This window comes from Dromiciops gliroides, chromosome 3 (assembly GCF_019393635.1).
Source record: "Dromiciops gliroides isolate mDroGli1 chromosome 3, mDroGli1.pri, whole genome shotgun sequence".
Classification (NCBI taxonomy): Eukaryota; Metazoa; Chordata; class Mammalia; order Microbiotheria; family Microbiotheriidae; genus Dromiciops; species Dromiciops gliroides.
The window spans coordinates 642,840,649-643,059,094 of record NC_057863.1 but is presented as its reverse complement, the minus strand read 5'-3'; the positions used below and the strand labels follow the sequence as shown (position 1 = coordinate 643,059,094).

Sequence of the window (218,446 nt, the reverse complement as noted above, 5' to 3'; positions counted from 1 at the left end):
AATCTGGCCTCAGACACTAGCTGTGTGACCCTGGGCAAGTCATTTCATTGTTTGCCTCAGTTTCATCATCTGTAAAACGAGCTAGAGAAGGAAATGGCAAAACCACTCCAGCATCTTTGTCAAGAAAACCCCTGCTGGAGTCATGAAGAGTTGGACACGACTGAAATGGCCGAATGACAAAAAGGGGCTAAATCCCAGGAGCAGAGACAGCCGGCCACCCTGGCCCAGGCTGCTACTGTTCTTCACCCATCTCTCACATCTGAACCTTTGTCCTGGCTCTGGCCCCTGCCTGGACTACTTGCCCTCCTAGTCTCCACCTCTGAGAATCGCTACCTCCCAACTGCTCTGCACCGATCTTACATTGTCTCCCCATTAGAATTCAGGCTCCTTGAGGGCAGAGCCCTTTGGGCTTGTTTGCTCTTTGAATCCTCAGTGGTGTTCATCATAAACCCTTATGAAATGTTTTTCCATGCATGGATTGGAAGAGAGTGCAAGCGCTCCTTTGTCTGACTTTCTCCTCCTTTTATGGACCAGGCTCTAGAGGGTTAGAAGTCTTGCCTTCTGCCCCCTTGGCTTCCTTTTCCAACCCCTTCTCTGGGCCTCCCTGCAGGCTGGAGGAGCCCTGTAAATGCTTCCAGTTAAAGGGAGTCCATCCACCACCATCCCCCACATCCTCACTCCAAGAATCCCAGAATTCCAGCCTCTTGGAGCTGGGAGAGAGAGACCTACAAGACTATGGAATTCAGATCCTCTTCCAGTACAACCAATGCCCTCTAAGACCTCGCGAACCAGAAAGTCATCCAGCCTTTGCTTGGCCATGCCTCATGATGGGGAGCTCACTACCTATTTCTTTGAACTTCACAAAAAAAGTTTTTTCTTTTAAATTTTGAGTCCCAGTCATGGAATAAAAGGGGCCAACAAACTGCCATTTCCCCCATTCCACCGGGGGATGGCCCATTCTCACGAGAATGTAAATAAAGTTTTTTGTGGGTTTGTTGTTTTTTTTTTTTTACTTCTCAAAAAAAAAAAAATTGAGTGCCAAATTCTCTCCTTCCAGCTGTTCACTACCTCTTTTTTTCCTCCCCCCCCCCCGCGGGGCAATGGGGGTTAAGTGACTTGCCCAGGGTCACACAGCTAGTATCAAGTGTCTGAGGCCGCATTTGAACTCAGGTCCTCCTGAATCCAGGGCCAGTGCTTTATCCACTGCGCCACCTAGCTGCCCCCCTGTTCACTACCTCTTGAAGGAAGCTCACTTCAAGGCTGCCAAATTCTAATTGTTCCTTATGTTGAGCTGAACTTGACTGTAATTTCCACAGTTCTTTTTTTTTATATGTAGAATAAAAATATTTTATTATTTCCTAGTTACATGTAGAGATAGTTTTCAACATTTGGTTGGTTTGTTTTTTGTTTGTTTGTTTGTTTTTAGTGAGGCAATTGGGGTTAAGTGATTTGCCAAAGGTCACACAGCTAGTGTCAAGTGTCTAAGGCCAGATTTGTTTTGTTTTGTTTTTTTGTTTTTTGGTGAGGCAATTGGGGTTAAGTGACTTGCCCAGGGTCACACAGCTAGTAAGTGTTAAGTGTCTGAGGCCGGATTTGAACTCAGGTCCTCCTGAATCCAGGGCCAGTGCTTTATCCACTGCACCACCTAGCTGCCCCTCAACATTTGTTTTTATAAGATTTCTAATTGAAATTTTTTCTCCCTTCCCCCGTCCCCAAGACATCAAGCAATCTACTTACTATAGGTGATATATGTACAATCGCATTAAACATATTTCTGCATTAGTCATGTTGTGAAAGAAGAATAAGAGCAAAAGGGAAAAATCTCAAAAAAGAAAAAAGTAGAAATAGTATGGTTCAATCTGCATCCAGATTCCACAGTTCTTTTTTCTGGATGTAACTTCCACAGTTCTTGCCCCAGGGCTGACCAGAACATGTCTACCCACTTCTTCCCCAGGTCACCCCTTTGGATATTCAGAATGGTGGTTAGGTCAATGAACAGCCCAGGCCACGGAGGCTTCTCTCTCATTCTAAACGATTGGGGGAATCTGAGGGAATAAGTGATCTTCCTGGCCAGATATAGAGCTTATTACCGCCCCAGGGCTAGCCATGGCCATTGGTGGGGCCAGCATTTAGAGGATGCCAACAATACAAGGTTAAGGCCGGAGGAGCCCAGCTGGGTAGATCCAGGGCAGACTTGGATCAAGCTCCCCTTCCTCTTTTTCTGCTCCAACCTCAAAACAAAAACAGCCATCCAGCCCTATTCTCCAAGGACCCCAAACCAGCCTTTGGCCTCCTTAGAACATCCTGGTTAAAGGTGAGTACTGATTAGGGATGGGGAAGATAAAGTCCAAGGTGCAGTGTCTGAATCTGTATCAGATCAGCAGTCTGGCAAGGGGCAAAGTTTCTGTTCCTATCTGTTCCTGAAGTGTCTTTGATACTGCCCTCCACATTCTCTCTCAAAATTGTCACTGACCCTTCCATGTCTCTATCTCAGAGCTTTTTCTGTCTCTGACCCTAGAATATCTCTGTCTCTGAGATCTCTCTGTCTAATGTCCCTGCCTGTCTCATTAGTCTTTGCTTGGTATTCCTTGGGTGGAGCTCTGGTATACTCTTGGGGCCCAGGGACCAAACAAACTGCAGGAAAGAGTCAGAGTTAGACTAACTTCCTGACAATTAGAACAATTAGACAAAAAGCAGAGTGGGCTGCCTCAGGAGGTAGTGAGCTCCCTGTCCCTGGAGGTCTCCAAGCAGAGGCCCCATGCCCATTGCCGTAGGCATTGTGAATGTGATCTTTGTTTGAGTAGGTCTAAATTGGACTTGAGGAGCCCCGAGATACCTTTTGCTTCAAGATTCTGGGTTTCTGATCCTGTCACCAAATCAGCTTATGAGAGCTTGGACTGGGGCAGCCTCAGACACTGGCAGCTGTGACCAGCAAGTCATGTAATCTAAGTTTGCCTCAATTTCCTCATCTGTAAAATGAAGAAGATGCTGCCTTGTCCAACCTCTTCATCAGAAGATGAGGAATCAGGAGCAGAGATTTGGAATAAAAGAATATTGGGGGCGGCTAGGTGGCTCAGTGGGTAGAGCACCAGCCTTGGAGTCAGGAGGACCTGAGTTCAAATCCGGCCTCAGACACTTAACACTTACTAGCTGTGTGACCCTAAGCAAGTCACAACCTCAATTTCCTCACAAAAAAAACAAAAAAAGAATTTCAGAATGATTCTACTAACCCAAAAAGGAAGAAACTGAGGAAGAAAGGAAAAGGAGGGAGGGAAAGGGGAGAAGAAGAGAAAAGAGACAGAGAGAGAGAGACAAAAGAGAAGAGAAATAGTAAGAGAGACAAAGACAGAGCAAGACAGAGAGGTAGGCAAGAAAGAGAAAGATGGAGATAGACTTACTCAGAAAGCAAGAACAATAATAGTAATAATAATGATAGCTAATGTTTATATAGTACCCACTATGTGCTAAGCACTTAAAATTATTGTCTCATTTGATCCTCAAAACAACCCTGGGAGATAGGTGCTATTATTATTTTCATTTTACAAATGAGGAAACTGAGGCCAACTGGCCAAGTGACTTGCCCAGGGTCACAGCTGCCAGTGTCTGAGGCTGTATTTGAACTCAAATCATTCTGACTGTAGATCCAGCACTCTAGCCACTGAGCTACCTAGCTTCTTCCAAGTGAGGAGAAGGGGGGAAACTGAGGCCCTGGAACATTATGGCTTGCCCAGAGTCACACAGATGACTGCTGTGGGGGAAGAGCTGACCTAGAATGCAGGTATCAGGCCTTGTCCCTTTTTCAGAGAAGCAAGAGACATTTGGACCAAGATGGAGAGTAAGCAGGCTGTAGGGTCAAGGAGACCTGGGTTTGAATCCCACCTCTGACACTTTCTAGAAAAGTCACTGTACTTGAAACTGAGCCTCAGTTTCTTCATTTGTAAAATGGAAATAATAATAGTGTTCTCTGTCTCACAAACATGTTGTGAAACTCCAAAGAGATAATAGATGTAAAAATGACTCTGCAAACTTTAAAGTGCCTCACTGATGTCAGTGTGTTAGTAAACCACGCTGCTTCTCATTCTATGGAAATCTCTCTCCCTTGACTTTTTTTTTTTTTTTGGCTTGGCAGGTGCTCAAAACCCTAGGGGGAGAGGAGCAACATTCCTTTCCATCTGTCTCTGCCCCCATGCCTCCCACCAGCTAGCAACACTTACATCAAAGCAGCTCCTCTTCTGTAATTCTTATGATTTGCAGAGCCCTTTATCCACATCCATCCTGTTAGGTTAGGTAAGCAAGTCTGATTATCCCCATATTACAGATAGGGAAACTAAAGCTAGGTGAGGTAAGGAGACTTGCCTGGAGTCTCAAGGCAAGATGGGTTCTAGAACTAACCCAGGTCTCCTCCAAGTCCTGCTCAGTTGCCTTGGCATTTCTTGTGGCTCCCTTATGTGTAGTCTTCGAAACCTTGGGAGAAAGAGTATTAGAGATGGACGGGATGAGTCTGCGACCCTGTGAGCTTTGAGAGGTCTGAAGAAGGGCAGCTAGGTGGCACTGCAGGGATAGAGCACCAGCCCTCAGGTCAGGAGGACCTGAGTTCAAATACAGCCTTAGAAACTAGTTGTGTGACCCTGGGTAAGTCACTTAACCTGTATGCCAAAGGAAGGAAGGAAGGAAGATAGATAGATAGATAGAAAGATAGATAGATAGAAAGAAAGAAAGAAAGATAGATAGATAGATAGATAGATAGATAGATAGATAGATAGATAGATAGATCTGTAGAGTGAGCCCCTGCAGTCCAGTGATGGGAGTCCACTCCAGTGCGCCGGCAGCTGAATCAGCCTTCAAGCTCCAATACACCCTTTGACCCAGCAATACCACTATTAGGTCTTTATCCCAAAGAGATAATAAAACAGGGAAAAAGACCCACATGTACAAAAATATTTATAGCTGCTCTTTTTGTGGTGACAAAGAATTGGAAATCTAGAGGATGCCCATCAATTGGGGAATGGCTGAACAAGTTGTGGTATATGAATGTGATGGAATACTATTGTGCTGTAAGAAATGATGAGCAGGCAGATTTCAGAGAAAGCTGGAAAGACTTAAATGAAATGATGCTGAGTGAAATGAGCAGAACCAGGAGAACACTGTACATAGTAACAGCAACACTGTACAGTGATCAACTATGATGGACTTAGCTCTTCTCAGAAACACAATGATCCAAGACAATGCCAAAAGACTCATGATGGAAAATGCTCTCCACATCCAGAAAAAGGACTATGGATCTGAATGCAGATTGAAGCATACTATTTTCACTTTTGTTGTTTTTGTTGTCGTTATTTCTTTTTTCTTGTGTTTTTTTCTTTTGTTTTGATTCTTCTCTTACAACATGACTAATGTGGAAATATGTTTAACATGATTGCAATGTATAAACTATATCAAACTGCTTGCTGTCTTGGGGAAGGGGGAAGGAAGGGAGGAAGAAAAATTGGAAATCAAAATCTTACAAAAATCAATGTTGAAAACTAACTTTACATGTAATTAGGGAAAAAAATAAAATGTTATTTTAAAAAAAGATCCAGCATAGCTATAGATTAAAGGTAGACACTAGGGTGTGACTCTTCTTCCATTGGCAATTATGAATTGGGAAGTGAACTTGGTGGTGGTGAATGTTTTGTAGCAACTACTTTAGGTTAGAGCTTATTTTCTTCAGGTATTGATTGAGGTGATATAGGGGAAGGTGTGTCCCCCCAAATATTGGTGGGGGGAGAGAATGTTAATATTTTTGTTACTGCTATATCTTGTTTGTTTGTTTGTTTGCAGGGCAATGAGGGTTAAATGACTTGCCCAGGGTCACACAGCTAGTAAGTGTCAAGTGTCTGAGGCTGGATTTGAATTCAGGTCCTCCTAAATCCAGGCACTTTATCCTCCTCCTCCTCTTCTTCTTCTTCTTCCTCTTCTTCTTCTTCTTCTTCCTCTTCCTCTTCCTCTTCTTCTTCTTCTTCTTCTCCATGGGGCAATGAGGGTTAAGTGACTCAGGTCCTCCTGAATCCAGGGCCGGTGCTTTATCCACTGTGCCACCTAGCTGCCTCTGCACTGCGCTCGCTCTCTCTCTCTCTCTCTCTCTCTCTCTCTCTCTCTCTCTCTCTGTATATATATATGTATTTTTTTAACTGCTATATCTTCTTAAACAATATCCTTCTCAGTGGATACATATATACACATGTATATGTATATGTATGTATGTATTTGGTGGTAGTGCAGTGGACAGAGTGCCAGACCCTGAGTCTGGAAGACTCCTCTTCCCGAGTTCAATTCCAGCCTCAGAGACTTACTAGTTGTGTGACCCTGGGCAAGTCATTTGAACCCTGTTTGCCTCAGTTTCCTCATCTGTAAAATGAGTGGAGAAGGACAAAGCAAACTACTCCAGTATCTTTGCCAAGAAAACCCCAAATGGGGTCACAAAGAGTCAGAAAGAACTGAAAAATGACTGAACAACAATTTGCAGCAACCTCCTGAAAATGGAGAGATTCTCTAACTGGAACTTTCATTTTGAATGCTCTAGTCTGGGGTTCCTCTAGAGCAAAAGTGACCATTTTGACCCTCTGTGTTGTTTTAGGCTATTGTGTTTACTTTATAAGTCAGACAAATTCCTTTTGGAGATGACTTCTACCTAGCTGAATGTTTAAGCATTGACACTTGCTGTATGAATAAATCCTTTCAAAATATCGATTGAGACTAAATATGACAAGTATGAATTTTGCCTCCCTGAAATGACAAATTCTTAGTTGATAAATGCTCATATTTTCCTTCTGCTTTTAAAGAGACCTAGCCTGCATTCAGGAAGCTAAGCGGTACAGTGGATAGAGTGCCAGGTCTGGAGCTCAAAGGACCTGAGTTCTAATCCGGCCTCAGACACTTACTATCTGTGTGACCCTGGGCAAGTCACTTCACTGTTTCCTCATAAAATGAACTGGAGAAGGAAATGGAAAACCACTCCAGTATCCTTGCCAAGAAAACCCCAAATAGGGTCACCAAGAGTCAGACATGACTGAAATGACTGAACAAAGACAATAAATAGGCTGTACTCAGGTAAGGAGGCAAGGACTGCCTTCAGGTAGAGACAGAAGCTCCTTTGGCCACTTGAATGAGCATCCAGTTCTGGACTTTAAAATCCATTTCTTCTCTATGTGGTTAGTAGACTGGAAATAGCAATGGACTATCTACATATGCCCTGAGAGGGTGAGCAGGACCCCTCCATTCCATATTATCAGGTTCTTCCTGGGGCAGGTTCACCAAGCTTCCCCACAAAGTTTTGTGGCCAGCAGAAGTCATTACAAATTCCCTAATGGTGGGGCTCTTATTAGCATGTCCCCTACTGCATATAGAAAGATGGAAGCAAGGTCATGTAAGATCATGGCACAGTTTTATAAAGACAGTATTTACCCTTTGACCCAGTGGTACCACTGCTAGGTCTGTATCCCAAAGAGATCATAGAAGAGGAAAAAGGACCCATATGTACAAAAATATTTATAGCAGCTGTCTTTGCGGTGGCAAAGAATTGGAAATTGAGGGAATGCCCATCATTTGGGGAATGGCTAAATAAGTTGTGGTATATGAATGTAATGGAAAACTAATGTGCTGTAAGAAACGATAAGCAGGAGGACTTCAGAGAAACCTGGAAGGACTTACATGAACTGATGCTGATTGAGAGAAGCAGAACCAGGAGAACATTGTACACAGTAACAGCAGCATTGCATGATGAACAATGGTGACAGACTTGGCTCTTCTCAGCAGTGCAGTGATCCAAAACAATTTCAAAGAATTCATGATAGAAAATGTTCTCAACATCCAGAAAAAAGAACTATGGATTATGAATGCAGATTGAACCATGCTGTTTCTACTTTGGGGCTGGTTTTTTCCCTTCTTTTTTGAGGTTTGTCCCTTGTGCTCTGATACTTCTTTCACAATATGACTAATGCAGAAATATGTTTAATGTGATTGTGCATATATAACCTATACCAGATTGCTTTTCATCTTGGGGAAGAGAGAGGGAAGGAAGGGTGGGAAAAAAATTTGGTAAAAATCCTATGAAAACAAATGTTGAAAACTATCCTTACATGTAACTGGAAAATAATAAAATACTTTTATGTTTAAAAATTAAAAAAAAAACCAAAGACAGTATTTGTAATGTTAAAGCTCAGAATAAGCTGAGACTGATGACGAAAGCTAAGGACACCAAAAGCTGTTGAGAGGGTTTGGGGGGGGGGGTAGATCTGAGGGGAGACCCAAAGAAAGGATAGAACCACTACCAGGGATATCTGAAAACAAAGACAGAAGGCAGAGCTGCTCAATTCTAATTCTCCTTCCATCTTCTCTGTCCAAGAGAATGACCTTTGTTCCAGAAATGACAAAATAGAAATTACTCATGGGAGTTGCCCAATATAAATAAGGAGATAGCAAGAGTGCATCTAGCTGCCCTTTGCAAGGGTGGGGGTTGATTGAATTAATCAATGAAGTCAACCTGTCCTAGTTAAAGTGCCCACAAGATGGTACTCCTTGATACCCAGATGTGATGAGAACATCTCCAATGAGTCAATCAGTAAGAGACATGAACTGGGTGTGGATAAAACATAGTCTTCGTTGAATCAATCCGTAAATCAGACTAAGATGCAAAAAGTCCTCGGTCAATTTAGAAGTCTTTGAAAGTATTAGTCAAGACAACAAACATTTAAGTGCTTACTTTGTGCTAAATATTCTGCTAAGCAATGGTGGAAATAATCATACTGGTGGGGGCTCATGCAGTATTATAAGAACTATCCTCCAACCTTTCTAGGTTACCACTGGAATCCAGAGGGGAAACACAGTATCTTCCTCCTAGGGACCCAACCTTTCAGGGCAAGTAGGGGGATTTGGAGAGTAGCTACATACAAGAGTATGTGCTACACTTTGATGAATCCAAATCCCCTGGCACAAATGAATCCCATTCTCAGCTTTTGAAAGAACTGGCAGATGTGATTGCTCAGACTCTGCCAGTGATATTTGAAAGAATGTAGCAAGTAGGTGAGGAGGATTGGTGGACTCAATTTTTTCAAGAAAGCAAAGAGAGCAGAGTCTACCAACTATAGTTCAGTTAGCTTGACTTCATTTCCTGGGAGAATTCTAGAAGGGATTGTTAAATATGTGGTTGGCAAATATCTAGAAAAGAAAGCAATGATTACAAAGAGGCTGCCTGGCTTTATCAAGCACAGGTTATGCCAGAACAACCTCATTTCCTTTTTAGACAGGGTTAGCAAACCAGTACAAACTAGTTTTCCTGATAACTCATAGGAAGAGTGTGCCTAGATTTCAACAAAGCTTTTGATAACATCTACTATCACTGGGGAGAACACTGAGAGATTTGGATTAGATAATTTTTACAATTAGATAGATTCCAAACGGGTTAGATGGTCAGACTCAGAGTAGTCGTTTGTAGCTCAATGTCTGCTTGGAAGGAAGTCTCTAGTGGAGTGCTCCAGGGATCTGTGCTTGGCCCTGTGCTTTACATTTTGATCAGTTACTAAAAAGCATAGACAGATAGTATGCAGATGACACAAAGTCATCACTAACACATTACATGACAAGGTTCAGAACCTAAAAGATCTTGATGGGATAGAGCACTGGATGAAATATAGTAAGATGAAATTATTCAATAGGAATGTATTATAAAATCTTACACTTGGTTTCAAAAAAATCAATTTTACAAACACCAGATAAGGGAAGGCATAATTGGAGCTGTTTGTCTGAAAAAGATCTGGGGCCCCAAGTGGACTGACTGCAAGCTCAGAATGAGTGAGAAGCCAGACAGAAAAGCTAATGAGATTTTGAGCTGCATTCAGAGATGCAGGGAGCATTGAGAGGAAGTTACAAAGAGACTGTTTTAGGACCAACTTCCTGACGCTGAGGGTTACCCCGAAGTACAGTGGACTACCTGGGAAAGTAGTGAGCTCCCCATATTTGGAGGCCTTCAAAAAGAGGCTGGATGACTACTTGTTAGGGAGATTGTATTGGAGATTCCTTTCAGGTCTGGTTGGGGCTATATGGTCTCTAAGATTTCTTCCAGCTTTACAAGTCTGCTATTCTGTGTGATTCATGTCCTCCTATAAGTAGAAAGAAAGTCATTTGGAGGTGTGGAGAGTGCTAATGACTGCAAGAAGAGAGTGCATGCCAGACATGGGACACTGCTTGTGCAAATATAAGTAGATGGGAAATGGAATCTCCCATACAGAGAAAAGTTAGAAAACCAGTTTGACTGGAATAAAAAATATATTAAAGAGAATAATGGAAATAAAACTGGAAAGGTTGGTGAGTCAGATAGTAGAGGGCCCACTGGTTCTCTCCCCAAACAGGGGAAGGGACTAGTCTAAAGTCACACAGCGAGTTAGTCTAAACACCTTCCCCACCCCATGAAAAAGCCCTAAAAGCATTACTCTAATTGGAATTTCTAGAGAAGAGACACACCTACCCCTCCCCTCTCTCAGGCTTGGAGACCTTGCCACCCCCTGGAATTCCCAGCTGGCATCTGTCCAACACCCTCTCCATGGTTGTATCTATAAGGACCTTAGTGAGAGAAGAGGAATTGAGTGGTGAGGTCAGAAGAATCCCCATGTGGTGCTGGGATTCCTTGAGTTAGCCTTAAAGACGCCATTGGAGATGAGGTTTAGTCTACACACGTCCCTGCTCTGACATTCATACTGGGGGAATAAATGACTAATAGCAGAGCCCTTCACTGGAGAGGAGGGCTCAGGAAGGAGAAGCTCATAGCACATTTCCGCTGACTCAGAGCCAGACGTCAGGCCACAAACAGACTTCAGAATTCAGAGGAAAAGAATCCTTTTGCATACCGTAGCCCAAGGGGCCCTCTTCTGGAAGGGGCTCTGGCTGGGGCTCCCATGGTCCCAAAGAAGAGAACCAGGTTCTACCCCTTCTGGCTTGTTTCCCCCACCCTGGAATAACTCCCAAGAAATCTCTTAAACATGTCAGTGTGGCTCATGTCTGGGGTATCTCCACAAAGTGGTAAAGGGCTCCCTTCTAGAGAAGGTACCCAGTCAGGTCAGTGATTTATTTCCAGAAAGAAGGTTCCAAGGACAAATAGAGGAAACACAAAAATTCAATTAGCCAACTATACTCATTCGGCTCCCAGGAAAGTACACAATAATCCCTGTCCTCAAAGAATGTCCATGCTACTGGGAAAATCATAGAAGTTCTCAGAAAGAAATGCAGGGGTCTGTGTGACCCTGGGCAAGTCACTTAACCCCAATTGCCTCACTAAAAAAAAAGAAAGAAAGAAAGAAAGAAAGAAAGAAAGAAAGAAATGCAGGGGTTCAGGGGGCAGCTGGGTGGCACAGTGGATAAAGCACTGGTCTTGGATTCAGGAGGACCTGAGTGACCCTGGGCAAGTCACTTAACCCTCAATTGCCCTGAAAAGGGGGGGGGTGGAGAAGAAATGTAGGAGTTCTAAGAGGCTGGAGATAAAGAAGGGCAGCAATGCAGGCTAGCTTTCATATGGGCTTTAAGGTTTTGTAAAGGGTTTATAAATATCTTCTTCAGATATTTTGGGGTGGCAAAATATTAGAAATGGATGGGATGCCCATCAACTGGGGAATGGCTGAACAAGCTGTGGTATATGAATATAATTGGTAGTTTTCAACATTTGTTTTTATAAGATTTTGAGTTGCAAATTTTTCTCCCTCTCTTTCCCTCCCCCTTCCTTTCCCCCTCCCCAAGACAGAAAGCGATATGATATAGGTTATACATGTATAATCCCATTAAACATATTTCTGCATTAGTCATGTTGTGAAAGAATCAGAACAAAAGGGAAAAACCTCAAAAAAGGGGGGAAAAAAAGAAAAGTAGAAACGGTACGGTTCAATTTGCATTCAGATTCCACAGGGAAATAATGAGCTAATAATGAAGGGGGCACAGCATCACCAGACATTAAATTCTGTTATGAAAGAGTAGTCATCAAAATGAGTTGTTCTGACTACAGAACAGAAAAGGAAACCAGCAAAACAGAGTAGATAAGGAAGAAATAGTAGTGAATGCATACATTAGTCCAGTGTTCAATAAGCCCATGGAAGGCCATTCCTAGAAGGGTTTCCTTTTGGACAAAGATTATAAAGCAGTATGCCTTAAATGAACTTTTGACCAGAGGTCACCCATTGATGGCCCATGGGCCAAATCCAGTCCACGATCTCTTCTTGTGAAGTTACAGCTAAGGATGACTTTTACTTTTCTTTCTTTCTTTTTTTTTTTTGTCGGGGCAATGAAGGTTAAGTGACTTGCCCAGGGTCACACAAGTGTCAAGTGTCAGAGGCCAGATTTGAACTCAAGTCCTCCTGAATCCAGGGCTGACACTTTATCCACTACACCACCTAGCTGCCCTGGTTTTTACATTTTTTTTTGTTTTTTTGTGGGGCAATTGGGGTTAAGTGACTTGCCCAGGGTCACACAGCTAGTAAGTGTCAAATGTCTGAGGCAGGATTTGAACTCAGGTCCTCCTGAATCCAGGGCCAGTGCTCTATCCACTGCACCACCTAGCTGCCCCGGGCTTTTACATTTTTAAAGAAAGTTTTATTGTATTTTAAAATATAAAAACTCAGGACAGCTAGGTGGTGTAGTGGATAAAGCACTGGCCCTGGATTCAGGAGGACCTGAGTTCAAATCCAGCCTCAGACACTTGACACGTACTAGCTGTGTGACCCTGGGCAAGTCACTTAACCCCCATTGCCCTGCAAAAATAAATAAATAAATAGATGAAATAAGATATAAAAACTCTTTCTAACTCTCCTTATTATCGTTCAGTTCTTTCTGACCCCATCTGGGGGTTTCTTGACAAAGATACTGGAGTGCTTTGCCATTTTCTTCTTCAGCTCATTTTACAGATGAGGAAACTGAGGAAGACAAGGTTAAGAGACTTGCCCAGGGTCACACAGCTAGTAAGTGTCTGCAACCAGATTTGAGCTCAGGTCCTCCTGAACACAGGGCCGGTGTTTTATTCACTGCGCCACCTAGCTGCCCCCTGAGATAAGATTTATAAAGCACCTTGCCTTAAGCCTTCAAGATTTGTTATGCTAACTGTTATTGTTATTACTATTTTACTCCAGAATTCAGGCTGGCATAGGGGAAAATACACTTTCTTTTTGTTTGTTTGTTTGTTTTTTGTTTTTTGCGGGGCAATTGGGGTTAAGTGACTTGCCCAGGGTCACACAGCTAGTAAGTGTTAAGTGTCTGAGGCCGGATTTGAACTCAGGTACTCCTGAATCCAGGGCCGGTACTTTAACCACTGTGCCATCTAGCTGCCCCCGAAAATACACTTTCAAGGCATTCAGAGAAATGTTTTATACTTTGTTCTTGCTGTATCTTTGAAGCAAATATCCCATTTTCAAAGGTAATCAGTGTAAAGTGCTTCAAATTAATTGAGAGCCTAGTCGCTGTTGCCCTAAACTGAAGGCAAAAGGAAAAAAAAAGATACCCACAAACCCCTTGGGATGACCTAGAACCCTTAAGGGCAGATGCAGCCTGCCTGACCCTGGGAGAGTGGGCACAGCTTATTCTCTACACAAATAATTAGAGAAATGTAAATAATAGCTACTCTGAGGTTCCTATCTATAAGACTGGCAAATCAGAAAATAACAAATATTGGAGATGCCAAGGGAAAACAGGCACCCTGATACATTGTTGGTAACTGTAAATTGGTCCAGCCATGCTGGAAAACCTTTTGAAACTGTTTCCTAAAAGCTACTAAACTATGCCTGCCCTATGACCTGCTCGTAGGCCTATGCTTCCAAAGAGATCAAAGAAAAGTGAAAATGTACAAAAATATTTATAGCAGCTCTTTCCATAGGAGCTAAAAACTAGAAACAAAGGCAGTGCTCACCTACTGGAGAATGGCTATGCAATAGATAAATTATGAATGGAATAGAATATTATTGTACTATTTTTAAAATGGTGAAAAGGAACATTTCAGAGAAACCTAGGAAGACTTATATGAACTGATACAGAGTGAAGGAACAGAACCAGGAGAATAATTTGCACAATACAATGGCATTGTTAAAAAACAAACAGTAATAAAAGACTTTGGAACTTTGATCAGTGCTTTGGAACTTTGATCAGTGCCCAGAGGATACTCTATCTCTCTCCTGCCAGACAGGTAGTGAGCTTACACTACAGAATAAGACATGCATTTTTAGACATAGACAAGATGAGAATTTGTTTTGCTGGATTATGCATATTGGTTTTGAGGGTTTAAAAAAATTCTTCAATGGATAAAGAGGGCAGTAAGAGAAAGAGGGGGAGAGAGGTTGAGAGAGAGAAAGAGAGAGAGAGAGAGAGAGAGAGAGAGAGAGAGAGAGAGAGAGAGTAAATGTTTTTGGTTGTTTTTGTTTTGTTTTGTTTTTAGTGAGGCAATTGGGGTTAAGTGACTTGTTCAGGGTCACACAGCTAGTAAGTGTTAAGTGTCTGAGGCTGGATTTGAACTCAGGCCCTCCTGACTCCAGGGCTGGTGCTCTATCCTAAATGTTTTTTAAAAAATCAGAGCCCCACAGAACAAATGCATCTCCCTCCTTCTAGCAGAGAAAGGTTACCAGGAGGAAATATTTTATACATCCTCTGATGTGGTCACTGCATGGGATATTTGTGTTTAATTGTTTTTCTTTGTCATCAGGAAAGATTCAATCTGTAGCAGGAGGAAGGTTGAAATGATTGTGATAGAAAGGCCAAACCTATCAATAAAATATACTCTTTAAAATGACAATGTGGGGCAACTAGGTGGCACAGTGGATAAAACACCGGCCCTGGATTCAGGAGGACCTGAGTTCAAATCCAGCCTCAGACACTTGACACTTACTAGCTGTGTGACCCTGGGCAAGTCACTCTAGCCTCAGATACTTGACACTAGCTGTGTGACCCTGGGCAAGTCATTTAACCTTCATTACCCCGCCAAAAAAATAAAAATGAAAATGGAGAAGGAGCATCCGCAAACCTTTGGGCAGAAGAGAGTGAATGACACAGTCAAAATTTCGCTTTAAGAAGATCAGTCTGTTACATGAACTGATGTTGACTGAAGTGAGCAGAACCAAGAGAACATTGGACACAGTAACAACAACACTGCGTGATGATTGACTATGAAAGACTTAGCTCTTCTCAGCAATGCACTGATCCAAGATAATTCCAAAAGACTCATGATGGAAAATGCTCTCCACCTCCAGGAAAAGAAACTGTGAAGTCTGAATGTAGATCAAAGAAGAAGAGTTTCACTTTTGTTGTTGGTTTTTTGTTTCTTCTTCTTTCTTTTTTTTGGGGGGGAGGGGGAAGGGCTTATCAGAACAATTTTTAATGCATAAAGCAAAACACAAGATTACAGAGGAAACCATTGATATTAAAATACAGTTATTTTTTTAAAAAATACAGTTATTGAAATATTTTTAAGTACCCCAAGTTAGGAACCTCTAATAAGGGCATCTGTATCACATCACCATGTTTTTTCTTTTTCTTTTTCTTTTTTTGTGGGGCAGTGGGGGTTAAGTGACTTGCCCAGGGTCACACAGCTAGTAAGTGTCAAGTGTCTAAGGCCAGATTTGAACTCAGGTCCTCCTGAATCCAGGGCCAGTGCTTTATCCACTAAGCCACCTAGCTGCCCCCTCTCTCTTTTTCTGATAGATATTTATGAAAAAAATGCCAAGTTTGACTGAGACTTTACCAGTGTGCAAACAGGAATTCATGTAAATGTTTGCCCAGTTGTCCACAGTTTGTTGTTCATTTGCTCAGTGATGTATGACTTTATGTGATGCCATGGATTTTTATCCATGGAGGTTTTTTCCCAGTCTTAAACATATTTTATTATTTTCCAGTTACATGTAAAGATAGTTTTCAACATTTATTTTTATATAAGATTTTGGGTTCCAAATTTTTTCTCCCTTCCTCCCTTGCCTCCCCCATCTCCAAGACAGAAAGCAGTCTGATATAGGTTATACATGTACAATCACATTGAACATATTTCTGCATTAGTCAGGATGTAAAAGAAGAATCAGAACAAAAGGAACAAACCTCAAAAAACCAAAAAAAATAGAAACAGTATTGTTTCTTCTTACTTGTGGTTTTTTCCTTTTGTTCTGATCTTCTCTCACAACATGACTAATGTGGAAATATGTTTAACAAGATTGTAATGTATAACCTATAACAGATTGCTTGCTGACTTTGAGGGGAGGGGAATTTGGAACTCAAAATCTTACAAAAATGAATGTTGAGGGGCAGCTAGGTGGCACAGTGGATAAAGCACCAGCCCTGGAGTCAAGAGGACCTGAGTTCAAATCCAGCCTCAGACACTTGACACTTAACTAGCTGTGTGACCTTGGGCATGTCACTTAAACCCTCATTGGCCCACAAAAACAACACAAAACGAAAATGAATGTTCAAAACTATCTTCACATGTAATTGGAAAAATAAAATAAAATACTATTTAAAAAAGAAAAAAAATCAGTCTAGCATCTGGGAAGCAGAATAGCAATGGGAAGAGAGCAGAGATGTGATTGGCTCTTGCTCTTACTCTTGATGACTTCTTATCTTGTGGAAGGGACCCAGGATTTCTTTTCCCCCTTCCCTTTAAAATTTTTATTGATTTAAAAAAAAATAGGGGCAGTTAGGTGACACAGTAGATGGAACAACAGACCTGGAGTCAGGAAGTTCAAATCCAGCCTCAGACAGCAAGTTATGTCACCCTGGGCAAATCACCCTGTTTGCTTCGATTTCCTCATCTGTAAAATGAGCTAGAGAAGGAAATGGCAAACCAGTATCTGACAAGAAAACCCCAAATGGGGTCATGGAGGGTTGGACAGGACTGAAAAAATGATTGAACAAAATTTTTAGATCTCCTGCATTTCCTAATATATGCTTTCCCACTCCTCCTCTCAAAGGGCCATATCTTCTTATAACAAAGAATTAAAGGGGGGGGGGGGAAGACCTAGTTCAATGAAACTAACTAAACCATCAAAAGAATCTTCGATGTAAACAGAGCTCCACACCCACAGTCCCCCACCCCTGAAAAGAAAGGTGGAAGATGCTGGCCATGATGTGACTCTTTGGGGCCAAGCTTGGCTGTTGGCATTCCATAGCGTTTGTTTTTAATTGTTTTGTTGTTGTTCTTTCCATTTATGTTGTCCTAGTCATTGCGTCTATTGTTTTCAGGATCCAAATAAGTTCATACAAGTCTCCCCAGACTTCTCAAAGTTCATTATATACATTATTTCTTACAGCACAATAATATTCCATTACAGTACCATACCACAGTATGGCTATGGGCTAGAGTCAGGAAGACTCACCTTCCTGAATTCAAATCTGGCCTTAGACACTTTCTAGATGTATGACCCTGGACAAGTCACTTCACCCTGTTGGCCTCAGTTTCTTCACCTGTAAAATGAGCCCTTCCTAACCTAGTCCTCTCCTACCTTTCCATTCTTCTTTGTTTGTTGATTTGTTTGTTTGTTTTTGGGTGGGGCAATGAGGGTTAAGGATCACACAGCTAGTAAGTAAGTGTCAAGTGTCTGGGGTCGGATTTGAACTCAGGTCGTCCTGAATCCCCACCTTTCCATTCTTCTTACACTTTACTTCCCACATACTCTTTGATCCAATGGCTGTTTGAGGAACAAAATGCTATCTCTGGACTCCAGGCATCTTGTCTGGCTACGAGGGCTCTAGTTCCTCATCTCCTCCTGGCATCCCCGCCTCCTTAAGGTCCGGTTAAACTCCCACCTCCTCCAGGAAGCTTTTCCCAATCCCCTTTTACACTGGTGCCTTCCCTCTTTGAATGATCTCTAATTTGTCCTATCCAGAACTCATTTGGCCCTATCTATTTGCTGGCTGTCTCCCCTTTTAAAGAGTAAGCTCCTTGAGGGGAAGAACTGTCTTTAACTTTCTTGGTATCCCAAGCACTTAGCACAGTGCCTACATACAGTAGGCACTTGATAAATGCTTGTTGACTTGACAGGTTGACAATTAATTTATCAGTACTTCAGTTGATGAGGAATACTTTTTTCCCCCACTCCTTTATTACCACTAAGTGGGCTGATGTGCCTATACTGGCGTGCCCCCGGATTCTTGAAGGTTGTGCCAACAGGGTAGGTCCTAGCAAGCTGGAAAGACAGGGCTAGTGAGAGACAGGCTGTGTGTCTGATGTCCTGGGACCAGCTCAGCTAAACTCTGAAAGGTGTCCAAGCTTGGGAGGCTACAGGGCTATGGATTTTTCAGCCTGGTGACTCTCTAAGACAACCCAGGACAGGGACACCTGAGGAGTGCCCCAGAGACCCCCCAGGATTGGGGTCCCTGGGTTCCCAGAAGTACTAAGGAAGAGTTCATTGAGGGATTTCAGTGAATTTGTGAACTTGGGGAGGAAAAATAAACCACATCTTAATTTTCACTAACGTTTGGCTGAAATTTATTATTGTCTTCAGTTATGAACCTGGGTAACAAAGCAAAGCAGTATCAGCAACACCTGGGACTTTGTCACCAATAGTGATCCCAGATATTTTCATATCACATGACAAGTTGTTTCAGATATTTCAAAATGTTCCCTCTACTTATCATTGTTTTGAAATCCTTCTAGGCCAGAGGCCCTTTAACTTGGCTATATCTTAAATGTCTACCTTCACCCAACTCTCACCTGTGACTCCAAAAAGCTGTAGCATATGCAGCAGGCACACCCCACTAAAACCAGCTGGACAGATGGGCTAAACCAGGTTGAGGGTAACTGACAGGTCTCAAACCTATCGGAAAGTTAGAGGAATGTCTGCCCCAAGCTGGTGAAGACTTCCCGTGGCACAATGGGAGGGTGAGAACAATTTGTTCCAATGGCCACAAAGGCCCCTGAAGCAGATGCTGTGTGGGTGTTTAGAGCTTGGTCAGAAATGGAAAGTGCCAAGGTCTATCACCAGTCCTCTTGACTTTTGTCTTGCTGCTGGACTTTGATGATTCTGGAGGAGAGAGTGGGACTGACAACTCTGCAGCTCTGTCTCACTTAATTCCAATTCACATCAGTCAAGACATCACTCAGTGATGTCACTAGTCCTCTTCAAAAATAAAGGGTGGGGGAAGCTAGGTGGCACAATGGTTAAAGCACTGGCCCTGGATTCAGGAGGACCTGAGTTCAAATCCAGCCTCAGACACTTGACACTAGCTGTGTGACCCTGGGCAAGTCACTTAACCCTCATTGCCCTGCAAAACAAACAAACAAATAAGTAAATGAATGAATGAATAGATAAATAAATAAATGAATTAATAAATAGATAGATAGATAAATGAATAAAGAGATAAATGAATGAATGAATGAATAAGCAAATGAATAAATAGATAGATAAATAAATTAATGAATGGATAGATAAATAAATAAATGAACAAAATAAATGAATGAATGAATGGATAGACAGATAGATACACTACAAATGAATGAATAAATAAATAGATAGATAAATGAATGAATGAATAAGCAAATGAATGAATAGATAGATAAATAAATGAACAAAATAAATGAATGAATGAACGGATAGACAGATAAATAGATACACTAAAAATAAATGAATGAGGGGCAGCTAGGTGGCATAGTGGATAAAGCACTGGCCTTGGATTCAGGAGGACCTGAGTTCAAATCCAGCCTCAGACACTTGACACTAGCTGTGTGACCCTGGGCAAGTCACTTAACCTTCATTGGCCTGCCAAAAAAAAAAAGACAAAAAAACAATAAATGAATGAATGAATAAATAAAATAAATAGATAAATGAATAAATAAACAAATGAATGAATAGATAGATAAAATAATTAATGAATGGATAGATAAATAAATGAACAAAATAAATGAATGAATGAATGACTAAATAAGTAAGTAAACAAATAAATAAATGAAGGGCAAGCAACATTTTAAATGTCATTGTTTAATGCCTTAATAAATAAATGCACATGTGTCCTACAGATTTTTACATACTTAGATAATTGGTTTCCTTTGTAATTCTATGCATTTAAGCACATGATTATAAGGAGGGGTCTGTCCAAAGCTTTCCCTAGACTGTCTGACTGCCAACGGGGTCCAGAGCATTGAGAGCATTAAAAAGGGCAAGAGTTCCCAGGCCCTTTGCAGGGCTGTAATCGCCTGTAGGAGGGAGCGGCTCCTAACATGAGCTCAGGTCTTCAAGGTGTGTGGTCCAATCCAGGAGCCATGAGAAGGAAAGACGGGGGTGGGGGGTGGGGGGTGGGGAGTGAGCTTTCTGGAGGCTTGTGTGTGACCTGCCTTGAAGGGACAGCTCTGAAGGAAGTCCTCTCTCTAAACAAATGCATGTGGCCTGGAGAAGGAAGAGATCCAAAAGATGGAGCTTTCTAGAACAGGGAGACTCAGGTCCCTCCCATGAGGAAGAGGCAGGTTCTAGAATACCAAAGCGAGCCTGGAGAAGGCTCTGAGGAACCAGGGCAGACCCTGCTCACAGATATGTCCTGGCCCACAGTGCAGAAATGTCTTAAATGTGAGGGAATGTCACTGAGAACTGTGGACATGTGTCTCAGAGCGTCCTCAGCTCCCAGGAGGAGCCCAAAGCTTAACAAACTAGTGAGTTCTAGAACAGCCTCTTGTTCATTCTAGATACAGAATCCTGTCAGAGATGCAAAGGGGTGGCTGGGGATGGAGGAAGAAACAAGTCTGACAACTTCTTTAGCTCAGCTGGGTCAGGGATGCAGTCCTGGGGGAAGGTCTGCTTTGGGTTCTTGGCCCTAGGTGGGGTCAATCTATAGAGGCCCCCCTCCCCCACTGCTGCCTAAGGGTCCTTTCAGTCTGTGGGAGTCTTCTCTATCTGATAGATGGATCTGGAGACCTGGAACATCCAGTTTAGCAGAGCCAGGGGCTCAGAGCCAAGATTCCTGTGCCAGGGGGAGGGGGTGGAGTAAAGGTAAGCTCCCTCTCTGTGATTGGTCCTCCTTGACCAAGCTTTATAGGTCTCTTGGCTCACATAAATTTAATTTGCAGGGCAATGAGGGTTAAGTGACTTGCCCAGGGTCACACAGCTAGTAAGTGTCAAGTGTCTGAGGCTGGATTTGAACTCAGATCCTCCTGAATCTAGGGCCAGTGCTCTATCCACTGCGCCATCTAGCTGCTCCCAAGCTTACATTTTAACAAAGGGAAGATAACCTATACAGGGCTGTAGTGGTGGCTAGGAAAGAATACTGGGGAAGTGGTTGGGGAAGTCACAGCGATGGTGAGTGGAACCACAGGGGAGTTAGTTGACAAATCTTTCCCAGGAATAGTAGTTATAAAGCAGGAAGGTGGGGCAAGGGGGATTGAGGGGGCATGGGTAGGGATACAGCAGCAGGGTGGTTGGCAATAAGATAGGGTGGTACGTGGTTGAGGGAGACTCTGCCCATGTGCTGGACTCACTCATCAGGACAGGAGGATCCAGGGGGGCAGGAGTTTCAAGAGGGCTAACCACCCCCCCCCCAGGAGGGTGTGGTGCCAGGCAGGGCAGATGGAAAGAAGGAGCTGACTTGGGAGGCCCAGAGTTGGGAGATGGGGAGTTGGTCCAGGTAGGGAGGGGTTGGAGATCCCAGGTTCAAGTCAGAGCAGGGCCTGGCTGGACTTACCCGGGCCTGAGCCCAAGTTGGAAATTGGCCTGCTTCAAGACAGAGTTAGGAATTTTGAACCTGTAAGAGCACGCATAAGATGTGGGTGTGCGCATGGAGGCAAAGGGGTCTTTATTAAATTAAAACCTACGATAAATGTTCTTTTCTTTCCTTTTTTTTTAAAGCACTCATTCTTGGCATTTATTTATTTTGAAAATTGGCAGAACTCTCTTTTGTTCCCCCTCTTGGGCCAGGTAGGGTGGCCAGGGGCTGCGTAATAAAAGGAGCTGATGTTTCTATAGACCTGAAGGTTTGAAAAATATTTACAATACATTGTCTCATTTGAGCCCCACGAAATCTTTTGTGAGGTGGACACTATTACTACCTCCATTTTGCAGACTGGGAAATTGAGGCTGGGAAATGTTAAATGACTGGCCAAGGGTCACACAGTAAGTGACTGAGGTAGGACTATTACTGTGCCATAAGAAATGACAAATAAGAATCCAGAGAAACATGGAAAGACTGCTATGGACAGATGTAGAGTGAAGGAAGCTCTCGGTCCTGGCTTCTTGCCATATCGCCCTACTAATGCTGGTCAGCTGGGATCAAGGAAGGGCTAGGGTCCCTGAATAGCCCAGAGAGATCTGCTACTCTTTCCCTAGTAGCTTTGAATGGCAGTTACTTGATAGTCTAACCTTCCCCCCCTCCTCCCCCCCCCAAGACTCTGAGTTTTGTTGTTCAAAATAATGTAATTACGATGTAAATAGAAAGAAAAAATGGACACTGTGTAATTATAACAACCAAGCTGGACCCTAGGAGAGAAGAGAGAAGAAAAAAATCATTTCCATTCCCTCTTTGCAAAAGTGGGGGACTATGGGTATGGAATATTGCATATCCCACCAGCCACAGTTACAGACTGCTGCTCTGCTTCCCTGTCTCCCCCCGTTTTTTGTTTTTGTTTTGGGGGGTTGGGAGACAGGGCCATGAGGGTTAAGTGACTTGCCCAGGGTCACACAACAGTGTCTGAGGCCAGATTTGAACTCGGGTACTCCTGAATCCAGGGCTGGTGCTTTATCCACTGTGCCACCTAGCTGCCCACCCCCCCCTTTTTTAAATCTATTTTGGTACCTCCAGGGAGGAAGAGCTCACTACCTGAGGAGGCAGGTTGTATCACAGTGGCATCACTTTGGTTTTTTAGAAAGCTCTCCATTATATGCAAACAAAATCTGCCTCTCAGCAACTTTCATGCCCCATGTGAATTCTGACCTCAGCTGGGCTGTGCAGGGCAGGGACTTCACATCCTTTATCTCTGTGCCTCCCCCAGAGCCTTGAACATTGTCCGTGCTGATTAAAAGCTCCTGGAAGAGAAACATAGGAGGATGCCAACAACAAAGCAGCTGAGACTACATAATGTGAAATTAAAGAGACTGGTTATTATGGGCTCCGAGAAGTAGAAGACACCTCCCCCACTCCTGCCCCTTGGCGCTACGAAGGCAGAACCCTACCTGATTCTTTCAGTTTATTGGTTAATTTGGTTAAAGTATTAGAAAGGAAGACTCTGGGAATTCAAGGAGAGGGAGATGGGAGGAAGAAAAACACATTGTATAATTATAGGCGACATGTCAATAAAAATCTTTTTTTGTTGTTGTTAAAAAAAAAAAGTGGGGGCAGCTAGGTGGCTCAGTAGATAAAGCACTGGCCCTGGATTCAGGAGGACCTGAGTTCAAATCCAGCCTCAGACACTTGACACTTACTAGCTGTGTGACCCTGGGCAAGTCACTTAACCCTCATTGCCCCGCAACAAGAACAACAAAAAAGTGTGGGCAGAACGAGGTGGATTCAAGAAGACAATTTAATTAATTATTTTATGAAATTATGAAATGGGGGCAGGCACAATCAGTTCTTTGGGACCAGGACTGGCAATAGGGAGGAGGGCAACAATGACATTTTAATTAAGCACCAAGGGTGTGGCCACAAAACGCAGGTAAAGGCAGAGACAAGCAGCAAAAGGGGTAGAGGCAGATGTCTTGGGGACAGGGAACTGTACGGTGAAGGAAGGCTGAAAGTGTGGGGGAGACACTGAGGAGGGGGAGAGGCAGAGCAACGCCCTGTGGTGATCGTGGGATGGATGATCCAAGCAGCCTGGACCCTGATGGGGAGCTGGGGAGGGGCAGAAGTTTGAGATCTCATTTTATAAGGGTTTGGGGAAAAACAGACTAACTCTTTTTTTTATAATAAACATTTTTATTTATAGTTTGGGGTTCCAATTTTTATCCCTCCTTCCTGCCCTCCCATCGCCCCTCCCTGAGGTAGCAAACAATGAGATATGAGTTATGCATGTATGATTATGCAAAACTTTACCATATTAGTCATTTTGTACAAGAAAACTTGAATAAAAGAACAAAATGAAAGAAATAAAGCAAAAAATAGCCTGCTTCAGTCTGTGTTCAATCAACATCAGTTCTTTCTTTGGAGGTGGATAGTATGTTTCATCAGTAGTCCTTTGGGATTGTGTTGCTGAGAATAGCTAAGTCATTCACAGTTCTTCATCAAACAATATTGCCGTCTCTGTGCACAACATTCTCTTGGTTCTGCTCATTTCACTATACATGAGTTCATACTAGTGTTTCCAGGACTTTCTGAAATCATCCTGCTTGTCATTTCTTATAGCACAATAATATTCCATCACCATCCTATACCACACAGCTTGTTTAGCCATTCCCCAATTGGTGGGCATTCCTTTGATTTCCAATTCTCAGCCACCACAAAAAAAGCAGCTATAAATATTTTTGTACAAATAGGTCTTTTTCTCTTTTAGGGGATGAAGCCAACTAACTCTTACCTGTGCCTACTTGTGGGTATTTCATTAACATTTCCAAGTCATCTCAAAGTTATCATGTGCCCGGCACCTCAAAGCACCTTGGGATGTTCTGCTTGTTTTGGAGATCTGGAATTTGTCTTTGATTTACAATTAGCAGGACCAAAAACCCTGACAGCAAAAGCTGATTTGTACCTATTATCAGTATGGGAACTGCAGTTAATATTTGATACAATTTGTAAATTCCCCCCCTTTTGATCTTTGGGATGGTTTGAGATTTCTAGCTTCCCCTTTGCAGTCTTATTTTCTGCTATTGTTCCTTTATACTAGCTACTTATAAACTTATTTATTATACTGACTGGTAGTGGCAGGGAGGAGTGGGCAGGGGCACCAGAAAAAGAAAACATGTTTTATACAACAAAGCACACAAAGACTAAAAAATGTAAATGGAAGGAGCCAGAACTTTGAAACTGGGCAACTGTGTGTTTATAATGATCTGGCCTGGCCCTGAAGCAGAGGAGAAAATGCATGCCCCTCTCTTCTTCACAGAGATGGGAAGCTGTAGGTGTGGAATATTGCATACACACACTCAGACTCAGTGGATATGTTAGTCTCACTAAAGCTGCGCTTTGTTGTTGTCTTTATTTTTTTGTTGTTGTTGCAAAGGATGGCTCTCAGGGTGGGGGAGGAGGAATTTATTTTTTATTTTGGGGGTTAAGTGACTTGCCCAGGGTCACACAGCTAGTAAGTGTCAAGTGTCTGAGGCCAAATTTGAACTCAAGTACTCCTGAATCCAGGGCCAGTGCTTTATCCACTGCGCCACCTAGCCACCCCCGAGGAATTTATTTAGAAATTAAAAAAAAATATTTAGTAATAAAGTGTTTAGGGGCAGCTAGGTGGCACAGTGGATTCAGGAGGACCTGAGTTCAAATCCAGCCTCATACACTTGACACTTACTAGCTGTGTGACCCTGGGCAAGTCACTTAACCCCAATTGCCTCACCAAAAAAGAAAGGAAAAAAAAAAGAAATAAAGGTGATGGGGGCCAGCTAGGTGGTGCAGTGGATAAAGCAAATGGCCCTGGAGTCAGGAGGGCCTGAGTTCAAATCCAGCCTCGTATACTTGACTCTTACTAGCTGTGTGACCCTGGGCAAGTCTCAACAAAAAAATAACACACATATCCATGGGGTCCCCATTGCCTTTTCTCCCTCTGAAAGGACTGACTAGAATCCTAGGGAAAGATGGGGAAAAGCACCCACAGATGCTCCTGAATCCCAGGGTTTATCAACTGCTTACACTGGGAGGCACTGAGAAGGGAGGCAGAGCCACATAGGAAACTCAGAGGACATCTTCAAACAATCCCTTAATTCTACAGATGGGGAAACTGAGGCTGAGAGAGCAAAGCCTCTTGGCCAAGGTGGCCTGTCTAGTGAGGAGAGAGCCTGGATTGGAGGCTGAGTGCCCCAACCCCCAATCTAGGGTTCTTTCCGATGCCCTGGTAGGGTTATGTCTTGGCATTGCTGTTCTCTACTGGTGCCCAGCCATGCTTTGCCCTCAGGAAACCCACCTGGGCAACTCAGAGCTAAGGATGGGGAGAACCTTAATGAAGTTGGAGGGAGGCCACAGAGACCCGGGGAGTTGGATGAGAGATCTTTCCCAGCTTGCTGCTGGGCTGAGGGCAGGGAGATAGCAGGGAAGGCTTCCTGGGGGGAGGGCCACTCAGGCTGGGCCTTGAAGTCCATGTAAAGTGAGTGGTCTAAGACTGGAGGAAACGGGGCATGATGAGCTAGCGTGTGAAGAAAAGAAATGAGGCCAAATGCGGGAGCTTAGCAGGGCAGGGACCCCACAAAGAGTGTCTTGTTACAAAGAATGTATCTTAGCTACGCACGATGCATCTGATCCCACACAATACATCTTGTTTCACACAATGTATCTTATGATGTACAAACTTTGTCGATTATTATATATGCACAATGTCTCGTAGGTCCGAGTCTTCCTGGTCAGACAATGGTTAAAGGAGGAGAAGAGGAAGGGAGGGATTGGGGTTGGGGCAGGGGTCTGAAGACCTGGGCACGTTAAGGTGAGGGAGGAGATCCTCCCCTCAAGATGAATGAGCTTGTAACCCTGACCCCATCCCTGACCTGTGTCCTCTCTAACTCTTCCTTCCTACCATCTCAGGGTCCCTCCTTAGATTTTGTGGGATCATAGATTTGGAGCTAAAAGGAATCCCGAAGGTCAGCTAGCCCAACCCCCCTCATTGGTTTTTTGTTTTTGCTTTTTGGTGAGGCAATTGGGGTTAAGTGACTTGCCCAGGGTCACATAGCCAGTAAGTGTTAAGTGTCTGAGGCGGGATTTGAACTTAGGTCCTCCTGACTCCAGGGTTGGTGCTCTATCCACTGCGCCACCTAGCTGCCCAGCAACCCCCTTCATTTTGCAGAAAGGAAACCATCCAAGTGCCCACAGGCAATGAGGAAAAGAGGTGAGATTTTTGAACCCTAACCACTATGGCACACTGCCTTTCTGAAAAGCCAGCAGATCCTTACACACAAAATGCTCCCAAATGGGAGATAGAAACTTGAGGATGATCTTTATTGAAGGTAGCACTGAAGGTAGCCGGTCGGTGGCAGGAAAACGGTCCTGGACTAGGTTTGAAGCTCAGTTTATTAGTTGTATGACCATGGGTCACTTTTCTTCTCTGAGATAGTTTCTCCACTTGTAACATTTAGGGCTGGGAAGAGAGGGAAGGTAATGAACCTTTAAATCATGTGCCAGGATCATGCTAAGTGATTTTTACAAATGTTATCTCATTCAATCCTCACAACAGCTCTGCAAGGTAGATACCCCCATTTTACATTTGAGGAAACTGAGGCAAACAGGTTAAATGATTCATCCAGGATTGCACAGCTAGTAAGTGCCTGAGATTGGATTTGAACTCAGATCTTCCTGGCTCCGGACTCATATGTCTTAAATATGTCTCTAGTCTTAGTCCTTCCTTTCTGAGGTAGGACAGAACAAAGCTAACCACTCTTCCGTATGATAGCCTATTGAAATATTTGCAGATAGCTTGCATGTCTCCTCCCTCAATCTTCTCTTCCCCAGGCTAAAGAAGCCCAATTTCTTTAACAAAACATTATATGATATGCTCTGGTCCCCCTCACCATCCTGGTTCCCCCTCTTCTGAATGCTCCTCAGGTTATCAAAGCCCTTCCTAAAATGTATCATGAAGAACTGAATACTGTATTTCGTGTATAATCTGACCAAAGCATTGAAACACACTGTTGATTTGTATTGAACTTCCAGTCCCCTAAGACCCTGAGATCTTTTTCAAATACACAGCTGTCTATCCATATCTAGCCATATTGTAATTATAGAGATTATTTTTCCAGCCTAAGACTAAGACTTTTTTCCTGATTAAATTCCATCTTATCCATTTCTGGCTGGTGTTCTAACCTGCCAAGATCTTTTTGAATCTAGCCCCTGTCATCCTGTGTGTATCAACTGTCCCTCCAAGCTTTGTACCATCTGGAAATGTGATAAGCATGTCATCTATATCCACGTCACTGCTAAAAAATGTTTAATTGAACAGGACCAAGCAGAAATCCCTAGGGCACTCCACTGGACACCTCTTCCTAAATTGACATCAAGACGCCAAATCATTGATTAGTGCCCTTTGGGTCCAGCTATTCAACCAAGTTTGAATTCACCTGATTGTACTGTGGTCCAACCCATACCTTTCATCTTTTCTAAATAAATAGTGTGTGATCTCTTTTATTTTCACTATCCCTTTGAACATTTTTCCCCTGGGAGGGTGGAACAATTCAGAAGCAAACTAGCAAAACAAACCCCAAGATTCTAGTGCAGGAAAGGCCCCACCTCTGATCCTTTTTGCAGTAACAGAACAGAATAAAAGGCTTCCGTTCACCTGTGCATTGATTTCACTCTTTTTCTCTTCACCTGCTCTATCCTCTCTCTTCTTCGAATGTGGGCTTCTGGAGGGGAGAGAGCAATGCCAGGAGCAGCATGAGCCCGAGTGTGGCCAAGGCTGCAGGAAGCATCAGAGCAGACTCTATGCCATGACTCAATGGAACCAGTTAATCTGAATCAAGGGATTAATCATCCAGGAGGATTTCCATCAGCCCCACTTAATTTCTCTCTCTCTCTTTCTCTTTTTTGCAGGGCAATGAGGGTTAAGTGACTTGCCCAGGGTCACACAGCTAGTAAATGTCAAGCGTCTGAGGTCAGATTTGAATTCAGGTCCTCCTGAATCCAAAGCTGCCCCAGACCCACTTAATTTGAACCCATGAGCTTGGTACATAGCCCTGTCCAATTTGCACTGTGTATGTTCAGGAAATCTTCCCATCCTTCCTGAAGCCCTAGGAGCCAATGGGTATGATGGGGAAAAGAGTTAATATGTACTGTTGAATTTTATTTCATACACAATGAAGCTATGTGATCGGAATTCACTAAATGTCAGAAGATCTGGGTACTAAGGGAAGGGACCTGAGCCTGAGGAAGTGAACTACCCCTAAAGGGTGGGGGCATTTGCCAAAAATATGGTGCTTGTTAAATACAGTTTTTATTTAATATTTGATCAGTTTACTCTAGGCTGTATGGGGGAGTGGGGGGAGGGTTTCCTGGTAATGAAAAGAAAACAGATGCTCTTGTCTTCTCAATACCATCTATACTACTTGGGTGGTCAATGAGCCCCCAGAGAAAATGGTCTTCTCTTGAGAAATCTCCAAGTGTGATCCAGGGAATGTAGCTCTGACCTTGCAGTCTGAACTGAATCTAAGTTAGAATCTCACCTCTGACACTTACTTAGACCAGCTACTTCTTTCTCAATTTTCATAACCTAACCTGTAAAATGGGGATAATAATGACACCTATGTCCCAGGGTTGTTGTTAGATGAGGACCAAATGAGATAATATATGTAAAGGATATTGTCAATGGTTTTTTTTTTTTTGTCGTTGTTTTGGTTTGTGGTGGGGTTTTTTGTTTGTTTGTTTTTGTTTTTGCAGGGCAATGAGGGTTAAGTGACTTGCCCAGGGTCGCACAGCTAGTGTTAAGTGTCTGAGTCTGGATTTGAACTCAGGTCCTCCTGAATCCAGGGCTCCACCTAGCTGCCACCCAGATATTGTCAATGTTAAATCACTGGCAAATATGATAACAGTTGGCATCAACACTAGCCCCCTGTGTGTGTGTGTGTGTGTAGGGCACTAAGATATAAGCCACTCCTAGGTGTGGCGAAGCTTGTAAGACAGAAACCCAGGGAGCTGAGGAGAGTGAGGAACCCAGAGTGGGGAAGAGAAGATTGTGGGCTACATAAGGACTGCACCTGGGGTTTTGTTGGTATTCTGAACTCCCAGGTTGGATAGAGAGATAGACAGATAAATGGACATACAGACAGACAGACAGACAGACAGACAGACAGACAGACAGACAGACATAGACTAGATACATGGCTAGCTGACTGGCTAGATAGAGCACTGATTATACTCTTAGACTGTACCAAGCACTGAGCTAAGAGCTCGAGCTGCAAAGACAAATAAACAAGACAGTCCTGCCCCTCAGGTAGCTTACCTTCTTTTCTTTTTTCTTTTTCTTTTTCTTTTTTTTTAGGTAGCTTACCTTCTAATGGGGGGGAAGATGACATGTAAAAGAAAACTGGGGGGGGGCAGCGATGACTTAGAGATGGATGAGCAGTATGGGGAAGGCCCGAACCCTGACAAGATAAGGCTGAAGCTCACCAAGCAGAGGCACAGGGAGGTCTGTGTAGAAAGCAAAACTCAGTTGAGGGGCTGCACATTTCCTACAACTTATCCATCAGTGAATCAATAAGGATTCACTAAGCACTTTAGCTCTGTGTTCAATGAAAAGGAAAAACAGGGCCTGTCTTCAAGGAGCTTACATTCTAATGAGAAAACAAACATGAAAATTAAGACAAACTCCAAAGAGAAGGCTCCTGCAGCTGGGGTGGGGGTGGGCAGAGAGAACTTGGGGAGGGGGGATTGAATCCAATCAATCAACAATTATGTGAAAAAATGTTTTCAATCACTAATAACTAGAAAAACACAAACTGAAACAACTCTGACATTCTGCCTTATACTTATCAGACTGGCAAAGATGACAAAAAAGGAAAATGACCAATGTTGGAGGGACTATGGGAAAAGAAGAGCTTTACTATTGGTGGAACTGTGGATTGGTACAGCCATTCTGGAAAGTAGCTGAAACTGTGTCCCCAGAGTTACCAAATTGTGCATGCCCTTGTGTGTGTATGTATGCATGGATGGATGGATGGATGGATGGATGAAGTATGTATATATAATATGTGTATATATTCTATATAACATGTTTTATATTATCGAATATAATATCTAATACATATTATTTTTGTATATATACACTATAGAACATCTACTGTATATAGTGTTTATATGTACATATAGGATATATATGTGTATGCACATTTTTTGTGTGTATGTATATATGTATGTGTGTATTGTATATTTTATTTACACACACACACACACATATATATATATATACATATGTATATATATATATACCATTCCCCAAAGAAATCAAAGAGAGAAAGGATTTATCTGTACCAAAATATTTATAGCAGCTCCCTTTGTGGTAGTCAAAAACTGGAAACAAATTGTGGTATATTAATGTAATGGAAAATTACTGTGTCATAAGAAATGATGAAATGGCTGACTTCTGAGGAAGCTGGGAAGTCTGGAATGCCCTCCTGCAAAGGGAGCAGAAGCAGCAAGGTGACGTAAATGTAAATAATATTTCAGAAGAAACAGAGCTGAGAGCTCCCAACAATTCAGTGATAATCCTCAAGTTCAAAAAATGGAGAATGAGACCTGCCCCCACCCCAACCCCAGCCAAACACACATTCCCAGCCAGAAAGACCTTGAATGTAAAAATGCAAAAAGATACTTGTTTTCTAACAAGGCCAATGTGGGACTTTTTTTTTTAATTTTGGTGAGGCAATTGGGGTTAAGTGACTTGCCCAGGGTCACACAGCTAGTAAATGTCAAGTGTCTGAGGCCAGATTTGAACTCAGGTCCTCCTGAATCCAGGGCCGGTGCTCTATCCACTGTGCCACCTAGCTGCCCCCTCCTTTTTTTTTAAACTAATCTATGCATCTATATGTTCAAGACTTTATATTGTGTTTGTTTTAATTTGCTCAACAGGGAGGACATTGTAGGAGAGACAGATTAAAAAAAATTTAAGTGGAATTTGAGTTGTCTTGAAAGGAGTTAAGAAAGGTAAGGACAGAGAGAGACAAAGACAGTGAGATGGACAGAGACAACAAGATACAGAGACAGAGACAGAGACAGACACAGACACACCGCATCTCAAGCATAGGTTTAGCCAGTCCAGAGGTGGGAGAACTGAGAGAATAAATTATTTGTGCAGGGAATGTAACAAGTTTGTGTCTGGGCTCCATGTAAGTCTCCCTAGCCAGTCTCTAGATGCTAGGCCCCTCTGGCTCTCTGGGAGATGTACTAGATATACCGAATTGTTTAGGGAGAGGCAGAAGTGGCCTGGAGGTCCGTGAGTGACAGCACTAAGAATGAGAATAGGACAGAGCAAGCTTTGAAGAGAGGGCAGCTAAGTCAGTGCTATCAAAGGGAGGTAGCAGCAAACCAAACATGTGCCAACTCGTGTTGGCCCTGGGTATGGGAGGCAGTGAGAGCAGCAGCTCTCCTGGGAAGGAAGCCAACGGGTGTGGTATGTTGAGGAGAAAGCTGGATTGCAGTGAACATCAGGACATGGGAGGAATGTTTAGAAAGAAATCTAGAAGGACTGTTAACATATGAGGATCTCCCCTTCTTTACAGAGGTGGGGGGCCATGGGTGTGGAATAGTGAATATAATACTTTCATATATGCTGATTAGTTTTATAGGACTTTTGTTTTCTTTCCATCCTCTTTAAAAAAAAAAGATAAAAGCTGGCTTTCTAGGAGGATATTGGAGAAATGTAAGTAACCTAGAAAGACGAGATAGCACTAAAATGTATTTAATGACAGCAAAATCCCCCTAGAACAGGGTCCCAGTGGACACAGTAGAGAGAGAACATGGAAACTACTGATTAGGGGGAGCTGGGTTGAGTGTGGCTAGGGTGGGGAGATCTCTGGTCTCCAGTTCGGGCTGTGCTGGTACGCCCAGAGGTAAGGAATCTATTCCCAGGAGAAGGACCTGTGAGGCACCCCCCGAAGTTAAGAGGTAATCGAGTGTGCTCGACAGTATGGTGAAGGGCGCTGCCTTGGAATGGGGGGCAGCACCCATCCTCCCACCACGCAGGATCCTGGGCGGGGGTAGGGGGGCACTCGCCCTAGTCTCCTTCCCCCTGGCTCCGCAGGATCCACAGATTCACAGGAGGGTGCCTGCAGTGGGTGAGGGAGGCCGCGATGGCCCTCAATTACCCATAAAACCCCAAGACTGGGTAGGACAGAGGTGCGGCGGCAGAGTGGGGGCTGGGCATCCATTTCACGCAGCGGGCTGGGGGGGGGGGCGGGCTGGGGAGCTCAAGGACCCGCCCACCCGAGCTCCGGGGATCCGCGCTGGCGGCCCCGCCAGAGCGGAGCTGGGGAAGGGGGCGACATTCCAGAGGCTCCCCCGGCCTTCCCAGTCCCACTCCACAATGTCCCGAAGGCTTGGTCACGCCGTGTTCCCCGCCAGAACGTGAGCCACTTCGAAGTCCTGAGACCGTGCTTCCCCACTGTTTCCCACGGGAAACCGGGACAGTCTGCAGCATCGGAACTGGGAAAACCCTAGTTCCACAGTACACCCCCTCCTCCGCGCCCTGGTGGGGCATCTGGGCAGGGCCTGGCCACTCTGAGCACCTGCCCACCTCTACCTCCTGGTGCCAGGGCCCGTGGGGGTGGGGTGGGCGACTGTCCCATCCAGCTGTGCTCAAGTCACGTGACCTTTGCAGAAAGCCGGGCAGGAGGGATGGAAACTAGCTGACTCTGTGGGAGGAAACCCGAATGCCCTCACGGTCCTCTCTCCCAAACCCCGAATGTGGAGGGGCAGAAACTCCAGCAACCTGGGCAGTATGACCTAGCCTCCCTCCCCACTGCCCCCTGGGATCTTCCGAGGGGACCTCAGGCTTCCCAGGGATGGGGGCTTGGAGAGGGGGTATGCTCTCCTAGACTCACAAATTGCCCTCCCCCACAGCCCTCTTCCTTGCTTTCCCATTCCGGAATCATTAGAGGAAACTGGGTAGTCTTTTAGGCCTAACAGAGTTTGGCCCTGCCCTTCCCCCTCTCCCCCCAGCAGGGTTCTGGGAGTATCCAAGGCTCAGGATGTCTGAAAAGGAGGCAAGGAGAGCGGGGAGGGGGAGGAATTTCACTTAGATATGCAAGACTATATAATTGTTTGCCTATAAAACATCCCTTCTGCTCCCTTCCCGGTTAGCACAAGGTGGGCTGGCGCCTCCCTCTGCCTCCCTCTTCTCCTGGTCCTTCCCCATATACTCACATAACCTGAATCCCAAGCATGGGAAGACTTAGATGAACTGATGCACAGTGGAGTAAGCAAGAACCAGGGAATCAATCTACAGAAGGACTTTGGCCATGTAAATGGAAAGAATAAAAACAATGCAAACTGAAAACAGAAGGAACTGCTCAGGTGGTATAGCCGACAGAGCTCTAGCTGGAGTCAGGCCCTGAGTTCAGATTTCATCAATGTCTTTCAAATTAAGCTTCAGACACTTCCTAGCTGTGTGACCCTGGGCAAGTCACAGAACCCTCTTTGCATCAGTTTCCTCAGCTGTAAAATGTGCTGGAGAGGAAATATCAAACCACTCCAGTATCTTTGCCAAGAAAACCCCCAAGGGGTCCCAGAGAGTCAGACATGACTGAAAGGACTGAACAACAACAAGCTTTTTCTATTCTTGTGACCTTGGGCAAGTTAGTTATTTGACCTGCTGGGACCTGTTTCTTTATCTGTAAAACAAAGAAGTTGGACTAGAGTCCCTCTTGAGGTCCCTTACAGCTCAAATGTGAATCCTCAGCCCTTTGTTGAGAAAGAGGGACATGGAAGTGAAGGAAGAAGGGCAGCTAGGTGGTGCAGTGGATAGAGCACTAGCCCTGGAGTCAGGAGGACCTGAGTTCAAATCTGGCCTCAGACACTTGACACTTACTAGCTGTGTGACCCTGGGCAAGTCACTTAACCCCAATTGCCTCACTAAAAAAAAGGAAATAAGGGGAGGGCTTGAGGGGGTGGGGAGAACAGTCACGCAGGACTTAGACCTCGGTTTGACTCTCCCTCCAACACCTGCTAGTTGTATAACTGGGAAAGTCACTCATCCTCAGTTTCCTTGTTGGTAAAATGTGGCTAGGGGGAAGCTAGGTGGTGCAGTGGATAAGGCACTGGCCCTGGATTCGGGAGGACCTGAGTTCAAATCTGACCTCAGACACTTGACACTTACTAGCTGTGTGACCCTGGGCAAGTCATTTAACCCTCATTGCCCTGCCAAAAAAGAAAAAAGAAAATAAAATGTGGCTAATAAGAGTGTCTACCTCAACAGATCGTTGTGAGGAGTCTATGAGATTGTATCTAAGGGCTTGGGGACTTCACAGAGCCAGAGAAAGGCCTCCTTTTTATTCTGGAATCCCCAGCTGTTCACAGTCTGTGTTTCCTCCCTCTCTTGCCCAGTTTTTATTAGCATCTTTCTCCAGGGGGCGGAAAGGGAGTGTCTGGGCAGGAGTGAAGTGGGGGAAGAGACCCACCCAGGCTGCTCTGGGAAGAGAGAGAGAGGCCTGGAAAAAGGGGCACATGGATCCCCCCATCCCTCAGTGGAAAGACACAAGACACATGAACAGAGGTGGGAGGGGGCAAAGACTTTATTAGGTTGCGAGACCTCCCCCTCCCAACCTGGCCCCCACATGACAAGTAAAAACCCCAGTCCCTGTCCAGCCCCTGGCCCTGCCCCATGGGCCCCAACATCCCCATGTTCAAAGGATGGACACGCTCTCTAGCTGCACATCGCCCCCAACCTCCAGGACCCGGACCAGCTGCAGAGGCATACGGTGCACAAAGCGGTGGAACACGGTGTCTCCCGACACGGCCTGAAGAGTGGAGACAGAGGCAGAGACTGGACTTCAGCTGGGCCCCGGAGCCAGGAAGCCCTGCCCGACCCTCCCTGGCACCTTCTGTCCTGAGACCCCAGCCCCTGAGACCTAGTCTGGTCCAAGCTGAGACCCATCAGGGGAAAGTGGCATCTGCTACCGACATCAGACCCTTCCTGGCTCCCTCCTCCCTTCTCCTACCCAGCATCCAGAAGTCCTTTGGTCACAACACACACACACACACACACACACACACACACACACACACACAGACATATAGACACATACACAGACACACACACACAGACACACACACAGAGACATACACAGGCACATACACATACAAAGACACACACACACAGAGAACCTTTTCATGCCTCCCGCCTACCTCAGAGGGGCACCCTCCCCTCACCACTTCCAGGCTCTGCCCCTAGGACCTAGGAGGCTCCCTCTGATTTCTGCCAGTCTCTAATGCCAGGCCTGAACCCCCAGAGGGAAGAAGCCCCACGCCCAGCCCTGCTCTGCCTCAGCCTGTACCTTGTAGGAGTTGTCTGTAACGATGATGAGCAGGTCGAAAGGCTGGCCGGCCTGGAAGGGAACGATGGAGCTTCGCTCCTCCTTACCCCAGGCTCCTTTCTGGAAGGTGTTGAACACCATCTCCCTCGAGTCCAGGCGTGGGTTGCAGTGGAGAGCTGTTTCTGCCTCAGAACCCTCTGAGCACAGAAGGTTCACGTGGAAGCTGGAACCAGGGAGCAGAGTCAGTGCCAGCAGCAGGGCGGGGTAGGCCATGTGGGTCATGGGCTTTAGGAGATCAGGGATGCATATGGCAGGGGGGAGGCCAGGACCCCCAGACACTAGGCTAGGGACAGCAGACTCACCGACTTGCTTTGGCTGGCACAGTCCCCCTAACTCGGATCACGGAGCCAGGCTGGAGCTCCTCTTTGAGTACGGCCCTGTGAGGCACAGTCTGCGGGACACAGATAGTGAGAGGTGAGCCAGAGACTGGGCTTCAAGCTAGAAACAGCAAGAGATCCCTGGCAAGGACATATGGAAACCCACGGAAACACAGAGATAGAAAGAGACACTGAGAAGCACTGGGGAAAGATGTCTGGGCGGGAGACAAAGCCGCCAAGGAGAATGGGTAACTAGAGTAGAGTCCAGGTTGAGGGGGACAGGGCAAACATACAGATGGACAGAGCTGAGAGCAGTGGCTTCCCCCCTTCCATCCATCTTTTCCCAGGACAGACACTCACGTAGCTCGCCATGGTCTAGTCTGCACAGATGTTATATGGTGATGGGAGGTGGATGCCAGCTGGGACAAGTCTTATAAACTATGGGGGGAGGGGATGGGGAGGGCCCTGACTCACCCACCCCCGCCCGCCCCAGGGGGCTCAATGACTCACAGCCCAGGGAAGGAGGGGGGAATAGACAGGGAGCGATCCCCCAGATAACAGCTCCCCAACCCCACCCTGCCTGGAAGATGCTCAAGCATAGCTAGGTCTACAGAATAGGAGGGTGCAGCCAGTCCCCAGAATCCTATTTCCCATTGGGTATCATAGCTTCCCCTAACAAGTACACATTTCAGTAGGAGATTGGGGTAGGGAACCACAAACATCCTAGACCCCAAAGGAAGGAGCTAGAAGGTGCTTTGAGACTCCCCAGAAATAGATAGACAGGGAAAGGTTGGGGAGGCGAAGGCAATTCACACGCACTCACATCCATCCATCCACACATGTCTACCAGCTGACGCGGAGCCCCAGGGTGCTGGGAGAGGAAAGACAGAGACAAGTGCCTGGTCTGGCTCCTGGTACCCTGTCCCTGCTCACTCATCCCAGTCTCTGAACCCTCAGAGACCCTTTAGTCACTGGAAGTTAGGATACCAAAGGAAAGCAGGGATGCGTTCATTGAAGACAGTTTGAGATTGCGTAGGGATCTTGACCTCTGTTCTTTCTAGAATTCATCCCAGTTCCATCTGGTGTCTTAAGTGCTTAGAGATCTTCCGACTTAATTGGAGAAGGATGGGGGTAGAAGGAGAGTAACTAAAGGCAGAAACTCAGATCTGGAAAGGACCTCAGGGGGTATCTCCTCTCTGATAACCAGCCTCCTATTAAAGACCTCCAAGGAAGGGGAAACCTAGAACCCACCATTCCCCAGCCACACCCGAGGGGCCTCTCCATAGAGCTGGTGTCCTCCTCTTTCCAGTTAACCCCTTTAGCTCCTGGTTCTGTGCTCAGGAGCCAAGCAGGAAGAGAATTTCTTTTGCACTAATCCTTCCATTCAAAAGTCCATTGTGGGGGCAGCTAGGTGGTGCAGTGGATAAAGCACTGGCCCTGGATTCAGGAGGACCTGAGTTCAAATTTGGCCTCAGACACTTAACACTTACTAGCTGTGTGACCCTGGGCAAGTCACTTAACCCCCATTGCCTCTCAAAAAAAAAAAAGTCCATTGGATTTAATTCACTTGATTAGTAAACTGGGCATATTCCAAGACACACCAATAGCTCTGTGATCTCATCCCTGAAATGGTGCAGATTAAGACACATCCATCCTCTGCCCATCCTGTGTCACTCTTGTCCATGCCCTCCCATAAGTTGATTTTCCTGGGACCTTCTCAGCCTCTTTGGGCACTCACAGACAGCATTTGCGTTTGGGCCAAATATCAGTTATCCATATAACTAGTCTTATCTTTTCAATTATACGTTTCCTTTTTTAAATCATTCTTCAAATCTTATTTTTAAACCAATAGTAATTGATCTTCTCTCCTTCCTCTCCCTCAACCATTGAAAAAGAAGAGGGGAAAAACAGCCTTGTAATAAAAATGCATAGTCAAGCAAAGCAAAGCAAATTCCCACACAAGCCATTTCTCAAAATGTATGTCTCATCTTTTATCCTGTGTTCTCTACCTCTCTGTCAGAACGTGGGAAACATGCTTCATTAGGGGTCCTCTGGACCATTGGATTATTCATACTTCTTAAGTCTTCAAAGTTTGGGTTCTTTTTAACAGTGTTATTTTTGTTTTAGGAATTGTTCTGCTTCTGTTCACTCTGCATCAGTTCATACAAATTTTCCAAGGTTTCTCTGAAATCATCTCCTTCATTATTTCTTATGACGCAAGCATGTCCCATCTTCCTGGTTCTCTTCTAATTATAGGTGAATTGGTTTTGCTTGTGCACAAACTTTCTAAATTTATGCAATCAAAGTTGGCCATTTTATCTCCTGTGAACCTCTCTATCTCTTCTTGTTTGGGCATGAATTCTTCCTCTATCTGTAGATCTGACAGGTGTTTTCTTCCATGTTCCTCTAACTTTTTAATAATAGCACCCTTTATTTCTAAATTATGTATATTGGAGTTTCTCTTGGTATATTGTGTGAGATGTTGGTCTAAGCCTAGTTTCCTCCAGACTTCTTTTGAGTTTTCTGAAGTTTTTGTTACATAACAAATTCTTGTCCCAAATGTTGAGATCTTTGGGTTGATAAAACACTGTTGCACCTCTCTATCTCTTACCCAGTACAAAATTGTTTTAATGATTACAGTATAGTTTGAGATCTGATACTGCTACTTCCCCTTCCTTCTCATTTGTTTTTCCTTGATGCCCTTGAGATTCTTGACTTTTTCTTTCTCCAGATGAATTTAGTTATTTTTTTTCTCACTCTATAAAAATTATTTGGCAGTTTGATTGCTATGGCATTGAAGAAGTAAATTAATTTAAATATTATTTTCATTTCATTATATTGTCTATTCCTACCTATGAACAATTAAAATCTAACAAATTTAGATCTTTATTTGTGTAAAGAGTATTTTGTAATTATGTTCATATAGCTCCTGTGTATGTCTTGGCAGGTAAACTCTTAAGATTGCTCTGCATTTTCTGTTTGGTTTTTTAAATCCTTCATAACCTGCTCCCATCCTATCTTTCCAGTGTTCTTACATCTTATTTCCCTTCACACACTCTGTAAACCAGTGACACTGGCTTCCTTATTGTTCTTCACACACAACACTACATCTCCCAGCTCCAGTGTGTTTTCACTGGCTAGCCCCCATTCTTGGAACTCTTTCCCTTCTCATCTCTGACTCCTGACTTCCCTGACTTGCTTCAAATTCCATCTAGAATCCCAGCTTCTGCAAAAATCATTTCCTGCTCTCCCTAGGGTCCTTCTCTTAGAAATGGACCTCCAATTTATCCAGTGTATATCTTGGTGCTTACTAAATGCTTATTGATTGATCGATTGTTTGACATTACTGGAGGCACAATTGGTGACTGGCTTTACTGAACAACTGTTTTCCTCTCTCTTTTAAGATCTTTGTTATTCTGAATGACTCCCTAGGTATGGAAGAGGGATTAATATATTCATAAATGAAAGTGAATTTTTTTTTGGTGAGGCAATTGGGGTTAAGTGACTTGCCCAGGGTCACACAGCTAGTAAGTGTCAAGTGTCTGAGACTGGATTTGAACTCAGGTCTTCCTGAATCCTGGGCCAGTGCTCTATCCACTGTGCCACCTAGCTGCCCCTATGAAAGTGATTTAAAGACAAAAAATAGCAATACAAACAAGATTAGAAAAGAGTACATGAGACAACATTGTGAAAATTGGTCAAGAACCTGAGAAAGACTTGGTCCTCACAAGTGTCACTAATCTATAGAAACGTTTTCTATTTTCTAACTTTAAGAACCAACATATGATCAATATATTTAATTTGTAGTATGTGTGTTGGAATAATCTGAGCAATTTCCCTGCTCAGTTTCGATTAAACCTGTTCTCTTCCAGTTCAATTTGATGCCCAATTTCTTTGTACATTTGATGTTTCCAAACTGTAGTTGTCCATCCACCTGCTATTTATCTGTGTGGTCTTTACCTCTCTAAACATTGTTTTCTTATCTCTAAAATGAAGGGATTGAGCTGGAAGACCTCCAAAGTCCCTTCTTATTCTAATTCTACAATCTGAATATCATAATCTGAACAACAGGCACTCTTCATCCACTTAGTTTGTCCTGTGTGGATAGTTAGACAAAACTCTTTTGAGTGATTATGGATCTCATTTGAGAGGTTATGCAGTGTTCTAGGGCTTGGTGCAATCAACCCCAAATCAACTACATACAGGAGTATCTGGAAGACTACCCCATTGGTAGTTAATCCCTCTTTGACTCTGATTCTATACTAGATGTCTTCCATGACAGTGGTGAACTCCTTTGGTGTGTGTAGAGCTCCCTTTTTTATGCCTCACTTGATAATAATGATCAAATGGGGGCAGCTAGGTGGCACTCTAGTGCACAGATTACCGGTCCTAGAGTCAGGAAGACCTGAGTTCAAATCCAGCCTTCCTATGGACACATTTTTTCCCCCTTCAATACAGTATAAACTCCTTGAGGTCAGGGACTGTTTCATTTTTGTTCTTGTCTACCCTGAGACAGAATCTATGAGACCCAGGGAATCTGCCAGACTGCCTTGAACATGTTCTAGGGCAAAAAAGCTCAAGACAGAATGAAGAGGCATGCATTTTGTATTCTGCAGGTGAAGATTGGCTGATTTTTTGGTGACTCAGTAGCAGGTCTCAGACACTTACCAACTGTGTGACCCTGGACAAGTCACTTAGTCTCAGTTTTCTCTTCTATAAAAGGGGATAAAAATAACACCTACACTTACTATGTTACTCTGCACAAGTCACTTAACCTCTATAAATTTCATCTGTAAAAATGCTTCTTCCTTCCCAGGGTTGATATGAGGATAAAATGAGAGCATATTTGTAAAGCGTATTATAAATTTTAAAACATTATATAAATGCTAGCTTAGCATTATTATACTTGTTGTTCTTGTTGTTGTTGTTTCCCTCTTATTGATTTTGATTTTGATGCTTCTTGACTGCTATGTGGAAGGTAGGGGGAATGGCACTGATCACTGGTTGCCACTGGGGCTGGACTTGCTGATTGTGTATAAATCATCCACAGCTGGCTTTGAGATTGAGGTTGTCCAGCTTCTGTGAGTGATGGGGCAGCTGTTGCTGCTGCCACTGCTGTAGCCATAGACTCCAATTGAGATTGCTAGAGACTTGTGCTACAGAACGGGTCCAGATTAATCCCAAGTATTGGGATCAATTGATTGATTGTCATCAATCAATTGCCATTGATCCCAGTTGGCAATTGTGATGACTCTTGCCAAGCTGATGACCCGGAGAGGAAGACTTTCTTTTATCTCTCCTCCTTTGGTATTATCTGTGATCTGGAGGTGGGATCCTGGACACACACTTTTCCCCTATTCCCTTTTCACACAAGCTTATGGATGCTCATTGGTAGGGAATTCCTTGACCACCCCCTGGGCAGAACTGAGAAGAGAAGGGGAAGGCTTGGGGAGATGTCAAGCCTCATTTAACTAATCTCTGAGATGAAGGAGCTAGGCTAGATGACCTTTTATGTCCCTTAACAGCCCTAGATTTTGATCCTCTAGTGGGATGGATCCATTTCAAAGCATATACTTTTTTCTCCCATTTTTTGCTATGTTTGATAAACATACTTTGGTATAGTGGATATCTGAGTCTAGTGAATATGTGTGTGTGTGTGTGTGTGTGTGTGTGTGTGTGCACGTGTTGTGAGTGTATGTGTGAGTATGTGTGAGAGTGTGAGTGTGAGTATTGGGGGCCGGAGAAGTATGACGATAGAGTGGAAAGCCTAGTGAGCGGTGTGGACTTGGCAATAGGCACAGTGCATAGAGCTCTATTCCTGTGGTCAGGAAGATCAAACCTGAGATCAAACCTGACTTCAAACATTTACTAACTGTGTGAACCTTGGGCAAATCACTTAATCACCATCTACTGCCATTTTCCCATCTGTAAAATGGGATAAAAATAGCACCTACCCAGGTCATTGGGAAGATAAAATGAGATATTTGTAAAATGCTTTGTAGACCGTAAAACTCTACAGAAATGTTAGTTGTTATTATTATACTTCACCCCCTTAGATTAAATTCTGAAGCTAGCCAACACATCTGCAGAGGCTTGGAGATTGGGGTAAGGGGTGGGTTGGGGAGTAGTCTAGGAGTCTACAGGTATAATACTCTCTCATGGCTAAGAGACTGTTTGGGAGCAATCTATGCACCAGAGAGAAAGTGAGATGGTTCCTGGGCTAATGGCTCAAGAAGAACACCACCTGGTGGCCAACTCAGATGTTGTACTCCCTTGCTGGACAATTAATACAGTGGCATACTGCCTTTCTGTATGCTTAAGGAAGGCAGAGCATGAGTTAATTTGCACTATTAGCACTAAAAGATGCTGGAAGTATTCCAAATGCCGCTATTGTTAGGTACTCATGGGGTAGACAAGTGTCACACTAAAATGTTGTAACCAGAATCTCAGAGTATAGCAGGGCTATCACCTCACTCCTTCTAGACATCATGTTTCTATTCACACAATCTGAACTGGTGAGGGGATTTCCCACAAGTTAAGGAAATCACAATGGGAATATGAATGAAATATGCAGGAGGAAGGGGCAATTTCTAGGCTTCCTATAAGAGGTAATTAAGTGATAACTAGAGAGACAGTTACTCTGGAGTCACAAAGACCATCCTCAGACATTTATTCACTTATTGGTGATGTGACTGTGGGTAAGCCATTTAACCTCTATTTGCCTCACTTTCCTCAATTATAATAGCAGTTACCTCCCGTGGTTGTCAGGAGGATCAAATAGATAATATTCATAAAGTACCTTGCATATAATAGACATTCCTATAAATCAACATTTATTAAGTGCCTACTGTGTACCAGGCACCGTGCTCTTTTCTGAATACTTGGTCATGAGTGTTCTTCCTTAGGCCCTAAATTACTTTGAATTTACTTATCTGTGTACAAATGAGGGCATTTGTGTCTTTGTATTCCTCAGACTTAGGAAGGCGCCCGGTTCACAGCAGGTACTTAATACATATTTGTGATCCTAAATGGATATCTAGGAGCCAGTGAACAAGAGACCAAATGAATACACAAAGAAGCAAATGAAAAGGAAAGTGACCAATGCTCTCCCAGACACAAAGACATGCATACACTGAGAGCCAAGCTTGTCTGGGCCAGGCCATCTCCTTGCTGTGGGTTCAGATCTGAACGTAGGACAGGGACAAGTCTCCCTGGATCTCCACTGTGTCCACCTTGTGGAAGGCAGAAAGTCGGTGGGGGAAATCGAAGAGGTGCTGGCCATTGGCAAAGACTTTGAAGCGGTCCTGACCACAGCGGATGGACAGCTGGAGGGAGGTAGGAAAGAAACAGTGTAAGAATTAAGGTGGGGGAAGGGCAGCTAGGTGGCACAGTGGATAGAGCACCAGCCCTGGATTCAGGAGGACCTGAGTTCAAATCCGATCTCAGACACTTAATATTTACAAGCTATGTGACCCTGGGCAAGTCACTTAACCCCAATTGCCTCACCAAAAAAAAAAAAAAAAATTAAGGTGGGGGAGAAACAAGGGAGACAGAAGCAAGGGAGTGTCCCCCGAGTCCCCAGACTTACATCAAAGTACTCGCCCCGAGTGAATGGGTTGAAGGGCAAGTTCTTCTCCTCGGCCCCCCACGTGTTACCCATAAAGCTGTTGCGGACCACTTCACCTTTAGATATCCGGGGGTTAATGTGCAGGGCCAGGTCCCCTGAATCACCCACCTTAAAGTTGATGGTGATACTGGGGGAAAGAAAGGTGGAGGAGAGTCAGACCCCAGAAGTGTAGGAATGTGTGTGTACAGAGAAAGAGTAACTGCTGTAGGTAGAAAGCTGAATATCTGAACTCCTGGGGGAGAGGAAAATTAGTGGGGGGGGGGGGTTGATATCTGCTCTCTTAATGGCTGATGAGAGTTGGGTAGATGTTGTAGCCATGGCTCCTCAGGAAGAATTTTAGGGCTGGGACCCACTTTTAGGTCCCTGGGGTAGGGATGGTCCCTGAATAGGAACTTGGACTAGGGCTTTCAAGGGGGCAAAGGCTGGTGGAGGGGGGGACCATCAGATATCTTACACCCTGGGAAAGGGAGGGGCTTAGAGCTTCTGGGTCCCCAGGATTTATTTCATTGAGGGGCCCCAGAAAGGGTGGGAGTTGATGGGCTACACAGCTAGGTCCCTTACCTGTTGGCCTGTTGGGATACCAGTCCCTTTATCACGATGGTTTTTCGGTGTGTGAGGCCACCCTGGATCCGCCCGCAGAATGGCACGGGCTGTTGATCAAAGGGGCATAGAATGGAGATCTGGGCAGGACTTTGGAGGGCATTTAGCTCAACGCTCTCCTTTTATATATAGAATGACTGTGTGCCAGTCCCCCATCACATGTAGACAAGGAAACCAAATCCCAGAGAGGATGACTCACACCATGTCACATGGGTAGGAAGTAGGGGGCCTAGGATTTGAACCCAGGTCCTCTGGCTCCATTACATCAGGCAGGGATGGCAGGGGGGAATCACCTGGATTTCCACAGAAATAGATCTGCCCCTCTTTCCCCGCCAACCCCAATGAACTTCTCCCAGATTCTAGTTTCCAAGCCCCTGTTCTCCAAAGTCCTGATGGCCTCCCCCTTCCTTTCTAATTCTACCTCTCTGGGACCCCACTCCATCTTTCCCCATGAGCCCAGTTCTCCCACCATATGAGCACTGTACCGGATTGAAGACTGGTGGCCCTTCCATGTTCTGCAAAGGGAGAAAGGGAACAGGAGATTAGGGGACCCATGGAATTACAGGATTGAGCATCTGAAGGACAGTTGGTTCCCAGAGAGTCAAAGTGATTTGTTCATGGTCAAATATGGTGTCAGTGGTCAGTGTCAGAAGCAGGATTCAAATCTGGATCTTCTGCAGGGTTCAGACACTCTACTGATTGATTCTACTCCAATACCTTTAGATCCAGCCCTTCCTCCAGCCACACCCTACTCACCGGCAATTCACAGGGTGGCTTTGCATGATGAATGTGTCCTGGGCCCTGATGGATTAGGGAATGGAGAAAGGTAAGGAAAGAGACCTCTTGCTTTCCCGCCATCTTGTACTTCCCTCCCTGATTCACTTCCCAGTTCCATGCCCTGACCTCCCTCCCTTAGTGGGTACTTACTGGGTATGCTGGGATTGGCATAGGAATCTGTAAGGACAGAAAGGCATAAAGTGTCTGGCTGGGGTGGAGCAAAGGGGACCCCAAAGCTCTAAGTAAAAAGGGATGGAGGGGGGCAGCTAGGTGGCGCAGTGGATAAAGCACTGGCCCTGGATTCAGGAGTACCTGAGTTCAAATCCGGCCTCAGACACTTGACACTTACTAGCTGTGTGACCCTGGGCAAGTCACTTAACCCCTATTGCCCCACAAAAAAAAAAAAAAGGGATGGAGGGTTGGCATCCTTCATCCTTTGAACAACCATGAGTCAAGAGGATGGAGTCCTACAATGGGAAAAGTTCCTTATGGAAGTCCTGGGTTACCCAGTACATTCATGGATGAGAGAAAGGAAGCCCCACCCCATCTCTGTTAGGAGGGGTGGCCTCGGTCTCATTTCTAAGACCAACCTTGTCCCCAAATTCCCTGTCCCTGTTTCTGCAGAAACAGACTCAAAATCAGAAAAATTCTGGGATGACAGAGCAGAAAGGAGGTTTCTAAATCATTTCACCCATCCTCCTTATTCATAGAAGGGTAAACCGAGGCAGACCCAGCGACTCGCCTGAGGTCCCACAGGGAGTCTGGGGCAGATCTGGGATTAGAACCTGGTCCCTTGGCTCCCGATTCAGCCATTTTCAGTAAACAGCATCAGCAAACGTTGTTCATCTTCTTGCCCAAAGGTGGGCAAGAAACCACATGATAATTTAGTGAACTGGATTTCTAGATTGAAGGGCCTGCCTGGGCTTGAATTGTGCCTTATGAATTATGAATTCTTTTCTATGAATTATATATGAGTTTATAAATTCTCTTTCTCTTGCTTGCTCTTTAGCCATGTGACCTTGGGGACGCTAGTTCCCCCTCCTCTGTAAAACTGGAGAAGAGGGAAGTCTGTGGTGGGAGGTGGAGAGAGGAGCTGATGGTCAAAGATTTCTTCTAGCTCCATTGTCTTAGATTACAGTCAGGAAGGGAGCTTTTGGGAGCCTCCTCCTCCCATGCTCGTCTTCCCCAGTGTGGCCCCAGAACTTACATAGCACACCAGGAGGGCAGGATGAGACATGGCGTCCCCACCCCTGCCCCACCCAGTCTATCCCTGGCTCACTTGGCCCATTCATTCCCCTCCAGAGATGCTCTACCTGGCCTGGGGGAGGGCCACCTCCAAGGAAGTTGATGGACCGAAGCTCCAAATCTCCATCCACTTGCAGATGGGTGACCATCTGTAGCGGGATCCGATGTCCATATTCATAGAAGGGGCTACCATTTACCACCACCTGAGGAGGGGGAGAGGGGAAGTGCAGAATGTCCATAGCATGACCTAACTCAAAGCCACAGTATTCAACAAGCATCCCCCGGGGGAGTCCCCTCTGTGGGAATGACCATTTCCCTTCCTGGGACTTCCCATAACACCCAAGTGTATCTCTTGAGGGCACTTCTTATTCAGAATGTGTCAGAGGCAGCATGGTGTAGTACCCAGGAAGACCTGGGTTCAAATCTGGCCTCAGACACTTATTAGCTGTGTGACCCTGGGCAAGTCACTTAACCCCAATTGCCTCACAAAAAAAAAAAGCAAACAAATCTTGACCCCCTACTAGCTGCCACTTCAATTAAAAAGTGTCTGCCAGGAGACTCCCCAAGACTCCAGGTTGCAGAGAGGGTGCTGACCTGCAGCAATAAACCTCATCGGGGAGTTCTCTACCCTGTTAAATTCTCAGGTCTGGGTAATTATGTGTGTATAGGAATTTTATATCATATTAATTCATTCAGAAACAGGACATCTTCCCCGATCCCTCTTAATGTGAGTACTGTCGCTCTGTTGATCACCCCCAATTTATCCCGTCTATGTCTATATATCGTTTGTCCACAGTGGTTTATACGTCATTGCCCCCTTTTTATCTGTGAGCTCCTTGAGGGCAGAGACTATCTTTTGCCTTTTTTGGGGGGGTGAGGCAATTGGGGTTAAGTGACTTGCCCAGGGTCACACAGCTAGTAAGTGTCAAGTATTTGAGGCTGGATTTGAACTCAGGTCCTCCTGACTCCAGGGCCGGTGCTACTGTGCCACCTAGCTGCCCCGCCTTTCTTTTGAATCCCCAGGACTTAGCATAGTTTCTCACACATAGTGGGCACTTAATAAATATTTATTGACTGACTAAAGAAGAGTTTATTACGGGTCCACTGTATGTGGAGCTCTTTGCTCTAGGTAGGTTGTTGTTCAGCCGTGTCAGACTTTTCCTGACTCCATTGGGGATTTTAACAGCAGAGATACTGGAGTGGTTTATTATTTCCTTCTCCAGTTTATTTTTACAGATGAGGAAACTGAGGCAAACGGGGGAGGGGGGGAGGCGATCACACACCTAGTATCTGAAACAGATTCGAACTCAGGTTCATCTTACTCCAGGGCCAGCTCTCTAGCACCACCTGGCTGCTCCTGCTCTTAGGTAGGGCGAGATATCAAATTTAGGCACGCCCTAGTTTTCCAATTTCATGGAGTCTAATGGCTAGTAGCAATATATTATGTAAATGCAAGTGACTATAAAACGAGACAGGAGGTATGAACAGAGTGTGTAGTGTTAGGGGAGATAGGGGGTTCGGATCTGAGGTTGACAGCTAAAGAAACTGAGACTAGGAAAGGTGAATGGGCGCATAGGTAAGAAGCCACATTCGAACTCACGTCTTTCCATTCCAAAGCCAGGGTTCCTGGCAATAGCAAATAAATGCTTTTTCATTAACTCGGTCATTGATTCATTCAATCAATCATTCAGTCATTCCATGATGTGTCCTAGGGACATTCCCAACCCTAAGAGAAGAGATTGAGTCCAGCTTTAAGGACCGGCAGGAACTCGATAGATAAAAAGGAAGAATTATTTGGGTGTGTCACAGGGTCGCTCAACCTCGGCCAAGAAAAGGGTCTCAAAGCCCTCTAGTTCAGTTCTTCCCTCTAAGTCAACCCAGCCAAGACAACATTTTGAAGACCTGAAGTGCCGGGGAACTCACTACTCTACTGAGACAGCCTGTTGCTTTCTGAAACCCTTGGCTCCCTTAGGCGCTTAATAAATGCTTGTGGACTGACTGACTGGCTTCTAAGGCTGAGATTGGGCTGCGGAGCCCACCAGAGGGATGGCTGCGGCCCTGCCTTTGGCTGATGCTATCGGTACTTTCTCCTAAGCAGAGGGGAAGGGACGAGGTTGCTGCGGAAGAACACGGCCCTCCCACGCCCACGCCAGTCGACCTCGCGGACCTTATAGTGCTCATTCATGACCATGAAGACCAGCTCAAAGGCGGCCCCCTTCCGGAAGGGCATGCTTCTCTTCTTCTCCTCATGCCCCCAGCTCCCATTCTGCATCGAGTTGAAAACCACCTTGTCCCACCCGTCGAAGCGTGGGTTGAAGTGGAAGGCGATGTCGCCCCCGGACCGAGACCCCACCGCAAAGTTGACACAGAACCTGGCAGGGAGAGGCAACGGGAAAGACAGAGGCTCAGACCGGCCGGCCCCGCCTCACACACACATCCGCCCACTCCGCTCCGGCAGCTGCTGAGCCTCCCTCCCCGCTGACCCCCTCCTCCAGGAAAGTCTAGGCCCTTCCCGCAGCCTCCCAATGTGAGCCGCGGGGGCTCTGTCCTAGTCCTCGCTTTTCTCCCTCCCCCGGGTCTGAGCCATCGGATCAGAGACTGCTGCGACCTTAGGGACCATCTAAGATAGACGTGGCCGACAGTGGCAGGCAGACAGTAGGCACTTAATAAATGCTCGTTCCGGGGCAGCTAGAGTGCAGTGGATAAAGCGCCGGTCCTGGATTCAGGAGGACCTGAGTTCAAATGCAGCCTCAGACACTTGACGTTTACTTAGCTGTGTGAGCCTGGGCAAGTCACTTAACCCTCATTGTCCCGCAAAAAAAGCAAACAAACAAAACAAAACAAAACAAAACAAAAACAATAAATGCTCGGTCCATCTAGCCCGACTTTCTCTTTGCACAGATTATGAAACTGAGTCTTCGGAGTAGACTTCAAGGTCACACCGGTAATTTAAGTGATAGGCTAAAGATGAGAACCTCTGTCGAGAGACCCGAGCCCTCTCCCATCCCCTCCATCCCTTTTCCCATCAGCCCTCACCTTTTCATGTGTTCATTGGCCACTCCTTGGATGTAGACCGACATTCCTGTCCGCAGCCCCCCTGGGATCTCTCTATTGTAGGGGAGAGTCTGAGTGGGGAGAGGGTGGAAGGGGTTAGTGAAGGAGGAGGGAGGGAGGGCCGGGCTGTCCTGGGCCTGCTCTCCTCACCACCTGAGGTCATCATGGGGATGAGCGATCAGATGTGGGAGAGATCAGCCCTGGGCATGTGAGCCCATGAGCCGGGGCTGGCTGGCTGGTCACTCACCGGGTTAAAGTGGGGCAGATAGCCAGGAACAGGCATGAAGGCCATGTTGGTATAACTCGAGAAAGGGCGCCGGGCAGCAAAGGAGCGAGAGTGGGTGTCAGGAGTGGGGTGGGGAGCGTACCAGCACGGCTGCCTTTTATAGCCCAGGAAGGCAGGAAAGGGGTAGTCCTGGGTGTGGTGGCAGGAGCTTGTGGAGGATGGCCCCCCCTTCCTTACCCTCCCATCCCACCTGCTCCCTCAGTGGGACAGACCCCCCCCCAATGTCCATCAGGAGGGCTTCGGGCCCACCCCCCCCAACTCATTCCAGGCTGGGTCTGGGGGTTCCCTACACTTCCCCTCCCCCAGAGAAAAGGAAGTCACACCCCACAACCTTTGCCCATGCTCTAGTCTTATCTGAATTGTAATCTCCAGAGGCTGGAGCCTCTATTGGAGAAGTGGGCAGCTCCCAGGCCAGAGCAAACAGGTGTGTGGGGCAGGAGGAGTTATGGGGCTGAGAGAACAGACTGTCGGGGAGCCCAGGCTCCAAAGGGAAAAGTGAATTGACCCGGACCATCTGGCCTCCATCCCAGCCCCTCCCTCAGCACACACCCAGGCCCAGCCAAGAGCACTTGCAGTCACTGGGTTCACAGAATGACTTTATTACTGAGATAGGTCGTCGCCCACCCTGACGCAGGCTCACACCCCTTCTGAAGGGCAGCGGGAGTCATGGGCTGTGGAGGGCCAAAGAGAGGCAGGGGAGCGGCTGCAGTTTTGGCTTCCTCCTCAAACTCACTGCCTTGTGTGACCTGGGCAAGCGGCCCCCTCCATGAGAGACTAGTGGCCCCCATGGTCAGACTCCTTTGCAGTGGGAGCGTCGGACGGTCTCAAGGATCAGCAGCGGGGAGGGGGCGCAGCCCGGCCATGGGCATTCAGAGCTTGGAGAAGGTGATGCTTTTCAGATCCGTCTTCTCAAAGAAGGCCTGGGCCGACTTGGCTATGTCTTGGGTCTGCAGCATACTCATGTTCCAAGCAGCCTGCAGAGAGGGGGCAAAGGCGACAAACCAATCAGAAATCTGGGGAGGCAGTTCAGTCGTGTCCCACTCTCTGTGACCCATTTGGGGCTTTCCAGGCAGAGATACCAGAGAAGTTTGCCCTTCCTTCCCCAGCTCATTTTACAGATGAGGAAACTGAGGCAAACAGGGTACAGTGACTTGCCCAGGGTCACCCAGCTAGGTGTCTGAGGCTAGGTTTGCATCCTCCTGGCTGGGGCCCGGTGCTCTGTGCACTATGGCGCCCCCTAACTGTGCCTCCTGCAGAGGCAGGTAGATCCGATGTGAATGGGTGGGACCCAGGTGAGGAGAGAGCCAAGGCTGGCGTGGTGGCAAACAGGAACCAAGCAATAAAATGCATTAAGGGAGTGTAGGGAAAGGAATGGGGAGTGGGTGTCGGGATGGAATCAGGAAGAGAGGAAACAAAGGGTCTTTGCTTCATATGGGGGGGGGGGACAGGCTTCCAAGGCTCCCTCCCGGGTCCCCTTATGGTCCAGCCTTAATCTCCCTTGGATTCAATTATGTCTATGCAGGACTCTCAGGTCTGTGAACCCAGCCCTAACCTCTCTGAGTGTTAGGGGGCACCATAGTGCACAGAGCAAGGAGCCCCAGCCAGGAGGACTCATCTCCCTGAGTTCAAATCCAGCCTCAGACCCTTCCTAGTTGGGTGACCCTGGGCAAGTCACTGCGCCCTGTTTGCCTCAGTTTCCTTGTCTGTAAAGTGAGCTGAAGAAGGAAAGGGCAAACCAGTACAGTATGCAAGAAAACTCCAAATGGGCTCACAGAGAGTTGGACATGACTGAACAACCAAACCTCTCTGCCAGTCCCGAGTCTTGCTGCTCCAGCTGCTTCTCAGGCATCTCAAACATAACCAAAGGGAGCTCATCCTCTCCCCCCAAGCTCTCCACCCTCCCCCGGCCCCTCTCACTGCACAGGGCAGCCCCCCCTAAGTCTCTGCTCTATTGGCTGTCAAAGCCAGAGCTCCCCACGCCACCTCCTGTCAGTAACTCCAGGGGCTCCCTCTCAGCGGAACAGGAAATCCCTGGGCCTCTGGCCCCTTGGGACAAGCCCAGCTGCTTCCCGCCTTCCCGCGGTCCTCACACATTCTCTCTCTCGGCTGGCCCCCAGACCTGGCCCCAGGCCTGGCCTGCTCTCGCGCTGGCCCCCTCCATCCCAGCTCCGATCCCACCATCTGCAGAAAGCCCCTCAATCCTGGGCCCCTCCCTGCCTCATTCCCCACTCATCTAGTCTGTAGCGTGTTTGTATGTGGCTGCTGGCGCCCGGTCCCCCATCAGACTGGAAGTCCCCTGAGGGGCTGGGCTTCTCCTCCCAGAACAGGTGGCCACAGGCCACAGGCCACAGGCCACAGGCCAGGCCACAGGCCACAGGCCACAGGCCAGGCCCCAGGCCACAGGCCACAGGCCACAGGCCAGGCCACCTGTTCTGGGGCTTCGGGGCCGGGGACTCACCATGAAGTTGAGCCCTTCAGCCACGCTGTGGTCCCGGGAGTAGAGCAGGTTAACCTTGCTGCCCTGCACAGCCACGGGGCTCTTACTGGAGATCTCACCCGCCAGGGCGAAGGCGGCCGCCAGGAGGGACTCCTGGTCCTGGAACACCCGGCTGAGGGCAGGTGGAGACGACCGGTCAGCTAATCCTCAGTGCCTGCTGCAGGCCACTGGACAGGGGGGAGGGCCAGGACCCCGAGGCCTGGGCTGGAAGGCCGGGCACAGGGTCAAGGCCGGGGGGGGGGGAGATGCAGGGACTGTTGGGAGGGTCACAGGACCCTGGGTCCCCCAGGAAGGGTAGAGGCCAGGACCCCGAGGCCTGGGCCGGAAGGCCGGGCACAGAGCCAAGGGTCAGGGAGGTGGGGGCCCATGAGGACCTGCTGGGAGGCACCCTGGCTCCCGCAGTAAGGGGAGCGGGCCCAGACACACTGAGGTCACAGCCGGGAGCCCAGCACCCCCAGGTCCTCTCCCCACATGTGGAATGCAGACATTCCCTCATGAGCAGGCTCACCTGACCAGGCCGCTGCTCAGAGCTTCATCAGCCATCATCTTTCGGGCAGTGAAGACCAACTCATTCACCAGGCTGGGGGAGACAAGGGGGGGCTTAGGGGGGCTCTGATGCCCCTCCCAGCCCTCCCCTGTCCCTCCTCCCCGAAGCCCAGCCGCCTTCCATACCTTTGGCTCCCTATGATCCGGGGCAGACGCTGAAGTGTCCCCACATCTGCGGCCAGGCCAATGTCCACCTCCTGTGGGCGAGATTCGGGAGAGGGGCTGTCCCTTCCACACCGCCCTTACCCAGGGGGCTCCCCTGGCCTGTATGGGGCTGGCCCGAGCCCCCACTCACCTTCACCTGGAACCAGGCATCCTGGGCACAGTACCTGATATCACAGGCAGAGATGAGGTCTACTCCTGGAAGACACAGCAAAGTGGTTCAGGAAATCACAAGGCCACAGAGAAAATGACTCTTTGGGGACAGCCTGGGGGGGCGGTGTGAAAAGGGCCCTGGATCTGGAGGAGAAAGACCCAGTCCCTGGGGCCTTGCAGTTCCTTCGGTGGCCTTGGCCACGTCCCACCCCTTCTGTCAAGTGATAGGAGCCAGTGGGGCTCAGGGTTGCTGGCCTGGGGCCGAGCTGGTCCCCCCAGACTCACCTCCCCCAATGCAGCCACCATGGATAGCAGCAATGACCGGCTTCGGGCACTGAAAGGGAATTAAGGGGGTCAGGGCTGACCTAAAGAAGTTGCCCACCCGAGGCCGAGGCCTTCCCCTTCCTTGAGGTCCAGAGGGCAATCTCACCTTCTCAAGGACAGTGAAGGTCTCCTGGTACTTGGTGATCATCTGGCGCAGATTCCAGCTGACCCGGGCCACATCCTCCCCCTGTGGCTGGAGAAGGTCCCCAGCCATATCCACAAGGTCAATGCCTGGTAAAATGAGGGGGGAATACAGGGACAGGCCAAGTGGGTCCCCATCTCTGCCAGAGTGGGGGTCAGGAGTCAGGGCTGGGAGGCAGGGCCAGGGGCCACTCCCAGCATCCCCAGGCTGGGAGAGGGGCTCACCCTGAGAAGCTGAGGGAGTAGGGGGAGCTCTTCAGAGCTTTGGAAGAGATGAGCAGCAGATGGGGTGGGGGGCAAGGGGGTGCAGGAGATACCTGATGTGAATGTCTTTCCAGCCCCCGACAGCACCACAGCCCTGCAGTGGGGGTCCTGGGCAATCTTGTTGAAACATTCCACCATCTCCCTATGAAAAGAGGTCAAGGCTGGAGTCACCGCAGGCAACTGGCCCTGGGGTTTGTGCCTCATTCCCTTCCTATCAGTGTCCATTCTTTTCTCCTTCACTCTTCATATGCAGTCATGGAGCCCCTGTGGGCGCCCAGCACATAGTAGGTGCTTGTAAAAGGCCCGATCAGGCGTTTCCCTACCATCACCATCAGGGAAGGTCCTACCTCTTCCTGAACAAGGTGACCTCTGGACCTCACTCTGCCTCACAGACTCTCAGGGTTCTCCTGGCCCTAGTGCAGTTCAGTTGTATACCTCCTGCTCTTCTGGGTCTTATTTCCCCTGCTAGGGCCATCGTACCTTCCTCTGCTAGGGCCATCCCACCCTCCTCTGCTAGGGCCATCCCACCCTCCTCTGCTTGGGGCATCCCACCCTCCTCTGCTAGGGCCATCCCACTCTCCTCTGCTAGGGCCATCCCACCTTCCTCTGCTTGGGGCATCCCACCCTCCTCTGCTAGGGCCATCCCACCTTCCTCTGCTTGGGCCATCCCACTCTCCTCTGCTTGGGCCATCCCACTCTCCTCTGCTAGGGCCATCCCACCTTCCTCTGCTTGGGCTATCCCACCTTCCTCTGCTTGGGCCATCCCACCCTCCTCTGCTAGGGCCATCCCACCTTCCTCTGCTTGGGTCATCCCACCCTCCTCTGCTAGGGCCATCCCACTCTACTCTGCTTGGGGCATCCCACCCTCTTCTGCTAGGGCCATCCCACCTTCCTCTGCTTGGGCCATCCCACTCTCCTCTGCTTGGGCCATCCCACTCTCCTCTGCTAGGGCCATCCCACCTTCCTCTGCTTGGGCTATCCCACCTTCCTCTGCTTGGGGCATCCCACCCTCCTCTGCTAGGGCCATCCCACCTTCCTCTGCTTGGGCCATCCCACTCTCCTCTGCTTGGGCCATCCCACTCTCCTCTGCTTGGGCCATCCCACTCTCCTCTGCTAGGGCCATCCCACCTTCCTCTGCTTGGGCTATCCCACCCTCCTCTGCTTGGGCCATCCCACCCTCCTCTGCTAGGGCCATCCCACCTTCCTCTGCTTGGGTCATCCCACCCTCCTCTGCTAGGGCCATTCCACTCTACTCTGCTTGGGGCATCCCACCCTCCTCTGCTAGGGCCATCCCACCTTCCTCTGCTTGGGCCATCCCACTCTCCTCTGCTTGGGCCATCCCACTCTCCTCTGCTAGGGCCATCCCACCTTCCTCTGCTTGGGCTATCCCACCTTCCTCTGCTTGGGGCATCCCACCCTCCTCTGCTTGGGCCATTCCACCCTCCTCTGCTTGGGCCATCCCACCCTCCTCTGCTTGGGCCATCCCACTCTCCTCTGCTTGGGCCATCCCACCCTTCCATACTCATTGCCCTGTGATCTCCTCTCCTGCTGGTGGCTGGCCCGAATCTTACCCATCCTTTAAAGCCTCCTTTCTGCGACCCTCCCCCCAGCACATGCTGCCCAAGGGCAGACACCACCTGGTCTTCCATAACAGAACCAGCATGGCCTAAGGCATAGGGAGCTGGCCTTGGAGCCAGAACACCTTGGGCTCCAGCCCCATGGGCCCTGCCTCTGACACATCCTGGCTATATGACAAGCCACTTACACTCTCAGGTATCACTCTAAGTGGCAGAGAGCTGACCCACACCCCACACCAGGAGGGGTTTCCTTTGCTAACTTGCCTCCCCCTACCCCTGGCCCAGCACACTGGTGGGTACAATGTTGTTGAGTGAATGAATGATGTCACTGGAGGGCCTTAGACACTAGCAACCCACGAGAAAGGTCACTGGCCTCCCTCTGCCAGGAAGGCCGGGGAGCATCCCCCCAGCCCACACCTCCAGAATGCCCGGTTCATCGCGTTCCTCTTTTCTGGCCTGTTTATCTGCACGTGCAGGATGTGGTCCCCAGCCTTGGTCACTTTGAGGGACTCGTAGTCATGATCCTCTGCCTGGGATGCTGCATGCTCCTTAGAGGAGCTCATGGGACGAGAAATGAGATGTGGGACGTGGGGGGCCGCCAGTCCTGGGTTTGGGGGTGGGGAAGCAAAGAGACCCCAGTCTGTTACCCTGAATTTCAGGAAAACAAGTGGGGTAGGGCGTGGGGAATGGGAGGGGGCTACCCTAGGGAAAGGGGTGAGTGGAGGGAAAATGGAGGGGGGAGAAGTCCTGATTGGGAGGGTGGGAGTCTAGAGAGTTGGGGAAGGACTACAATGTGGGTGAGAGGTCACGCCTGGGGAAGGGAGGAGAAAGGTCGGGAGCACAAAGTGGGGGAGAGGTCAGGGCTAGGCTGGTGGGGGAGGGGTGGGCTTGCAGCTACAGCTGGGGGAAAGGGGAGTGTCTGGGGGCCCAGGGAGGAGTGGGCTACCTTGTGGGTCAAAGGTCAGACCTAGGGGGCCTACAGAGCAAAGGGCTTCTAAGGAATTTGGGGGCACGGGGAGGCCTGAGACTATGGCACTGGAGGGATGTTGTCAGAGTGGGAGGGACAGAAACAGAGAGGAGGAGTCATATGGGGGAGGCTGGGGTTCAACATGGGAGAAGTCATCTTCGGGAGCCTGGCGGGAAGAATGAGCCCAGCATTGGGGGAGGGGGTCAGAATTTGGGGGGGCTGGGTACAGTGGGGGGGGGTCAGATCTCAGAGCAGAGCGAGGGCTCGGGCCTGGGCCCCTCCCCCGCCCTCTTGCTGCCCGAAGGTCATGACCTCCACCCGAGCCCCAGACAGACGATGAGACTCACGCCGCAGCAGGAGGCTCCGGAGCCCACGGGAGACTGAGGCTGTAGCCGCCATCATGACCAGAGTCTGCAGACTGGGGCGGGGCGATACTATTTAGAAGTAGGGGAGGCAGGGCCCCGCGGCCATTTTGGAGGCTCCCGCCATCTTGAGTGAGGGCAGCGCCCGGGGTGAGGGCGGGACTAGGCGGCCATGTTGAAAAAGGGCAGAGCCCCAGCTTGTTTCCCCGGCCACCAGCACGTCCTGAAGACGTTCTGTCGCCATGGCGAGTGAGGGCAGGCGGAAATGAGGGAGATCTCCCGGGGGCGGGGCTTCTGTCTGGCCCTGCCCCCTGCAGGACCTGGGGTGGGAGAGCGGTACGGGGAAGGGGGGAGGGGAGGACACGCTTCGTCCCGCCTCCAAGCCTCAGTTTCCCCATCTGTAAAATGGGGAATGTAAGAGCGGAAAAAGGAAATACGTATGAGGGATCCAATGGCCAGTGGGCGGGGCCTGGGGAAGGGAGCCCCCACCCCCACCAAGTGAAAGAATCCACCGAGAGGTGAAGGGAGGCCTATGCCTAAGTCCATCCCCCGCCCAATGTCCATCTTCCTGGCCTTGCGACTCGTGCTGCACTGGGCCTGTCCAAGTTTCCGCTTCCTCTGCCACTGAGGAGCACGCTCCCACCTGGTCAGCTGGACCAACGCTCCTTAGACTGGGGGCCGCGGGATGGGGTCTTGCTTGGGATGTGGGGGTCGCAAAAAAACTGGCGACAGTAAAAGATTACTGTCTATGTACCTTAATACCCTCTCGGGCGAAAAAGGGTCGCGAGTGAAAAAAGTTTAAGAAGCCAAGGGGGACCAGTGATGTCATGACACAGTGAGGGAGGACTGAGCAAGGTCACCAACCTCACTCTCTCCTCCAGAGCCATTTGGGGCCAGTGGCAAGGTATACATCAGGACTACTGGAGATGGTCCTGGATGTTTGAGGCAGTGGGGGTTAAGTGACTTGTCCAGGGTCACACAGCTAGTGTCTGAGGTCAGATTTGAACTCAGGTACTCTGGACTTCAGGGCCAGTGTTTTAACCACTGATCCACCTAGCTGCCCCTCACTTATCTTCTATCTCTCCCTCCTACTGGCCCGAATTCCCTCCTGCCCACAAATATGCCCGATTCTCCTCCATCCTCAAAAACTCCTCACTCGAGCTTCCCATGGCTGCTAACTCTCCTCTATCTCTTCTGCCCTTTGTGGCCAAGGTCCCTGAGAAGGCGTCCACAACAGGGGCCCCCACTCTCTCCTCTCATCTTCCTGGGCCAACAACCCAGCTTCTGACCTTATCATTCTGCTGGCCCTAGTCTCTCCAAAGGTACCACTGAGGTACCAAAACCAGTGGCCTTTTCTCCATCCTCATTCCCCTTGACCTCTCTGCAGCCTTTCACCCTGTGGATCACCCTCTCCTCGGTACTGCCAGCTCAGCGTCTCCTTTGCTGGATCCCCCCCCCTCCCCGCCCCCAATCCTCAGTGTCCCTCAGGGGTGTCCTGGGCCTTCTCTTCCTCCATGCCACTTCATGGATTTATTACCATTTCTATACTAATGGCTATACTAACAAATCTTCCCAAGCGGCAGCTAGGTGGCGCAGTGGCTAGAGCACCGGCCCTGGAATCATGAGGACCTGAGTTCAAATCCAGCCTCAGACACTTAACACTTACTAGCTGTGTGACCCTAGGCAAGTTACTTAACCCCAATTGCCTCACCAAAAAAAAAAAAGGGAAAAAAAACAAATCTTCCCTGCCCCCATCTCTCTGCTGACCCCCAATCTCACATCTCCAGCTTCCTTTCAGAAATCTCAAAACTTGGAATGTCCAGGAAGGCATTTTAAGTTTATGTCCAAAACAAAACTTACCTTTCCTAAATCCTCCTAGTTTGCCTATTACTATAGAGGGTGAGGCTATAGTGACACTCAGCCCCTCGGGCTCCCCCAATCCACCAAGGGTCATTCTGGACTCCTACCTCTCACCTCCCATATTCACACTGTTGTCAAGGCCTATCATTATGGTATCCATCTCTCCTCCCACTGTCACCACCATGTCTCACCTCACTCCTGGATCCCTGAAATAGCTGCTGGGGAGAAGGGTCTGCCTGCCTCAAGTCTCTCCCCACTTCTATCCATCCTTATCCATTCAGCCAATGAATATCCCAGGAGCACGTGCGTGTGCGAGCGCACGTGCGCGCGCGCGCACGCACACACACACACACACACACACACACACACTCTCTCTCTCTCTCTCCCCAAAGGTGTGACCCCTCCCACCCTACTCTCCAACACATCTCATCCTGCCACTAGCCTCCTGGGTTCTTTTAGGTCCCAACTAAAATCCCCCCTTTGCCAGGCAGCCCATGTCTCCCCTTTCATCCCTTGGGTGGGACGTCATCTCTGGGGGTAGGGACTGTCCTTTGCCTCTTTTTCTAATGCCAAGGCTCTCAGCACAGTGCCTGGTGCTTAACAACCGTTTGCTGACCTACTTGCTGGGCACCAGAGACACAACTCGAAAAGCCGAGCCAGTGCCAGCCTTGACCAAACCCTGCAGTTCGGCGTCTGGGTTGGGTAGGAAGGATGAAAAAACACTTTGGTCATATACCACAACGTTTATTTTCCAAACAATTTTATTGAAATGTGCTGGGAGCACAGGGGCAGGCAGCACAAATGTATGAACAGGAAAAAAAAAATCACATGTACAATAATTTCCAAAAGTGAAGGTTAATCTTGGAGATGGAGACGCCCCCTCTCCAGACTTGCAGGGTTTCCATTATGGTTAAGCCTCTACTAAAACTAGCATTAGAAAAGGAATACAAGAACTTTTGCAAAAAAAACGGCAGAAAGGAAAGAAGGGTGGGCTTCCTGCGTGGGCCTCGGCTTCCTGCGTGGGCCTCATCCTGGGCTGCAATTAGGAAGCATGTTGAGCGGTGGAGAAACACAGCTTCAGGGTGTAAGGGTACGGACCGTCTAGGGGAGCAAAGACAGGACACACATCAGTCAGGGTGGGAAGCCCAGAGCCACGAAGCGCCCAGCGAGTGTCAGCAAAGGCAGGACCCACCCCCTCTTCTACACCTTCCAGGAAACAAGTCCCAGCCTGTAAAGGGCTCCCAGGAGTTTATGGGCGGCTTGGGAAGCCAAGCCAAGGTCCCAGCTCCCACAAGGACTTGCCAAGCCCCAACAAGTCCAAGGGAGGAGGAGGCCCAGGATAGGACCCAGCCCCTCCCCTTGGGTAAACAATGGTGGGTTCTCAGACAGGAAAGCCCGGGGCTCCCCTAAGCCCTCCCGGGTGTAGCCTTCCTCCTGCCCTTGGCAGGCATTCATTGGCTCCAGGCACAGCCAGGTCCCTCTGGGGAGGCCCAGGCTCTCTCCCTTCCCCTTCCACAGACCCTGAGGCCACTCACTCGGATTCTTCATCTGGTAATGGTTCAGGAAGCCCAAGGTCTCCAGGGCATCACTCTTAGACTCCCACTCCAACAGGCCTGAAGAGCTTCTTTCACCTGCAACCAAAGCACCCAATGGGTCAGAGGGAAAGGGGTCTGGCCTCGGCTCAGAGGCAAGAGCTCTGGACCCATCACCCACCCACCCAACTGGGTCTCCGGCCACTCACTTTTTCCTGAAAACACTTTCACTGAAGCAGGCCGCTTCACTCCAAGCTCATCACAGATCTGGGAAGCAAAGAAAGGAAACCGGGTCTTAGAGATATAGGTACATCTGTCTGCCCCAAGGTTTGGGGTCCTCTCTAGATGCTTTTCAGTACCACAGGCCCACGCCACAAGGCTCTAACCACTGAGGCTCCAGCCCAATAGCAGCTCCCTTAGTGTGACCCTCTAGCCAGAGTGCAGGCCCCTCCTGAGGTCTTCAGGCTGCTCTAGCTCACAGGGCTCGTGGGGTACCAGAGCTGCTTGGGGGTTCCCATTCCCAAGGCATCTGGCTAGTGTTTCCAGCGCCCAAGAACAGAGAGGCTAAGACTCCCCACTACACCGAGGGCAAGCTGGGGCAGAGTACAAAGGTCTTCCTTCCTCACCTCAAAGAAGTTGTCTTCAGTAACCTCCAAGGGTGCATTGAAGAAGTGCAGCACGTTGCTAGGGTGCTGGATCCTGTTCTTAGCTGCCTGCTCTGGGGTCGAGAACCGATTATTACGGGAGCCACTGAAGTCTTTGTAGCTGCATGACCCATCTTCAAGTCCATAAGACTGGCCAGGCATGATGGCCTGCTGCTTGGAAACACTATGGGGGAATGGGGGAAGAGGAGAGAGAGGAAAGACAAAAAGCCATGTTTCCATTATCTCTCTGACACACATCTCCCCCTCCTTCAACCCTGGGGGGGCCAACACCCTCATTCCCTGGGTATCCTGGGCTCAGAATTGACTCAGTGGCTCCGTCCAGTCAGGCTAGGTTAGTCCCGGCATCCCCTACCACAGTGCTTTCCAAAGCACTGTTTGGAGGCCAAGGCTATAAGAAGGTGACTGGTAACCCACTTCTCTCCATCACATCCAACCCGAGGTGAGGAAAGTCTGCCTGTATTTTACCCTTACTGCCTCTCTCCCTTCTCTGGTAACCCACCCAGACCCCTCTTCTTCTTTTTTTTTTGTGAGGCAATTGGGGTTAAGTGACTTGCCCAGGGTCACACAGCTAGTAAGTGTCAAGTGTCTGAGGGTGGATTTAAACTCAGGTTCTCCTGAATCCAGGGCCAGTGCTCTACCCACTGTGCCACCTAGCTGCCCCCAGACCCCTTTTCTTTTTTTTTTTTAAGTGAGGCAATTGGGGTTAAGTGACTTGCCCAGGGTCACACAGCTAGTAAGTGTCAAGTGTCTGAGGGTGGATTTGAACTCAGGTTCTCCTGAATCCAGGGCCAGTGCTCTACCCACTGTGCCACCTAGCTGCCCCCAGACCCCTTTTCTTTTTTTTTTTTAAGTGAGGCAATTGGGGTTAAGTGACTTGCCCAGGGTCACACAGCTAGTAAGTGTCAAGTGTCTGAGGCCGGATTTGAACTCAGGTACTCCTGAATCCAGGGCCGGTGTTTTATCCACTGCGCCACCTAGCTGTCCCCCCCAGACCCCTTTTCTTAATGCAGTCTGGCAAGGGTCCCACGGTAGGAGGCAGCCCTGTGCCTGGTGGAATGGAGACCCTGTCAAGGACAGGGCTCAGGGAAAGATGAGGAGCGGGATGGAAGACCCACCACACATTCAGCTTCTGTCCAAACATGAAGTTGTTGTTGAGGTGAGTTATCGCTCTGTCCACTGCATAGCCATCCGCCATCTCCACCATGGCAGCCCCCGGCTTGCTCTTCATGAACTTTACCTGCGGCGAGAGGAAAAAAGGGCCCCTGCGTCAGCAGGCTTTAGCCACAGGGCTTTCCCAGCAGAGCCAGGAGCCTGGGCCCTACCTTCCCACAGCCCTGGGGTGACTGTCCTAGGCCTGTGCCTTGGCATCCGCTGAATCAGCCCCTGCCCCCAAATCACTAAGGATGTTATTCTGCACAGGACTCTCTACACCTTCTAGGCCAGCCTTCCTCATTTTAACAGATCAGGTACAGGCCTCAGGGCTAAGTCATTGCCCAAAGGCAAAAGAGAAAAAAGGAAGAAAAAAAAAAAAGAATCAGGAGCTGACCTAGGGATCCTACCTGGTTCCCAGGACTCCAAAGCACTTTCTGACCCTCAGGTGTAGCCTGTCCCTCCTGCCCACTTCCACCTCCACTCACTGCTGCAGGCCCTGCAAATGACCCCCACAAGCCTTAGGACCCTATACTAGCAGCTGGCTTGTCGGTCTGCCGGCCCTGTCCCCAGCTTACCTTCTCCACATTGCCGTAGAGACAGAAGACATTGAAGACCCGATCACAGTTCATCTTGGACTGGTCAAGGCCATATACCATCAGCACAGGGCTGTCTGCGTGGGGGCCATACTCAGGCGGTGGGGGAGGGGGCGGGGGGTGGCCATACTGAGGGCCGTATCGGCTCGGGCCCCGACGATGGCCCCCCACTGGTGGGCCCATCCTTCTCCCTTCGTAGTGAGGTGGAGGGGGCCCATAGCCCTCATCATGGTAATGGCTGTGGTACCCACCGTGAGGCCCTCCTGGGGGGTGGGAAGGAAAGAGAGGGAGGACGGGTGAGAATTTGCGGGGCGGACGGCGGGCAGGGTCGCATGAGCCACGGGAGTCCACGGAGGGGAACCCCCTGCCCTCACCATATTCTGCGGGGTGATCTCCCAGGAGAGGAGGCTGTCTCTGACGCTTGTTCGGGTTACTGCCAGGGTCACCTGTGGACAGAGACAAATGTCAGAGCCTCATCCAGGAGGAGGGCACTTCTTTCCCTCTCTAGGGACCTCTGCACCTGTAGTAAGAATTCTCAAAGCTCCAGCTATGGCAAACCATACTGAGCCTGCTGGGAGCCATGTGAGGCATGGGGCAGAGGCCTGAAGCCTGAAGCCTGTGTGTCTGTGAAGAGACAAACTCAGTTCTTCCAAAGGCTCAGGGAGCCTTGGGGAGGGAGGGGAGGGGGGCATGCGGTCCCTATTCCTACCAAGGGGTCAGACACCCTATGTTTAATAGAGGGTTTCTGCCCCCTTTCCTCTGTGATACATACACTTTAATCCCCACTCCATCCTAGATTACAAAGTCAGGGATGGTACAAAAGGGACCATTTATCCCAAAGGGTTAATGGATCTCCAATTGCCTGACAAACAAAGGGCCCAAAGGAGAGAGGTGTGGGAGACAATGGACATGGCCAAACTTGGCAGAGACAGAGGGGCCCTGGAGGGCCTAGCTCGTCGCTCCCAACCCCATTCAAATCTCTCCACTCCTTGGGTGCTCAGGGGTGCAGGCCCCAAATCCACCTCACGTGGCCACTAGGGAGTAAAAGCTAAGAACACAAGGTCCCAGTCCCTCCTCCCCCCGGCCCCAAGGAGGCTGACAAAAGCAGGAATCCGTTAAAATGAGCAATCATGGACAAGGCGTGAACGTTCCCGGAGCCATACAATGTTGCCGTCCCGCCAGCTGCATTTCATACTGGGTTTATTCCAACAGTCAGTCATTACAAAGATGGAAAAGGGCTACTTACAGCAGTACAGAGTACAATGTCCATTTGTCACATAAAACAAATCTGTATTTTCTCTTACCATTGGACGCTTCAACAGTGAGTTAGCACAGTTCTGAAAGATGGCGTCCCATCAAACATACACTGCGACCCTGCATCACATGGTTTTACAGTCATAAATACAATTTACGTTACAAATCCGCTACAATTTTTTTTTCAATTTATTTCTTTTCAAGTCAATTTTCTGATTAAACAAAAACTGGCTCACAGATGTTCTGTCCTCAGCAGAGACCAGAAAGTGGCCAATAGTGGTGTATAAGTGGAAAAGTGTTCCTTCCTCCGTGTTTGCGCCTCCTCAACATTTGTGTGCTGCGGTGGGGTGCGGTGGGGTGCGGCTGCTGCCTGTGTAGCTGGCTCTCCGTGTGCGTGTCTGGCGCCTCTGTTATGCGAGTGTGCCCATGGCCCCGCTATGCCCGCCTTGTGCCTCGGGACGCGCCCCAGCTACGCGCCGGGACATCGCTGTGTGTTCTGAGCTGTTTGACCCGTGTTGGGTTTGGTTGGGGTTTGAATCTCCAGTTGGTACGTATTAGGTGGGCAGCCGATGACTGCAGAGAAAAACCAAAACGGAAAAAAGGAAAAAAAGCCCTCCCCAAACCAAAAAACTTAACCAATATGGCGAGGAATGGAGAGGAGGATCCTATAGTCTTGGAGGGCCACTGGAATCTACTTCGGCTTATGAAACGTTCTCCGAAAAGAGCGCCGCTGGGCTGGTTAGGAGAAAACCTCTGTTCTGTGTTTCCTACTTCTTTCTGTGTACATTCGTGGGTTCAAGGTTTGGTTTTGACTTTATTTTTAAAAAAACCACCATAATAAAAAAAAGCAGCGGCTGCCGCCCTGTTGAGTCTCTCTCTCTGTCTCTGTCTCTCTCTGTCTCTGTGCTTGTAGCTGTTCCTTGGAGCGCGGTGTGGTGTTCTTGATGTAGTGAGCTCAAATCTGCAGCTGTTTCTGGTACCTGAAGGAGGCTGCGTGTTCTCTCCAAGAAGAGCTAGGGGGGTCCTACCCTGTGTGTTGGTGAGCGATGTGGCAGAGGCAGAGCCCCCAGGGAACGGTCCCCGGGGGGGGGGGGGGGCTTGCCGAACCCCTGCTCACAGTCCGAGCGCCAGGGCGGCTCCCGCCCCGCTTTTGTCCCCCCAGCCTTGGGCAAGGAAAGGCAAGGGCCGTCAAAACCAAAGGCCCGCCCCTGCCGCTCTGCACAGTTATCTACTAATGTACCTTGAGAAGAAAGCTGGGCTTTTCATGTTTCTGTTACACCTCATGTAATGCCATTGCTCACTCTGGGATTCACAAATGTGGGGCTGGCCTCAGGAACAGAGGACGGCCCCCCACGATGAGGAGGGGTGCAGACGCCCTGCCCCAGGAGAAGCCCCCCCTGCCTGCCCACCTGCCTGCCCTGCCCTCTGCTTCCCCAGGGTATACCAAGGCCTCTGCTCTGTAGAGAGCTTGCAGAGGGGAGGAGCCCCCAGGGCAGTAGCACCAACCAAATCAGCTAAGTCTTGGTGAATGAAGGGCTAACTGCTCCTGACCTCCATGTGTGCTACTAGAAAACGCCCCGGGCACAAGGCCTGAGAGCCCTGCCTGGACTGTGGTGGCTTGAGCCTAAATCCACAGGCTCCAAGTCTAGACACTCTCCACCCCCCTCCCAAACTTCTTTGGTGAGGAAGTCAATGGTAACCATGCTGTCTTTCTTCAGGCCCAGGGCAGCCCAGGTGGTCCCTGGCTTTCTGAGCTGGAGAACCCATTACTAGGCTTGACCCCCTCTGAGGAGAAGCAGCTTAGAAAAGAAGCCCAGATTTATAGCCAGAGGACCTGGGTTCAGTCCCCAGCTCTGCAGCATTCCGGGTTCACAGTTCTTTTAATTTCTCTGGTCTTATTTCCCCATAAATAAAATGAGTTTATTCGGGCAGACCAGATGACTGACCTCTGAGGGCCCTTTGGCTCCAGAGCATACTGTGTCACCCCACATCTGACCCAGTGATCAAACTGTCTGCACAAACAGGAGGGGCTCTTCCCAGGGACAGAGGGGGTGACAAAGCCCACAAGCCAGGAGCTCAGAAAAAGGAGTAGCTTACAGATGAGCTCCTTGCCCAAGGACTTGGCCCCTGTGGCCCCATTCTTTTCCTGGTTGGGTGCCACAGAAAGAACCTCAAGCTGGTGACCAAGGAAGACCACCTGCCTCCTTCCCTGATCTGCCCTAAGTCCAATGGCATTACATAACACTGAGGCCGACCTAGGAGTGTGCGAGTTGCCTGATGGGCATGGCAGGGGGGGAGTGAGAGACAAAGAAGGCATCAAGGTTACCTTGTCCACTGAGGTTGGGGTTGGTATAGTCCCAGGTATCCTGATCATTCTTGAATACATTCAGACGTGTCGGCTACACACAGAGAGAAAGAATGTCAGTGTGAGGCACCAGTAAGTCCCCTTGAATTCTGGGACTGCCAGGCAGTCAGGAGGTCAGGGAGCTAGTCCTGCCCCCAGTCCTGGATGGCCTGAGACCTGCAGCTGAGGCAGCCAGTCATTCTGCCAGCAGCTCAGGGTTCACTCACCTTAGCGTATTCAATCTTAAGGGTGCAACAGCCAGAATAGATGTCAGCCCCATTGAGGGAAGCTTTGGCTCGCTGGGCACTCTGCACAGAGTCAAATGTGAATGAAAGTTAAGGAAATGGTCCTAAAGAGAGAATGGGTCAGCCCTCTGCCACGGGGCCTGGAAGCCAGCTGATTTCACAGGAGTTGTGGACCCTTACTTGAAGTAGCGGGGCAGACTGGACTGAGACAGTGGCCAATTGTGTTCACATGTTGTCAGTCTCACTTGACTGACAACATGTGAACGACCAGCAGCTACCAAGAGTTCACATTCCTGTAATGCTTTTAAGATTCAAAAAAGGCTCCTCTCAAAAAAATCTCGTGAAAACAAGTGGTGCCAACCTTGCCCCCGCTACAGGTGAGGAAACAGTCTTAGTGGTTAAAAGCCTGTGAGCCTTGCACCACAGCAGCAACCAAAGCTTCTCCCTAAAGCTCCCTGTTCCCATGGTAAACTACGCAGGCCAAGGTGGCCAGCACGTACACCCCTGACCACCTGCCCGTGAGCTGCCTCCACTGCACTTTTTTTTTTTTAGTGAGGCAATTGAGGTTAAGTGACTCGCCCAGGGTCACACAGCTAGTAAGTGTTAAGTGTCTGAGGCTGGATTTGAACTCAGGTACTCCTGAATCCAGGGCCAATGCTTTACCACTGCACCATCTAGCTGCCCCTCCACTGCACTTCTGGAGGCTCATCACACTCCAGTCACCAAGGATATTCTACCATCGCCTGGACCCCATTCTTTCGAAAGATGACGATTCTCTGGACAGGGCCACAAGGGTTGCAGATGGTATAAAGGACATCCTGAAGGACCAAACACAGATAAAGGAGGTCAGTTAAGACTGCAGACAACTATCATGGCCACCACCCCAGCTCACTCCCCAGGCTCACCGTTGTAATGGAGTAGATGGGATTCAGAATAGTGAAGAGCAACACGCTATTGACACTGCGAGAGTCATCCGTATCGCCGGGCCGGGAGATCTTCTGGCTGGTTGAGTAGTTGACAAAGGCCGGGTGGCCGGCGATGTAGATCTGGTTGTCAGCTGCATAGTTCACCAGCGTTGCAGGCCCCCAGGATATCCTCAAACTCGACCAGAGCCTGCCTCTTTTTGGGCATCACCACCACGTAACTAGAGAAGAGAAGGGACTCCTTCAGTCCTTCCAAACAAGGTATCAGGAATCCAGGACATTGGACCTTGCTAGTCACCTGACTCTTCTGAGCTTCAGTTTGGAAAACAAAGGGGTTGTACAAGAAGCTAAACGATCTAGAGCAATCTAGAAAACTTTATCACTCCCCTCCCACTCCCCCCCCGCAAAGCCTCTAGTTCCCAAATGTGATAGCGAAGTAGATAAAACAGACTCTAGGCAGGAGAGGGGGTCCAAAGGGGCCTCGCCAAATTCTTTCTTCCCAGTGTCATCCCAGGGCTGGCTGGGGGCTGCCTCCAAGGTTAGAAACACATTGCCACACATCTGAGTGGGGAAGGAGGCCACATCAGGTAGGCGTGTGCTGGTGCTACTGTAGAGGACCAAGTAAGGCCTCCAGACACCAAGAGGACAGGAAGACGGAGATCTACCTCCAAGTGTGGACAGGCTTCCTGAACTGAACCAATGGGGAGGTGACAACGCTGACCAGAAAACTAAAAACACACAACCACTGGATCACAGAGTCAGGGTTCGAAAGAGCCTTGGGATCCGCCTGTCCAACCCTCACATTTTACAGATAAGCGAATTGAGGTCCTATGGGAGTTTAAGTTGACTTTCCCCAAGATCCCATAAATAGATAAGCAAAGTAGCTCAGTCAAGATTTGGATCCCAGAAATCCAGTGGAACTGCCACTATCCAACAGATCTGGGGCTCCCAACAAGAAAGGGACCGACCCTTCCTAAAAACACACAAAAACTATAAAAAGTTCAGAGCTTTGGGATCTGTGCCAGGGACCTTTTCCCCCCACCCCACTTTCCAGCTTCGTTTTTGTGTGTCCTCTTCCCCATTAGGGATATCAGTTTCCTTGAAGATAGGGCCTACTGTTTACTTATATTTGTATTTCCGAGTGCCTAGCATAGTGCCTGGTACATAGTAAGTGCATAATAAATGACAAGTCTTCAAGTCAAGTGAATCCCAAGACCAAACCACACAAAACTCAAAAATCCAATTATCTCTTTGGTGATGTTTACTTGGGTATTAAAAACTGTGCATGAATTGAACTGCTCTGGAGCAGGTGAGAGAATGGGTTCATCAGCCCAAGTAGCAACAGGCAAAGGCGTGAACACTAGCAGCCATTCCTTTAGTAGAAAAAAACATTCCCTGACAAATGATCAAAGGCTCAACGTTCCAAAGGAAAAAAGCCAAGCTATCAACTTTATTCAGTCTGAAACTACCCCGTGAGCTCCATTGGGGGTTTCTTGGCAGATCCTAGAACAGTTTGCCATTTTCCATCTCCAGATCATTTGACAGATGAGGAAACTGAGGTAAAAAGGGTAAAAATGACTTGCCCAGGGTCACACAGCTTGTGTCTGAGGCCAGATCTAAACTGCTCAAATCGAATCTTCTTGACTCTAGAGGCCCAGTGTTTCTATCGACTGAGCCACCTAGCTGCCCCAGAGCTATCAATAGCCGTGTGGGGGAAAAACAAACAAAACCCAAACCTAATGTTAAATGGAAGCAACTCACGCTTATCAGACTGGCAAAGCTGACCAAAAAAATGATAGTGACAAATGTTAGAAAGGCTGGGTGAAAACAGGCACATTATGCCGTGTTTGGCGGAACTCGAATTAGCAACGAGCCCTTCTGGAAAGTAATTTGGGATCAATTCCCACAAAGTCGCCCAAGCTGGTACATAGCTTTTTCAAACAGAGAAAGCACAAGACCGACAGCTCAAGTTCAGAGAAAAGGAGAAAGGCCCTACTTGTACAAAATATTTATAGCAGCTCTGTGTGGGTGTTCTAGAACTGGACACAGAAAGGGTGCCCATCAACTGGGGAAAAGCAGACAAATGTGATGGAATGCTGTTGTGCTGTAAGAAAGGATGAGGGCATGTTTCCAGAAAAACCTGAGAAAACAGTGAAGCAAGCTCAACCAGGACACTTTACACAATAGCAATATTATAAAAACAAACAACTTTGGAAGACTTCAGAATACCAGTCCGATACAATGACCAACCATGATTTCAAAGAACCAGTGAAGATCCAGGCCTCCCACCTCATGACATAGTGGTCATGGATTTAGAATGAGACATTTTTTGGACACGGCCAACATGGGATTAGGGTTGATTATGCATTATTGACTATATAAAGTCTTTGTTTTCCCTTTATTTCCAGTTGAGAGGGTGCAAGTAGGAAAAAGGTTTTGGTCATTGAAAAAAAAGTAAATTTAATTTAAAAACAGAAAAAGAAATCTCTTCTCTGTACTTCTACAGCAACAAATGATTACATCAAGATTATTAGTAGCAGCCAGAGGACCCTCAGCCAGACTTGGCTAGGAAAGAGAATACTGAAATCACCAAGGTTTCTCCAGCCCCCCATCCTCATACCTGATAGGCCCAAATTCCTGCAAGGCCTCCACAAGATCAGCTTCCACCACACCATCAATCAGGCCCCTTATGTGGACGACTGGGGAGGGCTGGAGTTTTGTGGGGGTCATCGTAATTCTCCTGAGGAAAGGAAACAAGGCCCTGTTTCATTTTCTCCCTGTAAGCTACTACTCACTTATAAAACTACAGAGAAACCAAAACACCTCAAATTCAAATGCTCAGTCAAGAAATGGACTGATTTAAAGACAAAAGCCATCAATAAAGCGAATTCAGAAAAAATAAACAGCAAAGGCAAAGCCTCTGACTAAGGAAGCTCTCTGTCCCCCCCTCCCCATCTCCAGCTCCCAGCAACGTAACATGCTTCCTCCAGCTCAAGGTGGAGCTTTGCTGAGAGGACACAGTATTTGAGAGACCTTAGACTGTAACTAACGAAGAGATTAAAAACAAAAAGGGGAGGAGGAAGAGAGCCCATAAATGGACACACCTGCGCTCAATCCTGCTTCCAGACCAGGCTGCACTCAGGGACTGCCAACATCCCAAGGCCCCTGTTTGCCTTGGCCACACTCCCATGGAATCTGAGGGCTAAAAAAACACTGGGAGGATGCGAGTCTCAGCTTGTTGGAGGCCTATCTTCCTGGAAGGTCCACCTCATCCTCCTCAAACATAAGGAACAGGCTCACTCCTCAGCTACCACACTCTATCCTCTATCCTAGGGTTGTTCAGAGACCATCAGGCCCACCTCTCAGATTTACAAATGACTAAACTAATCTGAAGCTAAGTGACTTGCCCGAGTCACACTGCTAGTTAGTGACTGAGGCAGGATTTGAACTCTGATCTTCCTGGTTCCAAGTCTAGTTCTCTACTTGACTCTTTTAGGTATGAACCCATTCCCTCTCTTTCCCTTTCCAATCTATGATCCTTAGTGGTCAGATACAATGCTCAAAGGGCAGTAGCCACAAACCACAAACAGGAGAGAAACCCCCCATACCTCGCCCTGTCCAAAACAAGGAGCAAAAGGGCTTCTATTTCAGAACTATAGAAGCGGGCCTGAGCCCACTGATTGTCCCTTTCCAAAGGCGCCTGGGGCTGGCAGCTGATCTCCGTGCCAGTTCCACCTGGCTCGGGATGGGAGAGGGGGGCAGGGAGGAAGGAAGGAGGTGGCTTCATGGTCAAAGCGTCATCAGATGAGGAAACTGAAACGGAGAGGGATTAGGGGACCCCCCCCTCGGCCAGGAAGCCACAAGCTGGGCGGGGAAGGGAGGCTTTAGCTACTTAGATAGTGGATATTTAAGACCATGGCAACACGCGCAGCGTCTACAAGCGTCAGTCACAAAAAGAGAAAGGTACCACCACGTGTGACCAACAGACCGACCGGGAGATGGATGGCAGACCTAATGCGCAGGCGCAAAAATCGAACCGCGCATTAGCCTCACCCCCCCCCAGCAGACTGCGCGCGCAACCTCCCAACTGCCACCCACGCGGGCAGGGCACGCAGGCGCAAACCGTGAAGGCGAGAGCCAGCGGCCACCCCGACCATCCTCCCTCCCCCGCCCCAGGAGCACACGCCTCGGCGGCCAGGCGCACGCGCAGTAGCGGCTCCCGCAGCTCGAGCCCAGCCGGCTCGAGCCACCCTGAAAACGTTTCGCCCCCTCCCCCCCCTCCCCCACCCCACCCCACCCCCGCGGCCCAACGGCACGAGGCCGGCCGCGCGCCACTCGGCCCAAAATGAGGCTCTCGGCCAACCCGCCCGCCAGCCAGCCCCGCTAGGCCCCCGGTCTCGCCTCACCCCTCCGCCGCCGCCTCCGCCCGCTGCCCCGGCTCCTCCCCCGCCGCCTCCGTGCTGCTCGCCAGCGTTTTCCGTCTTTAGCCGCTTTGGGGCCCGGCCGCCCTCGCTGCCGCCGCCGCCGCCTCCTCCGCCTCCACCGTAGTAACGGCCGCCGCCGCCACCACCACCCGCCGCCGCCATCTTCACCATGGCTCCCGCCGCCCGCCGGCGCCGCCGCTGCAGCTGCTGTGGTTCCTGATGCTCCTGCGGCTCCTCCAGTTGCTGCCGCTGCTCTTGCCGCCGCCGCCGCTTCTCCGCCCGGGGCAGCAGCCTCCGCGACATGGCGGCGCGAACCCGCCTCCCCCCGCCTCTCATTGGGGGAGGGACCCGCCCGTCACCCGCCGCCCCCTCCCGATAGGGGGAGCACCCCCGCCCCGCCCCTCCTGCGTCCTCATTGGTACTGCTGCCTGTCACTCAGACGGCAGTTCCGTCCCTCCGCCCGCTGAGGTGACTCTTGATTGGCCCTGACTGGGCCGCCGCTCCCTGCCCCTCCTCCCTTGTGCGCGCTCCCGGCGCATTGCCGCCTGGCAACAAAGTCAAGTCTGATAGGGCCGGGCCATGGCCCTTTTTGAGTTCGGGTCTCCTCTGCTCCCGGCGCGCTGGTGAAGCCGCGCCTCCTTCTGCCTTTATTGGCTAGCCGTCCCGTCAGTCTAGCCATACTCGAGGCTGATTGCTTCAGGCCACCAATTCTTCCTCCCCCCCGCTGTGACATGCCTTCCCCCGTCTTCCCTCAGTGGTTGAAGGCATTGCCTGTCCGGAGATCCTCTACGTCGATTAGTGCCTTAGTGTGGAGGGGGTGGGGCGAGACCACAATCACCTGCCCAAAGGCATAGATCGCTTTGGGAGAAGCGGGCGGGGGGAGTGTCACGTGGTTGGCCAAAGGGCGTGAAGAAGGGGACTGGAAGGGGCATTGCGGAATGAGGGGGTACGGGTCCAAAATGACAGTAGCCAGCTGTGTCCCCGGTACTGAAAACACATCTCTAGGAGGAGACGTACTTAGCCCGTTCCTGCGACCTTAGCCTCTGGGCCTCAGTTTCCTTCTCCTTAAAACGGAGGCGGGGAGGAGAGACCAGATAATCAATCAGACTCTCCATCTCTAAATGCTCTTACCCTAAATTCAAGGCGAGCTGACCCTCCGGCCCTCCGCTGAAACTCTGGGTCCGAGCTGGGGGAAGCCCAGAAGGATCAATGTCCCTTTGTCCCGCCCTCGCCCTCCGATCTTCAGTCTGGATGAGGGTGATTCAATCCTCTGCCCTTGACCGATCCTGGCCGCAGTGACCTTGGGCAAACAGCCCCCCTTCCCTGGCCAGAAAATCCTGGGGCGAGACTGTCTGGGAAATGCCACCCCCACCCTCACCCGCTAACTGTGCCTAGACTGATGTGTGGACGCTTCTGTGCTGAAGGTAGCTCTCCCCCTTTCCCTAATCAGTGAGTCACCCCCCTCAATTAAAAGGCGACCCCCAACTCTGTCAGAACTGCCGTCCAGTAGCTAACGAGAGCTCCGCCACCTCCCTGGCATTCCCCAGGCGGTGCCTCCCTCCATCTCATAGACTCCTTCCTTTAAAGCAAAAACATTACATGCTCCCTAAATCCTTTCCTGACACCCCATCACCTTGTCTTTATTTGGTTTATGTAAGTGTACAGGTTTTCTCCCTTCAGTGGAGTCCACTGCTGCTCCTGGAGGCCAGGCAGTGTTTAATTTCTGCCTTTGTGCCCGATGATTATTATGTGGAAACTTAATAAGTTGATTCAAAGTTGATTGGGGCAATCCCCTACTCTACCTAGAACAATCAGGGCAGAGCTAAAAGGGACCCTGCAAACTGTTCAGGGATCCTTCCATTTTTCTGTATTGTGGTCCCTTTGTCAGTCTAATGACTCCTCAGAATAATGGGTTTTTCTTCCTTTTTTTTTTAGAATAATGTTTTCCAGTCTATAAATTAAAATACATAGCATTACAAAGGAAATTAGGTCGAAATCTAGTCATCAAAATATTTTTTTAAACCCAGATTCGTGGACACCAGGTTAAGAAACCCCTGATTTATTCTGACTCCCTCATTTTACATTACACCTGTCTCCTCTTCTTTTTTCATTAAATGCCAGGGACAGACACAGGGATGGAGAGGTTCAGCTGTTATAAAAGGACATCTGTCAGGGTTGGGTCAGGATGTTGAGCAGTCATGGCTCCTTAAAGGCTGACAATGTGTTAATGTGCTCTCCTGCTCGCGCTCTCTCTCTCTCTCTCTCTCTCTCTCTCTCTCTCTCTCTCTTTCTCTCTCTCTTTCTCTCTCCCCCCCCTTCCCCTCTCCCTTCCTCCTTCTCTCCCTCCTTCTCTGCCTCTGTGTGTGTCTGTGTGTATGTGTGTGTGTGGATTGGAGAGCCTGTTTGGCAGGAATGTCAGAGAAATAGGCCAGAGACCTGGAAAAAAAAAACACACAAGAGATTGCATCTGACCTCATTCCTCAGCTGACTGAGGTGTCTAGTGGCAGACTTGCCTACCTCTCAGCAGCCAGATGCTGAGAACAGTGACTTTGAAAAGTGGACACACAGAGCTTTAGCATGGCTTGTCAGCCAGGGGCAGGATGATAGGAAAGAATTCCTCCTCCCCAAGAAGCTTTGAAATCAGGGTGCTGGAGATCAGGTCCTTAGAAAAGCATGTGAAAATAAACCACAGAAGGGCGAGGGGTAGAGGAAGATACAAACACCAGCAGAAGAGGCTGAGCCCCGCCACTCAAGTGCTTGGATTATGTAATTTTCACTTTTGATTTAATTCAGTAAATGGACTCAAATCTCTGAGTGGGTAATTATTTCAGGTCTTGGAAGATTAGAATTTCAGTGGAGGTGGGGGGGGGAGGCAAACACATTATGAATTATTGTTGGAATCTATCATGCCTCAAACTAAGAAACTCCATGATCTCCCTTTCTTAGGGGGCTAGAAGGGACCCCAGATGCATTTAATCACATAGCTCCTCTGGCTTCAGATCCAGTACTCTATCTCCTGTACCACTTTGACCAACCCTGGGTTAGGGCACAGCTGGAAAAGGTGAGAACCTCAGAACCCAGGTAAGTTTACCTACTCCTGTGCCAAAGGGAATTCAGGACCTGGAGTGTAAGCAGGTGCAGGGAAGGGAGCTGGAGCAGCCTGGGCTCAGAGCACCACCTCATGGGGCACACAGAGATTGCATCCCGAATCCAGTCCCACACCCACACCCACCCCAGCCTCTTAGCAGACAATGTCACCAGTGAAAGGTACCACCTCCCTTTATACATAAGTAGGGAGGTTGAGCTCCAGAGAGGAAAAGCCTTCCCCAAGGTCACTCAATTCGCTGGAACTATTATTACTGGGGGCTAAATTGTATAGGTCTGACTCTGTCCTTGCATGCCCCGCCCCCCACACTTTTAGTATCCTCTAAACCCCATACACCATTGGAGGATGCAGCCATCTTAACCGGGAAGCTTGGGCTGGGGGCCAGGAGGCCCTGGACACTGCAGAGGACCTAGCTCTCCTCCTCGTCCAGAGGCCGTTTCCCTTGGTGTACAATGGGGGGAGGGTCACCTCTGCTCAGTGCTGAGGGTCGCCTGAGAGAGCATCTCTGTAAACCTCGGGAATGGGAAATCAATCTGTGCAAAAGGGGCACAAAGGGACATTGACGACCAGCTCTCGGGGGACAAAGGGGCTCAGCTGTCCCAAGGAGACCAGAGTAAGGCCAACTGAAACTGTGTGTGTGAGTATGTCAAAAGGCCCAGTGAAGCCCAGTCCCTGGAGGGGAGGAGACTTTTCTCCCTGAACAATAGGAGATGCTGATGCTAGCTGGTCTTGCCTGAGCTCACACAGAAGTCTCTGTCTGCTCGCCGCGGCCTCTGGCAGGCTGTCTCTGAAGTGGCTTCGTCTACAGCTCTCTGACATCGCTCCATCTCTGGGGTGCTTTTTCTCTGGCTCTTCACCTGTCATGGTTGCCTAGGGTGTCTCTGAATTAGCAGAGAGAGACCACACTGTAAATAAATCCTTCCCATTCCAGGCAGTAGCATTTGCCAGACTTCCTCCCTGTATGCACTGGCCATCTTTCCCTTTCTGTAACTCAGAGTATGGAAGGAGAAAGTATGGAACTCAGAATATCTGAGTCTATCCCACACCCCCAGCCCACACACATATCCTGGTAATAGTCATTCATTCAAATTCTCCATGAACCCCTACCCTATGCCCTGGGGGAAGCCAAGCAGAGACAGCCCCCCAGAAGGGAGGCAGCCAGAAGCTCCCTGACTAAAGTCCCCCCACCCCATGCCCATGGGATGCTCCAAGCAGAAAGGGAACCCAGGGTTTGAAGTGTGGTGCTCACCCTGTGAAGCTGGAGGAGATAGGGAGGGGGAGACAGCTTTGGTGGTATGAGAGGGCTTATTGGGGACCCCCCTCCCCCCAAAAAAACCCCAGAATCCCACAAAGTAAAAAAACAAAACAAAACGTTACATTTGCCCAAAGAAAATCATCCCTTCTGGACATGGCCCCAGGAAACGGAAAGTAAAAAAAACCAAAAACCTTCCTAGAATTTCCACTGGGAATGCCCTTGGGATATACTGCTTCTTGAACCTCCACTGTTCTCTAACTCTCCATAGTGCCTGCAACAAGCTGCCCCAAGGGTCTGGGGAAGGAGGGATGTCATCTTGTTCCTTTACCCTCTGCTCCTGCACCCTTGCTGACCTAAAAATCTACTGCAGAAGTCAGCCTGAGACCTGTGAATAGCTCTCCAGAATGAGACTGTGATGACACAATTCCAAGGAGACAAAAAAGAGGCTGGGGTGGGAGGCTGTGTAATGAAAGAGATACGGATGCATAGGGAGCTCACCAACTAATTCCAATATTGAAAAGGCACATGCATCCATCTACGATGATGTGTGGATGGGCTAGCTCAGAATGCTCTCAGAGGGGCTGCATTCCAGAAGTTACACAAGGCTTCCGACAATTGCCGTCCACTCCCTAACATAAAAATTGCATCTTTCTGACACCATTTTCCTAACCACAGAGCACCAGCATCTTGGAAGGATCAGAAGCAATGACAAGCAGGCACACCTATCTCAAACGAGGACAGTGCCTTTCAGAGATATAAAAACATTTCATTCATCCAGGAAGTGTAGGAAGGGAAAAGGAAGTGAGTTGATCATGTATCCAAGGGCAGAAGCAGAAGAGAGGAACAGGGAGAGACCTCTCCTTAATACCGGACTGGAGTTTAAGAATACCTCAAAGGACCAAGCTGACACAGAGCCATTGCACTTTTGCGATAGCAGGATAACAATTCTCCACTTTGAAGTAAAATTCTGATATCCGCTTTGTAATTATTGGTATTTAAAGTAAATTTGCACAAATAGGACAACTTATAGAAAACTATAAAAAAAATTTTTAACTTTTGAAAAAAATTATTGTGTCCTTTAACACAGTCGATGCATGGTCCTTCAAGTGTTTAAAATACTGAGAAGAAGGCTTCTGATGCTTTGGTTAAATCCCCTAAGGAGGGAGGACAGGGACAAGAATAACACAGGAGGAGGAGGAGGAAGAGGAGGAGGGTGAGGGGGAAGGGGCAGGGGGAGGGGAGGGGGACAGGAAGGAGGAGGTGGTCCTCCTGTGGCCTTTCAATTGTTGGAGGAAGGAGATCTCAGCTCCACCCAAGCCCTAGAAGTGCGGGCAAGTAATGAGAAGCCGAGTGATTCATAAGAACTGTGACATAAGAACCGGCCCTGGTATGAGCCAGGCCAACCATGAACTCTCAGGAGAACAAAAATGACTGAAACAACATCACACTAAAAGCTAAGGTAGAGACAAGAGGAAGGCCTAAGAAAGAAGAAGCCTGTCGGCTAGAGGGGGAGGACACAATGAGGACAAACAGACTAGAGCACCGATTCAGAGTCTGTTTTCTTTACCTGGGAGCATGAGCTTTGGCTTATGAAGGATAAAACAGAAGGGTCACAGGGGCCTGACCTGAAAGAGCCGGAGAGAATCATCTGAGAAGGCGATCGCTGTGGATCCCAGATGGCATCTCCGGGGGTGAAAGGAGTGGAGTGAGTCTCCCCCATCCTCTGCCCTGGTCAGGTGCCCCCCATCAGGAGGCAACAACTTTTTAGAAAAGACTGTGACAAGTTGGGTGCATGACCCAGCGGAGGGACCACGATGATGAGGACGTCGTGATGGGCCCCTCAAGGGACGAAGGATCAGATTTCAGGGACTGGGCTGCCGCAAGAGGACCCAGTTGCGTTAGAATTCTTGTGGGACAGAATCCGGTGGGGGAGCTGCTTCTGTGGCATCCTGCAAAGGGTCTTCATCAAGGACTGTGGATTCTCTTTTCACCCTTCCCTTTCTTCTCTCCAGCAGACATGGCCTTAGAACTGCCAGGACATAGTGGGAGGGGAAAAGGAGGAGGTGGGTGTTTTAGCCCAGAGAAGGTATCTAACAGGCTTCAGGGTCCTAGAGGGCCAAAGTGGGGGTCATGGAGTGGTAGGAAAATGTCCTAATCTTCAGCACTGTGCCACAGTAGAATGCAGCCTAGGAGGTGGTGAGTCCACTGTCACTGAGGGAGCTCAGGAGGACCTCTTGTTTCCAGGGATGTTGTAAAGGGAATTTCCTATTGTGAAATGGATTGGAAGAGACGACTTCGAGGTCCTTTCCAGCTCTTAGCTTCTGTGAGGGAGGCAGGGAGGACCTAAAAGAAGGAGAAAAAATTGAGGGTTAGAGGCTGAGTGTGGAGGTAACTATGGGGAACAATACTGCCCAAGGAGGGAGGGAATCAAGGGGATGTGTGGAGAGGCTGGCCTTGCAGAGAAGACGTCCCTTTTCATTAGCCATATGGGAGTAAAAGAGGAGAGAGGAAGAAGAAGGAGGAGGAGGAGACGAAAGAACAAGAAAGGAGAGAGGAGGAAGAAGAGGAAGAGGAGGAGGAAAGGGGGAGAGAGAGGAGGGGAGAGGGAGAAAGAAAGAGGGAGGGAGAGACAGAGACAGAGAGGGTAGAGGGAGCTCACGGCAAATGGGCCTTCCCCTCTGACTTCTCCCCTCTCAGGAACCCCAATGTCTAGCCCCTAGGCCCTTCTTCTTCTTCTTTTTTTTTTTTTTGCGGGACAATGGGGGTTAAGTGACTTGCCGAAGGTCACACAGCTAGTAAGTGTCAAGTGTCTGAGGCTGGATTTGAACTCAGGTCTTCCTGAATCCAGGGCTGGTACTTTATCCACTGTGCCACCTAGCCACCCCTCCCTAGTCCTTCTTACAGGTCCCTAGTTCAGCCCAAAGGAGGCACAGGAGAGAAAAATCCAAGTGAGTGTTCAAGGGCTCTTGTCTTTGGAGGGGACAGGGTTAAGGGAGCCTGGGCTTGGTGGGCAGGAAAGAGGGGAGCATCTCTAAGTTGCGATTGTTGGCTCAAATGTCATGGGTTGGGGCAGCTAGGTGGCGCAGTGGATACAACAGCAGCCCTGGATTCAGGAAGACCTGAGTTCAAATCCAGCCTCAGCCACTTGACACTTACTAGCTGTGTGACCCTGGGCAAGTCACTTAACCCTCATTGCTCCACAGAAAAAAAAAGAAAGAAAGAAATGTCATGGGTCACAGGTCAGTGGTGGGTAGAGGCAGCTGCCCCTGTCGGGCAGCCAATCTCAGCTCCAGACTTGTCCTCTTCCAGACTCTCCCAAGGCTTCCCAAGTTACATGGACAGGCTGGGTTGGGGGCAGGGGGAGGGAGACGGGAGTCAGGGCACCCCCAGAGTCCGGGCTCCGGCACCGTTCTCAAGGTCCCCGTGGGCCCAGCTGTTCAGAGAACAGGCAGAGGTTACCTGCCACAGCACGGCCCCGAGGTGTGGAGGTCCGTCGGCGTTGCCAGAGTCGGATGGAGGCCCTGGCTTCGTAACTGAGGCCCTTCGGGGCAGACCTGGACGCTGCTGGCTGGAAGTGGGCTATGTGGTGAAGGGCCCCAAACCAAGTGGTAAGGTAGTAGCCGGCTGCAGGGAGGGTCAGTAAGACCGGAGTCATCTCTGTTCCCTGCAGGGAGCCTTGGCTGGCTGTTGACCCGCCCCCACCGCCCCCCACAGCCAGAACTGATAGCACTCTGGAGCCCCTTCCCGTGAGCCCCAGAGGAAGGCTCGCCTTCAAGGGGGCCTCCATCCCTTCCACTGCATCCTGAGACACCCCTGCTCTGGGACAGCTTCCCCCAACCCTCGGACCTCGGCTCCATTCCCCATTCAGATGCCTGTCCTCTGCGGTCTGCTGCTGCCAGAGAGGCTCCAGGCATCACAGGCCACCCAGCACCCCCCCCACCACCCCCACACGCCCTGCCTTACTCTCCCCCAGCAGCTCGCAGGATCCAGGATTTCCATCAGGAACTCACGTCCAGCTGGGTGGCCTCGATGTCCGGGCTCCACAGGAGGTCCTCTGTCAGGGCTGGCAAGAAGTCATCGGCCACCCAAGGGCTCTGTGGGAAAGGGCTGTTGGGCTGGTGAGGGGGCAGAGCCTCACACCCCAGCCCCTCTGCCTAGGCAGGACCCCCTTACCCTGCTCCCGCTCTGGGCGAGGCCCCCGTAGACCATCCCGGCAGATGGCCAGCGAAGAGCCACCTTGCGTTGGGGGGCACAGGCGGCTTGCAGGCGCGCCAGGCGGGCATGGATGCGGCGCCTGGTGGGGCCGGGGACAGGGGCTTCTGGGGGATTCTCCCGGGCCTTTGGCTCCTGCAGGGCCCAGCCCCGCATCAACTCCTGCCGCCACTGGAGCTGCTGGAGATCTCGGGCCCTTAGCATCCGGAGCTTGGTCCATAGGAGCGGCTGGAGGGGCCTGAGCACCACCCGGCACACGGCTGCCTCCACCACAGCTTCTGTGGATGTAACATCAGACAGTGCCCTTCGGGGGTTGGACCTGCTGGGCTGCCCTGCTCTGACCTGCTCTATCATGTGCCTGTGCCAGGGACCTTCTCCCCCACCCCCCTTTCAGCTTCCTTTTGTGTCTTTTTCCCCCATTAGGATGTCAGGGGGCCTGTTGTTTACTTATGCTTGTATGTCTAGTGCCTGGTACACAGTAAGTGCATAATAAATGTTTGCTGACTTTCTAAACAGACCCAGAGCTGTAATTTGTACAGGGCAACAGAGGCTTTGTCCAGGATGCCCCCAAGCCAAGTGGAAGTGACCACCACCCAGCATGCCTCACTTTAGGCTGCCACCCCAGGCCCCATGGAGATCCCTTCCCCGTCCTATCTTCCTCACACTGTCCCCTATAACAGTGCTTCTCCACCTCGCCGAGTTTGCCTGTGTATGGCTCAGGGCTGACCTCCAGCCAGGCCTAACTACCCCTCATTCCTTTGTCCTCTTTCTTCCTCCAGTCACTGAGCCCTTGAAGCCTGTTAGGCTATAGATGTGAACACAAACATGGGGGAGAGCCCTGGCATGATCATGGATGTATAAAGGGAACATGGCACGCAGACCCCTGTGGGAGGGCAGAAGCGATCCACCACAGGCAGAAGGAGAAATGTGGAGCTGAGCACACGTGACTAGAGGGGCCAGAGGGGTCGACCTGATGCTGCCCTGCCTGGTCCTCTCGCCCATGACCCAGGGAGGCCATCCCAGACCCTCTCTTCTTGCCTAAAGCCCCCCACACTTCCCCTCTCTCTCTCACGTGCAGACCTCACCTCTTTATGGAGAAAAGAGAGACTATTTGCCACGAGCTCCCTCTTTTCCACATCTCCAAATCCCTCAACACCACCCCTGCTCTCTCCTTTATGCCAGCTCTGGTGAAGAGGGTGCCCAACCTCCTTGCCCAAGACCAGCCCTTGATCCTCCCCCACCTTGTGCCCTTGCTTCTATTCTCTCCTAGATTTGCATTGTCCCACAATCATTCCATCCATCCCTCAGTCTCTATTACTTAATCCACTCAGCCATATCCCACCCACTGGGGCGTCCATGAGGGCTCTGCCCAGAGCCCTCTTCTCTTTCCTCTCTGTATTCTCTCACTTAGTGACTCACTGGCTCTCCCACCTTTAACTGCCATCTCTCTGAGGTGACTCCCAGATCTATATATACTGAGACCTAGATACTGGACTTTCTCTTGAGACCCATTTGAGAATCTCCACCTGCCCATTGCTTATCTCATACAGGATGTTCCATAGGCACCTCCAGCTCAACGTATGCAAAACTGAATTTGTTATATTTTTCCTAAAACCAACACCTTTTTGGGGGGAGGGGGCAATGAGGGTTAAGTGACTTGCCCAGGGTCACACAGCTAGTAAGTGTCAAGTGTCTGAGGCCGGATTTGAACTCAGGTCTTCCTGAATCCAGGGCCAGTGCATTATCTACTGGACCACCTAGCTGCCCCCACTATACCTCTTTTAAAAATCCCTCTTGGGTGGCTAGGTGGTGCAGTGGATAAAGCACCGCCTTGGATTCAAGAGTACCTGAGTTCAAATATGGTCTCAGGACACTTGACACTTACTAGCTGTGTGATCCTGGGCAAGCACTTAACCCCCATTTCCCTGCAAAAAAAACCAAGAAACCCTCTTTCTATCAAGGTCACTGTCATCCTCCCAAGTGCCCAACTTTACAACTTCCACCTTATTTTTCTCCTTGCCTCATCTCTCCACCTCAGCCCATGCATTCCGATCCACCAATCCAGTCATCACCACTTGTCCCGACTGGTTCTCCTAACCGGTCTCCCTGCCTCGGGCACTTTTCATCCGTCCTACACTCGGCTGCTAAAGTGATTTTTCTAAGTGGGGTCCGACCACGTAACCTTCCCACTCCATAAAACCCCTCATGACTCCCTCTGTTTGGCTTCTAATACCCCTCACAAGCCAGCCCCCAACCTCTCGAAACAACCAATGCTTCCCATACTCTGTGCCCAACAGCGCTGGCTTTCTTGCCTGCCCTGGTCTCCAAAGCCTCTTCTTCTCCCCTTCCACTCTGAGAAGCCTGAGTCTCCTTCAAAACGCGGGCCAAGAAACACCTCTTGCATGAAGCCTTTCCTGCTGTGTGTGTGTGTGTATATGTGTATGTGTATGTGTATGTATATGTATACATACATACATATCTTGAATATGTATGTGTATGTATATATGTGTATATATATCTACACATACATACACATATATATACATCTATATCTCGAATGTGTATGTGTATGTATATATGTGTGTATACACACATATATATCTTGAATATGTATGTGTATGTATATGTGTGTATATACATATATATCTCAAATGTATATGTGTATGTATATGTGTGTATGTGTGTGTGTGTGTGCGCGCGCGCGCGTGCATGCATGTGCATGGGTATCTCCCCTGAGAGAATGAAAGTTCCCTGAGGACAGAAGTCATTTCATTTTTGTCCTTGCACCCTGAGTGCCAGGCACATCATGGATGCTTATTGACTGAAGGATCGCAATGTGGGAGGAGGAACGTCTATGAGAGGAGCCGTATGTATGAATGCAGTAGGGGATATTGATGTCTGTGAGGTCACCTGGAGCATAGTATGTGCGGACGCAACCAAGGCAATAGCAATAACGAGTGAATATGTCAGGGCCAACATTTGCACTCCCCCCCCCATAATACAGAAATACACACATATACCCCCCCCACACACACACCCTTACCTAGATCCTCATGGTCGCCAGTGGGTGGGACCTTCCTGGTCCTGTAGGCAGCCCGGACCTCTGGGTCATTCACCAGGTGGACCTTGAGGTCAGTAAGGAGATGACGAATGTCCTGCAGCAGCTCAGTGGCCGGGTCTGCTGCCTCTGGCCTGCGGGCACCTCCCTGGGCTTCCCTGAGCCTGGCCTGGAGGGCCCGATTCTGCTTGACCACAAAGCCTCCCCGGGCCTGGGCCAGAGCCTGCACTCTGTGGTACACCCTATCCCCAGGCTCCTGCTCCTCCTCCTCCGGCTCGTCGGCCTCCCTCAGCCTGTTGGCCACCGTCTTGTCCCCCTCTTCCTCCAGGCTATAGAGGGACCAGGCCTCAGGGTCGGGCTCAGGACTGGGAGCACCCTCTATCCAGGAGACCCGGTGAGGGCCCAGAGGTTGTGGGACTACAGAGAGACAGACAGAGAGACAGACAGAGACAGAGAGACAGAGAGCTGAGAAGAGTCTGAAGCTTTCCCTTCCCCAAGACCCAGGCAGGCATCCGGTCCCCTCCAGGAGCAGTCCGTGGTCCAGAGCACCCAGCCCAGCCCTGCCCGGGTAGGTGCCAATCCTTCCCACTTACCAAGGGTATCCTTCTGAACTGTCTCTGGGGAGCTCTCCTCTCTGGGGCCCCAAGGACCATGCTCCCTCAAGTACAGGGGATTCACCATGGAGAGGGCCCCCCTGGTGGAGCTGATCCGAACCGTGCCAATCTGGAGAGGTTCTGGGAGGAGAAAAAAGCCAGAGCTGATAAGGGAGGGGTCAGGGTAACCAGGCCATACATGGCTCAGCCCTAGGGTAAGAAGGACACTCACCAGTAAGATGCCCCAGGGATCCCAGTGGCAGGAGCAGGGGCTGGGGCAGGATGTCCCTGGGGGATAATAAGAGGAGCAATACCCAATGAGGGGCAGGCGAAGGACCCCCTCCAGCTCCACCTGGGTTTCCTCCCTCCTGGGCCCCATCCCCACACCCCACCCTACCTGCTGGTGGAAAGGAAGGCCAGGAGTCCAGGCAGATCTGGGAAGCTGAGCTGGGAGCCCTGAAGGGACACTCCTGGGGGTAATGGAGGTCAGTTGGCCAAGCATTCCCCCAGGCTCCTTCTCCCTCCAGCCAGGCCCCAGGAGGGCCTCTAACTTGGAGCTTTAGACAAGACATAGCCTTGTTTGCTGCCTCAATGCTGAGGGCACTGGGGAGGGCCCTGAATACCTGGGGAAAAGGCTGAGGGTCTGGGAGCCTGACTCCCTGGGTTTGGAGTGGGGGGGCTTGATGCCTGGAAGGAAGGATGATGAGGCCTGGTCCCCTGCACATCTGTGCCCAGGGTTGGGCCTGGGGGCCCAGAGCTTCTGAGCTCAGGTCCCTTACCTGCAGGGCTCTCCAGGATCCTGAAGGTTCCCACGGCCTCTGGGTGGGGAGCTGTATTCATGGTCAGGGCCAGGCTTAGGCCAAAGCCGGTGACCAGGAAGCTCTGGAGGCACCACAAGGAGGAGAGTTACCCAGAGGGAAGGAGGGAAGAAAAGTCGCACGAAGAGCCCAAGGGGATGGGGGGGGCTGCTCTGAGGGGCTTCGCTGGGGACCAGTGATCAGAAGGGCCCAGGGCTGGCTTCTCCTCCCCCAGCACACTCACCCCTGGGGCCCGAAGGGCCAGGATGTCTAAAGAACTCCGAGCATCCAGGTGTGGGATCTGCCACAAACCCTGAGTCCTCATCAACCGGAGTTTCAGCTCGGGGAGCCTGAGGAGGGGAGGGGTGTCTCACCTGCCCCATTTGCCTGGGCCTGTTCCTGCACTGGGCTGGAGAGGCAGAGCCCAAACCCAGAGGGACAGCAGGAAACAGGAACGGGGTAGCAGGAGTTAACTCCTGGGGGAATCAGGGGGACCCTTCTCCTGCTCAGCCTGAGAAGTGTGTGTGTGTGTGTGTGTGTAGGGGCGGATTATCAGGACTGAGCAAGAATAATTTATGAGCATAAGAAAGAATGGGGAGTGTGGGACCCGGGCTAGGGCCAGAAAAGGCAGTGATTCCAGCCCTTCCTGCACCCCCCTCACCTCTCCCCCTCCAGGGGATGTCCATCTCCTGCCTCCTCAGGCTGGTGCATCCTCCAGGCACAAGGGCCAATGGTCACTGGCCAGACCCAGGGGGATCTGAGGCCCGACTCCTGGACCTGGGCAGAGGGGGCCGGATCTTGGGATCAAGAACAACATTTCTCTTCCTGACAGACCCTTCCCTCAACCTGAGGATCTAGTCATAGATATGAGGCAGAGGCTCTTGGGTCTGGGAGAGGGCATGGGGGCCCTGGATCAGGGCTCCTAGGCACAAGAATGGAGGAGGCTGGATGGCTGGGAGGGGTAGGGGCCAGAAGGCCTGGTCCTAGGGAAGAAGAGATGGGGGGGGGGGGCTGGACACCTAGGCCCCAAGGGAGAGGAGATGGGGGGGGGCTGGACACCTAGGCCCCAAGGGAGAGGAGATGGGGGGGGCTGGACACCTAGGCCCCAAGGGAGAGGAGATGGGGGGGGCTGGACACCTAGGTCCCAAGGGAGAGGAGATGGGGGGCTGGACACCTAGGCCCCAAGGGAGAGGAGATGGGGGGGGCTGGACACCTAGGCCCCAAGGGAGAGGAGATGGGGGGGGCTGGACACCTAGGTCCCAAGGGAGAGGAGATGGGGGGCTGGACACCTAGGCCCCAAGGGAGAGGAGATGGGGGGGGGCTGGACACCTAGGCCCCAAGGGAGAGGAGCTGGACACCTAGGTCCCAAGGGAGAGGAGATGGGGGGAGCTGGACACCTAGGCCCCAAGGGAGAGGAGATGGGGGGCTGGACACCTAGGTCCCAAGGGAGAGGAGATGGGGGGGGCTGGACACCTAGGCCCCAAGGGAGAGGAGCTGGACACCTAGGCCCCAAGGGAGAGGAGATGGGGGGGGCTGGACACCTAGGCCCCAAGGGAGCAGTAGAGAGGGTGGGCCTGGCTGCTTGGGTCCCCATGAGAGATGGGCTAGGCTCGATACCTGGGTCCCGGGGGAGGATAAAGGGGAAGGTAGCTGGATCCTGATGTCACGAGATGGGGAGGCTGGGCACCTGGGTTCCCAAGGGACCCAGATTACCTGTTCTTCATGGGGAAGGTACCAGAGCAACAGGAAGTAAGATCATTGCTCCCCTGAGAGGAACCCAGCTGGGCAGAGAGCGGAAGGTGGGGGATGGGGAGTGAGAAGACACCAGAGGGAGGGGCCTCTTGCAAGCTTCCTCTCCTCACTCTTGGGGAGTCTAGGTGTCTGGCTCTAGAAACTGGGTTGGGGGGTTTGGGGTATGCGACAGGTCTTGGGGTCCCCAGGAAACTTGGATCTCAATCTCTGACATGTGAACACAGCCCTGAAGTGTCCCACTCCCTCCATTTCACACTCCCCCCCCCCATTTCCTGAAGCGACCAGAAAGCCCGGGCAGGTTTGGCTGTGGTGCAGGAGTTTTGAAGGGAAAACCAGAGTCTTCCACTCTGCCTGCTTCCTGCCTGGGCCCCCCTCGTCTCCTGGGTGAGAACCTCAAGACACAGCAGCGTTCCCTTGTAGAGACAGACACAAACGGGTGTCGGATCCCACTCGGCTTTATTGAGCTCCAGTCACAGACACGTCCCCTTAGCTTCCCACCCCCTTTCAGTGTCCAAGGGAGGGGACGTGGGGAGTGCAGGCCCTTACCTCCCACGGGCGGGGTTAGCTGTTAGGAGGGGCGCTCGAAGTGTGGAGATCCCAACCTCCCTGGGGAGGGAGATATTGGGGTCCTGGGCCCCTGAGGGGGGTTAGACATTGGGAGGGGGTGCAGGCCCCAAACTCCCTCTGCTGAGAAGCCAGACCCCAGGACACGGTTAGAGGTTAGAGCTTTGAGGGCAACCTTCGAAAGGAAGGTCAGACGCCAGGGGGAGGTTTAGCGCGCAGGCCTCGTCCTGGAGCAGGGAGGGCCTGGGGAGGGTTAGAGGTTAGGAGCTGCTCATCCCCAGAAGGGTCAGAGATGAGGGCAGTGTCTGTCCGCCAGCAGCAGCCTCAGGGCCAGCAGGGCACAGAGGCATCACTGGGGTTTCTGGCCTTCCTCAGCTTTGGGGGGTTCCTTGTCAGTCTGAGCAGATTTTGCCGGGGCTGAGAGAGGATGCAGGCTGGTCCCCGCCTGGGCATCGATGGCTGCGTGCTCCTTCTTCACCAAGGCCTCCAGCTCTTTCTGCGGGCACAGAGGGCACGGGTCATTCGAGGGTGGTCAGGGTGTAGATGGAGAGACCGTGCCCCTGGGAGGGGCAGGAGGCTCACATGCATACCTTCCATCCCAGGAAGTCCGCCAAGGCTAGACAGCCCTCATCACAGTCCCCGAGCCAGGCCACGTCCCTGGGGAGATGTGTGGGGGAGAAATGAGGACAATTGTGTCGAAGCTCCCAGCCTGTCCCTCCTCCCCCGCCCAAGCCAGGAAACCCTCTGCCTCCAAACTACCCCCCAGGCCAAGCGTTCCTCACCTGTAGGCCTTGTCCGAGTCAAAGTCCATGCCTCCCCCCATACCCATGAGCCCCAAGAAGGGGTCCCGCTGTAGGAAGAGAAGGCAATCAGAAAGTTGTGGGAAGGAGCAGGGCTAACTGATCGTCAGGGCTGGAGGCAGGGCCCCCCAAAGTATAAGGGGGGCTGAATCAGAGGCCCCCAGAGGGTCAGGGTCAGCAGTCGCTGAGGGTGTGTCCCCCTCAGCCAGCCCTGAGCTGCTGGGCCCAGAGGTCGCACGCACCTGGCCTGTCTTCTCCTTATTGATGAGGAGTCGTGGGGTGACAAGCGGGGCCCTGGGGCGGAGGATGGATAGAGAAGAGAGAGTGAGGTGGCCCTTCCCCACTTGTCCCCGTCCCCTGCCCCTGCCTGCCCCACCCCCCCTACCCCCATACTTGCTAATGAGGGAGGCGAAGGGCTGCACTTGTAGGGAGGTGCCCATGATAATAAGCAGATCCACCTTCTGGAAATCCTGGGGGACAGAAGAGGCACCAGCAGTTTTCACCGGCCCACATCTCCCTCGTGCAGAGCTCAGTCCAGAGGAGCCTGGGCAGATGCTGCTAATGTAGGAGCTAAGGGGTCTGGGCCCGGCACTCAAGGCCTCTCCTCCTGCATCCTGCCCTAGCACAAGCTCCTCCCCCAACATTCCAGATCTATTCTAGTCTTCTCCCAGGCAGTCTCCTTTCCCAGAATACCCTGCAGTCTCCTCTGCCTCCCGGGTACATGGGGTCCTCCCCCCAATCCATATCACTTGGGACCCGCGGGTCTTCCCCAGCACCCCCACCAGGGGGAGCCCCAGGGCCAAGTCTGGGCTGTCCAGGGAAACCAAATTGGGTGCCCCACCCCCCCCAGTCTTTTTCCATCAGGCCAGCTCCAAAAGCTCTGGGTCCTGGGTGGGGTAGGGGGAACAAAGGAGACGGAGCACCTACCGACTGCATGTAGGAGAAGAAGCGCGCCGGGAGGGTCTCCCCAAAGAAGACGATGTCTGCAGAGAGAGGCAGAAGTAGAGGAGAGAGACGCACAAGGAAAGGAAGACGGGAGGGAGAAGGGAGATGTGAGGACAAAGATGCACCGGAGACGAGGGAGAGAGACACAGAGACAGAATAGAGAGAGAGGCAGAGACAGAGAGAGAGAAAGAGAATAGAGAGACAGAGACAGAGAGAGAAAAAGAGAATAGACAGAGACAGAGACAGACAGAGACAGAGACAGACAGAGACAGAGACAGAGACAGAAAGAAAGACAGAGACACAGAGAGACAGACGAGGAGAGAGAGAGTGTCCAGGTGGGGAAAGAGACAGTGAGAGAGACAGAGACAGAGAAAGAGAATAGAGACAGACAGAGAGAAAGAGAATAGAGAGACAGAGAGAGACAGAGACACAAAGAGAGAGAATAGAAAGAGAGACAGAGACAGAGAGAAAGAGACAGTGAGAGAGACAGAGACACAGAGAGAATAGAGAGAAAGAGAAGAGACACAGAGAGACAGAGACACACACAGAGAGAATAGAGAGACAGAGACAGAATAGAGAGACAGAGACAGAGAGAGAGAAAGAGAATAGAGAGACAGAGACAGACAGAGACAGAGAAAAAGAGACAGAAAGAAAGACAGAGACACAGAGAGACAGACGAGGAGAGAGAGAGTGTCCAGGTGGGGAAAGAGACAGTGAGAGAGACAGAGACAGAGAAAGAGAATAGAGACAGACAGAGAGAAGAGGGGAGAGAGACAGAGAGAGACAGAGGACACAGAGAGAATAGAAAGAGAGAGACAGAGACAGAGAGAGACACAGAGAGAGAAAGAGAAGAGAGAGACAGACAGAAAGAGAGAAAGAGTCTAAGACCAGGGAGAGAAGGGACAGGGGTCTGGTACCCAGGGGCCAGGAGGAGAGCAAGGGCATGATGGCTCCTGAGGCCTGACCAGCCAAGGACCCTCTAACTTTATTTGGGGAAGGGAGGAATCTTCTAGCTGTTTCCTGTGACCCTTGACCTGTTCTCCCTAGATCCCCCCTCTTCCCTTTCCCATGGTTCACCTGGTTTCACCAGACTCTGGCATTTGTCACACTTGGGAGTTGTCTCTGAGAAGATCTTATCTGGGGGGAGACAGGCAGTAAGGAACAATGGGGTGGAGACCAGCCACAACCACAAACCACCCAACACCGGCCTTGCCGTCCCCAGGCCCCCTCCCCTTGCCTCGGCCGCCCAAGTTAGTCCAGTGCCGGGAGCATCCGGGTCTCACCTTTCATCCAGCCCAAGTCGTACTCCTTCCGGCAGTGGGAGCTGACACAGTGAGAGGTGGTAGAAAGTGCCGTGGGGCTTCCACCAGATCCTCTGGCTCAAGGCCAGCCACCCGCTCCAGTGTGTCAATGTTCTGGGGGTGGGGAGTACACAAAGGAAACAGACAGTTAGGACCCTTTCCTCCTTCTGTCTCAGAGCTCTCCCCCTCCTCCTTATCCCCCTACTAGACTTGAAGCCCCGTGAGAGGACAGACTGAAAATGGAACTGGTATAACCCATGTGTACAACCCAGCTTTCTGTACCATCCCAGTGTCTGAAAATCTGAAAGGAAATGAAATTGAGAATTCGCACTGGAATGGATGCAATGCCAAGCTGACCCGTCTAAGAAAGGACTGAGAGGTCATCCGTTTAACCTCTGAAGACAGAGATATCACAGAACATTTTTGTTCTTCTCCAAAAGGAAGAGTGGAGTCGAGGGATGTGCCTGGTTATTTTGGCAAGGGATCCTATCTTTGTGGCTCCTGCGCCTCCGGGGGATGCAGGTATTGCTGTGCTAGGCGCTCTTGATGAGCCAGGCCGACAAATATCATGGCTGACAGGGCACAGCCCCTAGTGTGTGGGCATCCTCTTCTACCCCCTTCCCGGCTGCCCTCACCTGTGTATAGCAGCGAAGCAGCAATCCCTTCTCCTTGAGCAGACGGATGAAGTAATGACACACGGTGGGCTATGGGGAAGGGAGTCAAGAGATGCACACTCTTGTCACCCAGGGGTTAGAATCACTGGGGCTGGCCCAGGTTCCCTCCCTACTCACTGTGGGAAGCCACCAGCCCCAACAAGCCCAGATGGGGAAGCCCCCCCCCCCATGTTGAGCCTTTTTAGATGGGGGGGAGTTCCATCCTTTCTCTCCCCTCTGATTAAGCTCACCTTAAATTGCCCTGGATACAGCTCCCTCGCCAGAGCAAAGAAAGGCTCAGGGTGTTTCTGGGGGAATAGACAGACATGAAGGCATGAGAAGCTTCACTTCCCACAGTGGGGAATGAAGCAAGGGAGATCTCTCACCCCCTACCCTGTGGCAGCCCAGATTTAGGGGGTCCCGCCGGGGGTGTCTGATAGGATGAGGGATTTAGCTGCAGGGTTCCCCCTACTAGTACATGAGAGGAGGAGGGGTTCACAATGGGGAGGGGCTCTCCGTCCCAGGAGTCAGTGAAGACCCTAAAGATGGGGAGTTCTCAGTGATGGTTTACCTTAAAGTAGCCAATCTCGAAGATGGCTTCAGGGTATGGAAGGTTGTACTTCTCCAAGTTGGCATAGAGGCCAGTGGATGGGGAGCGGAAGTCAGGGATGCCAGCAGCTGGGGGTAATGGGACATGTGTCACGGGGGAAGCCCGCCTTACTGGTCACAGGGGCCTTATCCCAGGCCGGAGCTTGGCTCCTGTGGGGATCTGGCCCTTAATCCCAGCCCCCCTGCTCCATTCTGGGGTGAGGTTTGGAGCCCGAGGGCAGAGGGAAGCAGCTACTCACATGTAGAAATCCCTGCCCCCACCATGCAGATGATATTCTGACCTGGAAGAGAAACCAGGGGTGGGGAATGACCTCATGACCTGAGCAGTTTGGGGTCGTGTCGGGGTGGACTCCCCTTTCTCTGCTCTCCTCCCCAGAAGCCACTTCTTCCAGGAATCCCTAGCAGGACTGCCTTGGCCCTCGAAGCCCTCTGGAATGCCACAGTGAGTCCCACCCTTGAGCCCTGAGTGCTCACCTGTGCTAGGTGGCTCTCACTGGGGTTCAGGAGGAATGGCAGGGGGAGATGGTCCAGCCTGGGGGACTGGGACCCGAGGCTGGGTGGATGGGACAAGGCACGGCACATACATGACATGAGCTGAAGAAAGGGGAATGGGGAGAAGCAGGAGCTCACATCGGTCACTCTGGATGAACCTGGTCACCCCTTCCAAGGAGAGTTCATCCAACAGCTTTTCCCGCTTCTCGCTGCCCAGGCCCAGGGTCCGGGAGAACAGATGCCGTAAAAAGTCCACTGAGAGGCAGACCAGAGGATGAGAGTCACTCAGGGTGGGGGCGGGCATTGGCCCCAACTGACAGTCGCCCAGTTTTATTTCTCCCCAATCAGCCCCCTGGACAACTCACTCTCAGCCTCTCCAGATGAAGCGGCGCTCTCAATTTCTGAATCCGAGTCCTGGATGGGAGAAAATGGTCGGGGGAGGGAAAGGGGGGCTCCGGAGGGTTAGCACTTGGGGAGGATGGATCACGGGGGAAGGACTAGAACAGGAGGGTCAGGGGAAAGAGGAGCCATTGGAAAGGAATCAGAAAGGGAAGGAGAGCGGGGTCACGGCTTGAGGGAGGGGAGCCTCGGAGTGGGGGATGGGGGAACAGATCGGCTGTTCCAGGCTTGGGGGTGGGGTGAACAAGCAGTGTGGATCTGGGGCACAGGGCGACCCACTCCCTTGGGGAAAGCGGGGGAGGGCATGAGTGATGGGAGCAGGCGGGGGAGGCGCGGATCCTCTAACGGGCCAATCACAGACTTCCTCTCCCTCCCCTAGCAGCAAATCACAGACCTCGCCCCTCCCCGGCCAGCCAATCGCGGACCTCCAAGGGCACCCCCTCTCACCTGAGCATCCTGCACCTTCCCTGCCTCGTCCTGGGGGGGGGCCGGGGGCTAGGGAAGGGGGGTGGGGAGACAGGGTTATATTGGAGGGGGGATGGGAGACTGTTAGCGTAGGGGCAGCGGCGGGGGCGAGAAGCGGGGGTGGGGGGGGCGGACCCTAACTGGCCACTGGAAGGGGGGTGCATTAGTGGCTTAGCAACCAGAGGGCCCTTAGCAACCAGGTGCCAGGCGGCCCAGAGATCACAGTACCTAGCAACTAGAACTATTCCACCACCCGCCCCTCAGCAACCGAGGCACCTGCCTCCTACCCCCCTAAATCGAGGCCTTTTGCCACTGGACGCCCCAGGAATTAGGATCTCCCCAGAAAACCCTCCCATCTTAGCCCACAACCAGCCTTAGTCGGAGCTGCGAAAACCGGGGTCCCCAGGGCCTTCCCCCATTCCCCTTCTCCCGCCCATCAGGGCCCCACGCGGTGGTTTCCGGGTGGCGGGTCCCAGGAGTCGTTCGCCCTGGGGCCTGATCCCATGCCCGGACCACCAACCCACCCGGGCCCCGACTCACGGTCCGCCTCGGCCATGGGCCCGGGCCCGGGGAAGGGCTCAGCAGCGTGGGGGGGCGGGCAGGGGCCCTCGGGGCTGTCACCGACTGCTCCGTCCCGTGACGGCGCTGGACACAGGCGGGGGCGGGGGGGCAGGGAGGGAGGACTTCGGACTACAATTCCCAGAAGGTCATGCGGCCATCGCGGGAATCCCACAATTCCCCGCGCCGTCATTCCGTCGAGTTGAAGGCCGGCGTGCCCCAAGGTGGACAGAGAAACCACGATTCCCGGCGTGCCTGGCGCCGGAAGCCATCTTGGTAAAGCGGGACTAGAGGCGGAGATGCGAGTCAAGCCGACCAAACGTGTCTTTTCTATTGGACAACTTGGTGCTTGGGGCGGGGCCTTGCCGGGCAGGTTGCTTGATTTTACTGGCAGCTGTGTCGGGAAGGGGCGGTGCGGCTCTCCCCGATTGGTCGGAGCTCTGAGCGAGTTGGCGTGCAGGGGGAATTCCCCGGGTCTTCGGAATCCCCGGGCCGGCGGCGGCGGCGGCGACGACGACGACTCTGGATGGGCCGGTGGGGCCCGAGAGAGGAGGGCTCTACGTAGGCCATGGCGGTCCCGGCGGGGCCCGTGAAGTCCGGGGACTGCGGGCTCGCGGACGACTGGTGCGACAGCGGGCTCGGGTCTCTGGGGCCCGATGGGCTCGGGGCCCCGGCGGATGGGGCCAAGGACGGGGCGGACGGAGACGAGGACGAGGAACGGGAGAGCTGGGCGCCCGAGGTGTTCGGCTACGTGACTGAGGACGGGGACACGTAAGGGGCCGGCTGCTGTCCCTCGCCTCTTCGTCCCCCCACACGCTGTCCTGACCTCTGACCCTGCCCCCCAAGACCCTCCCGTTCCCGGGCGGGGGGGCAGGTGTCCACCCCTCAGGGAGGAGGAGACCGGGAACTGCTGTCCGGAGGGGGAGGAGGGGGAGGTGTGAAGGCAGGGCTAGGGGGCTGCCCCATGTGGGCTCCCTCTCCCCTGGGTCTTCAGGCAGGGTCACAGGTTGGGGGGGGGGGCGGCATTTAGTTATGGGTTGGATCAGCTGCCCTGCAAAGCCATTTCCAGTCAATCTGAGATTGTTACCCTCCAAACCTCCTGGTCTCTGACCTCCGACCCCCAACCCCCTCCTTTAGGGAGTTTTCTACACCCCCCTCCTGCCCCCCAGCCAGACTCTGGCCTCAGAAGTGACCCCTGACCCCCACATGTCTGTGTCCCCCGACCCTGCAGGGCCTTGCACTTGGCAGTGATTCACCAACATGAGGCCTTCCTCGACTTCCTGCTTCATTTCACGGCTGGGACCGAGTATCTGGATCTCCAGAATGACCTGGGTCAGGTGAGGTCCTTCCTCTCTGACTGTGGATGGGGCAGATGGAGGAGACAGAGGTGGAGGGGAAGGCTGGGGAGGAGACAGACCCTCTCCCTGGGACACGCTCTCTGCACCCCTCCTCCCCACGGCTGACCCTCTTCTACGACCACTGCTGTCCCTCTGTCCACAGACGGCTCTGCATATAGCAACCATCCTGGGGGAGGCAGCCATAACTCGGAAGCTCCGGGCCGCAGGGGCTGGGCTCTGTGTGGCCGAGCGGGGGGGACACACGCCCCTGCACCTGGCCTGCCGGGCTGGGGCTCACGCCTGTGCCCGAGCCCTTCTGGGGCCACCTGAGGGCCAGACAGCCGATGGGGAAGAGGAGGAGGAGGAGGAGGAGCAGCGATTGGACCAGCTGGAGTGCACCAACTACCAGGGTACGGCCCCCCCAGTGCTTCTGCCCTCGCTCAGACTCAGCCTGGTTCCTGGGGGACTGAGCCATCCTCCAAACTGTAAGGATAGAAATAATAGCACCAGCCAACATTTCCATAGCAGTTGCTATGTGTGGGCACTGCACTGCCCTAAGTGCTCTTCCAGCATGGAAGTAGGTGCTCTATTGTCTCCATTTTACAGATGAGACAAATGGGTTCAGTGACTTGCCCAGGGTCATACAGCTAGTAAATGTGAGGCCCGATTTGAATAGATTCCCACCCCATATTCTCTCATTTCCTCTTAGTATCCATGTTTGCCTTAAGTACTCTCCCACTGTATTCCCTGGGTGCCTTCTAAATCCTCCCATGTTTGTTTTTCTAAAATAACCCCACAGGCCACACTCCCCTCCATGTGGCTGTGATCCACAAGGACACAGAGATGGTTCAGCTGCTCCGAGAAGCAGGGGCTGATCTCAACAAACCAGTAAGAACAGGGAACCTGCCTGCCCCGCCCCCCCAGCCTTCCTCCCTTTTTCCATCTTCCTGTTCCCCTCCTTATGTCTGTTCTGAGATTCTTTTCTACACTCCCAGCCTCTTGCTAACCTAGATTAGGGGAGTCTAAATGAGGGGAATTACTAGTTTCTTCCAGGAGGGAGCTATAATAAGGGCAGTGGCCACAGAGGGTGGAGGGGCCTCTTTGAGACAAGCAGGGTCTTGTAGCATACATAAGGTTGAAAGACAAGGTACTGGGCACTACAAATGGGGGGACAGGCCCAGCCCCCAGGAAGAAACTGTTCAGTCAGCAAAAGCCTCCTGTCCACAGCAGTGGCAGGGATGGGGAGGGTCTGGAGAGGATTGGGGAAGACCGGGAAGGGCAGGATGATAGATCAGGAGGGATGGGTGCTGGACGTGGCCCCTGGGAGGCAGGGGAGGGGTTGGAAGGAGCTGCTGTCTCCTGAGGCCTCCTCACCGCCCCCACCCCAATCAGGAGCCTACGTGTGGGCGGAGCCCCCTACACCTGGCTGTGGAAGCAGAGACCTCAGAGGTCCTGCAGCTGCTCTTGGACGGGGGTGCAGACCCTAAGGCCCGAATGTACGGAGGCCGGACCCCGCTGGGGAGTGCCACACTTCGGTCAGACCCCCTCCTTGCCCGTCTCCTGCGTGCTCATGGGGCCCCCGAGCCCGAGTCTGAGGATGAGGAAGACTACAGCCCCAGAGGCAGCGACAGTGACGAGGATGTGAGTGACCCTGGGGGGGGGGGGGCGCGGCATAGGGAAATCAGGCAGTGAGAGACTAGAGGGCACTGAGTCAGTGGGGAGGCTGGGGCACGGGGGAGGGGACGTGAAGGAGAATCAAGTCCTGATGCCAATGTCCCCTAGGATGAGTATGACGACATCGTGGTCCATGGAAGCCAAAGCTGAAACTGAGGCACACCTTCCTCCTTCCTAGCCCCTCCCTCAACTGCTGGGTCTCTGGCCAAGTTTTTTGCTGCCTTTTTTTTTTTTTGTAGAAAAACCTTAATTTCAATAAAACTTTGGTTCCCCTGACTCTGACTGGGGTGTCCAGGGATTTGTGTTGGGGTACATACCACCCAAATTCATAAACAGACCAATGGGAGGAAGACTGCGCTTTCATGGGTGCTTTATTCACGTTGGGGGGGAGGGGGGACCTGGGGGAAGGATCGAGGGGCACAGAAGTTTCTGACCCCGTCCCTTTCTCAGGTCTGTTTCCATGGTGACCCTCTCTTGCCTCCTCCCCCCACCACCTGGGGAGGGGCTCCTGGGTATGAGCAAGAAGGGCAGGAATTGATTCATAGCACACGTGCCAAGAGGAGCCAGGGGTGTGTGGGGGGGGCAGGTGCCAGGGCACGTTTACTCCTCAGCCCCTCCTGCCTAGTGCCTCCGCTGCCCTCTTCAGCTCCTCCCCCATCTGCTCCAGACGTTCCAGCTCATGTTGTTCCTAAGGGGGAGGAGGGGTCAGCCCTTAGCCCCCGGGGGGGGGGGGCCTCCACCATCACTGCATTCCCCCTCCCAGCCTCCCCTGGCTCCTCCCCAGATGTGGCAGTCCCCACCGTCCAAGCCCTGGGCTGAGCAGGGCCTGGGCTTGTGAATTCATTCACTAGGGAATTCCCGGGTCAGGGAACCTCTACCCATGCAGGTCTCAGCACTGACAGGTGCACTGAGCTGAAGTGATGGGTGTTGGGCATCTCCCACTTAGCCCATCTGGCACTTGCTTTGTGTGTTTGCCTGCAGGCTGTGAGCTCCTTGGGGGCAGGGACTCCCCCCTTTCTGTACCCCCTGTACTTAGTCAATGCTGACTGAATGACTGACAGGCAGGACATGAACAGAGCCTGCTCTTGCCTCCATCCTCCACGGGCCACCTTCCGTGCCATTGTCCCCAGTGGTCTGTTGGCCTTCCTGGCTCACCTTCTTTTCTGCCTCCTCCTCCTCCTCCTCTTCTGTCTCCTGCTCAGGATGGGGCTGGTGGTGGTGCTGTCTGTGGGCAGGGCCAGCCCCCTGCCACGAGCTACGGCCCCCACCCAACACCCTCACCCCCTTCTCCTCCTCAAACTGGGCTGTCTCCTCGTCGCTGGCCTTCTCAGCCATCCGCTTCTCCACATCCTGGCCCCAGGCCTCTGTCTCCTCTTCCTCAGAACCCCGGGCCCCCTCTGGTCTGCGCTTTCTGAGGTCCTCGAAGGACTCTTGGGAGACCCAGGCCTCAGCTGGTCCCCTCCTCTTCCTCCTGTCCTCCTCTTGAGTCCTGGCCTGACCCCTGACCTCCTGTTCCCGGATCTCTGACTTTTCTTTGGCCTTCACCTCCTCTTCCTTCTCCTCCCTCACCTCCTGGCCCAACCTCTTCTCTCCCTCAACCTCCCCTGGGCGCCTCTTTTTCTTCCTGAAATCCTCTTCCTCTGCCTCCTCCTGCTCCTCTCTCTCTGCCGCACTCTCGGGCCCCAGGTGGTGCTTGGAGATTTCTGAAAGCAAGGGAAGAGGACGAGGCACCACATTCATTTCTCCCCCCCATTCCCTGCTGGGCCTCCCAAGGGAACCCCTCCCTGAGGGAAGAGCGGGTGTCTGGCTTCCCACACCCAAGGGGAATAACGCCAGGCATCCTGGCCATACCTCGGTGCCTGAGCTCCTCTAAGGTCCGGAGTAGGGACGCGAGCTGCTCATCTAGGGGCAGGAAGGTGCCGTTAATAGGGTGGGGGGTTGGGGACAAGAGGGACCTCGGGGACTGGGTGCCCGTCTTTATACCTTCTTGGAGCAGCTGCGTGCAGGGAGCCTCCCGAGGGCCCCCCTGGGTTAGCTTGTCTTTGAGGGCCTCTTCAAAGCATCGAGTGACCTAGGAGGGGCCGGGAGGGAGTCAGTCAGAGGATGAGAATTGGGGAAACAGCATTTAGGGAAAAGGGGGACAGGAACTGAGCAGCGGCGTGAGGGGAGAGCAGAGGAGAGATTTGGGGCGTGGGAGATGTTCAGACAGATGAAGAGATCTGGGCACAGTTGGAATTTGGGATAGAGGAAAGAGTCACAAGGGGACAGAGCAGAGTCACTGGGGAGAAAAGGGAGATTTGGAAGATGGAATATAAAGTGGGGGGGTGAGGAAGACAGGGATCAAAGAAGAGGGTTTTAGGGGTTCAGATGGGATTAGATTTTGGGGTACTGACCCCGCTCACCTCCTGCTTCGAGAGAGGTGCAGCACCAGCTGTAGGAAAGAGGAAGCAGGGAGGGCCTGTCAGGAAACCCTGGACAACCCCCTCCCCCCAACCCAGTCCCCTTTGCCTAAGGAGCAAGGCCCAGCGCTGTCCGGGGTCCTGACTCTTCTCATTGTCTCCTCTGACTCCCGCTTTCCTTTCTCCCCAGAAGCCTGGGTCTGGTCCTGCCCCATCCCCCAGCCTTGTCGCTTCCCTCTGCTAGCTCTGAATGTCAGCCAGTCCTTCCACTCCCCGATGCCTGGCTCTCCCAGCTCACCCAGGCCCAGCAACAGCAGCAGGGACAGGAGGCCAGGCTGAAGCATGGTGGGCCGAGTGGTCGGTTACTCCTGGGCCTGCTGTTGCTCAGCGCTCCATAGGTTGGACCCAGGCTTGGGGAGCTGGGCAAAGGAGGCAGAAGCCCTAATGCTGCCTTATATTGCTCCTGGACTGATGGGGTGGGTGGAGGAAGTGACGTCAATGACAGCCTGTCTCTACCTACCGCCCCCCCCCCTCACACACAGAACAATCCCCGGGGGTGCAGGTAGAAGAGCAGCAGCTGCCCAAGCTTAATTATTTAGGAGGGATTAGCAGCTCTGCCAAAGGAATCCCATTCACTCATCCTGCCTCCGGGGGTCTCCCACCCTGAAGCCCCCCTGCCTAACCCCACCTTACCCAATTAACTTGGACACAGACACAGGGGTGGCCACACTGGAGTTTATTGTGCCCACGGGGAAAGGGGACAGAACAGTGTCACCCCCCCCCAACTTCTTCCTCCCCTAGGCGGCCAGCAGAGGGGGTCTGAGCTCTGCCTCCTGCTCTGTGAGCAAGCCCTGTAAGGCAAGGACGGGCTTCCTCATTGGCAGCCTTCATTTGGTGGCCGGACGGTGCCTGCCGCTTCATTCAGTGCTGAAGGGACTGGTGGGGATGGGGCAGGTGTCCCCTAGTCACTGGACTGGACATGCAGGCGGACAAGCTCAGGAGGACCGTGGCTGGTTGGGACCAATGTATCGGAGGTGGGTGTGTGTAGGGGTGGAGATCCGGTCAGTGCCCAGGTAGGGCTGGAGGACCCCAGGCACGAGCACTGAGCCATCCTGCGGGGATGAGGATCACGCTGAGGGTCCCTGGAGACCCCTCCTCTTCCCCGAGCCCTTAGCCCCCACTCCCCCTGCTCCCACCTTCTGCTGGTTGTTTTCTAAGATCGCGATGAGGATCCGCGGTACTGCACAGCCTGTCCCATTGACCTGGGGGAGGGAAGAACTTAGCCCAGTCATATTCCATATTCGACAGCCCCCCCATCTCCTGACTGAGGGTCAGCTTGGGAGAAGAGGGGCACACAGACAGGGCCTGCGGAGCTCAGGACCCTTAAGGATGGGGATGTCCTTGAAGGGAGCCCTGAGGGTACCGGAGCAGCTCTGACAAGGGGCTGCTGCCTCCTCTCACCGTGTGCACATGCTGCAAATCTCCAGTCTTTGTCTCGTACATCATGTGAAGTCGCCTGCTTTGGAAATCTGTGCAGTTTGAGGCACTAGAGACCTGCGGAAGAATGGAGGGAAGTGGGAGGCTCCTCAGCGACATTCAGGCTCAACATCCCACCCCACGAGCTCCAAAGACAGGGCTTACCTCCCCAAAGCAGCCTCGGCCTGGCATCCAGGCCTCGATGTCAAACTTGCGGTAGGCAGGACGGCCGAGCTCTTGGGTGGGCATGTCCAAGACTCTGTGGGCCAGTCACAGAATTTCACAATGTCAGGGATCAATCAAGGCCCCCCCCCCCAAAGTCACCTAGTCTAACCTCTTACAGATAAGGGAACCAAGGCATGATATCTGGCATGAAAGAGGCACAATACAGATATCTGCCTTACAGATAGGGAAACTGAGGCACAAAATGGTGAAATAGCTTCCACAGGATCCAAAGGAGTCGTTATCAGATGTAGGCTTCAAATCCAGGTGACCCCCCTCCAGTCCCCTTGGCGACTGACTGGGGAGCCCCTCACATCCCCACTCCCTGCAGACCCCGCTGCTGACCGGAAGTGCAGGCCCAGCTCTGTCAGGATCTCCTTCTGCAAGGACACAAATTCCTCCAGCAGCCCCGAGCTGTGCTCTGTCCCTGAACATGTCAGTCCAAACATCTCGACCTGGGGGTGAGCAGACCAGGACACACGGGGGTGGGTCAGCCAGGACCCCTCTGGGCACTTCACCCAGTGCTGGGTGCCAGTTTGGGAGGAGCTGAGGGTGGCTGTCCCTGGTCAGCTCTGAAGCTTCCTGGGAGTGAGGCTGACCTTGCTGAAGTGGTGGACTCGGAAGAGCCCCCAAGGTTCCTTCCCCGTGTTCGTCTCGGCCCTATAGCAGGTGCTGGAACAGACTACCCTGTGGAGGAAGGGGATGTCAGGCCCAGAGATGTGACAGGAGGGTGCAAAGGACTCTGGAGAGACTGATGGAGGGACCAGGGGCAAGGGGGAAATGAGGAGCATTGGCCAGGGAGGGACAGGGTGGGCATGAAGCTGGGTGTGCAGCCCCGAGGGGGAGGCGGGGGGGGGTGAAGGATGTCACCTGATGGGCAGGTCCTTCCAAGATACTGCGTGATCCATGAAATATCCTGTGGGGTGGGGAGAGATGCCGCCCAGGCTCAGCGGAAAGGAGGAGGGGATCCCCTGCTTTGGCCCCCTCTCCTATTCCCTTCCCCCAATCCCTCACCTGCAATCCCCACTTCTGATGTCCCTGCCAGGTTGAGGTCCTCAAATCGGGAGGGGTCGATGTTGTAGATCTGAGAGGGATTGGCATTGGGGCTCATCCCACAGCCCTCCTGGGGGGAGGAGAGGAGAGATTGGACAGGGAGCCCCCTCTGTGCAGTTGTGTCCTGCGGGACCTCCAGGATTGCCCACCCAGCTGCCATCAGCCCCACCCCTAGGTGAGGCCTGCACTGCAGCCGTGGAGGGCTCTTGGGATGGGGGTGGCCCATCTCCCATGCCATGTACCAAGCTCCCTCCTTCCAGATGCAAAGCAGGCCCAAAGCCCAGAGAGCAGGGAGGGGAGGGGCCGGGGGTCACTCACAAACACGGCTCCTCTGAGCATGTCTGGCACTGTCATGGCTGTGAAGCCCTGGGGGACCGAGAAGAGGGGGTCAGGACAACAGGACAGAATGAGGACACCCCCTTGGGCCCACCCACCCTGCCTCCATCATGGCTCCCAGAGTGCCCGAGCTTAGGGTGCAGATGAGAGAAGACTGATGAGTGGCAGCCTCCCCACCTCACGAGAACACGGCATGTTAGAGCTAGAAGGGACCCAGGGGTCCTAGCCCCCTCTTCCCCAAGGATCCAAATGTCTCACTCCCAAGGCCTCTGTGGATCCCTTCTCCCTGAGCCACATCCTGCTTCCTCCACCCTCAGAAGGCTGGCGCCCTTGCCTTTCCCCACTCTTGGGTCCCTTCTGAGACCACTACTCAGGTATCCCATGTTCTACCAGCAGTCCCCCAGGATGTCTGCCCCTGGCATCCGCATACCCTCTGGACGAGTTTGCTGAGGGTAAAGTTGACCAGAGCGTGCTGCAGCAAGGCCCCCGCACCACGCAGGTAGTAAGATCGCTGCCCAGAAACGTGGGACAGACGCCTGTGTGGGAAGGATGACACAAAAAGCAGGCCTGAGGGGGGCCCACCACAACAGAGGCTGGGCTGGGGGAGGGAAACAAAGCAAAGTGGGGAGGAGGGCAGGTGGCAGGCGGCATGGGAATCAAATATTCATGCACAGGCTGCGCCAGGCTGAACGGGCCCATTCCCCGCTGGGGGGCCAGCCCTACATGCCAGCTGTCAGGAGCCGGGGGCGGCTGCTCACTTCTGACGGATGATATCCAGCTTCTCCCCAATCTCCAGGTGGCCCCGAGGCCGGAAGGCAAAGGCTGGATGGGGACAGACAGACACAGGTGCATGGTGTGAGACGCGTCCACCAGGATAGGTGGGCAATATGAGACAGAGCAGGGCAGAGACAGAAACGGGGAGAGACAGAGATGAGGAGAGGGAAGGACGGGGACAAGGACAGAGACAAGGTCAAGCTAGGACAGACAGACGGACAGAAATAAGGTGGACAGTGGACGATGACCACAGCCCCACCCACGGGAAGGCCCATGGGGGGGGGGTCACCTCCAGGCTGGCTTACTTGGCTTCTCTCCCACCACCTCCAGGATCCGGGCCTGGCTCTCGTCACCAACAGGCTGGGGGGGCAGAGAGAGAGAGAGAGAGAGGTGGTTGTTGGAGACTGAGGGAGGGAGCCAGCCTTGGGCCCAGGCCCTTCCCCAGCCCCTGCACTCACCACATCAGGGTGGGTTTGGTTGGGGAGTCGGAGAGCCCGCGTGTAGAAAAGCTCTTCCAGATGGGCCTCGTTGGCATAGAGGCCGGCCAGCTGTGTCCGGATCACCCTGCCCTGGGCCCGGGCGTTCTGAAAGATGGGATCCTGCAGCAGAGCATGTAGGTGAGACTTAGGTGGGGGGATCCAGCTGAGCATCCCCCCAGTATCCTGAGCTAGGGAGGAGGGGCCTCTACCTGCCGGGCCCCCAACAAACTTGGGCACAGCCTAGAATCCCCCTCTCAGCCTGCCCCCACCTCCATCCCAAGCTCCATACCTGCTGGAGGAAATCCTTGTCCTGGCTGACCTGGGGAGAGAACCACAGAATCCTGGGACTTCTGGCTTGTGTGATGGAAGGTGCTGGCCCCAGGGCCCCAGGGCCTGGCTTCTAATCTGGGGCCTTCCCCTCCCCAGCTGGTGGGAGGGAGGTCGCCTCACCTGCCCAGGCCTCAGAGAGCTGGCCCTGCACCTCAACTGCTGTGTGACTCTGGGCAAGCGGCTGTCTGTCTCTGAGCCTCAGCATGCCCACCTTCATGGAGTGGAAACGTCAACATTATTATTATTGACTGCTGGAGGACGAAGAACGGGTCGCAGAGAGGGGAAGACCTGGGTTCTAGTCCTGCCCCTGTGACCCTGGGAGCCCCAGGAAACACTCTGGGTCTCTGAGGTCCAAGGCGGGTGCTGATCAGCACTGGGGCTCCTTTCTTTCACGTACCCCTAGGGCTGCTGCCCATTAGCTTCCCATTCTCTGGTTGCCACAGATTTGCCCACTGGGGTCCTTTTCCTCCTTCTTTGTTCTCTTTGTGGGCAGAGGCCCAGGAAGTAGCTGCTTCCTGGTCACATGAGTGATGCTGCCCACCCCCCCAACCTCAGCTCCACCAATAAGGCACCAGTTTTCCTGCATTGAGACCTCTGCTTTCTATCCCTTACACCCCAATGATTCCCTATGAGGCCTTCCATTTATAAAATTATTAAAGTACAATTTACATTTTTAAAAAAGCTTGGCTGGTGAATTCACTGGTAGTAGGAGCTCCTGACAAGGAGGCCTTTCCCACCAATGCCGGTGGTTACTCACACTGTTGGTTAAATGACTTGCCCAGGGAGCCAGGACTCAAACCTGGGTCTTCCTAGATCTGAGGGCAGCTCACCAACTATGTTTGATGATGTAATATTGTAGGAACCTGTGTTCATGTCTTATGTGAGGGCAGTAACTGGGCCTTATCTAAATTTCCTGTGTCCCCCCCCCCAGGTTAAGGACATTAGTCACTGAACATGTGCCTGATGAATGAATGGACAGTGGGGCAGCTAAGTGGCACAGTGGATAAAGCACTGGCCCTAGATTCAGGAGGACCTGAGTTCAAATTCAACCTCAGACACTTAACACTTACTAGCTGTGTGACCCTGGGCAAGTCACTTAACCCTCATTGCCCTGCAAACAAAACAAAACAAAACAAAAATGAATGAATGAATGGCCAGGAGAGGCAGAGAGAGCACAGCTTCACTCACCACTAGAGCTTTTATCTTCTGGGCCACAGCTGCCTTCTCCTCCTCCAGAGCTCGGATCTCTTCCCTCAGTCTTCCCAGGGACTGCCAAGTAGAAATCTGGGGTAGGAGAGAGGGGAGGGGGTGACTTAGGAGCAGAAATGGAGGCTGGGTAAAGGCCTCTAGGGCCTCTGACCCCCAGCCCCGCCCCCCGGCTTTGTGGTCAAAATGTCCTGGCTCAAACAGCAACCCTGACGGACTGGTGCAGGACAGAAGGAGTCGGCCTGGTACCCCTCCCCACCAATTCCCCGCTCCCCTGGACCCCAGCTCCTCCAGCCCACAGCCAGAGGTTCAGTCACAGCCCATGGAAGGGAAGTGTTTCTCCTGGGGCTTAGGGGGAGGTGGGCTACTCTGACCAAGGTCCTTTTCTCACTCAGGCCTCTGTTTACTAATCTGGAGGGGAAGCGTGACGTGGGGGAAATTCAGAAGGGAGGTCCTGAGCCTTGCTCCAGTGTCCAGAGGCAGCACAGGAGAGAGGGTCATTTTCCTTGTGGACCCCCTGGAGCTCCAGGGAACCCCAAGACCATAAATTGTGTAGAAGATGCCAACCTGGATCCTAGGTTGGGAATTCCTATCAACGAAAACGACCCATTAGTATAATGTTTACCAGGTTTTCTTTTTATTTATTTATTTTTTTATTTTGGTGAGGCAATTGGGGTTAAGTGACTTGCCCAGGGTCACACAGCTAGTAAGTGTCCGAGGCTGAATTTGAACTCAGGTACTCCTGAATCCAGGGCCGGTGCTTATCCACTGCGCCATCTAGCTGCCCCCCGTTTACCAGGTTTTATGAATACTATGCTTAGGGCCACATCAAATGCAGGGCTAGTCCCTAATCCTGCTGTCAAGTCACAAATGTCCTCCCAGAGCTTCAGTTTTCTTATCTGGAAAACGGAGGTAATAATAATAACAACTAACATTTCTATAGCTTCAACTGTGTGCCGGGCACTGTGTTTGGTGCTTTACAATTATCACCTCATCTGATCCTCACAACCACACCAGGAGCGAGGTGTGATAATGATCCTCATTTTACAGATGAGGAAACTGAGGAAGGCAGAGGTTACATGATTTGCCAAGAGTCACACAGGCCAGATTTGAACTCAGATCTTCCTGACTCCAGGCCTGGCATTCTACCCATTGTACCACATTCCCTACCTCAAAGGGTTGTTGTGAAGAAGGGACTTTTTATTTATTTTTTGCGTGTGTGTGTGTGTGTGTGGGGGGGGGCAATGAGGGTTAAGTGACTTGCCCAGGGTCATACAGCTTGAAAGTGTCAAGTATCTGAGGTCTGATTTGAACTCAGGTCCCCCTGAATCCAGGACCAGTGCTCTATCCACTGCGCCACCTAGCTGCCCTGGAAGGGACTTTAAAAAAACCCATAAAAAGGGGGCAGCTAGCTGTGTGACCCTGGGCAAGTCACTTAATCTTCATTGCCCTGCAAAACAACAACAACAACAACAAAAACAGAAACAAGCCAAAAAACACCATAAAAGACTGCCTTGGAATTAGTAAGACCTGAGTTCAAATCCTGACTCATGCACTAACAAGCTGTGTAGCCCTGAGTCAGTACTTTAATGTCTGCCTCAGTTTCTTCATCTGTAAACCAGGAATAATAACAGCAACCACCATAAGATGGGCAAGGTGCCTCGTAAGCCTTGGAGTCCTATATAAATGCCAGCAATAATTGCTGGTGTCATCAGCGTTCACACAAGCCAGTATCTTGCTGACTCTCAAAGTGACTTGATTTATTATCACTTATAACTTATGAGGTTCATCAGAGAGGTGGTGGATTACAGGGGCTGGCAGAGGGGCATACATTCAGATGCTGTTGATCTGTGTGTCCCTTCTTGGGGAGGTAGGGGGAGCTAATTGGAAAATGACATCAAGGTAAAAGAAAAATAGGAAAGTTATCTCTGAAGTATCTTTCTTATTTATTTATTTATTTTTGCAGGGCAATGAGGATTAAGTGACTTGCCCAGGGTCACACAGCTAGTAAGTGTCAAGTGTCTGAGGTCAAATTTGAACTCAGGTCCTCCTGAATCCAGGGCTGGTGCTTTATCCACTATGCCACCTAGCTGCCCCTTTGAAGTACCTTCTCTTCTGATTCCAAGTCCTAGCGCCTAACCCAGGAACCTGAAATGAGTGTTTCATCAATAATTGTCTTGATCAAATTAGATGTGCCCTAATTAATTTCTATAAATCAAATCACATCTTAGGTGCCCAAGTAGAAGTGCTGAGAGGAACCCCCACCCTGCCCGACGTCTTCTGTATAGTGAAAGATCGTTTATCTTTTTTTTTTTTTCCTTTAAGGAAAGCCCCGGATATCCATTAGACTGTAAGCTTCTTGAGGGCAGGGGCTGTGTTTTGCCTCTCTTTGTAGCCCTAGCGCTTAGCACACTCCCTGGCACATAGCAGGTGCTTTAATAAATGTTTAAGGGGCAGCTAGGTGGCGCAGTGGATAAAGCACCTGCCCTGAATTCAGGACGACCTGAGTTCAAATCCGAGCTCAGACACTAGACAATGTGTGACCTTGGGCAAGTCACTAAACCCCCCTCATTGCCCCCGCCCCCCCCCAACTGGCTCGACTGATTTCCGCATAGCGAGTTTTTGCTTAAATCGGGGTCCAATAGCATCCTGGCGGCCCCCCCCCCCCCCCATTTCTCCGTAAGGCACACCCCTTATTTCCGCTCCCTTCTCCCAGCCTGGCCCCGCGCCACCCGCGGACCGCTTGGCGGCGTATGCGCCCTTACAATCTCCGACAGGTCGGCGGGTCTCAGCTCCCCCTTGCGGTGCTCCAAGGCGCGCGCCGCTTCCTCTGGGTGCGCGCACAGCCTCTCCATGTCCAGTTGGGGGCGCGCGCTGTAGCCTTCACGCACATGCTCGTACAGCAGGTTCCGGCTGCGCCTCGGGACCCCAGCAGAGCTACTGAGTTTCCTCTCCTTTCCCGGCCTTGGCGTTTTTCGGAGGGGGCGGTAGCCGCTTCGGAAGGAGCTGGGCAGTAAGTGCAGGAATCGCTGCGCCATGGACGCCGCCATGTCGAATGGGGGGGAAAATCACATGGAGATGCCCGGCCGGCCAATCAAAACGCGTCGATTCGCCTTTCTCCACTCTTAGCCAATCAACGGCCAGAATGAAAACAAATGCGTCTCGCGTGAGCGTGAGGCGGGACGCCTTGGAGACGGCGCCTGAAGGTGTCCAATCAGATGAGCCCTAACAAAACGGACTGACAACCTTCGCGTCTAATCGGCGGTTCATTTCTGTATTCCATCGCAACGCCCCTCCCGCCATGTCCATCCGCATAATAAAACTAGCCAATGGGGTCTTGGAAGATCCGGAAGACGGCCCATCTGACTGCCGTCACAGAAGGTGAGAGCGGGCAGCTCCGGGGGTCTCCGAGGACCCGCCCCGGGGCGGCCCAGGCTTTGGGGAAGGTCTTCTGCGTTGAGCCTCAAAGATTGAGGCTAGGCCTCTGGGAGGATTTGCCGGGTGGGGGCGGGGAGGGGGGCCCAGGGACATTGATCGGTTTCACCTTGGGGAGGGACTTCCTGTGTACAGCCCCAAGGCCGGACGCTAGCCCGCTGGAAGGCTTTCCCGGGTTGGGGGTGGGGCGAGAGCATCCTTGGCACTCTGGTCAGTTTCCCCTTGGGGGACTTCTGGGTGCATCCCCAGGGCCTGAGGCTAGACTGCAAAGAAGGACCTCTCGGGTGGGAGTCGGTCAGGGCGGACGGAGGAGCCCAGCGGCCCCTGGCCAGGGTCAGCCCCTTTCTCTCCTTAGTTCCTACAGAAAGCGGTCGAAGAAGCGGATGGCGTGCTCCAGCCTCTTCCGTCGTTTTAACTCCCTGAGTCAGGGTAAGCATTTGTAAGGGGTGGGGTGGGGTGCTGACACTCTCGGGGTGCCCTCTGCACCTAGTCCTACCCTTCTTTCCTCTGACTCTCTATAGCCCCGAAAATAAAATGCCCTCCAGCTGATATTCCCCTCCCCCCACCAAAATTTGTACGTTTCATATTGATTTCTCTGTGTTCAGGTCATGTCCCCCAACAGAATACAAATATCCTGAGATCTAGGACTGTTCCAGTTTTTGTTTTGTATCCCCTCACCCCTAAAGTGTTTTTTTTTTTTGGCAGGGCAATGACTTGCCCAGGGTCACACAGCTAGTAAGTGTCAAGTGTCTGAGGGTGGCTTTGAATTCAGGTCCTCCTGAATCCAGGGCCAGTGCTCTATTCACTTGCCACCTAGCTGTTCCACCCCTAAAGTCTTGATGTGGAATCTGAGATCTAAGAAGCCTGGGGGCCTACCCATGGACACACAGGGAGTAAGTGGAAGAGCCAGGATCTTGTCTCTAAATCCAGTTGTCTTTCCTCCAGTGTTGTTCAAAAGAGTAGTTTGGGAAAGAGCATTTAGATTTTTTGTGTATTATAAGAGAGAGAGAGGGCAGGGAAGGGAATAAGCTATGTGACAGGGCACTGGGCTCAGTGCTTTTTACAGATATCAAATTATTATCAATCAGACCACATTTATTAAGCACCTACTATGTGATAGATACTGTACTGAGGTATAGAGATGCAAAAAGAGGCAAAAGACTGTCCCTGTCCCTGTCTTAAAATCAAATGGGGGGGCAGCTAGGTGGCACAGTGGATAGAGCACCGGCCCTGGAGTCAGGAGTACCTGAGTTCAAATCCGGCCTCAAACACTTTACACACTTACTAGCTGTGTGACCCTGGACAAGTCACTTAACCCCCATTGCCTCACTAAAAAAAAAAAAATCAAATTGGTGGGGGGCAGCTAGGTGGCGCAGTGGATAGAGCACTGGTCCTGGATTCAGGAGGACCTGAGTTTGAATCCGGCCTCAGACACTTAACACTTAATAGCTGTGTGACCCTGGGCAAGTCACTTAACCCCAATTGCCTCATACACAAAAAAATCAAATGAGTGGGCCCAACATGTAAATAAATATGGACAAGGCAAGCCATATATAGGACGAATAGGGACTAATTAAAGAGAGAAGGTACTGGAATTAAGAGGGGTTTAAGGAAGGCTTCCTGTAGATGGTGAAATTTTAGTTGGGACTTCAAGGAAGCCAGAGTGGAGGCTAGTGTCACTAGATCTTGGTAAGGTATAAGAAAGTTAGGAAGTAGCAGGTTAAGAATGCTAACAAGATTTTTTTTTATTTGATCCTGGAAGCAGTAGGGGGACATTGGAGTTTGAGTCTAAGTGTGATGGTTGAGCTGCACTTTAGGAAAATCACTTTGATGGCAGAATAAGGATGGACTGGAATTGGGGGAGACTTGAGGCAGGCAGGAGTTCCCCCCCCCAAAAAAAAAGCTGCTATTGTAATTGTACAGGTCTGAGGTGATGAGGGCTTGGACTGGGGTAGGGGCAATGTTGGATGAGAGAAGGGGGTGTATGGGGGAGATGTTGCAAAGGTGAAATTGACAGGCCTTGGCAATGGCTTGGATGTGCGGTGAGAGGGAGTGAAGAGTCCAGGATGACTCCTGGGTTGGGAGCCTGAGGGCCTAGGGGGCTGATGGGGTCCTTGACAGTAATAGGAAAGTTAGGAGAGGGGAGGGTTTAGGGGAAAAGATAGAGTCATTTTTGGACATGTCGATGGACATACACTTCAAGATGTACGAAAGGCATTTGGAGATGGAAGATTGCAGGTCAGGGAGGTTTGAAAATCATCAGCACAGAGATGGAAATTAAATCCATGGGAAAGAGGGAGAAGAGGGTAGAGCCCTGAGGGTTGTTATTTTTGCTTGTCCTTCATTCTCAAAGAGGACCAAGACATTGGGGTAATGTCTTGGATTGAAGTGAGGCAGGGCTGTGCAAGGTCACCAGCCTCACTCTCCTCCAGAGCCATCTTCAGGACCACTGGACATGGCCCTGGATGTTTGAAGCAATTGAGTTTAGATGACCTGCCCAAGGTCACACCGCTAGTAAGTGTCTGAGGTGAGAATTGAACAGGGGCTCTCCTAACTTCAGGGCTAGTTCTTTACCTAGCTGTCCTGCCCTGAGGAACACCTAGGGTCAAAGAGCATGATCTGGAGGAGAACCCAGCCCAGGAGACAGAGAAGGAGCAGTCTGAGAGGTAGAAGGAAAACCAGGAAAGACCGAGGGGGGGAGAAGGAGGGAAGGGAGCATCCTGAAAACCTAGAAAGAAGAGAGTTTCAAGGAGAGAGGGAGCCATAGCATCTAAGGTTGCAGAGAGGTCTAGCAGAATGAAGACTGAGGAAAGGCCATTGAATCATGAGTAACTCTGGAGAGTCGGTGCCAGGGGATTGATAAGGTCAGAAGCTGGATTGTCAGGGCCCAAGAAGAGGGGGGGGGGGCCTGTCGCGTGTGGTCTTTTGGAGGAGTTTGGCCACAAAGGGCAGAAGAGAGAGAGGAGAGTTAGCGGCTATGGGAGGGTCATGAGCGTTTTTCAGGACTGGGAAGACATGAGCCTGTTTGTAGGCAGGAGGGGAAGGAGCCAGTAGGGAGAAGAGTGAAAAGAAGTGAAAGATGGAGGTGACCAAGGGGGCAGTCTTGGGTGAGGGCTAGCCACAGCTGACCCAGACAGTGAGCAGGAGGGGAGAGGAGTTTGGGCCAGTCAGGGCAGGCTGTTGGATTCCAGGTGTAGAGTCAGGCGCCTCGCAGGGCATCTTGTCTCACTCTTTCCTCATTTTTCAGATGAGGAAACCGAGGTGAGGTGACTTGTTCCAGGTCACATAAATGGCAAATGGTACAATTTGAACCCTGACCCTCTCACCCAAGATTCCAAGAAGACCAAGCATGATCAAATAGGAAGAGGGCTGGATTTATAATTCAGGGACCTGGGTGTGAATCCTGGCTTTGTCACTTACTACCTCAGGCAGTCCACCCCCCAGCCTCAGTGTCCCCATTTGTAAAATAGGGGATTGTGTTTGAATGCGTGGGAGTCTCTCACACTCTGGTTTGTTTGTTGGTTTGTTGTTTGTTGGTTTTTTTAGTGAAGCAATTGGGGTTAAGTGACTTGCCCAGGGTCACAGAGCTAGTAAGTGTTAAATGTCTAAGGCCGGATTTGAACTCAGATCCTCCTGACTCCAGGGCTGGTGCTCTATCCACTGCGCCACCTAGCTGCCCCTCACACTCTGTTTTGGTTTGTTTGTTTGTTTGTTTGTTTTGAAGGGCAATGGGGGTTAAGTGACTTGCCCAGGGTCACACAGCTAGTAAGTGTTAAGTGTCTGAGGCCGGATTTGAACTCAGGTACTCCTGAATCCAGGGCCGGTGCTTTATCCACTGAGCCATCTAGCTGCCCCCCACACTCTGTTTTTAAAAGCAGATAGGACATTTAGCACGGCCTGACAAAATTGCCGTTTGTGTTCCCTTGGGAATTTTTTCTCTGTCTTTTTAAAATTTGTTTAGTAGATCCCTTCCCGCTTCCCTCTTTCCTGTCATCCCCAGTGGAGGTCAGCTTCCAGATATTCAGCACCTGTCTCCCTGCCTGCCCAGATCCCTCACAGGATGGGGCTTCATACTCCCGCCTTCAGGCCCGTTATGGGAGTTCTGAGGTTCCTCAGAAGGCTGTGGTGCCATCTGCTGGCCTCCCTTGTGCCTGTGTTGGGATGCTGGGAAACAAGAGGCTCTGACCGGTGGCCCACGGCCAAGGGCCCTTGGCTTAGTTTGGTGTCCCCAGGGTGGAGCCTTGACCCCAACGAGCCCTCTACCCCCCAGCAAACCTCCTTTCCCCTTCTCTCCACCTCAGCTCTCTGCCTGGCCCTGAAGATGCAGCGGAACCAGCACTGCCCCATGGCCACTCTCAACCAGATGCACCGCCGCGGCCGCCCCAAGTGGCCCTCGGCTGGCCCCGGGCCCATGAACGGCTGTCCCCAGCTCAAGGCCGTGGTGCTGAAGACAATGATCCGGAAGCCCAAGAAGCCCAACTCCGCCAACCGCAAGTGCTGCCGAGTGCGCCTGAGCACGGGCCGGGAGGCCATCTGCTTCATCCCGGGCGAGGGCCACAGCCTCCAGGAACACCATGTGGTCTTGGTGCAGGGAGGCCGCACCCAGGACCTGCCCGGCATCAAGCTCAAGGTCGTGCGGGGCAAGTATGACTGCGGCCACGTGCAGAAGAAGAAGTGATGGGAAAGGAGACCTTTGGTCACATTCGGGTGGCTGGCACGGATGGACAGATGGACTTGGTGGGGGGCCAAGGGTGCACAGAGGCCAATAACACCATCATGACCACCCTTTACTTGTGTGTAGCTTCTTCTAGTTCCCAGAGCGTGCTCACGCCCATCTGCCCCATACAGTTGTCCTATGACATAGACTTAGCAGCGATTACTCCCCCCCCCCCCATTTTACAGGTGAGAAATGAGACCCCAAAGAAGGAAACTTGTCTGACACCTGCAGTCAGTCCCTTGTGGGCTTCTCAGGCTGGGTGGGGGCCTGGTCTTCTAGCAGGCCCTCCCAGGGTCCCTGCTGCTTCATGAAAGAGGGAGTGACAGGACCTGCTGAGGGAGGGGAAATAAGATTCAGTAGGAAGGGGCCAGATGGGATGTAGGCCCTGCGAGGTGTCAGACAGTGCAGGCAGCCTGTGCTCCCCACAAGCCTGAGTGTTTCTAGTCTGGGCTTCAGAGGGCTGCCCAAGTGTAGAAGAAGGGGGCCTTGGGCTGGAAGGCCTGGGGTCGGCCGGGGAAGGCTCCGCTTGGGTCTTGGAAGGATGAGTGAGATTTGGAGGAGGTGAGGAGAGAAGGAATCCCAAGTGGGGTATGGGGCAGCAAAGGGACCGGCCCGGCCTCAGCTCCAAGGAAGAGGGACCAGCTCTGGGGGTTCCCCACGGCTGGGGGGGGTGTGCCGTGGAGTGATGCCAATGGGTGTGGAAGGGTGGAAGGGCAGGTTGCATCCCACCATCTACCAGGATATCGCCAAGAGAACTCCGCCCACCTGCCCCAGGAATGTCCCCCACTTTGTGCCTGCTCTCCACCCCCAGATCAGCTGATGACTTGGACAGTCACACAGCTGTGCATCTCATCACCTTATCTTTCCCCTTTTCCCAACTTCCTTATTCCTAAGGCATCCCCATCCTTGTAGTCACCTTTCTGTCACCTTTGCTAAATGTTGTTTCTCCAGAGCCCTTGTCCAGTCACACGGCCACAGCCTTCTTTGAGGTCTTTGCCCTGAGCCGTCTCCCTCAAAGCTAAGATCTTCCTCAAGCCCATGGCAGCCCCTGCCCCTCACCCCACTACCGTTGGCCCCAGGATCAAATATCAAGTTGGGTTTGGCTTTTAAAAACCTTCACGAGCTGGACCCAATCTCCTTTTCCTGGGGGCTCCTAGGTTATTCTCCACTTCTTACACTTAGGCCAAATAGCCCTCCTTCCCACTGCTCTCGTGCCCATACAAAGACCCCCTCAGATATGCAGGCAAAAAGAGGGAATGAAGGTACAAAGCCATCCCTGAAAACAGACCAGATTAGAAGAACAAAGGGAGGGGAAGCTAGGTGCCGGTGGTGCAGTGGATAAAGCACTGGCCCTCAGTTCAAATCCAGCTTCAGACACTTGACACAACTAGCTGTGTGACCCTGGGCAAGTCACTTAACCCTCATTGTCCCGCAAAAAAAAAAAAAAGAACAAAGGGAGGGTGGGAATTTGGTGCAGAACTAGAGCCAGTTCGCTTCCCAGTGTGTGCCGAGTGCCGGGGATACAAGAGAGGCAAAAGACAGTCCCCGTCCTCAAGGAGTTCACAGTTGCCCACAAACAAATGTACCGGGTGAGCTCTGTATGGGATAGTAGGAGCTCACTGAAGAGGGAACCAGCTGGGGGAAGGCTCCCTAGAGGAAGGAGGCTGGGAAGGCCCAGAGAGAAGGCCCAGGGCCGCAGGATGGAGGGCCTGGTCCCAGAGGAGCCGCCACAGCACCTGCAGGGGAGTATGGTGCAAGGTGGCTGGGTTATGAAGGGCTCTGGATGTCAAGGGCAGGATCTGGTGTTTGATCCCAGAGGCAATAGGGAACCCCCGGAGTTAATCCAATAGGGGAGTGACACGGGGCGACCTGGGCATAGGAAAATCACATGAGTGGCCGGCGGATGGACTGGAGCAGGGAGAGAACAGGGGCTGGTGGGTCCCCCCTCCCCCTCAACAGACTACTGGAATAATCCAGGGTTCAGTTCGGTGATGAGGGCCAGGGCCAACGGATACTGACTCGGGCTGAGGGCATGGGAGGATGCTGCTGCCGGCTGCAGTGAGGGAAGGCGTTTGGGAAAGATCCCAAGTCCTGTTTCAGACAGGTTTTGTCTATAACATCCAACCAGACAGACGCTTGGAGCAAGGCTGGAGGTCATGGAAAGTCTGGGGCAGGAAAGGTCAACCAGAGGGCTCCCTCACAGCAGAGATGGGCAGTAAATCCGGGAACTACTGAGATGACCAAGTAAGGTAGCATAGAGGGAGAAGAGGAGAGGCTGGGAAAGAGCCCTGGGGGCCACCTCCCAAGGAGGATCCAGCCCAGGAGACTTGTCACAGCTTTTTAGGACACTGGTGGCATTGTGTCTCTTTTCAATTAAAACGTAGGCATGTTACAAAGAAATCCACCCGTCTGTCTAGCCAGGACGACCCAGTTGGTTTTATGATTGTGCCTCTTTGTTTGGGAAAGGGGTGGGGGGCAGAGATAGTGAAGGGCAGAAAAGAAAAGCCATGAAACAAAATACCAAGACAGGGCAGAAGGCCGTTCCGAGGGCAGAGATGAACAGGACACTTGTGATCGCGCCCACCCACTTTAACATCCATGTTAAAAAACCAGCCCTAACAGACGTTGTTTCACACGCAGTCCCCTCTGTTCTCTGTGTAGTGAGATAGGTGTGTGTTTAGTCTGATAACTTAGTGCCCTGACCCACCCACCTCAATACCACAGCAAAAAGTAGACATTGAAGCATTTTTAATCAAGGCTCTTACTAAAAATATTCACACTGATGAAATTATTAAGAATATTTTAATGAAGAAAATAATAAAATTAAAAAACACATTTTAAAATATTCATTTTCTCTTTATCTCATCCTTTTCCATTTCCATTTCCGAGGCAGAACATGCATATAATTTATAAGTATACATATATTGGGAGTGTATAGTAAAAAAAAATGTTCTGATAGGAGTGATCTTTACAAAAATAAAACGGCTGGAGACCGAGGCTGTGGGGAATGGAGAGCTACTGACTGCTGTAGATAGAACAGGGCATGCAAGAGGGCAGTGAAGCAGGGTCCCCTGCATCTCTCTCCATTCTGCTATATTCCCCCTCTCTGGTTAATTCCTTCCAACAAAACCCCTCCTCCCTGATTAATTTCTTCCACTATCGCTGTCCCCACAGACCAGAGCCTCTTATCCCTCGTTAGTTTTCTGATGTCCCGAGAAGCAGCAGCAGGTATGACCGGCCACTGGCACTGCCCCTTCCCTCCTGCTTCTTAATGTGGGGCTTCTGGCAATTTCCCTTAGGAGCTGAGGTGAGCTGGTGGGAAGGAGGAAACAGTTGGAGGGGCTGATCCCAAGGGGCCCCCTTGCAGCCCCTCACTCAGGGTTGTCTCAGGGATGGATCTTTTTTCCTAGGAGCAAGTCAGTGAAGGGGTCCGGAAATAGACCTTGACACTGGAGTGAGTGATGCGGGCACCATAGTGCCCGGCCCAGAACAGGGTGTCTTTGCCGGCATGTTCAAAAAAGATGAAACGGACGCCCTTCGGGAAGTTGGTGAAGATGTGGGAGACCTGCAGGGGGGAGAGGACGGCAGACTGATGGACGGTTCCTTGGATTCTGCTCCCCTCAGACCTCCCCCTGCCTCCCGGACTATGAAGGCCCACCTGGATGTAGATATGGTCAGTCCACGTAGGGACAGGGTCCGGTCGAGCGTCGAAACTCTCCAGCGCCGTGCGGCGGTCAGCAGCCACCAGTTTGACAAAAAGCTGGCACTGGCTGCCACATTCTCTCCGGGCTCCCCACCTGCAGCCAAGGGGAGATCCCCTCAGGGCTGTCTTCCTCTGGTATCCTGCCCCCCACCCCCACTGGATCTCCCTGCCCAGGCTGGGTGGGTGAAGGACTCACCAGGCCTCAAGATGGATCTCTGCCCCAGGGTTATCCAACAGCTCTGGCCACAGCCCCTGGGCTGGGAGGTTCACAACCTGCTGCTTCCAGCACTACCTGGGAAGGAAGTGGCAGTGCTGACTGTTGTCCCCCCTCACCACTCCCCTCCCCCCATCTCTGAAGGAGGTTGGAAGTCATGGGGCTCACCTGTAGGAGGACACAAAACAAGTCTGGGCCTTTGCCCCTGGGACAGATTTGCAATTTCCTCCCACCTTCCAGCCATCTCCACCATTTTCCACCTTCCACCTCTGGAGCCCTTCTGTGGGAACCAAGGAGACACGTGCGCTGGCGGGGAGGGGGCCGGACAAACCTCCCCCAATTGCCCATCCAGGGACCTTTCCCACAGACCTCCCTCCTGGAAGAGCTCACCTTCTCCGCAGATATTTTCGAGCAAGTTCCATCCCAGGGGCTCCAGGACGCCCAAGCAGGCCCAGGAACAGGCCTTGGGAGCAGGAGGGTAGTGTCGAGTGGCTAAAAGGAGTTTCTGGCTCGAAGCATCCTTGGCTTGGGCCCAGAGAAGACACCTTAGTGCGGGCCCATGCACCAGGGCCCACCACTGGCGGCACGCTGCTCGGCATCACGTCACCAGCATCCGCGGGGGCACGTAGATCAGGATTTGCAACAACAACTCGAGGGGCAGCTGGCTCAGGTCGAGAACCGGCCCTGTCTCTGGCTCCAGCCCGGGACCAGAACCTGAGGAGCTTGTGGTTCCCAGTCTGGTCCCCTGTGGGAGACAAACCGGCACTCTTGGCCTCCATCCTTAGATGGGTCCGTCCTTCACCTGGCCAGATGGGTCTTGCGCCAGACAGAGAGAGGACTCCAGTCAGCTGTTGAGGCATCTGCCTCCCCACCCTTGGGAAATCCTGTTGCAATCCCGGGCTGTCCTAATGCTGTCTCTAGCTCCCAGTAGTCAGATCACCCCTTCCCCACCCCCACCTCCTGCCCATCCTCATTCTAATCACTGTGTCCCCATTGCTCAGACTACCTCGTTCCAGCTCCACCCTCGTCACCTGGTGACAAGGTCCAGAGTCAGGCACTGCCAATGGTCTTAGGGGGCCCAGGCAACAGGAGACCAGGCTCTAGAGGAGAACGTACAGGATAAGGGAGCTGTCAACTACCCCACCTCTCCAGTAATAAGGAGCCCCGAACAAGGACCGGAACACAGGATACAGTCCAGATCCCGCCAGCATGGGTGGAGTGATGCCCTTAACACCGAAATTACTCAAAATGGACACTAATCGCACTAGTATTAATACTGATCGTGAGGGGGCGGCTAGGTGGCGCAGTGGATAGAGCACCGGCCCTGGATTCAGGAGGACCTGAGTTCAAATCCGGCCTCAGACACTTGACACTTAACTAGCTGTGTGACCTTGGGCAAGTCACTTAACCCCCATTTCCCTGCCCCACCCAAAAAAGGTCATCATAGCTAACACTGAGATAGCACCTACTATGTGCCAGGCACTGTGCTAAGCACTTTACAATTATTTTTTTATTGTTGTTGTTGGGTTTTTTTTTAGTGAGGCAATTGGGGTTAAGTGACTTGCCCAGGGTCACACAGCTAGTAAGTGTTAAGTGTCTGAGACCGGATTTGAACTCAGGTACTCCTGACTCCAGGGCCGGTGCTTTATCCACTGTGCCACCTAGCCACCCCTGCACTTTACAATTATGATTCCATTTAAGCGGCCTGTCAAGGGTCACACAGCTCAGGTCTGAGGCTGGATTTGAACTGGGGTCTTCCTGACTGCAGACCCAGAGGATTAAGCACCTACTGTGTGAGGCACTATACTAAGTTCTGGGGCTCCAGGGCAAGGGGGATCCACATTCACTGCCCTCAAGGAGCTCACCATCAAACTCCAAGGAGACTGTTGGCAAAGCTCTCAGGGAAGCCTACAATATGGCACCGTCACTCTGTTCTGGGCACGGGGGGGGGGGGGGGGGGGGGGGGGGGGGCACGGAGAGGAAGATGAATCGCCCAGCCTCCTCACCTTCAAGAAGCTAATGACGCTGATGGAGGCTAGCACGTGGCAGGTACTTAAGGCATGCTTCATACGTGACTGACTTCACCAAAGGATGACTCGCTGCCACCCATTCCATCTCTGGAGGGCTCTGCCTTCCTTGAGGTCCCAGGACCTCACCAGAGGATCAGCTTCCCATCCCCCCAAGGAAGCCCTTCCAAGTCGGCCAGTGGCTACCGCATCCCTCCTAGCCCTTCTTAAGGCTAAGCACGCCACCCCCCCATTCTCACTGGGGTGGGGCTTGGGTTTGGGGGCCTCCTCATCGGCCTGAGCTAGTTGGGCATCTGCTTTAAGCTTGGCGCCAGTGTGGCAAGAGTCAAGAAAAACAGAACGGGCTAAAGCTTCTGTACTGATCAGTATTGGGATCCATTTATTTTCAGTGGGGGGTGGGGGGTGGTGGAGAGGGGAGGTAGGGAGGGAGAGGAGAAACCTTGGTTCAGTGGGCAAAGACTTAATTTGCACCTGCCTTTTAGGAAACGACTTTTATCATGGAAAATGAGCACTAATTGGTACAGATATCACTGGTCATTCCAGCTAATTAAGTGATTCCTCAACTACCAGGGGGTCAGGCCTAGGGAATGGGTAGCAAATGAGAGCCCTGCTTGTCCCCTCCCTCCCTCCCTTCCTCTGGGGACCACAGGACCAGAGTTAGGAAGTCTACAGGGGGCGGCTAGGTGGCGCAGTGGCCCTGGGAGTCAGGAGTACCTGAGTTCAAATCCAGTCTCAGACACTTAACACTTACTAGCTGTGTGACCCTGGGCAAGTCACTTAACCCCAATTGCCTCACTAAAAAACAAACAAACAAACAAACAAAAAGAAGGCTTCAGAGGCATTTCACAGGAGGGGAAATGACTCACCCAAGGTCACAAAGGTAGAGGTGGTTGAACCAGGATTCACACTAAACCCTCTGGCTCTGAACCCAGCATTCTTTCCCCTGCATCATACTAAGCATTCTTATTCTCCTTCCTGCAGCACCGAGCAGCATCTGGAGATGTCCTCCCCTCCCCTCCCCTCCCCACCCACCAGTGCCCCAGCACACACCAAAAGGGGTGGGGTCTCAAGATCACACATTTAGAGCTGGCAGGGGCCACACTGACCCCCTCCTTTGGTAATTGAGGGAACTGAGGCCTGGAAAAGTCAAGTAACCAACCTGAGCTCATGCAGGGGAATGCCTGAGATGGAATTTGAACCCAGACCTCTGACTTCAAGCTGACTGGGCATCCAGCACTTGTGCGTGAGACTGCTAATGATGGTCCTAGCACTGCTGACCATCACTCCTGTAAATGCTAATAACCCTATAAAAATACCCCAGGTGGGGTGCAGCTAGGTGGCACAGTGGATAGAGCATCAGCCCTGGATTCAGGAGGACCTGAGTTGAAATCCGGCTTCAGACACTTAACACTTACTATCTGTGTGACCCTGGGCAAGTCACTTAACCCCCATTGCCTCACCAAAAAAACAAACAAAACCAAAAACTAGCTGTGTGACCCTGGGCAAGTCACTTAACCCCAATTGCCTCACTCAAAAAAAAGAAAAAAAAAAAGAAAAATGCCCCAGGTGAACACAGGACACCACAGAAAAAGGCTGGGGAGCGCCTGCTTCTGTTCCATGCTGGGCGTCCTCCTCAGATTCTGGTGCCAGAGGATTCTCATGGCTCCAGGACCCAGGGTCCTCCCATGGCATGGACTGCAGGTGGGGTGGGGTGGCAAACTGGGCGTGCTTAAAGGCCCCTCCAGGCCAGGGCCACGGTTGAACTGGGTGTGCCCAGCCATTCTAGGAACACAGCAAACACTTGAAGGATGTCACGAGGCCCACCAAAGGGCGGCCGCCAAGAGGCTGGAGGGTCAGGCTCAGGGAGAGGCTCAGGGTTCTAGGCCTGCCTGTGACACATGGATGGATGAGTGCGTGAAGAAACCTTGTAACTGTATGACTCTGGGCCGGTCACCTAACTCAGTGCCCCAAGGGCTTCTCTAGGAATGCCAAGGGGCTGATGGAGTCAGGAAGCCAGGGAGGTTTCCCCACACCCCTCATGAAATCACAGCCTGGACCAAGGACTAGCTTGGGGGGCGGGGGGAGCGGGGGTTGGACCCAGGCCTCAGCCCGGGGCCTTCCCAGCGTGGCCTGCGTTCCAGAGCTGGCTGGGCTCTGGATGAGGTGGGGGACAGAAGGGACCCAGCCAGCAGAGTGAGCTCCTTCTAGGTTCGGTCTTGGGCAGAGGTGATGATCGATCCCCAGCCTCATTGTTTCCTCTTGGTCACAGTGATTTTCTGATCTTACAGGCATGAGTGATGGGAGGTGAAGGGAAGAGGGAGGTGTGAGTCACCACCACCCTCTGGGATGAATTGGGATGGGGGGGGATCTCCCCATCTCTCTCTGGGGCCCAGGGCCTCGGCTCACAAAAGCTGCCTGTCTGGACCGGCTGACACCCTTCTCACCACCTGCCCTGACCTGTAATCAGCCCACTGACCTACTCTGGCTTCCGGGTGTCAGAAGGGAATTTTAGGACACCTGGATTTTCTTTCCTGGCTCCAGGTTGTCTCCCCGCTTTCCTGGAGGGAATGGGGGCGGTGACTTAGACTTCTCCCTAAAGCCGTCAGCCTGGGGAAGCCGTACCACCCCACCCCCACTCTCAGCAGCCTCCCTCTCTCCCCAGCATCCCCTGCTGAAGGCTAGGGGCAGCAACCTGGGGCTCCCTTGGACCCGCCCCCAAGAGGTGGGTGTGTGGGCGTGCCCCTTTCCCCTAACCGGCCTGACCAGTGAGACCTGGGGGTTTGGCTGTCTGAGGAGCCCATCACCCCAGACCTGGGGCTCCTCCAGTGATGGAATGGGCTCGTGGGTGGCTGGAGGTCTGGCAAGAGCGCCCAGCTGGCACCGTCGGCGGCACCCCGAGGCCAGCAGAACACCTGGCCATAAAGAGGCCTGGGGCAGGCGGGCCAGGACAGTAACTTCTGCCGGTGCGGTAAGTGAGGGGGGACAGCAAGGGCAGTCACCTGCCAGCCCCCAGAACCTCCGGGCTTTCCTGCCTGCCTCCTCCTCCTTCAGTCCAAACATCAACTCCACCTTCCTCCACCAGGAAGGGAAGGGGTCCAGGAAGGTTCAGGGAAGGAAGCTGGAGTGGGGAGTGTCCGGGAGCACTGAAGGAAGGAAGGGTGTTGGGAAGGGGAGGCTGAGATAGGGGAGGGAGCTGGGGAAGGGGAGGCTGAGATGGGGAAGGGAGCTGGGGAAGGGGAGGCTGAGATGGGGAAGGGAGCTGGGGAAGGGGAGGCTGAGATGGGGGAGGGAGCTGGGGAAGGGGAGGCTGAGATGGGGGAGGGAGCTAGGGAAGGGAAGGCTGGGGGTGGGAGCGGGAGGGCTCAGGGAAAGAAAGTGAGCTTGAGCTAGGGCAGAGGAGCTTGGGGAAGGATGTAGGAAGAGGGACCTTGAAGGGTGGGAAGGTAGCAGAGAATGGGAAAGAGGAAGAGACAGCCTAGGGAAAAACTGAAGAATAGTGGGGGAGGCTAGAGGGTCCTAATAAGGATCCAAATTCAAGGACAAAGGGTGGCCATTGGGGGGTGGGGGATGGAGCAGCACTGATCCTGTCCTTCTGTCTCTCCTGTGCCTAGATCAAAGACCTTTTCAAATCCCACGTAGCACCAGCCCCTGGCTCCCTGCGGTATGGTTGGCTGGCCCAGCCCCAGCTGTTACTGCCTCCTCTTTTTCTTCCTCTTGGGGAATGCAGGGGCTCAGGGGTCTCAGAAGGCTGCCCCGGAACAAATACATTTGTCCTACCCAGGTGAGTGCCCAGGGACCCCCCCAAACACTCAGACTCCTGTCTGGCCGGAGACTGCCTGACTGGGGGCCAGAAGCCCCATGTCCTGGGCCCAGGGGATTCCCCTCATTCCTGTCTCTCCCTACAGGTGAACCTGGCTGCATGACGGTGACCTGGACCACTTGGGTACCAGCTGCCTCTGAGGTCCAGTTTGGGCTGCAGATAGGGGGGGTTCTGCCCCTGCGGGCCCACGGTACCTCAAGTCCCTTCGTGGATGGTGGCATCCTGAGGCGGAAGCTGTACATGCACCGAGTTACCCTTCGGGGATTGCTGCCTGGTGTTCACTATGGTGAGGGGGTTCAGGGACTGGGGATGGGGCAGGGGGAGTAGAGACCCTTAAAGGAGCTCAAAAGAGGTTTCCTGCAGGGGATATCTAAGGATGAGGAGACGGGAGAGAAGACCCAACCCTCTGAGAAAATGGGGACAAACTGACCCACCCACCTTCCCCTCTCCCACCTGATTCAATTCAGCTGTAATTAGAATTGTGTAATGACCTGGGGGTGCTAGGTCCCCACCCTTGGCCAAGCTGGGGAGGAGGGTAGGGTGACAGGGGTCAGGCCTCCAGGCCCCAATCCCCTCTCTCTTTCCTTCCTCTGACCCTTAGTGTACCGCTGTGGCAGTGCCCAAGGCTGGAGCCGGAGGTTTCGCTTTCGGGCTCTCCAGTCCGGGCCCAACTGGAGCCCCCGCCTGGCTGTCTTTGGGGACATGGGGGCTGACAACCCACAGTCTCTGCCCCGACTCCGAAGGGAGACCCAGCAGGGGATGTACGATGTGGTGCTGCACGTGGGTGAGGTGTGGGTGAAGCTGGACAGGGCTGGGGCACTGAGGGGTGAGACTGGACAGTGCTTGGGTGCTGAGGGGTGAGACTGCATGGGGCTGGGGTGCTGAGGGATGAGAAGGGGACTGACAGTGGGGCAGGCAGGGTTGGGACCTGACTGCTTCCCCCCTCTCTTTCTCCACCCCACCAGGAGACTTCGCCTATAACATGGACCAGGACAACGCAAGGGTGGGGGACACATTTATGAGGCTGATTGAGCCGGTGGCTGCCTCTGTCCCCTACATGACGTGCCCTGGGAACCATGAGGAGCGCTAGTGAGGAGGGGGGGTGGGCCCTGGTCGGGGGGGGGGTGGGGGGGGTGGTGTGTGTGAATGAATGGGGGCCCTGCCTCATCCTACCACGGCCACCACAGGTGTGGGGCTAACCTACATCACTCCCCAGCTCAGCGGGCCAGGCTCTATCTCAGGCGGGCTGAGGAGCTGGAGGTGAGATGGGGGGTCACTGTGGCTCTCAGGGTCCAGCTGACTCGGGCCCCCTTCCCTCTCTCCCGACCTAGCAACTTCTCCAACTACAGAGCCCGTTTCAGCATGCCGGGGGACACAGAGGGACTCTGGTACAGGTGAGCCCAGCTCCTCGTGAGGGGTGAGGGATGGGGCTAGGCCTGATCTCTGATGCCTTCCGCCTCCCCCCTTCCCTCTCCCCTCTCCCTGCAGCTGGGACCTGGGGCCTGCCCACATCATCTCCTTCTCCACTGAAGTCTATTTCTTCGTCCACTATGGACGGCACCTGATTCAGAAACAGTTCCGCTGGCTAGAGAGGGACCTGCAGGTGAGCTGGGAAGGGGTGCCAAGGGCTTCGGAACCCAGCGACGCACCCATTCCTGGTGTTCTTTGGGCCAAGGGGCTCTCACCATCCTTTTCTCCACTGACCCCCTCCTTGCAACATTCTCAGGAGACCGTAAGCCCCTTGAGGGCAGGGGCTTGTTTGTGGACTTGGATCCCTGGTGGTCAGCCCGTACTGGGCCCTTCAGAGCCGAGTCCTTGGTTGGTAGAATCCCTGCTGGGCTGCATCTTGGGAAGGCTCCCACCACCCCCAACCTCATGGCCACCCTTCCTTTCTCCCAACCAGAAAGCCAACAACAACCGGGCCTCGAGACCATGGATTATCACAATGGGGCATCGTCCCATGTACTGCTCCAACGCTGACCTGGATGACTGCACACGCCATGAGAGCATAGTAGGGCCGCAGGCTATACTCACTGGGGCTGGAGGGACGGGCTGGGGGACCTACTGGGGCTCTGCTCTAAGCCGCCCCTTTCCTCTGTACCCCCAGGTCAGAAGAGGCCTTTCCGGTGGTCGCTATGGCTTGGAGGATCTCTTCTACAAATACGGTAGCCATCCCCTCATCACGCTCCCCTTCTTCAGTCACCGCGCAATTATTAAACACCTACTGTGTGCTAGGCAGTGCAGTCGGTGGGGGGACTTTGGTGTGGGGAAGCACACTAGCTGGGGGGACCCCCCCTTCCTGTGGGAGGTGACACCGCAGCTGCCACCTGGCCACTTCCTAGCTGTCTGTGAGCTTGGAGACAAGCCTGTTGACTCTTATTCCCCTCACAGGGGTTGACCTGCAGTTGTGGGCCCACGAACACTCCTACGAGCGCCTCTGGCCCATCTATGACTACCAGGTGAGGGGGTGCTCTGGGCCAGTCTTTCTCTTGTGGCCTTCCTCCAGTCATTAGCCCCAGGACAGCTGTCCCTGAGGAGCACATCTTACAACTGGGCAGTCATTTCCTGAGCCTTGCCCTGAGCTTCCTGCTACACTCAGCAGGCAAACAATTAGGGGATGTCTCTGCTCCAAAGCCCTTCCATGCAAGGTTTGGAGCTGCGCCCCACCCCAGCCCCTCCAGGCTTGCTCTCCTGAGGAGCAAGGTGGGGTGAGCCTAGGGGTGTGCTGGTGAAAGTCAATGGTTAAAGTTCTAGTGTATTTATACAATTGGCAATCACTATAAATTCAGCTTTGATCTATCGTTTTGCTGATTGTCTAGATTTAAGAGCATGATGGAGAAAATGTTAATAATAACACGGATCAAACTTTAAAATGTTTTTTGGAGGGCTGTTTGTTTTTGTTTCTTTGCGGGGCAATGGGGGTTAAGTGACTTGCCCAGGGTCACACAGCTAGTAAGTGTCAAGGGTCTGAGGCCGGATTTGAACTCAGGTCCTCCTGACTCCAGGGCTGGTGCTCTATCCACTGTGCCACCTAGCTGCCCCGCGGAGAGCTGATTGTTAAACATTTGCTAGCACACCACTGGCCAAGCCCATTGCTGGGGGTTTGTGTGGCCACCTGGATTCAACATAGCTTTGCTCTTGGTGGGGCCCTGTCTGTCTCTTCACCTGACACTTCTCCCCTTTCGGACCTTTCTCCCAGGTCTATAATGGAAGCCGAGAAAGTCCCTACACCAACCCGCGCGGACCCGTCCACATCATCACCGGATCTGCTGTGAGCAGAGCCTGGAACTAGGGCTTGGGAGGGCAGGGGGTTGGGAAGGGCAGCTGCTGTCCATGGTGCCTAGGGAGGAGCAGGCTGCCCCAAGCACTGAACTTCCTTCTCTTCCTTGGACAGGGCTGTGAGGAACTGCTGACCCCTTTTACCCCTTTCCCGAGGCCTTGGAGTGCCATTAGGGTGAAAGAATACGGCTTCACCCGCCTCCACATTCTCAACGGTACCCACCTCCATGTCCAGCAGGTGTCTGATGATCAGGTCGGCGGCTGGGCAGGGCGCTGGGGCGGGGCGGGCGGGGCTGGGGAGGCTGAGGGCCAGCAGCCTCTGGGGGCCCTGTCTCGGCCTAGAAGGATTAAAGGAAAGCTTGGGACCCGCAGCTGGGGCTGGGCATGGGGAGAAGGCGATCAGGACTTCTTTCTCTCTTTCAGAATGGGAAGATCGTGGATGACATTTGGCTGGTAAGACCCAGGCAAGGCCGCAGGACCTACCTCTAGGAACCCCAAAGCCCAAAGTGTGGTCCTGGACTCCATGAAGGGGCCGGAGTCCACTTGCCTCTGGGGTCCTGCCTGCTGGACACAGGGCCTCCTCCCCACTGCTGAGCATACAGAGAGGGATGAAGCGCCCACGTGGAGCCCACGTCAGGCTACGGGCCTTCGTTGCCCACCCTTCCCCAAAACCCTGCCACCATTTCTGCTGCATGGTCTTGGATTTCAGGATCCCTGAAGGATGGGGCCTCGGGGCCTTGGCTTGTCCTGAGACTCTAAAGGACCTGGACACAGCCCTCCCCTGTCCACAGGATGAACCTCAAACTCGGGGACCCCCAGTCTCTAGCCATACCCAAGCATTCTTTGCGCTCATCTGATTTGAGCCTCATTGCTGCAGGCTCCCCTCCATTCCAGCCTCCATTTTCCTACCTCCATGACACACCATTGTGGCTGCTGGGAATGCCCTCCCCACCAATCCCATTCTTGAAGGTTCAGCTCAAACGCCTCCTCTTCCAGGGGGCCCTCCTTGACTCTCTCCCTTCCCCCATCAGAAGCATCATCTTCCTCTTCCAGATCCTCACAACATTTTGTGCTCTCCAATTTTTGGTGGGGGAAGGAAGACATCTAAGTCAGAGCAGCCACTTCTCTGATACTTCCCAGGTGGCAGGGAGAGATGATGAGCCCAGAGTGCTGAGCCAGAACTCATCCTAGGAGAGACTTGAACCCGGGACTTCCCAACTGTGAACCCCTGCTCTCAGAGGTGTCACGGGTGTAAGGGTCCACCGTTCTGTCCCCGTCCTCTTCCCTCCTCTAGAGAGCGTGAGCCCCCTGAGGGCAGGGCCTAGGAAAGTGGGGAAGCTGGCATTCTGTCTGCCTCTCCCCACTCTTCCTTCCCCCAAGCTGAGCCTAGACGGCAGGCAGGCCTGGTTCTGGCTGTGGCCAGAGGGAGGCTTCAGTGGCCAGCAAAGCTCTCGGGCCCTCTCCCCGCAATGTCCATCTCCACAGGAGCCCTGGCACGGCACTTCTGGTCCCAGAGCCCCTCCTTCCCACACCTACCAGGTGGCTATTGGTGGTTCTGTTGAGCTGCTGGTGAAGGCTCAGCACAGCCAATGATGGAAGAGCCCCTGGCTAGGGGGTCACCTTGGGTCCTTCCCTCCGGCCTGTTTCCCAATCTGTACAAGAGGCAATTGAGTGAGATCTGGGCCTTCTCCTCCAGGAGGCCTCCTGGCCCTGAGCCCCCAGCCCCCGAGGGCGACCACCCCTCCATGTCTTCACCCATCCGGCAAGGCCTGTGCACCAGATGCCCTCTGAGGCTCCTCAAACCCAACCCCCTCATTTTACAGATGAAGAAACTGAGGCTAGGGTTCCACAGGTAGTATGTGCTAGAGGTGTCACTCAAATCCAGGCCCTATCGTTCTAGAGCCAGTGCCCTTTCTGTTATACCTAGCACCCCCAAGGCCCTTTCCCTGAGCCTCAGTTTCCCCACACTGATAAACAGGGATCATCCATCCCTGCCCTAGGCTATCTCTCAGAGCTTCTGGGAGGAAATGGATTCTTAGAATCATGAATCACACTCAGGAATGCACAAGAGCTCTCAGGTACCTTATGTGTTTGTTCAGAGCCTGACTTGTGGGAAGGGCTTCATAAATGTTTGCTGAATGAATGAATGAACAAATGCGAGGCCCAAAGGAGAGGCTCAGAAGAAGAGCCCATGGGCATGGAGAGGGAGGGGTCTCTCTCTGCATGGTCATGCCATCAGCAGAGCATTAATCATTGCCGTGTGTCAAACGTTAGGAGAAAGCATGTGAGCTATGTTTTAAGTGTCTTTCGACTGTGCATCTTAACTGGTAAAAGACTTCTGAACACACATCCCCAGTATAGGTAATATTTATTTATTTATAAATTATATAGCTTCTCTTAGGCTAGGGTCACCTTTCATGTATGGGTTGGAACAGATGGCCACTGACATCCCTTCCAACTCTGAAGTTCTGTGAATCTACGATAATATAGCAGGTACATTATGAAATATATGCTCAAAAAGTTTTAAATGCATGATAAAGATTAAATAAACAATATTTGCCAAGTACTTTTCTCGTTGGTTTTTTGTTGTTGTTTGTTTTTTTAAGTAAGGCAATTGGGGTTAAATTACTTGCCCAGCGTCACACAGCTAGGAAGTATTAAGTGTCTGAGGCTGGATTTGAACTCAGGTCCTCCTGACTCCAGGGCCAGTGCTCTATCCACTGCACCACCTAGCTGCACCTCTCGGGTTTTTTTTAAATGAAACGTAACAAATAATCCCAAACCTTTCTGATCACCTTGAAAACAGTTGTGGATGGGCAGCTAGGTGACACAGTGGATAGAGCACCGGCCCTGGATTCAGGAGGACCTGAGTTCAAATCCGGCCTCAGACACTTGACATTTACTAGCTGTGTGACCCTGGGCAAGTCACTTAACCCCAATTGCTTCACCAAAAAAAAAAAAAAGAAAGAAAGAAAGAAAGGAAAGAAAAGAAAACACTTGTGGAGGGGCAGCTAGGTGGCACAGTGGATAGAGCACCGGCCCCGGATTCAGGAGGACCTGAGTTCAAATCTGGCCTCAGACCCCTTTGTTTTTTTTTAAGTGAGGCAATTGGGGTTAAGTGACTTGCCCAGGGTCACACAGCTAGTAAGTGTTAAGTGTCTGAGGCCGGATTTGAGCTCAGGTACTCCTGAATCCAGGGCCGGTGCTCTATCCACTACGCCACCTAGCTGCCCCCCGGCCACAGACCCTTGACACTTACTAGCTGTGTGACCCTGGGCAAGTCACTTAACCCCAATTGCCTCACAAAACAACAACAACAACAACATAACCCCAAAACCAAAAAACAAGAAAACAGTTGTAGAAGATGCTTCACTATTTTGAGGGCTCTGTTACTGAGTGGTTTAAAGGTCTGGGTCTAAGTTCTGGGTCCAATATTTTGATAATAGCTTCCTTAGCTGAAATGGGAAGAAGTTTGTTTGTTTGGTTCAACAGAACCCACAAAACACCATTTTTAAAGGCAAGAGGGTGATTAGTTAGGAGAAAAGGTATTTATGTTATGTACTCATCATCACATTCATTGTTCTCAGAAGTTTTCCTTCCTATTTTGGAAAAGACGTGTATCCAAAAAATGCCCCTGGTTCCTGGAAGTGTGGGCGGTGCCTCCCAGTTGTTACTTACTACTCAGCCTCTAGCCTCTAACCTCCATCCCCACCCCAACCAAAAAATGGTGTGTTGATTCTTGCACCTACTTATCACACTGAAGTGGGTAAGCTTCTCAAAAAGCAGACACCTGTTTTATTTTTTTTTCTTTGTTATCTCAGGGCCTTATACATACTAGGTATTTCTTTTTAAAATTTTATATATATATATATTTTTTTTTTCACACTAGGTTTTTCATATATGCTCAATGACCTAGTAGGAGGAGTAATTCATTTGGCCCCCATCTCAATTCCAATCAGTAGTAATCAGTTTGATATTTTACATAAATCATGTAGGGATAATTAGATAGATGGGTTCTTAGAGTGGGCCTACTTATTTACAAAGTTTATGAGGCTCACTTGCTCAACCACAACAATGCTGACAGGACAGAGATTATCTCCATCCTGTTTTGCTCATGTTCTACGTCCAAACCCAGCATGGGTGGGATGCCTTGATAACTTTTGGTTTTGTTTTTTTGTTTTTTGTGGGGCAATGAGGGTTAAGTGACTTGCTCAGGGTCATACAGCTAGTAAGTGTCAAGTCTCTGAGGCCACATTTGAACTCAGGTCCTCCTGAATCCAGGGCAGGTGCTTTATCCACTGCGCCACCTAGGTACCCCTGACCTTGATAACTTTGGAAAGTCCCCCAACTTAGTTTTGTACCTATGGACCATCCTCTCTTGTCCAGCATCAGCAGGTGACCATCTTATGACCACTTGGTCAGTGGAGATGCCCCATGCTCCACCCAACCTGTGACAATTCCCCCCACACACACACACACACTAGAGAACCTTTGATAAATACCACTGGCTCAGAGCTCTGCCTGAGTTTCTTTTATTGTAGGTTGGACAATTTTAATGCCCCCACATTATTGGCACCCCAGATGCTACAACAATTCATGGGCCTCAACCTTGCAAGGGATCCAAAAAAGAAGTAAACACCAGGTCAAATTTTCACCTGCCCCGGGAGGTTGGACTCCCCTAGCTATCTGTACCCAAATTTTCTGAGCCTGAGGTAAATAGTCTCTCTAAGCTGAAGATTGGTGAATCTGCCTTGATTTACTCTATGTTCATTTTCTTTAAGAAGGGTCCCCAATTGGGCTAGGAGGGACTGTTTAAATTTGTGACTAATCTGTCTAAATTTATAAGCTCCAGAGTACTCAAATTCTGTTTTTATAAAAATTCTATGACCATCATTTAAACTATTTATACACAGGCTGCTGGGGTTCCCCCCCACCATTTTCTTTACTTTCATTTTGTTAAGACCAGGGAGATTCAGCAGTGGAATTGATAGTTCCTCATTTTCAGCCAACTTCCTACTGGAAGGGTTAAAATAGGTTATTTTGCCATTAATTATTTTTTTAACAAGTAGTAATTAAACCATTTTAGTCATCAATAGAGAAATCTCTCAATTGGTTACCAGGAAAATTTTGGTGGCTCAAAGTGGGGCAAGGAACCCATCTAGAGGATCCTATGACCAGTCCCTGGATGGGTAGGGTTTGGGGGAGTGATAGCCCATTCCAGTGCTCTGACAACACTTGGAGGGAGCAATAATTCAGGCCAGATCTGATAGCCTTAGGGGAGAGATTTCCTGCCTCAACAGTAACTTGTCAAGGCATGTGACCATCCTGGGAGCAATTCTACCCTCTTTTGACCTGAGAAGGAGGGCTCAGTTTAGTTTGTTTGTTTGTTTGGGTTTTGCGGGGCAATGAAGGTTAAGTGACTTGCCCAGGGTCACACAGCTAGTAAGTGTCAAGTGTCTGAGGCCAGATTTGAACTCAGGTACTCCTGAATCCAGGGTCAGTGCTTTATCCACTGCTCCACCTAGCTGCCCCTCAGTTTAGTTTTTTTTTTTTTTTTTTTAGTGAGGCAATTGGGGTTAAGTGACTTGCCCAGGGTCACACAGCTAGTAAGTGTTAAGTGTCTGAGCCCGGATTTGAACTCAGGTACTCCTGACTCCAGGGCCGGTGCTCTATCCACTGCGCCACCTAGCCGCCCCTCAGTTTAGTTTTACAGAGAAGAAAAGGTCATTTTCATTTACATTTGCTTAGGATTAAGTCAGTAATTGACAATTAGAGTTAATTTTTTTTTTAATTTTAAAGGAAAGTAGGCATAAATTTTGCTAAATATTCACTTATAAATCACCTTTAAGCCCTAGTTAACCTTAGAGGTTTAGCTCAGAAATTAAAGAATTAGAAGCACTGGAAAATTTGCCAAAACAAATCCCTGAATATTACAGTGTTAGCTTTAGGAAAAGAACTTCCGTATAGGCAGAACTCAGGCTGACAGATCACCTCCCTTGACTGAAACTTTAACCAGCTCTTCTATCTATTAGGGACTTGTTCTAAATAGAAAGCACACTTTAAATGGGTGAAACCAGTTGGCAAATTAGGCTAAAGCAATTTTGTATTGTTACTAAATTATTGTTTTTTGGATAAGTTTCTAAAGGCACTAACATGATTGTGAAACAAGAATTCTCTTAGGCTGACAGCAAGAGCCCAAGCCACAAGAGGGTCCTAAGTTCTATACTTAATTGAGGAAACAGGTAAGATCTCTTAGAGAAAGATTTAGAAGGTCAGGCCTGATTTAATGTTGTGTCTTGTTATATGTTCTGTGTATTTCCATTTTGTAAGTGATGAAACTAAGGTAAGAAAAAGTGGGTTCCTTATTTCAGATAAAAAGGGACCTTATACAATTAGGAAAATCTTTCAGAGAAAGGGAAATGAGTGTCTATTTTGCCTATGCTATTTGTCCTTTGTGCTAACCATGGCCAACAGGTGTTTCACCTATGCCTTTTCTGTTCCGGTTGGTGTGATCAGCCAAAAGAAATGGATTATAAAAAGTAATACAGTTTCAAAAGAGGCTTAAAAGACAAATTTCTCCATTTTTCTGTTTTCAAACACTGGCCATGTTGGAGATTGACAAGATAGATAGAGAAAGAGAAAGAGAGAGAGAGAGAGAGAGAAATTAATTGAAAACTAAGATCAGAAAAAAGATTGGAAACTAAATTTGTGAGAAAGGAATAATTAAATTTCTTTCTTTTCTGAAATTAAATCTAGAAGTTTTTTATAAAATATTTTGATGAGCTTATGGAGTACTACCAAATACAGTAGTGTTTAATGAAAACAACAAATAGAAGATCCATTATTCCTTAAAAGGGACCTTTTAAATGACATGAGATTGATTTAAAGTTGAAGTTTGTATTTTAAGAACTATCTTATTAGTTGCGGGATGCGTTCAGTAGATTTTCGGTGAAATAGGAATTCAGAGGGGCAGCTAGGTAGCACAGTGCATAGAGCACCGGCCCGGATTCAGGAGATACCTGAGTTCAAATCCGGTATCAGACACATAACACTTACTAGCTGTGTGACCCTGGGCAAGTCACTTAACCCCCATTGCCTCACTAAAAAAAAAAAAAAGTGGGTAGAACCGGGGTTCATTTACTCTTCTGTTGTTTACAAGGGTACCAAGCAAGTCCTGACCGGGATTCCTGACTGAAAGTGAATCCCAAAGTGCTCCGAGAAAAAGGAAACTTGTTTTGAAATCAGAAAGCAGCCGAAGGTAAGTTAAACTTAATGATATTACTACCGTTTGTTTAAATCAATTGTTTAGATCAATTAGAAACACAGTAAAACTTGTGTTGAAATCAATTGATTAGTGAAATAAGTCCAAATTGTACAAATGAGGCTATAGTAAATTAGGGAAAGAATTATTGAAGACAGAATTAAACAAGAATATATATATATATATATATATTTTTTTTTTTTAAAGATAGATATAGGAATAAATGAAGTATCTGCACACCTAATAGAGGGTGCCACCAGTTAGGGTTTCTTGGAAGTGAGGGGGATCTTTTAGTCTTATAAGACTGAGACTTGATCTCTGGGAAGCCTGAAGGGGATTGAACCACTTGACTCTTCTAGACAGGGATCCCTATTTCCTAAACCCTAATGGTTTAGTTTACATAAAAAAGGGGAAAGGGCAATGGGCCTGTGACTGGAGGAGTAGGGCATGGAGATGCCCCTGCAGAGCCTGTGGGATATAGGCATTTAATTGGATAGATAGGTCCTTAGTCACTTTCATTGTATTAGGGCTGATTACAGCCACACCAAGGCCATTTTTGAGCATCCTGCAAGTGATAGTGGCTTGGAAAGCCGGGGTGGCCAGTCTAAACATCATGGAAAGCCATAAATGATCAATCATAAATAAATGATCAATCATAAATAAATGATGGAGGGTGCTCAGATTTGAAAAGATCGAGTCACAATGAGCATATATATTATGGCTTATAAAAGTATAAAATACTGACTTTTTTAATACTGACATTTCAAGAGGGAAAAGCAGAACTTGTATTATTTCAGGACAAATAAACATTTTCTAGGATGAAAATAAGGAACTTACAATGTAAAAGAAATTCTTATCAGATGCTGGAAGCTTGCAAAGTCATAAAACAAACAGTGATTTGGAATCTATACTAAATGATCTCTTACAATAAGCTGGGTTAAAAACAAAAAACAAACCCAAATAAATGGACTTAATTTTGAGTGATCGGAAAGGAAATAGGGGAAAAGTACAAGCTCCATCAGATAGTTTTAAGTAGCGCAATTCCTGTTAACTCCATATGAAGTCAAAAGCTCTTTTAATAAAAATAGAAACTTGAAAACAAGAAACTGTTCTACTTCAAATACAAGGATCTTTCCCATTCGAATCATTGTCAAATATAGATATTGAAGCAGGAGCATATTGATGATATTGGGCCTTGAAATTTGAACTCTTGGCACTTGAATGGCTTTTTGTGGAAGTTGAGATTTTAAAATTATTGAACTCTACTTCACTTAGGTGAATTCAGTTAAATGACTGTAACAAGCATTTCTGTTCATTGATAACCATTAGGAAATTAGCTCTTCTTTTGATGAGAAGCAAACATAAAAAATTCCTAACAGGGAAACTACAGTTTTGGAAAACATGGAAACTTTGTAAAAGTTTACAGTCAATAAGCATCAAAATGGAAGTTGCCTTAGAGAAAACTGTTCAGTGTTTCATTAAGAGTGAATCTTGAGGGGCAGCTAGGTGGTGCAGTGGATAGAGCACTGACCCTGGATTCAGGAGGATCTGAGTTCAAATCCGGCCTCAGACACTTAACACTTACTAGCTGTGTGACCCTGGGCAAGTCACTTAACCCCAACTGCCTCACCACCAAAAAAAAAAAAAAAGAGTGAAGAGATTCATAAGAGTAACTTACTACAGTGAGAAGAATGGCAGAGAATCTTTTAGGCTGCCAATATCTGAGACTAGAAGAGAAGGATAACGAAGATAGTAAATGACTTATGGTTGGGACAAAAGCATGGTAAAAATCTTCCTTGTCTGTGGGGTTCCTTGGGATGATGAGCCCTGCTGGAAGACTGTTGTGAAATTCTGCAGCACTGCTGTTTTGAGGAACTCTACCCAAATTGGAGAAATGAGTGGGTGTCTACTCACTATGTATAAACTTGTGATGAAGAAGTAGAAACAGCAGTACAAGGCTCACCAGTGCTCTTGGGTCTGGGTGACTGAGGAAGGCTCCACCCCAGGTAGACTTTTTTAGTTCATGGGGCTGGGGACAGGGGATGGGGTCATTGTGGCACCCAAAGGATAATAGAAAGGGTGGGTTACTCCAGACACTACCCCGGGGGCAACTTGCATAACAACCATTTGTCCAACTTGTGTAGCTTTTAATCAGCTTGCCTTTCAAGTCACATCCATTGGTGGCCATCTTCTAACTTGCTCTTTGAGCACTTGGGAAAAAACAATTATTACTGTGCTCAAGTCAGCCTTTGACCAAGGTTGAACTATTCCCTGGTTCTCAAGCCACCTCTCTCTCTGGTACCATGGTTTTCACCAAGGAAATTGTGCCCAGATATGGCCTACTTGGCTACATGGATTCTCATCTCACTGTATTCTGCAAAGGGTCTGATATTCTCTCTTTGGCTTTATGGGCAGACCAAAGGGGGTTGGAGTGAAATGATGGTTGTGAATAGATGAAATTTGTGAACACTTTAAAAATTCCAAATGAAATTTTGAGGCTAACGTAGGAGAGAAATAACAATTATCTAGCCCTAAACTGAAATTCTTCTGTTTGAGGAAGAGCCTCTTGGGACTTTAACTTGCTGCTATTGGTGTCTGACCCCTCATGAAGGCTGCTGGGAAACACCATATGCCCCTGTAGCCTGAGCACTGACACAGGTGGGTGCCTGTCCCCTGGAAAGCCGAGAGAATGACCTTGCGAAGGTGAAGGTAGCATTCCCGTGACAGATCCCCATCTTGATAAATAAGGTTAATTCTGAGCCTGGCTGTGACATCCTTTCTTACAACTGGCTGCCTATGAATCATGCCTGAAATTAAATAGAACTAAGGCTGCTATGATCCTGTCTTCCTTCTCACATCAAAGTCCACTGATAAGGGCAAGTACAAAAAAAGAAGATGAACCCTATTGATTTTTGATTAAGTTATACATTCGAGTATAGTGAGGGATCATTTCGAATTGTCATTTGAATCACAAGTAATGGAGACCATGAAGCCTTACACATTGGTGGGTTATTTAGCTTATAAGAGATTACCCTATAAAATTTTTTCATCGTGATAATATGATGAGTGGGAGATGTCAGTGAAAAATGTGACACAATTTTCCCAATTGGATTAAAAGTTTTACTTATAGGGGGCAGCTAAGTGGCACAGTGGATAAAGCACCTACCCTGGATTCAGGAGGACCTGAGTTAAATCCGACCTCAGACACCTGACATTTACTAGCTGTGTGACCCTGGGCAAGTCACTTAACCTTCATTGCTCCACCAAAAAAAGAAGAATTTTACTTATAAAAATGTTTGAACCATCATCTATCTAACAATATTAAGAGAGACAAAGTCTCATTTTCCAATTCAGGCCCTCATGATACAACAGTTGAAAGTCTCTCAAGTTTCAGGTGAATTGTGTGTTTTTAATATAATGATTTTTCTCATGGCTCAATTTTATATAGAATTTGTGTTATAAACCAGATCTAGAAGGAAGAAGCCCCTTCAAAGCTGACCTGAAAAGGCGGCTTGTTCTAGAAATATAAAATTACAGGCCTTGGACTTTTTTCAATGACATCAAGGATATGTGATTCCTTTTTTTTTTTTTTTTTGGTGGGGCAATGAGGGTTAAATGACTAGCCCAGGGTCACATGTCGAGTAAGAGTCAAGTATCTGAGACCAGATTTTAACTCAGGTCCTCCTGAATTCAGGGCCAGTGCTTTATCCACTGCGTCACCTAGCTGCCCTGATATGTGATTCTTAATAACGGAATCCATATAAAGCTATAAAGCTATGATTATTGGAACTTGCTGTCAGACCTCATGGGACTATAATTGTTATTCTGAGTCTGATTCCAGGTTTGGTCATCAAGGAATCCTATCAGGCCAGTAACTTTAAGGGATTGACATTCATGAATTACATACAGGTGGAATTCCCATGGGAAAGGCTGAGAGAACCGAATGAGCTAGGATTGGCATGGATTGAGCTAGGATTCTCCTGACTTGATTTACCCAGTATGACATTTCCTCTTTAAGCCTGGCTCAATACAATTGGCTATCTAGATGCCTGGAACTGATATAAAGTTAGAGAAGCATTTTCCCCTTACTGTAGAATGTCCCTATTTTCTTTCTATCTCAAATTTCTATAATCATGGCAGGTTATCCGTATAAATACAATATCAAACCCTTATTTTATATGTTAATACTGGAGCACATCTAAACTTTTATAATAAGATATGGATATAAGACATGAACTATTTAGCCTAAAATTTTAGTCCTCCCTAAAATGAATGTGAGAATAATTGGGTACCAATGGAACAGTTTATGGGATCAAACTGTTGTTCCACTAACTACTAAGACTAAAAGAGAAACATCTTCCATTTTGGTTAAGAAAAAATGGTAGAATATCTTGTGTTACCTAAATGGGAAAGGCCAACTTGTTTGTGTTTAATATTACCAGCTGGATGTTGAACTTGTCTTGAAAGGCAAACATGGGGGCAGCTGGGTGGCGCAGTGGATAGAGCACCGGCCCTGGATTCAGGAGGACCTGAGTTCAAATCCAGCCTCAGACACTTAACACTTACTAGCTGTGTGACCTTGGGCAAGTCACTTAGCCCCAATTGCCTCACTAAAAAAAAAAAAAAAAAAAAAAGAAAGGCAAACATGTTTTATTATAAATAACTTCTCTGATCTACACTGTCTTGAAATTGACTATTCAATGTATTTATACATCCCATCCCAGAGCTTTTTGTTACAACTGAAATTATTTTAGCAGCTTTTAAATACATTCAGTTGTGAATCAGAGGTCAAAAAAAGGTGTTCAGTTAATAGTTCCCTAGCAAAAGATCATCCCCCTAAGAGAGGAGATAAGGAGAGGGATGAGCAACCTAAGGAAAATAGCTCTTTTAATAAATAATTATAATAAGATTAGGTAATTATACCTGCCACATGTAAAATTTGGGTTCAGAATTCTTAAATTTTTCAGTTGAGTTTGACAATTTAAAATGTAAATTCTCTGGTTAGCGTTATTAAGGTTTGAGCTAGCTCTCATACTACCTGACCTAGTTATTGTCAAAGCAAACTAGAATTGTATTAAGATTGATTCAGTCAGAGATTTTTAACAGAGAAGGGCTTCTCTGCCAGTGACCTGAACTGGAGAAGCAAATCCACTGCTGGGAAGGCCCGCTCATTGCAATATTCCTAAGAGGAGAGTTCTCCAGAGGGTGTTTCAGAGACTGAACAACCGTAGGAGATGGGACGAGTTGAGCTGCTAAACAAGTTGATTTTTCTTTGTGTAATCTATGGTGGGTTCCGGTGGGCTATCGCTATGGGGCTCTGTGCTGTGACACCTGCAGAAACTTTTTAAAGACTATTGAAGGAGGGGGAGGCAGCTAGATGGCGCAGTGGATAAAGCACTGGCCCTGGATTCAGGAGGACCTGAGTTCAAATTTGACCTCAGACACTTGACCCTTTCTAGCTGTGGGACCCTGGGCAAGTCACTTAACTTTCATTGCCCTGAGGGAAAAAAAAAAGAAAAAAAGAAAGGCAGGGGTCTTTCTGTGGATCGAGGTGGGGTGTGGGATGTGAGAAATAATTCATTTGGACCCCAGTGCCAGGGTCAATCCTGGTATTAAATATTAGTAAAGCTGAATTTCTTTTTTTTTAAATTATTCTAACAGATAGCCACTAGGTGGTGCCACATTGCACAGAACTCTGGACCTGGGGCCGAGTTCAAATCCAATCTTACACACACGTGCTAGCTGTGTGGCCCTGGAAGTCACGTGACCTTTGCCTCAGTTTCTCCAAATGTAAAAGGAGGGGGCAGCCCGTACGGTCCCTTCCAGCTCTCCATCTGGGATCCCTCCTTGGCTCTTTCAGATTCCCTGCTTTGAGCACAATTCCAAAGGCCTGGCCACCCCCCACCCCCAGCCAGCTGGCCCACCCCCACCACGAGTGTTCTAATCTCCTTATACCCGGACGTACAGACAAGCTCCTGGAGGGGAGGGGGCAGCTTTGTGATCATTTCTTTTAACCAACCCCCATGTGACAGATGAGAAAACTGGGGCCCAGACTGAGGCCCCATCCCATGCGCCCCCAAGCTGGGTGGGCTCGGTGTCGGTGGCCCCCCTCTAAACCCCTCCAAAAATGAGGGAGGGGGAGAGGCGCTCCCGCTCCCGAAGGTCCCTCTGGAGCAGCTGGCGGGGGGGTGGGGGGAGGAGGAAGGGGGAAGTGAAGGGGAAAGGAGGGGGCTGAAGAGAAGAGGGGGAAGGAGAAGGGAAGGCAGAGAGAAAGGGGGAGGGGGAGAGGAGGCGGGACTGAGGCCCCTTTAAAAGATACGTGCTCCGCCCAGGCCTCCCAGTCTCTTCCCCGCCTTCTTCCGCGCGCTCGGAGCAAGTCTCCGCCTCAGCCGCAGGGGGGCGCTCCGAGGCCGGAGCGTGCGTGATGGGAAAAGAGCCACGTCCGTCCTCCTCCCGCCTATAGCGTTCCCGCCCCCGCCCCCGGAGTGGGTCGGAAAAACTGGCCTTTCTCCTTTAAGAGCGTCGGGAGCGGCTCCATAGAACCAAGCGTATCTGGGAAGCCCGCAGGTTGGCTGAGGAAGAGGCCCCCACGTCCATTATCCCCTAAATTGGCCAATTCCTGCCCGGCGTTTCCCTCTGGCGCTCGCCTATTGGGCGGTTCGTGTGGCGGGGGAGGGCCGAGGCAAATCTGCAGCCCCTTTGGTGGGCGTGTCGGCTCAGGGCCGGCACGCCCCACGCCCGGAACAGTCGCGGTTGCCATGGGCACGGGTGGGCGGCAGGGGGAAAAACCCCGGATGTTGGTGCGGGATTCAACATGGCGGCGGCGGCGGCCGTGGTGGCGGCTCTGGCCTGGGCTAGCTGAGCGGTGGCGAGGAGGGGACTGAGTCCCGAGAGGATCGGAGAGCAAGGTTGGAGAACCTGGGAACGGGGACAGGTGGTGGAGAAGGGGGCGTGACGGGGTCGGGATGGGGGGAAGGCAAAGGTCGGCACCTGGGTGGAGGGGGGCGGGGCCGAGCTACTGGGAAACGGGGGACCCCAGGATGGAGGTCAAAGGTCAGAACCTGAGCGAGCGGGTCTTAAGACAATCAAAGGGGCAGAACCTTTAAGGGGCTGGGGGCCCTTACCTGGTGCGGCGATCGTGGGAATCCAGGAATAGCTGGGGTTCGAGGGGTCAGGGGTGAGCGGATCAGAGAACGGGGAGGGGCCTGAGTCCCCTCCTCCATTCCCCCCTCCCTCCCGCTAGCCCGCGGTGCTGGGAGAGGGGCTTGGCCCCACTTAATTCCTGGGGGAAGGGGTATCTGAGACACACCCCTTGCCCACGTATGTTGCCTCACTTGATCTGCTCATGTGACCTATGTGCATGTGCACATGTAGGGGGGTGTCTGCGTGCACGCGTGTGTATTTGTGTCGGTTGTTGTGTTGCTGTGCATTGCGCGTGTATGTGCTGATGTGTGCATACGGGGGGGGTGGGGGGGGTGTGGGGGGGGTGAAGCCCCAGGCCACCTTACCCCCCTCTGAGCGGGACCTCCGCTTCCCCGGGCTCCGAGCCGCTCTAAAAGGAGGTGCTGCCCTGTGGTGCGGGAGGAATCCCGCGCGTCGCTATGGGTTTCTGCCTTTGTCCGAGTTTACCTCTTGAGGGCAGGGAATGGCCCTGGGTGTCTGCGTCCCCGGGGCTGAGCATCCTGGCGGAGGGGCCTGATCCGTCCGATTGACTGGGGAGGGTGGGGGATGGGCAGTGCGCGCCCTCGGCGGAGGCCGGGGTGGGGACTTACCCGCCGGCTTTGTGGGCGTCGCACCCACGGGCTGGGTGTCTGGCCGCCCGGCGTCTGGGCTGGGTCCGGCGTGCCGGAGCTCTCTGGCCCCTTTGGAAGGAGGAGATTAGCTCTCGGAGAGGCCCGCGAATTCCGGGGAACTGGGATGGGTGGGTGTGGCCGGGGGCGGGGGGTGGGGAGCAGAGTTCGGGGCAGGGGTGGGTGGGGTGTTTGCCGGACGCGGAGTTTGGCCTTCCCGGGAGGGTGTGGGCAGCGGGTGTCTGAGTGCCAGGAGGCTCGGAGGAGGAAGCGGGGCTCTGCCGGGCCCAGCCTGTGAGAGGCAGGTGTCTGCCTCTGGGACCCCGGCTGGCGGAGGAGGGGGCCCTGCTTAGGACGGCCCACGTGGAGCAGGAGCCTGGGCCGCTCTAGAGCCTCCCCTGGGCATTGTAGAGAAATCTGGGCGGGGCTCTGAGAATTAGGGGAAGGGGACTGATTCGGAGTCTCGCAGCCAGCCTGGGTTTCCTTGGACTTTTGTCCCAGGGGTATGGGGTGGCTGATGTGGGGGAGGGAGTCAGCCTCCAGGCTTGTATGTGGCTCTCTGTAGTACTAAGCCCTAGCGGTTATGTGTGGTTGAGGGGGGCTCCCTGGAGGATTGGAGGCGTATCTGAAGGCCCCTGACTCTGAGGGGGGCCCCGGAGAGTGCCACATGGATCTCTGGGTGCTTTGACACCTCTTCCCAACATCCTATGGACCTGTTCTGTTGAAGGGCCAAAAATGATGGACAGCTAGGAAGCAGCCCGGTAGAGAGGGCCGCGGCCCTGGGGCTGGGTGTGAGACCCTTCCGGGTTGCTTCTACCTCTGGAAGCCCAGAGCAGGAAGAGGGGAAGGCCAGGGCCAGAGAGGCTTGCTGGAGACTCAGGCTCCAGGGATAGCCCTGAACCGCCTTCCTTCAGGGGCAGGCCGGGAGACATCTAGCAGGTAAGGCAGGTGTGGCTCTCATGGGTCCATCCTTTGGGCTCCCTCTGCTTTATTCCTTTTCTAGGCTTCTCTATGACTCGGCCCTGCTTAATAACAGTGTTTGGGTCTGGATCAGGTTTAGATGGAGTGAGGCCCCTTCTGTCTGCAGTGGCCACAAAGGGGAGGGATGGGGAAGGAGGCAGAAGTGCCGGGCCTAGGGCCCCCTCCAAGCCTGGAAGCAAAGCTCTGGCTTTCTTTGGGGTGCTCTCAGCTTGGGGCCCAAGCCCAGCAGTGATCAAACAGGGGCCCCTCCAACTTGAAGAGGTGGCCAGGTGAGAAGAGAAACTGGTGATGGCTCCCTCCGCTCCACCAATGCTTCCCCAGAGCCTTCAAAACACCAAAGGGGAGCAGAGAGTTCTGCAAGACCTAGGAGCCCAGCTTCAGGGGCTGCTTCCAATCTACTGGGAATTTGGGATTAGAGATGAGGACAGGCCAGCCTTGGGGCTACCTAGTTCCAGCCCCTCCCCTTCATTCCACTGATGAAATACCCACACCCAGAGGCCAAGGAGCTTCCTTGATGTGACTGACAAGAGGTAGAATTTGAACCCAGAGCACTGGAGTCAGACTCTTGCCTCTGGACAACAATATGAAATAGGGCTCTGGGGTTGTCTGAGGCAGCAGAGGCAGACTTGGACCCCCAGCCAGTTATCCTCCTTAACTCATTTCTGTCTGGTGCTTGTGGGAGGGGGGGTTACATCCTGTGGGAGGACTTTTGGGTGGAGCTTTGGAGAATGGACGGATGATGTTCCCTAGTGGGAAGAGGAGGTCATGACCAAGTCCTTCCCTGAATCATCTCTCAGGGCTCCCATCTGCACCCCGTTCGAGGGCTCCAGGAGTCATGGGGCTGGCCCTGCTCCAGAGTCATTCATTGTTCATATCCTTAGTTCAGAGGCCCAGGTCTTGGACAAGACCAAGTCAGAGTGACCCCCTGGGAGCTGGGATATCCCCTTGGGGAGACGGAGTGGCGTCATCCAGCACTCTGACATGATACCCTAGAACCCTAACTGCTATGTCACTGGGGCTTGGATAACCCATAGGACCCCAGCTGAGTCTCCTTCTCAGGGCAGCCATTGTTGTAAGTCGTGTCTGATTCTTTGTGACCGAGTGGAGCAACTGCCCGTGGGGTTTTCTGGGCAGAGATACTGGAGTGGTTTGCCATTTCCTTCTCCAGTTTTATGTAGGCAAGGGTTAAGTAACTTGCCTCGGGTCACACAGCTAGTAAGTGTCTGAAGTCAGACTTGAACTTGGGCCTTTCTGACTCTGGGCCCAGCTCTCTATCCACTGGGCCACCTTGCCAGGCACCCCTACTGGCACCCATTTTGCTGATGCTGTCCCGTATTTCCCGCTCCATTCCCATCCCCTGGCCTCAGGGGTGTCCCCGGCCAGCTGGTGTTCCCATTACCCCAGCTGTGATCTAGTGTGGTCATTATCGACCTGGCCAGCAGGAAGCCATCTCCCGTATATGTCGGTGTCAGGGGAAATGGGACTTCTTCCCACTTCCCATTCAGGGCCGGTCCTCGGCTGGACTCATTGACCATCTCTGGCCTTTAAGGCTCCAGCTGGTTTCTGAATTAAGGAATCACAGCTGCCCTTCCACACTCTCTGAGAAGAGTCAGAGCTCTCGGCCTCTGAGTCTGCCGCCACTGGGACAGTGTGGAGGATGTTGCTGGAGCTCAGAGCTCTGCTGCCCAGCCAGCTGGAGGACACTTTGAGCTCTGTGTGGGGAGCGTCCTGGCCAGGCCAGGGCCTGTCTGCCCTGGTATTCGGACCCCAGGGACCTCCCCTTTTCCCTGCCATGCAGCGGGGGTGTTTTTCATCATTCGATATTCCCACCACCTCATCCACCCTGCCTTCCTAAGTTGCCCATGGAAAAAAATGGGTACCTATGAGCCTTAGGCCTCCAGTATGTAGCGCCCAGCCCCGTCTCAGCTTACCTCTGCAGGAACTCTGGGTGCCCGGGCCAGCTCCTTTCTCCTCTTCCTTCTCCCAGCCGGGAATCTGCTGCTTCATGAAGCAGGATTGGTTATGTCTTGGGTCACCTGGGCTTCCTCTCCTTCCCCAGCCCCACATCACTTGCTGGGGGAGCGGGAGGAGTAGAGCTGGGTCTGCCGGGCCCCTCAGTGCCCCAAGCCCTTGGGACAGGCCAGCCGGGCCCCATACCTCAGCTTCTTCCTCTGTAAAGTGAGATCCTTCTGTCCCCATGGAGTATTTCCCAGCATTGTTGTTTATCGTGAGGGAAGCTAAGAGCTTGGCCTGAATGCTCTGGAATTACAAGGTTCTTGTGCCCCTCACCGCCCAGTCCTCCCAGCCAGTCCCTGGCCCTCCTGCTCATCTCCTCAGTGACTCTCCCCAGGGAGCCTTTTCTTGTTAGCCGGGCTTGGCTGAGGTTGCCAAGAAATGACTCTGAACTGGAGCCAATGGAGGCCCCAGCCTGTGGCTCCTGGGCTGCCCATAGAGCCCAAGCTGCCGACTTTTGCCACACCAGTGGTGGCCATGGGAATGGAGGGACAGTCAGCAGCTACCAGCCCTGGCTGGGTTCCCGTGGAATGGAAAGTGCATGTAGGAGGAATGGGGGAGATAAGTTTGCAGAGAAGCGTTCAGACCAGATCATGGCAGTGAACCTGGTTAGGCTTGACTTGAACGGTGAGGAGTCCTGGGTAGTGGGTGTGCTGGGAGCCTTTGGTGAGGAAGGTGAACCGTGGGCTTCTCCAACACGTGGATGTTCGTGTGTGCGTCCCTGCATCCGTCCTCTCTTGAGGACAGGGCCCTGCTTTACATGTTAAGATCTCTGGGAAGCGTTCCTAAACCCCCCACGTAGAAGCTGGAGGTATTGATGGCCTCAGAGGGTCCCCCTGCAGGAAGGTTCCCGGGGAGCCTCTCAGAGCCCCTTAGAAAGGGCTGGGCATGGATTCTCTCCAGCCAGTAAGAAGTAAGCTCTGATGGGGGAGAGGGGAGAGGAGAAGAGGCTATAATTTCCCTGAATTATGTCAAGGGCTAATTAAAGGTTTTCCTCAGCTAATCAACTTGTAGTTTAATTAGCAACAAACGGGAATTCCCTACCCAAGAATAAAGTAACTTGGCTGACAAAAATGGCCTGTCCTTAGTTCAGGGGCTTTCCACCTAGCAGGAGATGGGCTGCATCTGGTGTTCCCATCATCCTGTTAGCTGCTGAGGTGGCATCCTGGGCCGGGAAGCTGGGAGCCAGGAGCGAGGGCTTCCCCACTGGGCTGGGCCAGGCCAGGCCAGGGGAGCCATCTCCCAGTGGAGGGGCTGGCCTGGGTGGAGCCTGAGATGCCCGTACCAGTGCTCTCTCCATTCCTGACATACCTTCACTGACCCCGGCCCAAATCGGAGGGCCCAACCAGCCCCCTGGCCGCCCAAAGGAAGAAGCCACACGGTTCTTAGCTCCATCTCTCCCAGGGCCCGGCTTTGTCCTCCCTCCTGCTCCCCACTCCAGCAGCCTCCCGGAGAATAGCAGGATCTTCCCTCTCCCAGGCTCAGCCTCAGACTCTTCCTCTTTAAAATAGGATCATTCTCATCCCTACCTCCCCTGCTGGCAGTGAGGCTCAAAGGAGATAAGTACCTTGTGAGACATTAAAATGCTCTGTCACTAGCCCTAGTTATCCCTGTTGGGATTTGCAGGTGAGTCCCACAGCTCTGTAGCCAGCCCCCTCCCCCACCCCCAGCCCCTTCCCCCCAGCTCCAGCCCCCTCCCCCAGCTCCAGCCCCACATCACCCAGGGCCTGTTGGATCTCTCTGACTGGCTGTCCCATGGGCACCTCCAGACATGGGCTGCTGCCTTCTCCTTCACATCTTCCTTCCTCCTGCCTCCATCCTTCCAAGCACCAGATTCCGGGCCTTCTTCACTGCCCCTCTCCCCAGAGCATCTGGCCCCCCTTCCACACGCAGGCCCAGGCCCTCTTGCTGTCCCCGCCCCCAGCCTGTCTTCAGCCCCCGCTCAGACGGCTGCTGCATCAAGCAGCCCTGCTTCTTCCTGGGGGCTTCCTTGGGCCTCTAGGAGAGGTCCCTGAGAACTAGCTCGGGCAGTCTCCTCTCCTGCGCTCTGCTCAGTGACTTGGGCCCTGCTGCTGCCCAGCCGAGGACAATCTCGGGGGGGGGGGGGGGGGTGCACCTTGTTCCTCCCTCTGAGGAGAGACTGTACTTCAAATTAATTAATACTCATTTGTTGTCACTTCCCCTCCCCAGGGCTTAAAGACACAGTGCCTGGTTAATAGTAGGGGCTTAATAAATGCACATTGGATTGACTTGTTGGTACTGCCTTAGAGAGGAGAAACAAGTCCCAGTCATTGATGTGGCTGGCGCAGGGCCACAGGTCTCATTTATAGCCAGAGACTGGGCTCAGCTTCCACCAGCTCCCCCTGTTCTTCTCCCTCTTCTCTCTTTGTCTCCTCCTATCGCTTACTTCCCTCTCTGCTGCCCCCCCTCCTTTGTTTCTCTCCTGCCCCACCCCTCAACCTCCCCCCATTAACAAGTTCAATTCTCTGGGGAGGAAACACAGATGAGAACCAATAGACACAAAGGAATTTACATGGGGATGGACCTGGAGTCAGGAAAACCTGAGTTCAAATCTAGCCTCAGATACTTACTAGCTGTGTCACCCTAGGCAAGTCACTTCACCTTGGTGAGATTTCTTCATTAGTAAAATCAAGAGCATAAGAGCACTTCGCACCCTCTCGGGGTAAGTGAAGCCCAGTGCTGTGCCCAGGACCTGGCAAACAGCAGGCACTTCCTGAACTTCCTTTCTTGCCTGCTCCCACCCCAGCCCCTGGGTGGGGGGGGGGGTTCAGGCTGGGCCCTGTGGAAGCTCTTGAGCTGAGCTGTGGCCTGGGAGGTTGGAGGGTCCTGTTGGGGAAACTTTCGCTAGGCAGTGAAAATACCGGAGGAGTTTGAGAAGTGTAGATGTCCCACCAAGGGAGGCTGGTGGAGTCATCAGCCTTGGGTTCGAAGGGTCCTGTGAGGTCATCCTGTCCAGCTTCGCCCCAGTCCCAAGAGGCAGAGCTATCTGGAGCTTCACATGCTGGATGGGAGTCCGCATTTGTGGAGGAAGGGCATGTGTTCAGAGGGCCTCTGATTGTAGAGCTCTGTGGGGCCCGAAGATGAGGGGGCTGGGCCCTACACCCCTGACTACTCACTGCTCCTCGGCCATCTTCCATTTCCTGCCCTTCTCCGGCACTCAGGAGCCTGACATCCCTTCATGCTGCTAGAAGCTGGGTGGGGGAGGCATTCGCCAATGGCCAGCACCTCTGGAATGGGACTCGGTTCCCCCAAGAGGCTGCTGTGTGTTCTTGCCGAGTCAGCCCTGACCACATGTGTTGCCTGAGCTCCCAGCTCCCCTTCTCTGCCCTGTCTGAACTCCACAGGGCACACAGGGCCCCTCTGGTGGCTGCTATTTGGAGCCCGCGTTAATTAGGCTTAGAGAGAGGGGCCTTAGTCGTCCCCCCCAGCCCAGGAGGGGTTCTCGGTTCCGAGCTAGAAAGAATCTCTTGGGAGAATTCTTCAGGCCAGGGCATGCCGACAGGGTGACTTTGGGCTTCATCCCATAGGGAAGGCTTGGGGAGCAGCACTGCCTGGCCTCCCTCCCCAGACATCCCCTCCCCATGTTCCACCTCACCCTGCTGCAGTGATGTTGTCCCCCAGAAATGGGGGCCCACCTTCCCAGGTTTCTCTCTGTCCTGGCTCCGGTCCACAGAATAGGCACTTCCACATACGCGTGGCTCCTCCCTCAGAGGCCCGAGCCTCCTCTGTCTCCTACTTCTCACTCTCCGTGCCCTCCCCCTCAGCCCCACACAGAGGCAGCCTTGCTCCGGGATGATGGTGGCCCTCACCCTCTCTGTTCACGCTCAGAAATCCCCTGACCTGTCTGCGCTTCCAGGCCCCAGAACGACTCCCTGGGGCCCCTTGGTTCTGTCCCAGGCCGTGTTCTTCTCTCCCCCCCCCCCCCACTGGCCGGTCTCTCCTCCTTCTCTCCCCATCTTGACCCTTTGAGGAAGTGATTGCACTCCACCCTGGTCTCTGCTCTCCAGCCCCTTGGGCCCTGGTCCCATCACCAACATGGCTCTCCAGCCTCTGCCCGGCTGCCTGCCCTGGGCCTCACTGCTGAATGGGGCGGCCACTTTCCTGTCTCACCCTGCATGCCATGCTCTCATCTTCTCCAGCAGATGGAACCCACATTCATGTCCATTCTGCTCCTTGGCACCCCTCCTCTCCCTCTCTGCTGGCTCCTTCCCTGCAGCCTGCACACATGCCCGCATCTTGCCAGCCTGAAAAACTCTTGTTTGGGGACAGCTCAGTGGTGCAGTGGACAAAGCACCGACTCTGGATTCAGGAGGACCTGAGTTCAAATCTCACCTCAGACACTTGACACTTACTAGCTGTGTGACCCTGGGCAAGTCACTTAACCCTCATTGCCCTGCAGAAACAAACAAAAACTCTTGTTTGATTGGTCCACCCCAGCACTCTCTACCTTCGTGTCTGACCCCCATGTGTCATGCTTCAATTTCCTGAAGAGGTCATTTACAGTTGGTGCTTCCAGGTCTTCCCCTCCCTCCCTCCCTCCCTCCCTCTCTCTCTCTCTCTCTCTCCCCCTCTCTCCCCAATCCCCCCCCCTTTTTTTTTTTGCAAGGCAATGAGGGTTAAGTGACTTGCCCAGGGTCACACAGCTAGTAAGTGTTAAGTGTCAAGTGTCTGAGGCCAGATTTGAATTCAGGTCCTCCTGAATCCAGGGCCAGTGCTTTATCCACTGCACTACCTAGCTGTCCCCTAATCCTCCCCTTTTGCCATTGTCCCTGTTGAGGGCACTGCCATCCTCCCAGTCCCCTAGGACTGCATTCATGGTATCCTAGACTCCTCCCTCTCTCACCCTGCTCATCGGTGTCATCTCTGCCTTCACAACACCTCTGATTCTGCTGGTTTATCACCTCAAAAATGGTCTCCCCACTCCAGCCAATCCCGTACTCTGTTGCCAAAGTGATTTTTCAGCATCCTTGTCAGGCCTCTGACAAGCAGGCCCCAGGCCTGCTCCTGGGGGGGGTGGGGGGGGTCATTTGGCATGTAAAGCTCTTCCTAAAGGGGGCCTTCCTACATTAGACTCCTGGCCATTCACCCCACAGTCTGGCTTGTTCTCCCCCTCCCCCTCTGACTCTTGGCTGTGTTCAGCCCTACCTTCTGCGGGCAGCTTGTATCGCCTGCTTATTTAGCTGCTCTCTTCTACCTTTGCTGCTGTTGTTCAGCCACATCTGACTCTGTGCCCTCATTGAGGGTTTTCTTGGCAGAGAAACTGGAGTGGTTTGGCCGTTTCCTTCTCCAGCTCAGTGGACAGATGGGGAAACTGAGGCAAATAGGGTGAAGTGACTTGTCCAGGGTCACAAAGCTAGGCAGTGTCAGGAAGACTCTGGTCTAACTGTCTCCAGGCCGGGCACCAGTCTCCTCTGCTGCCTAGCTGCACTTTATATTAGCATGTGTGCTTCCTGAGGGAGGAATTTTTGTCTCCCCTTGTAACTTCAGCCCTTTACATAGTGCCTGACACAGTCTTAAGAAGTGCTTGTGGACCCGCCTGCCCAGCAGGGGTGAGGGAGGTCACGTCTCCCAGGGACCCTGGCCCAACCACCCAGCCCCGGGCCCTCATTGCATCCCCTGCCCCCTCGGGGGCCCTGAGGGCCAGGGCTGTGACCCAGGGTCGAGAGGCCAGTCGGACCTTCTCCCTCCTCCCTCCTCGGGCCTTCTCTGGGCCCAAGACATCTGGGTGGGAATGCCTCCCATCCCCAGGTCTGCTGGTGGGTGACTCAGCCTGGAGGCAGCCTAACCTCCTGCGGGGGAGGAGCTGTCCCTTTTATCTTGGGATTTCTAAGCACCAGGTACTGGCAGAGTCATTAACCGTCCTGGGAGCCGCCGGTCCTGTCGTAGGCATGCTGGGATATGGTGGAGGGCTGACATGGGGGCGCCTCAGGCTCCCTGCTCTCACCTTCCCCACAGGCCAGTTGTCCTCCAGACTTTATCTCACTGGTCAGTTTGTTTGAAACAGAGCCATCTCATTGGCCATCCGGCCGGACCTCCCTTCCTGCCTGGCGCTCTGGCTCTGCACCTTCCTAACTGTCAGGACACTCCCTCTGCCCCCCCCCCCCACACACACATAAACACAATCTCTCTCCCTCCCTCTCTCTCCCCCTCTCCTGGGCTGCTGTTCTGCCTCTCCAGCCCTCTTCCCCCTCCCAGCAATTAGGAGGAGGCGGGCTAGGGGTCACCTTCCCTCTCTGCCCCAGCCAGAACCAGCCGCCCTTCTGGGCAGCAACAAACAGCAGGGAATCTGACTCAGGCCCTCGATTGCTTGGGGCCCCTCCCCAGCCCCCGCCTCCCCATGGCAGCTGAGGTTGAACCCCTGCCAAGGGGGCAGGCCCTGAGGAGGGAAACTGGGGGAGTGAGCGGGAGCTGGGCCGCTTGGAGCAGGGTCAGCCAGCCAGAGCAGGGCTCGGATGCTGACATGCCAGGAGAGGGGAACTGGCTCCCTCTGGCCCATGAGCCCCCCCCTGCCTGGGATTGCTGCTCTCTGAAGCCCCCACTCAGATCCAGCCTTGTCTGGACTGGAAAGAAGAAAGCTGGAGGAAGGGGGAGGCGGAGGTGAGCTTCATGGGACAGGGGGTGGGGTCTGAAAGGGAGGGGGGAAGGCCCTTTGGGGCTGGGAGGTGTGTACAGGTGCCGTGGGGGTGGGGGAAGGGGCTATCTTTGTCTCTTTGTTACTTGAGGGAGGAGGGAAGTAGGTAGCGAAAAGAAGGACCCATTGATGGGGGGCGGGGGGGGGGGTGGGAAACCTTAGTTTTCCTTTTCCTCATCTTTCACTAGAATGAATGAAGTTTATCTGATCTCTCTCCTCACATATTTGTTGTGGGAATCAGAGCCTTGGCCTCCTGCTGAGGCTCTGAGAAAAGTCTCCTTTGTGCTTGGCCTCCAGTGGGCAATGGGGTTCAGCACCCTCCCTGCATCCACCCCCAGCTGCTCCTGGACGGAGCTCCGGGCCTTCCTTCCTGCCACCCTAGGGCCGCACCAGCAGTCCCCCAGCCCCACGGGTTTGCCTGGGACCTCTAGGGTTACCAGGATCCTGGTCGCAGGCAGGGAAAGTGGGGCCAGCCCCAGGCTGATGGGAGTCCTCCAAGCTTGCCTGTCCCCTTTCCCATGGCTCCAGGGCTCCCCTTCTGCCTGAGCTGGGAAAGTCGTCTGGGGCTGGGCATGGGGGTGGGGCAGTCAGTCCCCAGCAACAGGTTCTGCAGAGCCAGGTAAGGTGGTCCTAGCTCCAGACAGGGACCTCCTGGGGTCTGAGGCACTCGGAGGTGCTCTGTAACTGGGCCTGACTTCTCCATTCTTATGGTTACCCTGACCTTCAGGATAGAGGAGAGCTTTGGGGGAAAGGCAGGGGAAGAGGGTGGTCCAGTAGCTTCCCCTCCTGTCTGTTATTATTCATGCTGTTACAATAAGTGGGCAGAAAAGACCTTAGATGAGCCTGGCTCTGGGCTCACTTGGATCAGAATCGCTGTCTCCCCTCAGAAGGAGTCTGCTCGCTTCCTCTTGGGACTGACACTCATTTTTCTCTGCCCCCATGGCTTCCCTTAGAGGAGAAGGCTCTAACAGATCGGTGGGGTCATCTGGGCCAGCCCCTCCCTCACAAAGGCATTTGTGCACACACCCCCAGAGAGCTTCCAGGGGGGAGGCCGGGAGACCTGAGGACTGGATAGTTAACTTGGAGAAGGGTAGACTCAGGAGGGCCATTCTCACTGTGGTCGAATTTGAAGTCGTCCTTGACCTGCTTGGCCCTGAAGTGCAGCCTTAGCCCCGAGAGTTACAAAGAAGCATGCGTGCCCAATGAGGGCAGTCTTGGAGGGCTTCCTGACCCGTTTTAGGGCTTGGCTTAGATGCCCTGGGAGGTCTCTTCTAGACCCAAGATTCTCAGGCCAAAGAAAGCAGGCTCACTGATCTCAGATGCTTGACAACCCTACATCCTCGACTTTTTATCGACCAGGTAATCCCAGGGAAAGGAAAGGGAACCAGGACGTACATCTTTTGGTATCTTTTTTTTTTTTTTTTGAGGCTATTGGGGTTAAGTGACTTGCCCAGGGTCACACAGCTAGTAAATGTCAAGTTGTCTGAGGCCAGATTTGAACTCAGATCCTCCTGAATCCAGGGCCAGTGCTCTATCCACTGTGACACCTAGCTGACCCCGCAGAGCTTTTGTTTATAGGACATGGGGCCACAACCTGCCCTTCATTTCCCTGTTCTTGCTGCTGACCATTGTGCCACCCCCCACCCCCCACCCCCTTAGTCTGGGATCAGAAAAGCAGAATTCAAACCTTGGCTCTCCTAGTCGCTGAATGGTCCCAGGCTAGGCCTTTCCCCTCCTGAGCCTGTGGAGCTCCCAGAGTGGTTGTGCAGAAATGCCTTTGTGAATCTGGCTGCTCTGGAAGCATGAGCTTTCTGGTAGGGTTCAGACAGAAGGGGTCCTGGGGCAGTTCTCCGGCCTGCTCTTAGTTTCTCCTGTCTAGTCGTCTATTGCAGAGGTAGAAAAAATGATTCTGCCTTGTGAGCGACGAGAAATCTAAGCTTGGAGCCCAGAAGTTGAGGGTCAGCCTCAGTGACATGGGCTGCCCCCTCCTCTTCCCACACATGGTGGAGCTCCCCTGTGAAATCTCTGTATATCCCATGGAACTTGGGGACTTCCAAGAGTTGGCCCAGTGACGACCATTGCAAACCTTGTTCTTAGCTTTCTGTGAACTGGTGTAGGGGCAGTGGGTCGGTCTGCCTCAGGACAGCTTATTGGCTGAGTTCTCCACAACACTGTTGGGATCTCAGGTGGGCATCACTGCATGGGAAACTCCCCAACCAGCTTAGCTTTGCAAAAGACTGAAGTTGGAAGCAGGAACAGGCAATGAAGTCCGCTCTGGAGCACCAAGACAGGGCTGGGGGTCAGAGGGCTGCCAGAAGGGACAGGGCTGCTTCCATAGCTGTCTTGGGAAGGGGCTGGTGGAAGAAGGGATGGGACTGAAGCTCCTGGCAAAGAGCGCTGGTGACTGCAAGGCTTCTGTTGGGGGTGATCTGTGGACGGCTCTTTGGATCAGAACAAAAACAACTGATGGGAATGTGGCAGCAAGAGCTGAGTGAGGTGTCCTGGCTGAGCTCCAGCCACCAGCCCAGCAGAACTTCATCCCCACAGTGACCCAGGGGCTCTGTAGAGGCCCAGGGGAGCACCCGGGCACTGCCTAGCCAAGATGGCTCCAGTTTTCCACAATAAACAGAAAATCCAGTCTGCAGACTGGACAGTGACCTGGCCTGCCATTACTGACCAGATTCTAGAACTTCTTGTTAAGGCAGGGACCGCAAAGGGCCACCACGACATGGCTCTGTCCAGGCCCGGCCCTGCCTGGGCTACCCGATTGTTGCATCTGGGGGGTCCCCACAGGGGTGGCTTCGGTCACGATCATCAGGCTGCTAACGGTCTCTCTCTTTGCGTGGCCACGCTTCACAGTGAGTGCGTTTGGACCTTGTGAAACAGCTTCCTGGTTTCAGTCGGCCTAGAAGTTCTCCCACCAAGGTCTCCAAGGATCTGGGCAGAGCCCTGGGCTTTTTTGGCCTTTTTGTTGTCACTTGGTTAAGGCATAGGTGACGTGCTGTGAAACTCACAGGCCCCAGAAAGCTGAGGCAACAAGGACCAAGATGGCTCAGAGGAATGAGATTGAATAGGGGGGAATGTAAACGTTTGGCCGGGGCCTTTAGTGACCTGTAGATGTACAGGTAAGGAAGCCCACATCATCGCCTGAGGCTTCGTGAGAGAGGCCTGGAGAGGGGCCCCGAAGGAGGACTCGGCTCAGCTCTGGGTGCCACGTTTCCCTTAGGATGTGCACCGTGATGGAGCTGTGGGCAGTCCCGGATCCCTGCCACAGAAAGGTCATTGGGGGAAGTCGGGATGGTTAGCCTGCACAAGAGAATTACCAGGGCAGGAGAACTCTCTGCAAGAGCTCAAAGGACTGTTTCTGTGGAAGGCAGGGTAGACGGCCTTCCTCCAGGAGATGAAGACAAACCTCCAGGAGCTGCTGTGCCCTGGGCACACTCAGACATTTGCCTCTCTCTGCACAATCAGTCGACGGTCCTGGGGGACCTGGCCTGTGCCCCCAGACACCCCCCCCTCTAGGGAGGGAGCAGCCCGGCCGAACCTTCCCCCCAGGAGAGTTCTCTGAGAAGCCAGGGCCAACTGGGGATGGAGGAGAGTAGTGGTGACCTCTGTGCCTCTGGCGGGCCCCTGCCCCTGGGGCGGCCCAGAGAGAGCTCTGGCTCCTTGTCCAGAGCCTCCTGGCTCTTGGCAGCACCTCGCTGCCGTTGGGGATTCTCTAGAACCTCTAACCATTCTAGGTGGGATGGAATAGCAGCCTCCTCCTGCACTTCTGCCCCTCCAGCCTCTGTCCCGAATTTCTCCTGCCCTTCCTCCCTGTACTTTCAGGCTCCTGCTTGCTTTTATAGGCTCTTCCTCCCGGTTGTTTGTGTTAGGGGCCCAGCCCGGCTGCTGATAAGGCCTGAAGGTTGGGGAGTGGGTGGGGGAGGGGCCCTTGGAGACCCACGCCTGGTATGGGAAGGGAAACCTTTACCCTGCGGTCCTCCGTGGACTCGGGCTGGGAACACACGAGTGACTCCCGTCCCAGGATTCCATCCCAGGTGGGCTTTGGTCTCTCTCAACACAAGGGGCCTCTCAGTCCTCCCTCTGCCTTCCCTATGAAGTAGTCTGGGGGAGACAGGGTCCAGGGGGGTCCGGAGGGCCTGAGAGGGGGCTCTCTGTTGAACTAAGCCAAAGGCTCAGTAGTGTGGGCAGTGCGGCACTGGGGGTCAGCCAGGAGGCTGAGGTGGGGCACATCAGGAGGGTGTCTAAGGCCAGTCCTGAACTCTGGGGTCAGCTGCCGAGGGGACAGGGATGAGGTTTGAGGCCCCCAAGGCTTCTGTAAATATACTCCACCCACTCAGTTCCTCTGTTTGTGTGTCCGTCTGTCCGGCTGCCGACAGGGAGGGAGAGCGAAGACAAATATCCGGAGGTGTGGCTCCTCAGGCTTCCTACCAGTCCCCCCAGTGACAGTGGGGTGGGCTCTCACTCTCTCTGATGGGACTGAGAAAGGGAAGGGAAGAAAGGGGAGCGGAACTGCCTGGCGGGAGGTAGATAAGTTGGCAGGCTGGGTCCCCACGTGGCACTGTGTTTATTTGGAACTTTCACTGAGCAGGGAGTGCCCGGCCAGACCCCAGGAATAGGGTGAGGCCGGCCATGTGATTTCCCCACTCAGCTGAGGCCCCCCGTGAAGTCCATTTGGCTTTCTGTGTTTGCCGCCTCCTGGCCCTTTGGGAAGTTCTCCCCTGGATCGGCCTGGTTTTCTTTTCTGCTTCCTGGGCCGACTTGGCCCTCATCTTCATCCCCTAGGGACATGGGCTCAGCTACGGTGACAGTCCCGTCCCAGCAAAACGTTCTGAAATCTCTTTTCTGGGGAGTGAGGGGGCTGACTCTAGCCACAGGGCCTACGGGTGACGGATAGCTGTGCCCCAGAACAGATGGGGAGGGAGACGCATCCATCTGGGGCCTGTGCCCCCACAGACCAAGGAGGCTGCACTCTGTCCCCCCACACCGAGGCCTCCAGCTTAGCCCCTGGCTCACTGACCAGTCGGGACAGGCCGGTACTTATTCCTCCCTTTCCCAGCCCGGCCTGGCCTGCCCCACCCCCAGCAGCTCCCACAGCCAAACCGGTTCCTCAGGATGGAGGCTCCTGCCAGGGGGGCTGTGTTGGGCACTGACTGGCAGAAAGGTTCCGCTCAGATTTGGCAGAAGCCTGAGATCAGTGGGAGGGACCGAGAGAGGCCTGGGTAGGGCAGCCGAGGGCCGCTGCTCAGTCTGGGACGTGTGGACGTCCACGGACACATGTGCATGTGCACACATGCACTTACATGCGTGGGCCGTGTCCCAGGCAGCACACGGGTGCTTGGATGCTGGCAGAGGAACTTTGCCCTGACGCCTCTGGTGGGTCCTGTCTGAGCGCCCCAGCCCAGCTGTTCCTTCCCTTTCCCACTCTGTGATTCCGACCCCTGCCTCCCTCCATGGTTTCTTTCCTTAGAGAGAGAGTGTGGAGGCAGCACAGGGCAGTGTTGGACAGTGGCCAGCTACTGCCCAGACGAGAACCTTCTCTCTGCCTCCCGGACTCCTCTTCCATAGAACGGGGGGAGGCCAGCCTTGGGCCTCTCACACAAGGAGCAGTCAGGACTTTGAAAAGGGAGGCTTGGCCTACATCTCCTGAGGATGAGGGCGCCCTGTTCTGCCTTTCTTGGAAGGGGGCACTTGTCCCCCCGCAGCCCCTGGCGGCCCCCAGTGACTCTCCCACCCCTGCCACAGGCCCAGGAGCTAGGACGAGGTGACGACAGCCCACGCGCCATGTTTGGGAAGAAGAAGAAGCGGCTGGAGATCTCGGCCCCGTCCAACTTCGAGCACCGCGTGCACACAGGCTTTGACCAGGAGGAGCAGAAGTTCACGGGACTCCCCCGCCAGTGGCAGGGGCTCATCGAGGAGTCCGCCCGGCGGCCCAAGCCCCTCGTCGACCCTGCCTGCATCACCGCCATCCAGCATGGGGCCCACAAGGTACGCGCGTGCCCCGGCCTGTGCCCGCCGCTAACCCCAGGGAATCCCCACCCTCACCCGCTTGGGTACCCCAGAGCCCTCATTTGTCCCTGCTGGGCCCGGCCCAGGTCAGGACCCCTCACACATCTCAGGCCTCCAGGGTGGCGACCACACTGACCCATGAGGACTTGGAGCCAACACGTCCCAGCCCATAATGAGAGCCCCCACCCCGACTCTTAGGCCGCCTTCATGCCCCCCCCCCCCATATCCTGCTGTAGACAGACTTGTCTGCAGGTCAAGGGTTAGTGTGGAGGAAAGGGCCCTCCCCGGTGGGGGATTAGAAGGGATGCCTGGGGTCAGGAAACCCCTGAGCTTAGGGTTGGTGCTGTCTGCCTTCCCCCGGCTCTACCTTGGAGGTTGTAGTGATCAGGGATATCTAGACCCCCAACCCTGGGGCCCTGTGAAGAGCAGAAGAGGATGATTTCAGCGGTCCCATTTTAGAGATGAGCAGACCGAGGGGGGTTAGGTGGCTTCTCTGGCCAGACAGCCAGTCATGTGGGGGGCCCATGGCCCAGCCCTCCAGCTACTGTTCTGCCGCTTTCTTCTCTTTGACCTTCCCCCACTCTGACTCCCTCCCATCCCTGAAAATCAGCCCCCAGGGGATTCAGAGGGAGAGAAAATGGCAGCCACCAAGCTGAGGTCACAGCTGGCCCCACCCCTCCATGGGGCCTGGGAGCCTTTCCCAGGGTACTGCTGGTCCTGACCAACCGGTTCAGTGACATGGGAAAGGCTCTGTCCCAGGGCTGTCCCGGCCCCAGCCTGAGGCCCATTCAGGCAGCCAGGCTCTTGGAGCTGGGCCCCAGGGCTGCCAGAGCTTGGGAAGGGGTGGGATTATCCGGCCCAGCAGTCAGTTATCCCTGGTGTAGACCCTTGCCCTCCCTTCTCAGACCCTGCCTCACCTCAGTGTGTGGTCTGCCTAACAACCCCTCCCCCCAGTGTCCCCTGGGATCATCTGGCTTTTGCTCCTTCCTCTTCCCTCTCCCCTGTTTGAAGACTACAGCTAAAATCAGGGCTAACCCCTTCTGCCTGCCTGAAGGGCTGGGCAGATACCCTGCTGCTCCTCGTCAGTGGGGGTGCCGCTGTCCCCTGCCCCCCGGGAGGAGAAGGATGGGAGGGTGAATCCTGGGCCAGCAGCCCGAGGATCCTACAGCCTGGACTTGGGGCTGGGTAGGGCCTGCCTTCCCTTCCCAGTGTACCCATTTCTCAGAGGGCCATATTATCACCACGTGGCATCTCATTCTCGTTTCTGTGTTGTCTCTGTGCACACGTGTGTCTCTCCATCCTGTTACTTCCCATGTCGGATGCACGCTCCTCTCCTACCTCCTCCTCCTTCACGTCCTGCCCCTTCCTGCCGGCGAACCCCAAGACCATCGTTCGGGGGAGCAAGGGCTCAAAGGATGGCGCCCTCACGCTGCTGTTGGATGAGTTTGAGAACATGTCTGTGACCCGCTCCAACTCCCTTCGCCGGGATAGCCCTCCCCCGCCCCTGCCTGGTCCTCTGGGCCCATCCCATGCCCCGCCCCATCAAGAGAACGGGCTGACCGAAGCTGAGGGGACAGGGGACCGTGCTCGGGCCCAGGAGAAGGGTCACCTGGAGTCTGGAGGCAGGGCTCCCGCCGAGGGTCGGAGTCGAGCCGCTGGGCGCAGGGACCGTGGCGCCAGTGGCGAGGGAAGGCGGGATGGGATGGAGAAGAGGCCCAAGTCATCAGGGGAGGGAGCTTCAGGCCAGCCAGGGAGCCCCCAGCCACCTCGGGACAAACGACCCCTGTCGGGGCCTGACGTCCGGACCCCACGGCCCCCGGGCCCAGGAGGTGGGACGAAGTCATCGGCCAGGCCGTTTAACACATACCCTCGAGTCGACTCAGACCACCCCCCGAGGGGCACAGAGCCCCAGGTAACCAAGGCAGCACCTCTCCTCACCTCGACCAACTCCACACTCCCCTTTCCCCACGCTCCCCACTGCCCACCCCCTCTGCAGTGTGGGGAACCGGGAGGCCTGTTAGTCTTCCAAGATCACCCGTCCCGACTGGAGATGCTGCTGCTGCCTCCAACATCCCCCACCCCTGACCCCGTCCCTTTCCTCCTCCATCTCTCATCTGTTTGTTACCATCCACCAGAGGCCTCCCATTCTTTTCTTAAAGGTCTCTCTTCTACTACTCTGTGGTTAGAGGTGGCAGGGGAGCCACCCGCTGACCCAGCACCTCTCTCTCTCTCTTCTGTTTCAGGGAGAGCCCCGTAATCCTGCCCCCAATGGTCCCTCTGCAGGAGGCCTCCCTCCACACCCCTCCAAGCCGCTGCCTCGCACTGCGAGGGCCCCGGAGCCCACCCCTGCCCCGGGGACCCTGAGCCCACATGCTTCAGAACCCCAGCTGGCCTCTCGCGTCCTCCCCCCGCCTTCGGCCCAGCCCGCTGTGCCCCCATCAGGACCCCGCTCTCCCCAGAGGGAGCCCCAGAGGGTGTCCCACGAACAGTTCCGAGCTGCACTGCAGCTCGTGGTGGACCCGGGCGACCCCCGGTCTTACCTGGAGAACTTCATCAAGATTGGCGAGGGCTCCACGGGCATCGTGTGCATCGCCACGGTCCGCAGCAGTGGCAAACTGGTTGCTGTGAAGAAGATGGACCTCCGGAAGCAGCAGCGTCGAGAGCTCCTCTTCAATGAGGTGGGGCTTGGCAGGGAGGAGGAGGGGGCCACACTGTGCTTCTCTCTGGACACTGCGTGGGGGGCCCTCCTGTCTTCTACCCTCTCAGGGCAGGCTGGGGCTCTCCCAGATGGGGCTGGGGAGCAGGTCTGGGCCCCCATTCCTTCTCTCCCCTGAACACCCCCTGACCCAGGTTCCCTCGGGTTCTCCCCCCACCTCAGGTGGTCATCATGCGGGATTACCAGCACGAGAACGTGGTGGAGATGTACAACAGCTACCTGGTTGGGGATGAGCTCTGGGTGGTCATGGAGTTCCTGGAAGGGGGAGCCCTCACGGACATTGTCACCCACACCAGGTATGGGGGGAGGCGGGGACAGGGCACGTTCCCTGGAGGATCCTCCGGCGGGGGCTCCTCCTCAGACCAGGCTCTCATGGGTTCCTCAGGATGAACGAGGAGCAGATTGCTGCCGTGTGCCTCGCCGTGCTGAAGGCCCTGTCTGTGCTCCATGCCCAGGGCGTCATCCACCGAGACATCAAAAGTGACTCCATCTTGCTGACCCACGACGGGCGGGTATGGAAAGGGCACGTTGAGAGGCTGGCAGCGCCCCCTCTCTGTGGCCAGAGCCCCAGAGGGCCAGGGGGAAGAGGGCGGTCCTGAAAAGATGGTCACCAGCCCACTGTGGCTCCTGGGTCCTCCCCTTTGACCCGGAGGCAGGGCGGTGTGTATACCAGGGCACCCTGGGCCCCAGATAAGTCACTTTCCTGCCTCAGTGTCCTCCCCCCAGGGCGTCAGGGACTTGGTGAATCTCAGCTTTGGCCCCATCTCCCTATCTGCCCGGAGGAGGGATCCTGGCCCTCGGCATGGGCAGCTGCCCCCTGGCTTCCTCTGACTCTTCTCCTTGGTCCTGCTTCTTCCCCAGGTGAAGCTCTCTGACTTTGGCTTCTGCGCCCAGGTGAACAAGGAGGTGCCCAGGAGGAAATCCTTAGTGGGCACCCCCTACTGGATGGCTCCCGAGCTCATCTCCCGCCTGCCCTATGGGCCTGAGGTGAGGGCCCAGACACCCCGTGATTGTTCATCCCCACCCCTGCCCCTCCTTCCTACCCCGGGTCGTGCCCAGCCACCCTCGTGTGTGCAGCCCACCGGGCTCCTTGGTAAAGGGAGGAAGTGGCGGCTTAGCAGAGGACCCTCCTAGAATCTTCCCCACTCAGGGTTGGCCCAGGCCTGGAGAATGGGAGGGTGCAGAGGCTCCAGGTGGTGGGGAATGGGGCTGGAGGAGGAAAGCCCGGGGAAGGCTGTCTCCTGCCCTCCGCCAGAGCACCGGCCTTCCCTTCTCCCCAGGTGGACATATGGTCCCTAGGAGTGATGGTCATTGAGATGGTAGATGGTGAGCCTCCGTACTTCAATGAGCCGCCTTTGAAGGCCATGAAGATGATCCGGGACAACCTGCCCCCTAAGCTGAAGAATCTCCACAAGGTGAGTGCTCCCCGCATGAGAGGGGCCTCTGGGAGTGGAGAGGGAGGCAGGCGGCTCCCGAGGAGGGGGGGCCCTGGACCCCTCAGACCCTCCCACTCTCTCCCCCGACCCCGCAGGTTTCCCCCTCCCTGAAGGGCTTCCTGGACCGTCTGTTGGTACGGGACCCGGCGCAGAGAGCCACGGCCAGTGAGCTGCTGAAGCATCCTTTCCTGGGCAAGGCGGGCCCCCCAGCCAGCATCGTCCCCCTCATGCGCCAGAACCGCATGAGATGAGACTGGACCGCCCCGGCCCTTCCCCTGACCAAAGAAGCACCTCAAAGGCAGGTGCCCCCAGCCTGGGAGATGGACTCCTCTCCCTCCCCCCACCCCGAGGCAGGGGCGAGGATGGTGGGCTGACCCCAGCCTCCTCTCTCGTGGTCCCTTGCTGCCTCCTGCCAGCTGGGCCTCTTGACTGGATGGATAGGCCTGGGTCACTCCACGGCCCCTTGTGGACCCTTCTGGGGAACTCAACTACTGAGTTTCAGTTTTGATTTTTTGATGTTTTTAATGAATGACTTCAGAGCAAGGGCAGTGAGGGTCTCATTCTGGAGCAGAGACCCCCCCCCCCCTTCTCCCCCCCAACCTCTGCCTCGACACTGGAAATGTGCAGCCCAGGGGAGTGCTCCCCCTGGCCCAGGAGGACCCTGAGGCTCCTGGGAGCCAACACTACAGGAGATGGCTGTTTGGGGTGGACAGCGTGTGGACCGAGGCACCACGCTTCCCATCTCACAGCAGCGTCCTCCTGCGGCCTGTGCATGTCTGCAGTGGATGTTTGGACTTTGTGTCTCTGGAGTATGTGTGTGTGTGTGCTTCTGTGTGTGTGTGTGTGGTGTGTGTGTGTGCACACATGCGCATGTGCGTGGCTGGCTGGCGTGGAGAAGGCATGTTGACATACAAAGTATGTGAAAAGCTGTCTCCTTTTCCCCACTTGGAGCCAGCCAACAGGGGAGATGCTTGGGGATGCCTGGTGAATTCGACTGTCTGTGCTGATTTCTGATGCCTGGGGGGGTTCCGGAGTCTCCCTCCTCTGGCCTCTGTTGAGAATACTACTGTACTCCCTTGGGACCTTTTTTTAAAAAAGAGCTATTTATATTGTCATTTCATAACACCCTAGGCCCTGGGCCCCATAGCGGGGTCCTCAGGAGCCGGGGCCCTGAATTTGGGCAGCCATGCTGCACGCCTGGACCCCCAGTTAGTTTTACAATTAAAACGTTCTTCATTTCTGAGAAAAGCTGTCGCTGACTGGGGCGAGGGGAGGGAGTGTTGGGAGCAAGTCATCGTGCTGTCTCTCTTCTGTGCGTGTCCCCCTACCTCCAGTACCCTGAGGAAGATGTGGACTTTCTGTTTGTGGGGAGGGGGTTGAGGATGGTCCACTTGAGCCTCCAGGTGGTGTCCAGGGTTCTCCCATTGGATCAGAGTTGTCTCAACCAAGCCTCCAAGTGGTGCCGTTGGTGTTACCTTGCCCCAAAACGGGGGGAGGGGCCGTGTCTGCAGTACATTGGGGCCCCCAGTTTGCATATCCTTTGGCTCTATGAGGTTCCAGGCTGACCAGGGACCAGTGATGCTAGGTGCCCAAAGCCTTTTCCTTCCAGGCCGGTAAAGAAGCCAGTCCCAGGATGGGCATCAAAGCCGGGAAGGCAACACAGCAGGAGTCCCCCATCCATGAAGCTGTGCTTCTCAGTTGGGGGGTGGTGAGCTTAGGCCATTCCTTTTTCTGAGCCTCTTTCTCCCTCTGTGACATGAGTGCCAAGGTCCTTTTTGTGCCCTAAGGTTCAGTGAATGAATCTTTTTTTTGTAAGCCACACGTTTTTCAGAAAGATCTATTGGGCTTCTGTAGTGAGCTAAGGGACTCTAGCTGGTGAAATGGGATTAGGAGTAGGCGGTCAGGAGAATGACCAGGAAGGTTCTCATACCTTGGGTGATGCTGGGATGAGATTAGGTCAGTGACAAAATTCAGGGTCAGAGGTCAAACTGGCCACCATATGAGCCATTCCTCCATGGCCCTGTCCACACAGAGGTCCTGGTCCTACCTGGCTAAGATCCCCTACCTGGGCAGTTCCCATGGGCTCTGGAGTTCACCCCCTCCAAGCCTTTCCTGCTGAAGCACACAAGAGGCATTTACTTTTTTTTTTTTTGGTGAGGCATTTGGGGTTAAGTGACTTGCCCAGGGTCACACAGCTAGTATGGGTCATGTTTGAGGCCGTATTTGAACTCAGGTCCTCCTGAATCCAGGGCTGGTGTTCTATCCACTGTGCCACCTAGCTACCCCGACATTTACTATTGGTGATTGATTGACTAATCAATAAATGATTCATCCATCATTAAGATCAGCTCCGTGGTTAAGTTCAGCTCCAGGGGGGCAGCTAGGTGGCACAGTGGATAAAGCATCGGCCTTGGATTCAGGAGGACCTGTGTTCAAATCTGGCCTCAGATACTTGACACTAGCTGTGTGACCCTGGGCAAGTCACTTAACCCTCATTGCCCCATCAAAAAAAAAAAAAAAAGATCAGCTCCAGAAGGAGCAGGCAACTTTCAGAGTCTCAGTGGGGCTCTTCCCTGGTCTTTGTCCTTCCTCCCTTGCCTCTCCCCTCACTGGCTGGTCACTGTTGTTTCTCCCTTGGCTCTGGTGCCCCCTACAGGCTGTAATTGTTTCCGCCCCACCAGACACTGGGGGCCCTTATTTCAAGGAGTTAATGGGGAACAGTTTAGAGGGGCTGCTGAGCCCCACCGCCAGGATGAGGAGGAGAAAGCACTGGGCTTGGAGTCAGAAAACCCAGATTAAAATCATAACTTTGCTATTCACTGTTACTTTGCACGGGTGCTTCTCTGGGCCTCTTTCTCCAGATGTAAAATGAGACACTTGGATTAGATAATCTCTAAATTTCCCTTCAGTTTTAATAGTTAACGAACTCCATTTACTCTAGAACCTCCCCTTCCACCCCACCTCATTGCAGTGCAACTTTCCCCCCCCCCCCATGACTTCCTACTCTTACTGGGCTTGCTTTGCCTGGAGCATCCTGTGTCTCTGGCCATGGAGAGTACAGCAGCCTCAACTCCATGGGAGGCGGGCCAGATAGCCACATGGTTTATCAGCAGGGGTAGTCATCTCGTCTAGCCCAGTTTAGCCACCCAAACCCTGTGGGAAGGAGCAAAAGGAAGGGCCCTTGCTCTTAACCAAGACCTCTGACAGCTGTTCAGGCAGGTCTCAGAACCGGAAGGAACCGTAGAGATGAATCTAGCCCAACTGGTTGCATTTTACAGACGAGGGAACAGAGGCATAGAGAGGTGATGAAATTTGTCCAAGGTCATGCACGCAGTAGAGGGCAAAGCAGAATTTGAATTCACATCCTGGGACACACTTTTCCCTTGGAGAATCAAGACCTGAGGCTGTCCCAAGGAGCCTGAGGCTGAGAGGAGAGGGAGCCTGTAGCCTTTTTTGTCTCCGGTCTCTCCTTTCCACCCCTCTGTCTCTCCCACTCAGTCTATTTGTCTCTGTTCCTGTCCCCGGTTCTAAGTCCCTCCCTGCCCTGGATTCTTAGATGAGGACACATTTTGCTCATTACTTTAGATTTGGTTCCCACCCATCCGGGTCCTTTTCTGTGACTCTCTTCCCTTCACCTCCACCTGTTGGAGGGGGTTGGAATGCTTAGGCAGCCCTGGGTGGTGTATGTGTGTTTATGTCTGCAGTGGGTGGGGGACTTTGGTTTTGTCTTTCAGTCCTTCCTTCTCTCCCTCACCCCCTCTCTCCCTCCCCCCCTCCCAATTCCTCAACTTCTGACACCCCTTGGTTTCCGGGTTTTCATGATTAAAGCAGGAAATGGCCTAGAGCCAGGATGCCTGGGACCCAGCAGGTAGGGCAGGCTGGCCCCAGGTATTTCTAAGATCTTCTGAGGTCAGTGGGCTCCTAATTAATCCTGCCATTAGGAATGTTAACGAGGCTGATTGGCCTCTTTAGGGAGGGCCCAATCCCAACATTAACCTCCTTAATTAGTCCTGCCCATCTCTCCTCATTGCCCAGAAAGGAGGGGGCTGCCTCTATTCTCTTTCCAGGTCTGAGATCACAGAGCTGGTCTCCTGGACCCCCAAGGAGTAGGCAAAACAGGGGTTAGTCCCTAATAGGGCCAGGGGTTGGAGGGGTCCAATGACCCTAGTCTTTGATGGGTGCTAGGGATGGGGAGGAGAAGGGGTCAGGATGAGGGGGCTGGGGACAGCAAAGTTCCCTAGCCAGATTTCAGGAGGGTGGGTCTCCAAAATGGGGGTAGGGCTGGTCTCCTGAGTGGAGAGGGAAGGGTTAGGGACGTGAACTCCTGGGTCTTTCCCCACCTAGAGTGGCTCCTCCTTAAATACCAAAATGATGCGGCCCCACCCTCAGGAAACCCACAACTGTAAATATTCAGAAAGGGATGGACAGACCAACTGACAGAGAGATGGAGGGACCTGCAGCAGCAAGAGGAACGGCCGGCCAGCCAGATGGAGGGTCTGATGGACAGAGGGGACCACCTAGACCCGGGTCACCCCCGTTTCCCCCTCGGGCTCCTTCGCCCCCGCCGCCTCTGTCTCCAGTGCCCCCTTCGCCAGGACCATCGGAACAAGGAGCCCGCCAGCTGCTGCTGGACGAGTGGGGGACCACCGGAGCGGAACTGAACCTGCCGGCGGGTCTTAGCTGGAAACTTCTCTACGTGCGGAGGCCGCTCTACCGCAACCTGCTGCGCTCCCCCAACCCCGAGGGTGCGGATCGAGCCCGTGCGGGAAGTGGGAGGCGGGGCAGAGAGATGGTAGCCGGAGCTGGGGGACGATCGGGGGGATAGAGTGGGGCGAGGAAGGGCTTGGGGAGGGGGGCGGGGAGGGGTGTCGGAACATGCATTCTGCCGCGCGGGGGGGGGGGGAGATGCTGTCTTTCTCTCTGGGTCCCTTTGTCTCTATCTCTGCCCCTGCTGCCCGGCTCTCCCAGGCCCCAGTCTCCCAGCCCGGGTCCCTGCATCATTCTTTCAGGCTGCCCCTGACTGCGGGCTTTCTGGACGCTCCCAGGCGTCAATTGCTTTTTCTAAATATCTAGTCCTCCCTGCTCGTACCTGTGTGTGGCTCTCTGTCTTCCCCCATTCCTCTTTAGGTCTCTACCCCTTCCTCTGTCTGCGTCCCGTGTGTCTCTGTGTCTCTCCATCTGTCTCTGTTTCGCCTTCTTCTCTGTGTCTGTCTCTCCCCCCTGTCTCTGTCTCTCGTTCTGTGTCTATCTCCTCTCTGTGTCTCCTCTTTGTCTCTGTCTCTGTCTCTCCCTCTCTGCCTCTCCCTCTGTGTCTCTCTCTCCTTTTCTGTGTCTCTCCCTCTGTCTCTGTATGTCCTTCTTTGTCTCTGTCTCTGTCTCTGTCTCTGTCTCTCCCTCTCTGCCTCTGCCTCTGTCTCTGTCTCTCCTCTGTCTCTGTCTCTCCCTCTGTCTCTCCTTCTCTGTCTCTCCCTCTGTGTCTCTCTCTCCTTTTCTGTGTCTCTCCCTCTGTCTCTGTATGTCCTTCTTTGTCTCTGTCTCTGTCTCTCCCTCTCTGCCTCTGCCTCTGTCTCTGTCTCTCCTCTTTCTCTGTCTCTCCCTCTGTCTCTCCTTCTCTGTCTCTCCCTGTCTCTGTCTCCCTCTCTGTCTCCTCCTGTATCTCTTCCTCTTTGTCTCTGTCTTTGTCTCTCCCTCTCTATCTCTGTCTCTCCCTCTCTGTCTCTGCCTCTGTATCTGTATCTTATCCCTCTATTTCTGTCTCTCCCTCTGTCCCTCCCTCTGTGTCTCTCCCCCTCTGTCTCTATATCTCATCCCTCTATCTGTCTCTCTCCCTCCCTCTCTGTCTCTGTCTCTCTGGCCTGTATTTCCTTATCTCTTTGGCACTTTTCACATCTGTTCTCCCGCTCCATCTCGTCCCTGTTCCTCGGTCCTTGTCTCTTTGTCTCTCCCTCTGTCTCTCTCTGTCTCTGTCTCTCTCTGTTTCTGTCTCTGTCTCTGTCTCTCCCTGTCTCTCTGTCTCTCTCCCTCTCTCTCTCTCTGTGTCTCTGTCTCTCTCCCTCTCTCTGTCTCTCTGTTTCTCTGTCTCTCTGTCTCTCTGTCTCTGTCTCTCCCTGTCTCTCTCCCTCCCTCTCTCTGTGTCTCTGTCTCTGTCTCCCTCCATCTCTCTGTCTGTCTCTCCCTATCTCTCTGTCTCTCTCCCTCTCTCTGTCTCTGTCTCTCTCTGTCTCTCTCCATCTCTCTGTTTCTCTCTGCCCCTGTCTCTCTCCCTCCCTCTCTCTGTCTCTCTCTGTCTCTGTCTCTCCCTGTCTCTCTCCCTCCCTCTCTCTGTGTCTCTGTCTCTCTGTCTCCCTCTGTCTCTCTGTCTCTGTCTCTCCCTATCTCTCTGTCTCTCTCCCTCTCTCTGTCTCTGTCTCTCTCTGTCTCTCTGTCTCTCTCTGTCTCTCTCTGTCCCTGTCTCTCTGTCTCTCTCCCTCTCTGTCTCTGTCTCTCCCTGTCTCTCTGTCTCTCTCCCTCTCTCTCTCTCTGTCTCTGCCTCTGTCTCTTTGTCTCTCTCTCTGTCTCTCTCTCCCTGCCCTTTTGTCTCCCTCTAGTCCTGCCTCTTCCCTTTTCTGCTCTATTCTAGTCACTGCATTAAATGGTTGCATTTTCTGTTAACCTCCTAGAACACCTTCACCCCTAGCCCCACCCCTACTACAGGGGAGTTGGTTCCTCAGCTTTTGTTCTCAGCCCCAGGGCCCTGACTCACTCTAGTCAGGCCTGTCTAGCCTTGCCCCAGGGAAGAACCTGAGGAGCTGGGAGACCAGGATTTTTTTTATTTTTAATTTTTTTGGCTGGGGGGTTGGGGGGTGGGGCTGACCCTGGGAGTGAGTGGGAAGGAGGGGGTTGGAGGTGCTGTGAGAGGGACTATGTGTAAGAGGTTTGGGGAGAGCAGATAGAGGCACGATGGCTCGGGAATCCATGGGCATGTGAGCAATTAGCAAAGGCCCAGGGGGTCAGGTGAAGCCTGGGGGATAACTGAAGGTCCTAACAAATCAGAAAGACCTAGAGGTTGGTAAGGGATGGGGTCAGTGAATGTTGGAGGGATCAGAGGGCATGAAGGAGTCGACATAGGGTCAGTGAGGGGTCAAGGGCAAGTGTAAAGTTAGGGATCATGGGGGGGGCAATCTGTGAGGCTCTTAACCCTCCCCTCCCTATTTCAGGCATCAACATCTATGAACCACCCCCACCCTGTGGCCCTGCTCGGCCCCTGGAGACCTTGGGTAAGAGCCCCCTTATCTTGGCAGAAATGGAGGGGCTAGGACAAGGGAGAGGAGGAAATTACCTTCTTTTTTTTTTTTTTTTTGGTGAGGCAATTGGGGTTAGGTGACTTGTCCAGGGTCACACAGCTAGTAAGTGTCAAGTGTCTGAGGCTGGATTTGAATTCAGGTCCTCCTGAATCCAGGGCCGGTGCTTTATCCACTGCAGCGCCACCTAGCGGCCCCGGAAATTACCTTCTTATCCTCACCTCTGTACTCCTCCCCAGGAGGGGGATGTAGAGTTGCAAGGAGGAGGTTGGTATATGTTTCTGTGCTGAAAGGCATGGAACCCAGATCTAGCCCTGTCCTTCCTTCCTCCCTCCCTCAGGTAACTTTAGTGGATGGCAAATAAGCACTGAGAAACTGCTCCCCAACTTCAGGTGAGGATTGGCCATCAGGGCTGCCTGCCTAGCAGAGAGCTGAGGCATCTGGGGCCTGCCTGGACTGGGGGGCTGGGGGCAGAAGGGCAAATGTCAAAGGAACTGGACGCTGGGAATAGAGGAGGGAGAACACAGGCCTATGACACCCGTGTCCATCCAGCTCCCTCTGTTTGCCACCAGCTGGACAGTGAAGCAACAGTGTGTGGACCTTCTGGCTGAGGGTCTATGGGAGGAGCTCCTGGATGATGAGCAGCCGGACATCACTGTCATGGACTGGTATGGGGGCTGAGGGTACAGGGGTGGGCAATGCTCTGGGAGTGTCTGATGGAGGAAGGAGGGCTTTGGGGGTCCCGCCTTCTCTGCCAGGGCCAGGGGGTCAGAGGCCTAAATCCTCCCCGACCCCTTCCAAGGTTTGAGGACAGCCGCCTGGATGTGTGTGTGTATGAACTCCACGTCTGGCTCCTGGCTGCTGATAGACGGACCATCATCCGACAGTACCATGCTGCTCCCCGACCCTCTCCACAGCGCCCCGGGGGATCGTGGTGCCAGGTAAGACCCCCCTGCTATCTCCTACCGGAGACTCCCAAATCTTCTTGCTCTCTCTATTTCCCAGTTCTCTTAGGTCCTCCCCACAAGAACCCAGAGATACCTTGCAATGTCCTTACCTAGCTTTCCTCACAGCTCCTCCATCCTAGCTCATAGATTTAGAGCCACAAGGGACCTAGCAGCTCATCTAGGCTAACCTCCTCATTTTAAAGAGGTGCGAAACTAATAGAGAAGGCAAGTGATTTACCTGAGATGATGCGCAGAGTAAGTAGCAGTCAAGATTTGAACCCAAGTCCTTTGATTTAGGCAGCTAGGTGGCTCAGTGGATACAGTGCTGAACCTGGTGTCAGGAAAACCTCAGTTTAAATCCAGCCCTAGACACTCACTAGCTGTGTGACCCTGGACAAGTCAAGTAACCTCTATTTGCGTCCATTTCCTCATCTGTAAAATGAGCTGGAGAAGAAAATGGCCAACCACTCTAGTATCTTTGCCAAGAGAACCTATGTCCCCAGAGTCATGGCATTGGACATGACTGACTGACACCAAATTTCGTACTCTTTCCACCATACTTCTTATGCATATACCCCAGTATTCCCCAGTATCTTCTGTAAAGATCACCCCTTGTGCCCCAAATGTTCTCCCTCAGTGTTCTTCAGTGTTTCCTTTCTCACTCCCAATGTTATCTCAGTCTTCTCTCCAGACCTCCCTGCTAGAGTTTCCCCAATACCTCCTTCCCAGTTTCTCCCAATATTTCTCCATTGTTCTATATCGATGCCTCCCAATGTTCCCTCCCAATGTCCCATAGCATCCTTTCCTAATGTGTCCCCATATTCCCTCCTGATGCCCCCTAGTGTCTTTTCCCAATGATCCCCACAGTGTTCCCTCCCAATGTCCTCTCCCAGAGTCCTCGTAGTATTTCCTCCTAGTGTCTCTCTAGTCCTCCTCCAACCCCCCAACCCCACTGGGGAGGGCAGACTGGCAATTGTCCCATCTTTCCCAGTCTGGGAAGGTCTCTCACTCTGTTGCCCTGCCCCTCTAGGTGTCTCATGTATTCAAACGCTATGGCTCAGGAGTCCGATACATTCACTTCATGCACAAAGCAAAGAACCGTCTGGGATCTGATGGCTTTCGGAGAACCCGTATAACTGACTCCTCAGTATCCCTGCAGCTACAGAATTGACCTGCCTTCCCCCATGCACATCGCTGTCCCAATGACCTCTTCTCTCCTTCCCCCACATCCCTCATGCATCACCTGGTGACTTCCCCTCCCTTTGTTTTTTGGGTTTTTTTGGTGAGGCAATTGGGGTTAAGTGACTTGCCCAGGGTCACCCAGCTAGTAAGTGTCAAGTGTCTGAGGCTGGATTTGAACTCAGGTCCTCCTGAATCCAGGGCCGGTGCTCTATCCACTGCACCACCCAGCTGCCTCTCTCCCTTTCTTTTTGTCAGAACATGTGATCATCAGGGAAATGAACTTCCCTTATGCACTCTCCCTCCACCTGTGTTGCAGAACATCTTGCCTCTAATATATTGTCTTGCAGTTGCCTGAGATACTGAAAGGTTGACTTACCTGGGGTCACACAGCCAATGTGTATCACAGTTAGAACTTGACTCCAAGGCTGGCCCACTGGGCCACACTTTCTTAGCTCCTGCCCCCCCCCTTAATCACACCCTTTCCCCCAAGTATATCAATGAACACCTTCGTCTTAGCCCAGATATTTTCCCAGAAAACCAACATCGACCCGTCCCAAATGTCTCCACCAAGGGACCTCTCATCTGCCTTTAAAGTCTCTAGGAATTCCTCAAATCCCCCCCTTGCACACACATATCCTCCCTAGGGATTTCTTTCTCTCAAACATGACCTGGGAGCTCCAAGATATCTTCTCAAATCTTCCCTGGGGACCTGCCTTTTCTCCTCTAAACCCCTAAATGCCCCCCTCAAGAACTCATCTCCTGGAAGAGAATATCCCCTCACAGATCCCCACATGTCCCTCAAGTTCTAAGGAACCCTTTATTTCCCCCCCAAAAAAATCCCCATAGGGTCATCTTACCTCCCCCTTCACAGTGACCTGCTCATTATTCTACTATTTATCTCCTAAAATTCTCTTCAGAGACTGAGAACCTTTCGTCTCCCCTCAAAATTGTTGCCTTAAATCTTCTCTTAGGAACCCCTTATCTATCCTGGAACCCCTACTATATTCCTAAATACCCTTCATATCCCCAAATATGCCCCCCAGATAATATTTCCCCTAAGGGCCCAATATATCCCCAATATTACCTGAGGATCCCTCATCTTCACCTGAATATATCCCATAGAGATGCCAATGCCTTCCCCAGAAATCTCCCTGAGCTATGTTTTGTGGGAGAGTCTCTCAAGGTTTTCTTTCCCTGGAGCTCTGCTAGTACCTGTCAGGACTCCCCAATGCCTCTCCTCATCACCCATCCCTATAGAAATACCTAAATTGAAAAAAAAGAAATATCTAAATTAAAGTGCTCTGGTTTGTGTCTCTGTCCCTATTTCTGTCTGTCTCTGGTGTCTGAATTTGACCATCCCCTGAGGACCAAGCCCTACAAAGCCCTCCATGAATTTTTACACTGAGCTCCCCTCCCCCCCAAAAAGGAAGAGATAGTGTTGAATCTTTTCACCAAAGCTCTTTATCCAGGGGATGGCAGCATCTGGGGCTGATGTCCCCAGATTATTAGCAGAAATGGGTAGGGGTGCAGAAAGATGGGGCTAAGAAGATAAGAAGGGTCAGGTGAGCTGGGGGCTTCCTAGGCTGGGTGCCTGGTCTCCTGGTTCACTCTGAGCTCAGCCTCAGTGGTCCAGGGCAGCTGTGGTGTAGTGAGGAGAGATTCAGATGATCACTTATGGGATAAGGCAAAGGGCCCAACTGGGAATCCTGGCAGGACTGTCACTGGTGACAGCTGGAAACTCTCAGATTCTGGGGCTAGAGTGAGCTCTCCTAGCCCTAGACAGCTAATGGGCTGGACTGGGGGTACCAGGTGTTGGGGTTAAGTGACTTGCCCAGGGTCACACAGCTAGTAAGTGTCAAGTGTCTGGGGCTCTTGGAGGTGGAGTTCTGGCTGAGAGCTGTCTCCTGGGTCCCCGCACTTGGTGAGTGATGCTCTAGGGGCACCCGAGCCGGGTCCAGGGGCTCATCTGGGCATGTGGCCGGTCAGCAGGTGGCAACGAGAAGGGCACGGGGTCGGGGTCCAAGGCTGGCTCTGGCTTGGAAAAGGGTCCTCGCGGGGAGCTCCTTGCGCCCCGGGCCGGCTTAGTTACACTTGCAGTAGAGACCGGCGATGGCGTTGTTCCAATTTCCGAATATCCCGAGGCGAAACTCCGCTAGCCGCGGGTAAGCTCCGGTTGAGAACTTGCGGGTTTTACCGCTTTTGCCCTTACGAGACCAGACAGTGAGCTCACAGCGGGGACCCACCACTAGGGAGGAGGCGCTGTGGTACCAGTCCGAGGGCAGGTAGGGCAGGTCGGCCCCAGGCTCCAGACTCAGCTGGGCGCCCGCACAGCAGTTCTCGTAGTAGGCATCGCTCTTGTCGAAGAGGCGGGCGCACACGCGGGGCCCGTCGGCGGGCTTCAGGACTGCGGGTTCGGGACATGCGGCCCCGGCGCCTGGCAGGGCTCCCAGTAAGGCCAGCAGGAGTAGCGACCGGACGAGTGATGCGGCCATGGCCAAAGGCAGACAGAAGACAGACCGGCACCTGTCGTCAGCGCTCCCCAAGCTCCTTATAAGAGCCTTGGGGAGAGAGATGGTGGGAAAGGAAGAACCTGGCCAGGAAGAGATAAGGGACAGGGCTGGGGTGCGGGGTGGGCAATGGGATCCCAGCACCTGGGAGCTTTAACTTGACCCCTCCTGGCTGACCCTGACAAGCCCAGCACCCAGCCCCATCCTCTGAGGGCCCCACCTTCTCCTGGGTATCTATCACTTGGGTCCAAGCCACTTCATCCCCACTCAGGGTCAGCCAGTATTGATTGACTGGACACCCTATTCCCTCCAATCTAATCTCCCAGCCCAGGTGGTGCCTTCCCAGAGGCCCACAAACAAGGCCAGAGAATACCCATACCTACCCTGCACCCCTGAGCAGAGCACCCACATTGAGATCCCAGCCACCACGTACATACCCACAGTCCCATTTACCTGCAATCGCACTACAGACCCACCCACAACTCTACTCGCAAACCCACAATCTCACCTGCTCACAGCCATACAGACCCACAACTACACACAAACAAACAACTCTACTCGCAAACCCACAATCTCACCTGCTCACAGCCATACAGACCCACAACTACACACACAAACTCACAACTGTACTCACAAACCCATAATCCTACCTGCTCACAGCCATACAGACCCACAACTACACACACAAACACACAACTGTACTCACAGACCCACAATCCTACCTGCTCACAGCCATACAGACCCACAACTACACACACAAACTCACAACTGTACTCACAAACCCACAATCCTACCTGCTCAGAGTCATACACAGATGTACAACTACACACATACAGACCCACAATTGCATTCACAAATCTTCAGTCTCACTTGCTGACAGCTACACACAGAAACCCACAATCACATACACACAGACCCACAACTACACACACAAACACACAACTGTACTCACAAACCCACAATCTCACCTGCTCACAGCCATACAGACCCACAACTACACACACAAACACACAACTGTACTCGCAAACCCATAATCCTACCTGCTCACAGCCATACAGACCCACAACTACACACACAAACACACAACTGTACTCACAGACCCACAATCCTACCTGCTCACAGCCATACAGACCCACAACTACACACACAAACACACAACTGTACTCACAAACCCACAATCTCACCTGCTCACAGCCATACAGACCCACAACTACACACACAAACTCACAACTGTACTCACAAACCCATAATCCTACCTGCTCACAGCCATACAGACCCACAACTACACACACAAACACACAACTGTACTCACAGACCCACAATCCTACCTGCTCACAGCCATACAGACCCACAACTACACACACAAACTCACAACTGTACTCACAAACCCACAATCCTACCTGCTCAGAGTCATACACAGATGTACAACTACACACATACAGACCCACAATTGCATTCACAAATCTTCAGTCTCACTTGCTGACAGCTACACACAGAAACCCACAATCACATATACACAGACCCACAACTACACACACAAACACACAACTGTACTCACAAACCCACAATCTCACCTGCTCACAGCCATACAGACCCACAACTACACACACAAACACACAACTGTACTCACAAACCCACAATCTTACCTGCTCACAGCCACACAGACCCACAACTACACACAAACTCACAACTGTACTCACAAACCCACAATCCTACCTGCTCAGAGTCATACACAGATGTACAACTACACAGATGGACCCACAATTGCATTCACAAATCTGCAGTCTCACTTGCTGACAGCTACACACAGAAACCCATAATCACATACACATAGACCCACAACTACACACACAAACTCACAACTGTACTCACAAACCCACAATCCTACCTGCTCAGAGCCATACACAGATGTACAACTACACAGATGGACCCACAATTGCATTCACAAATCTGCAGTCTCACTTGCTGACAGCTACACACAGAAACCCACAATCACATACACACAGACCCACAACTACACACACAAACACACAATTGTACTCACAAACCCACAATCTCACCTGCTCACAGCCATACAGACCCACAACTACGCACACAAACTCATAACTGTACTCACAAACCCACAATCCTACCTGCTCAGAGCCATACACAGATGTACAACTATATACATACAGACCCACAATTGCATTCACAAATCTGCAGTCTCACTTGCTGACAGCTACACACAGAAACCCACAATCACATACACACAGACCCACAACCACACACGCAAACCTCACCATCACACTTGCTCACAGCCACATATAATTATGCATGTCTACAACTATACAACCACACACAGGCTTTCAATTTCATAGTAAATGATTTTATTTATTCAACAAAATGTAAACAAAAAAAAATACAAAAGTACAAAACCATTCTGTGGAATATAAATAGAGTGTATAAGTGTTGGGGGGGGCGGGGAATAAATAAAAGAAAGAGCGTCCGGCTATAAATAAGGTTTGGAAGTGTATAAATAACTAAGTCCAGCCTCAGAGTTCAGGATGCCTAGTTCAGGCTAGGCCTGGATCACCAACAGAGTGGAGATCTTGGTTCACGAGTCGGAAGAGGTTGAGTATGATTGAAGCTTCTAGGCAACCCTGAGATTCCTAAAGAGAGTTAGAAACATGGAGAAGGGGCCTTGGGAGTCTCCCTGCCTCCTCTCTTAGGGGGATACAGAGCTTCTGCCTGCCCAGACTCCGGGGTCCCCCTGACACCTCCCCTCTAGCCAAGGGTGCCCTGGAAATTGAGATAGGAAGCCCAGTACCCTGTGTAACTCACCTTCTTCCTGGCCTCATTGAGTCTATGTAGCCAGAGTCGGCCAGAAGGCTTGGGTCCTCTAGAAGGCAGGGGAGTAACCTGTGTGGGAAGAGAGGGTACTTAACCAAAGGGAAAGAGAGCCAGGCATTTGACTGTTGGGGGAGGGGGGAAGGAATCCAGGCATGCCGGCCTCTCAGCATCACCGAAAGGGACTGAGGCATCTGGGAGACAGGAAAAGGCTCTACGCCCATTGGTTCAGGATGATCTCTCCCTGATCGACACCATACTCCAGTACTTACACAGCTTTGGATCTCCTGGTTGATGTGGCTGAGCGTTTGCAGAGGTTGAGCCAGGACCTTCTCCAGGTCAGGGTTATCCATGGCTTTCAAAGTCTCCAGAGTCAATTTCAGTTCAGCCTTTAGGACTATGAGACGATCTGACAGCTGGGAGGGGATAGATGACAGGTGATGTGAAGAAGAGGTAGGTGAAGAGGGTACGGTAGAGAAGACAGGGAGGAGAGACAGAGGACGGAAGAGAGGGGAGAGGAAACTTGGGAGAGGGGAAACTGGGGAGACTTGGGGGCGGGTACAGATGATGGGGGACTGACTGGCCAAGGGGGATGAATGAAGCTTTCCTTCTTACCGGTAGTTGCCGAAGGTCCCAGTTCCTATGGAATAGTTTGGAGCTACATTTCCTCCCTTTCTGACGCATGAATTCCTCCTGTGGGGGTTGAAGAGGAAGAAGTTAAAGGTTTGTGACCCTTCTAGATGCTTTCAGGGTCCTCAGGATCCATATAGCATAAGGAATTTTTGAGTAGGATGGAGGTTAGAAACAGAAAAAGAGATGGAGCTCAAGGTCTCTAAGTGGGAGAGAAGGTTAGATCACAGTAAAAGAGATCAAGGTTAGATCACAGGGAGGAGGGAGCGTAAGGTTAGACCACTAGTGGAAGGAGGTGTTAGAAAGTAGCATCATGGAGGACATGGGGACCTCTCCCAGCCATTCAGTTACTCACATAGGCGTTCTTGGCCACCTTGAAGGCATCCAGCTCCCGAGGTGAAAGAGACTTGAATTGGCTGATCTGACAACCTCTCTCATTGGGAGGGTTGGTGGGGGTCGGGGCCAGGTGCCTCGAGATCACCCCAGAGATCAGAGAAAACAGCAGCACGAGAGTTTTGGAAAACATTGTGGATTTCCAAAGTCAGGAGCTCCAACGGCCTCATTTTAACCAGCTAAGCTGGAGGGAGTACCTCTGATGTATGAAAAATGGAAATAGATTTAGAAATCCCGCTGCTGCTCCCAGGCAAAAAAGGGCGGGGCCAGGTGCCTACAGGTGTGCTTAGGTATGATTGGGCGGTACTGGGAAAGGGAAACTGAAAGCCCTAGGAAAGAGCCCTGAGGGAAACTTACTGACCTGGTGTCATTCTCTAGAGGTAGCTCCCCCTTGTTCATTGCTCACTCGGACTTGGGTGACTCTCCCCATGTCCTTTTCCCATCTCATCTTTCCCTTTTCTATCCTCCATCTTACCTCTGCCCTCTTGGCATCCCCCCCCCTTCCCTTCTCTTTCCTCCTTGGATCTCTCTATCCTGGTCTCCCTTCTCACTCATCTCTTCCCCTTTTTCCTTTTAGTTTGACCTCCCCTCCAATCTCATCTCTTCCTCATGGCTTTCTCCTCTCCTTTCTTACTCTGTCCAATGTCTCTTAATTTCCTCCAAATCTTTTCCCTATTTATGCCAATCTCCCCCTGTCTCTTCCCCCTCTTCCTGCTCCCCCCAACACCTCTTTCCCTCTTTCAATTCTGTTCTCCCCCATCTCTTCCTCCATCCCTCTCTTCACAGTTTTCTCTAAACTGTCTTCCTTTTCTGTCCCATCTTCTCCCTTTATTCCAGGGAGCCCCCTCTCTCTCCTTCCCCTTCCCTCCCCACTCCCCCTTCCCCTGGCTCCTCTCCTCCTCCTCTCTCCCAGCTCCCCACTCTTAGAGGTTGCCACAGACTCCAGCCTCGGGTGGGGGCAGGAGCCATCAATACACTAAGGTGATTTACAGACCCCAGGACTTGTGCTTCCGGTCTTGACCCCATTCCCTGATTTGCTCTGTAACCCTGGGCAAGTGGCTTCCCTTCTCTGGGTTTGTTTCCCCTGCGGTAAAATTAGGTGGGAGGGGATAGATTTTGATGGATCTCTAGTCCTCCAACCTTAGCTCTGACATTCTGGATCTTGCTGGGGACCAATCTGAGCCACCCTCTCATTTTTCCAATGGCATCAAAGCAGAGGCTCAGAATGAGGAATTTGCCCAAAGCCACTTGCCAAGCCCACTTGGGGAAGGGCAGAGCCAAGAACCTTAGGTCTCAAGGCTCTTTCCCTTGGACTCTCCCTTTCCCCCTGCCTCATCATGCATGTCACAGCCTCCTCCCCCTGCACCACCACCCCTGCCACAGTCCCCTTTTCCTGCACTTGCCCTCCCTAGTCCCCTGCCCCCCCCAACCCCTCTAGGTGGAAGCAAGGAGGGGCAGCTGTCTCCCCTTTCCTCTTCTTTGTTGCCCTGTCTCTATCCATCTCTTCTTGGGCTCTCTTTCTCGTCTCTCCTCCTCATCTCTCTTCCTGATTCCATCTCTTCTTCCCTTGACCCCTTCTCTCTCCCTCTTCTCCCCCATATCTTTCCCTTCCTCTTGTTTTTTCTTCCTCCCCCAAGTTTTTTCCATTTTCCTACCCATCATTTTTCCAATCCTCCTTCATCTTTTCTTCCTCCATCCTATCTCCCATTTCTTCTTTCCTTCCCTTCCCCTCTTTCCATCCTCTTACCTCTTTCCTTACTTCTTTCTTCCACCCAATTCTCTTTTTCCCATTGATTCTGCCCTTTCTTCTCACTTCTCTTCCTATGTCTCTTCCCTCCCTCCTCTTCCTCTCCCCTCCCCCCCAAGTCTGACATTTGCTTCTTTTCCCACCTCCTATCTTTTCCTTCTCTCCATGTCTCTTTCCCCCCTCCCCTCTCTTTCCTCTCTTTCTCTTTTCACCATGTTTTCCTCCCTCCCAAAGCCCTTTCTTCCCTCCACTCCATCTCTTCTCTTTCTCCCATTATCTCTTCTCCCCCTCCACCTCTTCCCCTCTTTTTTTTTTTTTTTTTTTTTTGCGGGCAATGGGGGTTAAGTGACTTGCCCAGGGTCACATATCTGAGGCCAGATTCTGAACTCAGGTACTCCTGAATCCAGGGCCGGTGCTTTATCCACTGCATCACCTAGCTGCCCCCTTCCCCTCTCTTTTCTTTTCTCCTCCCTCCCTTCTCCTTCCTCATCTCTTCCCCCTTCTCTCAGTGCTTTTGCCAATGTAAAGGAAAGAGCTATGCACCTGGCGGTCAGGAGACCTATGATCTTTTCCCCGCTCTGCCCATGATTCTTTAGTCAAATACCTTCCCCTCTGTGAGTCTGCATGACCCAGAGCAAATCATTTAATTTCTCTGGGCTTTAGTTCCCTCATCTATAAAATGGAGATAATAATACTTGTAATACTTTCTTCACAGCGCTTTTGGGAGAATCAAATCAGCTAGTGTATATAAAGTGCTTTGCAGTCCTTACAAATACATAAATGTTATGATGATTGGGGGCCTTTGTTTCAGGGAGAAGCTTGAAGTTATTAAAATAATATTGTAATTTCCCAAAGGCAATCTTTCCTGAATTCTTCTTCCTGTACAATTATGGACTCAACTCATTGTCCATGTGCAATGTGTGTTGGAAATATGTATGCTGCTAGACAAGTTCTATACAATGCATGTCCAATTACATATCAGCATCTGAATGACTGGCATTCTTTGTCCACTCAGTTTCCTTGGAGTGATTATGGATCTCATCCAGAAGGTTGAAATAACCTGTCACTTGAGGCAATGGAAACAACGTAATTCCCAAGCTGGAGTGGCCAGAGTATACCATCTATTGGGAATCTAAACTGGATCTTCCCTATTACTTGATGTTAATGATCATTGAATAAAGATTCTTATATGATTCTGATGAATGAATGAGAAACATTTTATCTTTCTCCAAAGAGCCTACAAGAACATTTTGCTCTACCAAATGAAATGTTTTCTAAGTGTATATATACATATATACTTATAAATGTATACATATGTGTATATGTACACATACATGTACATATACAAACATGTTTACATGTAGATTTTACCAAATAATAAGTGGGATCTTGTATTTCCTACCTATCTCATTCAACTGTGGACTGTGAAAGATATGGTCCACCCCTTTTGATTACCCATCATTCCCTTCTACTGCTCTCATCAAGAATGCCCACTGTGTGTGTGTGTGTTGTATTCTCATAATAAAATATTTATATAGATGAGAAAGGAAGCCTGCCTATGAGGTGGCAGTGATTGATGTTCTTTCTCTTTTGGTCATGCTTTGCTTGTAATGATATGTTCTGAGGTGCTTTGCTGAGACATTTTTTTTAATCTCCCCCTGGTTTCACATAACTTGGGAAGCATCCTCTCAACATCCTCCCAGTTGGGTTGCCTCTAGCCTAAACCTCTTTGTTTTCTTTTGTGCAATTTCCATTTCCTCTCTTAGCACATCTGGGATTGTGCTATTAGAGGCTAGATGTGACACCTCCACCAATGTCCTTGATAGTGAGAATATGTAACCCACACCCACACAGTACCTTTGGGTATGCTTGTTTGAGGACAAAGAGGGAACCTTGTTCACCGACAACATGCCCTTCATTGAGGGTGGGGAAATATAAATACAGTGGGAAGGGGATGATGCCATGGAAAGTTGGAGCTCTGAGACAAGAAGTCTTTGGTTGGGAAGAAGATAGGGACATCCATCTACCTCCCTCTCTTTCCACGTGTTCCACTGATCATAGTGCTGACCTCGAGGTGGGGGTCTCAGACATGCAGCTGCCCTCCTGAACATTCCCCACACTTGATCTTTTCTATGATTGCAGGGTCAGGGTGCAAGTGTTTTGCGATTGTCCCTCTGACATCTCAAAAGAACAGAAGGAAGGCAAGGAAAAGGAAGTTTGGGGATTTGTTTGGAGTTGGAATATTCCAAATAAGCCCACTAAACCCTTTCCCCCACCTTTTTGTTATGCTACATAAATAATGGGGCCATAGTTTAATGGTTCCCTGTGTCTTATGAATGAAGAAGGAATAGGTTGTTCCACCCAAGAAGGGAATGTCAGATGAAGGGTTGGGGGTTCATAGATCTCTAATCTAAATTCAGAACCTGGTCAGAATAGGTTTTCTTTCTTTTCTTTTTTTTAAAAATTTTTGCAGGGCAATGGGAGTTAAGTGACTTGCCCAGGGTCACACAGCTAGTAGGTGTCTGAGGCTGGATTTGAACTCAGGTACTCCTGAATCCAGGGCCGGTGCTCTATCCACTGCACCACCTAGCTGCCCCAGAATAGGTTTTCTTTTGGTCACATTTTCTTTTGGCTTACTTGCCCAACTGTTTAGAGCCAGACCATTTGGTGGTGTGGAGGAGGCTTGTAGGTACGGTGCCAGAGAGACCCTGATGAGACCACTTGGTTGGCGATGAGTATAGCACCACCTGGTGGACAATTCAAACATTGCGCTTTCCCAGAGTAATGAACCAAGTGACCCTGGCTTCCTGTAGGTTTAAAGATGATGACACAAGAATTGATGACGTAGGCTTGCTTACTTGCACAGCTGCTGTGGCCCAGGTGTCACATGGAGTATCCAAGTGTCACACAAAGTCCACAGGTGTCACATAAAAATGTTTACATGTCTTTCTCAACTTTAATCTTTTATATTATCTTCCAATTTCATTTTTAAATGCCCTCAGGATGAATTTGTTTAGTTGCCAAGCTCTCGCCAAGCTTTCTCTAAATTTGTTTTTCCTTCCTCTGCTTCTCACAGCTTCCTGAGGTGATGCTAAACTCAAAGTCTTCCATAACATTTTGCAGTTTATATTCTAAAACTGGTGCTGCCCTTGGCTGCCATATCTCTCCCACTTGGCAAATAGATCAAACACTTGCTAACTCAAGTGGTTTACAGGCTCTTTTGGTCTTCCTGTTGTGGCATTTGATTCACACAGGCTAGGCTTCTGTAAGAAATTGATATAATCTGGGTCAATTTCCATTCCTCCATCCATTTCCCATTTTGGGGTATTAATAACTCTTTCAAATGGACCAGGCTGAAGTTGCTTTGATTATGCATTATATTGTTTCCTTAATTTTAAATAAGTTATTCTAAATTTGTAACCTGTGACCCAACCCCTCCCCCCAAAATAATTGTAGGTTCACATGAAATGGTTCTAAATCCCAAAGACTGACTCCAAAAAGGATCATTTTTTCTCCCTTTAATATTCCCCTGGAGTTAATGCAGGAAAAAAATCCAAAAGAAATCTTAGTTCCTAAAAAATAGAAATCATAGTTCATGACTCAATTTCCCTAAACGTGGGTAAGAGAGTCCCTAACCTATGCAGGTACTCAATGTGAAATATGGGCAATAGGGATGCAACAGCTTTTATTTAATCTTATAGAAAACACAGAAGATGCCAAAGACTTATAGGAGCAAGTGAACCAGTACAGAAAGAGAAAGCCCATCACCTCCCCCTGGAAAGGAACTGAATTTGGTGTTACTTTCAGGGCCACCATTTGTCATTCCAGTGAGTCCCTCCTACTGACTGAGTCCTACATAGTCTCCTCAAGACTTGTACTACTACTCTCTACAACCTCCCTGGAAAGTAAATATTTCATAGGAGCTGCTGAAAAAGCAATCTCCTTTCCAGGGGACCTACACTTCTCTCGCCTGCTCCCTCCAACTCAGTACTTGCAGGTTGCATGTTGAATCTCTGGTTGGTAGGGGACAGAGAAGAAGGGGACTACTACATCAGATTCACAGAGCGAACCCATGATTCTGCTCTTCCAAAACTATAGTTCACAAACACCTGCCAATGAGCTCACCTTTAACAGAGATATGTTATATAGCCCAATAGATATGTGGTCAGAGGATATGAATAAACAGTTTTCGGAAGAATAGCAAACTATTAAAAACACATAAGAGAATGTTTCAGATCATTAATAATAAGAGAAAGGTGAATCAAAATGATCCTGAGATTTTACCTCATCCCCAATACTTGTCAAAGATGACAAAAGATGGAAAAAGTCAGTTTTGGACAGGTTCCGGAAAGATAGGCACACTGATGCATTGTTGGTGGAGTTGTGAGTTAGCATAACCATTTTGAAAAGCAATTTGGAATTATGCAAATCAAGTAGCTAAAATGTCCATACTCTTTGACCCAGAGATTCTGTTGCTAGACACATACCCCAAGGAGATCATTGATACAAAGAAAGGCTCCACATACACTAAAATATTGCAACACTTTTTGTAGTGGCAAAAAATTGGAAACAAAATAAATGCCCATTGATTGTTGTTGTTGAATTGTTTTGATCGTGTCTGACTCTCCCTGACCCCATTTTGGGGGTTTTCCTGGCAGAGATACTGGAGTGGTTTGCAATTTCTTTCCCCAGTTCATTTTATAGATGAGGAACCTTTTAAGGGCAAACAGGATTAAGTGACTTGCCCAGGGTCACACTGCTAGTAAATGTCTGAGGCTGGATTTGAACTCATGAAGGTGAGTCTTCCTAATTCCAAGCCTGATGCTCTATCTGCTTAGCCAACAAACTGTCCCTGCCCATTGATAAAGGAATGGCTAAATAAATTGTGGTACATGAATATAATGGACTATTACTACCCTATAAGAAACTATGGATATAATAAATACTGAAAAGCATGGGAAGACTTACAAGAACTGAAGCAAATTGAAGCAAGCGGAGCCAAGAAAAAATATACACAATTACAATAAAATTCAAGTGGTTCCTTGTTACCTCCTGGATCAATTATAAAATCCACTGAAGCATTTCATCACCTGGTCTCCTCTTTCTAGACTTACTTCACATTCTTCCCTTTCACCTGCTTTGTTCTTGACTGACACTGACCTCCTTGCTGTTCCTTTATGTTCCTTGCTGTTACTCCAGGTATTTTCACTGGCTATCAACCCCCAAACCCGGAATTTTCCTTATCTCTGTTTCCTTCAAGTCACAGCTAAAGTCTCACTTTCTACAAGAACCCTTTCCTGCTTCCTCTTTTTTTTTTTTTAAGAACTTTTTTTTTTGGTCAGGGCAGTGAGGGTTAAGTGACTTGCCCAGGGTCACACAGCTAGTAAATGTCAAGTGTCTGATGCCAGATTTGAACTCAGGTCCTCCTGAATCCAGGGCCAGTGCTCTATCCACTGTACCACCTAGCTGCCCCTCCTGCTTCCTCTTAATTCTGGTGCCTTTCCTCTGTTGATTATTTCCAATTTATCCTGTATCTAGCTTATTTGTACCTAGTCATTTTCATATTGTCTCCCTTATTAGACTGTGAACTGCTTGAGGGCAGGGACTGTCTTTTGTCTTTCTTTATATCCTCCGTGCTTATCACACTACCTGACACTAATAGATACTTAATAAGTGCTTGTTGTCTTAGAACAGCCACAATCCATAAATGAATGGAACTGGGGCAGCTAGGTGGCTCAGTGGATAAAGCACTGGCCCTGGATTCAGGAGGACCTGAGTTCAAATCTGGCCTCAGACACTTGACACTAGTTGTGTGGCCCTGGGCAAGTCACTTAACCCTCATTGCCCTGCAAAAACAAACAAATAAAAAAAAATAAATGAATGGGACCAACATTACAAAGAGCAAGCCTGGCCCTAAACCAATTAATCAATCAGCATTGAAAGTGGGAAGTACAAGGGTGTGGAGGAATGCTTGCATAGTCAGATCATTAAAATGTGTCAATCATTTTTGAGGATTTTTTTTCTTCTTCCTCTTAAAAAAAATAATTATGCGGGGACAGCTAGGTGGCCCACTGGATTGAGCACCAGCCCTAGAGTCAGGAGGTCCTAAGTTCAAATCTTACCTCAGACACTTGACACTTACTAGCTGTGTGACCCTGAGCAAGTCACTTAACCCTCATCACCCCCCCCAAATATATATATATATATATACTCATATATGGTATGGCTCTCTGTGAGGGACAAGTTATCAACAGCTATATGAAAAAAAAGATCCAAATTATGGATAACACACTAGACAGAAAAAAAAATTATTAAGTGCTTCCTAGGTGTCTGCCATAGTGCTAAATATAAGCAAAATAAAAGAATGTCCCTGCCCTCAAGAAGATTATGTTCTTTTTTGGTTTTGTTTTTTTGTTTTGCAAGGTAGTGGGGGTTAAGTGACTTGCCCAGGGTCACACGGCTAGTAAGTGTCAAGTGTCTGAGGCCAGGTTTGAACTCAGATCCTCCTGAATCCAGGGCCGGTGCTTCGCCACCTAGCTGGCCCCAAGAAGATTATGTTCTGAAGAGAGAAGACAACTTGGGAAAGGGAAAAGGGGGGGGGGGCGGCGGGGGGGGGAGGGGGGCAGAAGGTGCCTACACTAGGACAAGATCCAGAAAAAGCCTTGGGAAGTCCTGGGCTAGAAGCAGATTTAAAATGAGGTTGTTTAACATGAGTGTTTTCTCAAAAGGAGATTCAGGAATGAACTCATCCATCAGAGGCAACTGTTTTCTTGCCTTTTGTATCCCTGGGGCTTAATGTCTGGAACAAAGTGGCACTTAATAAATGCTTATAAGTGTGAGACATTTAGAAAGTGAATAAGGTCACTGTGTGGTGGAGGAGAGAAGCCCAGAAGGATTCTGGGGGGGGTCATGAGCTAAAGCAGAATTGGAGTTGGTTATGGTATTTCTGACTGTACAAGTATCACCCCTGCAAAACATCACGGCTTGATTGTGGGGGGAGGGAGAAAATCAACCCCGCCCCCACCCCGTCTGTGTCCCGGTCTCATCCTTTGGCAAAGGTGAAGGTGCTATGATTCACAAAGCTGCTGGTTTCCTCAGACTTTGCCTAGAACTCCCTACAACTGCTCAGCTCTTGGGGCAGCTAGGTGGTGCAGTGGATAGAGCACTGGTCCTGGATTCAGGAGGACCTGAGTTCAAATCCGACCTCAGACACTTGACACTTACTAGCTCAAGTCAGACACTTGACACTTACTAGCTGTGTGACCCTGGGCAAGTCACTTAACCCCAATTACCCCACAAAGAAAACAAACAAAAAAAAAAGAATACCACAACTGCTCAGCTCTCATCCAGGGCTGACAGACTTGTCTTTTCAGAGACACCAAGGTCCTGGTTGATTTTCAACTAATTGATGCTAAGCAACCCTTCCAATTCAATCAGACACTCCACATTTCTTTTTCTTTTTCTTTTTCTTTGCAGGGCAATGAAGGTTAAGTGACTTGCTCAGGGTCACACAGCTAGTAAGTATCAAGTGTCCGAGGTCAGATTTGAACTCGGGTCTGACCTGAATCCAGGGCCAGTGCTTTATCCGCTGAGCTACCTAGGTGCCCCAACTTCACACTTCCTAAAGAGAGAATATGATCTTAGACACTTTTACACGATTGATGCCTTGATACATTCTTACTGTGACATAAAAAGTTCAAGAGACATAGTTTCTGGGTAATTAATAATTTTATTAACTTTTGCTAGCAGATAATGAATAAAAGGGGTCAGTGTTACTCTCGAATACCAAAGACCCTCTTGGAATCCACTCAACACTTAGATGGAAGAGTGGGTATTCCTGAGGGTGGCAATCAACTCTGATGAGTTAACAATGAGAAGAATTAATATTATAATGAGAGGTGGGCTTATTCTGTTGAGGGAATGGGGTCTTGACACAGATCCAGTCTACCCCCAATTGGGGCAATCTAGACAAAAGGGGATCCACCTCATCTCAGACCTGGCTGACTCAAAACACAATGGGCTGGATTTCACAGGACTAGAATCTCTTTGTAAGGTTTTTCTAGTTGGGTGAGGCAACAACTCCACCTAGATAAGATGGTCTAGGTGGCCTAAATTTAGGGACCAAGGTCTGAAATCTCTCATTACCCCTCTTTTCTGACCCTCTTATAGCATCTTTAATTGACCTGATTAGAGGAGAGGAAGAACCAAATTCCCAATACAATAGAGCGTGGAACTAACTCAGGGACATTGCTTTACAAATAAGACAATATGTGTGAATTCTAGAAACTGTCTTCTTTCTTTTTTTTCGGGGCAATGAGGGTTAAGTGACTTGCCCAGGGTCACACAGCTAGTAAGTGTCAAGTGTCTGAGGCTGAATTTAAACTCAGGTCCTCCTGAATCCAAGGCCAGTGCTTTATCCACTGCGCCACCTAGCTGCCCCTGAAACTGTCTTCTTTCTTCAAGTAGGACATTAAATGAAGAAATCTCTCTCAGGAAGGTCCAGTGTTCAAATTCTCCAACTTGAGAATTCTTTTTTTTTTTTTTTAGAATTCCTGAACTAGCCACAAGGCAGCTCCCCAAGTTGGTGCTGCACAGACAATTTCTTCTCTCCAGTCAGGCTAGATTCTAGGATCCTGCTGCCTAGGGATCCTATTCACAGGAGGTTGGGCTTCAGGAGCAGTATCCTTCTCAGTTTCCTTTGCTGAATCTCCATCTAGGTTATGGCCCAGGCTCTGTCCTGGGTCTTCTTATCTTCTCCCTCTACACCAAAGCTTCTTTTTTTTTTTTTTAGTGGGAAAATGAGGGTTAAGTGACTTGCCCAGAGTAACACAGCTAGTAAGTGTCAAGTGTCTGCGGTCGGATTTGAACTCAGGTCCTCCTGACTCCAGGGCTGGTGCTCTATCTACTGTGCTACCTAGCTGCCCCCTTATTAAACATTTTAAACTAGACCTGTAGACTTCTTGAAGTAAATACATCCATAACTGGACTCAAGACCCTTCCCTTTAAAACTCTTTCTTTTCCCCCTTTCTTAGCTCCTCCATTATTGTTTGTTTGTTTGTTTGTTTTGTGGGGCAGTTAGGGTTAAGTGACTTGCACAGGGTCACACAGTTAGTAAGTGTTAAATGTCTGAGGCCGGATTTGAACTCAGGTGTTCTTGAATCCAGGGCTGGTGCTCTATCCACTGCAGCGCCACCTAGCTGCCCCCTCCTCCATTATTGTTGAGGGCAATACCATCCTTCCAGTCTCTCAGGCTCACAATCTAGGCTCTCTATCTCTCATCCCACCACTTCCAAACTATTAACAAGACCTGTTGATTTCATCTTTATAGCATCTCTCTCTCTCCTTTGACACTGCCCCTACCCTGGTGCAGGTCTTCAACCCCTCAAGCTTGGACTATTGTAGTAGCCTGCTGGTTGGTCTGCCTGCCTCAAGTCTCTTCCTATTCTTTTTTTTGGGGGGTGGGGCAATGGGGGTTAAGTGACTTGCCCAGGGTCACACAGCTAGTAAGTGTCAAGTGTCTGAGGCTGGCTTTGAACACAGGTCCTCCTGAACACAGGGCCGGTGCTTTATCCACTGCACCATTTAGCTGCCCCTAAGTCTCTTCCTATTCTAATCCATCCTCCACTCAGCTGTCAGAATCATCTTCCATGGTCTGACCATGTCATCTCCCCATTCAATAAAGCCCGGTGGTTGCCTATGTCCTGTAGGATCAAAGAGCAAATCCTCTTTTAGCATTTAAAGCCCTTTACAACCTGCCCCTCCCCACTTTTTCGGGCTTCTCATCCTTATACCCCCCAAGATACTCTAAGATCAAGTGACACTGGCCTCATGGCTGTTCCTTGAACATCACACTCCAAATGCTGACTCCAAGCGTTTTCATTGGCTGTCCCCTATGCCTTGAATGCTGTCCTGCCTCATCTCTACCCTTTGGCTTCCCTTCTTTCTTCAAGTGGCAGATATAATTCCACCTTCTATAACAAGCCTTTCCCAACTCTCCTTAATTCTAGTGTCTTCACTCGGTTATTTCCAATTTATTCTGTGTATAGCTTGTTTTATATGTATATATAATATATATGTGTATATATAATATGTAATATATTATCTATATTTTCATCTATATTAGATATATATTAGTTTGTATTCTGTCTCTATCATTACACTGTGAGCAGGAATGTTTATCTTTCTCTAAGTATGTAGTAGGATCTTAAATAAATATTTATTGACTGACTGGGAGAGGTGGTGCAGTGCATAGAGTGCTGGGTCTGGAGTCAGGAAGACTCATTTTCCTAAGTTCAAATTTGGCCTCAGACACTTACTAACTGGGCAAGTCACTTCAGCCTGTTTGCCTCAGTTTCCTCATCTACAAAATGAGCTAGAGAAGGAAATGCTGAATCACTCCAGTATCTCTGCCACGAAAAACCCAAATGGGATCATGAAGAATACGATATGACTGAACAACAAAGTGCCTTTTCACTCGGTTTTTGTTTTTTTTTTTTGGAGGGTGGTGGTGGTGGTGGTGAAGGAATTGGGGTTAAGTGACTTGCCCAGGGTCATACAACTAGCAAGTGTCAAGTGTCTGAGGCTGGATTTGAACTCAGGTCCTCCTGACTCCTGGGCTGGTGCTCTGTCCACTGTGCCACCTAGCTGCCCCATCACTTGTTCTTTCATTCAAAACCCCTCCCCACCTGGGAAAAGGTACACATGGAAAAAGAATGAGAGAATCTTGAAGAGCTAGAGTGGCAGAGATTTTAATAAGCTGGGAGAATGGGTAACTGGCTGATCATTAGGATTTCTTTGGGTCATTCATTTGCTTCCAAATGATAGTTCAATCCCTGCAGTCTCTTCAGGTTAACTGGGGAACTTCTCAAACTGATTAGAGGGGCGGCTAGGTGGCACAGTGGATAGAGCACCAACCCTGGCTTCAAGAACACCTGAGTTCAAATCCAGCCTCAGACATGATACTTATTTAGCTGTGTGACCCTGGGCAAGTCATTTAACCTTCATTGCCCCGAAAAAAACAACAAACTGACTAGAGGTTTCCTTGATTAAACCTCTTCTTACATTCTAATTTTAATCTTCTAACTCAAACAGAGAGCCAATCTAGTAATGATTTGTTTCTTGTCCAATAAAACAGTCAATTTCAAATTTTTGGGTTTGTTTTTTTGTTTTGTTTTGTTTTTCAGTGAGGCAATTGGGGTTAAGTGACTTGCCCAGGGTCACACAGCTAGTAAGTGTTAAGTGTCTGAGGTCAGATTTGAACTCAGGTCCTCCTGAATCCAGGACCTGTGCTCTTTCCACTGCGCCACCTAGCTGCCCCAATTTCACATTTTTGGTATGTTGTTTGTCTTTTTAAAAATCTGAACTTGACAAACACCAAATAAAATTAGCATCTCTGTATACAAAGTAGAAGAGGAAAAGATTTCCAACAAAAACACAAATCTTTATCACATACAATTTGCTTTTCTTGTTAGGTATATAAGAAGTTCAATAGGTAACTTTCAAAGCTGTCCCACTTTCTCATAGTTCCTTCTGGCCTTCATTTTCTAGCCTTCTGGACATTAATAAAAATATTTCAATAACCCTCTTTTCTTTCTATTCTTTTCTTTCATCTTGATCATTCTATTGTTGACCATCCTCCCTGATCTACCTCCCCCCTTCCCATTGAAAAAGAAGAAAAAGAAAACCTTTGTAAATATATATATGGAAGTAAAACAAAGTCCCAGGATGACCATGTCAAAATATGTATGCCTCCTATTGTACCCATTGTCCATCATCTCTCTCCCAGGAGGTAGGTAGCATTCTTCTGCATTGCTCCTCTGGAATCACAGCCACTTTCCACATTGATCAGAGATCACAAATCTTCCGAAGTTCTTTTTCAATCCCCACTTATATGTAAAAACATTTTCAACATTCTTTTTTTTTTTTTTGGTGAGGCAATTGGGGTTAAGTGACTTGCCCAGGGTCACACAGCTAGTAAGGGTCAAGCATCTGAGGCTGGATTTGAACTCAGGTCCTCCTGACTCCAAGGCTGGTGCTTAATCCACTGTACCACCTAGCTGCCCCAACATTTTTTTTTTTTTGTGAGGCAATTGGGGTTAAGTAACTTGCCCAGGGTCACACAGCTAGTAAGTGTCAAGTGTCTGAGGCCAGATTTGAACTCAGGTACTCCTGAATCCAGGGCCGGTGCTTTACCACTGCGCCATCTAGCTGCCCCCCAACATTATTTTTTTCAAATGTTGAATTCCAAATTCTCTCCTTCCCTCCCCACCCACACCCTCACTCCCGTCACTGAGAAGGCAAGCAACTTGACATAAGTTATACATGTCTAGTCATGCAGAACATTCAATACCTTGCTGGTGTTATTGTATAAGTTGCTTATTTCATATGCATTTTTCCAGGTTTCTCTGAAACTGTCCTCTTTGTTATCTCTCACAGCATAATAGGATTCCATCATATTCATACCATACCACACCACATACCATGACTTGTTCAGCCATTCCCCAAGTATTGAAAACAAGTTTTGTTTCTAGTTCTTTGTCATTTCTGGTATGAATATTTTTGTACATATGTGTCCTTTTCCTCTTTGTGATATAGGCCTAGCTGTGGTATCACTGAGTTTAAAGGCTATATTCACAGCTTAGTAACTTGGGGGGTGGGACATAAGTCCAAGTTGTTTTACCAAATTGTTGGGTTAATTCTCAAGCAAGGCAAGGAGGCTTTTGTCATCCATATATGTGCTTAATTCTGGTGATACAAATACAAGCAAAAAGAAGGGCCCTGCCCTCAAGGAACTTACATTCTAATGGGAATGTCATAATACCAAACTCAAAAGGGAGCTGAAGTGGGGGATTAAGACATCCTGGGAGAGGGGAGGAGAGAGCTTGGTGTGGAAGACTAGAAAATCAGAAGTAAGATGGAGGGGAATGAAGGTAGGTACTTTCCTTAAAATAGGGGTGAGATGGGGAGGGAAAATGGGAGAAGGGGGTCAACAGAGCAGAAGGATGTTCCAGGGTGAGAAGGCCACAGGAGAAGACAGAAGTTTTCAGCCCCAATATACTAAAAAGCTCTGTTTTCCTCCAACAATTATCACTTTCCTTTAAAAACAACAAAAAATCAATCTGATATAATGTGGAAATATGTTTAATATGATTGTAATGTATAACCTATATAAAATTGCTTACTGGCCTCTGGAGGGGGGAGGGAAGGGAGGGTGGGAGAAAAAATTGGAACTCAAAAAATATCTTTACATGTAATTGAAAAAATTAAAATAAATAAATATATATTTTTTAATTTTAAAAAGAAAGAAAAGAAAAAATCAATCTGATAGATGTGACTTTGTCCTCAGAGTTGTAATTTGCATTTTTCTAATTATTAGGAAGACCTGGTTTCAAATCCAGACTGAGACACTTACTTGCTGTGTGACCCTGGACAAGTCACTTCACTCTTTTTGCCTCCGTTTCTTTATCTATAAAATGAACTGGAGGGGCAGCTAGGTGGCTCAGTGGATAAAGCACTGGTCTTGGAGGACCTGAGTTCAAATCTAGCCTTAGACACTTGACACTAGCTGTGTGACCTTGGGCAAATCACTTAACCCTCATTGCCCCACAAAATTAAAAAAAAAATGAGCTGGAGAAGGAAATGGCAAGCCACTCCAGTATCTTTGCCAAATGGTGTCATGAAGAGTTGGATACAACTAAAATGCCTCAGCAACAACAACAGTTTTTTGTGATAAGGAACTTTTTTCATGGGACCATTTATAGTTTGCACTCTTTCCTTTGAAAATAATCTATTCGTGGCTCTCGACCATTACTGAAGAAGAGCTGTTACTTGCTGCTCCCCATGATCGGTACCTCCCAAGTCTTTCCTCCAAAATAGTATTCACTGGTTATAGTCATGAAGCTTCTTTGCAATCCATAAGTCTTTGGACCATTTCATTTGTTAATCCTGAATCATATTTCCCAATATTTTTTGCCAGTCTTACCTATGTTCATGTTTGCTTTGAAGTCACCAAGGTTCAGGACATATTTTTATTTAATTTGAAGGATTTTGAATTACTAAATGAATGGAAAAGAATGTATTTATTAAGAATTTACTGATGTGCCAGGGACTATAGTCCCCAAACCCAGAAGAAACAAAAATTTTTAAAAGAGATTTTTCAAAGAACTTGCATTCTAAGAAAGCAAAGACTATTTATTGTGAAAAAATTATTTTCATAATTGTCCCCTATGGAAAACAGAGTGAGAAACTCATGGAACAGATCAGAGAGCAGTTAGGAAAACACCCGACACCAGTTTATTTGTCCCAAGAGCAAGCAGGCATGTACATGTGGAGACTCCTTCCAAAGAAAGAGTTCGAAGACTCCTTTTTTAGTGAAGTTAGCTAAACTTTCTCTGCTCACTGGTTACAGGCCTTAGTTTAGGTCTCTACTAGTAAATCAATCAGATCCAGATTGATTAACTTTTGATTTTCCTGGCCCATTAGTACAGGATGTTATCATTAGCATGATACAAATCAGTTTGACAGTTCAACTTAAAAGCAGACAATGTGACAAGAGGTTGTGAATTAGGGGGATTTCCACAGAAAGTAATATTTTCTTGAGAGTCCATGACACCCCAGATGTTTGGGGGAGGTAAGACAGGATGGCTCTGGCAGACAAAAAGTAAATCATAAAGTACCAATTAACTCAAGGATGGAAGTTCTTTTCAAATAAGAGTATCTGTAGAGAGGCAAATGGTCCATATGTCCCAAATAAGAAACCTGGGTCCATCCGCTTAACACCTATTTGTATGTTATGCAGGTCCAATCTCTGTCATTGCAAAAGGCTTCTTTCTTTCTTTCTTTCTTTCTTTCTTTCTTTCTTTCTTTCTTTCTTTCTTTCTTTCTTTCTTTCTTTCTTTCTTCCTTCCTTCCTTCCTTCCTTCCTTCTTTCCTTCCTTCCTTCCTTCCTTCCTTCCTTCCTCCCTTCCTTCCTTCCTTCCTTCCTTCCTTCCTTCCTTCCTTCCTTCCTTTCTTTCTTTCTTTCTTTCTTTCTTTCTTTCTTTCTTTCCTTTGTTCTTTCTTTTTTTGCAGGGCAACTAGGGTTAATTGACTTACCCAGGATCACACACCTAGTAAGTGTGTCAAGTGTCTGAGGCCAGATTTGAACTCAGTTCCTCCTGAATCCAGGGCCAGTGCTTTATCCACTGCGCCACCTAACTACCCCAAAAAGGTTTCTTATGTTAGCCTGGATTTTCATGTAGTTAAGGGAATTCTGATTAATGAAATTCATCAATACACACAGAAGCATATATACACTCATAAATATGTATGTATACATATATGCATACATATACACATACACTTATATGCATATGTAAATGCATGTGTACAAGGTGATGAGGAAGGGGAGTTTTCTTTTGAAAGGGTTTGAAAGGGAGTGAGGGAAGATGGCAGAGGAAAGGCAGTGAGCTCCCAAACTCATGACACAATCGCTCCAAAAAACATCCAAATAATGCCATAGGAAAATGCCTGGAGCAGCAAAACTCACAGAAGAATGTGTTGAAATCATCTTCTAACCAAGAATGGCTTGGCAGGTCAGAAGGAGGGAGCTGCTGTGCTGAGACAGGAGTGGAACCCACAGTCACCCTGACACAGATCCAGTCCCAGGAAGGCCTCACCAGAGAAGGAGACCCCCAGAGCCTCTGAATCAGCTGAAGTGCCAGTATCGTCTGGAACTAAGCTCACAGTCTGGTGAGAGGGCTGAGCCCTGGGCAGGGGGAGACTACAGGGGTCTATGCTGGTGCTGAGGCAGAACTTGGGTTTTTCACCCCTGCTGGGAACCAGGAGGTAGGCTTGAGTAGCAGTGGCCCAGGTGGGGGAGGGGCACAGGCTCCTTGAAGCTGACAACCACAACACACAAAGCTGGTTGATTAGCAAGTTGGTCTGGGGTTATCTAAGGACCAAGGAACAGGCCAGGCAAGTGAAGAACCTGATCCTCCTTAAATCATACCACCTGAGACTTCTTAAGCTTGGGATACTGCAGCCTGGAAACAGTGCCCCACTTTAAGGAGCTAAAAATCAAATAAAAGAAAGGCAAGATGAGCAGAAAGAGAAAGATGAGGACCATAGAAAGTTTCTTCAGTGACAAGGAAGATAGAGGTGTACCTTCAGAGGAAGATGTCAACATCAGGGCCCCTATATCTAAAGTTTCCAAGAAAAATATGAATTGGTCTCAGGACATAGAGGCACTCAAAAAGGACTTTGAAGATAAAGTTAGAGAGGTAGAGGAAAAAATGGAAAGATAAATGAAGGTGATGCAGGAAAGACATGAGAAAAAAGTCAACAGCTTGAAAAGCCAAATGGAAAAGCTCTCTGATGAAAATAACTGCCTAAGAATGAGGATTGAACAAATGGAAGCCAGTGACTTTATGAGAAACCAAGACACAATAAAGCAAATCCAAATGAATAAAAACAAAAATAGAGGGCAATGTGAAATATCTTCTGGAAAAAACTGCTGACCTGGAAAATAGGTCCAGGAGAGATAATTTGAAAATTATTGGTCTACCTGAAAACCATGATCAAGGAAAACCATCATCTTCCAAGATATTCTCAGGGAAAATTGCCCTGAAATTCTAGAAGAAGAAGCTAAAATAGAAATCGAAAGAATCCACCAATCACCTCCAGAAAGAGATCCCCAAAATAAAAATCCTAGGAATATTATAGCCAAATTCCAGACCTCTCAGGTCAAGGAGAAAATATTGCAAGCTGCCAAAAAGAAATAATTCAAGTACTGTGGAACCCCAGTCAGTATAGCACAAGATGTAGCAGCTTCTACATTAAAGGATCAGAGGGCATGGAATATGATATTCTGGAGGGTAAAGGAATTGAGATTACTACCAAGAATCACTTACCCAGCAAAACTCATCGTAATCTTTCAGAGGAAAAAATGGGACTTTAATGAAAAAAGAGGACTTTCAGGTATTCATGATGAAAAGACCTGAACTGAATGGCAAATTTGACTTTTAAATGCAAGACCCTAGAAAACTATAAAAAATTGGAGTTGGGGGACATACTTGGGGTCGTGCAGTGGGTGACTGTCTTGTGTCTGAGACCAGGTTTTGGCTGGGATCCCCCAGGTCCAGGGGTGATGCTTTGTCCACTGTGTCACCTAGCTGCACCATGATGACATCCTTAGGGTTAAATTGAGGGGTGAAGGGAATGCACTGGGGGAGGGGGAAGGGCAGAGGTGATATCCTACATGAAAGAAACAGGAAAAGGCTTATGGAGTGGGGGAAGAGATAGGAGAGGAGCAGGGCAGTAAATGAATTTTTCACTCATCAGAAAAGACTCAAAGACCTTAAACTCATCAGAGTTGGCTCAAGGAGGGACTAACACACCCACCCAACTGGGTGGAGTAATCTATTTAATCTGGGCAGTAAATGAGCCTAACACTCATCAGAATTGGCTCTAGGAGGGAATAATGTACACACTCAATTGAGTGGAGTAATCTCTCTAACCCTACAGGAAAATAGGAGGGGAAGGGGATAAAGAGAGAGGGGCAAAAGAAGGAAGGGCAGAGTTGGGGAGGGGACAGACAGAAGCAAATCCCTTTGGAAGAGTGATAGGATGAAAGAAGATGGATAATAGAATAAATATCATGGGGAAGGGAATAGGATGGAAGGGAAACAGTTAACAATAGTAATCATGAAAAAGAGAAAAGGGGGGAAATTGTACAAAAAATATTTATAGCAACTCTTGGTGGAGGCTAAGAATTGAGAATCAAGGGGATGTCCATCAATTCAGGAATGATGGAAGAAGCTGTGCTATATGATGTGGTGGAATGGTCTTGTGCTATAGGAAATGGCAAACAGGATGATTCCAGAAAAACCTGGAAACACTAATGAACATCGATGTATCTTGAAGTGAGCAGAGCTGGGAGGACATTGTGCGTAGTCACAGCAGTATTGTTCAATGAGCAATTGTGAATGACTTAACTACTCTCAGCAATGCAATGATCCAAGACAATCCCAAGGAACTAATGAGGAAGCTTACTATGCACCCCCATAGAAAGAACTGATAAAAAGAACACTTGTGGATTGTACATCTATAGCCTGGTTGATGTCTTGTGGAGGGGGGAGGAAAGGGAGAGAGGGAGGGAGAAAAATTTGGAACTCTAAATCTTATGAAAATGAATGTTGAAACCACCCTTACATGGAACTGGAAAAAATAGAATAAATATTAGTTGCTAAAAAAAAAGGGGGGGGGAGTGAGGATAGCTGGGCTTGTAGGAGCAGGTGTTTAGGTCAACCAATAAATATGGTGAACTTAAGTCTGGCAGAAATGAGGCTTGCATGAATATCATACAACATACCCCACAGCAAATTCAAAATGGATCCACAATCTGAATATTCATGATCACACTATAAAGCAATGAGAAGATGAAGAGAGCATTTCCTTTCCCACTTGTGGGTAGGAGATGGATTCTTAAGAAGACAAACAATAGAATCTGCTACAAAAGAGAAAGTGACGTTGTTTTCCCCTTTTATTCTGTTTCTTATTTCACAATGTGACTAATGTGGAAATATTTTTTACACCATCGCACGTGTATAATCTATATCAAATTGCTTAGTGTCTCGGAGAGGGGAAAGTGGACAGAGGGAGTGAAAAATCTGGAACACAATCTTTCAAAAAACTAATGTTAAAATTCTCCTTACGTGTAATTAGAAAAAATTAAATACTATTAAAAAGAATATCATGAAAAAATGCTTGTTGGCTTTTAAAAAAGAAAAAATAAGTAATATTGATTACATGAAATTGAAAAGCTTTTTACACAAATAAAATTAATGGATCTAGAAAAATAAAGGAAGCAATCAATTCCAAAAAAAAAAGTAATCTTTGTAGTCAGTCAGTAAATATTTATGAAGCCCCTAACTATATGCCAAGCTCATCATGATGCAATTCTAAGTTCTGGGAATGCAAAGAACAAAAACTTTGTCCCTGCCCTCAAGGAGTTCATATTCTAATGGAAGAGACAACTCTCAAACAACCAGGTACATCTCATATACATGTTATAGATTTATATGTGTACATGTTATATACATGTGTATATACACATATATAATATGTGTACCACACAGGCAAATGTAACACACACACATATATATTACAGAATATATAATGAGTTTTTTAAAATTTGTTTTTGTTTTTTGCAGGGCAATGGGGGTTAAGTGACTTGCTCAGGGTCACACAGCTAGTAAGTGTTAAGTGTCTGAGGCTGGATTTGAACTTAGGTCCTCCTGAATCCAGGGCCAGTGCTTTATCCACTGCGCCACCTAGCTGCCCTATATAATGAGTTTTTAAGAAAGTCAGGGAATCCAAGAGGCCAAAGTGAGGAAAGAGAACATTCTAGCTACAGGGATAGCCAGTGACAAGGCACAGAGATGAGAAATGAGTAGCAACTCTGTACCTAGCGATTGTGCTAATCACATTACAAATATTATCTCATTTGACCCTCGTAGCAATCTTGAGAGGTAAGTGTTATTATTTCCCACATTTTACAGTTAAGGAAATTGAGGCAGTCAGTGGCTAAGTGATGGGCCCAGGATCACACAAGTAGTGTCTAAGTCTGGCTTTGAACTCAGGTCTTCTTGTCTCCAGGCTTTGTGGAGCCACTTAGGTAAGTAAGGTATAAGAAAACTGTAAAGGTAGAAGGGACCAATTTGGGAAGGACATTTAAGTTCCAAACGGAGGATTTTATACTTGATCCTGAAGGTGATAGGGAGTGACTGGAGTTTTTGACAGGGGCCGGGTGAGAAAGGGTGACATGGTCAGACCTGGCAGGAATATTTAGGAAAATCTCTTTGGCATCTGAGCACAGGATGGATTGGAGTGGGGAGACACCTGAGGTAGGGAGGTCAACCAGAAAGCCTGAATCAAAGTGGTGGCTTTATGAGTAAAGAGACCCAGACATTCAGTGCTAGGTATATGCCTCAAGGTGATTACTGACAAAAAGAAATACTTTATAGACATCAAAATATTTATAGCAACACTTTGTGTGTGTGTGTGTGTGTGTGTGTGGTAACAACTAACTGGAAACAAAGTAGATACTCATTGACTGGAGAATAGCTAAATAAATTGTATCAAATGGCTCTGAAAAGGATTTTGTATCAGAGATACATAGGCAACTAACAAATATATAAGCCCCAAAGATGACCCAAAATAGATAAGTGGTCAAAGGATGTGAACAAACAATTTTCAAAAGTACAGCAAACTATTAACCATATGAAAGACTGCTTCAAATTGCTAATAAAAAGAGAAATGCAAATCAAAACCATTCTGAGGTTTCACCTCATCCCCAGCTAACCCTAACTGGCCAAAATGACAATGAGAATAGTTAATATTGGAGAAGTTGGGCAGCTAGGTGGCGCTGCAGTGGATAAAGCACAGGCCTTGGATTCAGGAGGACCTGAGTTCAAATCCAGCCTCAGACACTTGACACTTCCTAGCTGTATGACCCTGGGCAAGTCACTTAACCCTCATTGCCCTAAAAAAAAAAAGGGAAGGAAGAATATTGGAGAAGTTGTGAAAAGTTAGGCACACTAATGCATTGTTGGTGGAGCTGTGAATTGGTACAACCATTCTGGAAAGCAATTTGGAATTATGAAAATAGGAAATCATTAACAACAAGAAAGACCCCACACACCCCAAAATATTTATAAGCACACTTTCTCACTCTGTGTGTGTGTGTGTGTGTATGTGTGTGGTAACAAAGAACATGAAAGAAAGAAGATGCCCATTGATGGGGGAATGGCTAAGCAAATTATGGTACATAAATATGATGGAATATTACTGTGCTCTAAGACAGAGCCTCTTAAACTTTTTCCACTTGTGACCCCTTTTTGCCTGAGAAATTTTTTTTTTTTAGTGAGGCAATTGGGGTTAAGTGACTTGCCCAGGGTCACACAGCTAGTAAGTGTTAAGTGTCTGAGGCCGGATTTGAACTCAGGTACTCCTGACTCCAGGGCCGGTGCTTTATCCACTGCTCCACCTAGCCACCCCTTGAGAAATTTTTATGTGACCCTGGGTTTATAAAATAGGTATACATAACCTTCTACTGTTGTCAAAATTTCCATGACCCCCACATTCAGTTACTCAATGCAACCCACAGTTTAAGAACCTTTGCTCTAAGAAATAAGAAGCATGATAAATATAGAGAAGTATGGTAAGACTTACATGACTTGATGCAAACTAAAGCATTTGAAGGAAAACAATATGCATAATGACTATGATAATGTACATGGAAAGAATAACACTTAGGAAACAATTGAAAATTAATTTTAGGGGGCAGCTAGGTGGCGCAGTACATAAAGCACCAGCCCTGGATTCAGGAGGACGTGAGTTCAAATACGGCCTCAGACACTTGACACTTACTGGCTATGTGACCCTGGGCAAGTCACTTAACCCTCATTGCCCCACAAAAACAAAAACAAACAAAAAAAGAAAGCTTGACCCCAAAGGAGATAAATGAGAAAAAATCCCACCCAACCCTGCCACTCCATGATGGGAAATCAGAGATATGGAATACTACATGTATTTTTAGATTTCCTTGATTATGCTGGTTTCCCATCTTCTTCCTCTTTTTCATTTATTTTTTAATAAATCTTTAAGGGATGATTCTCTGGGAAAAGATTGTGCAAGTATATAGGGAGAAATCTAGGCAATTTAAAAACAAAATATATCAACCAAATCTAGTGTTAAAAAGAGATTAGACAAGTTTTCTTATACAAAATGACAAATATGGTAATGTTTTACATAATCATACATGTATAACCCATATCTGATTGCTTGCTGCTTCAGGGAAGAGGGAAGAGAGGAAGGGAAGGAGGGATAAAAATTGGAACCCCAAACTATAAATAAAAATGTTTATTACATTTTGGCAGGGCTGCAAGAAAACAGACACTAATGCATTATTTGCTGAGCTGTGAATTGGGCCAACTATTCTGAAAAGCAAATTAGAATGATGTCTCCTGAGCCATTTAACTAGATGTCCTTTAAACTTAGCAATACCACTACTAGGCATATATCCTGAAGAGATGAAAGAAAAAGGAAAAATACTTATATGTACCCAAATATTTCTAGCAGCTCTTTTGTAATGGCAAAGAACTGGAAACTAAGGGGATGCCCATCAATTGAGGACTAGCTGAATGAGTATATGATTGTGATAGAATACTATAGTGCTGAAAGAAACAATGAAGGGGAAGGTTTTAGAAAAATCTGGCAAAACTTATATGAGTTCATGCATAGTGAAATGGTCAGAACCAGCAGAACATTGTGCACAGTATTAGAAATGTAACAATGATCAGGAGCAGCTAGGTGGTGCAGTGGATAAGGCACCAGTCCTGGATTCAGGAGGACCTGAGTTCAAATCCGACACTTGACACTTACTAGCTGTGTGACCTCGGGCAAGTCACTTAACCCTCATTGCCCCACACAAAAATCAACCAAACAACAAAAGAAATGAATGATCAACAGTGAAAGACAGCTACTCTGATCAATACAATGATCTATGACAATTCCAAAGGTCTCATGATGAAGAATGCTATCCACTTTCATAGAAAGAATTGATGAACCCTGAGTACAGATTGAAGCATAAATATAGATATGTATGTGTATATATAATGTATATATATTTACTTTCTTTTTCTTTCTTTTTTTTAAGCAACATGGCTAATATGGAAATGTGTTTTGAATGACTTCATATTTATAATGGCTATCGCATTGCTTCCCTTCTCAATGGGGGAAGGTTGGGAGGGAGAGAGAATTTGTAACTCAAAATAAAAATATTAATATTAAAATAATAAGTTAATTAAAAGCTTGGGGAGGGGAGGAAAAAAGAAGGTCCTATTGCATCAAAGTTATACAGGGACACGGCTTAGGAGGAGACTTACATAGGAAGGACAGGCATGGAAGGATTTCAATCTGTATTACTCAAGTTAACACCCACATTGTTGAGATCCTAGACCCATTGGAGAATTACTACCAAAGATGATTGGGTGTGGCATAGTAGGTTTGGATTCAGGAAGAGCTGGGTTCGTATCTCCCCTCTAACATTTACTACCTGTGTGGTTCAGCCTAAGTTAGTTCACTTCTAGGTATCATTTAAAAAAATTTTTTTTTATACTATTTTTTTTGGTGAGGCAATTGGAGTTGTGTCACACAGCTAGTAAATGTTAAGTGTCTGAGGCCAAATTTGAATTCAGGTCCTCCTGACTCCAGGTCCAGTGCTCTATCCACTGTGCCACCTAGCTGTCCCACTTCTAGATATCTTAGAATTTATTTGTTAAGTCTTAGATGAATTGAGAATGTTCAGTGAAGAGGGCAGCTAGGTGGCACAGTGGATAAAGCACCAGTCCTAGATTCAGGAAGACCTGAGCTCAAATCCAACCTCAGACACTTGACACTTACTAGCTGTGTGACCCTGGGCAAGTCACTTAACCCTCATTGCCCTACCAAACAAAAAAAAGAGAGAATGTTCAGTGAACAGACATTTCACACCAGGAACTCCTCACAGGAAAATCACGGCTCTCTATGGTCTCCTCCCAGCTCAAAGATTCAGGGAGCTTTTCCCTATCAACTACCCAGCTCCCAAGGCAAATCTGCGCTTTGTGGTGGGCCTCTAAAGAACATGGGAAATGGTTTGAACACGAATCAACTGTCCAGCCCCATCATCACAATCTGCCTCTGTGACCCACTATAATGGGTCCAAAGCAAGCTGTTTTCATCCACATGCAGTGGTTGTCTCTCTCTTGAGACAATCGAGACCACAATGCCTGGTTGTAACGAAATCCATACTCCCCCTAGTAGACAGACTATACCAATTGGTCCCAACATAATGAGCATTGACAATTATCCTTCTCTGATTAGCTCTAATTGAACACAACCCATTTGGCATCAAGTAGCTGCCATTAATAAGTCAATCGAAGCAGACTTGTTGGTCCTAACATGACTGGGTTGGTATGACTCCAGCCCCAACCCCAACAGCAACAGATCATGGAAGAGATGGTTAAACCAAGAACCAGCATGGTTTCATCAAGAGCAAGTTATTCCAGTCTAATTTCATTTCATTTTTTTCAACAAGGAGTCTAGTCTTATAGGTGAAGGGAATGCTATGGAGATAGTTTAACTCAATTTCAGCAAAGCTTTCAATAAATTCTCTTATCCTATTCTGTTGGAGAAGATGGTGAGATATGAAACAGATAATACAATCAGATGGGTTTAGGACCGTTTGGATGGCAAGACAAAGAGTCATTTTGGATGGTTCAGTGTCAATATGGCAAGAGGCTTCCAGGAATCTATACTTGCCCCTATGCTGTTTAACGTACTTATCAATAGCTTGGGTAAAGGCATAGATGGTGAACTCATCTCTTTTGTAGATGACATAAAACTGGGAGGAAGAACAAAGGTAGCAACCACAAGAATCATGGCAGACCAGAGCATTGGGCTAAACCTAATAAAATTAAATTCAGTAGCGATAAATGTAACATGTTGGACTTGAGTACCAAAACTGTCAAACAAACAAACAAACAAAAAACCAACGCCAAAGTACCCCCCCCCCAAAAAAAACCCTTCTAAATATAGAATTCAGAAGTTATGGTTAGATGATGGTTATTTTGAAAAGGATCAGGAGATTTTTTTTTTTTGGTAACATATTTCCACATTAGTCATGTTGTGACAGAAAAATCAGAACAAAAGGGCAAAACCAAGAGAAAGAAAAAACAAAAAACAAATTAAAATGTTATGTCTCAATCTGCATTCAGACTCCATAGGTCTTTTTCTGAATATGGAGAGCATTTTCCTAACCTCCAACCCCCAAATAGTATTTTTTTTCCTATTATATTTTAAAATAGTTTTCAATATTCATTGTTGTAAGATTTTGAGTTCCAAATTTTTCTCCCTTCCTCTTTTCCCTCCTCGCTCCCCAGGACAGCAAACAATCTGATATAGGTTATACACTATAATCATGTTCAACATATTTCCGTATTAGTCATGTTGTGAAAAGATCAGAGCAAAAGGGGAAAACCACAAGAAAGAAAAAACAAAAACAAAAACCAAAAAGTGAAAATAGTATGTTTTGATCTGCATTTAGACTCCAGAGTTCTTTTTCTGCATGTGGAGAGCATTTTCTATCATGAGTCTTTTGGAATTGTCTTGGATCATTTCACTGCTGAGAAAAGTTAAGTCTAGCATAGTTGATCGTTGCAAATGTTGCTGTTACTGTGTACAATGTTCTCCTGGTTCTGCTCACTTCACTCAGCATCAGCTCATGTAAGTCTTTCCTGGTTTTTCTGAAATCTGCCTGCTCATCACTTCTTACAGCACAAGAGTATTCCATTACATTCATATACAACAACTTGTTCAGCCATTCCCCAATTGGTGGGTATCCCCTCAATTTCCAATTCCTTGCTACCACAAAAAGAGCTGCTATAGTTTTGTACATGTGGGTCCTTTTCCCTTTTGTGTGATCTCTTTGGGATACAAACCTAGTACTGATATTACTGGGTCAAAGGATATGCACAGTTTTATAGCCTTTTGGGTATAGTTCTGATTTGTTCTCCAGAATAGTTGGATTGGTTCATAACTCCACCAATAATTCATTAGTGTTCCAATTTTCCCATATCTTCTCCAACATTTGTCATTTTTGTCATATTAGCCAATCTGATAGGTGTGAGGTGGTACTTCAGAGTTGTTTTAATTTGTATTTATCTAATCAACCATGATTTAGAACATTTTTTCATGACTATAGATAGCTTTAATTTCTTTGTCTGAAAACTGCCTGTTCATATCCTTTGCCCATTTTATCAAGTGGGGAGTGACTTGTATTCCTATAAATTTGATTCCATTCTTTATATATTTTAGAAATGAGGCCTTTATTAGAAATACTGACTACAAAAATTGTTTCTCAGCTTTCTCCTTTCCTTCTTCTTCTTCTTCTTCTTCTTCTTCTTCTTCTTCTTCTTCTTCTTCTTCTTCTTCTTTTTTTGCAGGGCAATGGGGGTTAAGTGACTTGCCCAGAGGCGCACAGCTAATGTCAAGTGTCTGAGGCTGGATTTGAACTCAGGTCCTCCTGAATCCAGGGCCAGTGCTCTACCCACTGAGCCACCAAGCTGCCCCCTCTGTTTTCCTTCTAATCTTGGTTGTATTGGTTTTGTTTGGGCAAAACCTTTTTAATTTAATGTAATCAAAATTATCCATTTTGTATTTCATAATGTTCTTTATCTCTTGTTTGGTCATAAATTCTTCCCCTCTCCACAGGTCTGACAGGTAAATTATTCCTTCCTCTCCTAATTTGTCTGTGGTATCACCCTTTATGTCTACATCTTGTACCCACTTTGACCTCATTTTGGTATATGGCATGAGATATTCTTCTATGCCTAGCTTCTACCATACTGATCAGGAAGTCTTACTGGGCTGCAGGCTCAATACTAATCAGCAGTGAGATGTGGAAGCCAAAAATGTCAGTGTGATTTTAGCCTTCTTTAAGAGGTATAATTTTATGTGATATTCCTGGAACTTTTCCTTTTGGAGGGATCTCTAAGGAGGTGCTCAGTAGTTTATTTGGACCTTCATCCTCTGTTTCTAATAGATTTGGGCAGTTTTCATTTTATGATTTCTAGTATCCATGATTTTTTAAAAATCATGGTTTTTAAGGAATCCAGTGATTCTTATATTATCTCTCCTTAAACTGTTTTCTTTTTTATTTTCAAAATTATATCACACTGGGGTGGCTAGGTGGCGCAGTGGATAAAGCACCGGCCCTGAAGTCAGGAGTACCTGAGTTCAGATCTGGCCTCAGACACTTAACACTTACTAGCTGTGTGACCTTGGGCAAGTCACTTAACCCCAATTGCCTCACTAAAAAAAAACAAAAACAAAATTATATCACACTTATATAATGCTTTTTTGGGGGTGGAGCATGTCATCAGTATAAGGAACTTCAGTTAGGAAATCTGTTCAAATGATACAAAAATTCCAACTGCTGTGCAATTTATAATCTTAGAAAGTTGCATGGGGATCAGATAAGTTAAGTAATTTCTCTATTCTTTTCTTTTTTTTTTTTTATGGTGAGGTAATTGGGCTTAAGTGACTTGCCCAGGGTCACACAGCTAGTAAGTGTCAAGTGTCTGATGTCAGATTTGAACTCAGGTCCTCCTGAATCCAAGGCCAGTGCTCTATCCACTGCGCCACCTAGCTGCCCCATAAGTAATGTCTCTAAACTCAAACAACCAGTATATGTCAGAAACAATACCAACCTGGGAGCCAGAGTTGGACTGTGGTTTTTAGTAATAAACATTTTTATTTCAAGCTTTGAGTCTATTCCTCCTTCCTTCCTTTCCTTCCCCCCTCCTCGAGTCAGGAAGCAGTCAGATATAGGTTATACATGTGTAATTATGTAAAATATTACCATATCAGTCATTTTGTGTGAGAAAACTCAAATGAAAGAAACAAATGAAAGAAAGTTAAAATCGCCTGCTTCAGCCTGTGTTCCATCAATATCAGTTCTGTCTTTGGAGGTGGATAGGACCCTTCATAGTTAGTCCTTTGGGATTGTCTTGGATCATATAGTTAAGTCATTCACAATTCCCTAACCTGCTTTCTTAAGCTGTTTTTGGATATCAGGTATCTTATGTTTTTCCCCATTTTTCAATCTTTTGATTTTGTTCTAATAGTTTTTGCTGTCTTGTGGAGTCATTGATTCCTGTTTTAACTCTTAGATAGCGATAGTCCCTCTGTACCCTACCCTCATCTGATCTCATCTGTGGAATGTCATGTTTGGGTCTGGGCACCATAGTTTAAGAAAGACACTGATAGGGGCAGCTAGGTGGTGCAGTGGATAAAGCACTGGCCCTGGATTCAGGAGGACCTGAGTTCAAATCCAGCCTCAGACACTTGATACTTACTAGCTGTGTGACCCTGGGTAAGTCACTTAACCCCAATTGCCTCAAACCCCTCCCCCCAAAAAAAGAAGAAGAAGGACACTGATGAGCAGGGGAGTGTTCACAGGAGATCGATCAGGGTAGGGAAGGACCTTGAGTTGAAGTGATAAGTATCTATTGAAGTATCTATGTTTGTACAGGAGGAAAGAAGATTTAAGGTAGGATATGAGAGCTGTCACACACACACACACACACACACACACACACACGCACACACACACACACACACACACCCCTTAATCATCTAAGGAAAAAGAGTACTACTGCTCTATATGCAACAGAAAACAAAAAGGAGAGCACATGAAATCGTGTGTCTCAATTTTATATATTTTATATGCTTGTTATTTTTATACCACCTAATAAATTCCACATCATGCTTTGAAAATTGTCCTGTTTATCTGAGCTCTCTGAATTTCCTCCCATTTTCTTCTGTGTATTTTTAAAAAGTTTTAATGGCCCTGTTTTTGGAAGGGAGATAAGAATTCCTAACTCCACTCCCTGATGCTCTAACCAACTCCCCAATTAGAGAAAAAACACCTGTAACTGGGGGCAGCTAGGTGGTAAAGCACCAGCCCTGGATTCAGGAAGACCTGAGTTCAAATCTGACCTCAGACACTTGACACTTACTAGGTGTGTGACCCTGGGCAAGTCACTTAACCCCCATTGCCCCACAAAACAAAACAAAAAACACCTATAACCAACAAGCATAATTAAGGAAAACAAATTCATATCATCCATGTCCTTTGGAATTGTCTTTCCCTTATTAGACTAAGCTCCTTGAGAGCAGAGACTGTCTTTCTTTTTCTTCTTTGTATCCCCAGGGCTTAATGCAGTACAAGGCACATAGTAAGTAAGTACTTAATGTTTTTTGAATTTGAATGTCTGAAAATGCATTCCTTTTTCTTTACCTTGAGACTACCACTACTTAGTCAGGAGAAGGGTAGCATGCTTGCTCAGAGGTGCTCTGGAGACATGGTTGGTTACTGCATTGATCACAGTTCTTCAGTCTTCCAAAGTGGTTTGTCTTTATGATGTTGTCCTTGTGAATATCTTACTGCTGGTTCCACTCACTTCACCCTGCATCAATTCACACTGACCAGGATTTTCTGCAACACTATCCTTCATGATTTCTTATAGCACAATCATGTTCCACTACATTCACATACCATAATTTTCTCACCCATTTTTTAATTGACAGACACTTCTTTAGGTTCCTGTTCTTTCTGCTCCTCCCCCCCCCCTGCCTTTTTACTTACTTCTCCCTTTGGGATGAGGACATTTGTTTTCCTTAGAACTATTCCCTGACTGACTTTATCCTCTCTCTTAATACCATATCTTCCCCTCTAGCCCCATCCCAGCTCATCTTCCTGTTGAGTAAGATGTTTTTCTTCAGTAAATTGCTTATGTATCCAACTCATCTTGTATTAGATAAAAGTGAGGTTCACTTGATACCTAAGCCCCACCCCTTCCTCCATGTCTCCTCTTGGGGCAGCTAGGTGGACACAGTGGATAGAGCACTGGCCCTGGAATCAGGAAGATGTGAGTTCAAATCTAGCCTCAGACACTCGACACTTCCTAGCAATGTGATGCTGGCCAAGTCACTTGACCACTATTGCCTCAAATATCTTTGGTCATCCTGATGTATATCTTGTTACTGGACCCAGATGGCTTTGGAGGAAAGAGTGAGACTGGTGATTTTGCACAGTCCTTCCTCACTTAAATCCAATTCATTGCAAGTCATAACATCTCTCCTGGTTCTCTTCACGAAGGAAGGACATATGGGGGCAGCTAGATGGCTCAGTGGATAAAGCATTGGCCCTGGATTCAGAAGGACCTGAGTTCAAATCCAGCCTCAGGCACTTGACACTTACTAGCTGTGTGACCCTGGGCAAATCACTTCACCCTCATTGGCCTGGAAAAAAAAAGAAAAAAAAAGAAGGAAGGACATACAATAACAACTGTCCTCATACCCCAATTATAAGAAATAGCAAGCTCCACCCCCTCTTTGCTCCTTTCTAGATATTCCTTTTCTTCTCCCCCTCTTAAAATATTCAGAATAGAACCAATCAACCTCCAAAACCTCTTTTGGGTTTGTTCTAATATATGTGTGTGTGTGTGTGTGTTTTATTTTTATTTTTATTTTTTGCTGTCTCATGGAGTCATTGGTTTTTGTTTTGACTCTTTTAGTTTTCAAACAGTGCATTACTTGGGTAAGGCTTGCCCCCTTTCTCTTCCAAATTAGCTATTCTCCTTCCAATTCTTTCATCCAGAACTTTTTTTTCCTTTTAAATTTTTACCTCTTGCTTCATTTCTTGTAGGCAGTATTTGTGGAACTCCCCCCCCCTCCCCCCAGTCTCTGCTTGTAGTTCTTATGGAATTATTTTCTTCTTCCTTTAGGGAATCTCTAGATTTGGAATAATTTTTAATCCTGGGTGGAATTTTCTTTGGTCTACTTATCTCTCCAGCTTTAGTTCTTGAATTGTACCAGGGCCATGCTCTGCCTTCTGTTGTTTTTTTGTGTAGAGTAATCAGTTCTGTTAGGTCTCACTCCAGGTCCCCTGGGTTTCTATGCTGACCTCTTTCTCCTGAGGTTAGGCCCCCCTGGATCTTTGAAGTTCAGATTATTGGATTTGCAGAGCCCTCTCTTGCCTCAGGACAAAGTACCAGGAACCTTGGAGCCCAGTGGGTGTATGGTCTCAGCTGTGTCTGTGCTGGCTGTTACCCTACTGCATCTGGTAGTTTTGCTTTTCAAGGACTTTCAAAGACTTTCTTGGAAGTTAACTTCTACCTGGGATTTTCTCAGGGTAGCCTTCCACTCTTTTTTTTGGCAGGGCAATGAAGGTTAAGTGACTTGCCCAGGGTCACACAGCTAGTAAGTGTCAAGTGTCTGAGGCTGGATTTGAATTCAGGTCCTCCTGAATCCAGGGTTGGTGCTTTATCCACTACACCATCTAGCTGCCCCCAGCCTTCTACTCTTGCTGCTTCCAGACACAAAGCTCCACAGGCTATGATCATCTCTGGCCCTTCTCTCCCATGCTGGGACATTCCAGGCTTGTTTGCCCCCTTTCCTATTGCTTGCGACCTGCTAGCTGGCTTTTTATGCAGTTCTGTTGTGGAACATGTAACTTCCTGTAGTTTCTCCTTGGATTTCTGGATGATTATCAAGCCTGGTATGAATTCCAGATTTTTCCTAGAGTAGGTGTTGGGAAGATAGGTATTCTACTACATGCCAGGCATTGTGCTAAGCACTGGGACACAAAATTCCATTCAGAGAGCTATCTTGCCTGGAAGTGTAATAACCATCTTTAAGTATTTGATGGGCTATCATGCTGGACTCTTTGATCCAGTGACCCTGATCTCCGGGCTGCTCTGTGAACAAGACACTCTATCTCTTGGCTCTGAACTTTTTCTCTGGATAGCTGTCCCCCATGATGCCTGGAATGTTCTTCCTCTGCTCTACCTACTAATCTTCCTGGCTTCCTTTAACTCCCAACTGAAATCAGTCTCTCTCTTTCTGTCTCTCTCTGTCTCTCTCCATGTCTCTTTTTGTCTCTCTCATTATTGTAACCCTTCCCTAACTCCTCTTATTTCTAATGCCTTCCCTCTGTTAATTGTTTATCATTTATCCTGTATAGAGCTTGCTTTGTATATATTTCTTTACATGTCTTCTTTCTCCATTGGATTATAAACTCCCTGAGGGCATGGACTATCTTTTTTTTTTTAATCTCTTTTTGTATCTCAGTGCTTAGCAATGTAGCAGGCACTTTAAAAATGTTTTATTGAGTGATTGGAGTCAAGGACCAATTAGACACATTCTGTTTGACCCCAGATGGCTAAGCCAAGGGAAATGGGTGGAAGTCATGAAGGGACCAATTTATGCTCCATATCAGGAAAAGTTTCCTCACAATTGGAGTTGTCTCCAGGAGGAATAGGATGGCTTGGGAGGTCCTGTGTTCCCCCTTTTTAGAGATCTTCAGGAAGAGGTCTTTAGGCAGAGACCAGAATTCCACTCATTGGGTAAATTATAATAGGGATTTCTGCTTTTGTGTGGGTTGGACTAGATGGTGGGTCAGGTACCTTTGAATTCAAAATCTGCAATTCTATAACATGATCTATTGGAGGAAGGGGAGGGAGAGTTCAGCATGCATACACATGTAAGTACAAAATATCTATTGGGGGGGGGAGGTAGAAGTGGCTAGAGAGAGGAAATGCCTGTTGGAAGAGGTGGCTCCTAAGTTGAGCTCTGAAGGCAGCTAGGGAGGGGAGGATTCTTCCTTAATGACTCCTTTCCTCCCTGGACTGGTCCCAGTGCAATTCATAACTTCTCAGTGAGGGCCTTTGTCCTGAATGACTGCCATGCCATTGGTTCCAATACAATGAGGCAGTCACCAACCCTTACTTTATTGGTGCCTTCATTGAGCTACATTGATTGACTTGTTAGATTTGTCCCAACTGGCAGCTCTCCAGGGTAGGAACCCAAGTTCTCTGACACCAACGCCATGCCTGTATCTCTGGTCCATTACATGGAACCAAAGAATGTTAGGGTTTGAAGGACTTATGAGATTCCCCCCTTCACACACACCCATTTTGTAGGAGAACCCCAAAAAGAGGAATTGGGAAAGCAAGGTCACACAGTGATTCAGGAATTGACTGTAGAATGAAACAGACCTCCCAGCTCTTAGTCCTCTCCCTCCTCCCCAGCCTCCACCCCCCCACACACATTGTACTGAACTGTTTGTATGGGACCCCACATATGGGATGAGGCCTTGAGCTCTGTAGGATCAGCGTGGATACACGGTGAGTGAATTCCAAGACACCATTATTCGTATAAGTTTTATAAAAAATTATCAGAGGGAAAACCAGGCAGGAAAGCCATTACAAAAATAGTATCTGTATCATATTAACAGAATTATACCTTACAGAGGTCCAGCAGTCTACTCTTTTGTTTTTGTTTTTTTTTTAGTGAGGCAATTGGGGTTAAGTGACTTGCCCAGGGTCACACAGCTAGTAAGTGTCAAGTGTCTGAGGCCAGATTTGAACTCAGGTCCTCCTGAATCTAAGGCCGGTGCTTTAACCACTGTGCCATCTAGCTGCCCCCAGCAGTCTACTCTTAAAGCACCATATTTAGGAAGTATCCTGCAAAAGTCAAAGTCCTTTCCCAATGCACAGCCTCGTGATGTGAGCAAGATAATGGCATTCACATTGCAGAACAATTTTTTTTGTTTTACTTTTTCTGGAGCAATAAGGGTTAAGTGACTTGCCCAGGGTCACACAGCTAGGAAGTGTCAAGTGTCTGAGGCCAGTATTGAACTCAGGTACTCCTGAATCCAGGGCCAGTGCTTTATCCACTGGCCACCTAGCTGCCCCCCTGCAGAACAATTTAATTGACAAAACACATTTCTCACAACAATCTTGTGTGCTAGATACTTCAATATAATCTTCATTTTACCAGAGGAAACCGAGACCTGATTGGGTAAAGGATTTCGGTGGAATTCCACAGTTTACTTGGTGGTATGCCACAACGGCCTGTTGGGTAGGTGTATTGTCCCCATTTTCCAGATTGGGGAAACTGATCACCGCATGATTTGCCCAAGGTGGAGTTGATAGAGAATAGCAAAGGAAGGATTTGAACCAAGGTCTCCTAATTGCAGAGGCAGCTCAAATTTCCATCACATTATGCTGGGTTTTGTTCCATTTTACAACTGTGGGAATACTGAGGTTCAAAGAGGTGTGGTGAATTGCCCAAGGTACCAGTCAGTGATGATTATTATTAATTTTGTGTGTTGTGGGGGGAGGCAATCAGGGTTAAGTGACTTGCCCTGGGTCACACAGATAGTAAAATATGTGAGGCTGGATTTGAACGCAGGTCCTCCTGACTCCAGGGCCCGTGCCACCTAGCTGCTCCTACCGCAGTGATGATAATTTCGTCACTCCCACCCCAGCCTCCGCATTTTGAACACGAGGCTCCAGGCACTGAGCCGACCACAGTCCTCTTGCTGTCTAACGATGTTCTCTGGAAATGAACACTGGAGAAGTTTGGATTCCAACCAGTCACGGGCAGAGAGTCTGTCCGCCTCACTCGACAAATGGCGTTGGAACACAGCACCGGACAGTGGGAAGACCTCCCTGGACCCCAGCTCCGTAGCTCAAGCACAGGACCCAGAGAGAGCTGCCAGCTTCAAGTCCAAGGTGAACAGTGGTAGGATGCTGAGAACGGTCTCGGCTTCACGACACTGTGGACTTTCCTGGAGGAGAACGCACTTTTTTCCCTTGGGGATTCCTCCTTTTTTCCTCTCCCCACCCCAACCCCAACACCCTCAAATCTTCTCACTCCCCCGCTCAGGACTACCATCCTTCCAGCCACATTGCGCTCTCACCAATCTCTTCGCTTTGTGCAGCCTCCTCCCTTGAAGGTACTTTCTCCTGTTCTTGGAGCTCCGATCCATTCCCTCCGGCTTGCCGCGGATGGGGGAGAGTGGAGTGCCAAACTCTACGGGTTGAGCCCATTTCACTTGCCCGGCACCCCCTCTTTCTGGACCGCGTGTCCAGGCCTGTGGAGTCGGGTGACCTTCCAAACGCCGGAGTTCCGCTGAGCGGGACATTTCCCTGGGTCTGCTACGATCATAGCCTGGAGGGCCAGGACTAGCGGAAGGTTCAGGGAGGGAGCCGCGGCCACATCCCTTCTCACCGCCGAGAGCAACTCCAGTACTGGGCCGGCGCTGGTAGCCAGATGAGGACGACTCAGATTCCGCAAGACAGACTCGACGTTCGGCAAGGCGAGAGCCACCAGATAGAGACGCGTGCAGGGCTAGAGGTGAGACGGCACTTGGAGCAACAAGGTCCTCGGAACATTCTCTGAGTGTTCCCTCCCCCTCCCCTATGTCCCAGGGCCTCACCGAGACTTTCCTGAACTCTTTGCGCCGAGAGAACGAGCAAGTTCTCTTTTCCCAGCTCAGCTTCTCTTGCTCCTAGGGGAGGAGGAGGAAGGAAGGACATCTTTAGGGAAAATGGGCAACCAGATTCCTAGGATGACTGCCGGAAAGGGGACGAGACTGGAATGTGAGGAGTCCCGAGAACTCCGGAGTCTTGGCGAAGGGAGCCAGGAGCTAGATACTCATAATAATAGAGAACACTAGTAACCCCTTAGGGAGGAAACTCCCTGTACAGGTCACCACCTCCTCTGACATTTAATGAATTGCCTACAGAACCAATCGGTGAGGTGACTTTTCTAGGGTCACACAGCCAGGACGCGTTCCGGGTGACACCTGAATTCAGCTCTTTCTTGCTTCAAGGCCAACTCTCGGGCTAGAACTATACATCCCTCTTTAACAATTGCAAAGCTTTTTAGGAATATTCTCTCCTTTGGTCCTCACAACAACCCGGAGAAGTGCGTGCAAAGTAATGTCTGGGGCAGGATTCGAATGCGGGTATTGCTCACTGCAGGTCCAGCGTTCTGTCCACTAAGCGGTCACTAACTTCCCCCGCTGCTCCCGACCCCCCAGCTCCTCAGGAACTTTGCGGAACTTTGCCCTGACAAAGGCTTGGGATCCTGACTGCCTAGACCCCCTGATCTGGGAAGAGTTGAAGGGCTGGTGAACTGGACTTTCAGAAGTCCTGGCTCCGTGACTCACGTATAAGTCCCTGAATGTTTTGACAGCTACCAGTGCCTTGCGGTCCAGCGAGACATAATGTCCGAGACTGCAGCGTCTCGGGCGAGGGACGCCGGGTCCGCTGAGCCCAGGAGTGCCGAGGGCACCAGACTGAAGAAAACTAGGAAGCTCAGTCCTGATTGCATCGTGGATCGGGGTTAGACAGGAGGAACTGACCGACTCCCAGCCTTTGGCCCCTCGAGTGAGAAGCCCCCTTCCCTCTTTCCGTACCCACGAGGGCTATGGGTTGCTCAGGCCCCATACCTCTGGGTTTTTAGCTTTTAGAGGCGAGCGGGGCGAAGTAGGAAAGGGAAAAAGAAAACCCAATAAAAGAAATAATCAATAAAAGGACTTCTAGAGTCAATGCCAGGCCTGCCCTCTACACGCCCAGACTTTTCAAACGTCGAACGCACACTTTCCTCACCGGAGGTCAGGATTACATCAGGCTCCCACCTCTGGCCTTTCCACGATCTCTCGTCTCTCTTGATGTATCTCTCCCCCAGTCTCTGCCCTGTTTCTTTATCTCTCCCTCTCAAGTCTCTGCTACTCTTGTCTCTCTTCACTCTTTCTTTCCCGGCTCTCTGGGTGTATGTACATCTCAACAGGTCTGTCTCTTGCTTCCCCGCCTTTGTTTCTTCTGCAGTTCCTTCCTTCCCTTCCACCACCTCTCTTCTCTGTCCTATTGCTGTAATTTTTCTAATTTTTATGGGATTGTAGAGTTGAAAGAGAGTCCAACTTGTTTAGTTTATTGACAAGGAAACCGAGAGATGGGTTTTTGGTTTTGGTTTGGTTTGGTTTTGGTTTGGTTTTTTGGTGGGGGGAGGCAATGGGATTAAATGCCTCACCCAGGGTCACACCGATGGTGTCTGGGACTGACTCCAGAGCCAGTGTTCTATCCACTGGGCCACCTAACTGCACCTAGAGAGGTATTTTTGGGGTTGTTGGGTTGTTTTTTAAGCTAATTGCCAAGTATCACACCTCACACTTTTTTTTTTTGAACGGGGCAATTGGGGTTAAGTGACTTGCCCAGGGTCACACAGCTAGTAAATGTCAAGTGTCTGAGGTGGGATTTGAACTCAGGTCCTCCTGAATCTAGGGCCAGTGCCTTATCCACTGTACCACCTAGCTGCCCCCAACACCTCACATTTCTTTCTTTCTTTCTTTTTTTTTTTTTGCTGGGCAATGGGGGTTAAGTGTCTTGTCCAGGGTCACACAGCTAGTAAGTGTCAAGTGTCTGAGGTGGGATTTGAACTCAGGTACTCCTGAATCCAGAGCCAGTGCTTTATCCACTGTGCCACCTAGCTGCCCCCACCTCACACTTCTTTTTTTTTTTTTGAGGGGCAATGGGGGTTAAGTGACTTGCCCAGGGTCACACAGCTAGTAAGTGTCAAGTGTCTGAGGTGGGATTTGAACTCAGGTACTCCTGAATCCAGAGCCAGTGCTTTATCCACTGTGCCGCCTAGCTGCCCCCCCCCCACCTCATACTTCTAAAGGGAGATTTGAATCCAGGTTTCTCAAACTCTGAGTCTTGCACTCTACTTATATTTGGCTCTCTACATCTGTCTTTCTCTTTCCTCTTATCTTTAATGATGTAAGTAGCCCTGTTGCATAGTGGATAGAACCTTGGGCCTAGAGGCCTAACTTCAAATCCTGCCTGTGGCAATTACTAGCTGTGTGACCCTGAGCAAGTCGCTTAACCTGTTTGCCACAGTTTCCTTGACTGTGTGAAATGGGGGGGGGGTGATCATCCACCATATAGAGTGGTGAGGATCAAATGAGATAATATTTGGCACTAGTAGGCACTTCAATGCTTCTTTCCCCCATCTTACAGGTGGACCTCTCTCTGAGCTTGGCCTGCCACCTGCCTGCCCAGTACAGATCCCAACGAAGCATGACTGTCCTGATTTACAGAGAGGGATCCCCCGGTCTTGAGGTGGGGCAACAGTATTGCTGAGGAGGGAGTGACAATGTTGAATTTAGGGGGTCTTCTCAGAGGAGAGGGCAGGGAGCTTGGAAGGACTGGCTGTGGGAAAATCCCTCCCGTGGGTTTTCCAATTACCTAAGAGGTGACACCAATTACCTAAGAGGTGACACCAGCCCGTGCCCTAGCTGGCTGTTGATCCTCCTCTGAGTCACTTTCCTTTTGACCACGCAAGCTGGTGCGTTTAGCACATAAAGGGATTCACCGGCCGGAAGATCCCCGGGACTAAACAAAGGGGCGGGGCCTTTCTGCTGGGCGACGGGACAGCGGCTCAGATAACCACGCCGGTGGATAGTGGGGAGGGAGGGAGAGTGGGGGAGGGGGCTGGGAAGAAGCTGGTAGTCCAGGCCTACAACTACCACAATTCCCTAAGAAAGTGTAGGAGGAGGAAGTCCGATTCGAGTCCGGAGGGAGTCTTTTAAAGGGCATTGAGGAGGCCTCCGGGTCGCTTCCCCTAAAGCTTCTTTCCCTGTTGGTTAATTCCTGGATGGGAACAGACTCTCAGAGTTGCAGAGAGAAACAGAAGTGCTGAGATTCCAATCTCGATACCCTGACTCCAGATCTATGACCGTAACCACCATGGAATCATAGATTTCAACCTGGAAGGGTCACCTAGTCCAATTCCCTCATTTTACAAATGAGGTCAAGCGGCTTGCCTAAGGTCACACAGCTGGTATGAGATGAAAGACAGGATTTGAACTCGGGTCCTCTGACTTAAAATGCAGTGTGCTTCCCTGTGAACCTCACCTCTTCTCCATAACATAGTATGACCTTTGCTGATGCTACAGAATCCTTGGGCTGCTTGGGTTTTGAACAGAAAACTGGTCTAAAAAGGGGCAGCTAGGTGGAACAGTGGGTAGAGCACCAGCCCTGGAGTCAGGATGTCCTGAGTTCAAATCCGACCTCAGACACTTGACACTTAATAGCTGCCTGGCCCTGGGCAAGTCACTTAACCCCCATTGCCCCACAAAAAAAAAAGAAAGAAAAAGAACTGGTCTAAAGGAAGTTGACCCAGTCCATAATGCCTACATGAACCAGAATCTAGGCACGGTACCTTTAGAAGATGGTCTCAGATACATGGGGGAGGAGTGTTCTGTTAGCACAAAGATTCACTTTAATTCCAACTTTCTGTAGGGAAGATATGAATAGTTACCCCACAAGGTGATTGCTACTGAAAATGTTCATTAAAACCCCCTGCTCTGCAGAAACCCATTCCCACATTGATTGCATTGGAGTCAATGGGAAAGTTGGATTTGTTTTCTGGATACTCAGGGCTTGCCCCTCCCTCTCAAACACCCTGTGGAGCCAGAGAAAGGTTCCCCTGTAACATGAAGCCAATGGGAAGGAAATTGGTCAAGGTGAGTGGCAGAACTGGCCCTTGACCTCAGGACCCTGGGAATCGACTTCAACCTTCTCCCTCTTGGCTAGTTTTGTCCTTGTTGCTGGTCTGAAGTTTGGGGACTTCCAAGTCCCACCTGGTAGCCCTGCCAGGATCCTCTGATTTTAAAGTCAAGTTGTCTACCTCTTCTGCATGTCAGCCCAGTGCACAGGACTGTTCCTAAAGCTTGAGGTGATAGGTTCTAGTCCCCTCCTCCCATTCTTCCTTTCATTGTGGGCTGTACCTATTTGTAGTGGAGGCATATCGGGATCTGGAGCTGATGGGGGGGGGACTTGGGGTGTCCCAAAGTATGATTAAGGGTGTTCTAGGGAGAGTCCATCAGGAGCCACAACCCTCAAGTGAAAGTCTTCTTTGAATTATCTTTTATCTCAGCTAAGATAACCTTTGTCTCTCTGCTAACTTCCTTTTCTCATTGTTTCCGTCTACCTCCTTACCTGTCTGTCTCCCTCTTTTAATCTATCTCTTTCCTTCTTTCCCTCTGCCTCCATTCCCCAGTCTGTCTCTCTCCCCATCGATTACTAAACATTTACTGAGATGCTGCTGCCCTGCAGGGTCTGTCTCTCCCAGTCTCTCTAGACCCACCCCAGTTGTCTCTGTTCCTGCCTAGTCTCTCAGCCTCCCTGCTTGCCTCCCCTCCCCCCTCTGCAGTCTGCAGTCTTTTCCATCCCCCCCCTCCTCTTGGAGACGTCTCTGTTTCTATTTCCGTCTCTCTCCATCCCCCGCCTGCTTGGCCCCAAGGGGACATAGGGCTGGCTCTGCCCCCGGCAAACCCAGGAAACTGGGGCCTCACATATCCATCCCCAGACCAGGTAGGGAGGAGTTTAGAGTCACCCCCAAGGACACCTTCCCCCACCCTCCTGTTTCTCAACGTCTCTTTATTTCTTTCTCCTGCCTTTTTGCTGATCCTCCCAGCTCTCCAAACCCCACACTGGCTTGACACAGACACTGCCACCAGGAGCAGATTTGTACCCCCATTTTCCTGCTCTCTTTACCAGGTCTGCCAGTCACTACTCCCATCTCCCCCTCCCTGATCTT

General features: G+C 50.3%; 16 protein-coding genes across 23 annotated transcripts; 5 read left to right on the top strand and 11 right to left on the bottom strand.

Moving 5' to 3' along the window:
- Positions 1-35,296: 35,296 nt before the first annotated feature.
- On the bottom strand, positions 35,297-36,859 carry LGALS7 (galectin 7). The gene is made up of 4 exons (XM_043997396.1): positions 36,785-36,859; positions 36,410-36,498; positions 36,069-36,270; positions 35,297-35,531 (listed from the first exon to the last, which is right to left on the bottom strand). Exons 1-4 carry the CDS (start codon positions 36,794-36,796, stop codon positions 35,418-35,420), a joined length of 417 nt encoding a protein of 138 aa, XP_043853331.1. The 5' UTR covers positions 36,797-36,859; the 3' UTR covers positions 35,297-35,417.
- Positions 36,860-43,085: 6,226 nt separating this feature from the next.
- LGALS4 (galectin 4) lies at positions 43,086-50,182 on the bottom strand. The gene is made up of 10 exons (XM_043995551.1): positions 49,975-50,182; positions 49,710-49,798; positions 48,841-49,045; positions 46,742-46,876; positions 45,579-45,605; positions 45,408-45,452; positions 45,137-45,166; positions 44,613-44,701; positions 44,013-44,178; positions 43,086-43,749 (listed from the first exon to the last, which is right to left on the bottom strand). The coding sequence occupies exons 1-10, from the start codon at positions 50,017-50,019 to the stop codon at positions 43,603-43,605; spliced, it is 978 nt and encodes a 325-aa protein (XP_043851486.1). The 5' UTR covers positions 50,020-50,182; the 3' UTR covers positions 43,086-43,602.
- A 414-nt stretch (positions 50,183-50,596) lies between these two features.
- On the bottom strand, positions 50,597-57,155 carry ECH1 (enoyl-CoA hydratase 1). The gene is made up of 10 exons (XM_043998729.1): positions 56,992-57,155; positions 56,095-56,281; positions 54,154-54,242; positions 53,802-53,926; positions 53,657-53,705; positions 53,352-53,416; positions 53,183-53,253; positions 53,019-53,090; positions 52,472-52,622; positions 50,597-50,987 (listed from the first exon to the last, which is right to left on the bottom strand). Exons 1-10 carry the CDS (start codon positions 57,044-57,046, stop codon positions 50,883-50,885), a joined length of 969 nt encoding a protein of 322 aa, XP_043854664.1. The 5' UTR covers positions 57,047-57,155; the 3' UTR covers positions 50,597-50,882.
- Positions 57,156-59,609: 2,454 nt separating this feature from the next.
- Positions 59,610-72,322, bottom strand: HNRNPL (heterogeneous nuclear ribonucleoprotein L). Its single transcript, XM_043992528.1, is given in 15 exon segments — positions 59,610-59,967; positions 60,402-60,497; positions 60,608-60,665; positions 61,025-61,226; positions 62,179-62,300; positions 62,791-63,071; positions 63,183-63,254; positions 66,389-66,461; positions 66,634-66,730; positions 67,384-67,469; positions 67,557-67,721; positions 67,723-67,795; positions 70,195-70,280; positions 70,282-70,314; positions 71,981-72,322. Coding segments are annotated over 15 exon segments (1,824 nt in total). The 5' UTR covers positions 72,302-72,322; the 3' UTR covers positions 59,610-59,908.
- Positions 72,323-79,552: 7,230 nt separating this feature from the next.
- Positions 79,553-86,787, bottom strand: RINL (Ras and Rab interactor like). The gene is given in 14 exon segments (XM_043995918.1): positions 79,553-79,702; positions 79,806-79,983; positions 80,323-80,340; positions 80,343-80,369; positions 80,372-80,453; positions 80,533-80,849; positions 83,615-84,046; positions 84,223-84,363; positions 84,455-84,510; positions 84,620-84,692; positions 85,002-85,104; positions 85,264-85,369; positions 85,681-85,796; positions 86,637-86,787. Coding segments are annotated over 13 exon segments (1,686 nt in total). The 5' UTR covers positions 85,731-85,796; positions 86,637-86,787; the 3' UTR covers positions 79,553-79,599.
- Positions 86,788-87,210: 423 nt separating this feature from the next.
- On the bottom strand, positions 87,211-92,956 carry SIRT2 (sirtuin 2). The gene is given in 16 exon segments (XM_043993540.1): positions 87,211-87,831; positions 87,926-87,992; positions 88,118-88,185; positions 88,378-88,429; positions 88,529-88,605; positions 89,063-89,118; positions 90,158-90,217; positions 90,364-90,421; positions 90,423-90,437; positions 90,439-90,495; positions 91,017-91,085; positions 91,286-91,342; positions 91,606-91,712; positions 91,883-91,924; positions 92,274-92,390; positions 92,501-92,956. Coding segments are annotated over 16 exon segments (1,050 nt in total). The 5' UTR covers positions 92,502-92,956; the 3' UTR covers positions 87,211-87,684.
- A 1,037-nt stretch (positions 92,957-93,993) lies between these two features.
- NFKBIB (NFKB inhibitor beta) lies at positions 93,994-96,850 on the top strand. Its single transcript, XM_043993542.1, has 6 exons — positions 93,994-94,328; positions 94,789-94,894; positions 95,058-95,304; positions 95,694-95,782; positions 96,287-96,535; positions 96,677-96,850. Exons 1-6 carry the CDS (start codon positions 94,126-94,128, stop codon positions 96,716-96,718), a joined length of 936 nt encoding a protein of 311 aa, XP_043849477.1. The 5' UTR covers positions 93,994-94,125; the 3' UTR covers positions 96,719-96,850.
- Positions 96,851-96,933: 83 nt separating this feature from the next.
- On the bottom strand, positions 96,934-99,650 carry CCER2 (coiled-coil glutamate rich protein 2). Of its 4 annotated transcripts, none has more exons than XM_043993543.1 (6): positions 99,266-99,650; positions 98,962-98,999; positions 98,552-98,639; positions 98,420-98,470; positions 97,658-98,271; positions 96,934-97,256 (listed from the first exon to the last, which is right to left on the bottom strand). In XM_043993543.1, the coding sequence occupies exons 1-6, from the start codon at positions 99,309-99,311 to the stop codon at positions 97,176-97,178; spliced, it is 918 nt and encodes a 305-aa protein (XP_043849478.1). In that variant the 5' UTR covers positions 99,312-99,650; the 3' UTR covers positions 96,934-97,175. The 4 variants fall into 4 exon arrangements, with proteins under 4 accessions (XP_043849478.1, XP_043849479.1, XP_043849480.1 ...); XM_043993544.1 differs by having other exon boundaries at positions 98,971-98,999; positions 99,266-99,641; XM_043993545.1 differs by having other exon boundaries at positions 97,724-98,271; positions 99,266-99,637.
- A 38-nt stretch (positions 99,651-99,688) lies between these two features.
- SARS2 (seryl-tRNA synthetase 2, mitochondrial) lies at positions 99,689-107,964 on the bottom strand. 2 transcript variants are annotated; one of them, XM_043993538.1, is made up of 16 exons: positions 107,609-107,964; positions 104,826-104,921; positions 103,597-103,626; positions 103,287-103,427; positions 103,134-103,188; positions 102,813-102,876; positions 102,485-102,590; positions 102,037-102,084; positions 101,680-101,788; positions 101,536-101,581; positions 101,265-101,352; positions 101,011-101,120; positions 100,609-100,702; positions 100,429-100,521; positions 100,164-100,229; positions 99,689-100,079 (listed from the first exon to the last, which is right to left on the bottom strand). In XM_043993538.1, the coding sequence occupies exons 1-16, from the start codon at positions 107,891-107,893 to the stop codon at positions 99,963-99,965; spliced, it is 1,548 nt and encodes a 515-aa protein (XP_043849473.1). In that variant the 5' UTR covers positions 107,894-107,964; the 3' UTR covers positions 99,689-99,962. The 2 variants fall into 2 exon arrangements, with proteins under 2 accessions (XP_043849473.1, XP_043849472.1); XM_043993537.1 differs by having other exon boundaries at positions 99,689-100,069.
- Positions 107,965-108,014: 50 nt separating this feature from the next.
- MRPS12 (mitochondrial ribosomal protein S12) lies at positions 108,015-113,068 on the top strand. 2 transcript variants are annotated; one of them, XM_043993548.1, is made up of 3 exons: positions 108,015-108,224; positions 108,634-108,707; positions 112,580-113,068. In XM_043993548.1, exons 1-3 carry the CDS (start codon positions 108,145-108,147, stop codon positions 112,954-112,956), a joined length of 531 nt encoding a protein of 176 aa, XP_043849483.1. In that variant the 5' UTR covers positions 108,015-108,144; the 3' UTR covers positions 112,957-113,068. The 2 variants fall into 2 exon arrangements, with proteins under 2 accessions (XP_043849483.1, XP_043849482.1); XM_043993547.1 differs by having other exon boundaries at positions 108,057-108,224; positions 108,528-108,707.
- Positions 113,069-114,586: 1,518 nt separating this feature from the next.
- LOC122748210 (F-box only protein 50-like) lies at positions 114,587-143,494 on the bottom strand. The gene is made up of 7 exons (XM_043993888.1): positions 143,376-143,494; positions 141,072-141,416; positions 117,303-117,728; positions 117,081-117,192; positions 116,895-116,986; positions 116,654-116,792; positions 114,587-116,560 (listed from the first exon to the last, which is right to left on the bottom strand). Exons 1-7 carry the CDS (start codon positions 143,492-143,494, stop codon positions 116,402-116,404), a joined length of 1,392 nt encoding a protein of 463 aa, XP_043849823.1. The 3' UTR covers positions 114,587-116,401.
- Positions 122,603-126,969, top strand: ACP7 (acid phosphatase 7, tartrate resistant (putative)). Its single transcript, XM_043993539.1, has 12 exons — positions 122,603-122,720; positions 122,845-123,045; positions 123,361-123,543; positions 123,725-123,848; positions 124,091-124,153; positions 124,248-124,362; positions 124,663-124,770; positions 124,867-124,924; positions 125,151-125,218; positions 125,959-126,030; positions 126,154-126,291; positions 126,462-126,969. The coding sequence occupies exons 1-12, from the start codon at positions 122,603-122,605 to the stop codon at positions 126,525-126,527; spliced, it is 1,314 nt and encodes a 437-aa protein (XP_043849474.1). The 3' UTR covers positions 126,528-126,969.
- On the top strand, positions 140,069-162,132 carry PAK4 (p21 (RAC1) activated kinase 4). Of its 3 annotated transcripts, none has more exons than XM_043993534.1 (9): positions 140,069-140,207; positions 156,484-156,726; positions 158,132-158,659; positions 158,991-159,425; positions 159,626-159,759; positions 159,849-159,975; positions 160,325-160,450; positions 160,744-160,878; positions 160,995-162,131. In XM_043993534.1, the coding sequence occupies exons 2-9, from the start codon at positions 156,523-156,525 to the stop codon at positions 161,148-161,150; spliced, it is 1,845 nt and encodes a 614-aa protein (XP_043849469.1). In that variant the 5' UTR covers positions 140,069-140,207; positions 156,484-156,522; the 3' UTR covers positions 161,151-162,131. The 3 variants fall into 3 exon arrangements, with proteins under 3 accessions (XP_043849469.1, XP_043849471.1, XP_043849470.1); XM_043993535.1 differs by lacking the exon at positions 140,069-140,207 and adding an exon at positions 150,532-150,701 and having other exon boundaries at positions 160,995-162,132; XM_043993536.1 differs by lacking the exon at positions 158,132-158,659 and having other exon boundaries at positions 160,995-162,130.
- Positions 162,133-165,267: 3,135 nt separating this feature from the next.
- NCCRP1 (NCCRP1, F-box associated domain containing) lies at positions 165,268-170,430 on the top strand. The gene is given in 8 exon segments (XM_043998814.1): positions 165,268-165,304; positions 165,307-165,423; positions 165,426-165,644; positions 168,096-168,155; positions 168,520-168,571; positions 168,752-168,847; positions 168,982-169,120; positions 170,157-170,430. Coding segments are annotated over 8 exon segments (861 nt in total). The 3' UTR covers positions 170,298-170,430.
- A 1,319-nt stretch (positions 170,431-171,749) lies between these two features.
- Positions 171,750-172,818, bottom strand: SYCN (syncollin). The gene has a single exon (XM_043997140.1). The coding sequence runs from the start codon at positions 172,798-172,800 to the stop codon at positions 172,390-172,392; it is 411 nt and encodes a 136-aa protein (XP_043853075.1). The 5' UTR covers positions 172,801-172,818; the 3' UTR covers positions 171,750-172,389.
- A 2,565-nt stretch (positions 172,819-175,383) lies between these two features.
- Positions 175,384-176,797, bottom strand: LOC122748209 (interferon lambda-1-like). The gene is made up of 5 exons (XM_043993887.1): positions 176,627-176,797; positions 176,257-176,334; positions 175,914-176,057; positions 175,632-175,713; positions 175,384-175,463 (listed from the first exon to the last, which is right to left on the bottom strand). The coding sequence occupies exons 1-5, from the start codon at positions 176,795-176,797 to the stop codon at positions 175,384-175,386; spliced, it is 555 nt and encodes a 184-aa protein (XP_043849822.1).
- Positions 176,798-218,446: the final 41,649 nt, after the last annotated feature.

What these genes read in the sequence shown, in the direction of transcription:
- LGALS7 (XM_043997396.1), bottom strand. An exon ending in GTGCCAGCCAAAGCAAGTCG is followed by an intron (nt 36,271 to 36,409) that starts GTGAGTCTGCTG and finishes CCCTGGTTCCAG; the next exon opens with CTTCCACGTGAACCTTCTGT. An exon ending in TTACAGACAACTCCTACAAG is followed by an intron (nt 35,532 to 36,068) that starts GTACAGGCTGAG and finishes TCCACTCTTCAG; the next exon opens with GCCGTGTCGGGAGACACCGT.
- PAK4 (XM_043993535.1), top strand. Translation starts at nt 156,523, where the DNA reads ATGTTTGGGAAGAAGAAGAAGCGGCTGGAGATCTCGGCCCCGTCCAAC. An exon ending in GACATTGTCACCCACACCAG is followed by an intron (nt 159,760 to 159,848) that starts GTATGGGGGGAG and finishes TGGGTTCCTCAG; the next exon opens with GATGAACGAGGAGCAGATTG. An exon ending in TGCTGACCCACGACGGGCGG is followed by an intron (nt 159,976 to 160,324) that starts GTATGGAAAGGG and finishes CTTCTTCCCCAG; the next exon opens with GTGAAGCTCTCTGACTTTGG.
- LOC122748209 (XM_043993887.1), bottom strand. Translation starts at nt 176,797, where the DNA reads ATGTTTTCCAAAACTCTCGTGCTGCTGTTTTCTCTGATCTCTGGGGTG. An exon ending in GGGACCTTCGGCAACTACCG is followed by an intron (nt 176,058 to 176,256) that starts GTAAGAAGGAAA and finishes ATCCCCTCCCAG; the next exon opens with CTGTCAGATCGTCTCATAGT. An exon ending in TGAGGCCAGGAAGAAGGTGA is followed by an intron (nt 175,464 to 175,631) that starts GTTACACAGGGT and finishes AACTCTCTTTAG; the next exon opens with GAATCTCAGGGTTGCCTAGA.
- NFKBIB (XM_043993542.1), top strand. Translation starts at nt 94,126, where the DNA reads ATGGCGGTCCCGGCGGGGCCCGTGAAGTCCGGGGACTGCGGGCTCGCG. An exon ending in GGGCTGATCTCAACAAACCA is followed by an intron (nt 95,783 to 96,286) that starts GTAAGAACAGGG and finishes CACCCCAATCAG; the next exon opens with GAGCCTACGTGTGGGCGGAG. An exon ending in GCAGCGACAGTGACGAGGAT is followed by an intron (nt 96,536 to 96,676) that starts GTGAGTGACCCT and finishes AATGTCCCCTAG; the next exon opens with GATGAGTATGACGACATCGT.
- ACP7 (XM_043993539.1), top strand. Translation starts at nt 122,603, where the DNA reads ATGGTTGGCTGGCCCAGCCCCAGCTGTTACTGCCTCCTCTTTTTCTTC. An exon ending in ACAGAGGGACTCTGGTACAG is followed by an intron (nt 124,154 to 124,247) that starts GTGAGCCCAGCT and finishes CTCTCCCTGCAG; the next exon opens with CTGGGACCTGGGGCCTGCCC. An exon ending in GCACACGCCATGAGAGCATA is followed by an intron (nt 124,771 to 124,866) that starts GTAGGGCCGCAG and finishes CTGTACCCCCAG; the next exon opens with GTCAGAAGAGGCCTTTCCGG.
- MRPS12 (XM_043993547.1), top strand. Translation starts at nt 108,173, where the DNA reads ATGGGGTCTTGGAAGATCCGGAAGACGGCCCATCTGACTGCCGTCACA. An exon ending in TCTGACTGCCGTCACAGAAG is followed by an intron (nt 108,225 to 108,527) that starts GTGAGAGCGGGC and finishes GTGCATCCCCAG; the next exon opens with GGCCTGAGGCTAGACTGCAA. An exon ending in TTTTAACTCCCTGAGTCAGG is followed by an intron (nt 108,708 to 112,579) that starts GTAAGCATTTGT and finishes TCTCCACCTCAG; the next exon opens with CTCTCTGCCTGGCCCTGAAG.
- ECH1 (XM_043998729.1), bottom strand. Translation starts at nt 57,046, where the DNA reads ATGATGGCGGCTACAGCCTCAGTCTCCCGTGGGCTCCGGAGCCTCCTG. An exon ending in CCGGAGCCTCCTGCTGCGGC is followed by an intron (nt 56,282 to 56,991) that starts GTGAGTCTCATC and finishes CCCCAAACCCAG; the next exon opens with GACTGGCGGCCCCCCACGTC. An exon ending in ATGAACCGGGCATTCTGGAG is followed by an intron (nt 54,243 to 56,094) that starts GTGTGGGCTGGG and finishes CTCTTTTCATAG; the next exon opens with GGAGATGGTGGAATGTTTCA.
- SARS2 (XM_043993537.1), bottom strand. Translation starts at nt 107,893, where the DNA reads ATGGCGGCGTCCATGGCGCAGCGATTCCTGCACTTACTGCCCAGCTCC. An exon ending in GGTGGTGGGAGAGAAGCCAA is followed by an intron (nt 102,877 to 103,133) that starts GTAAGCCAGCCT and finishes GTCCCCATCCAG; the next exon opens with CCTTTGCCTTCCGGCCTCGG. An exon ending in TAGAAAACAACCAGCAGAAG is followed by an intron (nt 100,070 to 100,163) that starts GTGGGAGCAGGG and finishes AGGATGGCTCAG; the next exon opens with TGCTCGTGCCTGGGGTCCTC.
- SYCN (XM_043997140.1), bottom strand. Translation starts at nt 172,800, where the DNA reads ATGGCCGCATCACTCGTCCGGTCGCTACTCCTGCTGGCCTTACTGGGA.
- LGALS4 (XM_043995551.1), bottom strand. Translation starts at nt 50,019, where the DNA reads ATGGCCTTCATGCCTGTTCCTGGCTATCTGCCCCACTTTAACCCG. An exon ending in TGCCAATCCCAGCATACCCA is followed by an intron (nt 45,453 to 45,578) that starts GTAAGTACCCAC and finishes CTAATCCATCAG; the next exon opens with GGCCCAGGACACATTCATCA. An exon ending in GGCCACCAGTCTTCAATCCG is followed by an intron (nt 44,702 to 45,136) that starts GTACAGTGCTCA and finishes TTTGATCAACAG; the next exon opens with CCCGTGCCATTCTGCGGGCG.
- LOC122748210 (XM_043993888.1), bottom strand. Translation starts at nt 143,494, where the DNA reads ATGACCACACTAGATCACAGCTGGGGTAATGGGAACACCAGCTGGCCG. An exon ending in TGTTTTGTGTCCTCCTACAG is followed by an intron (nt 116,987 to 117,080) that starts GTGAGCCCCATG and finishes CTTCCCAGGTAG; the next exon opens with TGCTGGAAGCAGCAGGTTGT. An exon ending in GAGATCCATCTTGAGGCCTG is followed by an intron (nt 116,793 to 116,894) that starts GTGAGTCCTTCA and finishes CCTTGGCTGCAG; the next exon opens with GTGGGGAGCCCGGAGAGAAT.
- CCER2 (XM_043993543.1), bottom strand. Translation starts at nt 99,311, where the DNA reads ATGCTTCAGCCTGGCCTCCTGTCCCTGCTGCTGTTGCTGGGCCTGG. An exon ending in CGAAGCAGGAGGTGAGCGGG is followed by an intron (nt 98,640 to 98,961) that starts GTCAGTACCCCA and finishes GGCCCCTCCTAG; the next exon opens with GTCACTCGATGCTTTGAAGA. An exon ending in GTGGCCCGTGGAGGATGGAG is followed by an intron (nt 97,257 to 97,657) that starts GCAAGAGCAGGC and finishes CCTCCCCCTTAG; the next exon opens with GAACAACATGAGCTGGAACG.